Source organism: Callithrix jacchus, chromosome 22 (genome assembly GCF_049354715.1).
Source record: "Callithrix jacchus isolate 240 chromosome 22, calJac240_pri, whole genome shotgun sequence".
Lineage (NCBI taxonomy): Eukaryota > Metazoa > Chordata > Mammalia > Primates > Cebidae > Callithrix > Callithrix jacchus.
The window spans coordinates 30,962,251-31,250,608 of record NC_133523.1 but is presented as its reverse complement, the minus strand read 5'-3'; the positions used below and the strand labels follow the sequence as shown (position 1 = coordinate 31,250,608).

At 46.5% G+C, this 288,358-nt stretch overlaps 6 protein-coding genes across 23 annotated transcripts; 1 reads left to right on the top strand and 5 right to left on the bottom strand.

Moving 5' to 3' along the window:
• Window positions 1-630: 630 nt before the first annotated feature.
• On the top strand, window positions 631-9,930 carry LOC103789896 (uncharacterized). Its single transcript, XM_078359014.1, is given in 6 exon segments — window positions 631-782; window positions 1,431-1,506; window positions 6,586-6,706; window positions 6,961-7,056; window positions 8,000-8,947; window positions 8,950-9,930. Coding segments are annotated over 5 exon segments (1,626 nt in total). The 5' UTR covers window positions 631-782; window positions 1,431-1,497; the 3' UTR covers window positions 9,402-9,930.
• Window positions 9,931-19,527: 9,597 nt separating this feature from the next.
• On the bottom strand, window positions 19,528-40,998 carry WTIP (WT1 interacting protein). The gene is made up of 8 exons (XM_035284816.2): window positions 40,118-40,998; window positions 34,652-34,753; window positions 28,395-28,462; window positions 28,174-28,236; window positions 27,865-27,995; window positions 26,952-27,003; window positions 25,520-25,588; window positions 19,528-20,648 (listed from the first exon to the last, which is right to left on the bottom strand). Exons 1-8 carry the CDS (start codon window positions 40,776-40,778, stop codon window positions 20,508-20,510), a joined length of 1,287 nt encoding a protein of 428 aa, XP_035140707.1. The 5' UTR covers window positions 40,779-40,998; the 3' UTR covers window positions 19,528-20,507.
• A 13,180-nt stretch (window positions 40,999-54,178) lies between these two features.
• On the bottom strand, window positions 54,179-97,980 carry UBA2 (ubiquitin like modifier activating enzyme 2). The gene is made up of 17 exons (XM_002762001.7): window positions 97,792-97,980; window positions 95,048-95,131; window positions 93,200-93,270; window positions 91,743-91,807; window positions 89,859-89,959; window positions 86,858-86,979; window positions 81,243-81,310; window positions 80,091-80,212; window positions 74,075-74,174; window positions 72,147-72,313; window positions 69,367-69,460; window positions 69,166-69,278; window positions 64,890-65,045; window positions 63,624-63,720; window positions 59,674-59,779; window positions 56,458-56,594; window positions 54,179-55,022 (listed from the first exon to the last, which is right to left on the bottom strand). The coding sequence occupies exons 1-17, from the start codon at window positions 97,927-97,929 to the stop codon at window positions 54,844-54,846; spliced, it is 1,920 nt and encodes a 639-aa protein (XP_002762047.2). The 5' UTR covers window positions 97,930-97,980; the 3' UTR covers window positions 54,179-54,843.
• Window positions 97,981-100,575: 2,595 nt separating this feature from the next.
• Window positions 100,576-125,870, bottom strand: PDCD2L (programmed cell death 2 like). 2 transcript variants are annotated; one of them, XR_013530738.1, is made up of 8 exons: window positions 125,752-125,870; window positions 125,477-125,643; window positions 125,302-125,362; window positions 121,815-122,188; window positions 117,933-118,043; window positions 112,270-112,395; window positions 105,975-106,123; window positions 100,576-100,754 (listed from the first exon to the last, which is right to left on the bottom strand). XR_013530738.1 is itself a non-coding variant. In XM_002762000.6 (7 exons), the coding sequence occupies exons 1-7, from the start codon at window positions 125,857-125,859 to the stop codon at window positions 100,624-100,626; spliced, it is 1,101 nt and encodes a 366-aa protein (XP_002762046.1). In that variant the 5' UTR covers window positions 125,860-125,870; the 3' UTR covers window positions 100,576-100,623. The 2 variants fall into 2 exon arrangements, 1 of the variants encoding a protein (XP_002762046.1); XM_002762000.6 differs by lacking the exon at window positions 112,270-112,395.
• A 1,666-nt stretch (window positions 125,871-127,536) lies between these two features.
• On the bottom strand, window positions 127,537-181,142 carry GPI (glucose-6-phosphate isomerase). Of its 6 annotated transcripts, none has more exons than XM_078359010.1 (19): window positions 180,725-181,142; window positions 177,565-177,682; window positions 175,133-175,223; window positions 174,717-174,785; window positions 173,060-173,179; window positions 164,182-164,265; window positions 163,897-164,043; window positions 162,425-162,496; window positions 161,868-161,912; window positions 159,932-159,985; window positions 135,962-136,022; window positions 135,497-135,540; window positions 135,201-135,353; window positions 132,787-132,916; window positions 132,561-132,637; window positions 129,923-130,051; window positions 129,627-129,702; window positions 129,474-129,540; window positions 127,537-129,396 (listed from the first exon to the last, which is right to left on the bottom strand). In XM_078359010.1, exons 3-19 carry the CDS (start codon window positions 175,151-175,153, stop codon window positions 129,261-129,263), a joined length of 1,485 nt encoding a protein of 494 aa, XP_078215136.1. In that variant the 5' UTR covers window positions 175,154-175,223; window positions 177,565-177,682; window positions 180,725-181,142; the 3' UTR covers window positions 127,537-129,260. The 6 variants fall into 6 exon arrangements, with proteins under 6 accessions (XP_078215136.1, XP_078215139.1, XP_078215138.1 ...); XM_078359013.1 differs by having other exon boundaries at window positions 181,006-181,142; XM_078359012.1 differs by having other exon boundaries at window positions 180,801-180,924.
• A 4,106-nt stretch (window positions 181,143-185,248) lies between these two features.
• Window positions 185,249-270,119, bottom strand: GARRE1 (granule associated Rac and RHOG effector 1). Of its 12 annotated transcripts, none has more exons than XM_035284779.3 (15): window positions 270,068-270,119; window positions 260,404-260,561; window positions 235,031-236,322; window positions 220,106-220,315; window positions 215,114-215,254; window positions 214,802-214,897; window positions 214,537-214,698; window positions 211,360-211,518; window positions 207,885-207,982; window positions 202,046-202,171; window positions 200,226-201,265; window positions 193,427-193,592; window positions 192,017-192,154; window positions 189,276-189,354; window positions 185,249-188,153 (listed from the first exon to the last, which is right to left on the bottom strand). In XM_035284779.3, exons 3-15 carry the CDS (start codon window positions 235,523-235,525, stop codon window positions 187,845-187,847), a joined length of 3,219 nt encoding a protein of 1,072 aa, XP_035140670.1. In that variant the 5' UTR covers window positions 235,526-236,322; window positions 260,404-260,561; window positions 270,068-270,119; the 3' UTR covers window positions 185,249-187,844. The 12 variants fall into 12 exon arrangements, with proteins under 12 accessions (XP_035140670.1, XP_078215135.1, XP_035140671.1 ...); XM_078359009.1 differs by lacking the exon at window positions 260,404-260,561 and adding an exon at window positions 228,682-228,794; XM_035284780.3 differs by lacking the exon at window positions 260,404-260,561.
• Window positions 270,120-288,358: the final 18,239 nt, after the last annotated feature.

The window sequence follows — 288,358 nt, the reverse complement described above, 5'->3', positions numbered from 1 at the left end:
TTAAGATTCAGGGCGCGCTATGATCTGAATGTCTGTCCCCTGCCTCTGCCACTGAATCATATGTTGAAACCAAATCCCCAATGTGACAATATTAAGAGGTGAGACCTTTGAGGAGATATTAAGTCATGAGGCTGGAGTTCTTATAAATGGATTGGTGCCCTCATAAAAGAGGCCCAAGCTTGTTTGCTCAGGTGGACAGTGTAAGGGCAGGGTTTCGGGATGAGAGGAGCCCCTTTGCTAGCAACGTTTCACGGAACCAACAAGGACTGCCCACGTGCCGGAGGGAAACGTTTGTGTGAGCGCACAAATCACCCGGAAGACCTTGGCGCGGCTGCAGAGTTTTCTGGGAAGTGTAGTTTCTTGGTCCTTACAAGTAGCGGGTGTCCCTTGGTTCCGAGGTGTATCGGTCAACAGAGGACGACTGTGTGTGCTAAGGACACTTCGCCCGTGGTCCTAGCTGGCAGGCTCTGGGTCGACATCCCCAGGTAGTTTAGTTTCTTACGAAGCCAAGACCGGTTTGCCCGCGGCGCGCCAAGATCCCGCTGCCGCAGAGACTCTTGGGAAGTATGGTCTTCCGGTGTCGGCGGTTCGTGGCACCCGGGATTTTTGTCCGGCACGCGGAGGATTCTGGGAAATGTGGCTCGGTCGTGGACGCCATACAAGGTACGCCCCGCGGTAGCCTCAAGTTTGGCGGCGGCTTCCAGACTCAGGAACGATTCTGAGCAGTGTTGTTCCCGGAGGTCGACGGCCGTTGACTGCTCACCAGCGACGCTGCGATTCAGGTCCGCAGAGGTGCGGGTTCGGGGCGCCTGCGGGGACGGTGAGGCCCCGCTGAGGACTCCGGCAAGTGTGGGTCCCGGGGGCGGCGGCGGGGCTCGGGTCCTGGGTCGGCCCGCGGTGTGACCCCGGCTGGGGTCTTGGCTTTTCCTGGCCTTCGTGTCCTGCTGTGTAAACACGGGGTGATGACGGCCCCGACCTCTTGGCGCGGTTGTGAGAGCGAAGTGAGCGCGAGAGCAGACGCCAGCCACAGTTGTTTTGGGTTATGTAGCCATGAAGCCGGCGCTTTGCAGTTGTGTAACCTTGAACAAATGGGTTCGGTATCTTGGAATTTCGGTTTTGTCATCGTTTAAAGAAGAAATTTGGAATAATGTGAATGCCCATCGCGCATAGTGGTGAAGATTGAACGAACTGATAAAGTTATTGCTGTTGTTTTATGAGGCTTTTATGTACAGAATAATTGATTTTCCTCGCAAGTGGCACCTGGTAAATTGTTACACCTTGCGGAGAAACACCTGTTTGTTCCCAGGGAGAGATTAGCGCCCCGGAGAGTGATTACCAAGGTGCTTTTCCATTACGGGGTGTCACAGGTGCTGCAAGATAAAAGCGTGATTTTTCCTAACTGCTTTTTCCTGCCCTTCTGTGCCTTCAAGACACTGCCCATTTCTAAGATAAGAGCCTGGAAAGACGACTCTGCTGGCTGTTGGAAATTGCAGAGCAATGTCTCAAGTAAGTCGGTGTGTCCTTAAATCTCCCGGAAACACTTTATCAGGCCTCTGTGTGTTTGCTTTGCGTCCGCCTGTTCCCACCTAATCAAGTCCATTTAAGGGACTGGATTACGGTTTCTTTCATTGTCCTTCTCACCTAGCGTTCCCGTTTTCTACAGTTTTCTGCTAGAAGACTTTGTAGTCTTGCCAAAATTTTTAAACTGTAATTCACAATGCAGGTTTGGAATGTAAGGTTGTTTTATGGTTGTCAAAACTGTACCATGTGGTCTCAAGTGAAGAGATGTTTGCGGTCATCCTTGATTCTTCCCCTTGACTTATAACTCATATTCAGGTCCTCTAATTGGATCTAAATTATACACCATGTACAGCATCTGACCATCAGTTACCCCATCACCACCACCACCTCATCCAAGCCACCTGTATTATCACAGTAGCCTCCTAGCCAGATTCCCTGCACCTGCCCTTAACCCTCATCAGTCTGTTCTCAGTACAGCTGTCCCCGTGATCCTATTGTTATGTAAATTCCTGTCATTCCTCAACCTAAACGTTTTCAGTGACTAGCTCAAAGTCAGTTCTGCAGTGACCTCTTTGTACAATTAGGCTATTATCTCTCTGGTTCCACCTTCCTTCTCTGCCTCCTCATCCCTGTGAGCTCCAGCCACTGTCACCAGTTGCTGTGCCATCCACGTGGAATATTCTTCACCCACATATGCACAAGCTTGCATTCTTATCTCCTTCGTGTGTTCGCTCAGTGGTGAATTCTCAGAAAAGCTTCCCTGAATGCCGGTTTGCAATTGCAGTCACCTTCCCTGACCTAGCACCTCCACTCCTCCATCACTGCTTGGTTGTTTTCCACGGCTTGTGTCACTCACTAGCTGATGTACTGTGTGTTCAGTAGATGTACATGCTCATTGTCTCTTCCTGGTGGGAGGAATATTTTTTCTTTTTTGTTGACTGTTATAGCTTCAGTACCCAGAGTGGTACCTGGCACCAAATAGATGATTAGTAATTGTGGAGTGAATAAGATGAGTCATGAAGAACTGGTGGGGCAGAATCATGGCATGGAAGGTGAAGCTTGCACAGGAGGGGATGTGGGTGGCAGGTGTACCTGTTGGGTGAAGTCTGTTTTCTTGGAAAAATTAGGTAATTAGAATTGAAAAACTGGTGTGGTGGTACATGCCTCTTGTGCCAGCTACTCAGGAGGCTGATGAGGTGGGAAGATTTCTTGAGCCCTGTGGTACAAGGCTGCAGTGGGCTATGATTATGTCACTGTACTCCAGCCTGGTGACAGAGCAAAACCCTGTCACTTTAAAAATAATAATAATAGGCTGGACGCGGTGGCTCAGGCCTGTAATCCCAGCACTTTGGGAGGTCAAGGCGGGTAGATCACGAGGTCAAGAGATTGAGACCATCCTGGCCAACATGGTGAAACCCCATCTCTACTAAAAATACAAAAATTAGCTGGGCATGGTTGCGCACGCCTGTAGTCCCAGCTACTTGGGAGACTGAGGCAGGAGAATTACTTGAACCCAGGAGGCAGAGATTGCAGTGAGCCAAGATTGCACCACTGCACTCCAGCCTGGCGCCTTGTGACAGAGCAAGATTCTGTCTCAAAAAAATAATAATAATTAATAAAAATAAAGGCTAAGGGAAACTAATGCTAAAATCATTTATTGGTTCATCCTCTAAACACTTATGAAGTACCTGTTAGGAAAAGTTGTACGTGGATTTCGGTGTACACTGACACACAGGACTTCATGATCCAGTGCAGTATTGTCTAAGAGAACTTTCTGCAGTGGCGGAAGTGTTCTCCATGTGTACTGATCATACGGTAGCCATCAGCCCCATGTGACGATTGAGTACTTGAACTATGGCTTAAGCAATGGAGGACATGAATTTTAAATTTTCTTTAATTTTACATTTTAATTCATTTAAATGTATGTAGCCAAATCGGCTAGTGGCTACTGTATTGAGGATTGCAGCACTGGTAGGAAAGTAAGAAAGCATTAGACATTATAACAAATGTTAGGACGGATATCCTAGGTTCTTTTGGGGACAGAGATGGGTGAATACTGCAGGCTGCCCGGGTAACTGAGGGGGAAGAAAGAAGCGTCCCTGGCTCTAACTTGTCATGACTGGTTTGTCATAAAGCTTTGAGAAATGTTTTTTTTTATTTAGGATAAAGGCAATTAACACAGTATCAACTCCAGTTAACAAGTGAGTTTAGGGTAAATAATGTGTAGCAAATTGAACTGTCAAGTCTTACTTGAAGATAAGTTATTGTTTATTTGCTTTTTTTTTTTTTTTTGAGACGGAGTTTTGCTCTCGTTACCCAGGCTGGAGTGCAGTGGTGCGATCTCGGCTCACCGCAACCTCCGCCTCCTGCGTTCAGGCAATTCTCCTGTCTCAGCCTCCTGAGTAGCTGGGATTACAGGTACGTGCCACTGTGCCCAGCTAATTTTTTGTATTTTTAGTAGAGACAGGGTTTCACCATGTTGACCAGGATGGTCTTGATCCTCGTGATCCACCCGCCACAGCCTCCCAAAGTGCTGGGATTACAGGCTTGAGACACCGCGCCTGGCCTCAATTCTGTGTTTAAAACCAAAGACCACTGGTGAACATGCATGTAAAATAGCTAAATAAAGTAATACAGTATTGAATTTTAACTCTCAGAACTAAAACTACCACAGTAGAGCAGTCTGTTTCACAAATCAAAGGCAGTAATAATGCTGTATTAAGTGGATGTATTTTTTGCACATATTATACTTTGACTAGCCAATAAGGTATTGAATATTTAAGCTTCTAAAGTTTTACTATTTTCAATACTGTGAAATGAGTACTACTGAGAGGAATTCTAAGCACATCTGTGAGCATTTCCTTAGAATATTTTCTTTGAAATGTGTTGTTATTTTTTCCTCTTAGTTTCTGGTCCTATGTAAGGACTGTCTATGGCAGGGGTCCCCAAGCTTTTTGGCACCAGGGATCAGTTTCATGGAAGAGAGTTTTTCCATGGAAGTGGGAGGTGGTGGAGGTGGTGGTTTGGGACGAAACTGTTCCACCTCAGACCCTTAGACATAGGTTAGATTCTTTTTTTTCCTTTCTTTAAAATTTATTTTTTATTTATTTTATTTATTTTTTAAGACAGGGTTTCACCACCATGTTGGTCAGGCTGGTCTTGAACTCCTGACCTCAGGTGATCCACCTGCCTTGGCCTCCAAAGTGCTTGGATTACAGGCGTGAACCACCGCACCTGGCCCATAGGTTAGATTCTTATAAGGAGCGTGCAGCCTCGATCCCTTCACACAGTTCACGGTAGAAATTGCACTCCTATGAGAATCTAATGCCATGGCTGATCTGACAGGAGGCAGAGCTCTGGTGGTAATGCTAACTTGGCTGCCATGCACCTCCTGCTGTGTGACCTGGTCCGTGACAGGCCACAGACTGCTATCAGTTTGTGGGTTTAGGGACTGCTGATCCATGGCATGAAATCATCCTTCATTCTTTTCACCCAGGGGCATCACATTTTAATTATTAAATGTCTGTCAATACAGAGTTTAAGTATACACCATCGATATATTTTTCTTTTTTATGTATCAGTTATGCATATGTTTTAGTCCATTTGTCGTGCTGTAACAAAATACTGTGGACTGAGTAATTTATAAACAGTAGGAACTGACTTCTCAGCTGGGCCTAGTTGCCCACACCTGTCATCCCAGCACCTTAGGAGGCCAAGGCGATGAGGTGGCGGATCACTTGTGGTCAGGAGTTTGAGACAAGCCTGGCCAACATGTTAAAACGCCTGTCTCTACTAAAAATACAAAAATTAGCCGGGCATGATGGCAGGCACCTGTAATCCCAGCTACTCGGGAGGCTGAGACTGGAGAATCTGTTGAACCTAGAAGGCAAGGTTGCAGTGAGCCGAAATCACACCATTGCACTCCAGCCTGGGCAACAGAGGTTGGTGGTTCTCCTGCCTGGCACACCACCACCGAACTCTCTCCCCTGGAGGTCTTGATTTTTTTTACTGGATTCCTTAGATTCCTCAAGTTAGGTTTCAGCTTTCTCCTGAATTGCAATCATCGTTGCCATCTAGATTCCGATTTCTTGCATCTGTGATTTCCATCATCACTGTCTGATTAAGAACCATTCCTGGGGATGTAGTGCCATGTTTTAGAGAGCTTTCTGCATGCAGCCTAGAAAAGGAAATCCCATCAGACGAATAGCAGACTTCTCAGCAAACATTTTACAAACCAGAAAAGATTGGGGCCTGTTTTTAGCCTTCTTAAAGAAAAAAGAAAGAAAGAAATTGACTTCTCATGGTTTCGAAGCTTGGGATCTCCGAGATCAAGGGGCAGGCATCTGGCAAGGGCCCCGTTGCTGTGTCCTTTTATGGTGGATGGGCAGAGAGAAGAGACAGAGGCAAAAGGACGCCTGAACACATTTTTTAAATAGGAACCCACTCCCATGATGATGACATTAGTCCATTCAGGAAGGCAGAGCTCTGTAGGCCTAGTCATTTTCTAAAGGTCTCACTACTCAGTACTGTTACAACAGTGCTTAAGTTCAATGCATGCTTTTTTGAGGGTCACAGTCAAACCTTAGCCATGATGTCTATCAGTGTTTAATATAAAGATGTCTTTTTTTCTGAACCCATTTTTTGTGAGCCTTAGTGGATCATCCCAAGTATCTGATTTGAGGAACAATCACTTTAGCCTCATTTTTTAATTACTTGCCTATTACTTAATACGTAAAAGATATAATTAAATACTTGACTCTGTGCTGTCAAATAAATGCTGATTTTTTAAAATTTGTGTAATTCTATAACTTTTAAGAAGTTCACTGAAGCAAACCTCTATTTGTCTCACCCTTATTATTTAATAATTCTAAGCACATAGTGTCCCTTATTATATAATAATTCTGTCTGTATAACTATTATTACTTAACCGAGATCACAGTCCCAATCATTGTCACAACTCCTGAATCTTGTTCCATTTCTTCCACAACCAGCCTAATTTTACCCCTCTTCAGTGACAGAAGAGGCCTGCGCTATGGTTGAACCTAAATATATTTGCTATTTCAGGTGACATTTAGTGATGTGGCTATAGACTTCTCTCATGAAGAGTGGGAATGGCTAGATTCTGCTCAGAGGGACTTATACAAAGATGTGATGGTCCAGAATTATGAGAACCTGGCCTCTCTAGGTAAGGACATCACCCCTTCCACTCCAATAAGGAACACCTTTCGTTTGCCGCTCTGAATTGCTGGAGATCCTCCTAAGTAAATGGCTGAATTTCTGTACCATGTTTCCAAGGAAATGTATAGCTCTGTTGTGCCCGGCCTGAAGCTTATCTTTCCATGCCAGTGACACCCTTCATCCCTTCCTGTGGTCTCTTGTGATGGCCTCTCATAATAGACGACCGCAGCTTACGCAATTCTGTGTTCTTCCTGTAAGCAGGTCTTTCCATAACTAAGCCACATGTGATCACGCTATTGGAGGATGGAAAAGAGCCCTGGATGGTGGAGGAAAAAATGTCCAAAGGTGTGACTCCAGGTGAGTCATGGTGAACGAGACAAGGGAAGTTTCTGTTAAAGATGCTTATAGTGAGGGTGGAGGCATTTTAGGGATACTGTCTTCAAAGATCTCCGATATAAATGAAAACTGAGGGGTATTTAGCTTAGCTTTTCCAAACAGTTGTTCCTCTATCCCAAATTATTATCTGTACCACTCATGTCATCTAATCAAGGTTAGAGGTTTTTGCCACCATAATAATTCAAATTGTTACTCTATTCAGACAAAGTAAGGCAAATTATTCCTTCTTAAATCTACTTAAGGAAAAACATACTGATTGTTTTGGGCTAAGAAAAGCTGTCAGTTGGATAGAAAATCAGTTTTCTAAAGCTGAGCTTTGTAGATGAAATATGAACATAAAAATACGTTGCTAGGCATAATATTTTCTAACGTCCAATAGATGGTATGATTCACAGTTTCTTCATAACTTCAGAAAGCCCAAATCTTTGTCAGCTATAAAGAGCATTTAGATTATTTTGTTTTACTGTTTAATGTAGTAATATCAATTCTGTATTTTAAGCATGTTAATCTGGCAGCAAATTGAGATTAAGGGAAGGCTGGAGAAGAAGGCCATGAGACAAAATGCAATCTTTCACACACGAATATTGGCACAAAATGATGGCTCGGAATCCAGAATGTCTTACACATTTATTTCCGATAGTTTTCTTTTTTTCACATACTATTTTATCCATTATGTATATTTTACCTATTTCTCTTAGCACTTTCTCCTCTTGATTCTGTGAACTTTGTACTCTCTGCTCCATTTGAGCATTGTTGAGAAATCATTGAAATATTTTGAGTTTTCTGAACTATGCATTTTATGGAGGCTTCAAAGCCATTTCTCCTAATTCCACCATAGAAGTTTCTTTTCAAGAAGTTAAACAAACAAAAAAAAGCAGTGCTTTGCGTTCTTGATATATTTCAGATTGGGAATCAAGATTGGGAAACAAGGAATTATCATCAAAGAAAGATGTTTATGAGGAAGATTCACTTCAGACAATAATAGAAAAAGTTGTAAAGCAAAGTTACGAATTTTCAAATTTTAGTAAGAACTTGGAATATATAGAGAAGCAGGAAGGGAAGCATGGACGTCAGGTGGAGCATTATTTCAGACCAACTCTCACCTCTAGAGAAAGCTCCACTGGGGACAGTTGCACATACAACACATTGAGAAGCACCTTTCATTCAAAGTCTACTCTTTCCGAACCACAAAAAATTTCTGCTGAAGGGAATTCACACAAATATATATTAAAGAAGAATTTACCCAAAAAGTCAATTATAAAAAATGGAAAGAAATTTTTGAATTCTAATGAAAGTGGAGCAGCCTTTAACCAGAGCAGATCTCTTACCCTTCCCCAGACTTGTGATAGAGAGAAAATCTATATCTGTAGCGAATGTGGGAAAGCCTTTGGCAAACAGTCAGTCCTCAATCGACACTGGAGAATTCATACAGGAGAGAAGCCCTATGAATGTCGTGAATGTGGGAAGACTTATAGCCATGGCTCATCCCTTACACGACATCAGATAAGCCATAGTGGAGAGAAACCATATGAATGTATGAACTGTGGAAAGTCTTTTAGTCATGTATCTCATCTCATTGAACATCTAAGAATTCATACCCAAGAAAAACGCTATGAGTGTCGTATATGTGGAAAGGCTTTCATTCATAGGTCATCTCTCCTTCACCATCAGAAAAGCCATACTGGAGAGAAACCCTATGAATGTAGTGAATGTGGGAAAGCTTTCTGCTGTAGCTCACACCTTACTCAACATCAAAAAATTCACACTATGAAGAAAAAATATGAATGCAACAAATGTCTGAAAGTCTTTAGTAGGCCCTCGTTTCTTGTTCAGCACCAGAGTATTCATACTGACATTTTGAATGTCAGAAATGCAGGAAATCCTTTAACCAGCTTGAATCACTGAACATACATTTGAGAAATCACATTAGATTGAAACCTTATGAATGCAGTATATGTGGGAAAGCCTTCAGTCACAGGTCATCCCTGCTTCAACATCAGAGAATTCATACTGGAGAGAAACCTTACAAATGTATTAAGTGTGGGAAAACCTTTAGCTGCAGTTCAAACCTTACTGTCCATCAGAGAATTCATACTGGAGAAAAGCCATATAAATGTAGTGAGTGTGGGAAAGCTTTTAGCAAAGGCTCAAATCTTACCGCCCATCAAAGAATACATAATGGAGAGAAACCCAGTAGTGTGGTAAGTGTGGAAAAGCCTCTAGGCCACATGAATCACTATACGCGTGAGAAATCTTACAGAAGAGAGGCTATATGTAGCAGTATTTATGATAAACCTCATTCGTAGATTCTCATTTAACATCAGAAATATTTATACTGGAGAAATCTTACGAATGTAGTGAATATGGGAAGACAGTTATGCAGATCATTTTGTTTATCAGAGTTTATACTGTAGGGAAATCATATGAAGACCATAAATGTGGGAAAGCGTTTGTCAGTATTAATCCTTAATTGACATAAGCATACTCACACTAGGAGAAAACCATGTACATGTAGCAAATATGGGAAAGACTAGGCAACAGGAATCTCTACAGACTCCTACAGGAGAGAAGCTGTGTGAATGCAGAAAATTTAGAAATTGAGGGAAGTCTTCAGTTTCAAGAGCATCCCTTATTTTACAAAACACTCAAGCTGTAGAGAAATCTCATTTAAGAGATGTAGCAAAGCATTCACTAAGTGTTTATCTTGCTAGACATCAGAAGATTAATGATAGAACAATCTGAAGGATTTAGAAATTATATGTAAATCTTTGCAGTGACACCATTTGTAAACAGGATTCTGCAGTAGAACAAATAAAGATAGTATAATAATAATAATTATTATTATTATTTGAGACAGAGTTTCGCTCATTACCCAGGCTGGAGTGCAATGGCGTGATCTCAGCTCACCGCAACCTCTGCCTCCTGGGTTCAAGCAATTCTTCTGTCTCAGCCTCCCAAGTAGCTGAGATTACAGGCACGCGCCACCATGCCCAGCTAATTTTTTGTATTTTTAGTAGAGACGGGGTTTCACCTTGTTGACCAGGATGGTCTCGATCTCTTGACCTCGTGATCCGCCTGCCTCAGCCTCCCAAAGTTCTGGGATTATAGGCATGAGCCACCGTGCCCAGCCATTTTTTGTATTTTTATAGAGACAGGGTTTCACCACGTTGACCAGGATGGTCTCAATCTCTTGACCTCGTGATCCACCCGCCTCGGCCTCCCACAGTGCTGGGATTACAGGCGTGAGCCACCGGGCCCAGCGAAGGTAGTGTAATTAGTGTGCATTTCTTAGAGCAGCAGCTTGCAGCTTTGTTGAGTTTTACTTAGAGATTCTTTTTAGCTAGTGGCCATTTTAAGACATTTAGTCACCCAGAGGAGCCAGTAAGTGTTATAATGTTAAACATTAAAGCTGCAGGCTGGGCGTGGTGGCTCACACCTGTAATCCCAGCACTGTGGGAGGTGGAGGCAGGCGGATCATGAGGTCAAAAGATTGAGACCACCCTGGCCAACATGTTGAAACCCCGTCTCTACTAAAAAATACAAAAATTAGCTGGCGTGGTAGCCTGTGCCTGTAGTCCCAGCTACTTGGGAGGCCGAGGCAGGAGCATTGCTTGAACCTGGGAGGCAGAGGTTGCAGTGAACTGAGATCATGCCACTGCACTCCAGTCTGGTGACAGAGTAAGACTTTGTCTCAGGAAAAAAAAAAAAAATCAAAAAATTAGCCAGGCCTGGTGGCTCGCACCTGTAGTACAAACTTCTCAGGTGGCTGAGGCAGGAGGATTGCTTGAGCTGAGGAGGTTGAGGCTGCAGTGAACCGAGATCATGCCACTGCAGTCCAGCCGGGGCGGCAGAGAGAGACTCTGTCTCGAAAAAAAAGAATATACAAAGAACTCCTACAAATCAACCAGAGATGGAAAAAAGAAAGAACATACAGTAATAAACGGGAAGAAAGACTTCTCACACTTCACTCAGTGACCAGTAGACATATGAAGAGGCCTCAACCTCATTACACCAGAAAATGCAAATGGAAACCACAGTGAGATGCCCCTGACACCACCTACAGATGGTTCACACGACTCGGACAGTACCAGCTGGTGGCGATGTAGAGCAGCAGGAAATACTACAGTGTGGCTGGGGATGTGCACTGCACAACTGCTTTAAAGGTTTCCTGTTTCCTCGGACAGCCAAGAATATGAATGCCGTATCACCTAAAATTCCACACACAGGCACAAACCTGTTCAATAACAAATGTTCATTTAAGAGCTCCCTGCAGTGTTATGATAGTAGAATCGGTACACATGGTAGATTTCTTGAACCATAAAGACAGCAATGTGGATTTGTTGTAACCTAGCGAGCGCGAAATCACCACTGAGACAAAGACTAGGCCAAATTACAGGGTCTTTATTGCCGGCGGCCGCAGAGGACCCACATCTCTCTAACCCATGGCCCCGAAAGGAGGGTGTCAAGAACTTCTATGCCCAAAAACCACCTCCTGATTGGGGGTGGGGGCGAGGGGCTTTGGACATTCCGTAAACCACCTCCTGGGCAGGGGTGGGGGCGAGGGGCTTTGGACATTCCAATTGTTACTTAAGTGGTTCACAGAAGTCAAGGGAAGCGTTAGTTTACACATTGTCTGGGTAGGGTGGAAGTTATAGACCTTAGTTGCTTATTACAAGTCTTACAATGGCACAGGGGCCAAAATGGCGTTGGTTTGGGCTGCTTGCCTGTCACAATTAGGGTTACAGAGCGGTTTCAATGGAAAGCCGAAGTACGGTCGAGGTATGCAGTTTTTACCACATCACGTTCCCCCTCGTTTTATTTACAGGAATTAAATCATTGATTTCTCCAGCAGGTCAGTACTGTTTGTTTGTTCTAAGGGTCCATATGGAGACCTTAATATCATTAATTTTACAGAGTCCACCCTAGATGTAATGAACCTGAGCAGTTGGTTTAGGAGGCAGGGGCCAGAGGTCCCACCAGCCCCGTAAGGAGGAAAGTGAGCCAAGGGGACCGGGAAAACATTTTTTGATGCCAACTTTCTGAAGCTTCTCGAAGTTGTTTTCTGGTTTCAAGATTCTGTCTGACCAGGGAGAGGCTCTCTCGGATGAGGCCTGACCTATTAGCATAGAAGCAACATTGTTCATTAAGGGTGGCACGTAACCCCCCTTGTTTTAAGAATAACAAATCTAGTCTTCTTGGAGCAGAGTTAGGGTTGTAGGGAAGGTCGCTGAGGGGGAGAATTGTTTGTTTGGATGAGGGGGCTTTGTATCTTTATAGGGGCTTGTATGACCTGAGCAATGGGTCCTATGGGTTGAGGCGGGGTTATACGCTGGATGGTAAAATGTTTCCTGTGTCCCACCGACTTATATATACCCTGAGACCCCAGGTCCGTCCCATGTTCTATTTACTATCAGGGGTCTTTTACAGTTACCTGATGTGGGTTGCAAGACCCGGCAGAACACGGGGATGGAGGAGACCCTCACTGAAGGGAAATGAAAGTGTCTGTGTTTTGGTTGTATCCTGATATGGTGGAGAGAGTCTCACAACCCCAATAGGGGCAAAATAACTCATTTAAGTCTCCACAGTTCCGTCTTTTTTGTGGGGCAGATCCTGGGCACAGATATAATCCCATGGTCTGAAGTTGTTGCTCTGCCCCTGAACTGCCGCACCCAGCTGTACTTCCACTTGTTCTGAAATTTAGGTTGGAGCCCAGGAGGACACAGAGGTCTAGGGAGAAGGTAATGGGGTTCTTTGTAATGTACTCAAGGGTTAAGTTGACTAGGGTGGATCCTTGTCCCGTCCCGAAAACATCCTCCAGTAGAGCCCTCGGTGAGGACCCATTGATAGTAGGTGGGTTCTCTGGGGGTGGGGGAGGATTTACAGCACGGATTAGGGTGGGGAGGGTGGTGACTGTGAAGAGCGCACAAGTCTTAGCTTCAGTGAGTCGGGGGATGAATGGTTGGTGCTCCTTGTCCTTCCGGTGGGGCAGTCTTGATGTAGGTGTGATGAATCCAGGCCCTTAGTCCGTCCACCTTGAGTGCAGTGCGAGTGGTCAGGATAACTGTGTAGGGTCCCTTCCACTGGGTGTGTGTGTGTGTGTGTGTGTGTGTGTGTGTGTGTGTGTATGAGGCTAGACATATCGAATATTTTAACAAGGACAGAGTCTACAGGCTGGAAAGGGTGTGTCGGCTGGTGTGTGAGGTCCAATGGGGTGGGACGGGTGTCCTTAATGAGCTGGTGTACCTGGGATTGAACAGACTGGAGTGCCTGTAAGGACTTAAGGAGTGTATAGTTATGGACTTCGGCATGCATAGTATCCACGGGTCTGGGGAGTAAGGGAGGGGGCCTGCCAAACATGATTTCAAAAGGGGAGAGGCCTTTCTGATAGCAGGCGCATTGGACACGGAGGAGGACAAAGGAAGCAGGCTGACCCAGTTTTCACCGGTCTCTAGGATAAACTTTGTCAGGGTTTCTTTTATGGTCTGGTTCATTTGTTCGGCTTGTCCTGAACTCTGGGGACAATAGGCCTTGGGTAGGCCCTGAGAAATTTGTGAGTCAAGGCAGGCCCATTGTCCGACCCCAACGTTAGAAGGAGGCTGAACCGAGGAACAAGGTGCTGTAATAGTTTTCTGTGACCACCAAGGCAGTCTCGGACCTAGTGGGGAAGGCCTCAATCCATCCAGAGAATGTAGCTATAAACACCAGGAGATATTTATAGCCATTTACTGGGGGGTTTATTTCAGTGAAATCTACTTTCCAGTGCTCCCCAGGGCTGGTCTCTCCGAGTCTCACTCCTACCTGGCTAGACCTGTTCCCTCCCAGATTTACCGGGCACATACATCACACCGAGTAGTGATTTGATAAGTTCATGTAAGTGGGGAAAGTAGTACTTGGCTTTTAGCAGTTTAGTTTGGTCTGTCCTAAGTGAGTGGCCTGGTGTGTGTCCTTAACTAGGGCCCATCCTAGAGCCTCAGGGACCACAATGCTTTGGTCTGGCAGTATCCACCATCCTGTGGAGTGCTGTGTGGCACCCTGTTCCTTTGCAAAGTCCTTCTCACCTGAGGAGTACGTGGGAGTAGGGGGCAGAACTGGGGCGGGCAGGGTTACAAGGAGGGTCAGTGGTTTCACTGGCCCATGGCTGCCTGCCTGGCTGATAAGTCAGCAGCCCTGTTTCCCCTTGCCTCTGGTGACTCCCCCTTTCGGTGTCCCTTGCAGTGGACTAGTGCCACAGTCTTGGGCTTCCACAGCCTCCAGCAGGGCTGGAATTTCCTCTTTATTTTTAATAGCTTTTTCTTCTGAGGTAAGTAGTCCTCTTTCTTTATATATTGCTCCATGTACATGAGCTGTAGTGAAGGCATAACGGCTGTCGGTGTAAATAGTGACAGTCTTTCCCTCTGCCCAGTTTAAGGCTTTTATCAGGGCTGTAAGTTCAACCTTTTGGGCTGAAGTCCCATGAGGAAGGGCCTGGGCCCAGATGACCCGCTCTAGGGTGACTATGGCTGCCCCCACATACCTGACTCTGTTGACCGTAAAACTGCTGCCATCCGTATATAGTACCTCTTCTGGGTTCCGTGAGGGACATCGGTGAGGTCCAGTCGAGCGGTTTGGATGGCATCTATTATTTGTTGCCAGTCATTTATGGGTTCTTCTGGCTCACTCTTAGGCAGCAGTGTGGCTGGATTCAGGACTGTAGTCTTCAGGAACTTGATGCGGTGCTGGTCCAAGAGTAGAGCCTGATACTGTACTATGCGGTCATTAGACATCCACCTTCCTGAGCCCCGCGGAGTAGTGATTCTACTGCATGGGGTGCCACTTGGTTTAATTCCTGCCCCAGAGTCAGTTTGTCCGCCTCCTTTACCAGCAGGGCTGTTGCTGCCACGGACCGAAGGCAGGTGGGCCACCCAGGGCTACAGGATCAAGTCTTTTTGATAGGTAGGCGACTGGCCTGGACCATGGTCCTAATGTCTGGGTGAGCACCCCCTTCGCGATTCCTTGTTTTTCATGTACAAACAACCGGAAGGGTTTAGAAGTATCTGGCAAGGCCAGGGCTGGGGCCGAGGTCAGAGCGACTTGAAGTTTATCAGAAGCCTGTTGTTCTGCTGCTGTCCAAATTAGGGGTTGATTCCCTCCTGTGCAGGCATACAGAGGTGTGGCTATTTCAGCAAAACCTAAAATCCGTTGCCTACAGCACCCTACCGCCCCAAGGAACTCCCGAAGTTGGCGTTCTGTGGTAGGGGTGGGTATCTGTAGTACTGCTTGGACTCGGCTGGGCGCCAGCACCCGGTTGCCTTTTTCTTGATATAGCCCAGGTCTGTAACCTTTTGTTGACAGAGTTGGGCCTTTTCGGCTGAGATTCGATATCCTGGAGTTTGTGGGGTCAACAGCAGTGACTGGGTGGCTTCCTTGCAGGTCTCTTGGGTTCTTGAGGCCAGAAGTAAGTTATCTACATATTGGAGTAGAGTGCACTCAGGGAACTCAGCCTGGAAGGTGGCAAGATTCTGGCTAAGTGCCTCATCAAATAGGGTGGTAGAGTTTTTGAATCCCTGAGGCAGCCAGGTCCATGTGAGTTGCCCCATGACCCTAGTGTCCAGGTCCATCCACTCAAAGGTGAATATGGGTCTGCTGATTGGGGCCAGTGGGATGCAAAAGCATGCATCCTTGAGGTCCAGGATGTTATAGTAATGGTGGTTTCAGGTTCAGATGACTTAGGGTATATGGATTTGGGACCGTGGGGTGGACAGTTTCTACTCTTTTATTTACTTCTTTTAAATCCTGTACTGGCCAGTAATCCTTTGTGCCAGGTTTTAAAACAGGTAGCAGAGGGGTGTTCCAGGGTGACGTACAGGTGGTGAGGATTCCTCCTTCCAGGAGTCTCGTTATGTGTGGAGTGATTCCCCACCTGGCTTCCTGACTTATTGGGTATTGCTGTACCTGGACCAGAGCTGCTGTCACCAACGGTTGGACCACAACTGGGGTATGGTGTTTTGCCAGACCTGGGGGATTTGTCTCAGCCCACTCTCCAGGTACACTCTCCTGGAATTGGCGGAGGAAGTCTGACTTGTTTCCAGTGATAAAGCTTCCTGTGCCGGGCGCGGTGGCTCAAGCCTGTAATCCCAGCACTTCGGGAGACCGAGGTGGGTGGATCACGAGGTCAAGAGATCAAGACCATCCTGGTCAATATGGTGAAACCCCTTCACTACTAAAAATACAAAAAATTAGCTGGGCATGGTGGCGTGTGCCTGTAATCCCAGCTACTCAGGAGGCTGAAGCAGGACAATTGCCTGAACCCAGGAGGCGGAGGTTGTGGTGTGTGGTGAGCCGAGATCATGCCATTGCACTGCAGCCTGGGTAACAAGAGCGAAACTCCATCTCAAAAAAAAAAAAAAAGCTTCCTGTAAGAGATACTCATCTGACAGCACAAGTGATGAGGATTTGCTGAGGAGCTTTTCGATATGGAGGGCAAAGCGGGGATAGAGAGGCAAGCCTGATTTTCACAGAAGGGAGATAGTTGCATGAAGTTTGTGAAGTAGGTCCTGCCCTAATAGCAGGTGAGAGCATTCTGGAAGAACTAAGAAGGAATGGGTAATGGTGCTGTTTCCTAAGTCAATGACTCAATTTGTGGCCCATGAACTTGTCGTTGTCTTTCCTGTGGCCTCCTCAGTTTGTGGTCCATGAACTTGTCATGGTCTTTCCTGTGGCCCCCTGGATGACTGTTTTCCTACTGGATAGTGGTCCCAGAGGCTGAGTAAGGGCTGAGTGGGCCACCCCACTGTCCACTAAGAAACTGATAGGTTTGCCCCCAATCTTTAAAGTAATCCTGGGCTCCTGGACGCTTAGCAAATAAAAGCCCTGGCCTGTCAATCCTGACCTTCTAAATTGAGGATAGCCCTTGGTGGTTTTTCTTGAGCAGTTACTCGTTTTTTTCCTCTCAGGGCACTTGTTTTTCCAATGTCCATCTTCTTTACAGTATGCACATTGGTTTCTTCCTAACGGGGCTAGGAACCCTGGGGGCCATTTTGCAAGGCCCCCTGCCCTCATTGAATGACTTGTCTCCTGAAGGGCTGCTATTACTGCCTTAGTAACTTTTTTGTGTATCCCTGTTATCAAAAACCTTTTGGGCAGTTTTCAGCAATTGGGTCAAATTCATTCCCTGGAATCCATCTAGTTTTTGTAACTTTTTCCTGATATCTGGGGCTGACTAGGAGACAAAGGCCAAGTTAATGACCCGTTGATTTTTCCGGGGCCCAGGGTCTGTAGGAGTATAGGTACGATAAGCCTCTTGCAGGCATTCCAGGAAAGCAGCCAGCGACTCCTACGGACCGAGTCACTGTTCTTACCTTGGAGAGGTTGATGGGCCTCCTAGCTGCCCCCTTAACCCCTGCTAAAAGATACCAGTGAAAATTGTTCAGAGCCTGGTGACCCCCTGAGGTGTCGGGGTCTCACTGGGGTTGGGTAGAGGGAAAAGCCTCAATTCGGTCCCGGTTCTCTTCTACTGTTCCTCCCCCTGGACCTTTGATGGCTTTCAGGGCTTCCTGTCTAATTCAGCCTCTTTCCTCTGTGGTGAACAGACTCAGTAATAATTGTTGGCAGTCGTCCTAAATGGGGCAGTGAGTCTGGAGTACAGATTCCAAGAACCCTGTCAAAGCCTGGGGCTTCTCAGAGAATGGGGGATATTGAGCCTTCCAGTTAAATAAGTCACTTGAAGAGAAGGGGATGTGAACAAAGAATGGGCGATCCCGATTGTCTCCTCCCATTGGGGGCACCTCTTGGAGAGGAAGGACTGCCGGTGGGTGTGGAGCACCCCTGCAGGTGTGCAGGGGGGACAAGGGTTGGTTACTGGTACTGTCTGAAGGAGGACGCTGAGGCCCCGATTTGGGGGGCCTTGAGTAGGGTGGAGGTAATTCTTGATCTTCTGCCGGGGAAGGGAGTATGGCTGGTGCCAAAGGGGCTTTCTTGGGGCCTGCCAGCATAACCTGTAACCCAGCATGCTTTAAGCAGCGTTAAAGCCAAGAGAGGGGGGCTGTTGAACTAAGCCTAGCCACTGGTCAATATATGGAAACTGATTGGGTGCCCAGGGGAACCTGTCACCACATTCCATACAGCCTTGGGATATGTCCTGCTGTCTAGCCAAATGATGGCCACTCCAATTTACACAGGGTGTGGAAGAGTAGAAGGACCAGGTTGGCAACAAGGAGAAACCCAGCTCAAAGTTGGTTTGAGGGAGGAAGCAGAGAGGACAGTTCAGAGGACAACTTTGCAACTGACCAGTGAGAAGGTAAAGCAGCCCAGGCCAGGCACAGTGGCTCACGCCTGTAATCCCAGCACTTTGGGAGGCCGAGGTGGGCAGATCAGGAAGTCAGGAAATCGAGACCATCTGGCTAACACGGTGAAACCCTGTCTCTACTAAAAATACAAAAAATTAGCTGGGCGTGATGGCACACACCTGTAGTCCCAGCTACTAGGGAGGCTGAGACAGGAGAATCTCTTGAACCTGGGTGGCAGAGGTTGTGGTGAGCCGAGATTGCGCCATTGCATTCCAGCCTGGGCAATAAAAGTGAGTCTGTCTCAAAAAAAAAAAAAAAAAATTAGCTGGACATCATGGTCCACACCTATAGTCCCAGCTCCTCAGGAGGCTGAGGCAAGATAATCGCTTAAACCTGGGAGGTGAAAGTTGCAGTGAGCCCAGATCGCGCCAATGCACTCCAGTCTGCGCGACAGAACAAGACCCTGTCTCAAAAAAAAAGACTACTTCTCAGCCTTTTGGCTAAGATCAAGTGTAGGATCAAAAAAAAGCAAAGCAAAGCAACTCAGCTCACAGGGAAGAGAGAGCCAGCACCGGAGCCTCCATGGCTGGACTTTACTCTCTGGCCCCACTGGCATCACTTCCTCCAAGAAGTGCCCCTTCCCTGGTCCTGCTGATGGCCCCATTCCCCTTATCTCAGTGCTTTCCACGCTATGGAAGTCCTTGGTTAAGACGACTCCCTGACCTTCCCTGTACTTGCCAATTCAGCCCACCAGGGGGCGCCCGTGCCAGGTCTCAGCCCGCTGGACTCTGGGGCTGCCATTTCCCCTATGGGCACCTCCTAGTGTTTCCTTGGGCTTGGCCTGTACAGCCCAGCTGGTTCCCGGGGGCACCCAGCCTGGCCCTGCGGTAAGTCACAGACCTCACACCTGACGGTGGGGGAGGGAGAGGGGAACAGCAGCCAAAATTCGGGTCCAGGTTCTCCTAGGGTGACTTCAGTCCAGATGTCCCCTGAACCTGCGGGGATGCTGCCATCAGGACCAGGAACCCCCAAGTGCAGACCCCACGTTCCTGTCCTGGGGAGCATGGAAAGCCCTCCCCCCACACACTGCATTTGATGGGGCAACCACCCTTACCCCAACACACACGGAACCCCAGGCTACCCTAAAGTCTGAAAGGCGGACACATGGTGAGGTTTTAGAGGAATTTATACAAAAGTCCTGAAACCACAAGGTTCTTAACACCTGAAAACCAGCTCCATAACAGACAAATTGGACACGTGAATTTGCTGGAATTTGCTTAAGAAATAACAAACCTGGTCCAAGATCTTAGAAAATTATATTCTTTTAAAGAAAATGAAAATATCCTCAAGGGAAAAACTTAATTTAAGTCAAATCCTGTCCTTTTGTAGTGGAACCCATGCCCGGCGCTCAGACACGGGCTTTTCTGCAGTGCAGCCAGGGCACCCCTTCGCGTCGCTCCTGAGCGAGACCTGGGGCTGCAGCCCCCGCGGGCTTTTCCCCGGCTGAGCAGGAGGGTAGGGGAGTCCCAAGCCAGTAGCCCTGGAACAGGGAGCAGGGCAGCAACTGTGGCTGCAAACACCCATCAGAGTTCCCAGAGCCAATTCCCACAGTGAGCATATGGCCACAGTGTCCTTTGCAGGCCGCTTCCCCACAGGTGTCATTCCTCACCCCCTGCTGGGACCCCACCTAAACCAGGCACCTTCCCACCCACCAGCAGGCACTGAAAGGCCAGTGCCGCCTTCCAGACCACACCCTGCCCACACTTGTGTTGGGGGAGTCCCAGGCCCCTAAACAACGGACAGCAGCTCCTATCCAGGAATGCACCTGGGTCACCTTGTACCCGTGGCCAGGGCAGGGGCCCTCTCCATCCTGGTGATCCACGGCCCACCCTGAAGCTGCAGGATGCATGGGGACCCCCAAGTGGAAAGCTGGTGATGAGGTGAGTGGGAGGCAGGGCCTGCACAGAAGTGACTTGAGCAGGCACAGACGGTGAATAAATAGAAGCTTCCAAGCGGGGGTCCGGCCCCTGCAGACAGCAGCTCGGTGGGAAGGTGGGATTGGGGGAAGCCCACCCTGACACTGACTGGGGCCACCCACGAGGCCCTCCCTCCACACCCACCCCAGTCCAGGGATGGGTTTTCCCCTGCTCAGAGCTCAGTGACATGCACGGTCGGTGAGGGAAGAGGCCCAGGCTGGAGGCGCCGAAGGTGGCAGCGACGACACAGCAGGTGGCCTGCCAGGGGATAGCATCGGCGTCCTTCCTCCCCACTCAGCTGCAGCCCACAGTCCTAGGGAAGAACACAACCCCCAGCCCCAGAGTCAGCAGAAAGGGGCACATTAGGGCATTTTAGAGGTCATGGGAGGGGGCAGACCTGCAGGGCTCCTTATAAGATCATGAAGACTCTTCCAAGAGTGCAGGAATCCAGCATTTTGGGAGGCCAAGGCACTGCCTCGGTCAGGAGTTCAAGACCAGCCTGGCCAACATGGTGAAACCCTGTCCCTACTAAAAATACACAATTAGCTGGGTGTAGCGGCACATGCCTGTAATCCCAGCTACTTGGAGGCTGAGGCTGTAGACTCGCTTGAACCCAGGAGACAGAGGTTACAGTGAGCCGAAATCTTGCCATTGCATTCCAGCCTGGGTGACAACAGCAAAACTCCATCTCAAAAATAAGTAAGACTTCCTCTGCCAGAGAAGGGATGGGAAGCCCAGCATGGAGCACAGAGGACTGGCGCTGCCTCTCAGGCACCCAAGAGGAAGTCCCTGGATAGAAGCCAGGCTGCGGGAGAGGGCTGGGCAGTCAACATGGGTATCTTAAAAAAAAAAAACCTGATGCTTTGGGTGTTTTTTGTTTATTCGCTTGTCATTTGAGACAGGGTTTCTCACTGTTGCCCCCACCTCAGCCTCCTGAGTGGCTAGGACCACCAGCACACCCGCCAAGTCCTGTGAATTTCATTTTTTGTAGTGATGGGTTTCATTATGTTGCTCAGGTTGGTCTTGAACTCCTGACCTCAAGCGATCCTTCGCCTCAGCCTCCTAAAATGCTGGGATTACAGGACTGAGCCACCATGCATGGACTGTTTTTTGTTTGTTTTTGAGATGGAGTTTCGCTCCTGTTGCCCAGGCTGGAGTGCAATGGTGCAATCTCGCCTCACCGCAACCTCTGCCTCCTGAGTTCAGGCAATTCTCCTGCCTCAGCCTCCTGAGTAGCCGGGATTACAGGCACGCGCCACCACGCCCAGCTAATTTTTTGTATTTTTCGTAGAGACAGGGTTTCACCATGTTGACCAGGATGGTCTCGATCTCTTGACCTCGTGATCCACCCGCCTCAGCCTCCCAAAGTGCTGGGATTACAGGTGTGAGCCACCACGCCCAGCCTGTTTTTTGTTTATTAGACAAGGTCTCACCCTGTCACCCAGGCTGGAGTGCAATGGTGCAATCTCAGGTCACTGCAGCCTGAAACTCCTGGGCTCAAGCAATCCTCCCACCTTAGCCTCCCAAGTAGCTGGAAGTACAGACACATACCACCATACCCAGCTAAATTTTTTCCCCTTGTATTTTGTAGAGCTGGTATCTTGCAATGCAGATTATGCTGATCTTGAACCCCTGATTTCATAGCCATCCTCCCACCTCAGCATCCCAAAGTGCTGGGACTGCAGGCATGAGCCACCACACCTGGCCAAACATGATGATTTTTAAAAACAAAACAGGCCAGGCATGGTGGCTCACATCTTGAATCCCAACAGTTTGGGAGGCCGAGGCGGGCAGATCACAAGTTCAGCAGTTCAAGACCAGCCTGGCCAATATGGTGAAACCCCATCTCTACTAAAGATACAAAATAAAATTAGCCAGGAGCAGTGGTGTTCACCAGTAATCCCAGCTACTCCGGAGGCTAAGGCAGGAGAATCGCTTGAACCCAGGAGGCAGAGGCTGCTGAGCCAAGACTGCACCACTGTACTACAATCTGGGTGACAGGGTGAGACTGTTTCCAAAAAAAAAAAAAAAAACAGCAGACTGCCTCTTCCAGGGAATGCAGGTCACTAGAAAAGAGAAGCGGGCAAACAGAAGACCCTTCCATGATGAGGTGGGAAGAGAAGAGGCCTGGACAGAGGATATTTAAGGAGAAACAAAGATGAAGAAAACCAACCCGGCCGTCCCAAGGGTAAAGCAAAGCAGGTGTGGAGGACGGAGCAGTTCCTGTGCTGGAAGCTGCTGGGGTCCTGGAAGGATGTGTCCACCACTTCCTGCTACACAGGGGTCCCTGGAGCAGGCTGGCGGCATGAGTGCCACCCCGAGGTGATCTGAAAAGGCAATGGTGAGAGGACCTGGAGACACCAGGGGAAGCAGGGGGCTGGCTTCACGTCCTATTTCGGGCTGGGGACTAGAATGCTGGCAGCTTTCACCCATTACCGAGAGCCCCTGACACCAACACCTGCCATGCCCTGCATAGGGAAGGGAGCTGGGCGGCTGCGGTGCCACCAAACCCTTCCTGTCCCTGGTCTCCTGCCTGGCCCACCACAGGCCACTGCACACCAGGCCAGGGAGGAGTGTGGGATTCTGGAGGTATCAGTCCCCATCCAACCGCCTTGCCACGGACAAGCAGCACCATCGGTGCCTGCCCTGTTCTATGACTCTTAGCGTCAACCCCTCCCTCTGCTGCACTGGGTGCTGGGCAATCCCCAGGGGACCACACAGTCCACAGGACAGCCAAGCAGGTAGAGGGGCATGGAGGCCCCATTAGTGCTGGACAGGAGCCCTGGCCCTTCTGCAGAACATCCCTGCTCCTCATCCTCCCTCCTGGGTACCCTGACACCATCTGTGCTCTCATGGCGCCACTCGCCCCCACCCAGGAGACCCTGTCACCCAAGGGATTTCTGATTGCTACTGCAGATTCCCCACCGCCACGCCCTCTGCTCTTGCTGGGACACAGTCACCCAAAGCCTGGTTCTCCTCCTGCCCAGGCCTCCTCAGCCTCCCTTTGTGGCTACTTCATCTGCGTGTGTCCTGTAAGTGGCGGTGCTCCCTGAACCATCCTGACCCCCCCACTCCTTGTTCTCCAACTTGCCCTGGAAGATTCGCTTTCTCCCTGGCTTCAGCTGTCCCTGCATCCATCATGGGACCCTTGCTTCCCGCCAGGACAGGGGAACAGAAATTGGATTTCCTCCCACCGTCTATGAGAATAAGAGGCTGAACAGATGACTCCCAGACCCCAGACAATAGATTAGGGAGGCCCATCATCTCTCAGAGAAGGGAAACCCTGCAGGTGCACACCACAATGCCCCACTGACCGCCTGGACACTGCTCCGGCTGCCCAGGGGAGCCCTGTGGTCTCCCTGAGTTGAGAAGCTGGGGAGGCCAAGGCGACCGGAATTCCCAGGGCCAAGATTCAGACCTGGTGTGATGGCTCACAACAGTAATCCCAGCACTTTGGGAGGCCAAGGTGGGCAGATCACTTGAAGTCAGGAGTTTGAAACCAGCCTGGCCAACATGGTGAAACCCTAGCTCTACTAAAAATACAAAAATTAGCCAAGCATGGTGGCAGGCACCTGTAGTCCCAGCTACACAGGAGGCTGAGGCAGGAGAATTGCTTGAACCCAGGAGGCGGAGGTTGTAGTGAGCTGAGATGGTGCCACTGCACTCCAGCCTGGGCAACAGAGCAAGACTTGTCTCAATAAGATTCAGAGAAGGGAGCACCACATGCTAGTGATCCCAAATTCCCACAGGTGTCGGCTAGGTAGTTGAACCCCACCCACTTAAAGGTCTACTGGACATCTTCATTAGGGGTCTCCAGCTACCAAAAACGAGAGCGTCTCATCCCCTCTTCCCCCTGCCCTCACTCTCTGCTGGGGTTCTGATGAACATCCCCCAACCCTCAACCCCCAACATCCAGACACCGGCCAAATCCAGTCCTTTCAATGGCCTAACCATCATTCAACCTACTTCCCTGAACTTGGGCCCCCAATCCTGATTCCTCCAGCTGCTCAGGGAGCACCTGCCTTCACTCCCTCCCCCAGTTCACTCTCTGCAGGGCTGGAAAAGGAAAGGCAGAATGAGGTAGATGCCATAAAACAGGTGAGGCCGGCACAGCGACTCACGTTGTAGTCCCAGCACTCTGGGAGGCTGAAGCAGGTGGATCTCTTGAGCCCAGGAGTTCAAGACCAGCCTGGGCACCATGATGAAACCCCATCTCTACTAAAAATATCAAAATTAGCTGGATGTCGTGGCACAAGCCTGTGCTGTCAGCTATTCAGGAGGCTGAGGCTCCAGTGAGCTATGACTGTGCCACTGCACTGCAGTCTAGCAACAGAGCAAGATCCTGTCTAAGAAATAAAAACTGCTGGGCGTGCTGGCTCATGCCTGTAATCCCAGCACTTTGGGAGGCCAAGGCGGATGAATCAAGAGATCAGGAGTTCAAGAACAGTCTGGCCAAGATGGTGAAATCCCATCTCTACTAAAACATAAAAACTAGTCGTGGTGGGTGCCTATAATTCCAGTTACTCGGGATGCTGAGGTAGAGCATCACTTGAACCAGGGAGGCAGAGGCTGCGGTGAGCTAAGATCATGCCATTGAACTCCAGCTTGGGTGAAGAAACAAGACTCTGTCTCAAAAAAAAAAAAAAAAATTAGCTTTTATTTTTATTTTGAGACAGAGTCTTGCTTTTGTTGCCAGGCTGGAGCACAGTGGCGGATCTGGACTCACTGCAACCTCTGCCCTTTCCAGAGGAGCTGGGACAACAGGCACACGCCACCACGCCAGGCTAATTATTATTATTTTTTTGAGACAGACTTTAGCTTTTATTGCCCAGGCTGGGGTACAATGGCTCAATCTCTGCTCACTGCAACCTCTGCCTCCTGGGTTCAAGCAATTCTTCTGCCTCAGCCTCCCAAGTAGCTGGGACTACAAGCATGCACCACCATGCCCAGCTAATTTTTTGTTTAGTAGAGACAGGGTTTCACCATGTCGGTCTGGCTGGTCTCAAACTCCTGACCTCAGGTGATCCACCCGCCTCGGCCTCCCGAAGTGCTGGGATTACAGGCATGAACCCCTGCACCTGGCCAAACTAAAATTTTGAAAAGGAGAGCCCACAGAACACCTGGAAAGGAGAGCCATGTGAGAAGACTGCCCCAGCTGCCAGCCTCCCGGGAACCCAGACTCACCTCACAGTGGTAACATGCCACATGGTAGTCTCTGTCCATGGACACCACACGGATGGTTGTTTCACAGCCCTGGAGGAAGAGATGGAGTTCACACACAATGAGCATGCGAGGACGGGAGGGAAGCCATCCGTGAGCGCGCACTCCCACACACCACGCTCCCGTCCTGGCAGATGCGAATGCCCGCCCCAGAAGCACTGCCACACTGCTTCACTGGGGCGGGACAGGTACCAGCAGGTGCACAGACACAGACATATGTGGGCCTCAAGTGTCCTCTACAGCCACAGCCCACAGCACACACAAAGGACCACAAGGGTGTCACATGGGTGTCAATGGATGTGGATATTATTTTCACCTCATTGTTTCTGTTTTGTTTTGAGATGCAGTTTCTCTCTTGTTGCCCAGGCTGAAGTGCAATGGCCCGATCTTGGCACACTGCAACCTCTACCTCTCGGGTTCAAACAATTCTCCTGCCTCAGTCTCCCGAGTAGCTGGGATTACAAGCATGCGCCACCAGGCCAGGCTAATTTTGTATTTTTAGTAGAGATGGGCTTTCTCCATGTTGGTCAGGCTGGTCTTGAACTCCCGACCTCTGGTGATCTGCCCACCTTGGCCTCCCGAAGTGCTGAGGTTGCAGGTGTGAGCCATCGTGCCTGGCCTTTTTTTTTTTTCTTTTTTTTTTTTAAAGAGAAAGGGTCTCTCTCTGTTGCCCATGCTGGAGTCCAGTGGCGCAATCACAGCTCACTGAGGCCTCAAACTCCTGGGCTCAAATGATCCTCCTGCCTTAGCCTCCCAAGTAGCTGGGACTACATATATGCACCACCACACCTGGCTAATTTTAATTTTTTTTTGTAGAGATGGCCGAGGCTACTCTCAAAACCCTGGCTTTAAGCACTCCTCCCACCCTGGCCTCCCAAAGTGCTGGGATTACAGGCATGGGCCCCTGTGCCGGGCCTGTTTACACTTCCTTGAAGTCTTGAAAGGGCACTGCCAGTTCTGCTTCGGCAGGCACACCAGCCTGGGACAGAGCCAGCACTGTGGGAAGACCCCAGGCCAGGAGAGCTGCAGCACCCATGGTGGGGGCTCCCACACAGATCACGCCCATCCCTCATCTGCTCCCCCAGCCCACCCCACCTCAGCCTGCAGAGCTGAACAGACCCAGGAGAAGCCCTTCTGTCAACAGGGAATGGAGTGGAGGCTGGCAGTGGGGCAGCCAAACAGCAGGGGCCAACACTTCCCTTGACCTCGTGCCAGGGGACATCTGTACCCCATGTGCACACGCACAATACCCATCCCTCAGTCCTGAAGGAGCTGTGGGAGGAGCACCTGCTCATCCCGCCCACTGTGGCCCAGGACCCGGTCTAGACCCACACAGAACAGGGCAGTGGCCGCGCTGGGCCAGGTACCTGATCATCTAGGGGTGAGTGGCTCCTACCTGTGCAGGGAGGATAGGACGGGCACAGGAGGCGCATTTTGGTGCAAAAACCCTGGAGGAATAAAGGAAACCAGAAGTGATCAGCTGAGTGACCAGAGGCCAAGGGCACAAGGACAAGTGCACCCACAGGAGCCCCTATCGTGGCCCAAGCATCGGGCCCCGTCTCCCTGTGTGCACATCTCAGGGCAGATAGGGAACAACTTCTACCGTGCCTTCTTGTACTGGCCCCCTACGCTTTTTTTTCTTAACAGAAATGAGGTCTTTCTATGTTGCCCAGGCTGGTCTCAAACTCCTGGGTTCAAGTAATTCACCCGTCTCAACCTCCCAAAGTACTGGAATTATAGGCATGAGCCGCTGTGCCCAGCCCTGGCCTCTTATGTGACTGCCCATTTCACCTCCACCCAATCTCCTCCTCCAGGACGGCTGCGGGTGCTGCTCTGCCATCCACCCGCATGTTTCCTGTGAGTTCCCTTCTCCTTAATGTCCAGGTCTGGGACACAGCTTAGCACTGCGCGACCTGGCTCCAACCTGAGTACCAGGGACCTATGCCCAGGACTCCAATCCCATGGAAGGCCCTGCTCAGAACCAGAGTTCCCAGGAATAAACCCACAGCCACGGTAGGAGGAAACAGATCAGCCTGAAGAGGCCTGGCCTGGCAGGGGATGAAAAAGAGGAGGGGGGAGAGATGGTGGGTACGGCGCCAGGAGGAGAGGAGGCAAAAGACAGCTGGTGGCCAGACTGCCGGGAGAGGGGACGCAGGCCATCGCTGCCTGCCCCAGGCCCAGGTGCATAAGGGGAGGCAGAAGGGAAAAGGCTAAGAACCAAGGACAGTTAGGCTGGCAGGCAAAATGCTTCCAAGGGAGCCAGGAAGAACAGCTTGAGTGCCCCCTGCTCCATAGCGCCAGCAACTCACGTGTGATAGTCTCGCACGCAGTAGATGTTGTTCTCCACGTCTACGGTGAAGGGAACCCCGTCCAGGCACTCGTTGCACACAGAGCACCGGAAGCAGCCTGGGTGATAGGACTTGCCCAGGGCCTGCAGTATCTGCAGAAGGATGGTGCGCATTGAGGGGTCGGCGCAGGCTTGAGGCTCAGCGCCGCCCCCCAGGGGAGGCTCCAGGCTCTGAACCCCAGGCTGGTCCGGAGCAGGGAGGGGAGAGGGTGGGGCCCTCAGACTCCGCCCGTATCACAGGGGCTCCCGGGGGGTGGGGGCAGGGGCTCACCATGTCCATGATGAGATGTCCGCACACACTGCACTTGTCGGCCGTCTGCTGGAACCCAGAGTACTGGGAGGGGACACAGGATCCAGGATGTTGTGTGACAAAGGGGCACTTGCAGCCCAGCCAGCACCTGCGTCCTGGCCTCAGGTTTCCACGCAAGTCAGAATGAGGGTCCCTGCCCTAGCTCCCACCCCTGGCACCACTGGGGCACAGCTCAGACTCACCAGGAAGTCCTCCTGGCAGTACACTTTCTCACCCACGTTGTAGAATGCCTTCCCACGGAGTCTTCTCCCTGCAAGGATGAGGGTTGAGAGGGGTCCCTGCAACGCTTGAGACCAGGGATGGAGCCACGCTTCCAGCTCTCAGCGCCCTCCTCCAACAGATGAGACACTGGGTTATGGGTGGTTTTCTAAATTTCCCTTTAATATTATGTCGTCATTGTTATAATAACAAAATTTCAGAAAAAAATACACTGTCAATAGAATTACAAAAAATGGTCAAAGCAAATATAATAAGAAACATTTCGCTAATGTAAATAAATCATGCATTGATTAATAAACACAATCACTTGAACATCAGGTGAATTCAGAGAGGATTTCTGAGAATCAGTCTTTTTTTTTTTCTTTTTTGTGAGATGGAGTCTCTGTCACCCAGTTTGGAGTGCAGTGGCGCAATTTCCACTCACTGCAACCTCCACCTCCTGGCTTCAAGCAATTCTCCTGCCTCAGCCTCCCCAGTAGCTGGGATTACAGGCACCTGCCACCATGCCTGGCTAATTTTTTGCATTTTTAGTAGAGACGGGGTTTCACTATGCTGGCGAGGCTGGTGTTGCACTCCTGACCTCGTGATCTGCCCGCCTCAGCCTCCCAAAGTGCTTGGATTTATAGGTGTGAGCTACCACACCCGTCCTGTTTTTTGTTTTTGTTTTTTTAAAGCTAGGGTCTCACTCTGTTACCTAAGCTGGAGTGCAGTGGCACAATCATGACTCACTGCGGCTTCAACCTCCCAAGCTCAAGCAGTCCTCCTGTCAGCCTCCCAAGTAACTGGGACTACAGGCATACACCACCACTCTTGGCTAATTTTTTTATTTTTTGATAGAGATGGGGTTTCATCATGTTGCACAGGCTGGTCTCAAACTCAAATGATTTACCCACCTCAGCCTCCCAATGCGCTGGGATTACAGGCTCAGTTGCCGAGCCCAGCCAGAATTAATCTTCCTAACCCATGAACATTAGCAGTACAACGTTCACCAGGAGAAGGACCCCAATAAAAAAGAGGTGTCCTTCACCTTTAAAGCAGTGTCGAGAGGGAAATTTATAGCAATAAATGCCCACCAAAGAGAAGAAAGATCTAAAATCGACACCCTATTAGCAAAATTGAAAGAGCTAGAGGAGCAAGTTCAAAAAAACTCAAAAGCTAGCAGAAGACAAGAAATAACTTCACAGCAGAACTGAAGGAGATAGAGACACAAAAGACCCTTCAAAAAAATCGATAAATCCAGGAGCTGGTTTTATGAAGAGATCAACAAAATAGACCACTAGCCAGATTAATAAAAAAGAAAAGGGAGAAGAATAAAATAGATGCAATAAAAAACAATAAAGGGGACATCACCACTGACTCCACAGAAATACAAACTATAATCAGAGATTACTACAAACAACTCTATGCACATAAACCAGTAAACCTGGAAGAAATGGATAAATTCCTAGACACTTGTACTCTACCAAGACTAAACCAGGAGGAAGTTGCAACCCTGAATAGACCAATAACAAGGGCTGAAGTTGAGGCAGCAATCAATAGCCTACCAACCAAAAGTCCAGGTCCAGACAGGTTCACAGCCGAATTCTACCAGACATACAAAGAGGAACTGGTTCCATTCCTTCTGAAACGGTATCAAACAACACAAAAGGAGGAATCCTCCCTAACTCATTTTATGAGAACAACATCATCCTGATACCAAAACCAGCCAGAGACTCAACTAAAAAAGAAAACTTCAGGCCAATATCCATGATGAACATTGACGCAAAAATCTTGAATAAAACACTGGCAAACAGATTGCAACAGCACATCAAGAAGCTTATCCATCACGACCAAGTAGGCTTCATCCCAGGGATGCAAGGCTGGTTCAACATATGCAAATCCATAAATGTAACCCATGACATAAACCGAACCAAAGACAAAAACCACATGATTATCTCAATAGATGCAGAGAAGGCCTTCAATAAAATTCAACAGCCCTTCATGCTAAAAACTCTCAATAAACTAGGTGCTGACGAAACGTATCATAAAATGATAAAAGCTATATATGACAAACCTACAGCCAGTATCACACTGAACAGGCAAAAGCTGGAAGAATTCCCTTTGAAATCAGGCACTAGACAAGGATGCCCTCTCTCACCACTCCTATTCAATATAGTACTGGAAGTTCTAGCCAGAGCAATCAGGAAAGCAAAAGAAAGAAAGGGGCCTGGCGCGGTGGCTCACGCCTGTAATCCCAGCACTTTGGGAAGCAGAGGCGGGCGGATCACGAGGTCAAGAGATCGAGACCATCCTGGTCAACATGGTGAAACCCCGTCTCTACTAAAAATACAAAAATTAGCTGGGCATGGTGATGCACGCCTGTAGTCCCCGCTACTCAGGAGACTGATGCAGGAGAATTGCTTGAACCCAGGAGGTGGAGGTTGCAGTGAGCTGAGATCGCGCCATTGCACTCCAGCCTGGGTAACAAGAGTGAAACTCCATCTCAAAAGAAAAGAAAAAGAAAAAAAAATAAAGGGTTTTCAATTAGCAAAGGAGGAAGTCAAACTGTCTCTATTTGCAGATGACATGATTGTATATCTAGAAGACCCCATCGTCTCAGCCCAAAATCTTCTCAAACTGATAAGCAACTTCAGCAAAGTCTCAGGATACAAAATCAATGTGCAGAAATCACAAGCATTCCTATATACCAATAATAGACAAACAGCCAAATCAAGAGCAAACTCCCATTCACAATTACTACAGAGAATAAAATACCTAGGAATATAATTAACAAAGAATGTAAAGGACCTCTTTAAGGAGAACTAAAAACCACTGCTCAATGAAATAAGAGAGGACTCAAACAGATGGAGAAACATTCCATGCTCATGGTTATGAAGAATCAGTATCATGAAAATGTCCATACTGCCGAAAGTAATCTATAGATTCAATGCTATCCCCATCAAGCTACCAATGACCTTCTTCACAGAACTGGTAAAAACCATTTTAAACTTCATATGGAATCACAAAAGACCCCGCATAGCCAAGACAATCCTAAGCAAAAAGAACAAATCCAGAGGCATCACACTGCCAGACTTCAAACTATATTACAAGGCTACAGTAATCAAAATAGCATGGTACTGGTACCAAAACAGAGACATAGACCAATGGAACAGAACAGAGACCCCAGAAGAAACACCACACATCTACAACCATCTGATCTTTGACAAACCTAACAAAAACAAGCAATGGGGAGGGCCGGGTGCGGTGGCTCATGAGGTCAAGAGATCAAGACCATCCTAGTCAACATGGTGAAACCCCGTCTCTACTAAAAATACAAAAATTAGCTGGGCACGGTGGCACACACCTGTAGTCCCAGCTACTAGGGAGGCTGAGGTGGGAAGATAGCTTGAACCCAGAGATTGCAGTGAGTCAAGATTGTACCACAGCACTCCAGCCTGGGCAACACAGCAAACGCTGTCTCGATTAAAAAAAAAAAAAAGGCCGGGCGTGGTGGCTCACGCCTGTAATCCCAACACTTTGGGAGGCCAAGGTGGGTGGATCATGAGGTCAAGAGATCGAGACCATCCATCCTGGTCAACAAGGTGAAACCCCGTCTCTACTAAAAATACAAAAAATTAGCTAGGCATGGTGGCACGTGCCTGTAATCCCAGCTACTCAGAAAGCTGAGGCAGGAGAATTGCCTGAACCCAGGAGTCAGAGGTTGCAGTGAGCTAAGATCGCGCCATTGCACTCCAGCCTGGGTAACAAGAGCAAAACTCTGTCTCAAAAAAAAAAAACACTAAGAGACCTACTGAAAGATGTATATGACCTTACATTGCAAACCAAATTTATCTAAGTGAAATTCAAAAGACCTACATAAATAGATACATCATTGCTAGGAGACAATTTTCCACTAGGTCTCTCAAATTTCTGAACATTTTACAGAGAACAGATAACTCTCATTCTGGGTTATCTTTTCAAAGATATCTGTAAAGCAAACCCCTAAGAAGACAGAGGTGGCATCTCTCTCTGGATCAGAAGGCAGATGTGTTTGCCGTCCAGTATTAAAAGGTAATGTAGGCAAGGCACAGTGGCTCACGCCTTGAATCCCAGCACTTTGGAAGGCCAAGGCGGGAAGATTATTTGAGGTCAGGAGTTCAAGATCAGCCTGGCCAACATAGGGAATCTTCATCTCTACTGAATATACAAAAAATTATCAGGGCATGGTGGCGTATATCTGTAATCCCAGCTACTTGGGAGGCTGATGCAGGAGAATTGTTTGAACCCAGGAGGCAGAGGTTGCAGTGAACCGAGATGGCACCACTGCACTCCAGCCTGGTGACAGAATAAGACTCAAAAAAATGACCCAAATACAAATTGTTGGCAAACATGTATTGATAGAATAACCCAACTCTCTTACATTTCTAGTGGGAGTACAAAATGGTACAACTCTTTTGGAAAACAGTTTGGCGCAAGTTAAATACACATTTAATCCTATGACCCAGAAATACCACTCTGGAATTTACTCAAAAGAAATAAAAACCTGTATCTACAAAATGAACTCCACAAGGATATTCACAGCAGAATCTAATATCCACCAACAGATAAATGGACTTAAAATCTGTGGTATATTCATTCATTTAGTGAATTTCTATTCTGCAATAAAAAGGAGCGAACTGCAGATACATACAACAACATGAATTTTTAAAAATGAAGAGGGTCTGGGGTCCAAAGTGGCTCCCGCTGGAAGTCGTGGCACTTGCGAAGGCAAGGTCATGAGTTCAAGGCTAACCCGAGCAACCTCATAAGCTCAAACTGATCGGCAAAAAAAAAAAAAAAAAATGAAGAGGGTCAGCCGGGCGCGGTGGCTCAAGCCTGTAATCCTAGCACTTTGGGAGGCCGAGGCGGGTGGATCACAAAGTCAAGAGATCGAGACCATCCTGGTCAACATGGTGAAACCCTGTCTCTACTAAAACTACAAAAAATTAGCTGGGCATGGTGGCGCCTGCCTGTAATCCCAGCTACTCAGGAGGCTGAGGCAGGAGAATTGCCTGAACCCAGGAGGCGGAGATGTGGTGAGCTGAGATCACGCCTTTGCACTCCAGCCTGGGTAACAAGAGCGAAACTCCGTCTCAAAAAAAATGAAGAGGGTCAGGCACGATGGTTAATTCCTGTAATCCTAGTGCTCTGGAAGGCCGAGGCAAGAGCATCACTTGAGGCCAGGAGTTCAGGACCCTGTCTCTACAAAGATAAAAAAATTAGCCGGGCATGGTGTCACATGCCTATAGTCCCGCTACACATTGTGGGACTGAGGCGGGAGGATCGCTTGGACCCAGGAGGTTGAGGTTGCGGTGAGCCGTGATTGGGCCACTGCACTTCAGCCTGGATGTAGGGGTAAGACCCTGCCTCTTAAAAAAAGAAAGACATTGAATAAAAGATCAGCCATAAAATAGTACGCACTATAGGAATGCATTTATATCAAGTTCTAGAATGGACAAAACTCTTACACAGTAGTAGAAATCAGAATACCAGTTGGACAGATATGATAAGCAACACACAGGATCAACTGAAAAAGGGCAAGATCAAAGTGTTGAGGGTATTTAAGCAGGTGAGGTGGCTCACACCTGTACACCCAGCACTTTGAGGCCAAGGCTGACAGATCACTTAAGCTCAGAAATTTCAGACCGGCCTGGCCAACATGACAAAACCCCGTATCTACCTAAAAATACCCACAAAAAATTAGCTGGGTGTGGTGGCGCACGTGCCTGTAATCCCAGCTACTCAGGAGGCTGAGGCAGCGGCAGGAGAATCACTTGAACCTGGGAGGCAGAGGCTGTGGTGGGCTGAGATCACTCCACTGCACTCCAGCCTTGGCAATAGAGTAAGACTCTGCTGTCTCAACAACAACAAAAATAGACTGCAGGAAAAAGAAATATTTGTCGTATGTCCAGACAGGCAGAAGGTTCTTCACAGGCTTCCAACCCTGCTCCCAGGCAGCTGGATGACACTGGTGCCCTGCATGTTACAGAGGCTCCACGGCTGACAAGCAGGGGGCAGCCCTGCCCTACAGCCAGCAAAAGGCTCCTCAGTGGCCCCACGCCTCCTCCCCAGACAGAGTCCTCCACAGCCCAGCCTGGGCCAGAGCCAGGTGGTCCATCTGCCTGGACTCAGGTGCAAGGGGGTTTGAAGGGAATGGGGATGACGTGGCAGGTCCCCTTCACAGGGGCACGAGGTTACCTACCACAGGAGTCACAGGTGAAACAGTCAGTGTGATACAGGCTCCCCATTGCCTGGCACGCCTGCTGGGCTCCATAGATGCCAAGCCCACACTTGATGCAAATGCCTAGGAGAGGAGAGGCAGAAGAGAGCAGGGGTTAGCGCCATGGCCTATGCCACCCAACGGACACCATCTGACTCCCATCTTTTTTTTTTTTTTTTGAGATGGAGTTTCCCTCTTACACTCCCAGGCTGGAATGCAACGGCACAATCTTGGCTCACCACAACCTCCGCTTCCTGGGTTAAAATGATTCTCCTGCCTCAGTCTCCCGAGTAGCTGGGATTACAGACACGTGCCACCACACCCAGCTAATTTTTTATATTTTTAGTAAAGATGGGGATTCACCATGTTGGTCAGGCTGGTCACAAACTCCTGACCTCACGTGACCCACCCGCCTTGGCCTCCCAAAGTGCTAGGATTACAGGTGTGAGCCACTGCACCGAACCTTTTTCTTTGCTTTGTTTGTTTGTTTGTTTTGAGATGGAGTTTCACTCTTGTTACCTAGGCTGGAGTGCAATGGCGCGATCTCGGCTCACCGCAACCTCCACCTCCTGGATTCAGGCAATTCTTCTGCCTCAGCCTCCTGAGTAGCTGGGATTACAGGCAAGTACCGCTATGCCCGGCCAGGTATTCATAGAATCCTCATTCACAAGGTGATATCTGAACAAAGGCCTGAAGGAAATAAGGAAGGGAGCTGGGTGCAGTGGCTCATGCCTATAATCCCAGCACTTTGGGAGGCCGAAGCGGGAGGATCACTTGAGCCCAAGAGTTCCAGACCAGCCTGGGCAACATAGCAAGACCCCCATCTCTACAAAAATTTTGTTGTTTTTGTTTTTTTGTAGAGACGAGGTTTCACCATATTGACCAGGATGGTCTCGATCTCCATCCACCCGCCTCGGCCTCCCAAAGTGCTGGGATTACAGGTGTGAGCCACCATGCCCAGCCTACAAAAATTTTTTAAAACTATCCAGGTGTGGTGGCCTGCATCTGTGGTCCCAGTTACTCAGGAGTCTGAGGTAAGAGGATCGCTTGAGCCTGGGAGTTCAAGGCTGTGGTAAGCTGTGATCACACCACTGCACTCCAACCTGGGCAGCAAAGCTAGATCCTGTCTCTTAAAAAAAAAATTAGCCGGGCGCAGTGGCTCAAGCCCGTAATCCCAGCACTTTGGGAGGCCAAGGCAGGTGGATCACGAGGTCAAGAGATCAAGACCATCCTGGTCAACATGGTGAAACCCCATCTCTACTAAAAATACAAAAAATTAGCTGGGCACGGTGGCGCGTGCCTGTAATCCCAGCTACTCGGGAGGCTGAGGCAGGACAATTGCCTGAACCCAGGAGGCGGAGGTTGCGGTGAGCCGAGATCGCGCCATTGCACTCCAGCCTGGGTAACAAGAGTGAAACTCCATCTCAAAAAATATATATATATTAGCCAGGCGCAGTGGCTCATGCCTGTAATCCCAGCACTTTGGGAGGCTAAGGTAGATGGATCACCTGAGGTCAGGAGTTTGAGACCAGCCTGATCAATATGGGGAAACCCTGTCTTTAATAAATAAATAAATAGTAAAAATAAAATAAATTAAAAATAAAAATAAACAAAGGGAATGGGCAAATGAAGAGGAGAGCTGAAGGTGCAAGAGGTGGAGACTGGCAATGGGAGGAACCTCATCTTCTCAGACAACAGGCGAGTGCGGTTGACATGAACTTGGAGTATCTACAGGGAATGGGAGGGGCAGGAAGCTGGTGGAGATGGATTGTAACTGCAGACCTCAAGATTCCAAGCAAAGTCAGAAGCAAAGGTAGGGGTCTGAGGAGAGAGGAAGGTTGTTGAGAGAGTAACAGAGGTGCCGGGCGCATTGGCTCACATCTGTAATCCCAGCACTTTGGGAGGCCAAGATGGGCAGATCACCTGAGATCAGAAGTTTGCCTAGCCAAAATGGCAAAACCCCATCTCCCCTAAAAATACAAAAATTAGCCAGCCAAGGTGGCGAGGGCCTGTAATCCCAGCTACTCGGGAGGCTGAGGCAGGAGAATCACTTGAACACGGGCGACAGACGCTGAGGTGAGCCACGATCGTGCCATTGCAATCCAGCCTGGGCAACAAGAGTGAAACTCCATCTCAGGGAAGGAAAAAAAAAAAAAGACAGAATAACAGAGGAAACTGAGAAAGGCTTAGGGTATCACTGGAACCAGGAAGACCTGTGAGGGGAGGACGACAAACCTCCCAGGGTCCTGAGGGCGTCCTCAGAACCCTTCCCAGCCTGATACAGCAGCCGCAGAGGGGGTTGATGCACAGACCCAGAGTCGGAGTTCTGCTGGGCAGACAGCGATTACAGGAATGAGGGGAACTGCCGAGAAGCAGGCTGGGGTTACAACTAAGGACTGCTGGAGTGAAGCAAAAACAGGGCGCGGCCCTGAGAGTGGGTGGCTGAAGAGAGAAGGCAGGGAGGTCACCAAAGCTGAAGAGGTTCCGGAAGCCGAGGCTGTTGGCTGGCTAATGGCAGCAGAACTTGGGGAGGGGTGAGGGGAAAGTTCCGAAGACATCAGTGAATAGCACAGAGCGACCAAGAGGTCAGCTGGTACCAGGGCCAAGGACAGGAAGGCATGAGGGTTGGAAAAAAAAAAAAAATGCTCTGGACAGGCACAGTGGCTGCTGCCTGTAATCCCTACACTGGGAAGCCAAGGAGGGAGGATCTCTTGAATCCAGGGGTTCGCGACCAGCCAGGACAACAAAGCAAAACCTCATCTCTACAAAAAATAAAAAAATTTAGCCAAGCGTGGTGATGTGCACCTGTGGTCCCAGCTACTCAGGAGGCTGAGGCAGGAGGATTGCTTGAGCCTGGGAGTTCAAGGCTGCAGTGACCTCTGATGTCACCACCGCACTCCAGCCTGGGTGACAGAGTGAGACCCTGTCTATAAAAAACAAAAAACGCTTTGGGAGGCCGAGGCGGGTGGATCACCAGGTCAAGATATCGAGACCATCCTGGTCAACATGGTGAAACCCCGTCTCTACTCAAAATACGAAAAATTAGCTGGGCATGGTGGCAAGTGCCTGTAATCCCAGCTACTCGGGAGGCTGAGGCAGGAGAATTGCCTGAACCCAGGAGGCGGACGTTGCCGTGAGCCAAGATCGCGCCATTGCACTCCAGCCTGGGTAACAAGAGCGAAACTCCGTCTCAAAAAAAAAAAAAAAAGGCCGGGCGCGGTGGCTCACGCCTGTAATCCCAGCACTTTGGGAGGCCGAGGCAGGTGGATCACGAGGTCAAGAGATCGAGACCATCCTGGTCAACATGGTGAAACCCCATCTCTACTAAAAATACAAAAAATTAGCTGGACACAATGGCACGAGCCTGTAGTCCCAGCTACTCGGGAGGCTGAGGCAGGAGAAATTGCCTGAACCCAGGAGGCGGAGGTTGCAGTGAGCCGAGATCGCGCCATTGCACTCCAGCCTGGGTAACAAGAGCGAAACTCTGTCTCAAGTAAAAAACAAAAATACAAAAATTAGCTGGGCATGGTGGCGCATGCCTGTAGTCCCAGCTACTCAGGAGGCTGAGGCAGGAGAATTGCTTGAACCCAGGAGGCAGAGGTTGCGGTGAGCCAAGATCGTGCCATTACACTCCAGTCTGGGTAACAACAGCAAAACTCTGTCTCAAAAAAAAAAAAATTACTTTAAAACAAAAAAGCCACATTCTGAGGACAAGATTTATCAGAGATCACTAAAGCTCAAGCTACCTGCAGACTTCCTTTTGTAAAATGCTGTATTATTCTGGTTGAACTCTATGAAATTGCCACTTTTGTAACTCATCAAAGTCAAATATCATCAGAGCCATATAGTTCAAACAAATAGTTACCCATATTTTTTTAAATCAGGAAAGTGGGCCTGGCACAGTGGCTCACTCCTGCAATCCCAGCACTTTGGGAGGCTGAGGTGGGTGGATCTCCTGGTCAGGAGTTTGAGACCAGCCTTGCCAACATGGTGAAACCCCATCTCTACTAAAAATACAAAAATTAGCCAGGCGTGGAGGTGCGCACCTGTGATCCCAGCTACTGGGGACGCTGAGGCAGGAGAATCACTTGAACCCGGGAGGTGGAGGTTGCAGTGAGCCAAGATCGTGCCACTGCACTCCAGCCAGGCGACCCAAGGAGACTCCCGTCTCAAAAAAAAAAAAGGGCAGCCATGAGCTGCTGACACAATCAAATGCTCAAAGACACAAACCCCAGGACGGCCACGGTCTCAGGCATGGTGACCATCCATCCACCAAAGCCAGGTGCTTAACACAGAAGGCGGGTTAAGGCCTCACTCCTCTGCCCCGCTCACAATCTCACCCAAAGAGCTGTCCCAAGAACTAGAGATTGGGCGCCCAGGCCACACTGGGAAGTGGAGGCTGTCAGGCTGCTGGGCTCTGCAGATGCACCTGCAGCAGGATTCCTTCAGGAAACACCCTGTCTCCACAGCACAGCCCAGGCAAGGGCAGCCCCAATGTGACTGGCTTGGCTCCCCTCTCCCCCAAAGTGGGCTTTCTTCCCTCACAGTCTCCCTCTCCAGCTGATACCACCACCAAAGCCTGGGTCAGGCGGTGTCCGCTGGTACCTGGGCCACTCCATCTCCCGTTTGCTGTCCACACCCATACCGTGGTGGGCCAGATGGGGAAGCACCCCTTTTGCTGATCACGAAGTATGAAAGGATCGGATAGGATGAAAGCGCCAAGGATAAAGAATAAAAGATCAGGCCAGGCGCAGAGTGGCTCAAGTCTGTAATCCTAGCACCTTGGGAGGCCGAGGAGGGCGGATCGCTTGAGCCCAGGAGTTTGAGACCATCCTGAGCAACACAGTGAGCAACATAGGGACTCCGTTTCTAAAAAAAAAAAGGCGAGGCGTGGTGTGCACCTGTAGTCACAGCTACTAGGGGAGGCTGAGGCGGGAGGATCGCCCGAGCCTGAGAGGCGGAGGCAACAGTGAGCCAAAAGAGCGAGCGCCACTGCACTCGTCTGGGCGACAGGTCAAGACCCTGTCTCAAAAAAAAAAAAAAGAAACAGAACAAAAGGAAGCAAGACCCTGTCTCAAAAAAAAAAAAAAAAAAGAAAATTAAAACAGGAAGAAAGAAGAAATTATCAAAAGAAATGGCTCAGTGTACCCATGAAACTGACTTGCCTGTTAGGAACCTCGAATCAACTCACTCGCCCAGAACCCCTCCAGTGGCAGGGAACCCAGGAGCGGGGATGAAGCCGCTGCTGGGGATCCATGCACACTCACTCACCCTCTGCGCTCCCTAGGCCCCGGGAAACGCGTCTTCCTCGTCCCAGTCCCGTGCACCCACTGCACCCCGAGCCCGCCGTGCGCTCTCCTCTGCAGAGCCAGCCTACTCCTCGAGGCAGTCTCGGAATCCCGGACCCCGGCCGCGCGCGCAGAGAACTGCAGACCCGAGCCCGCTTACCGAAGTAGTCCCGCGCCGTGCGTGCCTCCAGCGCCCGCTCCAGCTCCCGGGTGAGCGCTTCCAGCCGCCTCTCGGCCGCGCTCGGGCAGCCCTCCCGGCCCGGGGGCAGCGGGAGCGCAGGCAGCGGGAAGGGGGCCGGCCCCGCAGGCTCCGGGGAGCGAGCGGGCGCCGGGCAAGCGCCGGGCGGGAGAAGGTCGGCGTAAGCGCCGGCGGAGCCCCGAGAGCCGAGGCTGGACACGCTGGAGCGGGCGCTGCCCACCGACGGCGGCCCGGGGCCAGGGCGCGGGTCCGAGCGGCCGGAGCGCGGGCTGCCGTGGCGCTGGTCGTAGCCCAGGCTGATGCCGCTGGAGCGGGCGCTGCCGCCGCCGCCGCCGCCGTCGGAGCCCGCCAGGCTGGCCCGCGGGCTGCCCGCAGGCTGCACGCTAAGCTCTGAGGGCGCCGCGCGCCGGGGACCCCGTTCCCCGCGGCTCAGTCCGTCCGCCCCAGCCTCGGGGCCTCCGCCGCCCTTCCCTCTACGGCCCAGCGCCGCCTCGTCTCCAGGCCCAGGCCGCGGCCCCCGCCGCCCCCGGGCCGGAGAGCCGCCCCCAGGCTCTAGCTCCCGCAGGGCCAGCCCAGCCAGGAGCAGGGCCGCCTCGTCCGCGGCCGCCCGGGAGCGCTGCATGGCCCTGCCCGCCGGCCCTGGTGCGTCACCTCCGTCTCCGCTTCCCGCCGCCGCTTCGGCCGGGCCGCCGCATCGTCCGCCCGAAGCCCGGAGCCCGCCCGGGGACCCCTGGGCGCGGGGCGGGGCGGGGCCGGCGCCGGGCCGGGGTCGCTCCGGCGGCCTCGCGCGGGCCGGGAAACTCGGCGCCCCGCTCGGTGGCGCGCGCGGCGGAGGAATGTGCGCTCCTAGGCGCCGGGCCGCGCCCCCTCCTCGCTGCGGCCGCGCGGGGGGCGGAGGGCGGAGGGACTCCTTTGCGGAGACAGGAATGCGAGGAAGGAGACGGCGCTGCGGCCTCTGGAATGTTGGGGGAGTGGCGGCGGCCGTGCTGAGCCTGGAACTCTGAGGGGCGTGGAGGCGGGGCTGGGGCACGGGGGCGGGCGGCGGAGGCACAGCGGGGAGAGCACGGGGTCTGTGAGGCACCCGGGCTGTCGGACTGCTGGGATGAGCCCGGATTCCCTCAGGCTGAGCTAGAGGCTGCTGGCGTCATCCGGGCAGGAGAGATCCGAGCAGTCGACAGTGTCCCTCATATCCCGCCCCATCTCCCTTCCCAGCGCCGCCTCGCTCTCCCGCGCTGCAGGGCCGATCCAGCTCAGCTTGGAGCCCAAGCGGTGCGCCCGCCCCACGCCCAGGAAGACTGTGCGCCTCGCGCACATGCGTCCCCACGACCCCCTGCCTGCTCCGGGGCCAAGTGGCCGCGCACGGGCCTCTGGAGCCCCCTCCTGACTGCCCAGAGCTAGGAGCGGGTTGCTGGGGACTAGTCCTCGCGCTGGGTCGCTTTGCGCAGGCCCCCAAGGCCAGGCCAGAAGCAGGCCTCTGGCTCAGAGCCGGTGGGCGGCGAGCCTCGGCTGTGGCCACCACAGACAGTCCCGGTGAAATGTGGGGACTTCTCCCTTTTCCATCACTTGCTCGCAGGGTGGTGGGTGAGGCTTCGAGGGGAGGTCGTGGAACCGGTGGGGCCATATAGGTGGGGAATCAAGAGGTGACTACGGCTTCGTGCCCAAGGACACAGCTAAAATCCCTTGTACGCGTCACAGGCTATAGAGAAGAAAACCAAACCATTGACTGTCAGGGCCTGATGGAAAAGTGTTGCGTGGTAGGAGTACTGTTTTCCAGGCACTCTGCTCAGAAATTTTAGGGAAGGCGCCCACAGTGGCTCAGGGCGCAGGGAGCCCGCAGGGGGGGACTGTCCCGGCCAGACCGCCAAGGGCAGTGTGTTCTCAACACCACTGAGCACCCGCTGGGGTTACCTCCCAGAGCCTGTGGAGTTCCAGCCCCTGCCCCACCCGGGTATTGGAAGTGGAAGCAAGTGTTTCGTGTGTGCAGTGGGTGGGAGAGTTGCTCCGTTTTGATTTTTTTGAGACAGGGTGACGCTCTGTCCCCCAGGCTGGAGTGCAGTGGTATGATCACAGCTCACAATGATCACACACAGCTCACAGCCTCCACCTCCCACCTCAGCCTCCTGAGCCCCTAGGAGTACAAGCACACACCATCACACAAAATGCTGACATTATCATCATGAGCCTCTGTGCGAGGGCTAGAAGCCAGCATTTTGGAGAGCAAATACCCAGGGAAGCCACGATATGAAAAATGGTCTACCTTTCTCATGAGAAAGGAAAAGCCAGTTCAGTCATATCACATTTCAGATTCCATTATCTACCATTTAAAAATTACAATATTGTGGCCGGGCACTGTGGCTAACACCTGCGATTCCAACACTTTGGGAGACCGAGGCGGGCGAATCACCTGAGATCAGGGGTTTGAGACCAGTCGGACCAACATGGAGAAACTCTGTCTCTATTCAAAAAAATACAAACTTACGTGTGCTTGGTGGCGCATGCCTGTAATCCCAGCTACTCAGGAGGTTGAGACAGGAGAATCACTTGAACCCGGGAGGCAGAGGTTGCCGTGAGCTGAGATCACGCCATTGTACTCCAGCCTGGGCAATAAGAACGAAACTCCATCTCAAAAAAAAAAAAAAAAAAAAGACAGTATTGGCAGGACTGTGGTAAAACATATGCTACTGGCATGAGTGCAAATTGAGATCCTTTTGAGAAAAACATTTTGGTGGTATCAACATCCACACAAACAAACACACTCTTAGAAGCAGTAATACTGCCTCTAAGAATCTACTCAAGGGAAGTAATCCAAAATCCAGTCAATAATCCAATCACAACAATGTCGTGTAATCTCAACATCGATTAGGTAATCTCCAGCGGTCCCCAACATTTTTGGCACCAGGTTTCGTGGAAGACAATTTTTCCATGGACAGGAATGGGGAGGGTGAGGATGGTTTCAGGATGATTCAACTGTGTTACATTAATTGTGCACTTTCTTTTTTTTTTTTTTTTTTTGAGACAGATGCTCTGTCACCAGGCGCCAGGCTGGAGTGCTGTGGTTCGATCTCAGCTCACTGCAACCTCCACCTCCCAGGTTCAAGCAATTCTCCTGCCTCAGCCTGAGCAACATAGTGAGATTCCATCTCTACAAAAAATTAAAAATCAGCTGCTCATGGTTGCATTTGCCTGTAGTCCCAGCTATTTTGAGAGGCTGAGGCGGGAGGATCCTTGAGCCCAGGAGGTCGAAGCTGCAGTGAGCAGTGATGGCACCACTGCACTTCAACCTAGACGACTGAACGAGGCTCATCTCTACAATAAAAAATAAAAAATTAACCTGGTGTGGTGACGGGCACTTGTAGTCTGTACTGTAGGGACCCCAGATATTGAAAGAATTCAGGAGGTTTCCCATAGAGTCTTGGGCCGCTTATCAATCAGCTGTGGCTGGATAACTTGGGTTATGAGGGAAGGGGGATGGCAGGCAAACTCCACATAGAGAAGTTTTGGGACCCACACTTCTTTCTCTCTCCTTAGCCTTCGACAGTTTTCACCGTTGACTTTCCAGCACCGGTCTCTCACCAGAAGCACACACACCTTTCCAGCCCAGCGCCTGGGGACCACTCCTCCCACACAGCACCAGGATCAAGGTGCAGGTTCTGTCCTATCCACTGGGAGGGTTTTTTCCATCCCCTCTATAGGGTCCAGTGAGCCCCTCCCTGTTGGTTCAGAGATAAGAAACTGTAGAAATAAAAGACACAGAGATAAAGAAAAGAGAGTTTGGGCCTGGGGGTTCCCTGCCAACCACAGCGTGGAGACCTGGACACTCTGACTTTTACTGAGTGCAAAGCAGGGGGCTGGGAAGGTAGGGTGAGGTAATGGTGGTAGGTGATAGGGTCAGGTAAATCACGTGTCTTGAAGACGGGGGGGGGGGGGGGGGGGGCCAAGACTTTCAAGTAGCAGTGGCGAGGAGAAAAACGAATTCATCAGCACTCTTCACATATTTGTCAGAAATATCAAGGACATTAATTCTTATCTTCTGAGAAGAGAAACCAGGTGCAGAAGGAGAGCGAGAGTGAACATGGAACGTGACCACTGAAGCACAGCATCGCATAGAGACAGTTAAGCCCCCAGATGTCTGCAGGCCTCCCTAACAGCCGTCAGGCCTTGCCATGAGAGCTTGGAGAAGTGGAGTTTCCTCCTGACTTCCCCAGGAATGAGATATCTCAGTCACTTTGGACATCTCCTTCTCTAGCTGGCTAAACAGCGGCGCTTTCACAGCACTGGCGCTGCTGCACAGCAGAGGCACCCTCCAGCAGCCCTTATGTGGGTGTGACAGAGGGCTTACAGCATCTTGCCTTAGGATCACTTTGTTCACAGTGTCACTTCAGTTCCATGCTTCATAACCCAATAGTAAAATTAAAGGTCATATTGAGTATATATCTTTATGATTATGAGTAACTATAAGATTATATATGATTATATAAAGGAATAACTATGTGCCTACATTTCTAATTCTTTTCTAAATTAATATTTATATGGGAACAGGCTGAGACTTCAGACCCTTGCCATGGCATATGCAGGAGTTTCCCCCACACCCTCTTCTCTGAGCACCCACCGTGTGTGCTGCCATGCTGAGAGGCAGCTTCCAGGAGCTCTGAGAGTCATAGAAACCAACCTCATACTCAAAAATATAATACTAGACTGGGCACAAAGGGGATTTTTCATCCCCTCTTCTCTGAGGCCCCACTCTTTCTACCAGATTGAGCCTAACTTCAGTCTCCCCCCATCCTATTATCCTCTTTAGGCCTCTCTGAGGATATAAGATGACTCAACCTTCTTGGCATTGACCCTTGAAGCCGTGGATAGATTGGTTCCCCAATCTAAGAATTAAGGCTAGGACATGATACTTGCAGCTTGCTTTGTTTTCTTTTTCTTTTTTTTGAGATGGAGTCTTGCTTTGTCACCCAGGCTTGAGTGCAGTGGCAGGATCTCTGCTCACTGCAACCTCCACCTCCCAAGTTCAAGTGATTCTTGTGCCTCAGCCTCCCAAGTAGCTGGGACTACAGGCGTGCACCACAGTGCCCAGCTAATTTTTGCGTTTTTAGAAAAGACAGGGTTTCACCATGTTGGCCAGGCTGGTCTCGAACTCCTGACCTCATGATCCACCCACTTCAGCTTCCCAAAGTGCTGGGATTACAGGCAAGAGCCACTGCGCCTGGACAATTTTTAATTTTTTTGTTGTGATATGGTTCCCACTATGTTGCCCGGACTGGTCTTAAATTCCTGGGCTCAAATGATCCTCCTGCCTCAGCCTCCCAAAGTGTTAGGATTGCAAGCATGAGCCACCATGCCCAACCTGGCAGTACACTTTTGAGTATGAGGCTGTTGTTTATGACTGCCAAACCTCCTGGAAGCTGCTGCTGGAACCAACTGGTACTTCTGCATCTCAGCGTGGCATAATACAGGGTATGGGTACTCAGATCCCCAACTCACCATCTACTGCGTCAAAATGAGATGAGGAGTTGGGTTTTCATGCACACTAGTCCTTAGTTCATTGTGCTTTCAAAGGTTTCTACCCAGGCTGGTGACAGTGGCAAGGTTTTCCACCAAGTGCAGCACTGCACAGGGCAGGGAAACAATTCGTGCTAACAGAATGGCTGAGTGACATCATGTGTGCAGTGCCTACGTTTCCTGAGATTGGCTGATCGGAGAATCAAAGTAAACTGTTGAAAGATTTCTAAAGTGCAAAGCCCGAGGAACTTACCAGACTCTGTACATTCTAGTAAAGCTTTTAGTCAAAGTCTTCCCGATCTGTGAGTCATCACTTGTTGCTAGACTTAAAATTTTTTTAAACTGGCATGAATCAGAGACATTTAGCAAAACTTCCTAAGATGTTGGCTGATGCCTGTAATCCCAGCACTTTGGGAGCCCGAGGTGGGCAGATCTCCTGGGGTTGGGATTTTGAGACCAGCCTGACCAACATGGAGAAACCCAATTACAAAATTGGATGGGTGCAGTGGCTCACGCCTGTAATCCCAGCACTTTGAAAGGCCAAGGCAGATGGATCACGAGGTCAAGAGATCAAGACCGTCCTGGTCAACATGGTAAAACCCTGTCTCTACCAAAAATTCAAAAATTAGCTGAGCATGGTGGCGCAAACCTGTAGTCTCAGCTTCTTGGGAGGCTGAGGTAGGAGAATCGCTTGAACGTGGGAGGCAGAGGTTGCGGTGAGCCGAAATCATGCCACTGCACTCCAGCCTGGGCAAGAAAGCAACACTCCATCTCAAAAAAAAAAATTAGCCAGGCGTGGTGGTGCATACCTGTAATCACAGCTACTTGGGAGGCTGAGGCAGGGAATTTGCTTGAACCCGGGAGGTAGGTGGAGGCTGCGGTTAGCAGAGATCGCGCCATTGCACTCCAGCCTGAGCAACAAGAGCAAAACAAGGAAAAAAACTTTCAGCTGGCCCCAGCGGCTCACTCCTGTAATCCTAGCACTTTGGGAGGCCAAGGCAGGCAGATCACTAGGTCAAGAGATTGAGACCATCCTGGCCAACATGGTGAAACGCTGTCTCTAGTGAAAATACAAAAATTAGCTGGGCGTAGTGGCACGCATCTGTAGTCCTGGCTACTCAGGAGGCTAAGGCAGAAGAATCACTTGAACCAAACCTGGGCAGCGAAGGTTGCAGTGAGCGAGATCACGCCACTGCACTCCAGCCTGGCAACAGAGCGAGACTCCATCTCAAAAAAAACCAACAAAAACAAAACTTCCTAAAATATTACTTTACCAGGAGATAATTGTCTTCAAAACATAGCCAAACTGCACAGCAGCATTGTAGCCCTGTAGTTCAACTGGTGATTTTTAGTTTCTTTAATGTGAGTTCTAAAATTTCTCAAATAAGCTTTTGGATGGAATGTGTTTTGAATTGGATGCAGGAAAAAGAAAATGTTTCTTCTGTGAGCAGAATGCAAATAATGTGTTCCCAGTGTGAAATAAAAATACTTCTCTAAATATATCCTCCCTCATAATGACCAAATGGACCTCAGGAATACTGCTTTAAAATGCAAAGAAACGGGAGGCCCTCCCTGCCTCAACCTGTCACAATGACTAGAAACATCTGCTGACGTTTTTTCTTCTCTGATCTCTTTGGGTTTTTCTTTACTTTTCACATTTTTATTTTATTTTGTTAATTAATTAATTTTTTGAGACAGTCTCACTCTGTCACCCAGGCTGGAATGCAGTGACACCATCTCAGCTCACTGCAACCTCTGCCTCCCGGGTTTAAGTGACTCGCATGCCTCAGGCTCCCAAGTAGCTGGGATTACAGGTGTGCACCACGTCCAGCTAACTTTTGTATTTTTTTTTAAGTAGAGTTGGGGTTTTGCCATCTTGGCCAGGCTGGTCTTGAACCCCTGGCCTCAAGTGATCTACCTGGCTCAGCCTCCAAAAGTGCTGAGATTACAGGCATGGGCTACCTCGCCTGGCCCACATTTTTGTTTTTTGTATATTACAAAAGGCTGGTAAGTGGCTTACATTTGCCCATGTTCCTTGGCCATAGGCCAAGTCCACAAGTCCATGTCAGACATGTATGGCACTGATGGGCAATTTTCGGGAACATCTATTATAACCCAGTGCTGTCTGGCAGCCTCTGAAGTAGGCCATTCATCTAGTGGGAACCACCTGGCTTAGTTGTCTGGAGGCTCAAATGAAAGAGAATCTTTCCTAAGTCACAGCCTAGCAACAAGGAGGATGGGTAAAGCTGAGTTCAACAGTGATGATCCTGGAATCCCACTACCACTTTCTCTTTCCACCTTATATGTTTAATAACCTTTATTGCCTTTCTGACTTTAATCATAGGACATACTCAATATAAAACTTGGAAAAGTCAAATAGGTACAAAAGGAAAACAGACTGCCTGTGTATGTATATATGTATTTGTGTGTGTATATATATATTCACTTTTATTATGAAAGTTTTTGGCTAGGCGCAGTGGCTCACGCCTGTAATCCCAGCACTCTGGGAGGCAGAAGTGGGCGGATCAACGGAGGGCAGGAATTCGAGACCCGCCTGGCAAACATGGTGAAACCCCATCTCTACTAAAAATACAAAAATTAGCCGGATGTGGTGGTGGGCATCTGTAATCCCAGCTACTCTGGAGGCTGAGGCAGGAGAATTGCTTGAACCTGGAAGACTGAGGTTGCAGTGAGCTGAGATTGCGCCATTGCACTCCAGCCTGGGTGACAAAAATGAGGCTCCATCTCAAAAAAAAGAGAAAGTTTTCAAAGCTGAATGATACAATGAACTGTATATAGAGATATATATATAGCTATCTATACACATACCTAGGTTCAATAAAAGTTAATTTTGCTGTTTTTTTTCCTCTCCATATAGTTTGAGCCAGGTGCAGGAGCTCACGACTGCAATCCCAGCACTTGGGATGCCAAGGAGGGAAGATTGCTTGAGCCCAGGAATTTGAGACCAGCCTGGGCAACACAGCAAAACCCCCTCTACAAAAAATTGAAAAAATTAGCCAGGTGTGGTGGCATAACACCTGCAGTCCCAGCTACTTGGGAGGCTAAGGCAGGAGGATCACTTGAGCCCAGGAGTTTGAGGCTACACTGAGCTATGATTGCACCACTCTACTCCAGCCTGGGCACCAGAGTGAGATCATCTCAAAAAAAAGTGTTGATATTGAAGCTTCGCCCGGAATCCACTACAAAGAACATAATTACAACCATATGATCATACTGAAGAAAGTAATTCTACATTACCTATATTCATTCCAGTTCCAAATTTCCAATTGTCACAAGAATTATTAGTCATTTTTTTTGTTGAACTAAGATGTAAAAAATCCAATTCATGGCCGGGCGCGGTGGCTCAAGCCTGTAATCCCAGCACTTTGGGAGACCGAGGCGGGTGGATCACGAGGTCAAGTGATTGAGACCATCCTGGTCAACATGGTGAAACCCCGTCTCTACTCAAAATACAAAAAATTAGCTGGGCATGGTGGCGCGTGCCTGTAATCCCAGCTACTCGGGAGGCTGAGGCAGGAGAATCGCCTGAACCCAGGAGGCGGAGGTTGCGGTGAGCCGAGATCGCGCCATTGCACTCCAGCCTGGGTAACAAGAGCGAAACTCTGTCTCAAAAAAAAAAAAAATCCAATTCATACATTGTATTGGGTTGTTTCTTAAATGTCTTTTAACCCAGAATACCTGTGCCTTCCTTTTTTGAAATGACAATGACTTACTGAAGAGCCCAGCCAGTTACAGAGTATCACATATATTCTGCTCACCTGATTGTTTCTGAAGGTTATCTTGTTCCTCTACCCTCTCTCCATTTCCTGTCAGCTGGAAGTCTAGATGCTTGGTTGGAATCCAGTCAACAATTTCTTGGTGAGATGCTGTTTTGTTCTTGATATTATCTTAGGAAGCACAGTAACATCAGGCTGTCCTGTAAGTGATACTAGGTTTGATCACTTGATTATGGTGGCAGCAGTCAGATCTGTCCATTGTGAAGATTGATGTTTCCCAAATTAGCCAGGCGTGGTGGCTCACAAATATAGCCTCAGCTACTCAGGCAGGGCAGAGGCGGGAAAATCTGAGTCTGAGAGGTTGAGGCTGCAGTGAGCTGTGATCACACTCACTACTGCACTCCAGCCTGAGGGACAGAGCGAGACCCTATCTCTAAAATAAATAAATATTAATGCTTTCCTTTTGCAAATGACCTACAGTCCCAGCTGCTTGGGAGGCTGAGGCAGGAGGATCACTTGAGCCCAGGAGTGCAGCAACATTTGAGCTTTATGCTAAAATTCTGTTCCTTGGCAGCCTTTTACTTGAAAGGTTTTGGCACCCACTGATCTTTGCCTGGCTGGTTATCTCATTAATGGGTAGGGCTCTGTGTTAAAATGTTGGAACCTCTCGGGAGGCTGAGGCAGGAGAATCGCTTGAACCGGGTAGACGGAAGTTGCAGTGAGCGGAGATTGTGCCACCGTACTCCAGCCTGAGGGCAACGGAGGGAGACTCTGTCTCAAAAAAAAAAAAAAAAAAAGGATTCTTTAGGTAAACTTGTCACCACACTGTTCCCAGTGAGGCTGGAAGATAGTTTGTCAATATCGTACTTCAGGCTGGAGGTGAAAAGAAGCTGTTGAGTAAACTCCCTTCATAAGCCCTACTCCCAGCTCCCAGCTGGTGAGACAATTTACAAGAATACAACACAAGATCTGAAGTGTCTCCACCCTCTAAGGACCTGGGGGAAGCTTGGATCTGCTTTGGTTCACTGTCTAGTTGGACAGGATCCCTGGAACTAGCAGTCAGACCTGCCTTTCTGACAAACCTGCTGGAAAAGGTAGTAATAGTTTATGCAAAGATGAAAACCACTGGTCTGCAAAATTAGAAACCCCTCCGCAGATCTAACTGGCACTTATCACCATGTACTATACATTCAAATGGGAAAGAACAAAAGGACATACACAAAACATCAGAAATGCATTGTTGATAACTGTTAACTAAAAGGCAGGGTATGGCTGGGCGCAGTGGCTCAAGCCTGTAATCCCACCACTTTGGGAGGACGAGGCGGGTGGATCACAAGGTCAGGAGACCATCCTGGTTAACATGGTGAAACCCCGTCTCTACTAAAAAAAAACAACAACAACAACAAAATTAGGGCATGGTGGCATGTGCCTGTAGTCCCAGCTATTCGGGAGGCTGAGGCAGGAGAATCACTTGAACCCAGGAGGCAGAGGTTGCAGCGAGCCGAGATGGCGCCACTGCACTCCAGCCTGGGCGACAGTGAGACTCTGTCTCTTAAAAAAAAAAAGAAAAAAGCAGGGCAAGGGTGGGTGCATGGCTCAGTGCCTGTAATCCCAGTATTTGGCAAGGCCAAGGTGGGAGGATCCCTTGAGGCCAGCAATTGGAGACAAGCCTGGGCAATATGAGACCCTGTCTCCACAAAAAATTTGTAAAAACTTAGCTGTGCATGGTGATGAGCTCCTGTAGTTCCAGGGACTTATGAGGCTGGGGTGGGAGAATTGCTTGAACCCAGGAGGTCAAGGCTGCAGTGACCTATGATGGCACCACTTCAAAAATAAGGCAGGATGATGTGTAAAGAATGAAGGGAATTTCAAAATGCAAATTTCTAGGGAGGTTTTCAGAATAAAAAGTATCAAAAATGATACATCCTAAGATACTTCATTTTATATTACATAGTTCTGTTAAGTTTCAAGTTATTTTCCGAAGAAAATTAAACACCTTCTGTAAACATAAAGGCAGATGAAGCTCACAGGCTCACGGCTGTGGATGGAGACCCAGCTTGCTGGCATAACTTTCAGGTGAAAGTCAATCCACTCTGGGGCTCCAGAAGGCTTTTTTTTATTTTTTATTTTTAATAAAGACGGGGTTTCACTATGTTGGCCAGGCTGGTCTCGAACTCCTGACCTCAGGTGATTCACCCACCTCGGCCTCCCAAAGTACTGGGATTACAAGCATGAGCCACTGCGCCTGGCCGGCTGCATCTTCAACATGATTTTCCTTTTTCTTTTTAGACGGAGTTTCGTTCTTTTTACCCAGGCTGGAGTGCAATGGTACAATCTCAGCTCACCGAAACCTCCACCTCCTGGGTTGAGGCAATTCTCCTGCCTCAGCCTCCTGAGTAGCTGGGATTACAGGCACACGCCACCATGCCCAGCTAATTTTTTGTATTTTTTAGTAGAGATGCGGTTTCACCATGTTGACCAGGATGGTCTCGATCTCTTGACCTCGTGATTCACCCGCCTCGGCCTCCCAAATTGCTGGGATTATAGGCATGAGCCACCGTGCCCAGCCGATTTTCCTTTTCTTTAGAGATAGGGTCTCATTCTGTCACCTAGGCTGAAGTATACTGGCAGTCTTGGCTCACTGCAAACCCCACCTCCCAGACTCAAGCAATCCTGCTGTGTCAGCCTCCCAAGCAGCTGGGATTACAGGGAAGTGCCACCACGCTCAGCTAATTTTTTGTAAAGATGGGGTTTTGCCATGTTGCCCAGGCTGGTCTCTTACTCCTAGTCTCAAGTGATCTTCCTGACTCAGCCTGTCAAAGTGCTGGGATTACAGGTGTGAGCCACCACACCCAGCCTTCAATATGGTTTTTCTGAAAGCTGATTTACAAATGATGTACAAGGAGTAATGGTTAATAAGCTGAATGGCAGAGTAAGAATTACACAAAGTAGAATAATACTTGAATTAGAAATTTGAAATTTAGTTGATATACAAAAGAAATATTGCCAGAAACACAAAGGGCACATGCATACAATAGGGGAAATAGCTTAATGGGTTTCCGTTCTCTGAAAACTCAAGGCACACCTCTGAGTGATGAAAGTACCCTAAGGGGCAAAGCCCTGTGAGGTCCAGGACCAGGAAGACAAGTGCTACTTCACCTAGTGCCAGTCTGGCACTATCTGTAGACTGGAGTTGGGCTGGGGATGGTACACTCAAATTAGACTTTCGTAAACTAGGGGACAACTCAGACAAACACTGCAGAAAGGAAGGACTCCCTCTCTAGTATCTCAAATACAAGGCTCCAAGTTACTGGGCTTGAGCAAAAGTCACATACTTTTTCAACAAAGGCCAACTGCTGACAATCCAAATTTTAAAAACACTGCCATTAGAAGCTTTGTTTTTTAGACAGGGTCTTGCTATGTCGCCCATGCTGGCCTCGAACTTCGGGGCTCAAGCCAACCTGCTGCCTCAGCCTCCTGAGCAGCTGGGACACAGATGTACACCACCGCCACACCCAGGAGGAAGTTTATTTTAGAAAGTACTTTTCCTACCTGTGAAGTCTCCAGGAAACAAACAAATACTCGCCTATGGGCCGGGCGCGGTGGCTCAAGCCTGTAATCCCAGCACTTTAGGAGGCCGAGGTGGGTGGATCATGAGGTCAAGAGATCGAGACCATCCTGGTCAACATGGTGAAACCCGTCTCTACTCAAAATACAAAAAATTAGCTGGGCATGGTGGCACGTGCCTGTAATCCCAGCTACTCGGGAGGCTGAGGCAGGAGAATTGCCTGAACCCAGGAGGCGGAGGTTGCGGTGAGCCGAGATTGCGCCATTGCACTCCAGCCTGGTAACAAGAGCAAAACTCCGTCTCAAAAAAAAAAAAAAAATACTCGTCTACGGCGAACAGTGGAGATCTTCTCAGCCTTTTTTTTTTTGGCCAGGCACAGTGGTTCATACATGTAATCCCAGCACTTTGGGAGGTGGAGACGGGTGGATCACGAGGTCAGGAGATTGACTATCTTGGCCAACATGGTGAAACCGCACCTCTACTAAAATACATTTTTTTTTTTTTTTTTGGGAAATGGGGAGGTTGACTCTTGCCGCCTAGGCTGAAGTGCAACAGTGTAATCTCAGCTCATTGAAACCTCCGCCTTCCAGGTTCAAGCAATTCTCCTGCCTCAGCCTTCAAGTCGCGGGATTATAGACACCCACCACCACACCTAGCTAATTTTTGTATTGTTATTATTATTTTTAAAGTAGAGACGGGGTTTCACCACGTTGGCCAGGCTGGTCTCAAACTCCTGATCTCAGGTGATCCACCCACCTTGGCCTCCCCAAATTCTGAGATTACAGGCATGAGCCACTATGCCCAGCCAAGTTACTTTTTTATTTTTTAAAGATGGGAGTCTCACTGTTGCCAGGCTGGAGTGCAGTGGCATGATCTCAGCTCACTGCAATCTCTGCCTCTCAGGTTCAAGAGATTCTCCTGCCTCAGCTTCCTGAATAGCTTTGACTACAGGTGCATGCCACCATGCCCATCTTTCTTTTTTTTTTTTTGGATTTTTAGCAGAGACCGGGTTTCACCATGTTGGCCAGGATGGTCTCCATCTCCTGACCTTGCGATCCGCCCACCTTGGCCTCCCAAAGTGTTGGGATTATAGGCATGAGTCACTGAGCCCAGCCAAGTTATTTTCTTAATGAAAAAAATTTAATGGCACAGTTTGTTTCTGCTGCCTCATATCTACTGAGGCAGCAGAAACAGAAACTGTGCAGGCATGTGTAACAAGAATGCAGATGCCATTTATTTGGTCCATAAGTATAGTCGTTATTTGAGTTTTACAAAACATCGAATATAAATAACCTGAAACTGTAATAATACACAAAAATTGGCTTCTTACACAGACATACCAGGCAGTACAAACTGAAAATTTGAGTAAATTAACATTGTTTTACATTAATATACATAGTGCCATTTAACATTTAAAAACAAGTTTCAATGCATAGCACTTGATATTTCTTTGTATCTGTTTCAGTCAGAGTATGAAAATGGTTAGATCTAGGCTAAAAATAATTCTTCTTCTAGCCAAAAATAAAGGCATAATATTTATAACCAGGTATCAACTTTACTAAACCACAATATTTTGAAACTAATGATACCTAAGGGTATTTACATTAAAAAGGCAACATGCACTGTGTTGTTTTATCTCATGACTGGTTATGCACACACTTTGTTCAAAGGGTTTTTAAAACTATATTCCTACTTTCAATACAGCATACTGCAATGTGTCTAACAGCTTTAGCAAAATGAATGCTTTCAAAGGGAGCAGAATCATTTTCAAGTCACTGGTGTCAATTTTTTCCCTTTGGAACAAAGGACACAACAAATAATCTGGTTCTGCCAGATAAACTAAGTAGTAAGAGGGTTCTGTTTAGAGGCATTTCTGTTCAATCTAATGCTATAACATCATCAAGCTCTTCCTTCTGTTCTATACGTGACCTCTTTGCACTGAGATTCTCTTTCTCATCTAATTTCCTCTTGCGGCTTCTCTCCTCCTCACTGACGTCAGTATTATTTGAAGAATCTTCATCCGAATCAACTATGAGAACATCATCTTGCTCTTGAGCTTATTTCAGAAAGAAAGAAAAAAAAAATGGTTAAAAGTGTGGGAGTTACCTTGCTCACCAATATTTTATATAATTGAACGCTGACTCTTGTAATACACACCAAACTAAAGAATGGCTGCCATTAAGGAATCTTCACTTTACACATTACATATCTGCATACTGTTGTAAATGTTTTATATAATAAGCACTTATTTCTTTTCTAATCAAAACAAAAAATTGTAAGAAGCATTATATAACTCAAAGGACTCATTACATATCCTCGATTCCACCTCTACCTTCTCCAACAGAAAAGCAGAGGGTGCATATTCTAATAATGGTAGTGGTGGTAACAATAACAACAACAATGCAGCACTTACAATGTGCCAGGAACTGTTCTGAGCACTGTGCATATCACAACTCATTTAATCATCACAACCCTATAAAGAAGATCACATGATTATCCACTTTCCAGGAAAGGAAACTCAGTGAATGACTTCCCAAGTGTACACAGGAGCAGAAACTGACACTAAAGGTGGTTTTATCTCCTGTCCAACAAAATCAAAGGCAGAATACCTATCTTACTCATGGCTGTAACCCTGGAAACCTACCCACATTAGAGCATAAATAAACATATATTTCAAATTACAATTTTGGAAAAGCTACCATATAGTCTCTTCCCCAAAGGAGGATGATGGACCTTTCTAGTTTCAGTGAAGGAAAAAAGGTCATGAACCAATGGCCCCAGGCACCTGAATGTCCATCTCCAAAATTCTCAAGAGAACATTAGAGCCAAGAGTAAACACATTCCAAAGAAGGCCACGTCAAAGACATGAAAACAAAGAGGTAAAAATTTGGTAACTTTACAAGCACACAAAATCCCAACCTGCTACTACATAGGCTGACTTTGCGTACTAGTACACTATCATTTCAAATTGTAAAAGTCAATTAACAAAAACAACGAAGTGTTCAGGTTTTCTGTAAGAACCTCTCCCAGTCTTAAATGACTTTTTTTTTTTTTTTTTTAAATCCTGAGACATGCTCTTGCTGTTGCCAAGGCTGGAGTGCAGCAGTGTGATCATGGCTCACTGCAGTGTTTTACTCTGGGGTTCAAGTGATCTACTTCAGCTTCCTGAGTAGCTGACCCTACAGGTATGTGCTACCATGCCTGGCTAATTTTTTAGGTAGAGATGGGGTCTCACTGTGTTGCCCAGGCTGCTCTCCAACTCCTGGCCTCAAGTAATACTCCCATCTTGGCCTCTCAAAATGCTGGGATTACAGGTGTGAGCTACCACACCTGGCCTTAAATGTCTTCATGGTTCATAAATTCAAAGCTCCATTCCAACAATCGGTATCAAACCAATACACACCTCTAGTAGTTTTATGGATTTATGGTCAATCTTCCTAATAACCTGCTTGGTGGATTTTTAACAACCTGCTGGTTGGGGCCATACTCACCTGTGGAGGTGGAAGGCTGAGCTCCATCATCACTGCCATTGGTTATGCTTTTGGCAGCATCTTCAGCTTGTTTGGGCCCCACTTTTTCTGGGGCGTCACCAACAACTTCAAATTCAACATCCTTTCCTAGGTCTTCACTGTAGGAAAATCACATAGGTCACAGCTACGATCGTGTACAAAACAAAGGAGCAACAGAGAAATCCTGTTGTTCCACAAAGCTCAAAGCATACACTATGTACACACCAAATATCTGGATTCTAATTTTTAAACAATTTTTATTAAAAAAAAAAATTAGAGATGGGGTCTCATAATGTTGCCTAGGCTGGTCTTGAAATCCTGGGCTCAAGTCATCCTCCTACCTTGGCCTTGAAAAGTGCTGGGATTATAGGTGTAAGCCACCCATACCCAGCCTGTAGTCTACTTTTCAAAGAGCTAAACTTACAATAAAAAAGACGGTACACAACAAATTTCTGTGATAATCGAAAACTCTAAATGCACTTTCAAATCAGGGCAAGGTTTTTGTTTTGTTTTGTTTTTAAAAAAAAAACAGTAAATAACTTATTGCTGAAGCAGAAAACTGAGCCCAAAACTCTGTAGCCTAAAACTCTTAGACATTATTTCTTCAGCTCCTATGCCAAAAATTTCTACATCCTCTACTTACAATGTGATCTTTTCTTTGAGACGGAGTCTTGCTCTGTCGCCCAGGCTAGAGTGCAGTGGTGAGATCTCCACTCAATGCAAACTCTGCAGTAAGGAACCCAGGTTCCAAGTGATTTTTCTGTGTCAGCCTCCTGAGTAGCTGGGACTACAGGTGCATGCCACCATGCCTGTCTAATTTTTTCTGTATTTTTAGCAGAAATGGGGTTTCACCGCATTGGCCAGGGTGGTCTCGAACTCCTGACCTTGTGATCCTCCTCCCAAAGTGCTGGGATTAAAGGCCTGAGCCACCGCACAGGGCCTACAATGTGATCTTAACTACAGTAATGGGTGTCTTACGAGCAGGACTACATAGTTTCTCAGTCTCCCCATCTTTGTAAGTTATACCCTGCTTCTGTACATGAACTCACATTAAGTCAAACAAAATACTTACATGTTTTAAGGGGTGGGATTCTGTACCCAGAGAGCTAAAAAATGTAATTAAATACCCTAACTATGCCTTCTCTTTTAGGTACCATGTGGTATTTCCACTTTACTGTACATGTCCTTCCACTGTCTTTTCCTTCACAGGTAAACACAAGCATGCCACTTACATCTAACTGGTGTCTAACTGAAGCAGCACCATTTTGACTCCATTAGATAACTGAAATTCACTACTTACTAATAACTCACATTCAGTCCTTCCTGTCATTTTATGCATTTTAAAATGTAGTTCTCTCCAAATAACCGCACAAATGCTATAGATGTTTGTATACTCATGGCAATATTGGCAAAATAACTGGACGCAGGTGGCAGCACCACTAACCCATTTATGTTAGATGCTACACAGAAAACCCCAAGTCAGGGCGCAGTTCCACCATGTCAACGAGCATGGACAAAATGCACCCTGGTCAACACATGAATATAGTAGAGTAGGGGACCATATCTATCTTAACTGTGCTGTAGACTCAGGAATCTGTAACAGGTTAATTCTTTTTTTTTTTTTTTTAAGACGGAGTTTTGCTCTTGTCACCCAAGCTGGAGTACAATGGCACAATCTCGACTCACTACAACCTCCATCTCCCGGGTTCAAACGATTCTCCTGCATCGGTTTCCCGAGTTTCTGGGAATACAGGTGTGCACTACCACCAGCCTGGTGGCCAGACTGACTCCTGACCTCAGGTGATCTGCATGCCTTGACCTCCCAAAGCGTTGGGATTACAGGCCTGAGTCACCACACCTGGCCAGTACAGACAATTCTCAGTATTTTTTAAATTTTTTGAGATGGAGTCTCATGCTGTCACCAAGACTAGAGTGTAATGTCACAATTTTGGCTAACCATGACCTCCACCTCCCAGGTTCAAGTGATTCTCCTGTCTCTGCCTTCCGAGTAACTGGCATTACAGGCACATGCCCGCATACCCGGCTACTTTTTTGTATTTTTAGTAGACACGGGGTTTCACCATGTTCCCCAGGCTGGTCTCGAACTCTTGAGTTCAGGTAAGCTACCTGCCTCAGCCTCTCAAAGTGCTAGGATTACAGAAATGAGCCACTGCCCCTGGCCGATTCTCAGTATTCTTTTGTTATTGCCACAAAATCACAAATGAAATTATTTGTTTTATGGAAGAAATATTTCTCTTTTCTAGAGAACCTTGAAAAATAATTTTATTCCAGTTCAATTATTATAATGAATTCACCTCTGTTTAAACTATTCAAATACCTGGTCTAAGTCTTTCTGATCAGCCACCACTGATGATAGTTACTCTTAAACATTTTTTGCTTATTTCTCACACACACACACTTTTTTTTTTGAGACAGAGTTTCGTTTGCTACCCAGGCTGGAGTGCAATGGCACGATCTCGGCTCACCACAACCTCTGCCTCCTGGGTTCAGGCAATTCTCCTGCCTCAGCCTCCTGAGTAGCTGGGATTACAGGCACGCGCCACCATGCCCAGCTAATTTTTGTATTTTTAGCAGAGACGGGGGTTTCACCATTTTGACCAGGATGGTCTCGATCTCTTGACCTCGTGATCCACCCGCCTCAGCCTCCCAAAGTGCTGGTCTTATAGGCGTGAACCACCACGCCCGGCCCACACGCATTTTTTAAGATAGAGTCTCACTCTGTCACCCAGGTTGGAGTGTAGTAGTGCGATCTCGGCTCTCTGCAACCTCCACCTCCGGGGTTAAAGGGATTCTCCTGCCTCAGTTCAGCCTTCCAAGAAGCTAGGACTACAGGTGCCTGCCACTATGCCCAATTAATTTTCATATTTTTAGCAGAGATGTAGTTTCACCATGTTGCCCAGTTTGGTCTTGAACTCCTGACCTCAGGTGATCTGCCTGCTTGCACCTCCTAAAGTACTGAAATGATAGTCGTGAGCCACCGTACCCGGCCAATTTCTGAATCTCCAAATTTTTTTGTAGGTCAAATGCCAGGGAACTCAGTGACCAACTCAACCAAATATACTATACAATTTCAAATGAACAGCAGGGTTTAAGGTTAAGAAAACACTTATCCTCCATTTTGTCTAAAGTTTATTTATTCAAACAATACCTTACAGTTAAAATATTAATAGCTCTTACCTATGAAGGATGTTGATCAATAAAGTATAGTCTTGGAGGAAGTCATCTGCTTGAAGCCGGCTGCCATTTCTAATTCCAAATTCTGACAACTTCTTGTGATTATTAGCTAGGAAATACGAAGATAATTTAGATACTTCAGTTACATCTTCATAGAGAAGTCAGATTCATTTTTAAAAAGCTAAACCTGTTATGAGCTGAACTGTGTTATATCCACCAATATCCAAAGGTTGAAACCCTAATCCCCAGTATCTCAGAATGTGACGGTATTTGGAGATAGGACTTTTTAAAGGAATGATTAAATTTAAATGGGGCAAGTAGAGTGGGCTCTAATCCCAGCTGACTGATGTCCTTAAAGGAAGAGGAAGGCCAGGCACGGTGGCTCACATCTATAATCTCAGCACTTTGGGAGGCCAAGGCAGGAGGATTGGTTGCTGAAGCCCAGGAGTTGCAGTGAGGCATGTGATTGCACCACTGTACTCCAGCCGGCTGGGTAACGAAGCAACAAAAATGTTAGACTTTGTCGCAAAATACACACACACACACGGCACCTAGTGTGGTGGCTCATGCCTATAATCCCAGCCCTTTGGGAGGCTGAGGCAGGCAGATCACCAGGTCAGGGGTTCAAGACCAGCCTGACCATGAAACACTGGCTCTACTAAAAATACAAAAATTAGCTGGGTGTGGTGCTATGTGCCTGTAATGGCAGCTACTCGGGAGGCTGAGGCGGGAGAATTACTTGAACCCAGGATGAGAAGGTTGTGGTGAGCTGAGAGCACGTCATTGCACTATAGCCTGAGCAACAGAGTGAGACTCCACCTCAAAAAAAAAAAAAACCAAAAACCAAAAATGAGCTGGGCATGGTGACTCGTGCCTATAATCCCAGCTACTTGGGAGGCTCAGGCAGGAGAATTGCTTGAACTGGGAAAGTGGAGGTTACAGTGAGCCAAGACTGCACCATTGCACTCCAGCCTGTGTGACAGAGAGATTCTGTCTACCAAAAAAAAAAAAAAAAACCAGACAGGGCCTCACTCTGTCACACAGGCTGGAGTACATATCCCGGGGTTGAGCAGTCTTCCCACCTCAGCCTCCAGAGCAGCTGGAACTACTGGTGCATGCCACCAATACCCAACTTTTTTTTTTCAAAGCGGGGGTCTTACTCTGTTGCCCAGGCTGGAGTGCAGTGTTACAATCTTGGCTCACTTCAACCTCTGGCTCCTGAGTTCAAGCAATTCTCCTGCCTCAGCCTCCAGAGTAACTGGGATTACAGGCACCCACCACCATGCCTGGCTAATTTTTGTATTTTTAGTAGAGACAGGGTTTCACCATGTTGGCCAGGCTGGTCTTGAGCTCCTGACCTCAGGTGATCCACCCAGCTCGGCCTACCAAACTGTTGGGATTACAGCCATAACGCCCGGCCTAATTTTTGTATTTTTACATGAGACAGAGTTTCGCCATGTTGGCCAGGCTGGTCTCAAACTCCTGGCCTCAAGTGATCCTCCCGCCTCGGCCTGTCAAAGTGCTAGGATTAGAGGTGTGAGCCACTGCACCCAGCCCAATTATCTATATAATCTCGATTTTCAATCTCATAACTTTTGTTTTTGGCTGTTTAACATTTCTTTCATTGCTTATAAGGAAAATGCTCAGAAAGCCTTTCTTTACACTGACATCCAGAAAATATTGGCGGTTTCTTACAGTTCTTTTCTAGATCTATTGCTTGCTTTACCTTTTTAATCTATCTGGAATGCTTGTGGAAAATATTTCTTCCCCAGATTTCCATCTCCAAGCCCTTTCACACATCACCACTGACTACAAACCTCTTGGAACCATCACGTTCAAAAGGAAAACCAGTTAATGTAGGTTCTCATCTTGGTGAACTAGCATCACCCGTGAAGTCTTGTATTGGCCTAACGATGCTGCTACTCCTCACCTGGGCTCCAAGTTCTGACTTTGCGAATCTCAAATCTGTCACTTGCCTCCACAGTAGTTAAAAATCCCTCAATTCCCTCCTCCCTAACTAGCTCCCTGCTACTCCTGTTTAAACACTGGTGGCAATATTGCCCCTTCCTCTGGAGGGCAGGGGTCAAGGGAGAGGAGGAAGACACACACCCTGCACGTATGACAAGAAAGACTCCAACTTAAGCACTGCCGCTAATCCCTCAGCACCCCAACTTCCAGTGAAACCCAGTTACGGGCCACTCTCAAAGCAGTTTTGGTTGTTTCACAAGTTCACACCTCTGTAGACAGATGTTCATTCTGTCTAAATGCTCGCTTTGCCTAGAGGATCCTTACTACTTCTTCAAAAACTGACCCAAGAGTCTGCCCTCTCCTATGACTCCCTCTCCCTTTCACAAAGCTAAATATAATTTCCTTAGATTCATACTGTGTACACATCTTTTTACAGTTTTCCTTGGACTATACTGAATCTACCTGTTGACAATCTTGACTCTCCTTCCAGGCTGCAAGGTACTTCTAGCCAAGGCCTGTTGTCTTACTCATCCTTGACTTATGAATATCCAAGTCTATGCCTGTCATACAGGACTCCACACATATTTTGCTAAGTGCTGTCTCACCCTCCACGGAACATTTACTCCATAGAGAAGGGTCACTCTGAAGCCACTGAATTTCCTGACCAGTTTCCATTTTAAGCTAGAGTTTGAAAGAGCTGGCTACAACTAAGGGACAGCATATGATCACAAACTTTTTTTTTTTTTTTTTGAGACGAAGTTTCGCTCTTGTTACCCAGGCTGGAGTGCAATGGCGCGATCTCGGCTCACCGCAACCTCCGCCTTCTGGGTTCAAGCAATTCTCCTGCCTCAGCCTCCTGAGTAGCTGGGATTACAGGCGCGCGCCACCATACCCAGCTAATTTTTTGATTTTAGTAGAGATGGGGTTTCACCATGTTAACCAGGATGGTCTCCATCTCTTGACCTCATGATCCACCTGCCTCGGCCTCCCAAAGTGCTGGGATTACAGGCTTGAGCCACTGCGCCTGGCCCACAACCTTTTTTTAAAAAGTCAGCTGGCTAGAATGAGGCTTGAATATTCAAGCAGACTCCTAAAATAGAGCACCACACAGCCAAAACATGGCCTCCAATTACAAATGACCTAATATCCCAAACAATTTCTCAACAAGCAACTACAACCAAGAACAACCCTGACGCTAAACCTGAATTTTAAGAAAGGTTAACATCTGAATCCCCATCAGGATCTCCCAAAGTATGAATAAATGACCAATGGACCAATAGGTATGAATTAAGCCAATATACAGGGAAAAAACAGGCCCTCAAACCTTTGAAAATAATAAAAGGCAAAAACTGGGACATGGAAAAATCAACTAGAACAGCAAACCAATAAATGAACTGCAAAAGTGACCGAGGAGCTATGGGACCAATAATATAGTCTGAAGGAGGAATAACCACAATGCAATTCTCACTATGAAAGCTTCAACAGAATCAGAGGTATTGTACCTTGTACAGCAAATGCATTAACAAAAGGGATGACGTGCTTGAACTTTTGAAAGGAAAGATCTAAGTCAAAACCGGGCACTGAATTTCAGAAATTTTTCTGCTATGTTAAGTAGGAAGAGGCTACAAAGGCTTCCCCTCTCTTGGAGAAAACCGCCAAATGCTTTAGAACCCTCCCCACTGTGATTTGACAGACAGAACAGTCTTCTCATGACAAAGTTAGCTCCCAGGATCCAAGACACCGGCAAGGAGGTTCCTTGAAAGTGGACAAAGAGCACTGTAGTCACTGTAAACGTCTGACACATAGCTCCAAAACGTGGAACCGTGATGACCCCCACAGCAACGTCACCTTGAAAGAGCACCTCCATGACCAAACACTACTGCTCTCTGTAATACTATCATATACAGTAAATGGATCCACTAATGTGGACTCTTCCTTTAATCAGTCTCCTCATGAGAGGAGTGAATAAATGGAATGTATGATACCTTCTGTCTCTCCCTCTTCGGAAGATATTAGTATTGTTCCTTTCCCATCTTCAATTTGGACATCTGGTGCTACCATAGCAAATTTTTCTTTCACTATCTACAAAAAAAAAAAAACAAAACAAAAGGATTCAAAATATTAATGTAGGTAAACATCGTTAAGAAATCCTAGACCTCTTTTCTATGAAGGCTCTTACATCCCCCTTTTACTTATTGGAAAGCGGCCAAGTCACCCTTCAAGATCCCTTAGAGCAAGCAGAAAAGCCATGGGGATTCATCCGAGTTCCATCCCCATATCTGACCACTGATGCAGATCAGATCCAACTTCATCCCAACAGGGGACTGGGAACTCCCTGGCTGGCTCTTGCTACTTTGTCTTTCTTTGTAGATTAGGCAGTGAGCTATACACACTTGACATATTTCATTTCAGTCTCTGTGCCAACCCTGTAATGGCAGGTGTTTGACAGACGAAATCATTTCTCATTAACCTGACTCTCAGATAAGCGTCTCCTTCCAAATAGAGGAATTATCTTTAAGCTCAACCATCAGGAGATACCGAAGATAACTATTTCCTAGAAAAGAAACTGGGACAACCACCCTCTGCTGTACCTGCCAGTTCCCTGACCAAAACATAAGTTCGAATCAATCCAACCTGTGTAATGAATTTTCGGATGGCCATTCCCTGTCAAGCAGCACTGTTACATGAGAAGGGCCGCTTCCTCCTCTCTCAAGAGGCATGTAAATATGTACCATTATGATGGTCACAATCATAGAACAATAGGAAGTGATCCCAAAGTGGAAAGTGACACTTCTGGGTCATTAAAAAAAGAAAGAAAATCTCCCCTAATAAACAAATCTAGCCAATTTAAGAGGAACTTAAGGACCAGACCCTGTCCTAAATCCTCATTTCTTCCCTTATTTCAGCTCCACAGGTAAATCCAGGTATGCAAATGCCCTATGACCTCAAGGACTAACTTACCACACCAGAACCAGGTCATATTAGATAACTGTGTATCATCACCAAGCCTCAACTCAGACTTCAAATAAGAAAACCCCCTAATTTGCTGGAGTTGGACCTACTCCATTCTGGGATGTGGGGCACTTACTCTGGAATCACAGACAGAAAAACCTGCAGGAATCCTTGAAATAACCCAGGAAATCACAGCAACACACCTCTGCAGTTGGACCTTTTCAGAATCATTAGCTAGTGTTGGCTTGTTATCACAGTAATACTGTAAAAAGAAAAACAGAACCAGCCCTTGCACTGACCTTGTCTTGTAAGGTGAGAACAGTCACTTTATGGACATTCAGCCGCACAGTCACCTCTGGCTTGCTGGCACATACGTAACAATTGGGGTTGGGAGGATCCAGTGCACAAGGCACAAGAAGCTTCTTTCTTGGATTTGGTTGTTTATTCAAAAAAATCTTTGGAGGAGAAAAACAAAAAGAAATCAGAAATGTGTGCTATAATTTTATACAGATTGTATAATAAAATTATACAATCTAAAATCTCATTTACCAGATATCCAATAAAAAATGACTTAAATATTCCCTTTCAGATGGCAAAAAGGATCAAGAAAATCATGACCTTTTTTAGGAGCCTTGTTTTCAACTTTTCTTTACTAATCAGCTAAAGCCTAGGCTTGCTGAAAAGACATCTCCTTATGTTATATACGACTCTGTGTTCTTCTGCAACCCAATTTAGCAAGAGTAAGGGCACAAGCATGCTCATCTGTGGTGCCATCACTGTATCAGCTGCTGGCGTCCCTCCCTGCAGCTAATCTTATCAACCAAGCAACCTCCTGACAAGACCAAAACATTCATTTCTCCAGTTAGCAATGCCTTTCACAGATGTCTAGAACTAATGTCACTGCCTTTCCAAATTTTCTGATTATACTAACATTTATATAATTAGGGAAAGAATATTATATTTCTGGCAGTATATGTACCTATTTACCATTTCTCTAGTACTGAACAAAAACATAATTAAGAACCAAGGCAAATATAAAAATTACATTGAAATTAAGAAAAGCCCCAAGCTTCTGCTACTACTAAAGTTTGGAAGACACTATAGCAAGATCCAACACTAACAACAATGTCAGAAGACAAAGTTGAGACACAAACTTTTATCTTATGACTACAATGTAGTGTTGATTCTGCCAAGAGGAATGAATTCTAAAGGAGTACTCTATGGACTCCCCCAAGCGTACAGAACTAAATCCCTCAAGAGACAGAAAAGCCCTCCTCTGTATGATAGGTTCTCCCTACAATGAATACTGTTATATAGAAGGGCTAGAAGCAAACTGCCCAGGCCAAGCAGGCTACAGAGGCAGAAAGATTTGTTTGATTTTGGGCTTTACCAGGAAATTAAGTGTGCTAAGGGAAATTAATAGTAATAAAAGCAATTGCTACCACTATAAATACCTGGGCTAACATTAACCCATGGTGGTATTCATTTACAAATGTAAACAAATCAAACCCAGATATATTACTACTAATAGTCCAAGAGTGGCATGGAGCTGAGCAGGCAAAGAAACCAGAAGGATGTTAATAATAATCACAGACATTTTAATAAGTTCAGTAATTAGTCATTGGTGAGCTCAAAGGGATACCACAGCCATACATTCAGGTTGCTATAAAAAAAAGAGAGATTGGCCAAGCACAGTGGCTCACACCTATAATCCCAGCACTTTGGGAAGCTGAGGCGACTGGTCAGGAGTTCAAGACCAGCCTGACCAACATGGTGACACCCCATCTCTACTAAAAATACAAAAATTAGCTCGGCGTGGTGGCACATGCCTGTAATCTCAGCTATTCAGGAGGTTGAGGCAGGAGAATCGCTTGAAGCCGGGAGATAGAGGTTGCAGTGGGCCCAGATCAGGCCATTGCACTCCAGTGTGGGCGACAGGGAAAGACTCCATCTCAAAAAACAACAACAACAACATACATACATATATATATATATATATATATATATACACATATACTAAAAAATAGGTATCGGCCAGACATGGTGGCTCACACCTATAATCTCAGCACTTTAAGAGGCTGAGGCAGGTGGATCATCTGGGGTCAGGAGTTCTAGACTAGCCTGGCCATTATGGTGAATCCCTGGTCTCTACTAAAAATACAAAAATGAGCCGGGCGTAGTGGCACATGCCTGTAATCCCAGCTACTCAGGAGGCTGATGCAGGAGAATTGCTTGAACCCAGGAGGTAGAGGTTGCAGTGAGCCCAGATCATGCCACTCCACTCCAACCTGAACAACAGAGCAAAACTCCATCTAAAAAAAAAAAAAAAAACATACACACACACATACGCAAATAAATTTTAAAACAGTTATCAGTCAGGCACGGTGGCTCATGCCTGTAATCCCAGCACTCTGGGAGGTTGAGGCAGGTGGATCACCTGAGGTCAGGAGTTAAGAACTAGCCTGGCCAACATGGTGAATCCCCATCTCTACTAAAAATACAAAAATGAGCAAGGCATGGTGGTGCATGTCTGTGGTCCCAGCTACTTGGGAGGCTGAGTGAGGCAGGAGAATCACTTGAATTTAGGAGGTGGAGGTTGCAATGAACCAAGACTGACTGCACCACTCCACTCACTACAGCCTGGGCAACAGAGCAAGACTCAAAAACAAAACAAAGCCCAAAAAAGTTCTTAGAAATTAAAAGTATGACATATAAAGTAAGAGTTTAAATAGAAAACTGAATCAAGATGGCAGACTGGACATTTTGATTCTGTTCCTTCCAACTGCAATTTCATAAAAATAAGGTATTTTAAGAGTGCATCCAGGCTGGGCACGGTGACTTATGCCTGTAATCCCAGCACTTGGGGAGGCCAAGGTGGGCAGATCACTTGAGGCCAGGAGTTTGAGAGCAACCTGAGCAACATAGTCAAACACCATCTCTACTAAAAATAAAAAAATTAGCCGGGTGTGGTAGCACATGCCTGTAACCACAGCTACTAGGGAGGCTGAGCCAGGAGAATCACTGGAACCCAGGAAGTGGAGGCTGCAGTGAGCCAAGATCACACCACTGTACTCCAACCTGGGGTGACAGAGCGAGACTCTGTCTCAAAATAAAAAAAAATTAAATAGAAAGAAAGAAAAAAAGCACATAGGGCCAGGTGCAGTGGCTCACACCTGCAATCCCAACACTTTGGGAGGCCAAGGCGGGAGGACTGCCTGAGCCCAGGAGTTCAACACCAACTGGACAACCATAGCAAGACTCCGTTTCATTAAAAAAAAAGAAAGAAAAAGAAAAAGAAAGGAGTGCACCAATGACACTGAAAAATAAGAATACCATTGCAAACTAGATATTTTTAGAAATACCTGAAAGTTAATGGGTCATTGCATTTCAACAATAAAAAGGAGAATCTAAACAACAGTAAAAGTATTGGCTAATACTTCTTAGGAAGCTTTCTTGAGTTGGTAAGAAAGCGAAGAAGCATCTACAGACACAGCAGTGAAGGAAGGAATCCAAAGAGAACATCCAAGTGGTGTTAGTCTTAAGAGATACACCTACACCACCCACCACTAAGGTAGGAACTGTTAAAATAGGAGATCCTTACACAGCAAGGACCTGAAAGGAGAAGAGAAAAATACTTTCTCATAGAAATAACAAGAAAAATTATCTTGACCTTAGTGCTTAGTGAAGGGGGAGGAGTATCTTCCCATATAATTCATTACAGTAACAGGGCTCGTGCAGGTTTATGGTCTGAATACATATGTATTGAAAATCCTAAGCTAAGAATTTAGAAGTGATCCTGTATTGGCAGTGTCCCAAGAAGCCAAATATAATAAACACAAATTCTCTTTGAAGAACTACATCTACAATGGGTCCCTAAAGAATTATCAGACACAATTCTAATACACATTAATTCCGTTTTTTTTTAAATCATAAGCCATACGAGCAAAGCACTATGATAGCAGAAATGACAGTAGACTCCCCCATAAAGATTTCAGACATTATAAAAAAAATATAAAATAACTTCTTTTTTTTTTTAAGACGGGGTTTCACCATGTTGGTCGGGCTGGTCTTGAACGCCTGACCTCAGGTGATCCGCCCACCTTGGCCTCCAAAGTGCTTAAATTACAGGAGTGAGCCACCACCCCCGGCCATAAAATAACTTTAAAACTGAAAAGAATGACTCAACATGAGAATGACTGAACAGAGTACTATAAAATGACCAAGCAAATTTTAAAAACCACATAGCACTCTCAGAATTGACAAACAATTGGAATATCTTCTTAGTATAAGGACCACACAATGAATTCTTCCAAGAATTCAAAAAAAAATTAGAAATGATAGAAGAAAAAGCAACTTAACTCTCCCTTTTTGCTGCAGTTTCCAGGAAGCTTGAACATAGTGCTTAGTGGAGGGGGAACACTCCACTTGAACGCTCACTCGGAAACTAGAACAATTACTTTTCCATTGCTCTAAACCAATTTTATAGTTTTCATTTAAAAAATTATCTGTTTAATGTGCTTTTTATGAATTACTTCTTAAAGGAGGTTGAATAAAAATGCAAACAGAAATACTCACTGTTCTGCACTGGTCTATTTTTCCTGATAAAATCTTCAATCCTTCCAATACTATCAACCCAGCAATCACTGCATTAGTAGTAGCAATAGCAGGAATAATGTTTCCTGCCATTGCTGGAAAAAAAAAAAGATGAATATGTTTCGCTGTTTAAAAAAATAACTTCAAGGTTTTAGTGACAGAACTTTAGTACAAACAACTTACATTTGATATCAAATCTACTCTTCATATTCATACTGAAAATATGCATCCTGAGGTTTGCAGCAGAGGTGACAAAATCCATTGCAGATGGGTCATCCTGCCAATAATTGAAACAATTTAACAAGTTTCTTCGGGAGTATCTTGAAGCATTACTTTCAGAACAATACTTCCATGTGTTTTGTAACACTGTAGACTTTCAACTAGAACAAGAGGCTGTTGAGGGAGAAACTAGTCAGCTAGGATCTCACAGTAGTATGGAGGCGGGCTAAGTAGCAGGCAGGGTCTCATCATCAGTTCCTCTGGTCCAGTAATGTAGTCTGACAAGAACACCAAGAACCACCAGCTTCTAGGAACTCACTCCAGCCTAAATAAAGGCGCTACAGACGGAGTGTATACACTGGAACCTCAATTCTACTGACAACAGCAACCCGTTCATGGGTCCTTTCATCAGTAATGAGAAGGCTGTTGAACAAATATAGAATCAAGGCAAAAAGAAAGACGGGCTATTTAAGAAAACTGTTTCAGGCTGGGCATGTGGCTCACACCTGTCATCTCAAGCGATTTAGTAGGTTGAGGCAAGTAGACTGCCCGAGCTCAGGAGTTTGTGACCGGCCTGGGCAACATGGCAAAACACCGCCTCCACCAAATACAAAAAATCAGCCAGGCATGGTGGTACAAACCTAGGGTCCCAGCTACTCTAGAGCCTGAGGTGGTGGGATCACCTGAACTCAGGAGGAGGAGCCTGCAACGAGCCAAGAACATGCCACTGTACTCCAGCCTAGGTGGCAGAGTGAGACCCTGTCTCAATTAAAAAAAAAAAAAAAAGGTGTTTCACTAACACTTCAGAAAAACCTGGATGACTCTTTATAGCTCAACTTTGCCAAACTCTTCATATGCACCACTTTCATACGTGCTGTTTCTTCAGATAATGTAACACTAACCAACTTTTTCCTGTTACAATTGGCACTTTTCCTGAGACTATATCCTGGTCTCTAGATTTCAGCAAGGCTTCTTGCTTTGAACTAAGATAGTATCCTGATCTAAAACCCACACGCACCACAGAATAGAACAAAAAGCACTGATAGCATTAGGTTATTATTATTGCTATTATTTTTGAGATGGAGTCTCACTCTATCACCCAGGCTGGAGTACAGTGGCACAATCTCGGCTCACTACAGCCTCTGCCTCCCGGGTTCCAGCGATTCTCCTGCCTCAGCCTCCTAAGTAGCTGGGAATATAGGTGCCCACCAACATACTCAGCTAACTTTATTTTTAGTAGAGACAGGGTTTCACCATATTGCCCAGGCTGGTCTCGAACTCCTGACCTTGCAATCTGCCTGCCTCAGCCTCCCAAAATGCTGGGATTACAGGCATGACCCACCACACCAGGTCACATGTAGGCTCTTTATGTACTTATTGGTTGGCTATGAAACTTCAGGCAAGTCAACTTCCCAGAGTCAAAATCCCTTAATCTATTAAATAGGGGAAATTATATCCCTATCTCTTAAGGTGTGGTGAGGACTAAGAAAGAATACTGAATACTCAACACAGCATCTTCCCTAGGCAGCTGTCTTATCAATCCATTACATGTGGACTTTACTCAAGAGGATAACAATTCCCATTCCAAGGGCCCTTTATTTAGCCTCTGTGCACTAATGAAAACTTCCCAAATCACTAGCATAACAATAACAATGAAAATATGAAAAGTTACCCTTTATATCACAAAACCCAAGAGACTAATGTTTATAAGAATCCCAAGAATCTAAATATATTAGCTTCATTTTAGTATATTTAGATGTCTGATTCAACGAAAGTTTCAAAATCTGGGCACACAAATTTTTCTTAGGTTTCTAAAACTGGCCTTTATCCCTTACTTTAAAACCGACGACTATCTTTACCACCATAGAAACATACAAATTTAATGAAATGAAACACTTTTAGCCATAGAAAATACTGATTACAATTAAGTAATATTAGTTTGGGCCGGGCGCGGTGGCTCAAGCCTGTAATCCCAGCACTTTGGGAGGCTGAGGCGGGTGGATCACAAGGTCAAGAGATCGAGACCATCCTGGTCAACATGGTGAAACCCCATCTCTACTAAAAATACAAAAAATTAGCTGGGCATGGTGGGGCGCGTGCCCGTAATCCCAGCTACTCAGGAGGCTGAGGCGGGAGAATTGCCTGAACCCGGGAGGCGAAGGTTGCAGTGAGCTGAGATCGCACCATTGCACTCCAGCCTGGGTAATGAGCGAAACTCCGTCTCAAAAAAAAAAGTAAGATTAGTTTGTAATACCAAATCTCAAAATATGCCATAATTGCAGAGTACTATTATTTTAACTTCTAAGAATAATTATATCTCATTTTTGTATTAGAGCTCTGTCTTTTGGACCTTTGAAATATTTATAACTATTTGAATTCAAAGACAATCTTACTACTTTCAAGGGCAAATCAGGCCAATGAGATGTTTTCTCCAAATGATTCTGACTTCTATGAACACATCTACATGACACAAGAAACATTTCACCTTAATATACTCACATTATTTTTCTGATCAACATATTGATCAACCCTGAACACATGACTAAAATCCCAAATGAAGTTTTATGATATTGTTTGAATCCATATACAGAAAATTCAGCTCCATACCACAATTAGAGCTGAAAATATCCAAGCCAAATTCAATGTATTTCCCCCAAATCTAGTAAATATTCAAAAAATGACATCCCAACAACTAAAACACACATTTGATATGTAAGTACTTGCCACACATTGTCAAAACGAACCTTATCCCATATGAGCTCAGCTCCATCCCCCTTTTCTGCTAAATGAACTCTCAAAGTCTCAATGCTCTTTGAAAACAGACGTGCATAGCTCTTTACATCTAGAACCTGCTGGTCTTTCAGGCCTAACTGGGGTTCATTCTGTTGATCTGATGTATTCGTTTCTTCTCCTAAAGAAAAAATATATTAGGAATTTCACTAATAAACATCATTCCTCTACTGTGCACTATTTAACAAGTTCAATACCCACCAATAAGAAATCAAATATGAAATAAATTCCATTAAAATAATTACCACAACAATACATATACCTGTACAAGAAAACTTAACGTTGAGATAGGAAAGGTACAAGACCACATCAGAACCTCACAGGATTACTGGGAGATTTGAAGATAAAATGTAGATAAGATGATAAATAAGCATTATGCCCACCACCTAGTGAGTACTCAGTAAGTGGATATTATTAGAGTCATAATTAAATTTGTTTGATTATTATCCCATATTATTGAGAACTGCTCCAAAATGATATCCCAAGTCTCCTGGGATCTTTTCAGTTTCAATGGGCGCTATATTGCTGTGCATAAATTAATCCTAACACAGTTCAGATAAAAGAGAGACAAGAAGTATTAAAGGGGAGAAAGCACCCACTACAACAGTTTTCTTTCCTACATTTAAATTTTTACAATGTGCTAGGCACAGTGGCACACAGTACCAGCTATTCGAGAAGCTGAGGCAGGAGGATCACTTAAGCCCTGGAGTCCAGGGATGCCATGTGCTATGACAGCCTGTGAACAGCCACTTCACTCTAATCTGGGCAATACAGCAAGACTGTGCCTCAAAAAACTTTTCATTTTTAAAAATTAAAAAAATTTAAATTAAAAATGTGTTTCCAGATTAAATCTTAAAGACATAATCACAAGGGCACAAAGATGTACCTAAATAGGCCGGGCACGGTGGCTCACCCCTGTAATCCCAGAACTTTGGGAGGCCGAGGTGGGTAGATCACTTCAGGTCAGGAGTTCGAGACCAGTCTGGTCAACATGGTGAAACCCCGTCTCTACTAAAAATAAAAAAATTAGCTGGATGTGGTGGTGGGTGCCTGTAATCCCAGCTAATCAGGAGGCTGAGGCAAGAGAATCGCTTAAACCTGGGAGGCGAAGGCTGCAGAGAGGTGAGATTGTACCACTGCCCTCCAGCCTGGGCAATAGTGTGAGACTAAGTCTCAAAAAAAAAAAAAAGATGTATATAAATATATCATGATCTCAAAACTTTATTTCAGGGAAAATATAAAAATACTATGTTTTAATCAGTAAGACACTAGTTAACTATACAGACTGACAAAAGCAATTCAGAATTTATCAACAGTATGATTCCATTTACATAGTGTATACACGACTGCCTGTGGACTGCACAGAGTGGACCGCCAAAACACTCCTGAAAATGTTATTAGTGGATATTTCTCTAGTGTGGGACTTCAGTGACTTTTGTTCTGCATACTTTTTTGCATTGCTTGAATGTATAAAGAATACCATTTTCCTTTTCCTTTTTTTTTTTTTTGAGATGGAGTCTCACTGTGTCCCCCAGGCTGGAGTGCAGTGGCACAATCTTGGCTCACTGCAGCCTCTACCTCCCAGGTTCAAGTGATTCTCTTGCCTCAGCCTCCAGAGTGGCTGGGACTACAGTGCATGCTACTACACCCGGCTAATTTTCGTATTTTTAGTAGACACGGGGTTTCACTATGTTGGCCAGGCTGGTCTTCAACTCTTGACCTTGTGATCCGCCCACTTCAGCCTCCCAAAGTGCTGGGATTACAGGCCTGGGTCACTGGGCCCGGCCAGACATCATTTTCAACTAACAACAGGGCTATACAAAGACTTCAGGCGAAGGCATTTCTAGATTAGGTATTTCCAAGACTAAAATGTATTCTTTACCTTGACTTTGTACTTCAGCCCAGTCCAATGGAACTGGAGGTTTCCTTTTCCGCCATAGTTTGTCCATTGTCAACAGATACCTGATGTCATCTTTAAAAAGCTTAAAAAAGAAAGAAAGATCCCATGAACCCTACAATTCCTAACTGATAAAAGAAAATTTCATTGCTGATCTATTACATTACACTGTGAAATCTGATTTAAAGACACATGTCATATACCAGCAGCATAAAAATTTCCAAAAGGAAAAACATTTGTAAAAGGAAGTTCTAAAAGAATCGCTACATTGCAAACAGTGAAGGCTGGGTGCGGTGGCTCATGCCTGTAATCCTAGCACTTTGGGAAGCCGAGGCAGGCGGATATGAGGTCAAGAGATTGAGGCCATCCTGGCCAACATGGTAAAACACTGTCTCTACTAAAAATACAAAAGTTAGCCAGGCGTGGTGCAACGGCCTGTGGTCCCAGCTACTCGGGAGGCTGAGGTTGCAGTCAGCTGAGAGTGTGCCACTGCACACCAGCCTGGCGACAGAGCAAGACTCTCTCAAAAAAGAAAGAAAGAAAGAAAACAGTGAAATGGAGAAGTACTCTGGGGAGCCCTGAACTACGCTGACTGCCCCTGCCTTCCTAAGTCACCTCTCCAAGAGCTCCCCTAAAACTCCAAAGATCAGTCTGAAGCATAATCATACAAATAAATGTACACCAGCTCCGCAGGAACTACAGACAATCACTGAGCCTAGGATTGCCATTCGTTACCTCTGAGCTCATGGGGACATACCAATCAAGTATACACATTTTAAAACTAAAGTGCTTAACAACAGAACTTCTGAACTGTGGTATCTTTAAAATGTGCCCCCCCCCTCCAAAAATAACCTACAGAAACTAAACAAAAGCAAAAATAAAACATAAAAACTCCAAACATACAATTATTACAAAAACGAAAACTTTACAACAAGCAGACTGAGAAACTATTACATGAAAAGATGTGCTAGAACTTTAGGTGATCTTATTATCTTTTTCCTTATCTGTATTTTCTATTGTTTTTTTTTTTTTGAGACGGAGTTTCGCTCGTTACCCAGGCTGGAGTGCAATGGCACGATGTCGGCTCACTGCAACCTCTGCCTCCTGGGTTCAAGCAATTCTCCCGCCTCAGCCTCCTGAGTAGCTGGGATTACAGGCACGCGCCACCATGCCCAGCTAATTTTTTGTATTTTTAATAGAGACGGGGTTTCACCATGTTGACCAGGATGGTCTCAATCTCTTGACCTCGTGATCCACCCGCCTCGGCCTCCCAAAGTGCTGGGATTACAGGCTTGAGCCACCGCGCCCGGCTTTCTATTGTTGATTAATTTATCTAACATATTTATTGCTGGTACCAGGTAAGAATCAAGATTTGGCTATATTTAAAAATCACAGCCATTTCTATCAAAATATACTCAATCCACCAATACTAATTGAGCATCCTTAATCTTTAGAGAATAAGCCAAATAACAAAATTAATCAGAATACAATTCAGTGTGAATATAACAAAGCCTTTAGTAATATAAGGATTTCTATTTTATCTGAGAAATAAGGAAAATGTCTCCTTGTGAAAGCAACATGTGAAATGGGTACAAAGGCAGGGAGATGAATCCACTATGACTTGGGTAACAAATGTGGCTGGAAACATTTTGTAGAGGATCTTGAAAACTTGAACCAATAGTTTTCTAAGCCTAAATGCCACGTCTTTTTCTTTGATTCAACTATTACTAAATATTAGGAGCCCCTCAGAGTTCTGTACTGAGCCATCTTTTCATTCTATCCTCTGTGGTGTATCATGTCCACTTCCAGTAGTTAACCACATCTATAAACCTAGGAATCCCAATCACATCCCTAGTTGAAACCACTCTACTTCCCTCCCAATCTCTATACACACATCTACTTCCCAACTCACTTATATCAGAGAATAGTGCCCCCGTTCTTTGACCTGCCCAGGCTGGAGTGCAGCGGTCTGACCATAGCTCACTGATGTCTCAACCTCTTGGGCTCAAGTGATATTCCTATCTCAGCCTCCTAAGTAGCTGGGGACCACAGGCTCATGCTGCAACACCTGGCTATTTTTTTTTTTGGTGGAGATGGGGTGTTGCTATGTTACCCAGGCTGGTCTTAAGCTCCTGGCCTGCAGTATCCTCCCACCTTGGCCTTCCAAAGTGCTGGGATTACAGGTGTAAGCCAAAGTGCCCAGCCAGGTACCATTTTTATTCCACTGATCTTCACCAAATACATAGAAAGTCCTGTTAAGTCTACTTCTCCTCCATGCTCCACTGGGAGTACAGACAGTTGTACTCCAGATTATTCTGGTATTGCACAACTCCAGGGGCACTGTCCCAGACTGGTTATAATATGAACATCAGGTCCTAGGGTGGTACGAGCATGTCCTCTATGCCCTTATAGTGATCCTGTAAGACTACCTTTCAATGGATTCCCACTGACTTGCTATAAGGTTCTTAATAAGGCCTAGAAAGTCTGTCTAATTTGACCTCAACTTATCTCTCCATTCATTTTTTTCCCCCTCTCCCCCTTAATAGGATTTATGTCAGTTTTCCAACAGAGTTTCCTTGTACATACTGTACCCTATTTTGACTCTTATTCTTTCGGGTCTTGGGCTGAAATGTTACCTCCTCTAGAAAGTCTCTTCTGAAGCCTCTCCCTAGCAACATCTGAAATGGGTACACAAGCCAGGAGATGAGTCCATTAGATGCTACTCACTGTTAAAGGGCTGTAAAGTATCTGAACTTAATGTCATTAAAACTCTGAAGCTGAAATTTATAGTTCAATGTTTGACTTCTCATCTAGATTGTGAGCTCCCTCTAAAAAGCAAGGGCTCTGTAAATCCCCTGTACTTAAAATAGTGTCTAGCACACAGCCGATGTTTAAAATTATCTGCTGAACAACAGATTGGAGATGCACTTCAGATTTTTCTGGCATTCAAATGTTGCTCACATTGGAATGGAAACAGGGGTACTAGTTTGGAAGATACTACTGTTGCCCACATCAAAGTTGACTGCATTTTAAGCATAATCAACATAAAAAGCATTGTGATGGTTAATACTCAGTGTCAACCTGACTGAAGAATACAAGTACCAATCCTGGGTGTGTCTGGGTAGGCACCATCTAATCAGATGCCATCGAGGCTAGAATATACAGCAGGCAGAAAAAAAAAAAATATGAAAAGACTAGACTGGCCTAGCCTCCCAACCTACATCTTTCCCCCATGCTGGAGGCTTCCTGCCCTGAAACATCGAACTTCAAATTCTTCAGTTTTGAGACTGGCTCTCCTTGCTCTTCAGCTTGCAGACGGGCATACTGTGGGACCCTGTGATCGTGTCAGTTAATACTTAATAAATGCCCCTTTATATATGTATCTATCCTACTAGTTCTGTCCCTCTAGAGAACTCTGACTAATAGAATCACTTTTTAGAAAACGGTTATAGTGAAGAAATAAATACAAGAGGCCTAAGAAAGTCAACAGAGGACAGGGAAGGGTGGCTCACGCCTATAATCCCAGCACTTTGGGAAGCAGAGGCAGGTAGACACCTGAGGTCAGGAGTTCGAGACCAGCCTGACCAAAATGGCGAAACTCTGTACCTACTAAAAATACAAAAATTAGCCAGGTGTGCTTGAGGGTGCCTGTAATCCCAGCTACTCAGGAGGCTGAGGTAGGAGAATAGCTTGAACCTGGAGGCAGAGGTTGCACTGAGCTGAGATCATTATCACTGAACTCCAGCCTGGGCAACAGAGCAAGACTCTGTCTCAAAAAAAAAAAAAAAAAAAAAAAAAGTCAGTCAACATGTGACATCTGTTACCACTGAGGAAATGAGGTGAAATGCAAGCTGGGGAGAACAGTATGCCACTTGCTTAAGATAGCAGAACCTGTGCATGTTGGAGAGCAGACAAAAGAAACCAAGGGAAAAAAATCATCCAAGACACAGGGCAGAGACAAAAACACTGTTGAAAGCAAAATCCCATGTGGAAGAGTTAGCCTTTACTGAAAGTGGTTTCTCTCTAGTAGGGAAAAAAAAAAAAAAGAAACAAAAAGATAAAAGAGTTTTCAGTGGGCTGGACGTGGTGGCTCACACCTATAATCCCAGCACTCTGGAAGGCCGAGGCAGGCGAATCACGAGGTCAAGAGATTGAGACCATCCTGGCCAACATGGTGAAACCCTGTCTCTACTAAAAATACAGAACTTAGCTGGGTATGGTGGCACGCCTGGGGTTTCAGCCTCTCTATTTATTAGTCCCAGCTACTTGGGAGGCTGAGGCAAAAGAATCACTTCAACCCAGGAGGCGGAGGATACAGTGAGCAGAGATCGTGCCACTGCACTGCAGCCTGGCGACAGAACAAGACTCTTTCTCAAAAAAAAAAGAATAAATAACTGGGCGTGGTTGTGTGCACCTGTAGTCCCAGCTACTTAGAAGGCTGAGGCAGGAGAATAGCTTCAACCCGGGAGGCAAAGGTTGCAGTGAGGCGAGATTGTGCCACTGCACTCCAGCCCTGTACAAATGAGACTCCATCTCAAAAACAAAACAAACAAACAAAAAAACAGTTTTCAGTGATGTGGAACATTCTCTCAACAGGTAAATTATGTCCAATGGCTTCAAACCCGTTAATACATCCTTAAGGTCATCTGCTTAGTGAGAGTTGCAAGACTACCGAGGCAGGTTGATAAGAGCTGAGAAAGTTTTAAGTATCTACCGGAATAAACATGTTGGGGGCTAGGCTCAGTGATTCATGCCTGTAATCCCAGCACTCATGGAGGCAGAGGCTGGATTGCTTGAACCAGGAGTTTGAGATCTGCCTGGGCAACATAGTGAGAGCCCATTCTCCGTAAAAAGAAAAAAAGAGACCAAACCAAACAAAACAAAACTAAAACACTCACACACGTACAACTTGCTAGGGAGTCAAGTCAGAACAAATAACTTTTTTTTTTGAGTCTCACTCTGTTGCCCAGGCTGGAGTGCAGTGACAGGATCTCAGCTCGCCTCCTAGGTACTCAGCCTCCGAGTAGCTGGGACTACAGGCGCATGCTGCCACGCCCAGCTAATTTTTTTGTATTTTAGTAAAGCCAGGGTTTCACCGTGTTGCCCAGGCTCATCTCTAACTGCTGAGCTCAGGCAATCCGTCTGCCTCAGCCTCCCAAAGTGCTGGGATTACAGGCGTGAGCCACTGTGCCCAGCCCAAAAAAACTTTTAAACACCAACCTGATGGTCTAGATGAACAACAATTATGGAGACCCAATCAAAACAATCTCATAGATTTCTCTAGAAATATTCAACAGGCAAATAATATATACTGATGAAAAGGGATTTCACCAAGAACAAGGGGCTTATGGAGTTCAAGGGCAATTTAGGACAAATGTCAGTCAAACCGCTAATAGAAGATAGGAGCAGGAAATAAAAGCAAAGATGAAGCCAGGCGAGGTCGCTGCCTGTTTGGGAGGCCAAGGTGGGCAGATCACCTGAGGTCAAAAATTCATGACCAGCCTGGCCAACATGGTGAGACACCACCTCTACTAAAAATACAAAATTAGCCGGGCATGGTGGTACACACCTGTAATCCCAGCTACTCAGGAGGATGTGGCAGGAGAACTGCTTGAACCCAGAAGGCAGAGGTTGCAGTGAGCTGAGATCATGCCACTGCACTCCAGCCTGGGTGACAAGAGCGAGACTCCATTTCAGAAAAAAAGTGATGAGAAGCAGAAAAACCAAGAAGTTCTGTAAAAAGTGAGGGAAAAAAAGACAACTAAGAAGGTATACAAGCAAGCCTCTAATTTTACCTCCTATTTAGATGTTATACTAACAGATTCTAACATTTTAAAAATTGCATATCTGGACCAAAATAATCATTTTATCAGGATGTCATGAGTCATATACACAGAAGCTTAATTCAATTTTATGAACTATTTTAAAACAAGCAGAACTAGAACAATACATCTATGCACAACAATACATCTACTCACAATTATAAAAAAGTAAATCTAACCTTGGTAAAAAGTTTAACTGGATCATATCCAGTTGATTTAGCCCATTCCTTAGTGGAAATACGTTTAATGTCACCATCTTCATTAGATGCTCTAGCTCTGGCTTCAGCTTCTGTTGGTTCCCCTACAAAACAATCATCATTTTATTTTCAATTGTAATAAATGTAGAACTGAATTCTTACTCAGCTTTGGAAATAAAAAGAGAGTCACTCACAGAAATCCCCAAATGCAATATACTCTGAGTTCAAGGAAAAAAGAAGTAACACGCTCATCAGCATCTTTTTATATCTGTTTCTTACCTTCTTGTTTTTGGAGACAGAGTCTTTGCTCTGTCAACCAGGCTGGAGGGTAATGTCAAGATCTTGGCTCACTGCAGCCTCTACCTCGTGGCTCAAGCCATCTTCCTGTCTCAGCCTCACAAGCAGGTGGGACTATAGGTGCACACCATTATGCCTGGCTCATTTTTGTATTTTTTGTAGAGACAAGGTTTTGCGATGTTGGCCCGGCTGGTCTCGAATTCCTGACCTCAAGCAATCTGTCTGCTTCAGCCTCTCAAAATGCTGGGATTGCTGGCGTGAACCATCTCGCCTGGCCTGCTGTACCTCAGTTTCTGAAAGCTACACATAAAACAGTTCAAAGCACAGACCAATTATGAGATCTAGGAACAATTTGCAGCTCTATTAGACTTGTAAAATTTCTCTCAACCTTGATTTCCTTTTTGGTAACCTAAAATCCCATTTTTTCGTAAAACATTGTTTTGGCCAGGCAGGGTGTCTTATGCCTGTTATCCCAGCACTTTGGAAGGCTGAGGTTGGTGGATCACCTGAGGCCTGGCATTTCAGACAAGCCTGGAGAACATGGTAAAATCCCGTCTCTACTAAAAATACAGAAATTAGCTGGGCACAGTGGCAGGCTCCTGTAAGCCCACTACCTTGAACCTAGGAGGTGGAGGTTGCAGTAAGACAAGATCATATCATTGTACTCCAGCCTGGGCAACACGAGCAAAACTCCATCTTAAAAAAAAAAATTAAATAACACATTAAACATACATTATCTAGCACATACAGCAATTTTTTCCCTTAAGCTACCAAAATTAAATCAACAAAATAAAGATAACAGTCGCTAATAAAACACATGCCAAATAATTTACTCACAGGCAGCTTCAGGGTCAGCTCTGTCAGGAGATACTTCTTGATCAGCATCTTCTTCCCCAAACAACTGGCTATAATTTAAGAATAGTAAAATACTTATGTACAAAAGAGCATTCTGAACCAACACCTAATTATTCCAAATGTTTAGCAGAGATAAAGAGTGAACGACTAGCTGGGCACAGTGGTTGATGCCTATAATCCCAGCACCTTGGGAGGCCACGGCAGGCAGATGATGAGGTCAGGAGTTCAGACCAGCCTGACCAACATGGTGAAACCCCGTCTCTACTAAAAATACCAAAATCAGCCAGGGGTGGTGGTGTGTGCCTGTAATCCCATCAACTCAGGAGGCTGAGGCAGGAGAATCACTTGAACCCAGGAGGCAGAGGTTGCAGTGAGCTGAGATGGTGCCACTGTACTCCAGCCTGGGTGACAGAGCAAGACTCCCTCTCCAGAAAAGAAAAAAAAAAATGAACTGATAAATGACTATAAATTTAAAAGTATTAACACAATGTGCTTAGCTTGCATCGTAATGTGAAGAGCAATTCAAGCAAGGTTAAATGTTAGCAGGCCTACAACCATTCCTATCAGCGAGGCTCTGCACATGTTAACGTTAAAATCTCTACTCAAGAATCAAGTGAGCAGTTTTCACTTACAACCTGGATAACATTCTAACACCAGAAGAATGTTTGTGAAGTACACCTGCAGCTACCTGTTCAACGAACATCACCATATTGGTATGTGCAGAGTCCTGATCTAGGGGACAGAAATTCGGCAACGAACAAAGTACCTTTTTTTCATGGTAGTATAGCTCTTTACTGCTGAATAGAGTCGTAACAAACAAATTTGAAGTTATTAAACTGAGATTCTCTTTTATTAATAAAGTTATCTTAAAAACTGTTTAATAACTTGTGGATTTAAGTTTCCAGTATTTCCTTAAGTATATGACTAACGAAAGTTATCTTAGAGAAATCCTTGGTACAACCCCCCACCCAAGTATAATTTCAAAGCTTTACTATTCACTCCCAAAAAGTGCATGTAACACTTGCTAAAATTAATGCTCTGCCAACTAGTGAATGCAAAATAGTAGACATCCCCTAACTTACAATAGCTCCACCTATGATTGTTCTATTTTACAACAGGTTAACTGAGGTATTAAAATACATTTTTGGCTGGGCATGGTGGCTCATGCTTGTAATCCCAGCACTTTGGGAGGCCAAGGTGGGTGGATCACCTGAGGTCAGAAGTTTGAGACCAGCCTGGCCAACCTGGTGAAACCCCATCTCTACTAAAAATACAAAAATTAGCCATAGCCAGGCATGGTGGTGGGCTCTTGTAATCTCAGCTATTCAGGAGACTGGGGCAGAAGAATCATTTGAACCTGGTAGGTACTAATTTTTGTACTTTTGGTAGAAATGGGGTTTCACCATGTTGTCGAGACTGGTCTCGAACTCAGGGCCTCAAGTGATCCAACCACCTGAACTTCTGTCATGAAACAATATTTGCTCAATTTTATCAAATGCTTTTTCTACATCTATGAAAATTATATAGTTTCTCTATTTTTTTTTTGAGGTGGAGTTTCGCTCTTGTTGCCCACGTTGGAGTGCAATGGCGCAATCTCAGCTCACCGCAATCTCTGATTCTTGGATTCAAGCTATTCTCCTGCCTCAGCCTCCCCAGCTGGGATTACAGGCATGTGCCACCATGCCCAGCTAATTTTGTATTTTTAGTAGAGACAGGGTTTCTCCATGTTGGTCAGGCTGGTCTTGAACTCCTGACCTCAGGTGATCTGCCCACCTTGGCCTCTCAAAGTGCTGGGATTACAGAGTGAGCCACTGTTCCCAGCCGTTTCTCTTTAATTTATTAACTAATGAACGATGTTTACAGATTTTCTAGTTTAAACCTTGCTTGCATTCCTGAATAAACACATTTGGCCACGGTACACTTTTTATTTTATATGATTCTAAATCCATACACTATTTTTTTTTTTTTTTGAGGTGGAGTCTTGCTCTGTCACCCAGGTTGGAGTGCAGTGGTACAACCTCTGCCTCCTGGGTTCAAGTGGATCTCTTGCCTCAGCCTCCTGAGTAGCTGGGATTACAGGTACTCGCCACCAAATCCAGCTAATTTTTGTATTTTTAGTAGAGATGGAGTTTTGCCATGTTGGCCAGGCTGGTCTCAAACTCCTGACCTCGGGTGATCCACCCACCTTAGCCTCCCAAAGTGCTGGGATTACAGGTGTAAGCCATCGCGCCTGGCCCCATATGCTAATATTTTATATAGAATCTTTGCATCTATTATTTATGTGTGAGATTGACTAGCAATTTTTTCTTATGCCATAATGGCCTCAACAGGTTTTGCCATCAAAAACATTTGCTAGCCTCATAACATGAGCTAAGTAGAATTCCCTTTTAAAAATTCCTTGGGGAAGCCAGAGCAATCAGGCAAGAAAAAGAAATAAAGGGGCCGAGGGCGGTGGCTCACGCCTATAATCCCAGCATTTTGGGAGGCAGAGGCGGGTGGATCAGGAGGTCAAGAGATCAAGACCATCCTGGTCAACATGGTGAAACCCCGTCTCTACTAAAAATACAAAAAATTAGCTGGGCATGGTGGTGCACGCCTGTAGTCCCAGCTACTCAGGAGACTGAGGCAGGAGAACTGCTTGAACCCAGGAGGCGGAGGTTGCAGTGAGCCGAGATGGTGCCATTGCACTCCAGTCTGGGTAACAACAGCGAAATTCCGTTTCCAAAAAAAAAAGAAAAAGAAATAAAGGGTATTCAAATAGGAAAGGAGGAAGCCAAATTGTCTCTATTTGCAGACGACATGATTGTATATCTAAAAGACCCCATCGTCTCAGTCCAAAATCTCCTGAAACTCATAAGCAACTTCAGCAAAGTCTCAGGATACAAAATCAATGTGCAAAAATCACAAGCATTCCTATACACCAATAACAGACTTAAAGAGAGCCAAATCAAGAACAAACTGCCATTCACAATTGCTACAAAGAGAATACAATACCTAGGAATACAACGAACAAGGAATGTAGGACCTCTTCAAGGAGAACTAGAAACCACTGCTCAACGAAATAAGAGAGGACTCAAACAGATGGAGAAACATTCCATGTTCATGGTTAAGAAGAATCAATATCATGAAAATGGCTATACTGCCCAAAGTAATATATAGATTCAATGCTATATCCCCATCAAGCTACCAATGGCCTTCTTCACAAGACTGGAAAAAACCTCCTTAAACTTCATATGGGCCAGGCACGGTGGCTCACGAGGTCAAGAGTTCGAGACCATCCTGGTCAACATGGTGAAACCCCATCTCTACTAAAAATACAAAAAATTAGCTGGGCATAATGGCGCATGCCTGTAATCCCAGCTACTTAGGAGGCTGAGGCAGGAGAATTGCCTGAACCCAGGAGGTAGCCGGTGCTGTGAGCAGAGATCGCGCCATTGCACTCCAGCCTGGGTAACAAGAGTGAAACTCCGTCTCAAAAAAAAAAAAACAAACTTCATACGGAACCAAAAGAGAGCCCGCAGAACCAAGACAATTCTAAGCAAAAAGAACAAAGCAGGAGGCATCACACTACCAGACTTCAAACTATACTACAAGGCTACAGTAATCAAAACAGCATGGTACTAGTACCAAAACAGAGATATAGACCAATGGAACAGAACAGAGGCCTTGGAGACAACACAACATATCTACAACCATTCAATCTTTGACAAACCTGACAAAAACAAGCAATGGGGAAAGGATTCCCTGTTTAATAAATGGTGTTGGGAAAACTGGCTAGCCATGTGCAGAAAGCAGAAACTGGACCCCTTCCTGACAACTTACACTAAAATTAACTCCACATGTTAAAGACTTAAACATAAGACCTAACACCATAAAAACCCTAGAAGAAAATCTAGGCAAAACCATTTAGGACATAGGCGTAGGCGAGGACTTCATGACCAAAACACCAAAAGCATTGGCAATAAAAGCCAAAATAGACAAATGGGACCTAATCAAACTCCACAGCTTCTGCACAGCAAAAGAAACAGTCATTAGAGTGAATCAGCAACCAACAGAAGAGAAGAAAATTTTTGCAGTTTACCCATCTGACAAAGGGCTGACATCCAGAATTTACAAAGAACTCAAACAGATTTACAAGAAAAAAACAAGCCCTTTCAAAAGTGGGCAAAGAATGTGAACAGATACTTTACAAAAGAAGACATACATGAGGCCAACAAACATGAAAAAATGCTCATCATCACTGGTCATTAGAGAAACGCAAATCAGAACTACAAAGATACCATCTCACGCCAGTTAGAATGGCGATCATTAAAAAATCTGGAGACAACAGATGCTGGAGAGGATGTGGAGAAATAGGAACACTTTTACACTGTTGGTGGGACTGTAAATTAGTTCAACCATTGTGGAAGACAGTGTGGTGATTCCTCAAGGACCTAGAAATAGAAATTCCATTTGACCCAGCAATCCCATTACTGGGTATCTACCCAAAGGATTATAAATCGTTCTACTATTAGGACACATGCACACGAATGTTCATTGCAGCACAGTTTACAATAGCAAAGACCTGGAACCAACCCAATGCCCATCGATGATAGACTGGACAGGAAAATGTGGCACATACACACCATGGGATATTATGCAGCCATCAAAAATGATGAGTTTGTGTCCTTTGTAGGGACATGGACGAATCTGGGAACCAACATTCTCAGCAAACTGACACAAGAACAGAAAATCAAACACCACATGTTCTCACTCACAGGTGGGTGTTGAACAATGAGAACACATGGACACAGGGAGGGGAGCACCACACTGGGGTCTGTTGGGGGGAAATAGGGGAGGGACAGCGGAGGGGTGGGGAGTTGGGAAGAGATAGCATGGGGAGAAATGCCATATATAGGTTGAAGGGGAGGAAGGCAGCGAATCACACTGCCACGTGTGTACCTATGCAACAATCTTGCATGTCCTTCACATGTACCTCAAAACCTGAAATGCAATTAAAAAAAAAAATTCCTTGGGGAGATTTTAGCAAGTTTAGTGAAATGAATCTAAAAATCATACAGGTTTGGGGCATTATTTAGAAAAATTTAAACTATTACGTTTCTCTAAGGTACAGTGCTAAATTCAGGCTTTCTATTTCCTTTTGAGTTAGCTAATTTTTTTTGGAGACAGAGTCTCATGCTGTCCCCCAGGTGGGAGTGCAGTAGTGCCATCTCCACTCACTTCAACCTCCACCTTCCGGATTCAAGTGGTTCTCATGGCTCAGTCTCCTGAGTAGCTAAGATTATAGGGGCACCACCATGTGCAGCTAATTTTTATATTTTTAGTAGAGACGGGGCAGGGGGTTGGCCAGGCTGGTCTCGAACTCCTGACCTCAGGTGATCCAACCACCTCAAGCCTCCCAAAGTGCTGAGATTACAGGTGTGAGCCACCGTGCCAAGCTGGCTGAATTTAACCTAAAAAACACTACAAGAAATCTGCTGGTGTCCCTTCACCCTATTTAAACATCCTAAGTTCAGTCTTTTCAAGAAAATTAAATAAAAACTCCATTTTCCATTGCTAGTACCGAAAAGCATGCCAAGAAATAAACACACTCTTACTTGAACAAGTACTTTGCCCAAACGATGCAATGTATAGGTTCTGAAGGTGTGTTGCGAATTGTACAGCCAGGAAAGGTTCTCTGGGTTGGCTTAGGATGACATTCATAACACTCAGTCACACCCTATGAAGTCAGAATATGAAAAAAATAGTTACTCCATTATGGTAGTTTCTGAACATTATAAGGTAATACAAACACTCATTCATCTTTATTCCAACTAGGTTTTATGTTGTCAAGAAATTTTAAAGTATTAGTGACTCCTAAATCCCTATTTTACGATAAACTAACACAACAGCTAACTGAATCTACCAGTCACAGCTAAGGCTGTGCCAGGACTCCAACGCCTGGCTCAATGAACAAGATTTACAAGCCAAATAAAAATTATTACACCTGAGTTTACCTTGATTGCACTAAACAGAAAAACGACTGGAAAGACAAATAGCAGCTTTCCAACAAATTACTTGTGAAAGTTGTAAATGTTATTTAAATATTATCCACAGCCATATCCCTGCATTTTTTTCTTTTTTGAGCAAAACTAAGTGGGTCTGGCGAATATTAACCATATCCTTGTAATCCCCAGTAAATTAAACTAAATGTTAATTTCAAGATAAAACAACGCACACAGAAAAATCCTATGTATCACTAAACCACATACTCTTCATTTTATTGATATACTTTTTTGGGAGGGAGACAGAGTCTCGCTCTGCTGTCAGGCTGGAGTGCAGTGGTGTGATCTTGGTTCACTGCAACCTCTGTCTCCCAGGTTCAAGCCATTCTCCATTCTCCTGCCTCAGCCTCTTGAATAGCTGGGATTACAGGTGTCTGCCATCACACCTGGCTAATTTTTTTTATTTTTAGTAGAGATGGGGTTTCACGACATTGGCCAGGTTGGTCTTGAACTCCTGACTTCATGGATCTGCCCACCTTGGCCTACCAAAGTATTGGGATTACAGGCATGAGCCACTGCACCCAGCCCATTTTATCAATATATATCTAAGTTTAAAGTTATAATTTAAGGAATTTATGCCTTCAAAAAAGTTTATAACACCTGAGACAACTTTTCAAAACTATCAAATGAATAATCTTTCATCATCTCAAATATTCCTAACTTGTCTTTTTTTTTTAAAGACAGGATCTCTCACCTGAGGTCAGAAGTTTGAGATCAGCCTGGCTAACATGGTGAAACCCCATTTCTAGTAAAAATACAAAATTCGCCAGGTGTAGCAGTACCTGTCTGTAATCCCAGCTACTCATGAGGCTGAGGCACAAGAATGGCCTGAACCTGGGAGATGGAGGTTGCAGTGACCCGAGATTGCGCCACTGCACTCCAGCCTGGACGAAAAGAGTAAAACTCCCTCTCAAAATATTTTTAAAAATAAATAATTAAGACAAGATCTCACTCTATCACCCAGGTTGGAGTGTAGTGGTGTGATCATAACTCAGAGCAGCCAAAACTGTCAAATACTGTTTTTTTTTCTTCCTAAGGCATCAGCAAAATACTATTTTAACATAAATTGCAGCAGACTTAAGTCTTCTCCGAAACACCATTTCTGATGCCCTCAATCATCCCATATGCTTTCTTGAGGGCAGGCACACAACATGCAGTCATGAGACGCATACTGCAATGCAGACAGAGAACTTCGGCCTTGATCTGTCAATAGATACTGAAGGCCTGCATTTATTTAACAATTTAATACATACTGACATACACAATGGTCTTTTGTAGAATGGTACTGAGTAAGGTTCCAAGAATAACATTTAGCAGTTAAAACAAATGAGGCCAAACTTCTAACATGGATAAGCTGCCAAAAAAATATTAAGAGACAACCAGCAAATGTTAAGCACAGTATAATTGTCTTTCTATAGTTTCAAAATGTGAACAACAGTTCCTCAAATCTATCTATGATATTTAATTTCTTGAACTGAAAGAAGATCTGTACAGCAAATGAAGCTGTGTTGAGGTTTTAAAAACTGAGGTATGAGGCCGGGCGTGGTGGCTCAAGCCTGTAATCCCAGCACTTTGGGAGGCCGAGGCAGGTGGATCACGAGGTCAAGAGATCGAGACCATCCTGGTCAAAATGGTGAAACCCTGTCTCTACTAATGATACAAAATATTAGCTGGGCATGGTGGCGCGTGCCTGTAATCCCAGCTACTCAGGACGCTGAGGCAGGAGAATTGCTTGAACCCAGGAGGCAGAGGTTGCGATGAGCCGAGATCGTGCCATTGCACTCCAGCCTGGGTAACAAGAGCAAAACTCGGTCTCAAAAAGCAAAAAAACAAACAAACAAAAAAACTGAGGTATGAACACACAGGTATTTTGCTCTATTATTCTCTACTTGTATTTAAATGTTCGAAATACTTCACAAATATACCCCTAAAAAGTTTTCAAAGTTCCCTTCCACTCTATAAACCCAGACTCTTTTAGACAATGGAATTTTTTTTTTTTGAGATAAGAGTTTCACTCTTGTTGCCCAGGCTAAAGTGTAATAGCGCAATCTCAGCTCATTGCAAGCTCTACCTCCTTGGCTCATTCTCCTGCCTCAACATCCCGAACAGCTGGGCTACAGGTGCACACCTCCATGCCTGGTGAATTTTTTATATTTTCAGTAGAGGCTAGGATTCACCATGATGGCCAGGCTGGTCTGGAACTCCTGACCTCAGGTGATCCACCTGCCTCAGCTTCCCAAAGTGTTGGGATTACAGGTGTGAGCCACCACACCCGGCCAACAAAAAGAAATTTTTGATGCCTGATAGATCATATTTATCAGTCTAAGGATTTTAATACACAAATTAAATGAAACAAAATGGCATAGCTGAAAGATTTCCTTACCCATAGTCTTTTAGGCACCCTTATAGAATTTTAAGTTTTATATAAGCATAAAAATCCTTACATTTTGGATATCCCATCTGCTCATTTTATATAAAAACAAAGTTTATTTCCTCTCCCTCCAAGTTTCCTAATAAGTATTTGGAAGTTAAAGAAAATTAAACTTTTCTTTACCTTTTTGATAGTAGTTACTTGTCCAAGATACCCAGCAGTTCCACTTTCAATAAGGGGAACATCAGCTGCCAGGCACATTCTATTAACATGGTTTCGAGCAGCTAGAAGTAAAAAAACAGCATGAGTTTTTGAAAAATCAAATTAGTCATCTTTAATTAGGATGACACAGACCCAAAACTATCATACTGACTTCATTTTTTGTACCATTTTCTTTCTTTCTTTTTTTGAGACAGAGTCTCGCACTGTTGCCCAGGCTGTAGTGCAGTGGCACAATCTCGGTTCAGTGTAATCTCCACCTCCTGGATTCAAGCAATTCTCCTGCCTCGGCCTCCCAAGTAGCTGGGACTACAGGCGTGCACCACACCCAGCTAATATATATTTTTTTGTATTTTTAGTAGAGACAGGGTTTCACCATGTTGGCCAGGATGGTCTTGATCTCCTGACCATGTGATCCACCCGCCTTGGCCTCCCAAAGTGCTGGGATTACAGGTGTGAGCCACTGTACCCAGTCATACAATTTTCTTATGAATAGGGCCAGAGTAATACAACTGTTAATCATAAACATTTAAGCAACACTCATTTAGCAAAATATCAAATAGAATTTATTTCACAAATTTACTCCAGAAAAAAGCACCCACAGAAACACATGATTTAAAAAAATCCACAGTGCCATCTTTCTATTTCTGCACCTTACGCAAAACATTGCTTCAAGGTGTTCCTTAACTCACCATTATTCTAATATAATTATCTGATAATACACAACAGAAGTGAAGGCAGAATGTAGAACACCAACTTGGAACTATTAAAGCAGTTTAAGGCTAGGAAAAAAGAGGAGTCAGGTTAAGAGAGTAAGTCCACGCTGGGAGCAGTGGCTCAACCCCATAATCTCAGCATTTTCAGAGTCTAAGATGGGAGGACTGCTTGAAGCCAGGAGTTCCAGACCAGCCTGGGTAACAAAGCAAGACTTCATCTCCACAAAAGTAAAAATAAAAAAATTTAGCTGGGTGTGGTAGCATATGACTGTAGTCTTAGCTACTGCAGAGCTCAGGCAAGAAAACTACCTGAGCCCATGTGAAGGCTGGAGTGAGTTATGATCACACCACTGCACTCTAGCCTGGGCAACAGTGACACCACCCCACCAGCCTTAAAAAATATATAAAAGTAATTTTGACTTTTCCTTCTGTTTTTTGTTTTGGTATTTCTTGCCCAGCTTGTTGCAAACTCACTTGACAGATATACTTTTACATGTTCAAGTAATTACAGGCAAAAATATCACTGAAGCATTTCCACCCCACCCTCCAGTCATACTTTTCCTTTTTTTTCAGACAGGACTGAACTCTGTTACCAACGCTGGAGTGCAATGGTGTGATCTAGGCTCACTGCAACTTCTGCCTCCTTGGGTTCAAGCCATTCCCCCACCTCAGCCTTTGAAGAAGCTGGGACTACAGGCATACGCCACCACACTGGCTAATTTTTGTGTTTTCTGGTAGAGATGAGGTTTCACCATGTTGGCCAGGCTGGTCTTGAACTCCTGACCTCAAGTGATCCTCCTGCCTCGGCCTCTCAAAGTGCTGGGATCAAAGGCATGAGCCACTGTGCCCAGCCACAGTCACACTTTTTGAGAGCTTTTCAATTCAATTTTGTTTATGCCTTTTGGAAGAAATGCAGAGAATATGATAGCTAAATTCCTGCCTGGAATAAGTCATTTCTATATAAAACTGCAATCAGTGGGGGAGCTTTAAACTTGATCTTTTAATTTCCTTTTTTTCATCTTTTAATTTCTAAATCACAAGTAAACAGTCTTAATAAATATTAAATTTGTAAACCAATTTGATATGGGGAACAGGAAATACTGAGAAATTGAAAGTATTAAAATAATCTCACCTCTGTTATCCAAAGCATTCATAACCAATATAAACTGTCGAAAAAATTCCACATTATAGTCAGGGCTACAAAACAAAATAAAAAAGGTCACCAAAACAACTGGCCTTCCACATGATCTTTGCAGTATAATAAACAGTTCTGAAAAAACATAAGTGTAAACAAAACTGATATTAGGATTATATGCCATATAAATAGTTAAGGTTTGACTGTTTCCAAACATAAGCAGATATTAAAGAAATTATTTCTCTCAAATTCCTATCATGTTTGGCCAGCTACCTAGGGCACAAGAGAAGGATCTCAAACTGGCAGAAAGATGGCATGACTTCCATTAGTCCCACTAGGCCTTCTTTGGGCAGCAAGTGCCTGGGAACACATCAAGAACACATTCCCAGGATCTGCCTGGCTTCTGGCTTCACTTCACATAAGGATCAGGCAAGGTTCAGGCCTCTAGGGTCTCTGCTTTTAGCAGCACTGGGAAAGCAACACTGGGTAAGGAGGTTACAGAGCTATAGGCAGGTTCAGACAGTAAACATCCAGTCATTAAAAAACAAGCTGGAGACACAAATGCCCTGAGAAAGTATAAGTACCTCAAGCAAGGATTATTTTAATACCATTTACTTGTGAGCTAAACTACCATAAATAATGGACAATTTCAGCCCACAGTTCCTTTGCTCCAATACCTCCAAAATTATATATTTACTCTATTTCTCTTTAGTGAGATAAACATATTTATGTACTGTCAATACTATTGCCCTACTACAATTCCAAGTGTTATACTACAGAAGTCAGAGTTCTAATAAACAGATTATTTTGGGAGGGAACTTTTTTTTTTTAGAGACAGAGTCTTGCTCTGTTGCCAGGCTGGAGTGCAGTGGTGCGATCTTGGCTCAATGCAACCTCTAACTCCTGGGTTCAAGGGATTCTCTTGCCTCAGCTTCCCAAGTAGCTAGGACGACAGGTGTGTAACACCAGGCCCAGCTAACTTTTGTATTTTTAGTAGAGACGGGGTTTCACCATGTTGGCCAGGATGGTCTTGATCTCTTGACCTCGTGATCCGCCCGCCTCAGCCTCCCAAAGTGCTGGGATTACAGGCGTGAGCCACCACACCCGGCCTGGAAAGAAACCTTTTAAACAGAAAAAGGCAAACACTTTAGAAAAGTCTGAATCATCATAAATAAGGATATTTCATAGTTTAAAGTATCTTCCTACTTAAGGCAAGAATATAAGGTCTTTATAAATTTCCAAGTAACTTACTTTCTCACTGCTTATTTAAATCATTCAAACCATGTATTTATGAACTGGTAAAAAGAATGCTATTTGTGAGCAGAAATTATAACTATTTAATAATTCCAGAAAAATCATTTTTAATAAGCTCACAAAGACTTCTGAGCTTATATATTTGTCTTATAAAACCCTTATACTTTACACAACTTTGCAACGTCATCATTAGAGCATACTTCATGATGCTGTCATGGTAGGCAATGATATTAGCTTTCGGGTAAAACTGCAGTACACTTTCCTTGGCAACCTGGAAAAATAAACAACACTGAATTACTACAAAACTTCTGTTCCTATCTGAAATCTGCTTCTAGAAGTCACAGTGCTGTTGTTTATCTACTTACATAGTACCTTATTCATATTAAACACCAAAGAAGTCCAAAAATGTGACAAAACTGCATTAGGACTAAGCTACACACATTTTATACCCTATACTTATAACAGGGCCGCCCCACCCAACCTGTGTACCACCAAACACACTTCTATATGAATGGCAAGCTTCAGCAAATATACAACATGAAGTAATCAAGTGTCATTCATTCACTCACTTAAAGTATTTACTGAGCATCTTGTATGTACCAGGAACTAGATAATGTACATGGTGAGCAAGAGAGACATTAATCAAATAGCCATCCAGGTAACTTTACAAACTGTGATGATAAATGACATGAAAATGATAGGGGAAAAAAAAAAGAAACGAAAGAAAATGACAGGAAAAGGCCAGGCGAGGTAGCTCATGCCTGTAATCCCAGCACTTGGGAGACCAAGGTGGGAGGATCCCTTGTGGTCAGGAGTTCTAGGCTGCAGTGAGCCATGACCACCATATCTGGGTGACACTCTAACTCAAACGAACAAACAAACAAACAAAAACCAGAAAATGATAGGAAAAGTAAAAGTTGTTATGAGAAAAATACCAACCTGACTTAGTCTAAAAGGTTTAGGAAAGTACTCCTGGATAAGGAAGCCAAATGATGAAAAGGAAAAACAAGTAGGGGTTTGCCAAACAGACTGAAAGACAGGCAAAGGGAAAAAATGTTTTAAGACTCTGAAACAGCCGGGTGCACTGGCTCACACCTGTAATCTCAGCATTCTGGGAGGTCAAGGCGGGTGGATCACCTGAGGTTGGGAGTTTGAGACCAGCCTGACCAACACAGAGAAACCCTGTCTCTACTTAAAAAAACACAAAAAATTAGCCGGGTTTGGTGGCACATGCCTTAATTCCAGCTACTCAGGAAGCTGAGGCAGGGGAATCACTTGAGCCCAGGAGGCAGAGGCGTTTTGAGGTGAGCAGAGATTCAGCCATTGCACTCCAGCCTGAGCAACAATATTGAAACTCTGTCTCAAAAAAGACTGAATCAGCCGGGCATGGTGGCTCACACCAGTAATTCCAGCAATTTGGGAGGCTGAGGCAGGTCAGGAGTTTGAGACCAGCCTGGCCAACATGCTGAAACCATGTCTCTACTAAAGATACAAAAAATTAGCTGGACATGGTGGCACACCTGTAATCCCAGCTACTCGGGAGGCTGAGGCAGGAGAATAACTTGAACCCAGGAGGCAGAGACTGTAGTGAGCCGAGATCACGCCACTGCAATCCAGCTTAGGGGACAGAGCAAGACTCCATGGGGTGGGGGAGAGGCTCTGAATCACCAAGGAACATTTAAAAGACTAAACAAAGGTCGGGGGAAACCGTCTTGTTTCAACGAGGACAGCAGCATAGGCTGTAGCTCCTCTAGCCCCCAAACACAGCAGTAGTCAACCTCTGGGGGCGTAGGAATATAAAGTGCATCCTAAGTAACCATTAGAAACTTCAATATGAAGAGGCCATGAAAGTCACACCATTCATGGATGATTTCCTTTTTAGACCAAAAAAGGAGGGTTTAATCTTTAGTCCTTTACTTGATATATTTTTATCCTTCACAATCCCTCAGCCTATTTTTTCCCTCCTACAGGACAGGTAGAATTAATCTGGTATCACAAACAGAAGCTCCATCAAAGAATTATAGAAATGGTATGAGAAATATAGTTACCTGTGCCTTTGATCTTCCAACATGTTTCTTTTGAAACAAAAACTGTCTGTTGAGGTTGCTGACATCAATAGTATCCAGATCAATCTACAAATGCATAAACCCCAGATAAATGACAAAAGTTCTGGTATGTTTAGGCTGTGCCACTACCCTCAGCACCTATAATCCAGAACCTTTGATATTTGCTACATTAGTGGAGAAAACATTTTTCGAATCCGCCATACCAAAATTATTAAACTGATAAAGAATAATGTAACGCATGTAAACATCTAGATTTATTTATTTATTTTTGAGAAGGAGTTTCGCTCTTGTTACCCAGACTGGAGTGCAATGGCACGATCTTGGCTCACCGCAACCTCTGCCTTCTGGGTTCAAGCAATTCTCCGGCCTCAGCCTCCTGAGTAGCTGGGACTATAGGTGCGCACCACCATGCCCAGCTAATTTTTGTATTTTTAGTAGAGACGGGGTTTCACCTCATTGACCAGGATGGTCTGGATCTCTTGACCTCGTGATCCACCCGCCTTGGCCTTCCAAAGTGCTGGGATTATAGGCGTGAGCCCCCGCACAGGGCCTAAAAATCTAGATTTAATGTCAGAGATAATCTTCTCAAAAATACTTTTTAAAAGATGCATTTTTTTGTTTAATCATCCTGGCAAATATTTCAGGAAATTCCTTGAATGCCATAAAAATACATGTAAATTTATTAAAAATATGTGTGCTGTTGACCAGGCTCAGTGGCTCACACCTGTAATCCCAGCACTTTGGGAGGCCAAGGTGGGCAGATCACCTGAGGTCGGGAGTTTGAGACCAGCCTGGCCAACACGGAGAAACCCTGTCTCTAGTAAAAAATACAAAATTAGCCGGGCGTGGTGGTGAATGCCTATAATCCCAGCTCCTCAGGAGGCTGAGACAGGAGAATCGCTTGAACCCAGGAGGTTGAGGTTGCAGTGAGCGGAGATTGCGCCATTGCACTCCAGCCTGGGCAACAAGAGCGAAACTCTGTTTTAAGAAACAAAACGAAGAAAAAAATATATATGGACTGTCGAGGTAAACACTAACTGAAAATAATATTTCTCTGGGCCGGGAGTGGTGGCTCACACCTAGAATACCAACACTTTGGGATACAAAGACAGAGAATGGATTGAGCTCAGGCATTCAAGTCCAGTCTAAGCAACATAGTGAGACCCTGGTGGCTACAAGAAATAGAACCATTAAAATTAGCGGGCATGGTGGCGCACACCTCTAGTCACAGCTACTTAGGAGGCTGAGGTGAGAGGATCACTGGAGTGTGGTAGGCAGGGGTTGCAGTGAGCTGAGATCGTGCCACTCTGCACACCTGCATTGGCGACAGTGAGACCCTGTCTCGAAAATCAAAAAAGTATTTCTCTATCAATCTGATTACTCTATGAAATGAAATACAAAATATTAAATTTAACTGTGCTCTGTTTTCTTCTTCTTTTTTTTTTTTTTTTTGAGGTAGGGTCTCACTCTGTTGCCCAGGCTGCAGTGCAGTTGTGCAAACACAGTTCACTGAAGCCTCGACCTCCCAGGCTCAAGCGATCCTCCAGACACAGCCACCTGGGTAGCTGGGACTACAGGTGCACACCACCATACCCAGCTAACTCTTTTTTTTTTTTGGTAGAGACCGCGTTTCCCTATGTTGCCCTACTTGTGTTCTTTTTCTTGAATGATACATGGCAAACAGTTACTGAATTTTTGCTGCCTCCCTTAATTCGTCTTCATCCATACACAATTTCCTTTACTATTAACCTGAGAACTGTGAAAGGAAACTTTTACACATGGTTAAAAAAAAGCGTCATGTTTTAAACGTGATCTCATTTTTGCTTAAATATATAATATATAAAGGAAAGAAACAATGATTCAGTAGGCCAGCTCTACTTTTTTGTTCATTCCATGTTTCCACTGGCCCTTAAAACACTTTCAACTCACACCTAAGGGCCAGGTAACATCTCCAATCTCTAAAAAGTTTGCATTAGTAGAAACAACTTGATTCAAAATGTCACTGGCTTCTTGTCAGTGTACACCAATGCAAAGGGCACAGTCCTAACGTCTTTAATGAAACAAGCGAGTACCATCTACTGCGAGAGCAATGACAGTCACGCAGCCTGCGGGGGAGCCTTGCCACTCGCTCCGTGACCTAGGGTAAGTTACTCAACCCCACTGCGTCTCCCTTTCCTCATCTGTTAAAAATAAAGCACGGTGGAAACAGCGTTTGCACTCCTCGGGTGGTGTGAAGATGGAGCGCGTTCTGTGTGTAAACCCGCTCGCGACCAGTGCTCGGGATGCGTTGGTCGCTATCACCACCATCCTCCGCCCCGGGTCGTTACTTCAGAGCTCGGAGGACGACCTCCAAATTAAAGTTACAATATCCGCGAGGGACTCGGTCCTCTTCCGCATCCCCTAGCAGCTGGGGATTTGTTTTCAAGCGAGGATACAAGGAGGCTTCACGCCCTAGAAGCGCACCACATTGGCGCTGCAGGGGAGGCGGGGGCACGCGGCCTCCTCGGCGTCCGGAGCCGGCCCAGCGAGCAGAGGCCCGCCCCGTCCCCAAAGAACAGTCCCTTCCCGCGAGGGGTCACAACCCGGGCCTCTCAGCTTGCCCCCGCCCCGCAACTTCGGTCCCAGGCTAGGGGCCCCAAGCCTCAGAGCCACGAGAGTTCTAGAACCCCCGAACACCGGCCCCCGCACCACAGCCCGCCATTCAACCGCTCGCGCCCGGGCCTTACCAGGTCGATGTGGGAGAAGCCGGTGAGCACGAGGTTCTTGAGGAGCTCGCAGCCAATGCCGCCCGCGCCCACCACCAGCACTCGGCCCCCGGCCACCGCCTCAGCCAGCTCCCGGGGCAGCCCCCGCGACAGTGCCATGGCGGGACAACCACGAGCGCGGCAGAGGCGGAGGCGGGAGAACCGAGCCTCGGCCGGAAGCGGCTGGGGGAAGGGCGACCCGGCTTCCGCTCCTGCGCACTGTGGCCTCCAGCAGTCACAGGCGGGGTCCGGCGGGCCAGACCCGGCGGTGCTGAATGCTCCAGGCCCGGGCCTGATCTTGCAAAAACCTGGAGACCTCCCACTGGGGCTGGCTGTGTTATTCCCACACGAGCACAGGCCCACCATCAGGCCTAAAAAGTCCAAGGGTCGCCTTCTAACCTGGGGTTTCAACTCCCAGCCAAGACTTCCATACAGGTTAGAAAACTGATACTCCTATACATAAAGAGCTCTTACAAATTAAGAGTCACCCCTAAAAAAATATAGGCAAAGGATGTGAACAGGAAACTCACAAATAATTGGACAACATGATCAATAAGCCTTCAAAATATAAACCATTGAAGAATCGTTTGAAACTTGGAGGTGGAGGTTAGAGTGAGCCAAGATCGCGCGACTGCATTCCAGCCTGGGCAACAGATCTACACTCTTATCCCCCCTCCCAAAAAAAAAAAAAAAAAAAAAACCGCCAGGCTGAGTGGCTCACGCCTGTAATCCCAACACTTTGGGGAGCCGAGGCGGGAGGATCATGAGGTCAGGAGTTCGAGACCTGCCTGACCACCGTGGTGAAATTACAAATACAAAAATTAATTGGGCGTGGTGGCATGCGTCTGTAATCCCAGCTACTCAGGAGGCTGAGCCAGGAGAATGGCTTGAACCCGGGAGGCGGAGGTTGCAGTGAGCCAAGATTGTGCCAGGGAACTACAGCCTGGGCAACAGAGCAAGACTCCGTCTCAAAAAAAATTATAAACCATTCACAATGGTATTAAGATTTTCACCAGCCGGGCGCAGCGGCTCACGCCTGTAATCCCAGACTTAGGTGGGCGAATGACGAAGTCAGGAGTTCGAGACCAGCCTTACCAGCATGGTGAAACACCATCTCTACTAAAAATACAAAAATTAGCTGGTCATGGTGGAGCGTGCCTGTACTCTCACCTACTCAGAAGGCTAAGGCAGGAGAATTGTTCGAACCAAGGAGGCAGAGGTTGCAGTGAGCCAAGATCGCACCACTGCACTCCAGCCTGGGCAACACAGCGAGACCGTCTCAAAAAAAAAACAACAGCCAGGCATAGTGGCACAAGCCTTTAGTCCCAGCTACTCAGGAGGGTGAGGCAGGAGAATTGCTTGAACCCAGGAGATGGAGTTTGCACCACTGCACTCCACCTACTAAACTGGTAGAAGGAAAAAAAAATAACACTTAACAAGGGATTGAGAAACAACCACTCCCACACTCCAGGTAAGGATTCCAAAGCAAAACTTCTCTAGAGGGCGTGGTGGCTTGCACTTGTAGTCCCACGCTACTTAGGAGGTTAAGGCAGGAGGATCACGTGAGCCTGGGAGGTCGAGGCTGCAGTTAGCTATGACCTCACTACTGCACTCCAGCCTGAGAGAGAGAGCAAGACCCTGTCTTGGCAAAAAAACAAAACTAAACCTAAAATTGTGCACAACTTTTGACTTATTCATTCCAGTTCTAAGAAACTGTCCTGTAGCAGTTATCACTTATTAAAAAAAAAAATTCGCTATAGGGATGGTTATCATGGGAATAAAAATTGGAAAACACAAGTGGTTAGAAATTGTATAAAGCTTTTGATGTATATTTTAAAAATGCTTTACAGCAAGTATAAATTATGTTGTGGGAAAAATATTAATGGGGAAATGCTCAAATATAATGTTAAATGCAAAAGAGAAAACCCCACCCCATGATCACCTGGACCTCATTATCCTCATCTACACAGCAGAACATGTCTGAACATTGCTGGGAATGTTTTTATACTGCTATTATGGGGCTGAAGAAGGAAAAGGGTTGATAATGTTAAAAGTAAATAAAGAAAGGGGAGACGGGCCAGGCATGGTGGCTCACACCTGTAATCCAAGTACTTTGGAGGCCAAGGCGGGCAGATCACTGAGGTTGGGAGTCCAAGACTAGCCTGACCAACATGATGAAACCCCCTCTTTAAAAAAAAAAAAAAAAAAGGAAGAAAGGGGAGACTGGAAGGCAGCTGATAAAGGGACAGCATCCAGAAAGGAATAAAGACTCCTTCTTGGGATGCTGCAGAAGCAGAAGGTGGGAGTGGGTGAGGGCAGTGACCTGAGCTGATGAACATGGGCAGGTCTAAACAACCAGGGTTACAGAGCCAGAACCTCCAGCAGCTAGAGCAGGTTCAGTGGCTTTATAAGGTGCCAGGAATAGCATAGGGAGCACTGGAGTGCAGGTGTCAGAGGGGTAAACAAGAAACTGACCACTGCTCTTGGCTCTTTTCCTGCTCTCCCACCCAGTTAGAATGCCGACTGGGATGGCTGTGCAGGTAACACCAGCCCTCTGGACTAGAGAGGCACTACCTTCCTAGCTGCCACTGATACAGCTGGCCCTGGACCCTGGAAGGGTAGACCAACCCACAGTTAGGAGGTCCTGGCCCAGCCCCAGCCCCAGCCCCAGGCCCAGCCCCAGCACCGGCACCCAAAGACAAAAAGGCAACTCAGGAAAACAAAGGTTAATAACTTGTGAGTTAAATAAGGTACATACACCACATATTTGGACATGAAAATTTGTTTTAATTTACATTAATGAAAGGAAATGCTCTACTTAAACAATAATTCATCTGGGTCTTCTTGTATAATACAGAATTCTTCAATGGGGGTCTGATGATTTTGGGGCCAGCAACTCTTCTCACATGTATAAACTAGAATTGTTCCAAATTCCACAGAAAGACCTGAAAAATACAACATATTCAGGCTTCCAGCAAAAAGAGTTATGAGACTGATGTTACTAAAAGGAGCGATTTTACCTTAGAAACTGAAAAAATAATTAGGTAAAGCAAAAACAGTGCTTACTGCTTTCAGCTGTAACAAAATCATAGTCTATCCTGTAATAAGTGAACATTGATAACAAAAAACAGAGTTAATTTAAAGTGGCAGAAAAATATACTTTAAAAATAAACAAAAATTTCAACATGTCTTCATTACAACTGTCTAGACTATCTGATGTTGAAAATCTATATTAAAATATATCACACAGCTTCTGACTAGGTGTGGTGGCTTATGCCTATGATCCGAGCACTTTGGGAGGCCAATGGGGGAGGACAACTCGAACGCAGCCTAGGTAACATAGTGAGATCCCTGGCTCTACAAAAAAAAAAGTACTTAAAAACAAAAAAGAGCCGGGTGCGGTGGCTCACACCTATAATCCCAGCACTTTGGGAGGCCAAGGTGGGTGGATCAAAAGGTCAAGAGATCGAGACCATCCTGGTCAACATGGCAAAACCCCGTCTCTACTAAAAATACAAAAAATTAGCTGGGCATGGTGGCTCGTGCCTGTAATCCCAGCTACTCAGGAGGCTGAGGCAGGAGAATTGCCTGAACCCAGGAGGCGGAGGTTGCGGTGAGCCGAGATCGCGCCATTGCACTCCAGCCTGGGTAACAAGAGCAAAACGCCATCTCAAAAAAAAAAAAAAAAAAGAATACATATATATAAATATATATATATACGTATATATACATATGTATATACACACATATATATATATACGTATATATACATATGTATATACACATATATATATATATATACATATATATATAGCCTGGGCAATATAGTGAGACTTTACTAAGCAAAAACAAAAATTCACCAGGCGTAGTGGTGCACACTTGTAGTCCAGCTACTCAGGAGGCTAATGCAGGAGGACTGCTTGAGCCCAGGAGATCGAGGCTGCAATGAGCTATGATTGCACCACTGTACTCTGGCCAGGGTGACATAGTGAGACCCTATCTTAAAAAAAAAAAAGAGAAATATATATATCATGGAACACACTACTGCCAAGAAAGGATAAGGATTCAGGCAAAAAAATATAAACCCTAAGAGTTTATAGAAAATGATCAATGAATAAAGCCATATAAAATGATACGAAGAAAACAAGCAATAACTCCTGATATTAGAACAGAAATGCAAGAATCAAGAGGATGACATAGACAATGACTTGCAGCAGCAAAGGAGAAATACATTGTTTAAAAATGTGTGCATTGGCTGGGCACAACACAGAGGCTCATACCAGTAATCCCAGCACTTTGGGAGGCCGAGGCTGGCGGATCACCTGAGGTCAGTAGTTCAAGACCAGCCTGGACAATATGGTGAAACCCTGTCTCTACTAAAAATACAAAAAATTAGCTGGACATGGTGGTAGGCATCTGTACTCCCAGCTGCTTGGGAGGCTCAGACAGGACAAGCACTTCAACCTGGGAGGCAGAAATTGCAATGAGAAGAGATCATGCCACTGCACTCCAGCCTGAGCAATAGAGCAAGACTCTGTCTCAACTAAAAAACAAACACAAGGCTGGGTGCGGTGGCTCAAGCCTGTAATCCCAGCACTTTGGGAGGCCGAGGCGGGTGGATCACGAGGTCAAGAGATCGAGACCATCCTGGTCAACATGGTGAAACCCTGTCTCTACTAAAAATACAAAAAAATTAGCTAGGCATGGTGGCGCGTGCCTGTAATCCCAGCTACTCAGGAGGCTGAGGCAGGAGAATCGCCTGAACCCAGGAGGCGGAGGTTGCGGTGAGCCGAGATTGCACTACTGTACTCCAGCCTGGGTAACAAGAGCGAAACTCCGTCTCAAAAAAAAAAAACAAAACACAAAATGGAGGAAGGTATATGACCTTCCTCTAGGAGCATTTGACTGGTAAGGGAAAAGTGAGTAGTGAACATGCGTACAACTCCAGTAACTGCACTGTACATGTGGCCTCTCCCAAGAGCTGGCAGGCCACTAAGCATGTGGACAGCCCACCCCAAGGGAAGAAACAAGAGAAGTAACACAAGACTAAGAAGTATAAAACTCCAAGTCAAAGGTCACATGGTCACTTGAAGCTCTCAAGCTGCCTACTTGACCATCTTCCAAGTGTACTTTACTTTCTTTCACTCCTGCTTTAAAACTTTCCAATATGTTTTCACTCCTGCTCTAAAATTTGCTTTGGTCTCTCCTCTGCCTTATGTGCCTCAGTCAAATTCTTTCTTCTTAGTGGCCAAGAACTGAGGTTGCTGCTGCTAACAGTATTGTGGCAGAAATGTTAGTTACAGAGAAGGGGAAAAATCAGGCCACCCTCAGACCCCTACAAAGCTACATTCCATCCAAAACACATTTCTATGTGAGTGAAAAATCTGAGTCTAGAATGCCCATAAGCCTTTCCAGAAAAATATACTTCCCAGTGAGACAGAACTACTGGGAGATTACAGGAGGCACCAGGGAAAAGGGCTGGCAGGGCTTTCACTGTCAGAAGAAAACACAGGGTCTACAAGGTCTGAAAAGAGAAAGTAGGATTTCAAAAATGTATACATGGGTTGCCCCTAAAATATGAACACACATTATCATGCACAATCTGAAGCAAGATGCCTCTGAGCCCTCCTTAAGGCTATTACTTGATAAAATCCAGATAGTGCAAAATAATTCAGGAATAAAAAAAGCTCATTGTAAGAATGGTGATGAACACTGAATCCATTTGTACACAGAACTAAGGCTATCCAAACAGCTGTGATAATTATGATTGCAGCATACAGACTTGTAAATCTTGATAATGTAAAAATGAGGCTGGGCATAGTGGCTCATGCCTGTAATCCCAGCACTTTGGGAGGCCGAGGCAAGTCGATCACCTGAGGTCAGGAGTTTGAGACCAGCCTGACCAACACGGTGAAACCCTGTCTCTACTAAAAATATAAAAATTAACCGTGCGCAGTGGTAGGTGCCTGTAATCCCACCTACCTGAGAGGCTGAGGTGGGAGAAATGCTTGAACCTGGAAGGCAGAGGTTGCAGTAAGCCTAATCACACCACTGCACTCCAGCCTGGAAGATGAAGCATGAGTCTGCCTCAAAAAAAAAAAAGAAAAAAAAAAATGATATTGGCCAGGCATGGTGGCTCATGCCTGTAATCTCAGTCAGCACTTTGAGAGGCCAAGGTGGGCAGATCACTTGAGGTCAGGAGTTTGAGACCAGCCTGGCCAACATGTCGAAATGCTGTCTCTACTAAACATACAAAATTAGCAGGGCGTGGTGCAGGCGCCTGTAAACCCAGCTACTCAGAGGCTAAGGTAGGATCACTTGAACTAGGGAGATGGAGGTTGCAGTGAGCTGAGACAGTGCCAATGCACTCTAGCCTGAGTGACAGGGTGAGGCTCCATCTCAAAAAAAAAAAAAAAAAGATACTGAGGCTGAATGCGGGGGCTCATGGCTGTAATCCCAGCATTTTGGGAGGCCAAGGCAGGTGGATTACCGGAGGTCAGGAGTTTGAGACCAGCCTGGTCAACACACTGAAACCCATCTCTACTAAAAATACAAAAAATTAGCTGGATGTGGTGGTGGGTACCTGTAATGCCAGCTAGTCAGGAGGCTGAGGCAGGAGAATCCTTTAACCTGGGAGGGAGGGGTTGCAGCAAGCCAAGATCATGCCATTGCACTCCAACCTGGGCAAAACTCCGTCTCAAGAAAAAAAATACTGAAATATTTCAAGGTAGAAGTAGGGTATAAATTTCCTTATCTACTATGGTAAGGAGCCAGATGCATACTATCTAAAACTGAAACATAAAAGAATGTAATTTTCTGTTAATAAGAGAAGCAACTTTAAAGAACCCTATTACCAGTCCAGCAACTGCTTCACTTACACTTAACATTCCTCTGTTAATTTGTACAAAAATTTATTCTAAGACTTTTAATTACCATTTTAGTGAATTTCCTATTTTAGGAGAATTATTTTCTTCTAGCCATCCATATAGTCATCTAATTTGCTATCTGTCTTTATGTCAAAAATGATGATTGGAATAATGGTTATTAACATTGATAATAGTTGTAATTTCTGGCCAGGCACGGTTCATGCTCGTAATCACTTTGGGAGGCCAAGACGGGAGGATCGCTTGAGTCCAGGAGTTTGAGACCAGCCTGGGCAACATGGCAAAACCCTGTCTCTACAAAAATACAAAAATTCGCTGGCCAACATGGTGAAACCTCATCACTACTAAAAATATAACAACTAGCTGGGTGTGTTGGCAGGCTACTTGGGAGACTGAGGCAGGAGAATTGCTAGAACCTGGGAGGCAGACATTGTAGTGAGCTGAGAACGTGCCACTGAACTCCAGCCTGGGTGAGAGAGAGAGACTTCATCTCAAAAAAAGCAAACAAACAAACAAAAAAAACCGAAATTTACAGTCCAACCAGTTTTGTTTTGTTTTGTTTTTTGAGACAGAGTCTTACTCTGTTGCCAGACAGTACAGTGGCTCGATCTTGTCTCACTGCAATCTCTGCATCCCAGGTTCAAGTGATACCTCCGCCTCAACCTCCTGAGTAGTTGGGACAATGGGCACGTGTCAGCATGCCAGGCTAATTTTTTGTATTTTAGTAGAGATGGGGTTTCACCATGTTGGCCAGTTTGGTCTCCATCTTCTGACCTCGTGACCTGCCCACCTTAGCCTCCCAAAGTGCTGAGATTACAGGTGTGAGCCACCACACCTGGCCTAAATTTCTTTCTTTCTTTTTGAGACAGAGTTTCACTGTTGTTGCCCAGACTGGAGTACAATGGCACGATCTCAGCTCACCGCAACCTCTGCCTTCTGGGTTGAAGCAATTCTCCGGCCTCAGCCTCCTGAGTAGCTGGGACTACAGGCACATACCACCATGCTCAGCTAATTTTTGTATTTTTAGTAGAGACGGGGTTTCACCTCGTTGACCAGGATGATCTCGATCTCTTGACCTCGTGATCCACCCGCCTCGGCTTCCCAAAGTGCTGGGATTATAGGCGTAAGCCACCGTGCCCGTCCTTAAATTTCTTAAAATAATTTTTTCACTCCCAAATTTTCTATAATTTGCTGACATTTTATAAGTAAACAAAAAGTTTTCCATTTATTTAAAAATAATGCCAGAAATCCACAAACTCAAATTAATAAAGGGCTTTTCACCTAAATTAGCACTCTTGAGCATGCTGACCAGCGCTGGCATAAGCTGAAGCTCAAATATCCTTTGGCCTCCACACTGGCTGCAGGTGGGGAGCTCGGTGACTTCTGATGTAGGGCAGGTCAAAAACAGTGGCTCTCCACTCCATGAATACCTGGGACAAGGAAACAAAGAACCTCGAATCAGAGCCACACAAGTTACAATCCAGCATCTAAGGCTATGCTTTGCAACCTTTCTTTGTTTCTTGCAGAAATCCTGCAGAGGCCCAAAAACCTAGTACCATGGCAGTAAAGCATAGCAAGATACCTGAAAAATCTTGTCAGTGTTCGATTCAGTCTCAAAGGCACTAAAGCCAATGTTCAACTGAATCTAGCTAAACCTGCAACAAAGTCCACACCCAGCTCCACTGCAGATTAATGGAATCAGCCCTCCACATTACTGGCCTTACAGAGGAAGGGGCATGCCTTAGAATAGAAGTCCCCACCCCCTGGCCATGGATCCCCAGGCCATGGACCAGTACTGGTCCGTACCATTATGAACAGGGCCACACAGCAGGAGGTGAGCAACGGGCGAGCGAGCATTACCACCTTATCTCTGCCTCCTGTCACATCAGCAGCATTAGATTCTCATAGAAGTGCAAACCCTAATGTGAACTGCACATGCAAGGGATCTCATTATGAGAATCTAGTGTCTGATGATCTGAGGTGAACAGTTTCATCCCCAAACCATCCCACATGTCCCCCACCCTGGTCTGTGAAAATAGTGCCTTCCACGAAACCAATCCCTAGTGCCAAAAAGGTTGGGGACTGCTGCCTTAGAGGGAAAAAACATTCACTTTAGTTTTTAGGATTTTTTTTTTTTTTTAGATAGGACCTTTTTCTGTTGCCCAGGCTGGAGTGCAGTGGCACAATCACAGCTCATAGCAGCCTTGACCCCCTGAGCTCAAGCAATCCTCCTACCTCAGCCTCCTGAGTAGCTGGCACCACAGATGTGCATCACCATACCCAGGTAGGTTTTTAAAAAAAATTTTGTAGAGACAGGGTCTTGCTGTATTGCCCAGGCTGGTCTCTTGGCCACAAGTGATCCTCCCACCTCAGCCTCCTAAGCTGCTGTGATTACAGGTGTGAGGCACCACATCCAGCTCACTTCAGTATTACTTACTGTTCTTCAATATACAATTTCTGGTAAAAAATTTTAAAAGTTACAAACATACAAAGAAGTAGGAAAATTTAACCTATAAAGAAAGTTAAGCCGGGCACAATGGCTCATTCCTGTAATCCCAGCACTTTAGGAGGCCAAGGTGGGCAGATCACAAGGTCAGTTCAAGATCAGCCTGGACAACATGGTGAAACCCCGTCTCTAATAAACAGACAAAATTAGCCAGGCATGGTGGTAGGAGTCTATAATCCCAGCTACTTGGGAGGCTGGGGAAGGAGAATATTGCTTGAACCAGGGAGGCAGACGTTACAGTGAGCAGAGATTACGCCATTGTACTCCAGCCTGGGCAAGAAGAGCAAGATTCTGTCTCAAAAAAAATAAAATAATAATAAGGCTGGGAGTGATGGCTCATGCCTGTAATCCCAGCCCTTTGGGAGGGTGAGGCGGGTGGATCACAAAGTCAGGAGCTCAAGAACAGCCTGGCCAAGAAACCCCAACTCTACTAAAAATAGAAAAATTAGTTGGCCATGGTGGCAGGCACCTGTAATGTCAGCTACTCAGGAGGCTGAGGCCGGAGAATCGCTTGAACCCAGGCAGTAAAGATTGCAGTGAACCAAGATCATGCCACTGTACTCCAGCCTGGGTGACAGAGAGACTCTGTCTCAAAAAAAAAAAAAAAAAAAGTTAATTCGGGGACCAATCCAAGATGGCCGATCGCTAACATCTCGGGACTGCAGCTCTCAGTGAAGGCGTGGAGAACTAGACGACGCCACACTTTCAGACAAATTCTGGTCGCTCATGGAGCAGAAGATCCCCAGTGGAGGAATCACACGGGTCACCAGCGTGACTTTCGTGGCTGGTGCAGCAGTTCCGCCCGCGCCTCGGCGCAGCAGCTCTCAGAGCAGAGTAAACAGGTTCAGAGGACCCACAAGGGCCCCCAGCATGAAACCAGAGCCCGGCGCAGTGGCTGTGACGGCACCTTGTCGCAGCAGCGCTCAGCACAGAGTAAACGGGACTGGCTCCCCTTCTGACTGAGGTTTGGAGCCCCGGGAAGGCAGAGTCACCCACTACAGACACAAGAGGGAAGCCAGACAAGAGAATCCTGGGCAGAAAAGCATCATCAGTTTTAACACCGCTGCTCTGGCCCTGGGAACTAACAACCTGGACGCCCACTCAAGAGAATAATCTGAAAGTTGGTAAATTCAAAGACCACAGGAGGATAAACTTACAATGACGGGAAGAAACCAGCGTAAAAAAGCTGAGAATACTCAAAGTCAGAACGCCTCTCCCTCTAAAGATGATCACAGTTCCACATCCACAATGGAACAAGGCTTGATGGAGAAAGAGCGCATCCCAATGCTAGAATATCGCTTCAGGGAATGGATAATAACACACTTCGGTGAGTTAAAAGAACATGTTGTAGCCCAACGTAAAGAAACTAGGAATTTTGAAAAAAAGTTTGATGAAATCCTATTGAGAATAAACAACTTAGAGAGGAGTATGAGTGAAATAATGGAACTGAAGAATACAATACAGGAACTCCAAGAAGTTTGCACAGGTTTAAACACTCGAATTGTTCAAGCAGAAGGGATATCAGAAGTCAAAGTCCAACTTAATGAAATAAAACGCAAAGAAAAGATTAGAGAAAAAAGGATAAAAAGGAATGAGCAAAGTCTCCAAGAAATGTGGGACTATGTGAAAAGACCAAATCTACGTTTGATAGGTGTACCTGAATGCGACGGAGAGAATGAATCCAAGATGGAAAATACCCTTCAGGAAATTATTCAGGAAAATTTTCCTAAATTAGCAAAGCAGGTCAATATTCAACCCCAGGTAATACAGAAAACACCACAAAGATATTCCTCAAGAAGAGCAACCCCAAGGCACATAATCATTAGATTCACTAGGGCTGAAACTAAGGAGAAAATACTAAGGGCAGCCAGAGAGAAAGGTCAGGTTACCCACAAAGGCAAGCCAATCAGACTTACAGCAGATCTCTCAGCAGAAACTCTACAAGCCAGAAGAGAGTGGGGGCCAATATTCAACATCCTCAAAGAACAGAATCTTCAGCCCAGAATTTCATATCCAGCCAAACTAAGCTTCACAACTGAAGGAAAAATAAAATCTTTTATGAACAAGCAAGAACTCAGAGATTTTATTACCACCAGGCCTGCTTTACAAGAGCTTCTGAAAGAAGCATTACACACAGAAAGAAACAACCAGTATCAGCCCTTCTAAAAATATACCAAAAAGTAAAGAGCACCAACATAAAGAAGAATTTACACCAACGAATGGATCAAACAGCCAGTTAACATCAAAGGGCAGTAACCCTAAATTTAAATTGACTAAATCCCCCAATCAAAAGACACAGCCAAAACCCAAGGGCATGTTACATCCAGACCTGTTTCACAGGCAAGGATACACAAAGACTCAAAACAAAGGGATGGAGAAAGTTTACCAACCAAATGGAGAGCATAAATAAATAAATAAATAAATAGCAGGAGTTGCAATTCTCGTATTGGATAAAATAGATTTTAAAGCAACAAAGATATAGTGGTAAGAGGATCAATGCAACAACAAGAACTAACGATCCTAACACCCAGATACATAGAGACTTAGACACAATGAGACAGAAAATTAATAAGGATATCAAGGACTCAAACTCAGATCCGGAACAAGTAAACTTAATAAATATTTATAGAGCTCTCCACTTCAAATACACAAAATAAACATTCTAGTCAATACCACAACACACGTACTCATAGGTTTAAATGAAACACTGATTGGCCATTATTAATACCCATTTTTTTTTAAGAATAAAGCAATATTTCCATTCACTCTCCCTCTTTCTTCCTCTCCTTTACTCATTTTTTTCTTCTTTCCTTCACTCAAAAAAAAGAAATCAACTTGTAAACCTCTAGATCCAGGCCAGCAATGTCTCTCTCATTGCTTGAATTCCTTCCTTCCCTTCCTTCCTTCCCTCCCTCCCCCGCTTCCTCCCTTCCTTCATCCCTCCCTTCCTCAAAAAAAAAAAAAAAAAAAAAAGTTAATTCAAGGAGACCCACGGACAAGATGATAAATTTATCAGACAAAAACATTAAAATAACAATAATAAATATGTAAAAGAACCTAGTAGAAAAGGTAAACAGGTATAAACAGATGAAAAATTTAGCACAGAAATGAAAACAAACAAAAAGGATCAAAACAGAAATGCTAGAAATCAAAAATGCTATATCAAAATAAAGAACTTCATTCAAAAATTAACAGCAGATGGCTGGGCAGAGGGGCTCTTGCCTGTAATCTCAGCACTTCGGGAGGCCAAGGCTGGAGAACTGCTTGAGCCCAGGAGTCTGAGACCAGCCTGGGCAACATGCTGGGATCTCACCTCTATCTTATAATAAAATAAAGGAAAAAGTAAAAGTTAACAGCAGGATAGACAACACAATTTTTTTTAATCTGTGAATTTCAAAAAAGGTAAATACAAATTATCTAAAATTAAACAAAAAGGGGGAAAGAACATTTAAGAACTATGGTATAATTTCAAACAGTCTAACATACAAATAAGTGGACACCTAGAGCAAGGAAAGAGAACAAATATTTCAAATAATAATAGCCAAAATGTTTGCAAAATTAATGAAAAGACATCCCACAAATCCTAAAAGATCAGAAAATCTCAAGCAGGATACATGAACACACACGAAAGCATGTAATAGTCAAACTCTTGAAAGCCAGGAAGAAAAAAAGAGACACTTTACAAACAAAAGAGCAAGAATTACAACTAATTTCTTTCTTTCTTTTTTTATTTTGAGATGGAGTTTCGTTCTTGTCGCCCAGGCTAGAGTGCAATGGTATGATCTCAGTTCACTGCAACCTCCGATTTCTGGGTCCAAGCAATTCTCCAGCCTCAGCCTCCCCAGTAGCTGTGACTACAGGCATGTACCACCACACCCGGCTAATTTTTTGTATTTTTAGTAAAGATGGGTTTCACATGTTGGTCAAGTTGGTCTTGAACTCCTGACCTAAGGTGATCCACCTGCTTCGGCCTCCCAAAGTTCTCAGATTACAGGCACGAGCCTGAATTATAAGTAATTTCTCTCTCTCTCTCTTTATTTTTTTTTGAAATGGAATCTCGCTCTTTCACCCAGGCTGGAGTACAGTGGCGCAATCTCAGCTTACTTCAACCTCCACCTCCTGGGTTCAAGTGATTCTCCTGCCTCTGCCTCCCAAGTAGCTGGGATTACAGGCGTGTGCTACCACACTTGGCTCATTTTTGCATTTTTAGTAGAGATGGAGTTTCACCACGTTGGTAAAGCTGGTCTCAAACTCCTGACCTCATGATCCCAAAGTGCTAGAATTACGCATGAGCCACCGTGCCCAGCTACAAGTAATTTCTAATAGAAATAAGAAAGGCGAGGCTGGTCCGAAGGTAGTGAGTTATCTCAATTGATCGTTCACAATCAGTTACAGATCAAACTCCTTGTTCTACTCTTTCTCCCCTTCTCACTACTGTACTTGAATACTCTTAAAAAAAAAAGATTAAAAAAAAAGAAATAAGGCAAGAGTAAATGGAATAAAGTCTTTTCAGAGCTAAAAGGAAAGAAATGAAATGTTTCATATACAAAGAAAACTTTCATTCAAAAGAAATATGAAATATTTAGACAGACAAAAACCTGAGAAACTCTAGCAAACCTGCATTACAGAAAGTATACAAATAAGTTCTTCAAGACTGAAGAGAAAGGACAGAAACAACTGCATGAAGAAATGCAGAACATCAAAAGGGTAAATAGGTGGAGAATTATTTTAAAAGATAGATTTATTTATTTATTTGTTTGTTTGATGGAGTCTCGCTCTGTTGCCAGGCTGGAGTGCAGTGGTGCAATCTCGGCTCACTGCAACCTCTGCCTCCTGGGTTCAAGCAATTCTCCTGCCTTAGCCTCCCAAGTAGCTAGGATTACAGGCATGTGCCACCATGCCTGGCTAATTTTTGTATTTTTAGTAGAGACAGGATTTCTCCATGTTTGTCAGGCTGGTTTCCAACTCCCGACATCAGGTGATCCGCCTGCCTTGGCCTCCCAAAGTGCTGGGATTATAGGTGTGAGACACCGCGCCTTAGCAAAAAAAATTTTTTTTATAAGGTCTCACTCTGTTGCCCAGTTGCCCAGGCTGGAGTGCAGTGGTGCAATCAGACTTCACTGCAGACTCAACTTCCCAGGCTCAAATGATCCTCCTGTCTCAGCCTCCTGAGTATCTGGGACCACAGGTGTGTGCCTGCAAAAAAAAAAAAAAAAAAGTTGGCGGCGCGGTGGCTCATGCCTGTAATCCCAACACTTTCGGAGGCCGAGGTAGGTGAATCATCTGAGGTAAAAGGTTTGAGATCACCCTGGCCAACACGGTGAAATCCCATCTCTACTAAAACTACAAAAATTAGCCGGACATGGTTGCAGGTGCCTGTAATTCAAGCTGCAAGGGAGGCTAAGGCTGCCAAATCACCTACACCTGTAAGACACAGGTTGCGTGAGTCGAGATTGCTCCCCTGCATTCCAGCTTGAGTGACAGGGCCAGAGTCTGTCTCAAAATAGTAATAATAATAATAATAATAATACAAAAGTTAGCTAGACATAGTCGTGCATGCCTGTGGTCCCAGCTACTCTGGAGGGTGTGGCAGAAGGATCACTTGAGCTCAGGAGTGTGAGGCTGCAATGAGCCATGACTGTACCACTGCACTCCAGCCTGGGCAACAGAACAAGACCCAATCTCTTTAAAAAAAAAAAAGCAACATAAAGAGTTAAAAATAAAAGACAAGAAAAGAAACAAAATAGTAAACTAAAATTACTGAAGTCACTGACAAGCAGGTTAAATAAAAGGAATAGAGACACATAAAACCCCATCAAATGGAAAGTCAGGTGTGGTGACAGATGCCTATAACCCTGAGTCCAGGAGTTCAAGACCAGCCTAGGTAACACAGTAAGATCTCTTAAAAAGAAATAAGAGGAAAAAAACAATAACAGAATGATAAAATTAACCCAACATGGCGGGGTGTGCTTGCTCACGCCTGTAATCCCAGCATTTTCGGAGGCAGAGGTAGGCCGATCACCTGAGGTCAGAAGTTGGAGACCAGCCTGGCCAACACGGTGAAATGTGTCTCCACCAAAAATACAAAAAAATTAGCTAGGCGTGGTGGCGTGCACCTGTAAACCCAGATACTCAGGATGCTGAGGCAGGAGAATCACTGAACCTGGAAGGCAGAGGTTGCAGTGAACCCAGATCATGCCACTGCACTCCAGCCTGGGTGACAGAGCGAGACTCTGTCTTAAAAAAAAAAAAATTGACCCAAAAATATCAATGATTACATTAAAGTGACTGCATATTCTATGTTTAAAAAAAAAAAACCATAACTGTTAAGTTGAACTTGATCAAAATTTAAAACCATCTGTCAGATACTGTTTCTGACAGAATCTGTTTCTGACAGATGGTTTTAAATTATGATCAAGTTCAACTTAACAGTTACGGTTTAGGTTGAACTTGAGCAAAAAAAAATTAAATTAAAAAAATATTAAAAACTTCTCTTCAAAAGATAGCGTTACCAAAATGGAAAGGCAAGCTACAGAGAGGGAAAATATTTGAAATACATATATCTGAAAAAGGACTTGTACTCTTGACCATATGAAGAATTCCTATATTCAGTCACACAAAGATAAACAACATGGCAAGAGATTTGAATAACACTTTATCCAAGATTATACAGAGATGGAAAACAACCACTTGAAAAGATGCTCAACATCATTTGCCATTTGAGGAAATGCAAAGTAAAGCCACAATAAAATACCACTACACACCTTCTGAAATGGCTAAAATTAAAAACTGAACATCCCAAGCATTAACAAAGATATGCAGGAAGTATAATTCTTTTTTTCTTTTTGAGATGGAGTCTCACTCCATTGCTCAGGCTGGAGTGCAGTGGCACAATCTCGGCTAACTGCAACCTTTGCCTCCTGGGTTCAAGCGATTCTTCTGCCTCAGCCTCACTAGTAGCTGGGACTACAGGTGCGCACAACCACCCCTAGCCAATATTTGTATTTTTAGTAGCAACAGGGTTTCGCCATCTTGGCCAGGCTGGTCTTGAACTCCTGACCTTGTGATCTGCCCACACAGATGGAGTACAATGGCGCGACCTCGGCTCACTGCAACCTCTGCCTCCTGGATTCAGGCAATTCTCCCATCTCAGCCTCCTGAGTAGCTGGGATTACAGGCATGCACCACTGTGCCCAGCTAATTTTTTGTATTTTTAGTAGAGACGGGGTTTCACCATGTTGACCAGGATGGTCTTGATCTCTTGACCTCGAGAGATCACCCACCTTGATCACCACCACACTGAGGCGGGTGGACCTTGATCCACCCGCCTTGGCCTCCCAAAGTGCTGGGATTACAGGTTTGAGCCACCGCGCCCAGCCATTTTTCAAATTTATTTTTATTTTTATTAGAGACAGGGTCTTGCTATGTTGCCCAGGCTGGAGTGCAGTGGCTATTCACAGGCGCAATACCATTACTGATCAGCACAGGAGTTTTGACCTGCTCCATTTCCGACTTGGGTTGGTTCACCCCCACGTAGGCAACTTGGGTCACCAAGAAGTAGAATTAGTAGAGACGGGGTTTCCCATGTTGGCTAGAATAGTTTTGATCTCCTGACCTCGTGATCAACTCACCTCAGCCTCCCAAAGTGCTGGGATTACAGGTGTGAGCCACCACGCCCGACAGACTTGGTTCTTGAGGTTTTTGTATGTTCTCTTCATTTCCTTAACTATTCTTGCCACAGTATGATTACCTAGGTGGCATACTGCTTTTCATCTAGCTCACGCCTGAAGGGGCCATCTCAGTTTAGACCACCTATTTGCTCTGAAATATCTCCAGAGGTTCTCATTGATTTCCTGTCCATCTCATATCTGAGATCTGTTTTTCCCCTCTCTAAGAGTATTATCCATTTCCTCTTCATTTCTATAGATAGTAAAAAAGGGGATTGGGGTGAGGAGATAGTTCTTCTGGGACTGGATGCAATCTTTTTTTTTTTTTTTTTCCTAGAGAGGGAGTCTTGCTCTGTTGCCAAGCTAGAGTGCAGTGGCGTGATCTCGGCTCACTGCAACCTCCACCTCCTGGGTTCAACTGACTCTCCTACCTCAGCTTCCCAAGTAGCTGGAACTACAGGTGTGTGCTACCACACCCAGCTAATTTTTGTATGTCAGTAGAGACAGGGTTTCACCATGTTGGCCAGGATGGTCTCAATCTCTTGACCTCATGAACGGCCCACCTTGGCCTCCCAAAGTGCTGGGATTACAGGCATGAGCCATCATGGCCAGCCAGATGCAATCTTTATTAGAATTCCTTGGCTTTGCTTTTCCCTCTGAGACACTGTAAATTGCTGTATGTTGAGAAAGATTCTACTCTAATGAAGTCGAAACTGCCCTTAACTTTCCAATCATTGCTCTGACTCATCATGGAACAAATGAATGCTGCTTCTGAGAGGCAATCTCTGATTCCTACACCACCTCCCCACCACACCCAGTTCTTCAGCCATAGCTGGATCCACCATCCTCCACATTAGAAGGTGCAAACTCTCCTCCTGTGTGCTTCCTTCCAGACACAGTTTTTTTTCTGAGACAGAGTCTCATTCTGTTGCCAGGCTGGAGGGCAGTGGCGCAATCTCAGCTCACTGCAACATCTGCCTTGCGGGTTCAAGTGATTCTCCTGCCTCAGCCTCCCAAGTAGCTGGGACTACAGGCGTGTGCCACCATGCCCAGTAATTTTTGTATTTTTAGTATAGATGGGGTTTCACCATGTTGCCCAGAATGATCTTGATCTCTTGATCCTATGATTCACCTGCCTCAACCTCCCAAAGTACCAGAATTACAGGTGTGAGCCACCGAGCCCAGCCCAGGCACAATATTAACTGAAAATTCTTAGGCCAGGAGCAGAGGCTTATGCCTGTAATCCTAACACTTTGGGAGGCCAAGGGGGTTGGATCATTGGAGGTCAGTAGTTCAAGACCATCCTGGCCAACATGCTGATACCTTGTCTCTGCTAAAAATACAAAACTTAGCCAGGCATGGTGGCACATGTCTGTAGTACCAGCTACTTGAGAGACTGAGGCAGAACTGCTTGAACCCAGAAGATGGAGGTTGCAGTGAGCCAAGATTGTGCATTCCAGCCTGGGCAACAGAGACAGACTCCGTTTCCAAAAAAACAAAATTTTTTGTGGACACATTACTATATTTTACGGCAACAGAGTGAGACTCTGGCTCAAAAAATAAAAATAACTATAACTATATGGGTTTGGGTCATGGCTTATGCTGGTAATCTCAGCACTTTGGAAGGCTGTGGCAGGAGGATTACTTGAGGCCAGGAGCTTGAGACCAGACTGGGCAACATGGTCAGACACCATCTCTACAAAACACATTTTTTAAAAAATTAGCCACACATAGTGGCACACACCTGTAGTTCTAACTACTTGGGAGGATCACTTGAGCCCAGGAGGTAAGGTTACAGTAAGCAATGATCACGCCACTGTACTCCAGCCTGGGCAACAGAATAAGATCCTATCTCTAAAAAAGATTTTTAAAAAATAGTAATAATAGGCTGGGTGTGGTGGCTCACGCCTAAAATCCCAGCACTTTGGGAGGCCGAGGCGGGTAGATCACGAGGTCAAGAGATCGAGACCATCCTGGTCAACAAGGTGAAACCCCGTCTCTACTAAAAATACAAAAGTTAGCTGGGCATGGTGGCGTGCGCCTGTAGTCCCCGCTACTCGGGAGGCTGAGGCAGAACTGCTTGAACCCAGAAGGCAGAGGTTGCGGTGAGACAAGATCGTGCCATTGCACTCCAGTCTAGGTCACAACAGCGAAACTCCATCTCAAAAAAAAATAAAAAAAAAAGTAATAACAGGCCAGGCACAGTGGGTCATGCCTGTAATCCTAGAACAAACTCTGGGAGGCCAAGGCAGAGGAATGGCTTGAGTCCAGAAGTTTGGAACCAGCCTGGCCAACATAGTGAAATACCATTTCTGAAAAAAAAAAAAAAAAAAAAAAAAAAAAAAACACACACACACACACACAAGAGCCCAGGAGGTCGAGGGTGCACTGAGCTATGACTGATCACACCACTGCACTCCAGCTTGGGCAACAGAGCAAGACTATGTCAGAAAAAAAAAAAAATTAAGGCCAGATGTGGTGACTCACGCCTGTAATCTCAGCACTTTGGGAGGCTGAGGTGAGCGGATCACTTGAGGCCAGCACTTCAAGATCAGTCTGGCCAATATGGTGAAACTCCATCTCTACTAAAATACAAAAAAAAATTAGCCGGGCATGGTAGTGAGCACATGTAATCCCAACTACTCGGGAGGCCGAGGCAGGAGCCTCAGTGAGGCTTGCAGTGAGCCAAGATCACACCACTAAACTCCAGCCTGGGCGACAGAGCACAACTCCCTCTCAAAGAAAATAAATAAATAAACAATAATAATAAAGGCTATGACAACATAGACTTCGTCTATGCCATTTCTTGCTATATCTGCAGCACCTACACAGAGCAGCACCTGGCATGCAGAATGGACTCCGTGAGTATTTGTCAGACAAATGAGTGCGCTTTACCTTATTGAATCCTCCTATACATACTATAAAGCTGGTATTAGGTTCTCTCTTGGCTTAGAGAATACTGTAGGTTTTGGTTTTCTCATATTTTTCTGTGTTTTCCAAACTAACATGTATTACCTTTATAATCAAGGAACACAATAAAAGGAACTGTGCCTTTTTTTTTTTTACCTCAAAATCTGCTCCTGACAAGCAGCAATTCGCTTCATGAATTTGTAAAACGTCTGATCTCCACTTTTAATTATAGTCTTCTCATATTTTTCATCACCATCATTAGAAAAGCTAAAAACAGAAGCAGAAAACATTTTTGAATGTCTATATCCAGAAAATTACAGCATTTGCAAGACAAAACAAGATAATTTTCTTTTAAAAAACTCTATCAGTCACGCCTGTACTTTAGGAGTCACACTAGCACTTTAGGAGGCCGAGGCAGGTGGATCGCCTGAGGTCAGGAGTTTGAGACCACCAGCCTGGCCAACATCCTGAAATCCCATTTCTACTAAACATAAAAAAAATTAGCAGGGCATGGTAGCGGGAATTTGTAATCCCAGCTACTTGGGAGGCCGAAGTAGGAGAATCACTCGAACCCAAGAGGCAGAGATTGCCGTGAGCCAAGATCGTGCCACTGCACTCCAGCCTGGGCAACAAGAGTGAAATTCTGTCTCAAAAACAAAAAAGATTATGAGGCCGGTGCAGTGGCTTAATGCCTGTAATCCCAGCACTTTGGGAGGCCAAGGCAGGCGTATCACTTGAGTGCAGGAGTTCAAAACCATCTGGGCAACATGGCAGAACCTTGTCTCTACAGAAAAATACAAAAATTAGCTGGGTGTGGTAGCATGCACCTGTGGTCCCAGCTACTACAGAGGTGAGGCCGTGGTGTGCCATGAGTGCTGTGCTACAGAGATGAGGCCGTGGTGAGCCATGAGTGCTGCGCTACAGAGGTGACGCCGTGGTGAGCCATGAGTGCTGCGCTACAGAGGTGAGGCCGTGGTGAGCCATGAGAGCTGCGCTACAGAGGTGAGGCCGTGGTGAGCCATGAGTGCTGCGCTACAGAGGTGAGGCCGTGGTGAGCCATGAGTGCTGCGCTACAGAGGTGAGGCCGTGGTGAGCCATGAGTGCTGCGCTACAGAGGTGAGGCCGTGGTGAGCCATGAGTGCTGCGCTACAGAGGTGAGGCCGTGGTGAGCCATGAGTGCTACGCTACAGAGGTGAGGCCGTGGTGAGCCATGAGTACTACACTACAGCCTGGGTAACAGTGTGAAGCCCTGTCTCAGAAAGAAAAAAAAAAACTGTCAAAGTAAAAAATTGTAAAACTACAAAGTAAAAAAAAATTTTTTTTTTGAGTGTCACCTCTCAAAGGTGCAAGGCAGTGGGGGGGATCTCGGCACACTGCAACCTCGGCCTCCCTGGTTCAAGCAATTCTCCTGCCTCCCGAGTAGCTAGGATTACATGTGTGTACCAACACATCCAACTAATTTTTTTACTTTTAGTAAAGACGGGGTTTTGCCATGTTGCCAGGCTGGTCTCCAACTCCTGAACTCAAGTGATCCAACTCGGCCTCCCAAAATGGTGGGATTATATGCATGAGCCACTGCAGCCAGCCAAAAACCGTCAAGTAAATATTTTTAACATTTAAATTGTGTACTTGTAGTTCTGTAGTCCCCTGTCCCACTCTTAATCCCAAGCCATTTTCAACTTTTGGATAATTATTTATAATTTAAAAAGTCGCAGGGCATAGTGGCTCACACCTGTAATCTCAACACTTTGGAAGTCCATGGCAGGAAGATCGCTTGAGACTAGGAGTTTAAGTCCAGCCTGAGCAACATAGCAAGACCCCAGCTCATAAAAAAAAAATATTTTTGATGGCTGGACACGGTGGCTCACGCCTGTAATCACAGCACTTTGGGAGGCTGAGGCAGGTGGACCACGAGGCCAAAAGACTGAGACTATCCTGGCCAATATGGTGAAAACCCCATCTCTACTAAAAATACAAAAGTTAGCTGGGTATGGTGGTACATGCCTGCAGTCCCAGCTACTTGGGAGGCTGAGGTGAGAGGCAGTGGAGCGTGGAAGGCAGAGGTTGCAGTGAGCTGAGATCATGCCACTGCAATCCAGCCTGGCAAAAGAACGAGACTCTTGTCTCAAAAAATAAATAAAATAAATAAATTTTGGCTGGGTGCAGGGGCTCCTGCCTGTGATCCCAGAACATTGGGAGGCCAAGGACAGTGGGTCACTTGAGGTCAGGAGCAGCCTGGCCAATATGGTGAAACCCCATCTCTACTAAAAATAGAAAAATTAGCTGGGTGTGGTGGCGGGTACCTGTAATCCCAGCTACTTGGGAGGCTGAGGCAGGAGGATCACTTGAACCTGGCAGGTGGAGGTTGCAGTGAGCAGTATCATGCCATGGCACTTCAGCCTGGGCTACAAAGTGAGACTCTGTCTCAAAAAAAAAAAAAAAAAAAAAAAAATTTATTAGTTGAGTTCGGTGGCACACACCTGTAGTCCCAGCTACTGGGGAAGCTGAGGCCAGGAGTTTGAGGCTTCAGTAAGCCATGAGCAGGCTGGGCATGGTGGCTCACATCTGCCATCCCAGTACTTTGCAAGACTGAGGTAGACAGATCATTTGGGGCCAGGAGTTCAAGAACAGCCTGGCCAATATGACAAAAGCCCATCCCTACTAAAAAGAAAATACAAAAATTAGCTGGGTACCATGGAGCACGCCTGTGGTCCCAACTACTTGGTAGGCTGAGTCATGAGAACTGCTTAAGCCTGCAAGGCAGAAGTTGCAGTGGGCTGAGTGCCACTGCACTCCAGCCTGGGCAACAGAGCGAGACTGTCTCAAAACAAAAAAAGCCATGGCCATACCACACCATATCACTCCAGCCTAGGCAACAAAGCAAGATCCCATCTTTAAAAAAACAAACAAACAAACAAACAAAAACTCTAGTCTGAAGGAAGCCACCAAAAATAAGTAAATACATAAAAATTTTAAAAATTAAAAAATAGGAGGGCCAGGTGCAGTGGCTCACACCTGTAATACTAGCAGTTTAGGAGGCCAAAGCAGGTGGATCACCCTGAGGTCAGGAGTTTGAGACCAGCCTAACATAGTGAAACCCCATCTGTACTAAAAATACAAAAATTAGCCAGGTATGGTGGCGCATGCCTGTAATCCCAGCTACTTGGAAGGCTGAGGCAGGAGAATCACTTAAAGCCAGGAGTCAGAGGTTGCAGTGAGCTGAGATCATGCCATTGCACTCCAGCCTGGGCAACAAGAGTGCAACTCACACACACAAAAATCTGTAATTGGTCAGGCATGGAGGTATGCACCTGTACTCCAAGCTACTTGGGAAGCTGAGGCAGACTGCTTGAGCCCAGGAGTTCGAGGCTGCTGTGAGCTGTTATCACACCACTACACTCTAGCCTGGGTGACAAAGTGAGACTCTGTCTCTCTCAATCAATCAATCAATAAGCGAAAATAATCATTCTTACTTCTTTAGAGAGCTTTGGTTTATAAAGCCTTTCAAGATCTACTATCTTGCTTGACTCTCAAAATCATGTGATGAGACAGAGAACAGAGATATCACCATCACTCTCACTTTACAGGAGGTAACTGAAGATCTGAAAGCATCTCTGAAGTCCTGGGCCAGTTCTAGAGCCACAGCCAAGAGTCAATAAATAAATGGCATTTTTCTTTTCCTTCTTCCATGTTTTTGCTCCAGTCTTAGATCAAATGGCAGTTTTCTAACTTACCTGTCTCTGCTATAAGGACATTTTAGAAATAAAAAGTTAAAGAGTCAGTGAATGCAACTTCTATAAATACTTGTTATCTCTAACTTCTGTTTCTCCATCTTTGTTCACTTTTTAATGATAATTATAAATAGAGCAGTGTTTTCAAGATAATTCAAGTTGGCTGATAAGGGAGTGAAACGAAAAGGTCCTACATACAAGTTCTGCCTGAATGTTTCCCCAGGTCCCGGGGGGGAAACTGAAGGGTAACTACTATGGCTGCTTCCCAATCAGGTCACCTATCAATCTCAGCAGCACACATCCTCACCTTTGAGAAAGCAACTGATCCATGGCAATTCCTTCTCTCTGCTGATAGTCCCTCAGAAGGCTGTGGGCATGATCCAGGTTGACAAAGTCCCTGTAATCATCCTCGTCTGCAACACAGATATAGTAGGGCAGGAATGGTGGCATCCCAGGAGGCAAGGCCATCTGCTCCCCGGGAGGCCCAGGAGGGGCAGCACCCAGGAGAGCATCCTGCAGATGGAGGTGTTGCAGCCGAGCAGTCCAGTCTATGTCTTTGGCACTGCTGGCATTGTTCTCAAAATCCAAGGTAAGCTGCGGCGAAGGCAGCTCCTCAGTGTCACTTCCCCAGTCATCTGCACCTTCACACCAGTCCTCAGCTGCAAGGCTGTTTTCCTGTTTCTGGAAAAATATCCAGTGAATGAAGTCCAAGCACACTTGGGAGGTTTATTCTATTCCTTCAGCTCCAGTCACCCTTCCCTGTGCCTTCCAGATGGAGCCTTCACACCAGCCCGTTCCCCTCTGGCACACTCCAGTCCAACTTTCTAGACCCTATGTACTCAAAAGCATGTTGGAGGCAACTTAAAATACTTGTCTTTCCTTTTCAGGGTCAGTGTGACAGATATAGTATGTGGTTTCTTCAACCATCTGTTCCAATATCTTTCTGTTCTGCTTCATGTATTACAGGAACTGAAAAGAAAGAACTACATTTCCCAGAATCCTTAGCAGCCAGGGTTTCAGATCTGATTAGGGGTCTACTAATCAGGGCCACTAGAGAGAGACACGAACTTGAGACAGAGTGAAGTAGAAAGGGCATGAAGCAAAAGGCAGCCAGTCTGCAGACACAGACAGAACAAGGATTTTGAGCCAACAGTTCTGTGGCAAGGACAGCTTCTAGTTCACCAGATCACACCTAGGCTTCCTGACTGCAGGAGAGGTGGCATAGCAGCTCCTTCATGGCCAGTTCTGAGGTGTGATTCTAGAGGACATTCCTGGAGCCTCTTCTTTCAGCCTATCCACTTGGTAAAAAACCTCACTCCTGTGTTAAGTCTGCCTCAGCTTAAAAGCCAGGCATGGTGGTACATGTCAAGGCGGGCGGATCACCTAAGGTCAGGAGTTCGAGACCAGCCTGGCCAACATGGCAAAACCCTGTCTCTATTGAAAAAAAGCCAAAAACGGCCGGGCGCGGTGGCTCACGCCTATAATCCCAGCACTTTGGGAGGTCGAGGCGAGTGGATCACGAGGTCAAGAGATCGAGACCATCCTGGTCAACATGGTGAAATCTCGTCTCTACTAAAAATACCAAAAAAAAGAAAAAAATAGCTGGGCATGGTGGCACACGCCTGTAGTCCCAGCTACTTGGGAGGCTGAGGCAGGAGAACTGCTTGAACCCAGGAGGTGGAGGTTGCGGTGAGCCGAGATCACGCCATTGCACTCCAGCCTGGGTAACAAGAGCGAAATTCTGTCTCAAAAACAAAACAAAACATAAAATTAGCCAGGCGTGGTGGCAGGTGCCTGTAATCCCAGCTACTAGAGAGACTGAGGCAGGAGAATAGCTTGAAGCCGGGAGGCGGAGAGTGCAGTGGCGCGATTTAGACTCACTGCAACTTCATGCCTGCAATCCCAGCACTTTGTGAGGCTGAGGTGGATGGATCACATGAGGTCAAGAGTTCGAAATCAGCCTGGCCAACACGGTGAAACCACATCTCTTCTAAAAATACAAAAAAAAAAAATAAAATAACAGGGCATGGTGGCAATAAGGAGATGATGGTCAAAGAATACAAAACATCAGTTATATAGGAGGAATGTGGGTTTTAAAAAATTCTATTGGCCAGGCTTGGTGGTTCACGCCTATAATCCCAGCACTTTGGGAGGCCGAGGCGGGTGGATCACGAGGTCAAGAGATTGAGATCATCCTGGTCAACAAGGGGAAACTGCGTCTCTACTAAAAATACAAAAATTAGCTGGGCGTGGTGGCACGCGCCTGTAGTCCCAGCTACTCAGGAGGCTGAGGCAGGAGAATTGCTTGAACCCAGAAGGCGGAGGTTGCGGTGAGCCAAGATCGTGCCATTGCACTCCAGTCTGGGTAACAACAGCGAAACTCCATCTCAAAAAAAAAAAAATTTCTATTGCACAGCATGGATATAGTTAATAACAGAGTATTGTATATCTCAAAATTGCAAGAGGAAATTTCAAATGTTCTCACAAGATGTTAAGTATTTGAGGCAACAAATGAATTAACTGGCTTGATTTAATTATTCCACATGATATTCATGAATCATAAGCATCATTTTATACCTCTAATGTATAAATTTATACATTATTATAAACTGTTGATTTATAGTTAAAAAATGTTGAAGAAATCCAGGAGGAAGTCTCCATCCCACTTTTTTTTTGGAGACAGGGTCTGGCTCTGTCACCCAGGCCGGAGTGCAGTGGCACAACCGTAGCTCGCTGCAGCCTCAACCTCCTGGACTCAAACAATCCCCTCACCTCAACCCTGAGTTGCTGGCACTACAGTTGCACAGCCACCATGCCAGGCTAATTTTTTACTTTTTATAGAGATGATGTCTTTCTGTGTTGCCCAGACTGGTCTCCAACTTCTCTTTTGTCTTTGTTTTTGAGATAAAGTCTGACTCTGTTGCCCAAGCTGGAGTGCAGTGGCATGATCTTGGCTCACTGCAATCTCCACCTCCCAGGTTCAAGTGATTCTCCTCCCTCAGCCTCCCTAGTAGCTGGGACCTGCCACCATGCCTGGCTAAATTTTTGTTTTTATTTTTAATAGAGACAGAGTTTCACCATATTGGCCAGGCTGGTTTTGAACAACTGACCTCAGGTTATCTGCCCGCCTCAGGCTCCCAAAGTGCTGCGATTACAGGCATGAACCAAGGTACCCGGCCTGGTCTCCAACTTCTGAGCTCAAGCAATCCTCCCACCTCAGTCTCTCAAAAAAATGTTGGGAATCACAGGCGTGAGTCACCATGCCAGGCCCAGGAGTTAGAAAATAAAAATAAAGTAAAATAGAAGGAAAAAACAAAATAAAACAAAAGCCCTCGGCTGGGCACAGTGGCTCATTCCTGTAATCCCAGCACTTTGGGAGGCCTAGGCCGGCGGATCACAAGGTCAGGAGTTCAAGACCAGCCTGACCAACATGGTGAAACCCTGACTCTACTAAAAATCCAAAAATAAGCCGGGCATGGTGGCACATGCCTGTAATTCCAGATACTCAGGAAGCTGAAGCAGGAGAACTGCTTCAATCTGGGAGGCGGAGGTTGCAGTGGGCCGAGATCGTGCCACTGCACTCCAGCCTGGGCAACACAGTGAGACTCCGTCTAAAAAAAAAAAAAAGCCCTTACCAAAATCTTAAGAAAATTAAGTGTTACGATTCTGCAGACCAGCAAAAACATTCCAATGTACTTCAAAGAACACGGCTTCAAAGTTTGTCCCAAACAATATTCTGAAAAATATCTTCAAATGACAGGAAAACAATAACATGCCAATCACAACTGCTTTACCTGAGCGTCTTGAGCCTCTCTCTCTGGCACCTGCAGGCACTGGGAACGGAACACCTTCCAGCTTCGGGGTGAAGACAAACGGCCGTGAGGGCTGCACCCCGACTCCGGCCCGCCGGCCCGCCCCAGCCCGCTGGAAAGTACGCCCCGGGAGCAGCTCCATGCCTTTCCCACCTACCTGCGCGCACCGCCGGTGCTGCAGCTGGGGCAGGCGCACGCAAACACGTGCAGCAGCCGGTGAAACGGGGAGCCTTCCAGCGGGCAGTACACCTGCACGACCAGGGCGAGCCGCTGCCCACAGCGCTGACACACGGGCCTGGGCGCAGCCACGGTGGGCAGAGCATCCTGAGGGCAGAGGAGGCGCTCAGACCCCAACTCCCCGCGGGACCTCGCCCACTCTCTCTGCACCCTTCACCAGCACCCACCGACCCCTGCCCCGGCGCCCACTCTCACCGGAATGCCGCCCAGCTTGCTAGCAGTCCAGGCTCCCGGCCCTGTGGGGCTGCCGTGCACCGGCGCATCTCGAAGGCCCAGCAGCACCGGCTTCGGAACGGCCGCCATAGCCACCGGGCGACCAGGAGGAAACACGAACCACGGAAGCCGAGCGGGCGCATCTCTCTGCGCACGCGTAACAGTTACGCTGAGGTAGCCCCGCCCCCTTATTGGGATCCGATGCGGAGGCGTAGCCTTAAGGCGAATGCACTCAGGTCCCAGAACCACAGAGGTGCCTGCTGGCGTCAGAGGCTCGCTCGGAATCCGGGAGTCCCAGGCATTATGTGCCCCATAGTGCGCTGCGATAGAACACCATCTACTAGGTAGTAGTTTTGCCAAAAAGCTTTTTTCTTTTTTCTTGAGACTATGTCTTGCTATATTGCCCAAACTGGTCTTGAACTCCTGGGCTCAAGCGATCCTTCCGCCTTAGCCTCCCAAAGTGTTGGGATTACAGGTGTGAGCCACCAGGGGGCCCAGGCTCCAAAAAGCCTTTCCAGAAAATAAAAATTTTAGATGGGATAATGGTGTTATCAATCATTAAGAACAACAATAAAGTTAATTTTGAGAGAAACACACCAAAATGCTTATAGATGAAATATCTGAGATTTGCTACCACATAATTGAGGTGGGATATAGATACAGTAAGATTGGCCATGAGTTGATAGTTGTTGAAATTTGGTGCCAGGCACATGGAGATTTATTCTATTTGGGTTTTGTATGTTTGAAAATTTTCAGTTGTTATTTTTGTTTTTGAGACACAGTCTCAGTGGGTCACCCAGGCTGGAGTGCAGTGTCACGATCTTGGCTCACTGCAACCTCTGCCTTCTGGGTTCAAGCGATTCTCTGGCCTCAGCTCCCTCATAGCAGGGATTACAGGCACCTGCCACCATGCCCTACTAATTATTTTATATTTTTAGTAAAGAAGGGGTTTCACCATGTTGGCCAGGCTGGTTTTGAACTCCTGAACTCAAGTGATCCACCCACTTCCACCTCCCAAAGTATTAGTATTACAGGCATGAGCCACTGCACCAGGCCACACAATAGTTCTTTAAATCCTGCAGCACAACATGGGTGAATTTCAAAAGTATCATGGGAGGAAGCCAGACACAAAAGGTGCTGTTCTGGTAAAAGGAGAATCTTAAGGGGAAAAAATCAGATCAATGGTAGTCAGGAGCTGGGATGAGGGAGTAGGAATGCACCACAACAGAGCATCAGGAACTTTTTAGGGTGAGGAAAATGCTGTACATCTCATCTGTAATAGTTATAAGACTGTATATACTAGTGAAAACTCAGAACTGTGTACCAAAGGTGAATCTTATTATATGTAAATTATACACCAATAAACCTGACTTTTAAAAATATGCCGGCTGCAAAAACATTATTTCAGGATTCATAACATGGTATGCAAAGGAAATTATGTTTTTCAAGGATCTACACCTCAAAAGAGGAAGCATCAGCCTTTGTGTTGTTCGGCTCTAGCCCAGGAGATGAAACCTGCTTACTCCTGTTCTATCACGCTTCAACTTGACAGCTTTAAAAGGCTCTGTGATGCTGGGCACAGTGGCTTGCGCCTGTAATCCCACCACTTTGGGAGGCCAAGGCAGGAGGATCACTTGAGCCCAGGAGTTCAGGACAAGCCTGGGCAACACAGTGGTGTTACCAGTGGAGGGTCCTGCCTACAAGTTGTCCAGGTTCTTGGAATGCTGAACAAAGAGTTGGACAAAACACACAAAGCAACGCAAGAAAGAAGGAACAAAAGCAGAGTTTTATTGAAGCGAAAGTACACTCCAGAAAGCAGGAGGAGGCTTAAGCAAGTGCAGTTGGAAAAATCTGGAGTTTAAGTACCCTTTAGTGGTTTCCTATTTGGTTACATCCTATGTAAATAAAGACTTGGCCTGCGACCAATCAGAGGCTGAAGTGAACACTCCCTTGTCTCTAAACCCTATTCTCCTGCCTTAGTGAGACCCTATCACTGCAAAAATTTAGTTTTTTCTTTTACAGCACTATATTGATCTACCAAAATTTAGAAATGAGCTGGGTGTACTGGCATGCGTCTGTAGTCCCAGCTACTTGGAAGGCTGAGGTAGGAAAATCACCTTAGCCTGGGAAGGCTTCAGTCTGCTATAATTGCAACACTGTAGTCTAGCCTCGGCAACAAAGACCCTGTCTCTAAGAAAAAAATTTTTGAATAGGCTGGGTGTGGGGGCTCATGCCTGCAATCCCAGCACTGTGGGAGGCCGAGGTGGAAGGATCTCCCGAGCCCTGGAATTCAAGACCAGTCTAGTCTGGGCAACATAGCAAGACCCATCTCTACAAAAATTTAAAAACTAGCAGGGCATGGTGGCACAACCTGTAGTCTCAATTTTGGGAGGCTGGGGCAAGAGAACTGTTTGAGTCTGAGTGCTTATGGCTGCAGTGAGCTGTGATCATGCCACTGCACTCCAGCCTGGGCAACAGAGCAAGACCCTATCTCAAAAAAAAAAAAAAAAAAAAAAAATCAGGCTGGGTGCAGTGGCTCATACCCATAATCCTAGCGCTTTGGGAGGCCAAGGCGGGCAGATCACCTGAGGTCAGAAGTTCAAGACCAGCCTGGCCAACAGGGTGAAACCCCTTCTCTACTAAAAATGAAAAAATTAGCTGGGTGTTGTGGCACATGCCTCTAATCTCAGCTACTTGGGAGGCTGAGGCAGGAGAACCAGGGAGATGGAGGTTGCAGTGAGCTGAGATCGTACCACTGCACTCTAGCCTGGGTGACAGCAAGACTCTGTCTCGAGAAAAACAATCCTGGTTTCAATTTCTGCCTTTTAAAGTGAAAGAATTACCCGAGCATCTTGCCAGGAGATGGCAGTTGCCCTTGGTCTTGTCCAGGAATTCACCCCAAACAAAATCTCAATGCAGTTTTTAGAACCATCCATTAAACAGAGTATCCAATTTCTCCAGTCACAGAGGTTAGGAGTAGAGAACAGTTATGGGATTTGGTGACACAGGCCAAGCTGCCCTCCTGATTGTGCCCTCACCACACTACTGTCTTCTCAAGGCACCGTGCCCCACTCTAGATCTGCTCACCACTTAAGTGTTCAGTGTCCACGGAGGCACAGCCTGTGTTGTGCTGAGCTCACCTGCCTTCTGCTACATAAAGCACCATCTCAGGAAAAAAATCAGAGGCTGAGCCCTACAGCCTCCTCTGCAGCATCTTTATTTTTCTACACGGGATGTGAACAACGTGAACATGGGTCAGAAAAGTCAGCTGCATAAAAACACTTCAGCCAATTGTAACACAGAGGGACGGCAGACATGGAGGGGCTTGAGGGTAGCAATTCGAGACCAGCCTTCCCTGAAAAAGGCTCGTGGTCCAAGCCCACAACCAGAGGGTGCTCTGGGTGGGAGGGGGCCAGGACCATGCAGTTCCAGCTTTGGGGAGAAGGGATGAAAAGGAGCAGTCACAGAGGAGGCTGTGGCTGAGCACGAGTTTATTGGACTCTGGCCTCGCGCTGCTGCTTAATGAAGTTGATAAGCCCGTTGGTGGAAGCATCGTGAGAGGTCACTTGAGCACTGCCATCAAGCTCAGGCTCAATTTTCTTAGCCAGCTGCTTTCCCAGTTCCACTCTGCCAAGAAGGGAAGAGTAGTATGAGGAAGGCTCTACCAAAGGCATTCCCAGCCTTCCCCTAAGTGAGCAACTCACCCCCACTGGTCAAAGCTGTTGATGTCCCAGATGATGCCCTGAACGAAGATCTTGTGCTCATACATGGCTGCAGAGGTGACAGACAGGGAACGTCAGGGCTCCGCAAGCTCATTCCAACCTACCCCAAGCCAGGACCTTCCCCAACTCACTCACCGACCAAGGCTCCAAGCATGAATGGTGTGAGTTTGGTGAACACAATAGAGTTGGTTGGGCGATTTCCTTCAAAGACCTGCAGAAAACACCAAGGAATGTCTCTAAGCAAGTTCTGATCCCCAAACCCCTAGAAGGGAAGCATGCCCTGCCCCAGAGGCTGAGACATGCAGGTCTTGAGGACAGGCCCTCCCACTCTGTAGGACAAGCCAGGCATGCCCCCAAGCCCTTGCCTGGTGCCACAGCTTCAACCCTCCAACTCCAGCATGTGCCCTGAAGCTGACTGCAGCAATGCTGACCTTATGTGGCAACAGCTTCTCAAGGTCCTCTGGACTCTTGCCTGCAGCCTGGAGCTCCTTTCGGGCCTCGTCTGTTGATTTACCCCTCATCAGGGCCTCTGTCTGGGCCAGGAAGTTGGCCAGGAGGATCTGATGAGAGAGATATCAGTTATGCTTGAGAGCACTGTCTGAGCTTCAGGCAGAGAGACAAGACTGCCTGGCACTTTTCAGCAGGGGTCAGTCCCAGCCTGGGTCACTCACTGGATAGCTCAGCTGGAAAGAGAGGGACACATCCAATGACACCTCAAGGCAGGGAACAGTGATAACCACTCTTTAAGGGCTACGCACTACTTGCCAGGAGTCCTGCTAACAATTTTACCAACACTTATCTCTTAAGATCCTAAGAAGGTAGCTGTAGTATTATGCGCCTGTAATCCCAGCTACTTGGGAGGCTTAGGCACGAGAATCACTTGAACCCAGAAGGCAAAGGCTGCAGTGAGCTGAGGTCACACTAACTGCACTCCAGCCTGGGTGACAAAGTGAGACCGTGTCTCATTAAAAAAAAAAAAAGGGGGGGGCCGGGCGCAGTGGCTCAAGCCTGTAACCCCAGCACTTTGGGAGGCCGAGGCAGGTGGATCACGAGGTCAAGAGATCAAGACCATCTTGGTCAACAAGGTGAAACCCCGTCTCAACTAAAAATACAAAAAATTAGCTGGGCATGGTGGCGCGTGCCTGTAGCCCCAGCTACTCGGGAGGCTGAGGCAGGAGAATTGCCTGAACCCAGGAGGCGGAGGTTGCAATGAGCCGAGATTGCGCCATTGCACTCCAGCCTGAGTAACAAGAGTGAAACTCTGTCTCAAAAAAAAAAAAAAAAAGAAAAGAAAAGAATAATAGTAGAATCCTAAGGAGGAAAGTCATCATCGCCCTGTTCTAGTTGAGCCTCGGGTTCTGCAAGTCCACAGTGCTGGATCCACAGTGCTGGGAAGAATCAGAATCCAGGCCACTGACTCCAAAGGTAGTGCTACCATAACCCTGTGCTGCTCTGCACACCCAAGACAAGGCACAATAAATTCTCCGAAGGCGCGCGAGACCAGCTTGGGCAACATAGTAAAACTCCATCTCTACAAAAAATAAAAAAAAATCAGCTGGATGTGGTGGCATGTACCTTTTCCCAGTTACTCAGGAGGCTGAGGTAGGAGGACTGCTTGAGCCCAGGTGGGTGACACTGCAGGGAGCCTGATTGTGCCACTGCACTCCAGCCTGGGCAACAGAGCAAGACTGTCTCTTAAAAAAAAAAAAAAAAAATTAGCTAGGCATGATGCACATCTGTGGTCTCAGCTACTCAGGAGAGACTGATATAAGAGGATTGGTTGAAGTATGAGTTGGCCACTGCACTCCAGCCTCAGCAACAGAGTGACATTCTATCTCTAAAATCAAATTAAATTAAATTAAAATTAAGGGAAGATTTTCCTGGATTATCTAGTAGGCCCAATCTAATCACACCGGCCCTTAAAAGTAAAAGAAGGCCAGGTACGGTGGCTTGCACCTGTAATCTGAGGACTTTGGGAGGCCAAGGTGGGAGAATCACTCGAGCCCAGGAGTTGGAGACCAGCCTAGACAATATAATGAAGCCTGTCTCTATAGAAAGTTTAAAAATTAACCAGGCATGGTGGTGTGTGCCTGTAAGTCTCAGCTACTCGAGGGGCTAAGGCAGGAAGATTGCTTGAGCCCTGGAGGTCGAGGTTAGTTAACTGTGATCGTGCCATTCAAGTCCAGCCTGGATAACACTGCCTGACGCTGTCACTTAGGGAATAAAAGAAAAATGTAGAAGAGGAAGGTAGACAAATCAGCCAGAGAGATGGGAAGTGGCAAGACAGAATCAAAGCTTCAGAAGGATTTAACCTGCCATTGCTGGTTCTGCAGTGAAGAGGTCCACAAGCTAGGGAATGCAGGTGACCTTGAGAATCTGAGAACAATCCTCTCAGGCCACAGCAAGGAAGCTGGACCTTAGTTCCACAACCATACAGAAATAAATTTTGCCAACCACCTGACAAGCATGGAAAAGGCTTTTCCCCTAGGGTCTCCAGAAAGAAACACAGTCCTGCTGACACCTTGACTGCAGCCTGCAAGATTCTAAGCAGAGACACACCAGAGCCTGCTAGACATTTGAGCTTCAGAAACTCAAATGGCATAGGCCAGGCGTGGTGGCTCATGCCTACGAGCCCAACACTTCGGCAAGCCAAGGCAGGTGCATTACTTGAGGTCATGAGTTCAAGACCAGACTGGCCAACAGTGAAACCACATCTCTACCAAAAATACAAAATAAGCTGGGTGTGGTAGTGTGTGCCTGTAGTCCCAGCCACTTGGGAGACTGAGACATGAGAATCACTTGAGGCTGGGAGATGAAGGCTGCAGTGAGCCAAAATCGTGCCACTGCCCTCCAGCATGGGTGACAGAACATGACTCTGTCCCCACTCCCCGCCCCCCAAAAAAGAAGATACTCTGAGATAAGAGTGTTGTTCTAAGCCTCTATGTTTGTTGTCATTTGTCACGGCAGGAACAGAAAACTAACGTGACTGCCAACCAACGCATCAGGTTTTCAGAGGTCTGGGTGCAATGTGAGCCAGATCCTCAAATGAGGCCAGATGGGGGCTCTTACCTTGTGATGCAAACCCTTCCGTATGGGGTGCTGGGTCTGGACCGGGATGAGGAAGTCACAGGGTATCATCTTGGTGCCTGTGAAGGGTACTGTGGTCACCCACATGACCCCAGCCCATGGGAGCTAGCCATACAGCCTAGAGGAGGGCACTGACCTAAGTGAGATGTCTCTTCTGGAAGATCCCTTCCCTCCCCAGCGCCACCCTGCCCAGGCCACAGGGGCCTACCTTGGTGGATGAGCTGGTAAAAAGCATGCTGGCCATTGGTCCCTGGCTCCCCCCACACAATGGGGCCTGTTTGGTGGTCTACACGGGTGCCAGATTTGGTGATGTATTTCCCATTGGACTCCATGTCACCCTGGAAAAGGAACAGAAACCCAGCCCTTGGCAAAATGAAAGAACATTTAAAAAGAAAGAAAGAAAAAAGGAAAGAAAGAAAGAAAGAAAAAGAAAGAAAGAAAGAAAGAAAGAAGGAAAGAAAGAAAGAAAGAAAGGAAAGAAGGAAAGAAAGAAAGAAAGAAAGACCCCAGTCCTCTACCTGCAAGTCTTGATCCTTTGCACACTGTACCCATGTCTGGCTCCTTCCTGCACCAAGCCCAATTCCTGCCCAGATGCTCCAGGCAGACCCACCCTGCCCTGGCCCCGTGAGGCACGATCCCTTTCCTCCCCACACCTGTGAGGACACAGCCTCCCAAGCTTTCCGGCTTAGGCCACTGCAGGAAGGACCCATGCCCAGGAAAAGGTGGGTCTGGAGGTCAGGTGAGGACCTCTCTTAAGACAAAATTGGTCACAAAATCAACTCATTTCTTAAGGGAGAGCAGGTTGGGGTCCAGAGTGCACAACTTTTTTTTTTTCCTCAAGAGACAGAATCTCACTCTGTCACCCAGGCTGGAGCACAGTGGTAGAATCCCAACTCACTAAAGCCTCGATCTCTTGGACTCAAGCAAATCTCTTGCCTCAGCCTCCCAAGCAGCTGGGACTACAGGCACCATACCATCATGCCCAGCTGTTTTTAGTTTTTGGATTTTTTTTTTTTTTGAGAGTTTTGCTCTTGTTGCCCAGGCTGGAGTGCAACAGTACGATCTCAGCTCACTGCAACCTCTGCCTCCCGGGTTCAAGCGATTCTCCTGCTTCAGCCTCCCAAGTAGCTAGGATTACAAGCATGCGCCACCATGCCCAGCTAATTTTTTGTATTTTTAGTAGAGACAGGGTTTCAACATGTTGTTCAGGCTGGTCTGAAACTCCCAACCTCAGGTGATCCACCCACCTCAGCCTCCCAAAATGCTGGAATTACAGGCATGAGCCACCGCACCCTGCCGGATTTGTTTTAGAGACAGGGTCTCACTACGTTGTCCAGGCTGGTCTCCAACTCTTGGCCTCAAGCAATCCCCCACAGCCTCTGCCTCCCAAGATGCTGGGACTGCAGGCATCCGCGACCATGCTCGGCTGACAGTACAGCCTTTGAAGGCTGTCACCTCAACTAGACACTAGGCTTTGGGTACCCACCTGGACCCTGCTCATGGCAACCCTCACAAAGGCAGCTGGGATTTGGGGAACCTTGGCCTCTCCTTCAATCACAAGATTTGCTTCCAAGTGTTGGTGAAGCCTTCTGTACTTTCCCCAAACAGTTCAAGAGCTGCTGGAAAGGGACTGGTTTTATACGAAACAGAAGCAAGGACAGGGTAGGGCACAGTGGCTCAAGCCTGTAATCCCAGCACTTTGGAAAGTCAAGGCAGGTGGATTTGTTGAGGCCAGGAGTTTGAATCCAGCCTGGGCAACATGATGAAACCCCATCGCCACTAAAAAATACAAAAATTAGTCAGGCATGGTGGTGCATGCCTGTAATCCCAGCTATTGGGAGGCTGAGGCACAGGACTCGCTTGAACTCAGGAAGCAGAGGTTGCAGTGAGCCAAGATCACACCACTGCACTCCAGCCTGGGTGACAGAGTAAGACTCTGTCTCCAAAAAAAAAAAAAAAAAAAGTAGGGACAGGTATGGAAAAGCTTTCCAGAACATAATATGATGAGGAGAGGGCCTGTTCAGCCTCTGGAGGCTCTAGAGATCCCAAGGGAGAAGAGGCCCATGTAGTCCAAAGAGGCTACAGGCTACCACAGACTAGATACAGATAAGATTTTCTGGAGGGATAAAGGCAGTATGGGCTATAAGGGGTTCCAGCTTGCAGCTCCATCCTATGGCCAAATTCTACCTCCTCACACAGGGACAGACCCAGATCCTCATATCTGTACCAACCAGATCCTACCTCCTCAAAATCAGATATTAACAGACCCAGGTCCTCATTCCAGGGCTCGATCCTACGTCCTCAGACACTATCATGAGCATGTACAAGAAAGAAGTGACCTCAGCTGAAAAGCATCCCCTGAGCCACGCCAGGACCTCCCTAGCCAAGGCACCATGATCACCGGTCATGCCCCTCCCATAGTGGTCAAATGCAAATGATGCTCAAATGGAACCAACTTCAATTACTAAGATTCATGCTGAGACAAGGGGCACAGACAGACCTTGGCCAGGCCCAAGGGCAATGGAGCAAAGAGCACCTGGAGGAGCTGAAACCCAGGTTCCAGGACCTCCCAGACCCCCCACAGACGCTGCTGACTCCAAGGCCTGGCTTGGCAGCTGGTACCTGCTGGAAATATGCAGCAAAGCGGTGGAGGTACTGGTCATAGGGCAGCATGGCGTGAGTCTCACACCCAAAGCAGTTGATGTACCAGATGCCCAGGAGGGCCAGCAGGATGGGGGCGTTCTTCTCCAGCGGCGTTGTGCGGAAGTGCTGGTCCTGAAACAGGAGCAGCATGAGTGGGAGCTGAGCAGCTGCACAGGGAGGGGAGGGACAGGAGAGTGGGGGAAAAAATGGAGGGACCAGGACCAACACACGCGCCTCTGGCCAGCACCTTGCAGAGAACCATCCTCAGCACTCACCATCCAGTGAGCCCCCGAGAGCAGCTGCTCGAAGTTGTCAAAACCTGTGACACAAAAACAGTCAAAAAAAGTGGTAACACCCTGCACCCTGTGGGCAGCAGACGCAGCTCCTTCTGCAACCGAGGAAGGCTGCATGGAAAGCCAGAAGACAGTACATGGGAGGATATAGGCCCAGAGACAGCTCCTCTGGTGAGAGGTGGACCTGAGTGCAGGGATCTGACTCTGCCTAGGATGGGAGAGGAAAAGGATTGCAGTTGTGAGGGGTAGACACAGGGACCAAACTGTACACCCAAAAAACCCAGACCTTCTTTCTGGACATGAAATAAATATCCCAGCCAGCTGCAGAGAAGACAGCAGCCTGTGAAGACAGCATGGTGTTTGATGGGACACAAGTCCCCTACCCCTAACCTTAGACTGCAACACTGTCTCCCACAGAGGCTGCAAGACACAGAAACACACACTCACCCACGTGCAGGGCAATGGACAGTCCGATGGCCGACCACAGCGAGTAGCGTCCTCCTACCCACTAGGAGAGACAGAACAAGGTGCTGAGGGAGGGCCGGCACACCCCGCCCCCCACCTCCTGCCAGAAACCCTGTCCCTGGCACAGCTCTTGCACAAGTGCATCTCAGAGGGTCCTGGCCCAACCGACCTCCAGTAAGCAAGGCAGCAGGCAGGTGCTGGCGATGCATGGGAGGACCAACAGGGCAGACTACATGTGGAACTGACCACAGCCACAAGACAAACTGATGGCCTTACTTACCATGGTCTTCCCGAGAGGTCAGGCCCTGTCTCTGCAGAAACCAGCAGACCCAGAGCATCATACCTGTGCCAGGGCCCACCTCCTCAGACACGGACAGACCCAGGGCCTCATACCTGTGCCAGGTCCCACCTCCTCAGACATGGACAGACCCAGATCTCCATATTCATGCCAGATCCTACCTCTTCAGACATGGACAGACCCAGGGCCTCATAACTGTGCCAGGGCCCACCTCCTCAGACATGGACAGATCCAGAGCTGAATATTCATGCCACATCCTACCTCCTCAGACATGGACAGACCCAGGGCCTCATACCTGTGCCAGGGCCCACCTCCTCCGACATGGACAGATCCAGAGCTCAATATTCATGCCACATCCTACCTCCTCAGACATGGACAGACCCAGGGTCTCATACCTGTGCCCAGCCTTACCTCCTCATACACTGGCAGACCCAAGGCCTCATACCTGTGTACTTTAACCCTTTAGACATGGACAGACCAGATGCTCATACCTGTGCCAGATCCTACCTCCTGAAACACTGACAGACCCAGATTCTCATACCTGTGCAAGATCCTACCTCCTCAGATACTGAAAGACCCAGATCATCATACCTGTACGAGATCCTACCTCCTCAGACATGGACAGACCCAGATCCTCATACCAGGGCCAGACACTGCTTCTTCAGACACTAGAAGACACAGACCTTCCTACCAGGGCCAGACCCTACCTCTTCAGACACTGATAGATCCAGGTCCTCATTCCAGGGCCAGACCCTACCTCTTCAGATACTGATAGACCCAGATCCTCATACCAGGGCCAGATACTACTTCTTCAGACACTAGAAGACACAGACCTTCCTACCAGGGCCATATCCTACATCCTCAGACATGGACAGACCCAGATTTTCATACCAGGGCCTGATACTACCTCCTCAGACATGGACAGACCCAGATCCTCATATCAGGGCCATATCTTACCTCCTCAGACATGGACAGACCCAAATCCTCATGCCTGTAACAGATTCCTACCTCCTCAGACATGGACAGACCCAAATCCTCATGCCTGTAACAGATTCCTACCTCCTCAGACATGGACAGATCCAGATTTTCATACCATGGCCAGATCCTACCTCCTCAGATACTGCCAGATCCAGATCCTCATACAAGGGCCAGATCCTAACTCCTCAGACATGGACAGACCCAGATCCTCATGCCTGTAACAGATTCCTACCTCCTCAGACATGGACAGATCCAGATCCTCATACCTGTAACAGATTCCTACCTCCTCAGACATGGACAGACCCAGATCCTCATGCCTGTAACAGATTCCTACCTCCTCAGACATGGACAGACCCAAATCCTCATGCCTGTAACAGATTCCTACCTCCTCAGACATGGACAGATCCAGATCCTCATACCTGTACCAGATTCTTAACTCCTCAAATATTGAAAGACCCAGATCCACTAAACAGGACCAGATCCTACCTTATCAGATACGGAAAGACTCAGATCCTTATATCTGTGCCAGATCCTACCTCCTCAGATATGAATAGACCCAGATCCTCATACCAGGGCCAGGTTCTACCTCCTCACACATTAACAGTCCCAGATCCTCACACCCGGGCCAGATCTTACCTCCTCACACAGTGACAGACCCAGGTCCTCATGCCTCAAACAAATTCCTACCTCCTTAGTCATGGAGAGACCCAGATCCCGTATCTGTACCAGATTCCTATCTCCTCAGATACTGAAAGACCCAGATCCTCATACAGGGCCAGATCGTACCTTCTCAGACACTGAAAACCCAGATCCTTTTATCTGCACCAGACCCTACCTCCTCAGACATGGACAGACCCAGATCCTCACACCTGTACCAGATCTTACCACCTCAGACATGGACAGACCCAGATCTTCATACCTGCACCAGATCCTACCTCCTAAGACATGAACAGATCGAGATCCTCATATCTGTACCAGATTCCTACATCCTCAGACATAGACAGAATCAAATTCTCACAGCTGTCCCAGATTCTACCTCGTCAGACATTGACAGACTCAGATCCTGATACCAGGGCCAGATCCTACCTCCTCAGTTACTGACAGACCCAGATCCTCATAAGCCTCATACCAGGGCCAGATCCTACCTCCTCAGACATGGAGAGACCCAGATCCTCACACCTGTACCAGATTAATACCTCCTCAGACACTGACAAACCCAGATCCTTAAGCCAAGGCCAGATCTTACCTTCACAGACATTGAAAGACCCAGATCTTTATATCTGTGCCAGATCCTCCCTCCCCAGACATGGTCAGAGCCAGATCCTCATACTCATGCCAGATCCTACCTCCTCAGACATGGCGAGACCCAGATCCTCGTACCAGGGCCAGGTCCTACCTCCTCAGACATGGACAGACCCAGATCGTCATACCTGAACCAAATTTTACCTCCTCAGACACAGACAGGCCCAGATCCTAACACCTCCGCGAAATCCTACCTCCTCAGACACGGACAGGCCCAGATCCTAACACCTCCGCCAAATCCTACCTCCTCAGACACGGACAGGCCCAGATCCTAATACCTCCGCCAAATCCTACCTCCTCAGACACGGACAGGCCCAGATCCTAACACCTCCGCGAAATCCTACCTCCTCAGACACGGACAGGCCCAGATCCTAATACCTCCGCCAAATCCTACCTCCTCAGACACGGACAGGCCCAGATCCTAACACCTCCGCCAAATCCTACCTCCTCAGACATTGAAGACCCAGATCCTAATACCTCCGCCAAATCTTACCTCCTCAGACACTGACAGATGCAGATCCTCATATGTATACTAGATTCCTACCTCTTCATTGACAGACCCAGATCCTCATGCCTCTAACAGATTCCTACCTTCTTTGGACATGGAGAGACCCAGATCCCGATATCTGTACCAGATTAATTCGTCAGATATTGAAAGACCCAGATCCTCATACCAGGGTCAGATCCTACCTTCCCAGACACTGAAAGACCCAGATCCTTACATCTGCAACAGATCCTACCTCCTCAGACGTAGATGGACCCAGATCCTCACACCTATACCACATCCTGCCTCTTCAGACAAGGAGAGACCCAGATCCTCACATCTGTGCCAGATCCTATCTCCCCAGACACTGACAAACTCAGATCCTGATACCAGGGCCAGATCCTAGCTCCTCAGATACTGATAGATCCAGATCCTTATACCCACACCCAGATCCTACCTCCTCAGATGCTGACACACTCAGATCCTGATACCAGGGCCAGATCTTACCTTCTCAGACACAGACAGGACCAGATCCTAATACCTCCACCCAGATCCTACCTACTCAGATGCTGACAGACCCAAACCCATACAAACCTCATACCAGGGCCAGATCCTACCTTCTCAGACATTGCCAGACCCACATCCTCACAGGCATACCAGATCCTGTCTCCTTGGACTGGAGAGACCTGTATCCTCACACCTGTACCAGATCCTCCTCTTCAGACATGGACAGACTCAGATCCTGATACCAAGGCCAGATCCTTCCTCCTCAAAAACTGACAGATCCAGATCCTTATACCCACACCCAGATCCTACCTCCTCAGATACTGACAGACCCAAATTCTCATAAGACTCATACCAGGGCCAGGTCCTACCTTCTCAGACATGGAGAGACCCAGATCCTCATACCAGACATACAGATACCAGGGCCAGATCCTACCTGCTCAGACATGGAGAGACCCAGATCCTCATACCACAGCCAGATCCTACCTCCTCAGACACTGACAGACCCCAGATCCTCACAGGCGTACCAGATCCTACCTCCTCGGACATGGAGAGACACAGATCCTCACACCCGTACCAGATTTCTACTTCCTCGGACAGGAGAGACCCAGACTTTCATACCTGTACTAGATTTGTACCTCCTCAGATACTGACAGACCAGATCCTCAAACCAAGGCCAGATCCTATGTCCGCAGAAATTGAAAAACCCAGATCCCTGTATCTGTGCCAGATCCTACCTCCTCAGACATGGACAGAGCCAGATCCTACCTCCTCAGACATGGAGAGACCCAGACCCACATACCGGTGCCAGGTCCTGCCTCCTCAGACATTGACAGATCCAGATCCTCATGCCGGTAACAGATTCCTTACTCCTCAGAAATGAAGAGACTCAGATCCTCATATCTGTACCTGATTCCTATACCTCCTCAGATACTGAAAGACCCAGATCCTCAAACCAGGGCCAGATCTTACCTTCCCAGACATTGAAACACCTAGATTCTTATATCTGTGCCAGATTCTACCTCCTCAGACACTGACAGATCCAGAGCCTTATACCCGCACCCAGATCCTACCTCCTCAAATTCCGACAGACCCAGATCCTCATAAACCTCATAGCAGGGCCAGATCCTACCTTCTCCGACGTTTACAGACCCAGTTCCTCATACCAGGGACAGATCCCACATCCTCACACATTGACAGACCCAGATCCTCATGCATCTAATAGATTCCTACCTCTTCAGACATGGAGAGACCCAGATCCTCATACCTCTACCAGATTACCTCCTCAGATATTGAAAGACCCTGATCCTCATACCAGGGAAAGATCCTACCTCCTCAGACATGGTCAGAGCCAGATCCTCATACTCATGCCAAATCCTACCTCCTCAGACATGGAGAAACCCATATACTCAAACCTGTACCAGATCATCCCTCCTCGGACATGGAGAGACCAGATCCTCACACCTGTACGAGATCCTACCTCCTCGGACATGGAGACACCAGATCCTCACAAGCCTCATACCTGTACCAGATCCTACCTTTTCAGACATGGAGAGACCCAGATCCTCATACCAGGGCCAGATCCTAAGTTCTCAGACATGAGGAGACCCAGATCTTCACACTTATACCAGATCCTACCTCCTGGGACATGGATGGATCCAGATCCTCACACCTGTGCCAGATCCTACCTCCTCAGACATGGATAGAAACAGATCCTCACACCTGTACCAGATCCTACCTCCTCAGACATTGATGGACCCAGATCCTCATACCTGTACCAGATCCTACCTTTTCAGACATGGAGAGACCCAGCTCCTAATACCAGGGCCAGATCCTAAGTTCTCAGACATGGGGAGACCCAGATCTTCACACCTATACCAGATCCTACACCTCCTCAGACATGGATGGATCCAGATTCTCACACCTGTACTAGATCCTACCTCCTTGGACATGGAGAGACCCAGATCATCATACCTATACCAGATCCTACCTCTTCAGACATGGATAAAAACAGATCCTCACACCTGTACCAGTTCTCACCTCCTCGGACATGGATGGACCCAGATCCTCACACCTGTACCAGATCCTACCTCCTCGGACATGGAGAGACCCAGATCCTCACACCTATACCAGATCCTACCTTTTCAGACATGGAGAGACCCAGATCCTAATACCAGGGCCAGATCCTAAGTTCTCAGACATGGGGAGAACCAGATCTTCACACCTATACCAGATCCTACCTCCTTAGACATGGATGGATCCAGATTCTCACACACGTACCAGATCCTACCTCCTCGAAGATGGAGAGACCCAGCTCCTCATACCTATACCAGATTCTGCCTCCTCAGACATGGATGGAACCAGATCCCCACACTTGTACCAGATCCTCCCTCCTCAGACACTGACAGACTCAGATCCTGATACCAGGGCCAGATCCTACCTCCTCAGACGCTGACAGATCCAGATCCTCACACTTGTACCAGATCCTACCTCCTCAGACATTGATTGACCCAGATGCTCACACCTGTACCAGATCCTACCTCCTCACACATGGAGAGCCCAGATTCTCACAAGCCTCATTCCTACCTTCTCAGACATGGAAAGACCCAGATCCTCAAAAGCCTCATACCAGGGCCAGATCCTACCTTCTCAGACATGGAGAGACCCAGATCCTCATACCAGGGCCAGATCCCATCTCCTCAGACACTAACAGACCCAGATCCTAACACTTGTAACAGATCCTGCCTCCTTAGACATTGAGAGACCCAGATCCTCACACCTGTACCAGATCCTACCTCCTCAGACATGGAGAGCCCAGATTCTCACAAGCCTCATCCCAGGGCCAGACCCTACCTTCTCAGAGATGGAGAGACCCAGATCCTCATACTAGGGCCAGATCCCACCTCCTCAGACACTGTCAGACTCAGATCCTCACACGTGTACCAGATCCTACATCTTCAGACCCTGACAAACCCAGATCCTCACACTTGTACCAGGTCTTACCTCCTCAGACATGGACACAGATCCTCACACGTGTACCAGATCCTACCTCTGCAGACATTGACAGACCCAGATCCTCACACGTGCACCAGATCCTACCTGTGCAGACATGGAGAGACACATATCCTCACACCTATACCAGATCCTACCTCCTCAGACATGGATGGACCCAGATCCTCACACCTGTACCAGATCCTACCTCCTCAGACATGGAGAGACCCAGATCCTCACAAGCCTCATACCAGGGCCAGGTCCTACCTTCTCAGACATGGACAGACCCAGATCCTCATACCTGTACCAGATCCTACCTCCTCAGACATGGAGAGACCAAGATCCTCATACCTGTACCAGATCCTACCTTTTCAGACATGGGGAGACCCAGATCTTCACACTTATACCAGATCCTACCTCCTCAGACATGGATGGATCCAGATCCTCACACCTGTACCAGATCCTACCTCCTCGGACATGGATGGACCCAGATCCTCACACCTGTACCAGATCCTACCTCCTCAGACATTGAGAGACCCAGATCCTCACACTTATACCAGATTCCACCTCCTCAGACATTCAGAGACCCAGATCCCCACACTTGTACCAGATCCTACCTCCTCAGACACTGACAGACCCAGATCCTCACACCTGTACCAGATCCTACCTTCTCAGACATGGAGAGACCCATATCCTCACAACTATACCAGATCGTACCTCCTCGGACATTGACAGACCCAGATCCTCGCACCTGTACCAGATCCGACTTCCTGAGATATGGAGAGCCCAGATTCTCACAAACCTCATTCCTACCTTCTCAGGCATGGAGAGACCCAGATAATCAAAAGCCTCCTACCAGGGCCAGATCCTACCTTCTCAGACATGGAGAGACCCAGATCCTCATACCAGGGCCAGATCCTACCTCCTCAGACACTAACAGACCCAGATCCTCACACGTGTACCAGATCCTACCTCCGCAGATATTGACAGACCCAGATCCTCACACCTGTACCAGATCCTACCTCTGCAGACATGGAGAGACACCTATCCTCACAACTACCAGATCCTACATCCTCAGACATTGAGAGACCCAGATCCTCACACGTGTACCAGATCCTACCTCCTCAGACACTGACACTCAGATCCTCAAACTTGTACCAGATCCTACCTCTTCAGACCCCGACAAACCCAGATCCTCATACTTGTACCAGGTCGTACCTCCTCAGACATGGATGGACACAGATCCTCACACGTGCACCAGATCCTACCTCCGCAGATATTGACAGACTCAGATCCTCACACCTGTAGCAGATCCTACCTCTGCAGACATGGAGAGACCCAGATCCTCACAAGCCTCATACCAGAGCCCGGTCCTACCTTCTCAGACATGGAGAGATCCAGATCCTACCTCCTCAGACATGGAGAGACCCAGATCCTCACAAGCCTCATACCAGGGCCAGGTCCTACCTTCTCAGACATGGAGAGACCCAGATCCTCATACCAGGGCCAGATCCTACCTGCTCAGACATGAGGAGACCCAGATCCTCACACCTGGACCAGATCCTACCTCATCAGACATGGAGAGACCCGGATCCTCACACCTATACCAGATCTGACCTCCTCAGACATGGATGGACCCAGATCCTAACACTTGTACCAGATCCTACCTCATCGGACATGGAGAGACCCAGATCCTCACACCTGTACCAGATCCTACCTCCTCAGACATTGAGAGACCCAGATCCTCACACCTGTACCAGATCCTACCTCCTCAGACATGGACAGACTCAGATCCTGATACCAGGGCCAGATCCTACCTCCTCAGATACTGACAGATCCAGATCCATATACCCGTACCCAGATCCTACCTCTACAGATGCTGACAGACCCAAATTCTAATAAGCCTCATACCAGGGCCAGGTCCTACCTTCTTGAGACATGGACAGACCCAGAACCTCATACCCAGATCCCAACTCCTCAAACACAGACCTAGATATTCGTACCTGTACCAGATTCCTACCTCCTCAGACACTGACAGACCCAAATCCCCACACCTGTACCAGATCCTCCCTCCTCAGACACTGACAGACTCAGATCCTGATACCAGGGCCAGATCCTACCTCCTGAGACACTGACAGACCCAGATCCTCACACTTGTACCGGATCCTACCTTCTCAGACATAGATGGACCCAGATCCTCACACCTATACCAGATCCTACCTCCTCAGACATGGATGGACCCAGATCCTCACACCTGTACCAGATCCTACCTCCTCAGACATGGAGAGACCCAGATCCTCACAAGCCTCATACCAGGGCCAGGTCCTACCTTCTCAGACATGGACAGACCCAGATCCTCATACCTGTACCAGATCCTACCTCCTCAGACATGGAGAGACCAAGATCCTCATACCTGTACCAGATCCTACCTTTTCAGACATGGGGAGACCCAGATCTTCACACTTATACCAGATCCTACCTCCTCAGACATGGATGGATCCAGATCCTCACACCTGTACCAGATCCTACCTCCTCGGACATGGATGGACCCAGATCCTCACACCTGTACCAGATCCTACCTCCTCAGACATTGAGAGACCCAGATCCTCACACTTATACCAGATTCCACCTCCTCAGACATTCAGAGACCCAGATCCCCACACTTGTACCAGATCCTACCTCCTCAGACACTGACAGACCCAGATCCTCACACCTGTACCAGATCCTACCTTCTCAGACATGGAGAGACCCATATCCTCACAACTATACCAGATCGTACCTCCTCGGACATTGACAGACCCAGATCCTCGCACCTGTACCAGATCCGACTTCCTGAGATATGGAGAGCCCAGATTCTCACAAACCTCATTCCTACCTTCTCAGGCATGGAGAGACCCAGATAATCAAAAGCCTCCTACCAGGGCCAGATCCTACCTTCTCAGACATGGAGAGACCCAGATCCTCATACCAGGGCCAGATCCTACCTCCTCAGACACTAACAGACCCAGATCCTCACACGTGTACCAGATCCTACCTCCGCAGATATTGACAGACCCAGATCCTCACACCTGTACCAGATCCTACCTCTGCAGACATGGAGAGACACCTATCCTCACAACTACCAGATCCTACATCCTCAGACATTGAGAGACCCAGATCCTCACACGTGTACCAGATCCTACCTCCTCAGACACTGACACTCAGATCCTCAAACTTGTACCAGATCCTACCTCTTCAGACCCCGACAAACCCAGATCCTCATACTTGTACCAGGTCGTACCTCCTCAGACATGGATGGACACAGATCCTCACACGTGCACCAGATCCTACCTCCGCAGATATTGACAGACTCAGATCCTCACACCTGTAGCAGATCCTACCTCTGCAGACATGGAGAGACCCAGATCCTCACAAGCCTCATACCAGAGCCCGGTCCTACCTTCTCAGACATGGAGAGATCCAGATCCTACCTCCTCAGACGTGGAGAGACCCAGATCCTCCCACCTGTACCAGATCCTACCTCCTCAGACATGGAGAGACCCAGGTCCTCACAAGCCTCATACCAGAGCCCGGTCCTACCTTCTCAGACATGGAGAGATCCAGATCCTACCTCCTCAGACATGGAGAGACCCAGATCCTCACAAGCCTCATACCAGGGCCAGGTCCTACCTTCTCAGACATGGAGAGACCCAGATCCTCATACCAGGGCCAGATCCTACCTGCTCAGACATGAGGAGACCCAGATCCTCACACCTGGACCAGATCCTACCTCATCAGACATGGAGAGACCCGGATCCTCACACCTGTACCAGATCCTACCTCCTCAGACGTAAGAGACCCAGATCCCCACACTTGTACCAGATCCTACCTCCTCAGACATGGAGAGACCCAGATCCTCACACCTGTACCAGATCCTACCTCCTCAGACATTGAGAGACCCAGATCCTCACACCTGTACCAGATCCTACCTCCTCAGACATTGAGAGACCCAGATCCTCACACCTGTACCAGATCCTACCTCCTCAGACATGGACAGACTCAGATCCTGATACCAGGGCCAGATCCTACCTCCTCAGATACTGACAGATCCAGATCCATATACCCGCACCCAGATCCTACCTCTTCAGATGCTGACAGACCCAAATTCTAATAAGCCTCATACCAGGGCCAGGTCCTACCTTCTTGAGACATGGACAGACCCAGAACCTCATACCCAGATCCCAACTCCTCAAACACAGACCTAGATATTCGTACCTGTACCAGATTCCTACCTCCTCAGACACTGACAGACCCAAATCCCCACACCTGTACCAGATCCTCCCTCCTCAGACACTGACAGACTCAGATCCTGATACCAGGGCCAGATCCTACCTCCTGAGACACTGACAGACCCAGATCCTCACACTTGTACCGGATCCTACCTTCTCAGACATAGATGGACCCAGATCCTCACACCTATACCAGATCCTACCTCCTCAGACATGGATGGACCCAGATCCTCACACCTGTACCAGATCCTACCTCCTCAGACATGGAGAGACCCAGATCCTCACAATTATACCAGATCCTACCTCCTCAGACATGGAGAGCCCAGATCCTCACAAGCTTCATACCAGGGCCAGATCCTACCTTCTCAGACAGAGAGAGACCCAGATCCTCACACCTGTACCACATCCTGCCTCCTCAGACATGGATGGAACCATATCCTCACACCTGTACCAGAGCCTGCCTCCTCAGACATGGAGAGACCCAGATCTTCATACCTATACCAGATCCTACCTCCTCAGACACTGAGAGACCCAGATCCTCACATCTGTACCAGATCCTACCTCCTCAGACACGGACAGACTCAGATCCTGATACCAGGGCCAGATCCTACCTCCTCAGATACTGACAGATCCAGATCCTTATAACCGCACCCAGATCCTACCTCCTCCGATACTGACAGACCCAAATTCTCATAAGACTCATACCAGGGCCAGGTCCTACCTCCTCAGACACTGACAGACCCGGATCCTCACACCTGTCCCAGATCCTACCTCCTCAGACATTGAGAGCCCAGATCCTCACAAGCCTCATACCAGGGCCAGATCCTACCTGCTCAGACATGAGGAGACCCAGATCCTCACACCTATACCAGATCCTACCACTTCAGACATGGATGGAACCAGATCCTCACACCTGTACCAGATCCTACCTCCTTGGACATGGAGAGATATCCTTACACTTGTACCAGATCTTACCTCCTCAGACACTAAGAGATCCAGATCTCAACACCTGTACCAGATTCTACCTCATCAGACATGGAGAGACCCATATCCTCAAACCTGTAACAGATCCTACCTCCTCAGACATTGACAGACCCGGATTCTCAGACCTGTACCAGATCCTACCTCCTCAGACATGGAGAGCCCAGATCCTCACAAGCCTCATACCAGGGACAGATCCTACCTCCTCAGACATTGACAGACCCAGATCCTCAGACCTGTACCAGATCCTACCTCCTCAGACATGGAGAGCCCAGATCCTCACAAGCCTCATACCAGGGCCAGATCCTACCTTCCCAGACATGGAGAGACCAAGATCCTCACACCTACACCAGACCCTACCTCCTCAGACATGGAGAGACCCAGATCCTCACAAGCCTCATACCAGGGCCAAATCCTACCTTCTCAGACATGGAGAGACCCAGATCCTCACACCAGGGCCAGATCCTACCTGCTCAGACATAGGGAGACCCAGATCCTCCATCCTCAGATATGGATGGAACCAGATTCTCACACCTGTACCAGATCCTAACTCCTCGGACATTGAGAGACCCAGATCCCCACACTTGTACCAGATCCTACCTCCTCAGACACTGACAGACCCCGATCCTCACACCTGTACCGGATCCTACCTCCTCAGACGTGGAGAGCCCAGATCCTCACAAGCCTCATACCAGGGCCAGATCCTACCTTCTCAGACACTGACGGACCCAGATCCTCACACCTATACCAGATCCTACCTCCTCAGATGTGGAGAGACCTAGATCCTCACAAGCCTCATACCAGGGCCAGATCCTACCTTCTCAGACACTGACAGACCCAGATCCTCACACCTGTACCAGATCCTACCTCCTCAGACGTGGAGAGCCCAGATCCTCACAAGCCTCATACCAGGGCCAGATCCTACCTTCTCAGACACTGACAGACCCAGATCCTCACACCTGTACCAAATCCTACCTTCTCAGACATGGAGAGCCCAGATCCTCATACCAGGGCCAGATCCTACCTGCTCAGACATGGGGAGACCCAGATTCTCACACCTATACCAGATCCTACCTCCTCAGATATGCATGGACCCAGATCCTCACACCTGTACCAGATCCTGCCTCCTTGGACATGGAGAGACCCAGATCCTCATACCTATACCAGATCCTACCTCCTCAGACATGGATGGACCCAGATCCTCACACCTGTACCAGACCCTGCCTCCTCGGACATGGAGAGACCCAGATCCTCATACCTATACCAGATCCTACCTCCAGAGACGTATAGTGACCCAGATCCTCACACCTGTACCAGATCCCACCTCCTCGGACATTGACAGACTCAGATCCTGATACCAGGGCCAAATCCTACCTCCTCAGATATTGACAGATCCAGATCCTTATACCTGCACCCAGATCCTACCTCCTCAGATGCTGACAGACTCACACGCCTCATACCAGGGCCATATCCTACCTTCTCAGATACTAACAGTCCCAGATCCTCACAGCCGTACCAGATCCTACCTCCTCAGACACTGAGAGATCCAGATCCTCACACCTGTACCAGATCCTACCTCCTCAGACATGGACAGACTCAGATCCTGATACCAGGGCCAGATCCTACCTCCTCAGATACTGACAGATCCAGATCCATATACCCGCACCCAGATCCTACCTCTTCAAGATGCTAACAGACCCCAATTCTCATAAGCCTCATACCAGGTCCAGGTCCTACCTTCTCAGACATGGACAGACCCTGATCCTCACACCAGAGCCAGATCCTACCTCCTCAGATACAGAGCTAGATCCCCATACCTGTACCAGATTCCTACCTCCTCAGACACTGACAGACCCCGATCCTCACACCCGTACCAGATCCTACCTTCTCAGTCACTGGAAGACGCAGGTCATTCCTGTACCAGGTGGTAACTCCTCTGACTTTGACAAACACAGATCCTCACACCTGTATCAGATTACTACCTTCTCAGACATGGAGAGACCCTGATCCTCACACCTGTACCAGATCCTACCTCCTCAGACACTGACAGACTCAGATCCTGATACCAGAGCCAGATCCTACCTCCTTATACCTGCACCCAGATCCTACCTCCTCAGATAATGACAGACCCAAATCTTCATAAGCTTCACACCAGAGCCAGATCCTACCTTCTCAGACACTGACAGACCCAGATCCTCACACGTGTACCAGATCCTACCTCCTCATACATGGAGAGACCCAGATCCTCATACCTGTACCAGATCCTACCTCCTCAGACATTGACAGACCCAGATCCTCATAACAAGGCCAGATTCTACCTTCTCAGACACTGTAAGATCCAGATCCTTTTACCTGCACCAGATCCTACCTCCACAGACATGGACAGACTCAGATGTTCATACTCATGCTGGATGCTACCTCCTCAGACATTCACAGACGCAGATCGTCATACCAAGGCCAGATCCTACCTTCTCAGACATTGTAAGATCCGGATCCTTATAACTGCACCAGATCCTACCTCTGCAGACATGAACAGACTCAGATCTTCATACTCATGCCGCATTCTACCTCCTCAGACATTAACAGACCCAGATCGTCTTACTTGTTCAATTCCTACTTCCTCAGATATTGACAGACCCAGATAGATCCTCGTATCAGAGCCAGGTCCTACCTCTCACACACTGACAGACACAGATCCTCATATCTGTACCAGGTTCCTACCTCTTCAGATAGTGACAGACTCAGACCCTCATACCAGGGCGGACAGATCCTACGTCCTAGGACATTGAAAGACACAGACCATCATACCAAGGCCAGATCACACCTCCTCAGATATTGACCGACCCAGATCCTTATACCTGCATCAGATCCTACCTCCTTCATCCTTATATTTATACCAGATCCTACCTTCTCAGACATGGAGATTCCCAGATCCTTAATACTTTTTTTTTTTTTTTTTTTTGAGATGGAGTTTTTGCTCTTGTTACCCAGGCTGGAGTGCAATGGCGCGATCTCTGCTCACCGCAACCTCCGCCTCCTGGGTTCAGGCAATTCTCCTGCCTCAGCCTCCTGAGTAGCTGGGATTAAAGGCACGAGCCACCATGCCCAGCTAATTTTTTGTATTTTTAGTAGAGACGGGGTTTCACCGTGTTGACCAGGATGGTCTCGATCTCTTGACCTCGTGATCCACCTGCCTTGGCCTCCCAAAGTGCTGGGACTACAGGCTTGAGCCACCGCGCCCGGCCAGATCCTTAATACTGTACCAGATCTTACCTCCTCAGACCTTAACAGACCCAGATCCTTATACCTGCACCAGGTCCTACCTGCTCAGATACTGACAGACCCAGATCCTCATACCTGTGCCAGTTCCCACCTCCTGATAAATTGACAGACCCAGATCCTTTCACCAGGGCCAGATCCTACATCCTCAGACATGGACAGATCCAGATCCTCACACCTGTACCAGATCCTACCTCCTCAGAAATTGACAGTCCCAGATCTTCTTAGCAGAGCCAGATCCTACCTCCTCATAAATTGACAGACCCAGATCCTCATACCTCCACCAGATCCTATCACCTCAAACATGGACAGACCCAGATCCTCACACCTGTACCAGATCCTACCTCCTCAGCCACTGATAGACCCAGATTCTCATACTTAATACCAGATCCTGTCTCCTCAGACACTAGAAGATCCAGATTCTCATGCCTTTGTCAAATGCCACCTCCTTAGACACCTGAAGACCCAGATCCTCACGTCTGTACCAAATCCTACCTCCTCAGATACTGACAGACCCAGATCCTCATTCATGTACCAAATTCCCACCTCCTCAGACATGGACAGACCCAGATCCTCACACCTGTACCAGATTCTCAGATACTGACAGACCCAGATCCTCATTCCTGTATCAGACGGTAACTCCTCAGACATAGAGAGACCCAGATCCTCATACCAGGACCCAATCCCACCTCCTCAGATACTGACAGACCCAGATCCTCATACCTATACCCAGCCTTACCCCTCCAGACACTAGAAGACTCAGGACTTCATACCTGTGCCAGATGCTATCTCCTCAGGCACTGAAAGCTCCAGGGCCTCACACCTGAGACCAACCTCACCTCCTTAAACACTGGAAGACCCAGATCCTCTTATCTGTGCCAGGTGCTACCTTCTCAGACATGGAAAGACCTAGATTCTCATACCTGTGCCAGGTGCTACCTCCTTAGACACCAGAAAACCTAGATCCTCATACCTGTACCAGGTGCTACCTCCTTAGACACCGGAAGACCTAGATCTTCATACCTGTACCTGCTGTTACCTCCTCAGACACTGGCAGACCCAGGGCCTCATACTTGTACCAGATCCTACCTCCCCACACACTGGAAGACCCAGATGTCATACAGTGCTTAACCCACCTCCTCGTATACCTCTTCCAGCACCATATACCTGTACCAGGCCCTACTTCCTTAGACACTGGCAGACCAAGAGCCCTGTAGCAGTGTCAGGACCCACCTTCTGAGTCTCATACCTGTGCTCAGGTATGCTTCCTTGGACAATGACAGACCCAGCAGCTCTCGGCTGCTCTTGGCAGGGCCTCCTCAGATATTAAAAACCCACAGCTACATTTCTGTTCCCCAGCCCACATGCTTCACCAGTGGCCCAGAGCCTTATGCTTGGGCCAGGTCCTACATCCTCAGATACTGACAGACCCAGATCCTCATACCTGTACCAGACATTCTTTGTTGGACAATGAAGACTCATCACTTTGTACCTGTGCCCATTCCCAACTTCTCAGATGGTACGAACAGATCCAGAACCTCAGACCTGTGCCTCACCCCACCTCCTGGACAGTGACAGGCCCAATGGATCATCTCAGTCCCAAGACACGGCTAGGCCTACCATTCACACTGCACCTTCTCAAGTCACACCCACAGGCTCTACTTGGTGCCATCAGAATCCTCAGAACTTCATGGACGTCTTCCTAACAGCTGTTTTTATAGAGCACCTCCCACATTTCTAGTACAGGCAACAGATGCAGAGTTTGGGGAGATACGTACATGAAAATAATCACGCCAGTAAATGTGGAACTGAGAAACAAGTGCTCAGGAGAAATAGAACGTGGTGCTTATAAAAGGAACCTGAGGGGTGCTTGAGCCTTGATCTCAAGGAGCAGGCATGACCCAGGGAAGCACTGAAGGAGAAGCATTCCAGCAGCCAGAACAGCACATGCAAAGGTCCTGTGGCCAGAGTAGCCTTTCTCAAGGGTGAGAGAATTAAGCCCCACAGAAAATTATCTGAGCGACTTGATTTCTCAGTTCTCCCAAGGATGGTCCAAGATTAGTAACCTTCTAGACATGAAGAAGAGGTGCCCACTTATTACATCCAGTAGACGCCTTGGGAAGGGAGAGCTTAATTTTCTCCTGGAAGCCCACTGAGGCAGGGGGAAGCATAGCACCATCCAGAGGATAAAGGAAGGGGTGAGGGCTGCAGGGTGGAAGCTGAGAGGCACTGAGAACAGTCTGTGGCTAAGGCGAGGGCAGAAGCAAACAAGCCACTTTGGAGCCCTGAATATGGACTGAGGAGTGCAGAGGACTAATTCTGGGAGCTCTCCAGTGTGGCTGAGAGGTTTCTGGCTTGGGCAATGAGATGACAGGTGGATCCACTCACTTGGAAAGACTGAGTTCCCGGGAAGCTTACCTGACAGATGGAGTCCCACAGAATATCACATGCTTGACACAAGCTCTTACATCTGACCAAACAGATTCAGTTCTTTTTTTTTAAAGAGACAGAGTCTTGCTCTGTCACCCAGGTAGAGTGCAGTGGCATGATCACAGCTCACTGCAGCCTCAAGCTCTTGGGCTCACGTGATCCTCCCTCCCCAGGAGCTACGACTACAGGGACACACCATCATGCTTTGCTATTTTTAAAATTTTTTTGTAGAGATGGGGTCTTGCTCTGTTGCCCAGACAGGTTTTGAACACCTGGTCTCAAGTGGTCCTCCCATCTCAGCCTCTTGAAGCTCTGGGATTACAGGCATGAGCCACCACATCCAGCCCAGACTCAACTCTAGAAACTAAACCTCAGCACACAGCCAGCCCGCTGGCTGACAGAGTTGAGGCTGCTCACCTTGGCTGAGAAAAGGTCCTCAGATCCCAGTTTTGCAAGAGCCCAGAAATGCCAAGCAGTGTCCGACTTGAGCCTCTGAACCCTCAACCTGCAGACCTCACCTTTAAGTGCAGTGGCGTCTGAGACCACACATTACAGACGCAGCTCCTCAGTCAGTTCAACGTCTGTGCCTCACCTGCCCCAATCCCCCAGATCTCACCTTATCTAACCATCTACTTTTTCCTCACTTTTTTTTTTCTTTAGAGACAGGGTCTCTCACTCTATTGCCCAGGCTTGAGTGTGGTGGCATGATTCAGCTCACTGCAATCTCTACCTCCCAGGTTCAAGCGATTCTCCTGCTTCAGCCTCCTGAGTAGCTGGGATTACAGGCATGTACCACCACACCCAGCTTATTTTTGTATTTTTAGGAGATGGGGTTTCACCAGGCTGGTCTCAAACTTCTGACCTCAGGTGATCCAGCCACTTCAGCCTCCAAAAGTGCTGGGATTACAGGTGTGAGCCACCCCGTCTGGCAACTTTCCTCACTTTTAACTCAGATCCTATGTCATCCGCAACACAATGCCACTTTGGATGCAGGCCAATACCACGGACTGACTACACAGATCTTCAGGCCTGTGTAATACTCTGAACGCTATCATACCTGACAAGGGTGCTGACAACAGATACCTGCCCCACCTGATCCTTAAGGCTCTCCAGACATCACCAGGCACACCCAGGTACAAACACCTACAATGACTACAGCTTTCCCTTGATATAAGAGCCCATGTTACTCACCTAATTGTGTCTGACCCTACCACCAAAGGTCCCACCTATGTCTGACCCACCTTCTCCAGGCCTGGCCAGCCACACCAATTATGTATTCCTGGGCTAGACCCTTACCCACTTCACCTAACAAGCCCAGCAGTACTTTTATGCTTGAACCCACATGTCAAGAACTTACCTAAAACCATGTTCGTACAACCTCTGTGTGAGCCCGGATCCACAGACTCACTGACAATACTAGGTAAACATACCAGCACTGAGCATGGATGCAATGGCTTCACTTGGGAGACCTAGTTCTGCCTATTTGTGTCCAACTCCAGTGCCTCAGGCTACAGAGTTATATATCTATCAAAGATGGGTTCCAGATCTCAGCTGATGGAAGAGATAATCTGACCCCTCACACCTTGACTGACATACTCAGGTTCCCTTGCCTGAGCCCAACTCAGATTCCTTACAGGTGCCCAGGATCAGCTCTATCTAGGCGAGCCTGGCCTTGGCAGTCCACATCCCATGTCTGGCTTGGCTTTGCATGTCTCACAGACAGATCCAATGCTGCCAATCTCTGCTTAATGTCAGCACCAATGAGCTCACTGAGGAGCGTCAGACCTCATAAAATGGAACATCTCTGCATACCTGTGCTCTACAGACCCCAGCTGAGATCTGCAGTTCCACCAACTTGTGACTAACCCATTGCCCCCAGGCCTAAGATTGGGTCAGCACAACTGAGCCAGAATAATGCACCAATGATTTCATGTGCAAGACCCAAGGTATACGTCCCTCAAGCTCCAAAGTCCTTGCTTGAGAGAGATATATCTGCCTACTCACGTCTAATTTAGGGGCCACAGACCTCCTAGGAAACCCAGTGTTCTGCCTGCCTGTAGAGACTCCCATGCTATGGGCTTGACCTGCGAGGTCACTCTACCCACTTAGCCTCAACTCTGGTTCTTCAGGCTTCACCTCAAAGACCCAGCGGTACATTTTTGTGCCTAAATCCAACTCCTGAAAGAGCCAACTCTATCTACCTGCATTCAACTCTTAACTCCTCAGCTTTCCTTCAAAAGACTACTCCTGGAAGACCAGTTCTGCCTACCTGCCTGACTGTGGCTCCTCAGACAATACATGGTAGAACAGCTTTGCCTACCTGTGCTTGACACTGGCTCCTCAGACCACACCTGGAAGCACATCTCTGCCTACCTGTGCTTGACCCTGGGTACTCAGACTACACCTAGTGACCCAGACCACCTACCTGTGCTTGATCCTGGCTCTTCAGACCATACCTGGCAGCCAGCTCTACCTACCTGAGCCTGACCTTGGCTCCTCAGACCACACCTGGTAGGCCAACTTTGCCTACCTGTGCACACCCTGGCTCCTCAAACCACACCTGAAAGGCTATCTTGACCTACCTGAGCTTACCCCAGCTCCTCAAACCACATCCAGTAGGCCAGCTCTACCTAACTGTACTTGACCTTGGCGCCTTACACCACATCTGAAAGACTATCTCTAACTACTGTGTTTGACCCTGGCTCTTCAGAGTATACCTGGCATGCCAGCTCTACCTACCTGAGCCTGATGTTGGCTCTTCAGATCACACCTGGCGGGCCAGGTCTGCCCACCTGTGCTTAATGTTAGCTCCTGGGCTTGTACCTGGTGGACGAGCATCCCTACCTGCATGTGATGAGGGTTCCGGAGCACCTCAGCTGCTCATACCTCATCCAACACACTTGGTTCTTCTTACCTGGGCTTGACTATGACTTTTTAGGTCTCATGAACACATCCAGCTTTGTGAAGCTGCCCTGATCCTGGCTCCAAAGACCTTACCTGCCAAACCCTGCTCTAAACACCTATGTTTAACTCCCATTCTTCAAACCTGATATACCCAAAGATAAACCTGGCCCAGCCTCCACAGACCTCACCCAAGAAACTTAATTCTACATACCCGTGCCTGGCCACAGCTCCTCAACCTCACCCAGGAGATGAACTTCTACCTACTCATCTATTTTTTTTTGAGACGAAGTTTCATTCTTATTGCCCAAACTGGAGTGCAGTGCTGCAATCTAAGCTCACTGCAACCTCCGCCTCCTGGCCTCAAGCGATTCTCCTGCCTCCACCTCCTAAGTAGCTGGGATTACAGGTACACGCCACCAGGCTAATTTATTTTTTTAATAGAGACAGGGTTTCACCATGTTGGCCAGGCTGGTCTCAAACTTCTGACCTCAGATGATCTGCCCATCTCGGCCTTCCAAAGTGCTTGGATTACAGGCATGAGCTACCCCACCCGGCACTGCCCCCCACCTTTTATTTTTTTTGAGCTAGAGTCTTGCTCTGTCACCCAAGCTGGAATGCAGGGGCATGATCTTGGCTCATTCTGCCTCCCTGGTTCAAGCAAATCTAGTGCCCTAGCCTCCCAAGTAGCTAGGACTGTAGGCGTGTACCACCATGTCTGGCTAATTTTTGTATTTTTAGTAGAGACGGGGTTTTGCCATGCTGGCCAGGCTGGTCTCGGACTCCTGACCTCAAGTGATCTGACTTCCTCGGCATCCCAAAGTGCTGGAATTACAGGCACGAATCACCGCACCTGGCCTATACACCGTCTTGACACCACCTGGGAAATCCAGACCTGCTCACTGTGCCAGATCCCATTTCCTCAGATCTTCCTGAGAGACCTGGCTCTATCCACCTGCCTTTAATTCACATCCTCAAAGGTCGTCTACCACATCTAGGTCTTTCTAGATGAGCCTACCCTCGGCTCCTTGGGCCTCAACTGACAGATCCACTCTCTATACCTGTGCCTGACCTCAACTGCAGGATGGTTTAATTAGCTTTACCATGGCTGTTCCGGTCCACCTACCTCTGCGTGCCCGTGGTTTCATAGACGAAACCCAACAAATTCTACCCACCATGCTTGATGCAGCTTCTCAGACTTGGGGTACAAACCAGGGCCCAACCTCAGCAGCTCAGACCTTACCTGTGAGAGCCCAGTGTTGGCAAACACTATCTGACTAGCTCAGCCTCAGACGTCTGCCCTGCAGACCTGGTTCTCTGGACCTTTACACACCCTGACCACTCAGACCACACCTTCCAGCACATCTCCTCAAGGCCACCTGTGTTCCTCGCCTGCCCTAGCTCCCCTGTCCTCCCCTCGTAACACCAGGTATATTCCTACCTCTCCCTCATCTGGGCTTTGCAGACCCGGATGCCACAGACTTGGACTTCAGTCACGGATACTCTGATGCCCTGAGCTCTGCCCATCACACCCAGTCAGCACACTGAGAACCAGGTGCTGACCTGTGTGTGCCAAATCCTGAGTTCTAACTACCCCTGAGCAATCAGCGACCCACTACCTGATCCTCACTTTTCAGAATGGCCAGAGACCCCAGTGTGCATACCTGTCCCATGCCATAGGTCTACACTGCCTCCCAGAGCCCGGATAACATATGTACATGGCTTTGACTCCTCAGACCTCACCTAACAGAACCAACTCTAAATACCTTGCATCTCCTCCAGAATTCACAGACTCACGGGTCCCTATCCCTGTCCTGACTCCTGCTCAGAACTCACCCGGACCGGCTCTGGCTCCTCTTCAGGCCTCACCAGCCAAGACCGGCCCTGCAGTGTGCGCTGGCTCTGGCTGAGACCTGAGAGACCCCATGGTTTCCCACCATACCCCTGCCTGATTCCAACACCCAGGGCTGTCCCAAGACTGGCCCTGACAGACCGAGAGTCACCACTTCTAGATACCCCTACCAGACAGGACTCTTTCAATCTCACCCGAAAACTGGCACTGCATCCTTAGGCCTGAGCGGATGCCTTTAGCTCACCCAAGACCCCACCTCTAGGAACTTCACCTGCTCCTATTCCTGGCTTCTTCAGACATCACCTTCTTGATTCAGCAGGATACACTCTAGAGACTCAGGCAGGTCTCTCCTCCTGCCCTTGCAGTCTATCTAGCCTGGCCCAGGAAGCCTCTACTTGGGTCTCACCAGCCACCCTGTCCCCATGTTCCTGTGCCTAACTATCATTCCTAGGCCTTACCTGGGAGGCCAGACCCAGCCTCTCCTTAAGCCACACCCTAACTCATCTCTGCATGCTGGGTGGTGACAGGCAAGGACACCCCCGTTCTGCTTGGCTCCTTGGCTGGCAGCTGCACCCACACATCCCTGCCCACCACCTGCTCAGGCTCCAGATCCCAAGGAGGAGGTGGAAGATGCCTGCCCTCCATTATCAGGCATGCAACATTTATTAGAAGCTGCACAGTCTCTCTTGACTGGGGTTCCACATCTGAGCCACAGGATGCAGAAAATGACTTGAGTGACTCTTGTCAATTCTTCCAAGGATGGTATATAACTAGTCCCATTCTAGAAAGAAGTTAACTCATTATACACAGTGGATGGCTTAAGGCATTAGGGCTTCATTCTCTCCCAGACCCCCAGTAGTAAAAGGCCTGTAGAACCTTCAAAGGAATGAGGTTATGTCTGTGGATGCCATCACCAAGCAAAGGGCCCCTGGTCCAAATGCCTGGAAATAGCCCCGGGGGGAAAAAATTACCAAATGGGCAATACCCTGTCTGCTGCACCTGCCACAGCGTTAGAGTACTGCACCTAAGCCCAGCCATGCCCACGGCATTCACAGCACCCGCACCACACCCTGCAGTGCACCGCTGCACCCCAGGCTTCAAAGTCAGAGCCCTCCTCACACCACTGCTGAGCTCAGGCAAGTGAACAAGGAAAGCTACAGCTGACTGCTTGGCTCTAGCAGAGGGGTCTGCAGCTCTGTCATTTGAGGCAGGGTTTGCTCTGCAAGCTGCCCTACCCTGGTACCTCCTTTCCACCACCCCCAGCTCCTCCTGCAGCTCCTGTTGCTCCTTTCCAGGGCTACCCAGTCACACCTCATACTTCACCCTGCCCCTTGGCCTTTACAGATGGTGGCTGCCATTCAGACAAAGGTCATCACTGAGAATAACTCACAACCTCAGTTCTGTGGGATGGGGTAAGGGGGACTCAGGTTACCCCACAGAGGGTGTTGCAGGCAGGCACCCAAGGGAGTGTCACCTGGCCCTGCAAACTTAGTCTGCCCTCAGGTGGAAGTAGAGCCCTCATCCTGCCTCAGTTGCTCTTGCCCTCCAAGCCTCTCTCTTCCTTTCTCCAAGCTGGGTAAGCAGCAGGTACTCGATAAACACCGACCTGACCTCATGGGCCACTCAACAGCCATGACTTGGAAAAGACACTTAATTCACCCAGTGCAGAAGTGCCTGTACTTACATCCCAGAACTCGAACATGTTTTGAGGGTCAATTCCAAACTCCTTCACTTTGGCCTAAATAAAAAACAAAAGGACAGAAATGAAAGGAAGCATTTGCTAGCGGGATGGGAACAGGAGCTCTGGGAGGCAGGGAGCTGTGCTCTGTGAGCTGAACTTCACTTTCCCTAGAGCCAGGGATGGGGCAGGGCTGGAGCAGCCTCTGAGTCGAGGGCGGGGCCCAGAATATACCCACCCCAAGCTGGACACCAGGTCAGTCCATGACCAGCACACCTGTGACATTGCACCTGCAAAGCTCCCTGCTGAGAGTGGCTATAACCCTGCATAAGGACCTGGCCCACACAAATATCCTGCAATAGCTCTCACCCAGGCCTGTATGGGACACCAGAGCATGAACCCTCAGGACATGTGAGAACTGAACCTAGGACTGGGATCCGAGCATGAGCAGGGGCCACCTACCAGGTCAGGCAATCACACACAGGCTGGAGAGCCACCCAGCCCTTCCCACATCTGGGAGGGTGACTGCACCAGGAAGCTTTGAGGACCCATCAAGTATTCTGGTCCCCAGAGGAGACAAGGCCAGCAATCCCTTATCTACTCCCCACAGGAGAAGAAGCCCTACTGACCAGTCAGTGGGAGGCAGGCAACAGCGCTATGGTTAGCCAGCCTTACGGTATCCTGCTGCAGATGGGAAAGCACTGGAGGCAGAGGTGGGAGTGACCGTGGAGGGAGTGGCAGGGAGTAGACGTGGATGTGGTCCCCAGCTCCAAAACAACACAGTGCCCACTGGCTGACTGCTGCTGTCATTCCTGAAGCATCCCTCACTTTGCCCTGCCCTGCTGAGCCTACAAAACCTCATGGCCAGGCAGAACTGGGAGGCAGGTGACCCAGGTTCTAATCCTGGCATCACCTATTAATACAATCACTAAGTGGGCTGGGTACAGTGGCTCACACCTGTAATCCCAACACTTTGGGAGGTCAAGGTGGGCAGATCACTTGAGGTCAGGAATTTAAGACCATCCTGGCCACCATGACAAAACCCTATCTCTACCAAAAGTACAAAAATTAGCTGGACATAGTGGTGGGTGCCTGCAATCCCAGCTATTCAGGAGACTGAGGCATGAAAATTGCTTGAACCCAGGAAGCAGAGGTTGCAGTGAGCCAAGATCACACCACTGCACTCCAGCCTGAGTGACAAATCGAGACCTTGTCCCAAAAAACAGGGCACAGTGGGTCACACCTGTAATCCCAGGACTTTGGGAGGCCAAGTCGGGCAGATCACTTGAGGTCAGGAGTTTGAGACCAGCCTAGTCAATGTGGTGAAACCCTGTCCCTACTAAAAATACAAAAATTAGCCAGGCATGGTGGTGCACACCAGGCTGAAGCAGGAGGATCACTTGAACCCGGGAGGCAGAGGTTGCAGTGACCCAAGATCACACCATTGCACTCCAGCCTGAGTGACAGAGCAAGACTCTGTCTCAAAACACACACGTACAACACAAACACATACACATACACACACACAAAATCACTAAGTAGGGGGCAAAATGTCAACTCCCTTCATTGAGGCTTTACGTCCTTATGTGAAAAATGGAATGCATCCTCTATCCCTACCCAGCCTGTCCCATTTGGGGAGATGCTGGGCACAGAAGCCTAGGAAGGTCATGTGTATGGAGGGTTCTGAGTATCAGTCAGGCTTGAGATGGAAGAAGGGGTTATCGTGATCCAGCTGACTGCAAGCCTCTCTCTTCAAGGCTGCAGAGGTTGAATGGGTGAATGTGGAAAAGGCAAGGATGGCTTGCAAACCACAGGCAACCAACTCTTCCACACCATCAGCCAAAGATCCCCAAGACCCATGAATTGAGTCTCTGAGAGGCCATGACCTGGACCTGTTGGGCCCTCCCAAGAAGGCAGTACAGGGTATCATGGGGGCACTTACTGTGTTGGTAGACAGGGCAACAAAGTGCTTCGCCACTGCAGAAGGCTACAAGAGACAGAGCCAAGTTACCAAACCCAACCCAGGGGGACAAAGGGTAGTCACTCCCCATCCCTAGAGGAACCAAGGCCCTGTGTGGGACTGAGATTCCCGGTCCTTGGTTCTGAGACTGTTGGAGGAGGCCCACATCAAGGTCAAGAAAGCAGACGGGTCACAGGCCACCTGCTCATCCCATTTTACAAACATATGGGGGCCAGGGACGTTCTTCCCCTATAAAATAGGTGTGGCCAAGAGTTCCTGCAGCGCCAAGGAACCTTAGAGAAAGAAAGGGCCATGAGAGGGCTCTTAGCCAGCCTGAGCAGATTCTGTCACATTTGCAAGGCTGGGTCTAGCAAAGCCAAGATGAACAATCATCTCAACTAGCAAAGGCAGGCACTGGCAAGGCCACCTTCCACTTCCAACTTCAGGAGAAACAGGGCCAGGCTTGGTCCCGCAGGGGGCCCACCCTGTTCTTCCCAGCCCACAGATCAACCACAAAGGAGGCTTTAGAGACCACTCACATCCTTGGCCACCTGGAGAAACCACTCCTTCGCTGTCTCTGCATTCGTGATGGTCTCTTGGGTGGTAAAGGTCTGCAACCAAAGAGAACAGCAGTGGGCGCCTGAGCTCAGGGGTGGGCGCAGCCTTGAGCCAGGGCTCAGCAGCAGAGGCTGAGGCGATGCCCAGTTGTCACATGGAGCAGTAACTGCAGGTCAGCGACAGTGAGACCACATAATCTTCTGAGATTCCAGCTCTTTACAATCAGACGAGGGGGACTCATAAACACACACCCCCCACCCTAAGGCTGCAGGTAAAACGCCACAGCTTCTCCCTAAAGGGGATGCAGTCAGCATGAGGCTCTCTTCAGCCCGGGCTGGAAGGGATCTCAGAATTCAGATGGAATTATTCATATTTTTTATGCATTCATGTGAGTAAAGAGAGCATAAATGACACAAACAAAACCCCTCTAGTATCAGGGCATGGCTCTGGGATCAGAAAGGAGCAAGCATGGCCGGGCATGGTAGCTCAAGCCTGTAATCCCAGTACTCTGCGAGGCCAAAGCAGGCAGATCACCTGTGGTCAGGAGTTCAAGACCAGAATGGCCAACGTGGTAAAACCCCATCAAAACTAAAACAAAAACAAAAATTAGCTAGGCCTGGTGGCAGGTACCTGTAGTCCCAGCTACTTGGGAGGCTAAGGCAGGAGAATCACTTGAAACCTGGGAGATGGAGATTGGAGTGATCCAACATGGTGTCACTACACTACACTCCAGCCTGGACAACAGAGCCAGACTCTGTTCCAAAAAATAAAAATAAGGAAGACTTTGGGAGGCCGAGGTGGGTGGATCATGAGGTCAGCAGATCGAGACCATCCTAGTCAACATGGTGAAACCCAGTCTCTACTAAAAATACAAAAAATTAGCTGGGCATGGTGGCTCGTGCCTGTAACCCAGCTACTCAGGAGGCTGAGGCAGGAGAATTGGCTGAACCCAGGAGGCGGAGGTTGCGGTGAGCCGAGATCACGCCATTGCACTCCAGCCTGGGTAACAAGAGCGAAACTCCGTCGAAAGAAGGAAAGAAAGGGAGGGAGGGAGGGAGGGAGGGAAGGAAGGAAGGAAGGAAGGAAGGAAGGAAGGAAGGAAGGAAGGAAGGAAGGAAGGAAGGAAGGAAGGAAAGAAAGAAAGAAGCAGGCATAAAGGACAGGTTTATGAGACAGTGGTGAGCAGTCCCAGGCTGAGGGGAGATCCTGCAAGGCGAGGGGTGTGGTCAGGACACAAAGGTTCAAACTGATGTGTTCAGGCTTTCATCAGTCAACCTTGTTTGCTGCCAGGCACGGAAACAATCTAGGGCAGCCATACTGACCCAATCCATAAACCATGGTTCACTCGGAACCAGCCAAGAGGGACCAACGGCCAGTGGGCTGGTAAGACAGCCATCCCTCTCTGTCCCAACACACACAGGGCCAGGGGCTGGGCAGTTTTTAGCACTCATACCTTGGAGGCGATGATGAATAGGGAGGACTCGGGGTTCAGCTGGGCCAGGGTTTTGGCAATGTGAGTTCCATCAATGTTGGAGACATACCAGACGCGGGGACCTCCTGAAGAGTATGGCTTAAGGGCTTCAGTCACCATGAGGGGCCCCTGGTGGGGAGACATAGCATCAGAGAATAAGAATTCAGAGCCTATGAAAAGTGGGGACAGCCAGGTCCCATCCCTGGAGAAAGTAAGAACCAAGAGTGCCCAGACTCCCACCCTACCATAAGGCAGTTTTCTCCTTACCAGGTCAGAGCCACCAATGCCAATGTTGATGACGTCCGTGATGGTCTTCCCCGTGTATCCCTTCCAGTCACCACTCCGGACACGCTGGCACGAGGGGGCAGGGGGGAGGAAGATGCCATCAGCCCAAACCCCCAAGCGTAAGCCACTGCTCAAAAATATCATTACTGCCGTGTCCTGGTGCCTCAGACCCAGCTTTCAGGCCATCGCAGGTGCCTCTATTTTTTTGTTTATAATTTATAATATTTATTATTATCTAATAATATATTATCTAGATAATATATTATTAGATAATAATATAGAATCCAGCGTCTCCATTTCCTGGATTCTAACAATTCTTGTATCTCAGTCTTCTGAGTAGCTGGGACTACAGACCTGAGCCACCACCATGCCTGGTTAATTTTTTTGTATTTTTAGTGGAGATGAGGTTTCCCCATGTTGGCCAGGCTGGTCTCGAATTACTGGCCTCAAGTGATCTGGCCGCCTCAACCTCCCAAAGTGCTGGGATTACAGGCATGAGCCCTAGTGCCTCACTATTTATTTATTTTTAAAACTGTGCCTTAGGGGCCAGGAAGAGTGGCTCAAGGCTGAGACAGGAGGATTGCTTGAGGCCAGGAAGTTGAAGTTGCAGCAAGCTAAGATCACAACACTGCACTCTAGCCTAGGTGACAGAGCAAGACCCTAACTCCAAAACCAAACAAAACCCCCTGCATTAGCCCTTTTTTTTTTTTTTGAAATAGAGTCTCACTCTGTCTCTCAGGCTGGAATGTAATGGCACAATCTCGGCTCACTGCAACCTCCATCTCCTAGGTTCAAGAGATTCTCCTGCCTCAGCTTCCCAAGTAGCTGGGATTATAGGTGCTCACCACTATGCCCAGCTAATTGTTTGTATTTTTAGTAGAGACGGGGTTTCACCATGTTGGCCAGGCTGGTCACAAACTCCTGACCTCAGGTGATCCACCACCTAGGCCTCCCAAAGTGCTTGGATTGGCTGGGCATGGTGGCTCCTGCCTGTAATCCAAGCACTTTGGAGGCCAAGGCAAGTGAATCACCTGAGGTTGGGAGTTCAAGACCACCCTGACCAATATGGTGAAACCCCATCTTTAAAAAAAAAAGTGCTTGGATTACAGACGTGAGCTGCCATGCCCAGCCTATTTTATTTTCCCATAGAGACGGGGTCTTGCTATGTTGCCCAGCCTGGTCTCTAACTCCCAGTCTCAAGTAATCCTCCCATCTTGACCTTCCCCAGTGTTGAGATTACAGGCGTGAGCTACCATGCAAGGCCTAGGAGTTTCTGGAGACCACGGTGGTCCTTGCCACACTTACCACCAACTAGACTGTTTCCTGGTTACAACAGTGAGGAAACATCCCTACCTCACAGTGACACTGTCAGAATTTGCAAAACGAGGGATAACTCGGCAGAAACTACTATGCCAGAGAGACTAAGAGATGTGAAATGCTGAAACTGTGACTGGGCTCTGCCAGGGAAAGGAGTATCAGACCCACATCCAGTCTCCAATCAGATACCAGTGATCTTTGCTTCCTGGAGCTCATGCCCCTTGCATAGCTCCCACCTGTGCTGGGAGGGCTGGCCTGTGCACCCATCAGGATACTGTGAAAGGGGTGAAATGTGAATTCAGAAGTGAGTTCAGAGAGCTTGCAGTTTCTGCTTTGCTCTCTTGGATGACTCGCTTTTGGAGAAGCCCTCTATTGTGCTGTAAAGACCCTAAGAGTTCTATAGGCTGGGCGCGGTTGCTCAAGCCTGTAATCCCAGCACTTTGGGAGGCCGAGGCGGGTGGATCACGAGGTCAAGAGATTGAGACCATCCTGGTTAACATGGTGAAACCCTGTCTCTACTGAACATACAAAAAATTAGCTGGGCATGGTGGTGCGTGCCTGTAATCCCAGCTACTCAGGAGGCTGAGGCAGGAGAATTGCCTGAACCCAGGAGGCGGAGGTTGCGGTGAGCTGAGATCACACCATTGCACTCCAGCCTGGGTAACAAGAGCGAAACTCCATCTCAAAAAAAAAAAAAAAAAGTTCTATAAAGCCCACACCACAGGGAACTGAGGCCTTCTTCCAACAGTCACAGCCAACTCCCTTTCTGTGTATGGGACACCTTAGAGGGGAGTCCTCCAAACCCATCAAACCTTCTGTTAACTGGGGCACTGGCCAACATCTTGACCACAGCCTCATGAGAGATCCCCAAACCAAGACCAACCACCAGGTAAGCTACTCCCAAACTTCTGACCCACAGACACTGTGGGAAGTAACAAAAGTTTACTGCTAGGCTGGGCACGGTGGCTCACGCCTGTAATCCCAGAACTTTGCAGGGGGCGAGGAGGCTAATCACAAGGTCAGGAGTTCAGTATCAGCCTGACATGGTGAAACTCTGTCTCTACCAAAAAAAACACAAAAATTAGGCTGGGTGCGGTGGCTCACGCCTATAATCCCAGCACTTTGGGAGGCCGAGGCGGGTGGATCACAAGGTCAAGAGATCGAGACCATCCTGGTAAACATGGTGAAACCCTGTCTCTACTAAAAAAAATACAAAAATTAGCTGGGCATGGTGGTACACACCTGTAGTCCCAGCTATGCTGAGGCAGGAGAATTGCTTGAACCCAGGAGGCAGAGGTTGTGGTGAGCCGAGATCATGCCATTGCACTCCAGCCTGGGTAACAAGAGCGAAACTCCATCTCAAAAAAAAAAAAAAAAACACAAAAATTAGCAGGGTGTGGTGGTGTTCACCTGTAATCCCAGCTACTTGGGAGGCTGAGGCAGAATTGCTTGAAACCAGGAGGCAGAGGTTGCAGTGAGCCAAGATCACACCACTGCACTCCAGCCTGGGCAACAGAGCGAGACTCGATCTCAAAAAAAAAAAAAAATTTACAGCTGTTTGAAGCCAAGTTCTGGTGTCATTTGTTATACAATGATAGGTAACTAATACAGAGTTTAGTACCAGAACTACAGTGTGGGCATAATGAAAACCTAAATATGCAGGCCGGGTACAGCGGCTTACGCCTGTAATCCCAGCAGGATCACTGGAACCCAGGAGTTTGAAACTAGCCTAGGCAACATAGCAAGACCTTTTCTCTACAAAAAATAAATTAGCCAGGCATGGTGAGGTGACATTTGCTTGTAGTCCTAGCAACTCAGAAGGTTGAGGTGGGGGATTTCTTGAGCCTAGGAGTTCAAGGCTGCAGTGAATGGGTGATTTTACCAGTGCACTCCAGCCTGGGCGACAGAGCAAGATCCTGTCTCAAATAAAAAACAAAAGAAAAAGAAAAGAAGTTATCCCATACATACCAGTCATCCTATGCCCACCTCACCATTGTATGTTGGGTGTGTGAGGGGTAAATAACTTGTCTTTTTAAATTTGCATGTCTTCAGATTGAAAGGAACTGTACTTGAGTTGTTCTGAAGGAAATGTAGGTACCACTACACCCGTATTCAACAAGATGATGTTCTAGACTTCTGATACTGTAACAGGATATGGACTTAGGAGGAAGTGAGTGGGGTATTTGATGCAGAAGAAACGCAATCACTAGGAGCCAGAAGCAGGACGACAGCCACCCACCTTCTAAGATGGTTATCAGTGGTCCTTGCCTCCTGGCGTTAACACACTGGTGCAGTCCCTTCCCATGATGACCAGAGCTGAGCTATACAACCAACAGGGTATTACAGAAATGAAAGAGTGTAGCCAGGCACGGTGGCTCAGCCTGTAGTCTCAGCATTTTGGGAGGCTGAGGCAGGCAGGTCACTTGAGAACAGGAGTTCAAGACCAGCCTGGTCAACCTGGTGAAACCCCTTCTCTACTAAAAAAATACAAAAAATAGGCGGGCATGGTGGCAGGCACCTGTAGTCCCAGCTACTCGGTGGGTTGCGACAAGAGAATCGCTTGAGCCTAGGATATAGAGGTTGCAATGAGCCGAGATCACACCACGGTACTCAGCCTGGGCAACAAGAGCAAAACTCCATCACCAAAAAAAAAAAAAAGGAAGAAAAGAAAAGAAAGCATGTGAATCCTGACATTAGGTCACAAAACACCTCCAGGCATCTCCCTTGTGTTCTACTGGCTCACTCACTCACTGGGAGAAATAAGCTGCCTTGTCATGAGGACACTCGAACTGTCTTTGCCTACCAAAGCTACAACTGCCAGTGAGTCATCTCCAAAGCAGACCCTCCAGCCCCCATTAAGCCTTCAACTGACCACATCCTTAGCCAATGTCTTGACTACAACCTTAGCTCTGACCCACTACCACCAAGCGCAGCCACTGCAAATTCCCAACCTAAAGAGATGGTGATTATTGTTCCTAGTTGCTAAATTCTGGAATAATTTCCCACACGTCAATAGAAAATTAGTATACACAAACAAGATCCAGCAACTTTACTTTCTTTTTATTATTTACTTATTTTTGAGATGGAGTCTTGCTCTATCACCCAAGCTGGAGTGCAGCTTACTGCAATCTCTGCCTTCCAGGTTCAAGCAATTCTCCTGCCTCAGCCTCCCAAGTAACTGGGACTACTGGTGTGCACCACCATGCCCCGCTATAAATTATTATTATTATTTTTTGAGATGGAGCCTCTCTCTGTCACCCAGGCTGCAGTCCAGTGGTGCCATCTTGGCTCAATGTAAACTCCACCTCCTGGGTTCAAGTGATTCTCCTCCCTCAGTCTCCCAAGTAGCTGGAATTAATTCAAGGCCAGGCTGGTCTTGAACTCCTGTTCTCCAAGTAGCCGCCACCAAGCCCAGCTAATTTTTTTTGTAGTTTTAGTAGAGACAAGATTTCACCATGTTGGCCAGGCTGGTCTCGAACTCCTGACCTCAAGTGATCTGCCTGCCTTGGCCTCCCAAAGTGCTGGGATTACATGTGTGTAATCCGATATTTACATTTTTTTTTAAAGGCAGGGTCTTATTATGTTTCCCAGGTTGATCTTATACTCTGGCCTCAGGCAATCCTCTTGCCTCAACCTCCCAAAGTGCTGGGATTACAGATGTGAGCAACTGTGCCTGGCCCTACTTTTTCTTTAAATAAACTGCTATGGGAAAATTTCCATCGATACAGGAAAAAAATAAGTAAGTTGCTCAACCCTCCCTCACAGGTATGTGACAAAAGAGGTTAGAAAAAGCAAGTCCCAGCCGGGCGCGGTGGCTCAAACCTGTAATACCAGCACTTTGGGAGGCCGAGGCAGGTCGATCACAAGGTCAAGAGATCGAGACCATCCTGGTCAACATGGTGAAACCCCATCTCTACTAAAAATAAAAAAAATTAGCTGGGCGTGGTGGCGCGTGCCTGTAATCCCAGCTACTCAGGAGGCTGAGGCAGGAGAATTGCCTGAACCCAAGAGGCGGAGGTTGCGGTGAGCCAAGATCGCGCCATTGTACTCCAGCCTGGGTAACGAGCGAAACTCCATCTCAAACAAAAAAACAAAAAAGCAAGTCCCAGCTGGGCATGGTGGCTCATGCCTGTAAAGCCCAGTACTCGGGGAGGCCAAGGCAGGTGCATCACCGGAGGTCAGGAGTTAGAGACCAGACTGGCCAACATGGCAAAACGCCATCACTACTAAAAACACAAAAATTAGCTGAGCATGGTGATGTGTGCCTGTAATCCCAGCTATCTGGGAGGCTGAGGTAGGAGAATCGCTTGAACCTGGGAGGCTGAGGTAGGAGAATTGCTTGAACCCGGGAGGCAGAGGTTGCAGTGAGCTGAGAACTCGTTATTGCACTCCAGCCAGGGCAACAGAGCAAAAAAAAAAAAAAGCAAGTCTCCTTCCCCGACTGTCAAAAGTTTGTTATAATGAAGCATCCCGGCCAGGCGCAGTGGCTCACGCCTATAATCCCAGCACTTTGGGAGGCTGAAGTGGGTGGATCACGAGGTCAAGAGATCGAGACCATCCTGGTCAACAAGGTGAAACCCCGTCTCTAGTAAAAACACAAAAATTAGCGGGGCATGGTGGTGCGCGCCTGTAGTCCCAGCTACTCGGGAGACTGAGGCAGGAGAATTGCTTGAACCCGGGAGGTTGAGGTTGCGGTGAGCCGAGATCGTGCCATTGCACTCCAGTCTGGGTAACAACAGCAAAACTCTGTCTCAAAAAAAAAAGAAGCATCCCAGAGGGAAAATGTCTATTTTTAATACAATCACATCCAGCCTTCATTTGACGAAATCAGGCTTTACCATACCCACCAATTCTGCAACTTCCTTTTTCAAATTCCCAATCCATCCTGAACAGCCTGGCAAGCCAATCCAACTATAGCTCCCTAATTCCTAATGGTGCCCAGGATGACAGTATATGAATATACGCTGATTCTACTAAGTAAGTCCCCTGACAGATGGGTACAGACTGGTTTCAGGTTTTGCTACTACAATCCAGGTCACAGTGAACATCTTCACCTAATCTTGGAAAACTTTGGAGAGCACGGCCACGTGGAATGTTCCTCACCAGGGAATTGCTGCCGTTCAGCAACTTTCTTTGAACTATAAATACCCCATCCGCCTGAGTCAGGTACTCCAGTGGCCAGCTTTAAGGGAGAGCTTGCCTGGAAACAGCACCCCAGACGATGCAGTGCCACCCTCACCATGTGGCATGGCTGAGTACACCCAGAGTGATTACACAGCACTAGGCTTTTGATGTACATCAGCTCTGCCACTCACAGCAGATGGCTGGAAAGGCCCTGCCATACACCCAAAGTCCATCACACGGACTGACCACCCTAAGCAGCATTCTGGAAATCCAGACTCCCATCAGGACCCCACAACTTCCTTGCCCTAGGAAGACCCACCCATATGGCTGCCAAGACTTTAGGACTGATGCTAAGACCTCTCCTCGCTTCTGGCATCTTCTAGGTTCCTTTTTTATTTTTTATTTATTTATTTATTTTGAGACGGAATTACGCTCGCTACCCAGGCTGGAGCGCAATGGCACGATCTCGGCTCACCGCAACCTCCGCCTCCTGGGTTCAGGCAATTCTCCTGCCTCAGTCTCCTGAGTAGCTGGGATTACAGGCACGTGCCACCATGCCCAGCTAATTTTTTGTATATTTAGTAGAGACGGGGTTTCACCATGTTGATTAGGATGGTCTCGATATCTTGACCTCATGATCCACCCGCCTCGGCCTCCCAAAGTGCTGGGATTACAGGCTTGAGCCACCACGCCCGGCCCCTTTTTTATTTTTTAAGACAGTGTCTCACTCTATCACCCGGCATGAAGGACAGTGGCACATTCTAGGCTCGTTGCAGCCTCAACCTCCTGTGCTCAAGTAATTCTACTTCAGCCTTCCAGGTAGCTGAGATTACAGACTTACACTGCCATGCCTGGCTAATTTATTTATTTTTTGCAGAGACGGGTTTTTTGTTTTTTGTTTTTTTTTGAGACAGGGTGTCACTCTATCGCCCAGGCTAGAGTGCAGTAGCACGATCTTGACTCACTGCAACCTCCGCCTCCTCGGTTTAAGCAATTCTCCTGCCTCAGCCTCCCCAGTAGCTGATATTACAGGTGCTTGCCACTATGCCTGGCTAATTTTTTAATATTTTTAGTAGAGACAGAATTTCACCATGTTCATCAGGCTGGTCCCGAACTCCTGACCTCAAATGATCCGCCTGCCTTGGCCTCCCAGAGTGCTGGGATTGCGGGCATAAGCCACCGGGCCCAGCACCTTTTCAGGTCAGAAAGTAGCTCTTCACCAAGGTAACCAGACTTTGACCAGACACATGTGGTGGCCACTTAGGACAAGCAGCAAATGATCACAGCTGACAAGAGCTAAGATGATCACCCTCAGAGCATGCACAGTCCACACAGACATAGCGGCATCACCCTTGCTCTCTAGGCTTGAGGACGTCTGCCAACTCACCCCTGCAGAATCACCCCTAGGATAGACACTAAGGCAAAGTGCTTGACATGGGGAAACTTAGCTGATCTCTGACGCAACCCCTACCACCCTACACAAGGAAAAGGAGGCATGTTACACGCACTGTCACTGACACAGGGACACTGCTTACATAGTTCCAGGTGGAAATAAGCTGCAGAGGAGCAGGGAAAAAACCACCTGTGTGCATGTGCAACTGTGTGCATGCTTCAAAGAGGAAATGACAGATGTGTACATGCACAGGAACTTTCTGGAAGATTTCACAGAAAATCTGTTGCCCACGCTGGAGTGCAGTCGTGTCACCATGGCTCACTGCAGTCTCAACTTTCCAGGCTCAAGCTATCCTGCCAAATACAGCCGAACAGCTAGGACTAGAGGTTTGAGCTGCTGTACCTGGCTATAGGAAACTTTACAAAGGCTGCTTCTGGAGGATTAGCTGGGAACAGGGATGAGAATTTTTTTTTTTTTTTTTTTTTTACAGAGTCTTGGCTCACTGCAACCTCTGCCTCCTGGGTTCAAGTGATTCTTCTGTCTCAGCCTCCTGAGTAGCTGTGATTACAGGCACGCATCACCACACCTGATTAATTTTTATATTTTTAGTAGAAATGGAGTTTCACCATGATGGCCAGGCTGGTCTTGAACTCCTGACCTCAAGTGATCCACCCACCTCGGCCTTCCAAAGTTCTGGGATTACATGTGTGAGCCAGTATGCCCAGCCAGGGTTGAGGAAATTTTACAATGTTTTATTTGTTTCTAGACTGGGCGATAAGGATGTATGACAAAAGAGGTTAGAAAAAGCTCCTTCTGGCCGGGCACACTGGCTCACAGCTGTAATTCTAGCACTGTGGGAGGCCTCAGCAGAGACCCATCAGTGATCACACAGGCAACCCCTCCCTTAAGCTGCAGTAAGAGCCTGAGTCCTGCTTCCAAGAGGGGAAGAGTTGCCCCTCAGGGCTCCCAGATTCCCAAATACTCACGCATATGGCCAAGGGCAAGTCCGGCCCAGCAGCCACTTACCTGGCAGAAAGACTTCATCTTGTCCAGAACCTTGTTGACCTCTGGCATCACATCCTTGCCATCTACCAGGATGGGTGTGTTTGACCGGTTCCTCAGGGCCACGTGCAGCACCGCTCGACCCTGGGGATGGGGGTCAGGGTGTGAAGACTGTCCCCTAGGGCAGCCATGCTCCCAGCTAGATGATAGCTCGGCCCTCCATCCACTAGACAGGCAGGCCCTGAAGTCTCTGTTAGCACCCTGATCTTGTTCCAAGAACCCTTTGTATGCTTACAGAGGTAGGAGCTCCCCAAGGACTTACGTGCTACAGACAGGAGGAGGTGGGGCAGGGGACCCGAATATGCCTAGGACAGGCCCCAAGGGCCTGCCATAGGTGCTCAGGGCATGAAGAGCGAGAGAAAAGAGGAATAGTGAGCAAAGGCAGATAATGGTGACAACACATGTCAGAAACAAGCAATAAATGCTTTCAGAGGCCAGGTGCCAAGGCTCATACCTATAATCCCAGAACTGTGGGAAGCCAAGGTAAGTGGATCACCTTGAAGTCAGGAGTTCAAGACCAGCCTGGCCAACATGGTGAAACCCTGTCTCTACTAAAAATACAAAAATTAGCCAGGTGGCATGGTACACACCTGTAGTTCCAGACACTCAGGAGGCTAAGGCAGAAGAATGGCTTGAACCTGGCAGACAGAGGTTGCAGTGAGCCGAGATCGCACCACTGTACTCCAGCCTGGGCAACAGAGCGAAACTTCATCTCAAAATAAAAAAATAAATGAGCAAATGCTTTCAGAGGATAAGCGCTCATGAAGCCTCAAGTAACTTCATCCTCCCAGAGTGTGCCCATGGTGTTTGCTGGCACCATTTGGGCAGTGTCCTCAGCTCCTTGGATTTGCAACAAGGCATGCAACTCAAGCTTCCCTCACCAAGCAGCCGGGTAACTACCAACTGCCAGGAACTGAACCAGACTTGAAGTCTGTGACTGGTGCCAGGTGGCTGGCATGGCCACGTGAGTGAAACAGCCTGAAGAAGAGTTCTTGAGGGAAGGTCTAAAGACCCCAGGTGGGCAGGCAAAGGATCATCTCAGGATTTCAACCCAGTGAGAGGCTTGCTAAGGTGGAGGGCTTCATGCCACCCCACCCTCACCCTGCTGACCCCACTTCTGCCCCACTTTTCACAGGCGAATGCACCCCTCCAGAAAGCCTTCCTTGACTGGATCCTCTCTCTGCAATGCAAGACAGGTTGAATGTGAATCTCCACTCTGCCTCTTACAGCTATGACATCTTAGATAAGTGATGTGGTCTCTGAACCTCAGATTCCTCACATGTAAGAAGAGAAGAAGAGAATAATGACACAACGAGGACAGAATCCACTTCTCTAAGAAAGTGTGAGCAAGCCTTGAGAAACTCTCCCTCTGGGTCCGAGATGTGCTCCTCCCAGGCAGACCTTGGAACCATTCCAAGAGGCTCACCAAACCTAGACAGCCAATCTTATGAAAGACAAACCCCAAAGCCCTGCTACAGTAGGAGGAAAAAGCCCTTCAGGCCCCTCATTAAGCAAAAGCATTGCCTAAGAGAAGGGGTGAAGACATAGGGTAATGCGGCTAACAGTCTGATAAACCCCAAAGCGAAGGAAGAGGCCCAGAGCGTATGTGGAGCCCGCTCACCTCAGTGTAGTTGATCTTCTCACCATTGAACATCCGCTCCCGGGCAGTCTCCACACCCCTGGACTTGGCCTAAGAAAAGAAAATGCTAAGGCCTGGTCCCACCCACACTGGCCACCCCAAGTGTCAACCTCTGAGCACAAGGCTTGGTGCAGTCCCCAATGAGACAGACAGATGGCTGCTGCCTAGTTCCCTCTCCCACTGTCTGGGAAGGGTCTGCCCAGACATCAGCCATTGGGGTCCCTGGGATGCTGCTTAAAACTTAAGCCAGGGACAGGTGCCTCACCAGCACAGAGGCGATCACCGAGGTCCAGTGAGAGGAAATACACAAGTCACTCAAGGTCCCAGGGGCTCCCAGGAGCCCAGCTCGCCCACCACTCTGTGGGTTACCAGTTATGCCTCCCCAAGCAGAACATTACCAGGTCCACCAGCATCCGCATCACCTCCTCCGTCACCAGGTTCTTGGAGTAATCCACCAGGATATGCCCATGGTTGGTGTTGAGGGTCAAGCTGCAGAAAGATGCAGATGCTACTGACCACACCCTGGTCTCCCTAGAGGGCAGCTGCGTCTTGAGCAGGAGCTGCTCCCAGAAGAAACATCTTCCCCGAGACACGACCCACAAGGTCCACGGCCACCCAACACAACAGTGGTGTCTGTCACCTGCCAGCCCACAGAGCTTATCTACAATAGCAGGACAAAGAAAGAAGCCATCCTCACACACCCTAGATGCAGGCAGACGCTGGGTGAGGAGACTGGCCTGAAGGGAGCGATCACCCCTTCCCAGGGCTTCTACTCCCTGCCTCAAGTTACTCAGGTACCCACCCAAATGACAGGGTTAGCCATCGGGACGTCTAGTCCGGAGCCACAGTCGCTCCGGCCCCTTTCCACCAGCATCAGAGATCAGAGCTCGCTCGGCCCCACCCCACCAATGATTTCCTCCAACGCTCCTTCCCACTTCCCGGTCGTGTACAGGTCTTTTCTGCCGGAATCACGCCCAACGTCTCCAACCTTCCACCCGGCTCCCTCAAACCCCCCCACCCACGCCCCGGCTGGCTGCCTTGCAGAAGGTCCTAAACCCATGTGGCCAGGAGCAGATGGAAGGGGACAGCCCTTTCCCGCTTGCTGCGTCAGCCAGGGCCTCTCCTCAAAAATGCGAAAGGAGCCCCTACTCTAATGGCTGGGGCTGCAAGGGGTGCGGGAGGGGAGGGAGATGTCCCCATGGAGGGTCCCGTTCTTCCTCGTGACGAAGCAGCCCCGGCGTCGAGACCCCCGGCAAGGCCGCAAGCCCCCAGGAACGCGCTCCAAGGAGACGCCAAGGACGAAGTGCGGCCTCGGCCTGAGTCCCCATCCATGGCCTGGAGGTGGGGGGCGGGGGTCCCCGGGCACCGCTGCCCCCGCCTACAGGACCCAGCCCCGCGTGCCGGGCTCTGGACGTGGCAGCCCCCGCCTCCGGCCGGCCCGCCGGCACCTGAAATGGTTGAAGCGCTCCTTGTCGGTATCGAAGAGGCGGCGCAGATTGAGCTCGGAGCCGTGCTCCCGGTACCATTGCTGCAGTTTCTGGAACTGGGGGTCCCGAGTGAGAGCAGCCATAGTGGGACTAGAAGGTACACTAGCGGAGACTCACGCCGAAGAGGAAAGAGCGCGGGCGACGAGCAGCTAGCGGGGCGCGGGGGCTCACGGCAGCCTTTATGGCGCAGGCGCGTGGCCCGGCCCCGCCCCCGAGCCCCGGCCCCGCCCCTCCCCGTCGCCCGGACACCTAGGCCGGGTGCCCCCTGGGCGACCTTGCTCGCGGCCGTTGATCTGGGGCCTCAGCTCGTCTCTCCCTACCCCTTGAGCAGCCGCTTTGCTGGCCTCTCCCCCATAGTGGCTGTGGGGAGGGGTGAGCAGAGCCCGGGGATCGTCGCAGCCTAGGAGTTGGAGGCTGCAGAGAGCTATCTATCATCGCGCCACTGTACTACCTGTGCACTGGTCGACTTCATTCATTCATTCACTCATTCATTCATTCATTCGACAAAACTCTATAGATCGAACAGCGTCCACGTTACAGGAAGTATTCCAGGCGCTGTGGATACATAAGTGCCAAATAAGCAAGTACAACAGATGATATGTCAGTTGCCGGTAAAGGGAATTGAGGAAAAGCAAGATGAAAAGGGTGCTGAGAATTGGGGTTGCAATTAAGAAAAAGATACTCAAAAGATAGGTGTGCCTGTAATCTCAGCTACTTGGGAGGCTGAGACAGGAGAATCACTTGATCCCGGGAGGTGAAGATTGCAGTGACTGCAGCCTGGACAACAAAGAGAGACTCTGTCTCAAAAAAAAAAAAAAAAAAGATAAGGTCAGAGAGCAAAAGGAAGGCAACATGATCACATGTGAGTCGGTTGGGCACGGTGGCTCACGCCTGTAATCCCAGCACTTTGGGAGGCCAAGGTGGGTGGATCACGAGGTCAAGAGATCGAGACCATCCTGGTCAACATGGTGAAACCCCGTCTCTACTAAAAATACAAAAAATCAGCTGGGCACGGTGGCGCGTGTCTGTAATCCCAGCTACTCAGGAGGCTGAGGTAGGAGAATTGGCTGAACCCAGGAAGCGGAGGTTGTGGTGAGCCGAGATCGTGCCATTGCACTCCAGCCTGGGTAACAAGAGTGAAACTCAGTCTCAAAAAAAAAAAAAAAAAGACCTTGTGAGTCATTATAAGAATTTAGGGACTAGGTGCTCTTCCCTATAATCCCAGCACTTTGTGAGGCTGAGATAGCTTGATGCCAGGAATTCAAGACCAGCCTGGGCAACATAGCAAAACGCTGCTTCTAAAATACTATAAATAAATTACCAGGGTGTGTGGTGGTACACACCTGCAGAGTTCCAGCTACTCAGAAGGCCAAGGCAGAAAGATCACTTGAGCCCAGGAGTTTGAGGCTGTGGTGATGACCACCACTGTACTCCAGCTTGGGTGACACAGCAAGAATTTGTCTAAAAAAGAAAGAAAGAAAGAAGATAGGGAGAGGCTGACAACAAAAGAAATAAGTGGTCACAGGACTTTCCAGGGAACAGCCCTGTCCACACGACCCTTCTCTAAGAACTGTCAAGTCTAAGATTTCACTGCGTGTCCACAACTACCACAACCCTGGTAGTGCCGAACAATATCTGTTCTATTGGAGTTCTGAGAAACACTCCAATCAGGGTCTTCCAAGCCAGTTATTCATCTGCACAGAAGAGAATTCCCACCCCAAATCCGGTGTTTCAGAACAGAACCTCAACCGGTAGGAAGGTGAGTCTCAGCAGCCACTGCCCCATTATCACTTACCCTGTGATTCCCCAGATGACTCTAGCCCAATAGCTGACTGCCTTTTTTCATAGGTTATGTTTGTGACCATATGGATGACTGTTGTTGTCTAAAACCATCCTCTCCTACCCTTGTGTTTCTTCCTGTGCCTGAATCCATCAGAGAGGCATAAATAACTTAGACCAGCTAAACAGGGTCCTTTCCCAGGGCCCTGCAGCCAGTAGCAGAGTCTCTGCTTTGTATGGTGTTAAGCTGCCTGCCAGAAAGGACAGACCTGAGCTTTAGTCCCTGGTCTTGAGGAAAATAACGAAGAGAATGATCCCTAGAGAGATGCCAGAGTGAACCTGACAGTGCCCAGGTTCCGGGGTCCAGGCCACCTCTGCCTGCAGCTAGAATGTAAACAACAATTCCCTTTAGTGTCTGTTTGGAGTTGTCATTCACAACTCCAAGTCTTTCCAAAGATGTTATGGGTGTTCACCTGTCCACTAAAACAGTCTTGTCCAGTGTCCTCTCCCAGCCACCCAGAACCCATAAAAGCAGCTTTGGGTACTGGAGAAGAGGCAGGAGGTGAGGCCTCTGATGACTGCCATTTCCAAGGTTTCCACTGCCTTTTAACCTTCCATAATGTACACCTCTCACAATTTGGCCTCTGTGATTCCCAGAAGCTTCAGCTATTCCAGATTTTTCCCATACTTTAAGTTTCACATTTACTTTGAAACTCTAAAGTTACATGGATTTTCTTTTCTTTTTTTTCTTTCTTTTTTTTAGATAGTTTCGCTCTTGTTGCCCAGGCTAGAGTGCAATAGTGGGATCTAGGCTCACTGCAACCTCCACCTCCCAGGTTCAAACAATTCTCCTGCCTCAACCTCCTGAGTAGCTGGGATTACAGGTGTCCACCACCTCACCCAGCTAATTTTTTTTTTTTTTTTTAACAGAGTCTCACTCTGTTGCCAGGCTGGACTGCAATGGCGCCATCTCAGCTCACTGCAACCTCCAACTGCCTGATTCAAGCAATTCTCCTGCCTCAGCCTCCGGAATAGCTGAGATTACAGGCTGGTGCCACTATGCCCAGCTAATTTTTGTATTTTTAGTAGAGACGGGATTTCACCATTAGCCAGGATGGTCTTATCTTCTGACCTCATGATCCACCCACCTTGGCCTCCCAAAGTGCTGGGATTACGGGCATGAACCACCACACCCAGCCTAGTTTTTGTATTTTTAGTAGAGACAGGCTTCACTGTGTTGGCCAGGCTGGTCTTGAACTCCTGACCTCAGGTGATCCACCCACCTTGCCCTCCCAAAGTGCTAGGATTTCAGGGGTGGGCCACTGCCTGGCCTGGATTTTCTACATTAGCAGGAAACTTAGGTTCCTTTCTGGTGGGCTGTAAGTCACAGTGGTTATGGGGAGAAAACACAGAAAGTATGAAGAAAGGTCATTACTAATCCAAAACCATTCATTATCATACTATAATACAACTAACATGGCCACTACTCCAGCCAGGTTTACTATGTGCAGAGCTCCATGCTAAATCCTCTCCATGTATCCCTCATGGCAGTCCTACAAGGGATACCCATTTAACAGAGAAATGTGAAACAGGGCCGGGAACAGTGGCTCATGCTTGTAATCCCAACACTTTGGGAGATGGATCACTTGAGACCAGGAGTTTGAGACCGGCCTGGCCACCATGGCGAAACCCTGTCTCTAGTAAAATTACAAAGATTAGCTGGGCATGGTGACAGACACCTGTAATCCCAGCTACTCGAGAAGCTGAGGCAGGAGAATTGCTTGAACCCGGGAGGCAGAGGCTGCAGTGAGTCAAGATTGCACCACTGCACTCTAGCCTGGGTGACAGAGGGAGACCCTGTCTCAAAAAAACAAAAAAGAAAGAAATGTGAAACAAGCCCACTCTGCTCTTAACTAGAGAATCAACCCAGGCTGCCTGATTTCTTCCTGAGCCCTGGGCTTAACCGCAGCCCTCTTCAGTCCCAGGTGGAGGGAAAAGTAGAGGAGCAGGCAATGCTTTTCTCTGCTCCTCATCATCCCAGTTCTGTCTTATTAGTTGAAACAGAGTCTTGCTCTGTCACCCAGGCTGGAGTGCCAGGGCATGACCACAGCCCACTGCAGCCTTGAACTCTACGCTCAAGCGATTTTCCCACCTCAGCCTCCTGAGTAGCTAGAACTACAGGCATAGCCACCCCACCCAGCTAATTTCTTATTGTTATTTGTAGAGACTGGTTTGCACTATGTTGCCCAGTCTAGTCTCAAATTCCTGGCCTCAAGAGATCTTCCTGCCTTGGCCTACCAAAGTGCTGGGATTACAGGTGTGTGTCACTGTGCCTAGCCATAAGGTCATTTTATGTTCTCTTGTCTACCACCATCACTACAATCACTACCATATGCTGAGCTAAGTCCTGCAAACCGTAGAGCTTAGGGGGCAGTGAAGCTGGGAGGGGTCATTCCCCCAGACCAGAAACTGACCCAAAAGAATCCAAAGAAACCTAGCCCGGAAATTCCAAGAGAGCATGCTGCAGAGGTACCTTCAAATGCCCCCAGCAAGATGATCTGGCCTTGAGAAAAGAGCAAACCAGAGGGTACATCTGATAGCAGAGGCAAGTTAAGAAGTACTGGGACAGTCCTAACTCTGGATAGCAAAGATTCAGTTCCAAGCATAAGGCAGCCCTAGAAAGGCAGTTGACTGCCACTGAGTATTAATGAAGGTAGCACTTACTGCAGACTGTGGAGAGCACATTCCAAACAACAGCCCCGTTCTAAAGCTGGGAAAACTGAGATATGTCAGGGCTTACTTCAGGGCCGCTGGACAGGGGTCAGGCAGGTCCTGGAGGACAGGTGGTCATGGGGATGAAGGGAGAGGGACTGGAGTAGGGGATTGGTCCGGTGGTCAGTTCTGGGGCCTGAGCTGAAGGAGTCAGGAACGGGGCGTGGCGTTTACACGCCGATGGATTTTCGAGAGCTGTTGCGGGGTGGGGGTGGGGGTGGGGGCGAGCCCACCGAGGATGCTGAGTCATGGTGACAGGCAAAGGCGAGGGAGCTGCGCCTCGGGGGTTCCGTGAAGCTGCTGAAGTTGGCTCATCCTCTCCGGGGAGGCCACGGAGCAGGTGTAGGCGGGGTTGAGCGCAGGCGCGGACGAGGGAGGAGTGCGGAAGCGTGTGCGTGTGGGCCTGCACGTCCGGGTGGGCGGGGCGCGCGCTTGTACGCAGGTCCCTGCGTATGGTCGGGCGCTGGGGATGCGGAGAGGGAAAGGGCTCGCAGACACCCGGGTCCGCACGTCTGGGATGGACATGGTGCGTGAATGTGCGCACGCGCTGTGAGGGGCGGCCGTGCGCATGCGCACACCGAGGGTGGTGCGTAGAGGTGCCGCCTCCTCGTCTCGCCCCTAGAAAGCCTAGGGTTTGTTCTCGGTGTTCGCCGTAGTTTGCGCGAACGAGTCTTGTCGTTACGGGGCTTCGTTACCAGAGCCCCGTGAATCCTATGCTAGGTACTTAAAAACATATTTCCCAATGTACATAGGCGTTTCCACGAGAATAGAAAGCTTTACATTTATTCTAGGCCTGCATGGGCCTCTCCGCAGCTCCATCGTAGTGCTAATCCCTTTTCAGTCCTGGGATAGGCCCTGATGATGTATTTAATAGTATTCTATAGCCCAACGCGAGAGCCTTTTCATCTGGTTGTCTATGTTTTTCGTTTTTAGAGACAGTCTCGCTGTATTACCCAGGCTGGAGTGCAGTGGCACGATCTCGGCTCACTGCAGCCTCGAACTCCTGGGCTCAACTGATCCTACCATCTCAGCCTCCCAAAGTGCTGGGATTACAGGCGTGAGCCACCGCACCCGGCCTCTAGTTCTGTTTTTTGCTCAGTATTAGAATTCGTTAAATTCTGGCCCCAGCAACACATCTTTTCATCTGTCTCAAGTTGCATTGTGATGGTCACAGGAGCTGTCCTGCACCTTGAACATGAGGCCATGAACAAGACTCGCTCCTTGCTCTGGTGGGGCCTTCATTCTAGTGAGGCACAAATGCAAACACACAATTGCAGGAGGGTGCTAAGTGCTAGTATGAGAAACGAAGCCAGGATGGAAGATGGGCTCTGACCGCAGAAGACTGATGGAGATGCCTTAGGAGCCTTAGGAGCAACAAGTAGGCAAGTTGGAAGGCACATGGCAAGGCTACTTGGAAGTAGGTTAGGGTGCATGGGAAACCCTGAGGCTGTGGGGGGAGAGGCAGGAGCTAGGCGAAGTCCAGGTAGATAGCAGTGGAGATGTAAGAACATGGTGGAATTTGAGTGTACTTAGGAATACACATATAGGACTTGCGGATTAGTCGAACTGGGTTGCTGGTGGATGGTGGTTCTCTTATCAAGGATGGGAAAGATGGGTTGTTGCCCCTAAAATTTTTTTTTTTGAGAGAGTCTCACTTTGTCACCTAGCTGGAGTGCGGTGGCACAATCTCTGCTCACTGCAACCTCCACCTCCTGGGTTCAAGCAGATTCTCCTGCCTCAGCCTCCCAAGTAGCTGGGACTACAGGTGCGTGTCACCACGCCCAGCTAATTTTTGTATTTTTAGTAGAGACGGTGTTTCACCATCTTGGCCAGGATGCTCTCGGTCTCTTGACCTAGCGATCCACTTGCCTTGGCCTCCCAAAGTGCTGGAATTAGAGACTAAGCCACCTTGCCCAGCCAAAATACTGAGTTTTAAAGGCAGGGACTGCATCTTTGCCATCCTGGCTCCTAGCAAGGGTCTAGCCCTTATGTAACATTAGTGAATGCTGAATGTGACATGCTTAAAACAATCCTTCTCCCTCACCTAGGCCCACATCTTAAGTCAGTATTCTAGTTCAAGCCATATCCAGTCCCCACACCGACACACAGAGGCCTGGGCCCAGCCAGCCCACCCCTGTGCTGTAAGGCCAGCTGCATGTGTTACTTCCAGAGCCTACCCTTGGAGATGCCTTAGACTACCGGGCATCTGTGGCTGGAAGGCAGCTGGTCACTCTGCCCACATACAGGGCTTTTGGGCAGTCAAGAAGCTGATTATTGGGAAGGCTTATTTCCTGTCTCCACATCAGGAGGCAGGTTGTGGCCACTCCCCTCACAGCCCCATGGTTGGCATACAGCATCTCAGCTTCCAAGCTGGAAGCCCCCCATCCAAGGAGCTCCCAGAAGGGAAAGCGAAGTCATAAGCCTCCCAGGTACCTCTGCTGCCTGAGCATTTCTCAGATAGGCCGAAGCCTCTAAGGCCCCCACAGGAGCTCAAGTGTAACATCCACTCAGCGTCCCTCCCCACTCATCAGCACATAGCCAGGGCTACAGAACTCCTACCCTCCAGCCTCCATCAGTGCTGTGAATCAGAACTAGTGAAGAGAACTGGGTGCTTGTGTTAAATGGAAACACATTTGAATAAAATGTGGGCCTTTAAGACATGGGGGGGGGTCTCACTATGTTGCCCAGGCTAGTCTTGAACCCTGGCCTAAAGCAATCCTTCCAGGTCAGCCTCCCAAACTGCTGGGATTACAAGCATGGGTCTGCACACTCAGCCCTTGCTAGCTTTTTAATATGAACTTCCAGTGTATTCTTCAGCACACTCAGGCAACGTGGTTGTTACTGAGCAACTTTATCCTTAGGTGCATTTGGAAGGCTCTGGGACTCGGTGCCCATGCTCAACTTCAGGGCACCATGGCAGAAAGAAGAGTGGTGCATACACCAGAAGCTTATACCTTAGTGCCCACATTACTCTACTTCCTTCAGTTCATCAAAAAAGGTTCCAATGAGATGCTGTCTTTCTGCAAATGAAAATGAGTTGAGGCTGGGCACGGTGGCTCATGCCTATATTCCCAGCACTTTGGGAGGCTGAGGTGGGTGGATCACCTGAGGTCAGGAGTTCAAGACCAGCCTGACCAACATGGAGAAATCCCATCTCTACTAAAAATACAAAATTAGCTAGGCGTGGTGGCACATGCCTGTAATCCCAGCTACTCAGGAGGCTGAGGCAGGAGAATCACTTGAACCCAGGAGGCAGAGGTTGCTGTGAGCCGAGGTCGTGCCATTGCACTCCAGCCTGGGCCACAAGAGCAAAACTGTCTCCAAAAGAGAAAAAGGAAATGTGACCCACCCTCCATTTGTGGTTCTCATGATATCATCTTCCTTCTGCTTAACCGGATAGCATGACCAGTGAGACAGGCCCTTCTTTTTTTTGAGACATTGTCTCGCTCTGTTGCCCAGGCAGTGCAGTGGTGTGGTCTCAGCTCACTGCAACCTCTACCTCCCAGGTTCAAGTGATTCTCCTGCCTCAACCTCCTGAGTAGCTGGGAATACAGGCGCCTGCAACCATACTCGGTTAATTTTTTGTAGTTTTAGTAGAGACGGTGGTGTTTCACCACGTTGGCCAGGTTGCTCTCAAACTCCTTTGTGGTCTACCTGCCTCAGCTTCCCAAAGTGTTGGGATTACAGGTGTGAGTCACCACCATTTTTTTTTTTTTTTGGAGACAGAGCCTCTATTTGTCACCACACTGGAGTGCAGTGGCATGATCTCAGCTCACTGCAACCTCCAACTTCCTGGTTCAAGCGATTCTCCTGCCTCAGCCTCATGAGTAGCTGGAATTACAAGAATGTGCCATCACGCCCAGCTAATTTTTGTATTTTTAGTAGAGATGGGGTTTCACCATATTGGCCAAGATCATCTCGATCTCCTGAACTCAAGTGATCCACCCGCCTTGGCCTCCCAAAGTGCTGGGATTACAGGTGTGAGCCACTGCGCCTGGCCAAGACAGTTCCTTTTTATCCCTGTGAGGCACAGTATCTCTGCCACAGATCAGGTTCCTGGTGTGGGAAGAGGGTAAAACAAACCCTCATTCCTGGGTCTGCTCATTGGACAGCTGGCTGGGCATGTCACAGCATCTGGTCGGATATGGGTGTTGGCAGACTCCAACCCAGAGAGCCTGCACCCTTCCAGACGACATCTCCTTCACTACTGCACTGGCTACCCCTGTACATAGGCCTGCATAGGGACCTATACCAGCTCAGGCCTTAGGGAAGCCAATAGTGGAAGTGTGGCTGCTTGTTCTGCCTCCTGCCCATCCACTTCAGCTCACCATAATATTCCAAGTAGTCTTCCCCTTGCTGGAGCAAGAGGACAGGCTGACCTAAAAACCAACTCAGTGTGCAGCTTTTCAAAGCAATGAATCAGGCAGGCTTTTGACATAATGTCCTCTGCAGTTCATTTTAAACAAGGATACCAAGTATTATTAAATGTGTATTTTTAATAAAGCTAATAGTTGTTTTACTTATAGGAGCTTTAAAAGTAAGATACAAAATGTAGAGTTCCAGTTTGGAAGCATTGTAACTATACACACAATGTCCTGCTGATGCCCGAGCAAGGCAGCCACACCTGACCATGCAAAGGACACACATTCACACACGCGCACACATGCGCTTTGGCGAGACCCCTCTGCCGAGCGCAGCACCTGGAATTACCAGTGTTCAGAGCAAAGCGGTGCCAGGAACACAGCACCTACATGGAGACTATACAAACAGCTTCACACAGTCTCACAGCCCATGGAGATGCAATTAGAAAATGTCTTCCTTAATAGAGAAAAACAAACTGGAAATGTCGCCTAGCGATGTCACCTGTGCTGGGGCATCAAGGACTGACCTCCGTCCAAGGTGAGGCCTATGGGGAGGCACTATTAAAACAAGAATACTTCAGTATAATAGAACTCGAAATACAGGGTACTGTGGACACATTACTGAAGGAAACAGAAAACTACCTTACAAGTAGAACAGCCACAGACAACTTTAACAGAGATTAGTGTGCACACTGTGACAGCTAACAAAGACAAGAGCCCCGCAGGGTGGGTGCAAAGCACGTGCCTGAAAATGTCTATATACAAAACAGTTCTTTGTAAACATGGTGAGGTGAATGCTCAGAACCACGGTGAAAGATCATAAATACAGGCAGCAACGCATCCCCACACAGCACAAAAGACAACACCCAAGGCCTGGGAACAGCCTGACAACACAGTACTAAAAACTCAGGTGGCTGGGCTCAGACACCCTAGGGGTCCTCTAGAATTAGTGTGTATGTGTGTGTGTACATACATATATTTTTTTTTATTCTTTTTGGTTTTTTTTTGAGACGGAAACTCGCTCTGTCGCCCAGGCTGGAGTGCAGTGGCATGATCTCGGCTCACTGCAACCTCTGTCTCCTGGGTTCAAGCAATTCTTCTGCCTCAGCCTCCCGAGTAGCTGGGACTACAGGCACGCGCCACCACGCCTGGCTAATTTTTGTATTTTTAGTAGAGATGGGGTTTCACTATATTGGCCAAGCTGGTCTCGAACTCCTGACCTCGTGATCCGCCCTCCTCGGCCTCCCAAAGTACTGGGATTACAGACGTGAGCCACCACGCCCGGCCTCTTTTTGGTATTTTTATATATAAATTTACTTATATCTGTAGAAAAATGAGAACATAAATGTGTTATTACAATTTTTTCTGGAAAAGCTTATATGGAGTTAGAAAGAATAAACCATTTATTAGTAGTTAACATATATTAAAATGGTTTAATGATTTAAGAAAATATAAAAAAAATATTAATACTGTCAAACTTTCATACCAGAAAATATTATGGATTTTTCTCAGACTTTTTCAAAGATGAAATATGAAAAATTTAAATAAGTTTTATATAAAGAACTTTCTGTAACCTCAATTAATATACAGTGGGATATGTCTATTCTATATAGATATATTTATTATTATTTCTCAATTTAAGCACCATTCAATTCTTCTGGATCCATTCTGGCTGGAAAATATCCCTAAATCCACAGGATGTTATCTATTTAATGGCACATGTTAACTGAAAATGAGGTGGATTTTTTTTTTTTAAGAACAGAACTTAAATTAATTTCTATCTACATCTTAATTGGTTCGTCTTCTGAGCCAGCTCACAATGTTAATGTAATTTCGAGTGCAGGTGTCTCTGAGTGTCCCTCGACCACTCCCCAAGGACTGTGGCAGTGCCCTGGCCATGTGTGGAGGGATCAAAGGGCAGTGGGTGCAGCCTGGCTCTGCACGTGGACAGCAGCCGGCTGGTTCACCACCACGCACCTTCAGCAATGCACCTCCAACATGTTGCACCATCCTGCTTTCATAAAGCTGGGAAAGGCCGCACTCCTTAGGTGCTGCTGGGTGGCGAGGAGCTGTCCACCCACAGAAACCCCAGGTGACTGCTTCCAATCACAAATATTCTGTATTCCGCCCATTTTGTGTAAGCTTAAATAAAGATAGTGTTAAACAAACCTCCAGCCAGTGTATCTGTTATCTTAAAATATTCAATACATTTTAGGCAGGAGATGTTTTAACTAGAAACCTACATGAAAAAAACAGCTATAAAATACAGTGACTGGTGGGGTCATCACTCAAGGTGTGAAGGAGGGAGAAGAAGAGGGTTTCCGAAAAATGGTCAGTTATGCCCTCAGCTTTCAGGCTTGATGTTTTTCCAATACACAGCAGGACTAAAAACCCAAGAGCTGTGTTTCTTCAAGTGTGGCCATGGCGCTTGCATCAGAGTCGCCTGTGGGGCTTACCAGGCATGCAGGTTCCCCAGCACACCCCCAAGGGCCAGACGCCTGTGTCTCCAGCTGGCTCTCCAGGGCTCTGATGCCACCAATGTTTGAGAAGCCAGGTTTAAAGGCTTGGAGCTGCCAACTACCCTTGTCCCCAAGGAACCCTCCCTGGGATGGGGTGTGCTGGTCCTCTGAGGGGCTGGTGTCACCTAGGCGGCCCTGGGGTGTGGACACTTGTCCCCACAGCTCTGGGCAGGCAGGCAGGCTGGTCTGGGGTCAGTACTGGGGCAAGTAGGCTGGCCTGCGTTCAACCTTCCCAGGGAAGGCCTTGAAGCCCTTGGGTGCTGCCTTGTGTGCTGGTGGGGGTGGGGGCTGTGGTGGGGTCTGCACGTAGGAGAAGGCGGCGGCACTGCAGTCGCTAGTCGCGGCCCACACGGGGGACTGCAGCATCTGCATGGTGTCGTTCCACTGGCTGCCAGGGCTGGTGACTGCATAGAGTGGTGCGCTGGGGCTGGGCAGCGTGCTGGGAAGCGGGGAAGGGTGCTGCCAGGGTGCTTTGGGTGGCCATGTTTTGGTTTTGTTATCCTGAGAGACAGAAGAGAGTTCTTAGTGGCATTTCTGGCAATGTGTCATCTTTTCCCACCTCCCCAGATCCCTGGCCCTTATTTCCTCCTAGGAAGCAGGGTCAGAACCCCACTCACTCCCACAGCCCTGTCCAACAGAGCTCCTTGTATTAATAGCCATCTTCTGTGCTTCTATAGTGCAGTATGGTAGCCACTCGCCACATGTGTCTAGTGCAGACTGAGGAATTTTTTTTTTTTTTTTTTTTTTGAGACAGAGTTTCACTGTTGTTACCCAGACTGGAGTGCAATGGCATGATCTCAGCTCACCACAACCTCCGCCTTCTAGGTTCAAGCAATTCTCCTGCCTCAGCCTCCCAAGTAGCTGGGACTACAGGCGCGCACCACCATGCCCAGCTAATTTTTGTATTTTTAGTAGAGACGGGGTTTCACCTCGTTGACCAGGATGGTCTGGATCTCTTGACCTGGTGATCCACCCGCCTCAGCCTCCCAAAGTGCTGGGATTATAGGCATGAGCCACCGAGCCCAGACAGAATTCTTTTAAAAATATATTTTAGAGGCAGTCTCGCTCTGTCAACCAGGCTGGAGTGCAGTCGTGCAATCATAGCTCACTGTAACCTCAAATTCCTGGGTTCAAGCCATCTTCCTGCCTCAGCCTCTTGACCAGCAAGGACTATAGGCATGTGCCACCATGCTTTAGCTAATCCTTTTTTTTTTTTTCTTTTTTTATTTTATTTTAATAATGTGATTCCAACACAACCTTAGCTAATCTTTTAACTTTTTCGTAGAAACTGTGTTTCACTACATTGCCCGGGCTGGTCATAAACTCTTGGCCTCAAGTCATCCTTCTGCATTGGCCTCCCAAAGCACTAGGATTACATGCATGAGCCACCACGCCTGGCCTGAATTTTTATTTGTATTTAAATTTACATAGCCATATGTGGTGAACGGCTGTCACACTGGATAGCACAGTCGTAAAGTTTCTTGTGGCTTTGAGTCAGCCGAGGTGGCTAATCATTTGCACAGTTATTTAACACAAAGAAGACCCCTCATTATTTTGAGGTGCTCTGAAACTGCAGCTATAGAAGCTAGCCCAAGTCTATACCCACAGAGCCAGCCTGAATACCTGGTTCACATCCTCCACTGTGGTGAGGAGAGGCGGTGAGGGCAGCATGCTGGTGTCCTGCTCTCCACTGCTGTGTTTCCTGAAAGAACAAAGAGCTCAGGGCAGTGATTGCCTGGCTTCCTGCCCAGCCCACCTGCAGGGGTCACAAGAGTGCTAGGCTCCAGCATCTCTAGGCTCTGGTTCTAGGAGGGGAGGAGGCCTGCCTGGGTCCATGGTGTAACGGGGACTAAGGGGAGCCGGCACTGAACAATGCGCTCCTGCATGGCCAGTGCAGTCAGAGCTGAGTTGGATATGGCAGTGGCAGGCAAAGACAGGCTCTGGCTTTTCCCAGCTGCTGAGTCCACCTTCTTCGTTTTTTTTTTAATTTTAATTTAATTTAACTTTATTTTTTTGAGACGAAGTTTTGCTTTTGGTACCCAGGCTGGAGTGCAATGGCGCGATCTCGGCTCACCGCAACCTCCACCTCCTGGGTTCAAGCAATTCTCCTGCCTCAGCCTCCCAAGTAGCTGGGACTACAGGCATGCAACACGACGCCCAGCTAGTTTTTGTATTTTTAGTAGAGATGGGGTTTTACCATGTTGACCAGTATGGTCTTGATCCCTTGACCTCGTGATCCACCCGCCTTGGCCTCCCAAAGTGCTGGGATTATAGGCGTGAGCCACCGCCTCCCACCGTTTTTTATTTTTTGAGACTGAGTCTCACTCTGTTTCCTAGGCTGGAGTGCAGTGGCTTGATCTCAGCTCACTGCAACCTCCATCTCCTGGGTTCAAGTGTTTCTTGTGTCTCAGCCTCCTGAGTAGCTACAATTACAGGCATATACCACCACACCCAACTAATTTTTTATTTTTAGTAGAGATGGGGTTTCACCATGTTGGCCAGACTGGTCTCCAACTCGACCTCAGGTGATCTGCCTGCATCAGCCTCCCAAAGTGCTGAGATTACAGGCGTGAGCCACCTTGCCTGGCCTGCTTTTGGTTAATTTATTTAATAGATACTGTTTCCAAGCACTAGGGATATATGACTTAAAGCTCATTCGTTTTACTAATCACATGAAAAAGTTTGTTACAAGGTTGAATGAAAAAGGCAGGATGTGACCACATCAGAGCCAGCACTCCAGCATGCAGACAACAGTCTCTGCAGATGGTGCCGGACATGACTTAGAAGTCGAATCAGTCATATGTCTTAAAGGGAAGTCTCAAACTCCACCCCAAGCTCAACTTGCTCCTCCTGCAGGCTTCCCACCTCAGTTCACGGCACCCTTCACAGGAAGCTAAGGCAGAAAACTTGTGTGTCATCCTTGACTCTTCCCACCTCACCCATACCCAACTGCTAATTCCCCACCAGCTGCTGCTGCACTTTGTTCAGCTCTGATTATCAGAAGCCTCACTAAGTTCTGAAAATAGAACATCCACCTGTTCTCTGCATTTACAACCCTCAAACCCTGCTTTATTTACCTTCAAAGCACCTAACCTAACCTGACATGATTTTTTGTTTTTTGAGACACCGTCTCACTCTGTTGCCCAGGCTAGAGTGGCACAAACACAGCTCATTGCAGTCTCAGCTTTCCAGGCTCAAGTGATTTTCCCACCTCAGCCTCCAGAGTAGCTGGGACTGCAAGTGTGGACAGAAAACAGCTGAATGTGTTCTAGCAATTGGTCACTGCCACCACCCCCACTACTATTCTGTGCAAGTACCCTTCTGTCTTCACCTGCCTGCTCCCCATTGCCTATCTGATGCAGCCTGTCCTGTCCTGCAAGGACCATGTAACCTGGCCTCCTGTTCTGCTCCACAGCATGGCTTCAAGTGCCTGGGAGGCCTGCGTACCCTCCACTCCCACCCATGGCCCTCAGTCTGCCATCCCGACCAGACCTCGCTTTCTCATATCCACAGCAGTTTCTCTACTTATTTCTAACCAAACTCTCCTCTTAGTTCAGAGCCCATTTTAATTTTTGTGACTACTTTTGAAAACCTTCTTAGGTCTGAATATCCTACATTACTACTTTTTTCCAACTTTGAAATGCCACCCAGAAGTCATTTTGTCCATCTGTTTTTTTGTTTTTTTTGAGACAGAATCTCACTCTGTCACCAGGTGCCAGGCTAGAGTGCAGTGGTGCAATCTCAGCTCACTGCAACATCCACCTCCTAGGTTCAAGCAATTATCCTGCCTCAGCCTCCTGAGTAGCTGGGACTACATATAGGAACGCGCAACCACGCCTAGCTAGTTTTTGTATTTTTTAGTAGAGACAGGGTTTCACCATGTTGGCCAAGATGGTCTTGATCTCTTGACCTAATGATCTGCCCGTGTTGGCCTCCCAAAGTACTGGAATTACAGGTGTGAGCCACTGCGCCCGGCCTGTCCATCTTTTAATAAAGAGACTGATGGTCAGATAGGGACAGCCCCTTGTCTGGGGTTGCAGAGCCTGTGAGTGAGTCCAGATTAGAACTTGTAATCAAGGGCCTGCTCTTCCCACAGAAAGAGCCACCCCTGTCTCCCAAATCCTCCCTTGCCTGTCACAGTGGTGGCCCCAGAGGCCGTGCAAAATGAGGCTGGCTCTTCCTTGTGGAAACCACCTCCTGCAGGTGCTCTTTAGAGGCTTCAGCCAGGCATTGCGGGAAGAGCCCCTCCCCTCTCACACAGGGAGACTGGGGGCAACTGGGATCCTGGCTTTCCCAGGGAGTGAGCTGTGGGTTGCAATCACATGCCCCTTTCTCCCCACCTTGGTTTAGAAATCCCTTCATACCTTCTCTGCTTGACAGCAGCAACGAGATCAGGCCCTGAAAACATGGAGAACAAGCTGTCCCCATTGGCTGAGGACGTCTCATCACTTGAGCTGGCGGAGTCTCCCTGAGCACCTGACCAGCCACCGTGCAGGCCATCCCTGAAAACCGGAGAGAAAAGCTGGGCCAGGGTCTCCTGCAGCCCCACCACCCTCCACCCCACCCTCAAAGGACAGTCCTTACCCTGTACTCATCCCATAACCAAATAGTGGTCTCTTGTCTCTCCCTTCTTAAAATGTGAGGTTTTCCTCCTTTGCCTTATTTCAAAAGTAATACATATTCATCACATTCCTTTATTCCTCTAAGAAGCCTGTGATTTGTATATGAAATTTGTTTTAGAAAAAACAAGGGAGGGAGAGCATCAGGAAGAATAGCTAAAGGATGCTGGGCTTAATACCTAGGTGATAGGATGATCTGTGCAGAAAACCACCATGGCACATGGTTACCTTTGCAACAAATTTGTACATCCTGCACATATACCCCTGAACTTAAAATAAAAGTTGAAGGAAAATAACATTTTAAAAGTAAAAAAAAAAAAAAGCTGGGCGCAGTGGCTCATGCCTGTAATCCCAGCACTTTGGGAGGCTGAGGTGGGTGGATCACAAGTCAGGAGTTCAAGATCAGACTGGCCAACATGATGAAACACCGTCTCTACTAAAAAATACAAAAATTATCTGGGCATGGTGGCTCGTGCCTGTAATCCCAGCTACTTGGGAGGCTGAGGTAGAGAATTGCTTGCACCAGGACCTAGGAGGCGGAGGTTGCAGTGAGCTGAGATGGCATCACTGCACTCCAGCCTGGGCTACAGAGCAAGACTCCATCTCAAAAAAAAAAAAAAAATCATTAACAAGTAAAAAACAAAAAGTTGAGATGGTCTTTAGTCATCCAGATTTACTAACCAGGTAGCAGTATGGATGTGAAAAATCCCCAGCTGTCTTTATGATAAAAATTCACAATCCTCTCAATATACTAGAATCTGAACCATACACTTTTGCTTTTCATAGGATATGACAGCATTCCATAAATCATGTGGGCTTCGCAGCCATACTCATTTTAGTATAAAGCATTTAACTCACAAGCACCATCATGTAAGAGCCTTGTCTAGGGCTGAAGAGTCTGTTTTGAAAATCATGAATGTATACCAATGGCAAATTCACAGGGATACATCACACCAGGTGACATCTAACAGCCATATGACCCTGACCCCTAAAGATTTAATCCCTTGTCACTTTCTCACTTGGGGGCATGGAATTGAACTGCTTGAAGAAAATTCACACAGGCCAAGGAGCCCCTCTTCTCACAGGCCACCCCCCCACCACCACCAGAGACATCTGGGTCTCAAATTTGGCTTCCCTGGAGTAGCCAGCACTCACCCTTCTGTGAAGAACTCGGGGAAAGGCCACGTCCGATGGGTGTCATCCATAGGCGGCCAGTTGCCCCGGGGGTTGCCTGGCCGGCGACCATGCTGGGCCTGCCGCTTCTGCTGCATTGCCTGGCTCACTCCTGCCACGTAGCGTGCAAACTCTGGGTCTGACCCCACTGCATTGGGACAAAGGAACAAACAGGGTTTGGGGACAAACCGGCCTCTTGGTCCTTGCTTACACTCTGCTGACATGCTGGTCCCATATACAATAAAAGGTAGTGAGGAGCTGCCAGGCTTGTGCCGCACAGTGTGGGCTGCAGGCTGTACCCAGCACCCTGCTGTGGGGAGATGGGACTTGCAGCACCTAGGGCTGAGGCTGGGGTACAGTGTGTGCTGGGGCTGTCAGGAAGGGCTATGCCTAGGACAGAGGCAAGCTAAGTGTGAAAGAAACAAAAAAAAGAGAAAAATGGTTTCATTTACTCATGACTAAGACAAATACTAATTACTTTAAAAATTTTTGGCCAGACACAGTGACTCATGCCTGTAATCCCAGCACTTTTGGAGGCCGAGGTGGGCAGATCACAAGGTCAGGAGTTCAAAATCAGCCTAGCCAACATGGTAAAATCCCATCTCTACTAAAAATACAAAAATTAGCTGGGTCTTGTGGCGGCCACCTGTAATCCCAGCTCCTCGGGAGGCTGATGCAGGAAAATCGCTTGAACCTGGGAGGGGAGGTTGCAGTGAGCCATTGCACTCCAGGCTGGGTGATAGACCAAGACTCCAACTCGGGGGAAAAAAAAAAAAAAGTTTCCAGCATCAGCTAGGTGCAGTGGCTCACTCCTATAATCCTAACACTTTGGGAGCTTGAGTTAGGGAGGTCGCTTGAGCCTAGAAGTTCAAGACTAGCCTGGCCAACATGGCGAAACCCCATCTCTACAAAAATTAGCAGGGTGTGGGCCGGCCATGGTGGCTCATGCCTATAATCCCAGCACTTTGGGAGGCTGAGGCAGGTGGATCACAAGGTCAGGAGTTCAAGACCAGCCTGGCCAACATGGTGAAACCCTGTCTCCACTAAAAATACAAAAATTAGCTGGTTGTGATGGCAGGCACCTGTAATCCCAGCTACTTGGGAGGCTGAGGCAGGAGAACTGCTTGAACCCAGGCAGCAGAGGTTGCAGTGAGCTGAGACTGCACCACTGCCCTTCAGCCTGGGCGACAGAATGAGACTCTGTCTCAAAAAAAAAAAAAAATTAGCTGGGTGTGGTGGTATGCACCTATAGTCACAGCTATTTGGAAGGCTAAGGTGGGGGATCACTTGAGCCCAGGAGGTAGAGGCTGCAATGAGCTGAGATTGTGCCATTGCAATCCAGTCTGAGAGACAGAGCCAGACCCTATCTTAAAAAAAAAAAAAAAAAAAAAAGTCTGGTGTCTTGGTGCTCTCTACCTTGAGTCATTAGCCAACAACTTAGAAAATCAGATGATTAAGGCTGGGTGCGGTGGCTCACGCCTGTAATCCCAGCACTTTGGGAGGCCGAGGCAAGTGGATCACAAGGTCAAGAGATCGAGACCATCCTGGTCAACATGGTGAAACCCCGTCTCTACTAAAAATACAAAAAATTAGCTGGGCACGGTGGCGCATGCCTGTAATCCCAGCTACTCAGGAGGCTGAGCAGGAGAATTGCCTGAACCCAGGAGGCGGAGGTTGCGGTGAGCCGAGATCACGCCATTGCACTCCAGCCTGGGTGACAAGAGTGAAACTCCATCTCAAATAAAAAAAAAAAAAAAAAGAAAATCAGATGATGACTTTGGCCAACTGATAACCTGAAAGTTAACAAAGCATCAAAGCACTGGGGTTAGCCAGACAGAGGATATATGCTGTTCCCACTTGTGTCAAAGTTTGATCTAGTAATTTTCTGGCTATTGGACAGGAGACTTGCTCATTCCATGTGAACATCCTAAGTGTAGCAAAGAATAAAATGAAACTTCAGAATGCTTTAAGAGGTGGCTGGAAACATACTGGCAGTGCTGAACGGGATATGCAGGCAGTACAAATGGGAGAAAAGCACAGGTGGCGTTTAGATAAAGTGTCAAACAAAAACATACGGCAGGAAAGCATCTATGAATCAAATCAAATATGATGCAACAATGCATTTTTTAGCTTAAAATTAGGGAGGCTACAAGGGAACAATCCCATTATCAGCTTGTTCTTAGAGCACTGTAACAAGATGATCTCAGTCAAGCTGTCCTGTCTCCTGACCTCCAACCCGTAATGAATTTGTCTATCCAGACAGGGGCAGTAGATGGCGTCCTCTCTAATTCTGTCCAGAGGAGTACCCCTCCTTAATCTGCATCAAGGGCTATGCAGACCTTATGCCCTCAGGGCAGGGACTGTAGAAAGGTATACCATGGACCTCAGGGGCAGAAAGGAACACACAGAAGGAAAACAGTAGGATTTGTAGTCTAAAAAAACCTAAGAGGTGTACAGCACTCAGAGATCAAATATGGTAACATTCTTATTTATTTAAAAAATTTGTTTTGAGGTCAGACATGGTGCCTCATGCCTATAATCCCAGCACTTTGGGAGGCTGAAGCAGGCGGATCACGAGGTCAAGAGATCGACACTATCTTGGCCAACATGGTGAAACCCCGTCTCTACTAAAAATACAAAAATTAGTTGGGCATGGTGGCGGGCGCCTGTAGTCCCAGCTACTCCGGAATCTGAGGCAGAATTGCTTCAACCTGGGGGGCAGAGGCTGCAGTGAGCTGAGATCACGCCACTGCACTCCAGCCTGGCACCTGGCGACAGAGTGAGACTCTGTATCAAAAAAAAAAAAAAAAAAATTTGTTTAGAGATAGGGTCTCACTCTGTTGTCCAGGCTGGAGTGCAGTGGCACAATCTCAGCTCATTGCAACCTCTGCCTCCCAGGTTCAAGTAATTCCTGTGCCTAAGCCTTCCAAGTGGGTGGGACTACAGGTGTGTGCCACTATGCCTGGTTAATTTTAATTTTTTTTTTTTGAAATGGAGTCTCTCTTAGCTGCCCAGGCTGGAGTGTAATGGCACGTTCTTGGCTTACTGCAACCTCTGCCTCAGGTTCAAGAGATTCTCCTGCCTCAGCCTCCTGAGTAGCTGGGATTACAGGCATGTGCCACCACATCTGGCTAATCTTTTTGTATTTTTAGTAGAGACAAGGTTTCACCATGTTGGCCAGGCTGGTCTCGAACTCCTTGACTTCAGGTGATCCGCCCACCTTGGCCTCCTGAAGTGCTGGGATTACAGGTGTGAGCCAACGTGCCTGGGCCACCTGGCTAATTCTTTTTATTTTTGGTAGAGACAGGGTTTCGCCATGTTGCTAGGCTGGTCTTGAACTCTTGGCCTCAAGCAATCTGCCAGCCTCAGCCTCTCAAAGTGCTGAGACTACAGGTGTGAGCCACTGTGCCTGGCCTCAAATATGACAAAATTCTGAAAAATACTGTTTATACTCTGGATTTAGTTTTACAAGACATTCAAAAAATGTACAGACCATTTATGACCAACTGAGAAAACACACTGTGCCCACACTAGTGGATGGCAGCCAGTGTCCTTGCTGTTTCTTAGCAGGGTGGAGGTGTTTACCCTTCTTGTGGCTGAGAGCTGCAGGCACAAGGGTTTCCTACATCCATCCACCCAAGGGGAGCAAGCACCAGACAGCAGGAGCAGTGGCATAAAGAATTTTCAGAAGACACAAACAATGGCTAGGCATGGTGCCTCACACCTGTAATTCCAGCACTTTAGGAGGCTGAGGTGGGTGCGATCACTTGAGATCAGGCAGTCAAGACCAGTCTGCCCAACATGGTGAACCCCATCTCTACGAAGGAAATAAAAATTAGCCGGGTGTGTTGGTATGCACCTGTAGTCCCAGCTACTCGGGAGGCTGTGGCAGGAGAATCACCTGAGCCCGGGAGGCAGAGGTTGCAGTGAGTGGGGACCGCACCACTGCACTCCAAGCCTGGGCAACAGAGTGAGACTCCGTCTCAAAAAAAAAAAAAAAGGAGTGTTAACTCCAGCATTAACTTCCTTCTCATAATGATTGGGGTTGAGGTGTTTCAGCAAGGAATCTTCTCTTCTGGTAGTGATTTACTTGTACAAATATTTGCTATACTTATCGGTAACATTTCATAGTATTCCCTGTGAATGAGGTATATTTTCTATTTCTGTATGCCTTTTGCTAAATTAATTAGAGAAAAAAGTTTGTATGTTACCAAATTCTCTTGCTAATTTTAGAATTTTTTTTGGGGGGGAAGGGGATTTCAATTCTGTTATGACCAAAAAGATGTTCTGCTTAATCTATCATTTTCCAAAGCTATTTGCTTTTTGTCTTACTGCATTTGCTGTCAAGTCTAAGACAAAGTTACATGCTACAGGTGATAACAGTTGCCCTTTTCTGAGTCCTGATATTAAGTAAAATGATTTTTGTTTCATTATATAAGGCAACTACTTTAGCTTTTGGTAGATAGTCATTATTTATTTACTTTTTTTTTTTGAGATGGAGTCTTGCTCTTTTGCCAGGCTGGAGTGCAGTGGCATACTCTCAGCTCACTGCAATCTCCATCTGCCAGATTAAAGTGATTCCCCTAACTCAGCCTCCTGAGTAGATGGGACTACAGGCATGCACCACCACGCCCAGCCAATTTTTTCTTTTTTTTTTATATTTTAGTAGACATGGGATTTCACCACGGCAGGGATGTTCTTGATCTCCTGACCTCATGATCCACCTGCCTCAGCCTCCCAAAGTGCTGGGATTACAGGCACAAGCCACTGTGCCTGGCCTATTTATTTATTTATTTATTTATTTATTTGAGATGGAGTTTCGCTGTTGTTACCCAGACTGGAGTGCAATGGCACGATCTCGGTTCACTGCAACCTCTTCCTTCTGGGTTCAAGCAATTCTCCTGCCTCAGCCTCCCGAGTAGCTGGGACTACAGGCGCGCACCACCATGCCCAGCTAAGTTTTGTATTTTTAGTAGAGACGGGGTTTCACCTCGTTGACCAGAATGGTCTGGATCTCTTGACCTCGTGATCCACCGCCTTGGCCTCCCAAAGTGTTGGGATGATAGGCGTGAGCCACCATGCCCGGCCTATTTACTTATTTTTTAAAGACAGTCTCACTTTGTTGCCCAGGCTGGAATGCTGCAGCTTCAACCTCCTGGGCTCAAGCAATCTTCCCACCTCAGCCTCCCGAGGAGCTGGGACTACAGGCATGTGCCACCACACCTGGCTAATTTTTTATTTTTTGTAGAGATGGGGGTCTCACTATGTTGGCCAGGCTTGTCTTGAACTCCTGGCTTCATGTAATCCACCTACCTCAGCCGTCCAAAGTGCTAGAATTACCAGCGTAGGAGACCGTGCCTGCGCAGGTTTTCCACTTCTTGGTATAATTTTCTAACGCCTATTTTACTATGAAAGAATCCATTTTCTGCTGAATTTTCAAAGGTATTGCTATTAAGTCTCAGATGGTAATGTTTTAAGGTGCTTTTTTTTTTTTTTTTGAGACAGGATCTCTCTCTCTGTCGTCCAGGCTGGGGTACAGTGGCATGATCATAGCTCACTTCAGCCTCAAAATCCAGGGCTCAAGAGATCCTACTGCCTCAGCTTCCCAAGCACCACCACAACCAGCTAACTTTTTGTTTAAATTTTAGTAGAGATGAGGGTTCTGTGATGCTGACCAGGCTGGTCTCAAACTCCTGGCCTCAAGTGATCCTCCTGCCTCAGCCTCTCAAAATGCTGGGATTACAGGTATGAGCCACTAAAGCGTTTTTAATGTGTCTTTTCTTTTTTTGAGACGGAGTCTTGCTCTGTTGCCCAGGCTGGAGTGCAGTGCGTGATCTCGGCTCACTGCAACCTCTGCCTCTCGGGTTCAAGAGATTCTCCTTCCTCAGCCTTCCGAGTAGCTGGGACTACAGGTGCACACCACCACGCCCAGCTAATTTTTGTATTTTTAGTAGAGACAGGGTTTCACCATGTTAGCCAGGATGGTTGCAATCTCCTGAGCTCGTGATCTGCCAGCCTCAGCCTCCTAAAGTGCAGGGATTATAGGCGTGACCCACTGCACCCAGCCATGTGTCCTTTATATTTCCTAATTTGTTTCTCTCTGTTCTCTCTTAATCAGGCTTAGAATAAATTGGCTTAAACATTTTATTGGTCTTCGAAAGATCCTTCTTTTAGAGTTATTTGCAATTTCTACTATATTTTTCTTTTAATTTACTTATTTTTGGCTTTTCCCCCTTAATTCCTCCTCCTAGTTTGTTGTTTGTAAATTCCTTCTCTAATTTCTTAAGGTGACTATGGTAGTATTTTCATTGTTTAGGCCAGGAGAAGCTGTATTCTATAAAGGCAAAAGGGTGTCTACCACCTTTCATAGGTCCTAGAATTTACCCCCAAAAAAAAAGCATTGCAAAGAACAGGTTATACAGTCAAGAAAAAAGCACCCCAAAAAGGGCTGTTCATGTTGGCTTCCAGGAGTGGGCTGGCATAGATTGGAGCCCACTTGAACTATGGGACTTTGAGCTATTCAAGTAACCTCTCTTAGCCTCAATTCTGTTCTCTATAAAATAAGAAAAATAGACCACTCACATTCTCAGCTCCTTTCTCACTATTGTTTCCCACTCTTGCTAGATCTGTCCCATACTTGCCTCCACAGTTAGAAAGGGTTGTAAAGAGGGATTGAGTGACTTCACCTTCACAAGTAAAGCTGCAGCAGACAGGCCCTGGGAAGACCTCAGAAGCTGTGTTTGCTGTTGACACTGGGCAAGGGGTGGGAGGTTTCACATACCTGCAGGATCGAAAGGGAGAATCTCTCCCAGCATTCCAAAGACTCCATCACTTTGGTCACGGTTTGGCCAGGTGTTATTTCTAGGTCCCTGCGGCTTCTGTCCCAAAACCTCTGACATCACATTATCCATATAGCTGCTCACCAGACCCAAGCTGTACAAGTCAGAACTGAGATCAGATATGCCAGGCCATTGACCAAGAGGAGACAGACTTGCTCCAACGGTCTGCACTGGCTGCTGGGATGAACCAGGCACCCATTTCCCAGGTGCTCGAGGCTGGGGCGGGGGCTGGGGCTGCTGCGGTCCAATGGGCTGGAGTAGGTGTTGGTAGTATTGGACTTGAGGTTGTTGCTGCTTTGGGGACTGCTGCTGAGGTGCCAGTCCTGGCTGCGGTGTCAGAGGTGTATGTGCCCCAGCCTGGGGTGGCCGTGGTGGAGGGGGCACAGGCAGTGACGGCTGCTGTGGCTGCATGGCTCCTGCCTTCTGCTCAGTCACTATGGCTGTGGCAGCAGAATTACGCCTTGTCACCAACGGAGAGCCCTGATGTGACTGGCCCATGTTAAAGCCTGAGAGAAAATCTATCACCTCTTGCATTTCCTGATCAGTTGGTAAGTTCATACCCTTCTCGTCCTTGCCATCATCTCCATGCAGGAATTTCTCACGCCTCTCCATGAGAAAGCCATTGGCCACTGTATTACTGGAATTCTGAGCTGACTGTGAAGGGTCTGTAGTCCTGGGGAAATTACCAATGTTTAAAATGCTTTGTAACCTTGTATCAATATTGCCAGGCATTTTGGCCTTCTCTTCTGAACATCCAGCTATGAAGATGTTTTTGGAAGGGGTATTTTGGATGGAATAATTTGTGCTGTTGCTGGAGCTGGTACATGAAGCTTTCTTGGTGAACCGGGATGTCAGTTTGGAGAATGTCTTCTGCAGGCCACCTGAAGATTTGTTTCCGTTTCCAGAAGGCAGGTCAGCCTGGTTCCCAAAATCACAGATCTCCCTTTGCAGCTGGATCTGTATACAGGGTAAAGCTTGTTCCCTATTTAAATAGAAATTAAAAAAAAAAAAAAAGATAAATATATAAAATAATGAAATGGACCTCTTTGTATTTAAGAATGGCATCGAGAAAAAAAAAGAATGGCATTGAGAGCGAGAAAAATCTCTCTGGTTGGTATCAGGTTCACTTATGTTACAGATAAATGAACACCCAGGGGTTTGGAGAGTATGAAGTCTAGTGTCTAACACAGGACTGTGGAAGCTCTGCTGGGATTCTGGCCTAAGGAGTGTGATTGAGTGAAACCCTCTAAGCACAGGAGGGGAAAGCATGGCTAGCTGTGGGGATGCAACTCAGAGGCTAGCTTTGTGCCTGGAGGACAGGGGCTGATAGCAACCTGAGAGAACTGATTGAAAAAGAAAAAAAATTCTAAAAGACATAAGGAAATTTTCTAAACATTTCTCTGTTCTTAATTCAGAAGGAGAATCTGAGTTCAGTTAAAAGTCCTCTTCATGGACTTCCTCTCAAATGACAAAATAAAGGAAGGCAAAAATGTTAGCAAATTGGGGAATCTGGGTACAGGGCATGGAGCAGTTCTCTGTATTATTCTTGCCACTTTTCTGCAGGTTTTTAATTACTCTGAAAACAAAAGTTACTAAAAAGGTAACTTTTGTTTTCAGAATAATTAAAAACCTATTGCCTTATTTACAACACCACATACTATCAGTGACACAAGCCCACATGAAATTGTGCATGGTCATATTGTCCCTATATGCATCTAAATGCAAACCACAGACAATTCAAGTGTCCAGCACATAAACCAACCTTCCAGCCCTCCAGCGGTTTAGGTCCAGTACAGCTGTGTAGAGCACGTCCACCAGACCCAAGGTCTTCTCAGGATCAAGGCTTCTCTGCAGCAGGGACATGGTAGCAGGGTCTTCTTTCAGACACCTAGGCACAAATTAGACTGCATTACCATTGGTTGAACTTCTCTGCAAAGGTCTTTCAAGCAGGTCTCATAGAAAAGGTTACAACTTTTACATACTTCTGGTACCCAATAAAAATCCAGTAACTGTAAGAACATGAAGAGAACACTGGAACTCACTGCTCCACAAAAGGAGGAGGAAGCAAAAGGGTCTGAGATCTTGTGATATTAGAAATATATATTTGGTTTCTGCCTCCAATTCCTGATACAGAGCTCCTAAAACTCTTGAGATTTCCTGGGTGACAGTGTCTTTTGTTCTAACAAAATGACTTGCTTATATGACAAAGCCTGCATAAAAATCCTTAGACCACAGGGTTCTGAGAGCTTCCACGCTGGTAAACACACTGAGGTGCTGGGTGTGGGGCACACCCGGCAAGGGCATGGAGGCTTAGGACCTCATCCCATACACCTCATGCTATAGACCTCTTCACCTGGCTGTTAATCTTTATCTGCTATAATATCCTTTATAATAAACCATAAATGTAACTAAATGTTTTACTGAGTTCTGTGAGCCATTTCAGCAAAATATCAAACCTGAGAAGGTAACGGGGAACCTCTAACTTATAGCCGACTGGTTAGAAGCTTGGTGACAACCTGGGACTTGTGGTTGGCATCTGAAGTGGGGAGCCCTTAACCTGTGGGGTCTGTGCTAGCTCAGACATTCTGATTCCTGCTGACTTTTCCAATAAGTAAACAACACATTTGGCTACCCCAAAACTTACACATCCTCTCTAGTTCCCTCACATCTTGCATGCAGTCCATCACTGAATCCTGACAGCTCTCCTAAAACACATCCAGAATCTAAGCACTTCTCACCACCTTGCTTATGAATTCCCTGCTTCAGGAAACCACCACTCCTGGATCTTAGGACCAAGCTCTCACCTGGTCTTTTTCTCTACTCCTATACCTCCAAAGCCTATCCTTCACACAGCAGCCAAGAGTGAGCTTCCTGTAGTGCCAATCAGAACGTATCACTCCCCTGCTTAAAACCCTTCAATGGCATCTCATTGTGACTGAAATAACATCTAAACCCTCACCACAGCCCTGAAAGCCCTCTGTGCCCAGGCCCTCAACCTTGTCCCAGCCGTGAGGCCTTCTCTTGCTCCCTGAATGAGTTTGTCCACACCTCAGGACCTTTGTTCTTGCTGTTGCCTTTGCCTGAACTTCTCTTGCCTAAGATCTTGGTATGACCAACTGCTTCACATCATTTGGGTCTCCACTGTCCATTCAAGGCACCTCCACCAAGACAACTCCTGACACTTTTTTTTTAGACAGTGTCCCATTCTATCCTCAAGGCTGGAGTGCAGTGGTGTGATCATAGCTCACTGCATCCTCGACCTCCTGGGCTCAAGCGATCCTCCCATGTCATCCTCCCAAGTAGCTGGGACTACAGGCTTGTACCACCACATCTGGCTAATTTTTAATTTTTTTTTGTAGAGATAGGGTCTCACTATGTTGCCCAGGCTGGTCCTGAACTCCTGAGCTCAGCAGATCCACCTTCTTCAGATTCCCAAATTACTAGGATTACATGTATGAGCCACTTCATCTGGCCAAGAGCCCTTTTCTGAGAGGGAAAACTGAGCATCAGAGGTCTATTAGGAAGATGATGTTTGCCAGATCCTGGGCACTCTGGGAGCTAAATGGTGAACTCAACACTTGCAAAGTCACCCAAGGAGGTAGCAGTACTCCCTAACATGACGTTGACTTGAGAAGAAATGTATCAGAAAATGAAATGAGAGTTGGCCAGGCTCAGAAGCACAGGAAAGGGTGAGCAACAACGCAAGCTCTGCCAGTACCCAGCCAGACCTTGGACTCCTCAGAGAGAATCTTAGCAGCTGAGCCTGGCCAAGGTTCAGTGCACCCAATTCTCTCTGCTTGGAATCACTGATTATCAGAACACATTTGCTTTTGTTGTGACTTGGCTTGTCATGTTTGCCCACTAGGAGAGCATTTGTTGGCCATGCAGAAAAAAGTACTATAGCTCCTGGTGATAATAATTTATCTTTCTGAAAAATCAACAATCAACAAACTGGCATTTTTATTTTATTCATCAGTCTTGAGCTGATCAATAAAATGCCCTTAAAAAGCTAAATCAGGGGTGCAGTGGCTCATGCCTGTACTCTCAGCACTTTGGGAGTCTGAGGCAGGCAGATCACAAGGTCAAGAGATCGAGACCATCCTGGCCAACACGGCAAAACCCCATCTTTACTAAAAATACAAAAATTGGTTGGGTATGGTGGTGCATGCCTATAGTCCCAGCTACTTGGGGAGCTGAGGCAGAAGAATCGTTTGAACCCAGGAGGCGGAGGTTGTAGTGAACTGAGATCGTGCTACTGCACTCTAGCCTGGTGACAGATGGAGACTTCATCTCAAAACAAAAACAGAAACAAAAAAACAAGCTAAACCCATTGCTGACAAATCACCAAGACTTGCTTAAAACCCTCTACCTATTCTTAGATTAAAAACCCAATTCCCTCAAAGGTCCTGCAAATCTTGATGTCTACAACTTCCTGTCTTCATCACCACCTGGCACATCTTCTTCTATGCTGGATCGCACCTGAGGCTGCTGCACTTGCATTCCTTCTTCCTGGAGTGTGTTCCCCATCTGCTCTCCACATGGCAGGCTCATCTCAAATCCAATGTCACATCCTTAGAGCTCCTTCCAGACTGACTCCCCGTCTAAAAGTCTTCCCCCAGTCTCTATCCCACTTATTCTCTATCATATAATGGCACTCTCCTCTCATTTCCATCATGCACCTGCCTGTGTTTGAACTTATCTCTTATATGTAATAGCTGTCTCCCCCTTCTCTATTCTCAAGTTGGTTTATGAGGGTCAGGGACCCTCTGTATCTTGCTCATAATTAAATTCCCAGAGCCCAGAACAGTGTCTGATACACAGTAAGCATTCAGCAAATATTTGGTGAAACAAAGCATGGATAGATAGATTAAATACAAAAAATATGATTGTTTAAAAACAAGGTATACTTTGGAAAAAACCTTATCTGGAAGCATATAATAAATTATTGACTTGCTTTGCTGACAATATCCTTTTTCTCCAGGTGGAGTAAAGCAATCATTTCTGTTTGTGTTCTTCCCAACAAGCACATACAGTATTTTGTAATTGGAAATAAACAAAAAAACTAAAATTTTGCAAAATTACCAAAGCAGCCAGCAGAGGGAGCCTCTGCAAGGAGTCACAGTCTATAAGGTCCTTTTGGTGGGGATGCCATGAGTTACAAAGGAAATCAACCCCACAGAGTTTTCAAAACAAACCGAAGTGTTAGCCATTTTCACATGGGCTGTTTACATTCACCTAACTATCCAAAAGTTCAAACTGTTTCCTTCAAAATGAGAATTCTGATTAAGTTTTAACATTTTCCAATTGCAGCTTGAACTGGAAAAAAAATTTTTTTTTTGAGACAGAGTTTCACTCTTGTTACCCAGGCTGGAGTGCAATGGCACGATCTCGGCTCACCGCAACCTCTGCCTCCTGGGTTCAGGCAATTCTCCTGCCTCAGCCTCCTGAGTAGCTGGGATTACAGGCACGTGCCACCGTGTCCAGCTAATTTTTTTGTATTTTTAGTAGAGACGGGGTTTCACCATGTTGACCAGGATGGTCTCGATCTCTTGACCTTGTGATCCACCCGCCTCGGCCTCCCAAAGTGCTGGGATTATAGGCTTGAGCCACAGTGCCAGGCCGAATTGGAAAAATTTAAGAACTCAGGGCAGGGAGTGGTGGTTCACGCCTGTAATTGCAGCACTCTGGGAGGCCAAGGTGGACTTATGATGTACTAAACTGCCCTCTAGAAATGTACTTATTCTCTACTCAACAACCTCTTTGCCTGTTTTCACAGTCTGGCTCAAACTAGTATTGTCGCTATGTTTAGTATTGTTACTATATTTAGTATTGTTATTCTAAAACAGTTTAACAACATTCTGGGCAAAATGACGTCATACGGGTGTTTTTTTTTTTTTTTTTTGAGATGGAGTCTCACACTGTACCCCAGGCTGGAGTGCAGTGGCACAATCTCAGCTCACTGCAACCTCCGTCTCCTGTGCTCAAGCAATTCTCCTGCCTCAGCCTCACAAGTCGCTCAGATTACAGGTGCATGCCACCACAAACGGCTAATTTTTGTGTTTAGTAGAGACAGGGTTTCGCCATGTTGGCCAGGCTGGTCTTGAACTCCTCACCTCAGGTGATCTGGCCTGCCCCAGCCTTCCAAAGTGCTGAATTATAGGAATGAGCCACCGTACCCAGCCCCACATGGTTTCTTTACTTTGTCTCTGAATATTAGGTGAAATTATATATTTTCATTTCTTTTTTTTTGGAGATTGAGTTTTGCTCTATCTCCCAGGATGGCATGCAGTGGTGCAATCTTGACTCACTGAAACCTCCACCTCCCAGGTTCAAGCGATCTTGTGCCTCAGCCTCCTGATTAGCTGCAATTATAGGTACCTGCCACTATGCCCTGCAATTTTTTTTGTATTTTTAGAGGAGATGAGGTTTCACCACATTGCCCAGGCTGGTCTCAAACTCCTGACCTCAGGCCTCCTAAATGCAAGACTCAAAAGCCTGCCTCGGCCTCCCAAAGTGCTAGGATTACAGGTGTGAGTCACCACACCAGGCTGTTACATTTTCTTTCTTTCTTTATTTTTTTTTGAAACAGAGTCTTGCTCTGTCACCCAGGCTGGAGTGCAGTGGTGCAATCTTGGCTCACTGCAACCTCCACCTTCTGGGTTTAAGCAATTCTCTGCCTCAGTCTCCTGAGTAGCTGGAATTATAAGGGCATGTCACCATGCCCGGCTAATTTTTTGTATTTTTTAGTAGAGACGAGGTTTCACCATCTTGGCCAGGCTGGTCTTGAACTCCTGACCTTATGATCCACCCGCTGTGGCCTCCCAACGTGCTGGAATTACAGGCATGAGCCACTGTGCCCTGCTGGAGTGCAATGGCACACTCTCGGCTCACAGCACTTTGGGAGGTCAAGGCAAGCAGATCACCTGAGGTCAGAAGTTCGAGACCAGCCTGGCCAACATGTTTCATGTGAAACCCCATCTCTACTAAAAATGCAAAGAAATTAGCTAGGCCTGGTGGCGTGTACCTGTAATCCCAGTTACTGGGGAGGCTGAGGTAGGGGGAGTGCCTGAGCCAGGGAGGTGGAGGTTGCAGTGAGCTGAGATCATGCCACTACACTTCAGCCTGGGCAACAGAGCAAGACTCCTTCTCAAACAAATGAGCAAACAAGTAAACAAAAAAGACACTTGGTGTGTCATAACATGAGTTCAAGATCATCAGGGTTGTAGCTGGAACAGAGGAGAAAAAATTCTGTGTTCTCTACTTAGCTTTAGAGAATACTGGGTAACTTAGAGAAAATGATATACTATGTTTAAAAGCTGTAGACTCAGTAACAAAGATAATACTGCTGATTATGATCCAAGATTATATAACATTTAGTTATATTATGGTCAATGAGACCATTTTTCAGACTTCTTGGCTTCCTCATCATAGACTAATAATCATGATACATGCCACTAACATATCACTGCTGCCCATAAACCTGCACATGTAGCAAGACTCATCGTGTCAGCTAGCACAGGGACTGTTAAAAACAAAGCCATCATTTGAAAGATGTGCAAACGTCAATCAGTGCTTAGGATCCGTTTAAAGAGGCACATTACCATGTGGATGGGACTTGAACCACGATTCTACAGCCTTCTAAACTGATCTGGGGGGCATAGGCTTCTTTATTTTCAATTTGTGCCGTGTCAACCACCACCTAAGATGGAAAAAAACAAATAACAACAACCAGCTTTCAGAGAGGAAAACAAATCAGAATAAAATCCAATACATAAAATGACTCTCCAAGAACTATTCCCCTAGCAGTACAGTTATGCCAAGGCCAGTCAGGGACCCATGAAGACAATAGCTAGTAATAAAGATGACTGAATTTAAGAATACCTCAATAAACAGAAAACACATTCTGGGCATGCAATCTTATTGAACTGGCAAGTACCCCCTAGCACTTTTTCCACACTATAAATACGTTAATTAGGAATTATTTTGTTTCCTTTATCTTAATATTTTTACTTCATGCACTTAAAAGAAGTAGAAGTGTCAATGAAAGTCAAACCAGGCTGGGTGCAGTGCTCACACTTGTAATTCCCAGGACTTTGGGAGGCTTAGGTGAGAGGATCACTTGAGGTTAGGAGACCATCCAGGCCAACATGGTGAAACACCATCTCTACTAAAAATACAAAAATTAGCCGGGCATGCTAGTGGTCGCCTGCAGTCCAAGCTACTAGGGAGGCTGAGGCAGAACTACTTGAACCCTGGAGGCAGAGGTTGCAGTAAGATGATATTGTGCCACATCACTCCAGCCTGGGCAACACAGACTCCATCCCCCCTCTGAAAAAAAAAAAAAAGTCAAACTAATGCTTCAGATAAGCCCATTTGTCATGACATGCCCAGAAATGGATGAAACTTTTTTTAAAGATTATTTTATCCTCAACCATCAATAAAAACTGAACTACTTCAGGACAGAGGAAAAACTAACCCTTTTTTAATGATTTCCTCTTATTTCCAGGAAGAGTCTTTAATATTAGACAGATGATAGAGTATCCTATGTAACCTAGAGTTTGAAAGTAATGAATATATTTTCAATTAACTAAAATAACTTTAAAAAAAAAACATAAAATATTTTAAAACAAAATCTGTAATATTTCAGAAAGGGTAAAACTGTACAGAGCTATGTATCACAGTCCAAATTCAGCTTCTAATGGAGCCAGCTTTCATTGGTATAAACAGAGTTCCCATAGCTGATGTGCAGTGACCTTTGCAAAACAAAACACTTCCTGTCAAAGGAATAGCCATTGTTGGACCCCACAGGTGTTTCCTCTGTCCTCCCATCCCTAGAACCATAACCTAAAGTCAGACAAATGAGCCTTGCAATCAAGACGTAAGGAACTAGGAAGAAGTGTCTGCTCTCCGAATAACAAGGAACTTTTTTTTAAACCTACAGTGTTTTCTCTAAATACCCTTTGTGCCTTTTTGCCTTATTTTGCACACTCCTTTCAGAGGAACTCATTGGCATGGTCCTTGTAATTTCAGCTAACTGGTCTTTGGGAATATGGTTCGATGTCCTAAAGGCAACGGGCTCTTCATGCTTCAGCAAGGCATGGTTTACTACTTCTTTTGGAGGTCCCTATACTAAGGAAAAGATCCCAAAGGAAACGTAACTCATTACTATGAACAGGCCCTCATCTGAGCCTCTACATGGCAGCCCCATTGTGAGCTGGGTTGCCTGAGCCCTGACGCTCTTGAAAAAAAAGGACAGCATACCCTCAATAGCTCTTTTGTGAATGAAGTAGAAATCGGACTAAAAAACAAGTTCCTTAATTTTCTTAATCTCTAATTAGCTTCTTCCAACCTCTGACTGAAATGCAGTATCTTTTTTTTTTTTGAGACTGAGTCTCACTCTGTCACCCAGGCTGTAGTGCAGTGGCATGATGTTGGTTCACTGAAACCTCTGAGTCCTGGGTTCAGGCGATTCTCATGCCTCAGCCTCCTCAGTAGCTGAGATTACAGGTGCCCACCAACATACCTGGCTAATTTTTATATTTTTAGTAGAGACCGGGTATTGCCATGTTGGCCAGGCTGGTCTCAAACTCCTGACCTCAGGTGATCAGCCTGCCTTGGCCTCCCAAAGTGCTGGGATTACAAGTGTGAGCCACTGCACCTGGCCACCACATCTTTTTGAAAAGTAATTGTTCACTATAAAGGGAGATCAAGTACATAGATTCTATGGGTCAGTAGTGCAAATAAAAAGCTAAATGGTGATTTCAGATGTTGATCTCCTGACCCATCCAGCTCTGGCCAAAGTTTTTCTTCTGTGAAAGGTCAAAAGACCAAATCATTATTTTTTAATTGATGTTACTTTGCTAAGAAGGAGATAAACAAAACTGTTATACAGTGACTGGATGGGGGCACTATTTATACAAGCATGGTCAAGAGAGGCCTCTTGGAGGAGGTGATTTTGGAGCTGACACCAGAAGATAGGGAATGAGCTACATGATAATCAGAGAGAGTATTTTCAGGTAAAAGGGGCATCAAGAGCCTAGGCCAGGAAGAAGCATGGCATGTTTGAGCAACAGACATCCAGTGCAGCTCCAGAACAGGGGCTAGGTCAAATTGTTACTAATGTAATGGTCTTTTCTTTTCTTTTTTTTTTGAGACAGAGTCTCACTCTGTCATCCAGGCTGGAGCGCAGTGGTGTGATCTCAGCTCAGTGCAACCTCTGCCTCCCAGGTTCAAGCGATTCTCCTGCCTCAGCCTCCCAAACAACTGGGACTACAGGCACATGCTACCATACCCGGCTAATTTTTGTATTTTTAGTAGAGATGGGGTTTCACTATGTTGGCCAGGCTGGTCTTTAACTCCTGACCTCATGATCTGCCTGCTTTGGCCTCCCAAACTGCTGGGATTACAGGTGTGAGCCACCAAACCAGCTTTTTTTTTTTTTAAGGGCTAGGTTGAGTGGATCACCTGAAGTCAAAAGTTTGAGACCAGCCTGGCCAACATACTGAAACCCCATCTCTACTAAAAATATAAAAATTAGCCAGGTAGGGTGGCAGGCACCTGTAATCTCAGCTATTTGGGAGGCTGTGGCAGAACTGCTTGAACCTGGGAGGCAGAGGTTGCGGTGAGTTGAGATTGCGCCATTGCACTGCAGCCTAGATCAACAGAGCAAGATTCCGTCTCCAAAAAAAAAAAAAAAAAAAAAAAAAAGGCCAGGTCTTACTATGTTGTCCAATCTGATCTCAAACTCCTAGGCTCAAGCAATTCTCCTGCCAAAGTGCTGGGACTACAGGCATGAGCCATGGGGCCCAGCCTGTAATGGTTTTCTTAAAATAAGCAAAGCGCATAGCATCATTTTGTAACTAGGTTCCTTGCAAATATATATTATCAATTGATTTGTTTTTTAAAGAGACTTTGAAATGCGGTTCTTCCTTTACCTTGTCTACCTGCCTGGTCTAAATTCCATAGCACCAAGTAACTTTTAAAATTATTCAATATTTTCATGTGTCTGTACCACATCCTCACACGCCTGCAACGTCTCTGTATTCTACCTATTATCCACCACATACACTCACTCACCAGTCCAGCCTGGCCAAACAGCAGCTGCACCGCGGTCTTGCAGGCACCCCGCCATGTGGACGGGCAAACCTGGTTCAGCACTTCAGTCACAGGAAAATCATCCCTGGATGTGATTCCATTATAGCAGCCTGCCTCCTTCATCAGCTGTAACATTGTATGCTATAGATTGATAAGAAGAGAATTCATACCTCAAGACAAAGCCATGCAAGTTTCTAAAATCTGTAACATGCATTTATACAATCATCCTCAAGACAGTAGCATTTTATTACAGGGTCTCACCTTCGCCCAAGCTGAAGTCCAGTAGCATGAACATGGCTCATGGCAGCCTTGACCCCTAGAGCTTAAATGATTCCCCTGCTTCAACCTTCCCAGTAGCTGGGAACACACAGCATACCACCACGCCCAGATAATTTTTTTTTTTTTTTTGAGACGGAGTTTCGCTCTTGTTACCCAGGCTAGAGTGCAATGGCGTGACCTCGGCTCACCGCAACCTCCGCCTCCTGGGTTCAGGCAATTCTCCTGCCTCAGCCTCCTGAGTAGCTGGGATTACAGACACACGCCACCATGCCCAGCTAATTTTTTTTTTTTGCATTTTTAATAGAGACGGGGTTTCACCATGTTGACCAGTATGGTCTCGATCTCTTGACCTTGTGATCCACCCGCCTCAGCCTCCCAAAGTGCTGGGATTACAGGCTTGAGCCACCGTGCTCGGCCACGCCCAGATAATTTTTAAATTTTTTATAGACATGGAGTCTTGCTGTGTTGCCCAGATTAGTCTTGAACTGCTGGGATAAGAGCAGTTTTGTTTGTTTTTTTTTGAGACAAAGCCTTGCTCTGTCCCCTAGGCTACATGGAGTGCACTGGCACAATCTCAGCTCACCACAACCTCCACCTCCTGGGTTCAAGCCATTCTCCTGCCTCAGCCTCCTTAGTAGCTGGGATTATAGGCACCCACCACCACACCCAGCTATTTTTGCATTTTTAGTATTTATGGGGTTTTGCCACGTTGGCCAGACTGGTCTTGAACTCCTGACCTCAGGTGATCTGCCCAGCTAGGCCTCCCAAAGTGCTGGGATTATAGGCATGAGCCACCGCGCCTGTCCCAAGAATAACACTTTAAATACACCCTAATTATGTCATTTGAATTTCTTTAGTAATTATCATCACTCTCAAGAGATATTCTCAATCCCATAGAGTGAATGACTAGATATGGATACACATGCATTAATAATACACAAGTAATTTCTATACTAGCACAAAATACAGAATTATTTAGCAATCTACTGATGGTAACTGGTTGAGGAATTTTGAAATTCTGAATCCTTCCAAAGAGGGAAAGAAAATCATCTGAAATAAGTAAATACCAATCAAAATCTAAATTTTATTTTGGGTGAAGAAGTAGTCAGGAATTCAGGCTCTGGAAACTGACCTACATAAGTTCAAATTCAGCTCTTCTACTTTCTTGTTGTGTGATCTTGGGTATCAGTTCTTGTGTGTGGCAGGTGGGGCAAAGGGTAGCACCCCCACCCACCTCCTGGGTGAGCATTAAGTGATAAAATAATGTGGAGCACCTGGCACAATGCCTGGAACACATGATGCTCCACAAATCATTGCAGCATTATGACAACATCTCTCTTCTTTTTTTCTTTTGAAACGGAGTCTCACTCTGTCACCCAGGCTGGAGTGCAATGGCGAGATCTCGGCTCTCTGCAACCTCTGCCTCCCAGGTTCAAGCAATTCTCCTGTGTCAGCCTCCTAAGTAGCTGGGATTATAGGCATGTGTCATCACACCTGGCTAATTTTTGTATTTTTAGTAGAGATGGGGTATCATCATGTTGGTCAGGCTGCTAACTCCTGACCTTGTGATCTATCTGCTTTGGGCTCCCAAAATGCTGGGATTATCACTGCACCTGGCAATATCCTCTTATTTAATTCATGCAAGTCCACTGAGAAGTGTTAATCATAAACAGTATCATATAGTATCTTTTCAAACCCATTATGTTAAACATCTGAATAAAATTATGAATAAAACTCTCTTGGCCCAGGACAGTGGCTCACCCCTGTAATTCCAATACTTTGGGAGGCCAAGTAGGGCAATCACCTGAGGTCAGGAGTTCGAGATCAGCCTGGCCAATCTGGTGGAACTCCACCTCTACTAAAAATACAAAAACTAGCCAGGTGTGGTGGCACGTGCCTGTAGTCCCAGCTACTCGGGAGGCAGAGGCAGGAGGACTGCTTGAACCCAGGAGGCGAAGGTTGCAGTGAGCTGAGATCACACCACGGCACTCTAGACTGGGCAAGAGAGTAAAACTCCATCTCAAAAAAAAATTTTTAATTTAAATTTAAATTAAAAAAAAAAACTTGCTTGGCAAATGTCTGATTAAAGTCTCTGTAGGTCTTTTTAAAAATATTTTTAAAGGAGAAAGGGTGTTGCTCCATCCTCCAGGCTGGAGTGCAGTAGTGTGATCCTAGCTCATTGCAGTCTTGAACTCCTAGTTTCAAGTGCTCCTCCCATCTCAGCCTCCCAAGCAGCTAGGACTACACGTACATGCCATCATGTCTAGTTATTTTTTTTTTTTTTTAAAGATAGGGTCTCACCAAGTTGCCCAGGCTCGTCTCAACCATCCGGCTCCATTTTGTTTTTGTTTTTTTTGAGACAGGGTCTCACTCTTTCGCCCAGGCTGGAGTGCAGTGGCATGTGTGATCTCAGCTCACTGCAACCTCTGCCTCCCAGGTTCAAGAAAATCTCCTGCTTTGGCCTGCCAAGTAGCTGGCACAAGCCACCACACTTGGCTAATTTCTGTATTTTTAGTAGAAACAGAGTTTCACCATGTTGACCAGGCTAGTCTCAAATTCCTGACCTCAGGTGATCCAGCTACTTCAGCCTCCCAAAGTGCTGGGATTACAGGTGTGAGTCACTGCACCTGAACCCCATCTTTTTTTTTTTTTTTTTTTAAGAGACAGGGTTTCTCCATGTTGGTCAGGATGGTCTCAAACTCCCAACCTCAGGTGATTTGCCTGCCTCAGCCTCCCAAAGTGCTGGGATTACAGTTGTGAGCCATTGCACCCAGCCCCCATTTTGTTTTTTAATCCATATCCTTTGCAAGCCTTTACATTTCTCTTAAAACCTCTATTTTCAAGTTCACACTCAGTTGCTGGAACCCCATGGAAAGGTACCGTCTTAAGCTTCAGATTGTCCGCTGTGGACTCATTAAAGGAGACGCCCTTCAGGAAGTGCGATCCTATCTGCACAGGGACGGTGGGAAGCTCACACTGCATGGGCTGTGGGGGTGTCTGCCTCCGCCCTGTCTGCTGGGCTTCCGCCTCGCTGCAGCAGCCCTGGAAAAGGCATGGATGGAAGAGGAAAGGTGACCCATTGCTTCATACTAGAGTGCAGGAGCAGCACCCTAGGTTTCCAGAGCTTTAGGAAAGAAAAGTGTACCTGCAAACTTGCTTCAATTGCCTTTGGATTGAGGTGGAAGCCGGCTTTCATTGCATATTCACAGTGGCCTAAGCTTTCCAGAGCTATTTTATATGCCTGGAAATAAGTTATTTTTAACAATCATGATTACATAGCAGATTATAAGATGACAAAGTTCAATGGAAATCAAAATCTTAAATTTCTATAGCTATTAAAAGACTCGAGGCCAATTACTACTCTATTACCCTTTCTAGTTGGTTCAACATCACAACTTTAACTCCCTCCCTTGTTTCTATCCCTTGGAAATCAGTATATCAGTTCTAAAAAACTTACTTGCAAAGCACTGTCGATTTTTACGTTCAGTTCTTTTAGCTGGTGCTCAGGAATTGCTGCACTTTGAGAACAAAAGAGTTGTTGAACTTCAATTCCTGCCAGGCAACCATCACAGCCTCTTTCTCTTAGCCTAGATGTCGCCTGCAACATAATAGTAACTGGTAGGTAAAGGAGGGTGGTACAGTTCTAGCAACATTAGGCCAACAATAACAATGACAAGAAAAACACCTTCAACTAAAACACAGCAATAAACCATCTAAGCAAATAAACTAGAGGTTCTAGATTGTTTTGCAAAGTGAGAAGCCCAAATTTTGAAAGCCTAAATTAACCATCCTGAAGAGAAAGGAAATGTCCCTTTATTTTAGGAACCCTGGAAAAAAGACTTACCTACCTGTTATTTTTAATATAAATATAAAACATTCAGACATTTTTAACTTTCCTGCTTTAAAAACACAGGTAACCTAGAATATTGGCACTTGGAGTTTTCATAAAGAAAAAAAAAAAAGGAAGAACATACACGATTGGCTGTTCCTATAGAGTGAAGGAAAAAGCCACATGAACACAGAATAGGAAAAATATACATTGGCATGTAAACAAAAAAACAGAGCTTTTGAAATCTGCATAGAAAATTAAATATTTATTTTTCAGTCATTACATGTGTTTATGAAGAGTAGACAAGCAAGATAGAAAAACAAGGAGAAACTAATCTCTGTCATTTTATGATTAAATGCAGAAGATATATACATGGATTAGGACAAGAAGAGAATACAGAAAAATATGTATTTGATTTATTACATGGGATTCCAGGTGAACTGTTTTTAGATTTCTATCTCTGTTGCAATTTTGTGAACCAAGTAACACTTTTTAGCAGTTAACTTTTGTTCTGCTGGGCCAATGCAGTTGTAACATTTACAAAACTTGCAGACTACAGGAAAATGACTAGCATCTATAATGCCATAAAGTTCCAAAGCTTTGGCTTCACAATCTGTGTGTAAACACCACTCTCTGAAGGCGAACAGTCTCACAGTTTAAAATTGTTTAACTCTTTCTCAGAATCTTTCAGTCAAATATTTAGTTCACAAGGTGGTGTGTTAGGTACAAGCTGGAGCACAAAGCAGCTCCTTACCCTCCTGGAGCTGACAGTCTCATGGCCAAAAAGGTAAACAAGGAAAACACAGAATTACAAATGGAGAAAAAACACTGAGGGAAACAAAGGACTATCACAGGGAGTGCCCTAGACACCCAGAAAGCAGCATTTAGGGAGAAAATTAGAGAAGGTTGTCAATAGAATTGCATGTGTGTGGGGTGGAGTGGGGAAGTCAGGACCTACAAATGGGTCTGTCAAACAGGCCAAGGATCCAAAGCAGCAAAGAAAGACACATCCAAGGAACTAGAGCCCAGTGAGCGAGGACAGAGTGGAGTTTCCAGAATAAAAAACAGCCTTGGTAAGGCTGGCCATCAAGACAGGAGCCACAGTAGGCAGGTCTAGGCAGGCCATGCTGAGGGGTTCACATGCTACCCTAAGGAAATGAGAAGCAACATCATCCAATTTTAAAATGAAGGAGAGCAAGACAGGGAGGGGAGAGGTAATGATTCCCTGAACAAGGGTAGTGATAAAGGACCTGGAAGAAGGGGGCAGATCTGTGATAAGATTTTGGAGGTGGGACCTGCTGGGTTTTCTTAAGGATTGGACTGGATATAGACATAATGGAAACGCTGAAGGATAAATCTCAGGTTTCTCAAGTGAACAACCCACTGTGGGATGGCACCATTTAATAGCATAGAGAGGGTCTGGGGAGGAACAGGTGAGTGAAGAGAGGCTATGCCTGAGCCACCTGTGAGACCCCTGGTAGCAGCTGAACTCAGGGGCCTGAAGCCAACAGGAAGTGGGCTGCTCACTGGTCACACACATTTGAGCCCCCTCCCAGGACACAGGTGGCTTTTCGAGTCCCAAGACTGGATGGAGAACCCCTAGGGAGAAAGGCAGCTAGAAGGGAGCCTGGAGAAACTCATACTCAAGTTGTGTTGAGAAAGGAGAAGCCAGTAAAGTCGAAGAAAGGATGGGTCAAGAGGAAAGAAAGCCTGGTTCTTGGATGGCGCAAGATGAGACTATTTCCAGGGAGGAATATTTTACACACTGCTGTGAGCTGCCGAAAGGAGTTGAAAGGGTTCTCTGGATTTGAAAACATGGAAGGAATGACCTTGACAAGAGAAGACATGTTCTTGTATAGGAGTGGAAGCCAGATTTCAGCAAGCTGAATGATGTCATATATATAAAGTTTCAGACTGTATAAAACAATACCTTATGTATGGATACATGCATATATAGAAAAAATACTAAAATATGCACAAGAGTCACAGGATTCAAATTAAAAAGAGGTTATCTCTAGAGACAAAGGAATGAATAAGAAAGTGGAGAGGTACAAAAGGGATTCAAGTGCATTTGCTGACTGGGTGCAGGGCTCACGCCTGTAATCCCAGCACTTTGGGAGGCTGAGGTGAGAAGATCGCTTGAGCCTAGGAGCTCAAGACCAGCAATGGGAACATAGCAAGACCCTGTCTCTACAAAAATAAATAAAAAGTAAAATACAATAATTAGCCAAGCATGGTGGTGCATGCCTATAGTGTGAGCTACTCAGGAGGATTGCTTGAGCAGGCGAGGTCAAGGATGCAGTAAGCTGTAATCACCACTGCACTCCAGCCTAGGCAACAGAGCAAGACCCAGTCTCAAAAAAAAAAAAGTGCATTGGTGATATTTTTATGTTAAAAATATGTAAAAGGCATGAGCAAATATGGCAGGCAGCTAAAAGTAAGATACACTCACGGGTGTGAAACGTTCTACATGCCTGAAATGCTTCAACAGTAATTACTTTTTAGGCTATTGTGGGTACACTGCCTATGGGGTGTGCCAAGAGCAGTAAGAAGCCACAAGGTGCAATAAAAATAAAATAATAGTAATTTTTTAGAATGAATGAAAGGTGAAAAAAAGGTAGACAACTACTCCAAAAAGTTGGCTGACAAAAGCAGAGAAATAGGGCAGGGCAGAGTGGACTTTTCTGTGGGAACCATCTTTGTGTACTGGCAGGAACAGGCTGAGGATGAGGGTCAGAAAACATAGGGTCCCACAAGAGAAGCTGGGGCCTCAAGGACGGGGGCAAGGCGAGAACACGGCAAGCCTATACAGGAGGCGAGGGCACCTCCCCTGCTACTAGATATAGCATTATCATTTACTCTGTAAAATGGAGCAGTAAGTCCTAGTTAAAGTCTCAACTTCTAAGGTTTATTTTTTATTTCTCATACTGGAAACAAAGAACTATTAAAATGCCTATAAGAAATGTCACTGATGGCCAGGCGTGGTGGCTCACACCTGTAATCCCAGCACTTGGGAGGCCAAGGCGGGTGATCATCTGAGGTTGGGAGTTCAGGATCAGCCTGGCCAACAAAGTGAAAGCTTGTCGCTACTAAAAATACAAAAAAAAATAGCCGGGTGTAGTGGAGTACGCCTGTAATCCCAGCTACTTGGGAGGCTGAGGCAGAAGAATTGCTTGAATCTGAGAGCGGAGGTTGCAATGAGCTGAGATTGCACCACTGTTCTCCAGCCTGGGCAACAAGAGCGAAATCATCTCCAAAAAAAAAAGAAAAGAAAAGAAGTGTTGCTGAAAAAACAGACTTTTTTTCAGAGCTGATTTTGATTGGCTTATACTTAAGCTCAACTTCTTCTGGCTGTGTAAAAGGAATAGAGAATGCCACACCAGACTGACTAGGAAAGTAACCCCATGCTAGGCTGGAATCCCCCACTGAAGCGGCTCCCTGCAGCCCACCATTCAGTCACGAGGTTGTCACCATGAGAGAAGAATCGCACAGTTTTCCCCCACATCATCCCTGATGACCATACCATACTATCCCACACCACTGCGTTCTCTACCCACTAGGGAGCCAACCTCTTGGTCTGGCTCTTGCATGATGGCTAGATTTTATAAACATATCTGCTGTGCTTAGAAATAGCCAGTCTTCCAAGAGATAAAAGACTTCATGCAGTCACATAAAGCATACTGAAGAACTGCTCAAATCACATGTAAAGCAGCTGACAAATGAGGATCTTGGCAGAGTTAGACCAATTAAGAATCTTGTCTGGGCTCAGTGGCTCATGCCTGTAATCCCAGTACTTTGGGAGGCAGAGATGGGTGGATCACTTGAGCCCAGTAGCTCAAAACCAGCCTGGGCAAGATGGTGAGACTCCAACTCTAACAAAAAATAATAATTAGCTAGAAATGGTGGCATTGGCCTATAGTCCCAGCTACTTGGAAGGCTGAGGTGAGAGGATCTCTTAAGCCCAGGAGGTCTAGGCTGTAGTGAGCCCTGATCACACCACTGCACTTCAGCTCTGTCTCAAAAAAAAAAAAAAAAAAAGAAAACCCCAAGAATCAAAAGTTACAAAGATCCAAGCACTTCTACAGGGAATGATTTGGCTAGCAGAAAACAGAAAAAATTCCATGTCCACTGAGCGCTCACCCTGCTGTAGTTGTATCTTTGGAGCCTGCCATCCCATCTGTCTGCCAAACACTCCTGCTTCCCTGCCTCGCTGCCTGGCTGGCCACTTACCCTCTCCAGACAGCTCCACCCCATCTTTCCTGACTTGGGTGCCAGACTCTTCACTGGTCCCTCATCTTAGAAGCTTTCCTGCAGCACTACAGGGCCCTCCCTTCCTCTGGCTCCCGTATACCTCCATCCTGGCCCCTTAACCCTGTTTTTGTAAGCCTATTCTCCCAGGATGCTGTAAGTCAAGGCTGTCATCCTAGTGCCTGGCACATGCCTGGCACAAAGTGGGCATTCACAAAGACATTCACTGTTAAATGAATGAACAAGCTAATGATAACAGTGTCAAATGTACATTTCTAAATGAAATGGCTCTTTTGAGAATCAACAGGCAAAGGCCCTCTGGAACCTCTCCTATTTGAACACAAGCACCAAACTCCCCAAAGCCAGGGTTACCTCAGCCGCCCCCCGCCAGGACCGCACAGCTTCCTCCAGTTCAGGTGTGTGGCCCATGCCAGATAAGCCGCCTCCACTGCTGCTGTTCTTTTTTTCTGGAACAGTGACCTCAGCAAAGCAAGAGTGAGCCACTGGCTGGACCTTCTGTAATGCATGAGTCAAAAACTGGAAATGGACTTGCACCACAGTCAGGAAACATCGCCCCAACACCTGTGAAAACAAGACAGCCAGGAATGTTTAGGTTGTGGGTTACTGTTGGATTCATGCAGTACATTTTCAATGACCAACTTGAATAGAAGCAATAAAGGGAAATCCAAAATCATACAAAGCTAAAGGCCACCATGCTTCAGAAGGATCTGCTTTTGTTTTTGTGTCTGGACCTCGGTGACTGATGCCCAGAAGTCAAAACATTTCCATCAAATAACAAGGCTCAAGGTTGAAATGAATCTTTCAATTTCCCACCAAGTCACCCTCAATCCTGTTCTCCACTCCCTACATCTGGACTCACACCACTTGTGGTGTCTTTGAGCTCCTGCTGAACCACAGCCATCCACAATTACAATTATGTCCACAGAGTATTCAGAAGGTTAAGGAAAAACCATGCAACTAAAACTCTGAAAGAAGGTCAATTTGACCACAAGACATTCCATCAAAAATGGAATCCAAATATACAGGTTATTTTAGGAAGAGTGCTAACATAGTTATTAACATAGTCGTATGTCATCTTTCTAGTCTTATGAAACAAAGCTGACAGACCAGTCTTCCGGGAGTCAAGAAAATATAATGGACAGCTCCATTCATCAGTATAGTAGAAACCTATTCGCCTGATATATATCAGTGACTGTCCTAACAGTCAAAGTAGGAAATTAACTTAAAAAATATTATATATATGAATATGTAATTATAAGAAGATATATTTGGTCTTCAAAGCAAGGAAAAAAGAAAAAAAAAGAAGATACATACTAAATATACTATGTGCCACAAACATTTTCAGATTGATTATGCATTTCTCTGGCAGCCTTCTGGTATCAGCTAAGGCTCTTCTGACAGTTCCTTTGCTGCTCCTCCCTGTTAATTTCTTGCATAAACCACAGTTACAATGCATTCTCATTATTTTTATTTCTCTTTATTTTTTTTTTGAGATGGAGCCTCGCTCTGTCACACAGACCGGAGTGTAGTGGCGTGATCTCGGCTCACTGCAACCTCTGTCTCCCGGGTTCAAGCAAATCTCCATCCTCAGTGCACGATCACACCTGGCTAGTCTTTATATTTTTAGTACAGACAGGGTTTCACCATGTTGGTTAGGCTAGTCTCCAATTCCTGACCTCAGGCGATCCACCCGCCTAGGCCTCCCCAAAGAGCTGGGATTACAGGCATGAGCCACCATGCCCGGCCTTATCTCCTCTTGCTTTAACACAGAGCAAAAACTGGCCACTTACAAAGCAACCTGACCACAAACCTTCCAGATTATTGACATTTTTTCCTAATCTCTCACAGTTGTTTTGCCCACACCAGATTTGATAATAATACCAACAAAAACCTTTTGCAGCTCTTTTATCCTGTTCCATAATATTCAAATCTTTCTGTGGAAGATATTTTATATTTCCTTGGTTTACACAGATTACTTACTCACAAAAAACTTACTTTATTGAATTTGCAACTGAGCAGGAGTGGACCTGAGAAAGCCTACTCATGGCCAGCCCTCAGTTCACTGCCTCACAGAAGTGGTGAAGGTTGGGGAACTATGGCCATTCCTTTTTACAAGGGATCAAATCCAGCACAGTGCCCATGTACTGTCCCGTCCCTTGGAGAAGTACACAGTAAGACTCAACCTTGGACTTCTCCCCTCAGGTGCACACGTGGATTCTCTGCCTCATGGCTGCATGTGGACCTCTTGCCTCACCTCCCCACACACATGTGTAGATGCCTTGGGTGTGGTGTGCACATGGACCTCTCACCTCACCTAGCCTCAGCATCTACCCTTTGCCATACGCCCTCTCAGTTCCCACAGGTCAGAGCTCTGTTTCATGGAGAAGCAGAGGCAAGCTAGTTTCCAGCATGACCCTTATTCTCTCTGAATCCTTCCTTACCCCATGGAAATCATTAGGACCAAAATAAAGCAAAAAAAAAAAACCACAAACAAATCTTACACCAAACATCCACCTTCCATAGTGAACAACCAGCATCACAGGCTAAAGCCCCCCAAACTCCTAGGCTTCCACTCACATCTCCTCAGAACACTTCCCCCTGTGCTCTGCACTAGACTGGGTAGGGTAAGGGACGCAGAAGCAGCTCACCTAGGAAGCCAGTTAGACAGGTGCCAGGAGTAGAATAAGCAGCAGTTATTCAGTCCTGTAGAGCACAACAGACAGCTTTAATGGAACACACAGCCTGTACCTAACCAACGCTAGAGCGTCACATGGACTAGCACATTTAATCCCAGGAACCACCCTACGAGGTCAACCTCGGTTCACAGACAACATCAAGGCATAGAAAGGCTATAAAATTTTGTCAAGGGGACACAAACTAGATGTGGCAGACCAGTCACCTGACTCAACTGTCCATGCCCTTCACCTGTGTGCCCCACTGCCTTCAGCAGACTCTAAGCTGGGATTGGCTGGCACATCACAGAAACTCCACCTTAACTGGTATAGGCTGAGGGTGTCCTTAATATTCCCACCCACTGCAGACACAGGGAGGAGTGAGTCGGTTCCTCGGGTACACAAACTCTTCCTCCCCGACTTTCCTCAGCACCTTGGCAGCTATGGGAAGCAGGAGGAGGAGGAGAGAGGAAAGATGCTATGCTCCATTAGCTCTGGGTTCACATTCTCACAGCTCTGAAGGACACAACTGAGTCATTCATTCTCTCAACAAATATTTAAGACGGAGATGCCTAATATGTACTGAGCACAAAGAGCTGGGGACGCTACCAGAAAGTGAATGAACAAGTCCCTGCTCTCACCAGGGCGACATTCTAATGGGGACACAACAAGACAATAAACAGATACTCAAGGCAGGGTGCTGCTGGGGAAGGAACATGGATGGGTGGGAAGGAAAAGGCTCTCCGAGGAAATGACCTCGGCAAAGAGAGAACTACCCTGTCCCCTCCTAAGGGGCAAAGTTCTGAGGAATGACTGAAGGCCTGAAGCAGGGCCCCCAAATCCAGAACAAGATGCTTTCTGACAAGGCCATCAACCTTGGACATCTTCCAGACATAAATTTGGGAGAGTGTGAACCCAGAGCTGTGAAAAGCTATTTTATCCTTCACATGGAGAAAGTTTCCTGGACTATGTGGTTCAGTCAAACTGCAGAACAGGCGTGGGAAGCCGGGAAGTGGATGAGTAGAGTGGCTAAAGGTAGACATGCCAGTGAAGCTCTACCAACAGCTACCATTTATTGAGTGTTTAAATACCAAGCACCGGGCCGGATGTGGTGGCTCATGCCTATAATCCCCCCACTTTGGGAGGCCGAGGTGGGAGGATCACCAGGTCAAGAAATAGAGACCATCCTGGCCAACACTGTGAAACCTCACCTCTACTAAAAATACAAAAATTAGCCGAGCATGGTGGCACATGCCTGTAGTCCCAGCTACCCGAGTGGCTGAGGCAGAAGGATCGCTTGAACCCAGGAGGCAGAGGGTGCAGTGAGCCGAGACTGCGCCACTGCACTCCAGCCTCGTGACAGAGGGAGACTCTGCCTCAAAAAAAAAAAAAAAAGGCAAAAAGCACCTTATGTGAAGCATCCCTGTGGGATGTGAGCAATTCACCCACCCATTTTACAGATGACAACACTGAAGCTTACACAGATAAAGAAAACTGCTCAATGTCAAGCAGGTAATAAGTGGGGATCTGACACCAGGTCAGTTTAACTCCAAAAGCTGTGTTGCTAACCACCAGACTACTCTGTCTTCCTATGACAAGATCCAGAATGTAGCTACAATAGTGGATTAATATTAATCAGAGAAGGAACTATTGATTACAGACAGCTACTGGGGTCAACTGAGAGCCTGCTTTCTAGTGACCCTTGATGGTAGAGGGGAAGGGTGCATCTTTACCTTCCTATTCCCTTGTACACACATATCACATCTGCTGCTAAGGACGTTGTGTTCATGTATAGAACTAGAATACCATTTCTTTTCGATGATATTTATATTTTATTTAGATTGTAAAACAGATTTTAATTAAAGGCCTTCCTATTTGGAGCACCAAAAGACCACCCTTTCAATACAACTGTAGTTGTTGAAGATCAGCCTGTCAACTCTGCTTTCTGGAATATTTCAAAATTTAGCTGTAGTTATTCCTCTTCTAGGCTCAGGCCTGATTCAGCCTGTAATACCTGCCTGTAGTTGGAATTATGAAGTGTCCAAGTCCACTCCATTTCCCAAAATACATGATTTTCACATCAGTACAAATAATTTCTAAGTTCACTGTTCTGCTCAACTTCAGGAACTCAAGTTCCTCTTTTTCATATCCCTATAGGGCGAGGAACAAGTAAAACTCTCATACATTCATTCATTTCTGATCAGTTTAAAAGTCCAGAGTGAAATGAAGTTGGTCTAAGATGGCTGCTTGTATTAGAAATTCCAAAGCATTCACTCATTTATTTTTTTATTTTATTTATTTATTTTTTTGGGACAGAGTTTCGCTGTTGTTACCCAGACTGGAGTGCAATGGCACGATCTCAGCTCACCGCAACCTCCGCCTCCTGGGTTCAAGCAATTCTCCTGCGCCTCCCAAATAGCTGGGACTAAAGGCGCGCACCATCATGCCCAGCTAATTTTTGTATTTTTAGTAGAGACAGGGTTTCACCATGTTGACCAGGTTGGTCTCGATATCTTGACCTCGTGATCCACCTGCCTTGGCCTCACAAAGTGCTGGGATTATAGGCCTGAGCCACCGCGCCTGGCCCTCTCAATCATTTCTTTCTCTTCGATACTCATTCATACCTTAGATGTTACATTAGGTTCCTAGCGTTCTCAACCTTGTTCTTAATGAGGTCTCTTTTGTTCTTTTTTTTTCCTGTCACCCAGGCTGGAGTGCAATGGTGCCATCTCAGCTCACAGCAACCTCCGCCTGCCAGATTCAAGCAATTCTCCTGCCTCACCTGGGACTACAAGTGCCTGCCACCATGCCCGGCTAATTTTTGTACTTTTAGTAGTGACCGGGTTTCACCATATTGGCCAGGTTGGTCTTGAACTCCTTACCTTGTGATCCGCCCACCTCAGACTCTCAAAGTGCTGGGATTACAGGCATGAGCCACAGTGTCCAGCCTCTTTTGTTCTTATGATAATTCGAGTCATTACATAATGAGCTACAGACCGGAATGTGACACAGAGATCTAAATGTGACTCCAGAGACAGAGAATGCAGTAGACCATGCCTGGACTACAGAAAGTTACTTATGGCCGGGCGCGGTGGCTCACGCCTGTAATCCCAGCACTTTGGGAGGCCGAGGCGGGTGGATCACGAGGTCAACAGATCGAGACCATCCTGGTTAACATGGTGAAACCCCGTTTCTACTAAAAAATACAAAAATTAGCTGGGCATGGTGGCGCGTGCCTGTAATCCCAGCTACTCGGAAGGCTGAGGCAGGAGAATTGCCTGAACCCAGGAGGCGGAGGTTGCGGTGAGCCGAGAATGCGCCATTGCACTCCAGCCTGGGTAACAAGAGCGAAACTCTGTCTCAAAAAAAAAAAAAAAAAAAAAAGAAAGTTACTTATGAAAATTATGCTACAGCAGAAAAATTTAAGAAATAGGCTTACTGAAACTAATATGTAAAAACTAATGAAAGAACAAAGTCTCCTTGCAGTCAGCAATAACCTAGAGCACAGAAAAGCTGCCATGCTATGTTTAGGAGAACAAACGAGGGAGAGAAAGAAAGCTCATGCCCAAGGGTGGCGGAACCAACACCAAATGCTAATAATTCAGACAAGGGTAAATTCTGCCCCTGATCACCCTGCTTCACTGCTGGTGAAAATAACAACACAGGCAGTTTGAGCTCCTATTCCATGGGCAAAGCACTGTGGTGCACAAAACCTTTTGTATCAGTAATACATACCCATCATCATTTAAATCAGGGGGGGAAAGATAAGCTATACAAATAAACAAATAGTTCTAAATATTCCTAAATAGGTCTCTCTCTTTCTCCCAGGCTGGAGTGCAGTGGCTCACTGCAACCTCTGTCTCCCAGGATAAAGCGATTCTCCTGCCTCCGCCTCCCAACTAGCTAGACTACAGGCTTGCGCCACCACACCCGGCTAATTTTTGTACTTTTTGTAGAGAAGGGGTTTCACTATGTTGACCAGGCTGGTCTTTACCTCAAATGATCCGCCCATACAACCACTGATTGTATGATTCCTAAACAGTCCATATTTGTACCTATAGACTTTCTTTTTTGCAAAAAGTAGATTGTATGTTGTTTTATAGTTTGCTTTCCAAAATAAAATATAATAAATATTTGTTACCATAAAAATACCAGATAGTTGAGAGGCTGAGACAGGAGGATTACTTGAGCCTGGGAGTTCAGGCTGCAGTAAACTGTGATTGTGCCAACTGCACTCCACCCTGGGTAACAAAGTGAAACCCTGTCTTGGGGGGAAAAAAGGAAGAAAAGAAAGAAGAAAGGAAGAAAGAAAAAAAGAGATTGGATATTGGGAGGCAGCTACCAGTATCTCCTCACTCTCCCCAGGGCCTACTGAGGTCTCTGCCCTGCCCCCCTCTCAGATGCGCTCCCAGTTAGGTAGGTATGAGGACTGGCCCTGGCACAGTGAGCTAGCTCGTGGGGGAGAAAGGAGCAGCTGAAAGTTCTGCCAAATCAACAGACTTGAGGCTATTTTCCAACTGCATCACAGCACTCATCACACCTAGCATCATTGTCTATTTATTTATTTATTTGTCTGGCCTACCAGTCCTGGAGCACTTTTATTGTCCTCGTCATCTTTGCAATGCTTGCAGCTAGCTCGTGTGTATTTATCGAGGAGGGTGGGTGGCTCAGCTGGGAGAAAAGGAAGGCAGGTCAGATGACTGGGCCTACTCAAGAGGGGCCCTAGTGGGAGCAAGGGCAAATCAGGGGTGCCTCCACATCTGGCTGTTTCTGATTTCCTGGCTCTGGACATTTCACCATTAGCAGAGGGGCAGACAGCCTGTTCTCACAGCGGGTGGGCTCTGCCACCAAGCCCCTTGGCACTAGACTGCACCAGCCCCAGGTAGCAGGGAAGCAGCAGACACATAGGATGCATAACCCCTGCATGGGCTGGCCTCAGAAGGACTTCAGGCAAATAAATGTTGTTTTAGGGGTGCTCAGGTTCTTCGTTTGTAAAGAGGAGGGAAGCTGCTAGAAAAGGCCATTATCCAATCCTGTGAGGTCTCCCAAACTGACAAGAAATTAATTGAGGAAAGCCAATTCTATCTGAAATTATACTCCATGAACTCTATTTGTTTCCTTTTAATCTGCCCACCGAACCTAATTTTTCCAGCACATTCATTCAAGCCTTTTCAGCAACTCAAAATTTTAAATGACTTTCCAAAAAGATAGCAACATTGCCGTTCAATCACTAGTCCCCAAAATTAGCAACATTTCATTCCTTCCTTGACTCCCATCTGCTGCTGGCCTCCCACCTTCAGAGAAGGTCTTTTCTCTGTTCCCATTTTCTCCTTTGATTCACTTTTATTCTCATTTTTCTGAAAAGCACCTGCTTTTCTCTTCATCCCAACACCTTGGGTAACTAACTACTCAATAATGCTTCCCTTTCTGTTAGAAAACCACTTCCCATGTGCAAACCCCTCCATAAAATGTAGTTATTTATTGGGTACTCTAATACATTACTCCTTTCATACATTCCTGAATTTCTCTCTCACTTTTTGCAAACTTGGAAAAGGTCCAAACATACACAAAAGCAGATCACAACAAGCCCCCATGTACCCATCAAAAAGCTTCAATCCTACAGCCGGGCACGGTGGCTCATACCCATAGTCCCAGTGTTTTGAGAGGCTGAGGTGGGAGGACTGTTTGAGCCCAGGAGTTTGAGACCAGCCTGGGCAACAAAGCAAAATCCTGTTTACAAAAAATTTAAGTTTCAATTCAATTAATATTTTGCCATGCATTTTCCATTTATTCTTCCTCATCTTTTTTTTCTTAAAGCAAATCCCAATCAACCAAGACTCAGTATGTGTTCAAGCTTCCCAAATTATCTTTTAAAAATTATCTTTTTACATTTGGCTTGAATCTCAACCCCCAAAAGGTAATTTTATATGGTTGTTATATGGCTTAAATCTCTTTTAATCTAGAACACTACATTCTCTCTATGTATTTTTTAATGCTACTGACTTGTTGAACAAATCAGGTCAACTTATTACAGAATATGCCACATTCTGAATTTGTCTGGTTGCTTTCTCATGGTGTTGCATAACTTATGTCAGTATACCCCACATTTCCTGTAGACTGGATTCATTTTAAAAGCTTGATTAGATTATTTCAGGGTTTTGTTCTGTTTTGTTTGAGAAGGAGAAGTAGAATAGTATTACTAATGTTAGAAATGTTGTGTAGTTCTTACTGCAGCACATCAGGAGACATGATTACCTGTCTCTATTTCCATGACACTAAGGCTGATCAATGGGATTTGGGTGGGGAAGGCCTGATCCTCAAATGGTTTCATCCTCCACTGTTGGCTGCTGATTGAGTCACAACATGATCTGCAAAGCGGAGATTTTTCCTTTATTCATTAGGGCTATTTGGTTACCATGAGAAACAGTCTCTACCGGAAAAGCAGGAAATTTGCTTACTTCCTTTTCTCCTTTTAATTAGCAATTGTCAGAATAATGACTTGGTTATACATGCTTGTCTTGACAAATCAAAGTCAAAGGGTCCAGTCCCTCCACAGCGACAGATGCCTGTTGGCCCTGGTGGCTTCCACTCATATAGAATAAGCTAGACAGACGGTAAATCTTGTTTGTTGACCACAATGCAAGTTTACAGAATCATCCAAATTGCAGCTGCTTAATTAGGTACCGCTTCCTCTACAGGCTAAAGCCTGAAAACAATTTAGGTAATAGCAGATTCACCTCAGCAAAAAGTAAGTTGAAAAGACTGACCTGAAATTAACAACAGTTTCAAAATTGGATTAATACATGCTTTTTATGAGGTGAACTTCAGTTTCTGATTAGCAGCAGCAATATGAACTTTCATCTGGCACATACCATTAGGAAATATTTACTCCATAATCTGTTACAGAAGCTCTACCAGTCAAAACAAGTAACACTGACTTTTACCTTTAGGGCAAAAAAGAAAAAAAAAAGGAACAGAATGCACCTTTAATTCCATTAAGGTTAATGCAAATCATATTTTTGAAACCAGCTTCTAATATTTTCCATTATTGTTACTCTACAGTATTTTTGGCATATATCTATCCAAAATAAATGTTAATATACCTGAATTAAGGTCCTTAATTAAGAGCCAGTCAGCACTCACAAATAAATTATTTTAAACATATTCACAAGTAATTACATAGTATACAAAAGAAATCTGTCAGTGTGTCAAACTGAATGCCAAGATGCAACTGTGTAAAGATTTGAGAGCCAGGCACAGTGACATGCACTTATAGTCTCAACTACACAGGAAGCTGAGGCTAGAAGACTGCTGGAGCCCAGGAATTCGAGGCTAGCCTGGGCTATATAGCAAGTCCTAATCTCGTGTGTGTGTGTGTGTGTGTGTGTGTGTGTGTGTGTGTGTACTGCCTGCTCATTCACAAGATGGTAAATACTTAAAAAGTCAGTAAAAATGCTGGAATTTATAAAATATAGTCTTCTTAGAGACATTTACAGCCCTGTGGCTGCCCTGGGTTCCTGGACTGCCTACACAGAGGACCAAGCCCTCCTCCCAACACTGAGGACTCAACATAAAACCAGAGCCCTGGAGCTGCCCAGTATGAAGAAGGCAAGGGAAGAAGTGGCATCGCTGCTCACTACACAAGAATGGTAGGGCTCACCCTGCTCCCTTTCCCTGCCCTTCAGAGGTGTATTTCACCCTGCCTCCTACCTGGCTACTCAGAACAAACACCAGAGTGGCCCCTCTTTACCCTTCTGACCTCACTCCTACTTCTCTCCCTTCCATTCATTCTGTTGCAGCCACAGCAGGTTGGTTCCTTGCTGCTCGTTCAACACTCTGGGCTGGCTCCTGCCTCTGGGACCCTGTGCTAGGCGTTCCCTCTGTCTGGAATCCTCTTTTCTTGGCCAACAGGCTTGCTCCCTCATCCCTTTCAGGTCTTTACTAGTATGACACCTTCTCAGTGGTGGCTTTTCTACCTTCTGTAAGATTGAAACCCTCTTCTAGATACATGAAGGGAGAGATTTCTGTCTCATTCACTGTGGTAATTGATATGCTGGAGTAGCACCAGGCAGAAACAAGGCATGCAATAAATATCTGTGGATGAATTCATGAATCACAAGTCACTTTGATTCTTTTATTTACATATACTTCCACTGAACAAGTGATTTTATTTAAGTGATAGATGTCACCTTCCAAACCCAGGTCTTCTGACTCTGCCCTGTAGCCTACTCACTTCCTAGGACAATGTCCCAGTACTGCAGGCACTAGTCAGCTAGTGAAGCCCCATAGTCACAACTCATTCCTCTAACAGCAAGACTGTGAGGGTGAACCACTCGGGTTAAGTGGCAAAGTCACTGATGAGTGTAGACTGGACAGGACTCACATATGCCCTGCCAGTTCTAAGGCAGGGTGGCAGAGCACACAGTCAGCAACCACTATTCCTGGACACAAGCATCAGTATCCATCAATCAGTCAATAAGCCCAACTCAAACCTGGCTATAAATAAGAATCACCTGGGGACACTGCACACATGCACTGGCCACATGGCAAGGGGAAAAGATCGTCCTTGGTCCTAGCTCTTAAATGGTCAAGTATTTGAATACTCTTGAATCCAATGCTTTCCTCACTCACTGTCCTGGCCTGAGCTCCTGAGTAGAGGCCTTGCCTAGCAATGTTAAGCCACAGACCTCTTTCCCCAGGGATGAATGTCAAAGCGCCTCTCAGGGCCTTGCTTATAAAAATCCTTAAAAAAAACCAAAAGGAAAAAATCCAAATGCCTGGCCATTTCATCTGAGTTGAACATTCAGAGAGACCCTTATTGGCCTATGGCTAAATCCCCTGGCAGTACATAAATTCCAGAAACAACAAATACTGCTCTGGGGAAAAAGTGAAACACTAAGTCTGCAGGCCTATGCTTGACAATCACATTTAGAAATTCACTTGTAAGTCAGCTGTTTGAAACTTAGAATAGATGTGTAAACTGGAAAACCCACCAACAGTAGTTTTCAGACACGTCTTGGAAAGCCTGTTGAGCCCATTATGTACAAAAAAACACGGTAGTATTCCAACTATCTAATCGGCATTTCAATGTGGAAAGCCAAGTCAAAATTCCAAACTACAACAATAGTATTTCCTGTTCTCAGTTTCAGTAGTCCTTGCTGGTCCCAGGAAGCAGAAGAAACAAAGCAGGTACTGCTGTGCCCCAGTAGCTTACCAAGCCCCTACTGCTTATGGGTGGTTATCTTCTCTAATTGTCTTGCTTACCCTGGGCAGTAGGCACACTTGCCCTCCAGGGTTGGAAAGCAAAGGGCCCTGCAGGCCAAGCTCCATTTCTTCTAATAACTGCAAGCATGGCCTGAAGAAGAACTTGGGAACGCTCAGGTTAAAATAAAAGGCTTTGGCCTTATATTTCACACTACTCTTCTCTGAAGTCCTGAATAAAGCTAAGAGCACTATGTCATTATGGGGTGATAGCTGTTAATAGTCGGAGACTAAGATTGTTCAACACTTTCCAGGAGAGGGCAAAGTGTTCCTAACTGCTCTCTTGCCATATCTCTTTCAAGCAGTGACCAGGTACACTGGTGGCTGAACAATGTGGTTTTTTATGTAAAACAACCAAAAGTCAAAGTTGCACATATCCATGCATGTAGAGACAGTAGTATGGAATAGCATACAACAACCAGTTACCAGTGGTCACTTCTGGGGAAAGGAATGAGATGGGAAATGAAAGAAGTTTCACTGTTTACATTTCTTTTGAGAAGTACAGGCATGCTTTTTATGTGTCAAATTTTAAAAATAAACTATGACAAACCATTTTATAAATACTTTAAAATGATAGGTTCCCTGGGTATAAAATGTGATCACAGAAACAATTAGATATTATAAAGATGGCTGGGCATGGTGGCTCACACCTGTAATTTCAGCATTTTGAGAGGCTGAGGCAGGCGGATCGCTTGAGGTAAGGAGTTTGAGACAAGCCTGGTCAATATGATGAAACCCCATCTATACTAAAAATACAAAAAAAAAATTAGCTGGGCGTGGTGGCATGTGCCTATAGTCCCAGCTACTAGGGAGGCTAAGGCAGGAGAATTGCTTGAACCCGGGAGGCAAAGGTTGCAGTGGGCCGATGTTGTGCCACTGCATTCCAGCCTGGGCAACAGAGAAGAAAGAGAAGGAAGGGAGGAAGGGAGGAAGGGAGGGAGGGAGGGAGGGGAAAGAAAGAAAAGAAAAGAAAAGAGAGAGAGAGAAAGAAAAAAGAAAGAGGAGGGGAGGGGAGGGGAGGGGAGGGGAGAGGAGGGAAGGGATGAAGGAAGGAATTACAAAGATTGTTGGGCACAGTGGCCCACGCCTGTGATCCTAGCGCTTTGGAATGCTGAGGCGGGTGGATGACTTGAGGCCATGAGTTCAAGACCAACCTGGCCCACATGGTGAAACCCTGTCTTTACTAAAAATACAAAAATCCACTGGGTATGTTGGCACACACCTGTAACCCAGCTATTTGGGAGGCTGAGACATAAGAATTGCTTGAACCCAAGAGGCAGAGGTTGCAGTGAGTTGACATCACCCCACTATACTCCAGTTTGGACAACACAGCAAGACTCTGTCTAAGAAACAAACAAAAAAATTACAAAGATAGATCCAAAGTAGAATGCCTCTGACATAAAGAAGTGATTAGACATTTATACCACCAGGTGCAGCAAACTAGAACCCACGGACCAAACCCCCTCCGTGGAATAGATGGGCCCACAAAGTAAAGCTGACTTTTACATTTTTAAAGAGTTGTAAAAAAATAAAAATAAATACGGGCGCCGTGGCTCACACCTGTAATCCCAGCACTTTGGAAAGCTGAAGCAGGTGGATCACGTGAGGTCAGGAGTTCAAGACCAGCCTGACCAACATGGTGAAACCCCATCTCTACTAAAAATAAAAACATTAACCAGGCATGCCGTGGGTGCCTGTAGTCTCAGCTTCTTGGGAGGCTGAGTCAGGGGAACTGCTTAAAGTAAGGAGGCAGAGGTTACAGTGAGCCAAGATCGCGCCACTGCACTCCAACCTGGGCTACAAGAATGAAGCTTCATCTCAATAAAAACCAAAAACAAAAATAAAGAACATGTGAGAGAGACCACATGTAGTCCATGAAGCCTAAAATTTCTGTCTGCCCTTTATAGAAAAAGTTTGATAAACCCTGTTTTATACTAATGATGCTGTGTCTTCGAATTCTTTTTTGGTTAACCCAAAGCAGTGCTAGTCAGCCACCTCAATCATCAGATATGACTTAAAAGACTTTTGATTTTTAACCCCAAGATGGGGTAAGGAACATTCTCCTTCCTAGGACCTCATATCCAGGAACTTCACGTGGACATAGGAGGATTAACTCCCTGAGCAGCTAAAAGTAATTTTTTTTTCCAAGACATAGTTTCAATCTTATTGCCTAGGCTGGAGTGCAATGGCATGATCTCGGCTCACTGCAACCTTCGCCTCCTGGGTTCAAGCAATTCTCCTGCCTCAGCCTCCCAAGCAGCTGGGATTACAGGTGCCCACCACCACATCCAGCTAGTTTTTTGTATTTTTACTAGAGATGGCGTTTCATCATGTTGGCCAGGCTGGTCTGGAGCTCCTGACTTCAGGTGATATACCTGTCTCAGCCTCCCAAAGTGCTGGCATTATAGGCATGAGCCACCTTGCCTGGCCAGTAATTTTTAAAATCTATCAAATAAATACAATAAATCAAAGTTTAACAAATCATTTCCTAAATGAAGACAACAAAAAAGGTCATCATTATTTTGAATGAAACTTGTATTCTAATATTACATTGTAATCTAGAGCCCTGAAAGAATATTTCATTTTAACTATCAAAGACCCCAAGAAATGTACTAAGACTGAAATACATCTGAATATTAGCAACTGAATTTAGAATTGGAAAAATAATTTATTCTATAAATATGTGTAGGACTCTCTACAAACCAATGATTCAATATAATAAAAATCCACAAATAAAGCCCATAATCATATTTAGAATTCCCAGTACTCACTAATAACTTTTACCAGTATGGTATTTGAAAATTAGATTCTGACTTGAAAATTTGAAAGACAAAAACATAAAATATAAGCTGATTTGTTTAAAAGGTTTTCTTCTTCTTTTTTTTTTTTTTTTGAGACATGACCTCACTATGTCATCCAGGCTGGAGTACAATGGTACAATCATGGCTCATAGCTCAATGGAGCCTCAAACTTCTGGGCTCAAGCGATCCTCCCACCTCAGCTCTGGGCTTCTGGAGTAGCCAGGACTACAGGTGTGCACCACCCCCAGCTAATTATTTTTTAAATTTTGTAGAGACAAGGTCTCACTAAGCTGCCCAAGCTGGTCTCAAACTGCTGAGCTCAAGTGATCCTCCTCCCTTGACCTCCCAAAGTGCTAGGGTTACAGCCACCACACTCATCCTTAACCTACTTAATTTGAAATGAAAGCAATTCAGAACCTGGCATGCACACATTTTTTACAAAGGCTACTATTACAGTGATTCAGAAAAAAACTTAAGACAATATCCTCACTTACCTTTGTAATACATTTTCCTACAAAAGTATGACATAAAAGATACTCTACCTCAATGTCCTGGAGACTGAATTCCTTTTGATCTGTAAAATTTGCGGCCCCAGCACTAAGTTCCATCAGCATCTTGGCGATCTCGGGCTTTATGGCCGAGGTGAGCCGACTGGCTGCTTCCATGACATGCTCCTGCACATCTTTGAGCTGTGTGGCTGCCTTTGAGTAGTGAGAGTTTCTGAACACAGTGCTGAAGAGATCTGTGAGGAAAGTACTGGCACGGCAGAAGACGTTCAGGGCATCCAAATACTTGGAGATGCCCTGCTGGATGTCAGCGATGGGAGTGGAGTGGGGCATGGCATGGTGGCAACTGCCTGCAGTGGTCAGACTGCCCAGGGGGGCAGTGGTGGCCGTGGATGCCAGGGGAGCACTCAGTGCTCGGCCCAGCTCAGGCATCGGGTACTGCTGGTGCTGCTGCACCTTCTGCTTGGACCCGCCAAGCAGGAAGCGCCGCTTGTAGTCCATTTTACTGTCCTGGGCACTGCAGCAATACATGCGGGAGGGGGAAATGTCCCAGCAACCGTGAGCGGGTCAGGGTTCCGATTCTTTTTTCTCAAAACTGTAGCTAGGTATAAAAATAGTGAAGTTCTGCAAATTGAAGTTTTAAAAAAGGCATTTCCATGAGGCAGGTGACCATGTGATCCAACACAGAGGTGAGAAGGACAACACGTTTATATAATTAATATTTTCAGTATAGGCAGGATCTCTGACAAAAAATAAAAGATGTCCAAAATGCTGGATAAGAACTTTTTAGCATTCTACTCTATTAATAAAAGAATATGCTTGCTGAGAAAAATGTTTACTTCTTTGCAAGAATATTTTGATACTTCTATTTACAATGGCAGAAAAATAACTTAACTTTTAAAAATGTAATATAATGTAATACAGCATGTCTTCAATATACTCAAAAAAGTTAGAACCCAAAAACCCAGAAGCTGATCAACAGCAATTTAAAAAGCAGTAGTACAGAATTAATTCACACAAAGTCCTTAAGAAGGAAGATCAAACTTCTGCAGAATTTTGACAGAGCCTGCCCGTCAAATCCATTTCCCTGTAAAGCTGCTTGTATGCAATGCTAAAAATCTCCAAATTTCCTGTTTTCTGAAAACAAGTTGTTGTTTTTTTAAATGGCATGTGTTATTTTAAGTCTCCTCCTCCGTTCCTTTTGTTTGCTGAGGTAGCTGTTTCCGTGTAACATTAAGAGGTGCTTCCAGACTGGGCTGGCCCTCAGTTGCTGTGCGTTTGTAAAGCAAAAATGCACAGATGTATTTGTAAGGCTTCTAAGTCATTTCCTGTCAGGGGGGAGAAATAAGATAAAGTGAGGAAAGCTATAGGACAATGAGTAATTCTAGACAATAACGCCCATGAAGCTATTATCCACATAGGTGGGATACAAATGAATAAGAAATCATATTATAACCTTAGAGGAGCAGGAATAATAGTACAAAAGTTTACTGAAAGTCACATTTACTACACATTTAAGTTATTTTATTTATCTTTTTGAGATGGAGTCTTGCTCTGTCATCCAGGCTGAAGTGCAGTGGCATGGTCTCGGCTCACCATAACCTCCACCTCCCAGGTTCCAGCAATTCTCCTGCCTCAGCCTCCTGAGTAGCTGGCATTACAAGCACCCACCATGCCCAACCAATTTTGTATTTTTAGTAAAGATGGGGTTTTGCCATGCTGGCTAGGCTGGTCTTGAACTCCTGACCTCAGGTGATCCACCTCCCAAAGTGCTGGTATTGCAGGTGTGAGCCACTGTGCCTGGCCAACTTTTTTTTTTTTTTTGAGAGACAGAGTCTCCCTCTGTTACCCAGGCTGGAATGCAGTGGGCATGACCTTGGCTCACTGCAGCCTCTAATGCCTGGGTCCAAACAATCCTTCTGCTTCAGTCTCCGGAGTAGCTGGGACTACAGACATACCACTATGTTTAATTTTTATATTTTTTGGTAGAGACGAGGTTTTGCCATGTTGCCCAGGCTGGTCTCAAATTCCTGAGATCTTCCCACCTCAGCCCAAAATGCTGAGATTACAGGAAGGAGCCACCATGCTTGACCCGATCTTCAACTTCAACCTATGTAATGGTGGTATATAGTTTGGTCTACTTATTGATAACCAGGTTTTCTTTTTCCATTTTCCTTTTTTGAATATATAATTAAACGTAACTCATACTTAGTCACTGACAGCCAACTATGATAATTCCTTTGTATTTCTATGATTGTGTCAGCAACACAGAAATTAGGCAGGTTACAAAGGCAAGAGATGAGAAGAACACTGTGGATACAAACATTTATATAAAGTCAATAAAACAACCACTATTTATGGCTCTATGTTCAACATAACTTCAGCTCTTTAAAAAAATCTCATAAACTTTTGAGGAAACAAATATCAAATGGCTACTTGTAAAAAAATTATTCCCAAATGTTCCTTTGTTATTTCATGAGAAATAAGGCAATCATATCTATCCCAACCCAAGTGCTCCACAATGTAAAGATTCAGATGTACAACAGAACCACTCTACAGGAATGCTGAAGGGGGAAGGCTGTTCCCATGGAGACTCTGTGGCCTCTGAAGGAAAACCTTCACCTGAGTTGGCCATAGCAAGTATCATGTGCAGCCCTGAGAAGCACTCTATCTTTGTTCAGTGATGCACCAGCTTCCTAGTTCCTCTACTGCGGCTGCCTCTGGCTCTAGGAGAGCCTGACCCATTCCTTTGACAGATCTAGGAGGCCAAGTGAGACCTATATGCTTACCTAATTAAAAAAACCACAATCATTAAACCCTTTTTCATTTTACATACTTCCAAACTTTCTCTAAATGAAACTTACAATGCTTAAAATTATATTATTTCACCAAATTAATCCACAGATTCAACACAATCTCCATCAATCAATTTTCTTTTTTTTTTAATTTATTTATTTGAGACAGTTGTGCTCTGTTGCCCAGGCTGGAGTACAGTAGCACAATTTCAGCTCACTGCAACCTCCACCTCTGGGATCCAAGTGACTCTCCCGCCTCAGCCTCCCAAGTAGCTGGGATTACAGACATGCACTACAACACCCAGTTCTGTTATTTTAGTAGAGATGGGGTTTCACCACATTCAGCCTCCCAGAGTGCTGGGATTACAGGCGTGAGCCACTGAGCTGGCCTCAAAATTTAAACTACTTTTTATACAGAAATAGACAAGCTGACCCCAAAATCCATTTGGAAGCCAGGAGTGGTAGTACATGCCTGAAGTCCTAGCTACTTACGTGGCCAAGGTGAGAGCATCACCTGAGCCCAGGAGTTTAAGAGCAGCCTGGGCAACATTGCAAGACCCTGTCTCTAAAAATAAAAGAAGATAAAACTAAGTCCTAAAATTCATAAAAAAATGTGACAGATCTGCTCTTGGCATACACTGCAGGGGAAAGAAAAAAAAAAGAAAAATGTGAGGGATCCAGGATGACCAAAACAAACACTGAAAGAAAAAATGTTGTAAAAGGTATTTCTGGATTTCAAAATCTACTATAAAGCTATAGTAAACAAAGCAGTGAAATATTGGCAGAAGGAAAGATGTATAAATCAGTGGAATAGAATTAGAAGTCCAGAAATAAACCCATATATCTATGGTCAACTGCTTTTAGACCAGGATGCCAAAACATCCAATGTCCAATGGGGAAAGAACAGTCTCTTCAATAAATGTTGATGGGACAACTATATATCCACATGCAAAAGAATGAATCTGGACCCCTTACCTCACATCATATACAAAAATTAGACTGGTAGAGTGGTTCATGTTTGTAATCCCAGCACTTTGAAGGGCTGAGACAGAAGGATCACTTGTAGCCAGGAATTTGAGACTTGTCTGAACAGCAGAGCAAGACCTCGTCTCTACAGAAAATTTTTAAAAATTAGCTGGCCACAGTGGTGTGCACCTATAGTCTCCACTACTTGGGAGGTTGAGGAAAGAGGATCTCTTGAAACCAGGAGTTCGAAGCAGCAGTGAACCACGATTATGCCACTGCACTATAGCCTGGGTGATAAAGCAAGAGAGACCCTGTCTCAAATAAAACAAAACAAAACACCAGCAGACACAAGATTCATGAAAATAAAAGCCTAAAAAGAAAGGAGAGGGAAATTATATCATCAAAAATGCAGAATAAGGACTTCCCCCTACCAAAATTCTCTACTCCATAAAGCAACGAGAAATTGGCAAAATAATCAGAATCAACTTTTTCAGAACTCGAAATAGGCTTTCAGCAAACTGGGGATAATTTATTGAAGACAAATAGCTGAATCCTGGTAACAACAGTGAGTTTTGTAGCATTTTTAACTTGACTGAGTCCCATTCTCAGCTCTCCAGCTCCGTAACAGCCTTGAAAACTAGCAGCTGCATCCACACTGAAGACTAGAAGACTGGCAGTTACCAGAGGAAGCAGAACTGGGCTACAGCTTCTTCAAAGTACCATTCCCAGGAATGATACCTTTTTATTTGACCTGTCTGGTGGTTCCCTTAAAGACCCCATTTGCAAAGATCTCTCTATTTTACCTGACTTAGAGCTCATCTGGAGAGGGAGAAGGATCTGATTTTCAGAGTTGTCATGTTATATCATTTTTTCCAGTTGGCCAGCCACAGTGGCTCCTTTTGGGAGGCTGAGGTAGGCAAATCACCTGAGGTCATGAGTTCAAGACCAGCCTAGCCAACATGGTGAAACCCTGTGTCTATTAAGAATACAAAGAAAAATTAACCAGGAGTGATGGCGCACACCATAGTCCCAGCTACTTGAGCCGCTTAGGCAGGAGAATTGCTTAGATCATGCCACTACACTCCAGCCTGGGTGACAGAGCAAGACTCTGTCTAAAGTAGCAGTAATAATAATAATAATAATAAAATTAAAATATCCAGTTTTCAACAAGAAATTGGAAGACACACAAAGAAACAAGAAAATACAGCTCATATGAAAGGAAAAAAACAGAAACTCTTCCTAAGGGAAGCCCAGACAATGGACTTACCAGACACAGACTTTAAGTTAGCTACTTTACATTCAAAGAACTAAAAGAAACCACATCTAAAAAAATGTAAGGAAAATGTAAGGGAGCAACAGAGGGTGGAACTTCTGTAACAGATTCACTCTCACAATAAACGACTCCTGTGATGATGCCATTTAATCTACTCAGGAGAACAAGAGCCTTCATGATGTAATCGTCTTTTTTTTTTTTTTGAGACAGAGTCTCGCTTCATTGCCAGGTGTCGGGCTGGAGTGCAGTGGCGCAATCTCAGCTCACTGCAACCTCCACTTCCCAGGTTCAAGCAATTCTCCTGCCTCAGCCTCCCGAGTAGCTGGGACTACAGGTGCACGCCACCATGCCCAGCTAACTTTTGTATTTTTTTTTTTAAAGACGGGGTTTCAGGACGGGCACGGTGACTCATGCCTATAATCCCAGCACTTTGGGAGGCCGAGGCGGGTGGATCACCAGGTCAAGAGATCGAGACCATCCTGGTCAACACCTGTCTCTACTAAAAATACAAAAATTAGCTGGGCATGGTGGCACATGCCTGTAGTCCCAGCTACTTGGGAGGCTGAGGCAAGAGAATTGCTTGAACCTAGGAGGCGGCGGTTGCCATGAGCCGAGATTGCGCCATCGCACTCCAGCCTGGGTAACAAGAGCGAAACTCCGTCTCAAAATAAATAAATAAATAAAAAGACGGATTTCACCATGTTGGCCAGGTTGGTCTCAATCCCCTGACCTTGTGATCCACCCACCTCGGCCTCCCAAAGTGCTGGGATTACAGGCGTGAGCCACCGTGCCTGGCCTATTTTTGTATTTTTAGTAGAGACAGGGTTTCACCATGTTGGCCCAGAGTTACTTCTTGTTCACAAAAATTCAATGTGGGTCTGGCAGCCCTTCTTCAGCTTAAAGGGACACCACTAGAACTCATGTCTCCCATGGTTGCCCAGCACAGAAAAAGAAAGTCAAAACTTATACCCACTCTTTACTACTTCCCACTGAAAGTGACACACATCACCTCCCTTCAAAGCCCTCTGGCCAGAAGTGGTTGCATGGTACCAATTCCACTACAAGAGAGGTTGAGAAATGTAGGGGAACATACAGAATAGTGGGCAAGCACTACAGTCTGCCACAGTTATCCACACAGCCCAGCTGTGTGTTGTATGGTTCTGCCCAGATGAAACCTCCCAGGCTCCGGTGATCCTCTTACTGCAGCCTCCCCAGTGGCTGGGACTACAGGCACATGCCACTATGCCCAGCTAATTACTATTATTATTTTGATAAAATTCTTCCTAATGCTGTCTAAATGTTTTTCACATGCTTCCCCAACCCCATATTTATCTGCCTGACAGGATAAAATATGTTCAATCCATTTAAGGACATTTTTTTTCCACATTTTCTTAAAAAGAATTTTCACTGGGAAAACATTCACCATTTATGAATCCACTATTCATGCTGCATGGAAATAAATACGCATTGTGAAAGACCTCAGAAGTTAGTGTAGCCAAGACTTGTGAGATTTGTCATGTATTTCTAAGTTTTAATGTTACTTAAAATTATCAAATACACAGCAGAAAAGAACATTTTAAGTAACGTCTTTTCAACATCATAATAATTTGCAAAGGTTCTCAATTAATTAAAACTGAATTCAGCCGTAATTATATCATTTCAAATATTGATTTCTGCAATTAAAGTAATCAGTGATTTCTATTTCAGGCAATAAAGAACATGCCTGAAACTAGATGAAGTCCAGATGTGGTGCTTCATGCCTGTAACACCAACATCTTGAGAGGCCAAGATGGGTAGATCACTTGAGGCCAGGAGTTCGAGACCAGCCTGGGCAATATGGTGAAACCCTGTCTCTACTAAAAATACAAAAATTAACCCAGCATGGTAGCACAAGCCAGTAATTCCAGCTGCTTGGGAGGCTGAGGCACAAGAATCACTTGAACCCAGGAGGTGGAGGCTGCAGTGTGCTGAGATTGCGCCACTGCACTCCTGTCTGGGTGACTGAGTGAGACTCAGTCTTAAAAAAAAAAAAAAAAAAGAAACTAGATAAAGACTCATTATAAGAGGATTTTCTTCTTATACCTATAATTAACAAGATATGAAAAGTGGTCAGTTATCCTGAGAAAATCTCTTGAAGCACTTCCCTTTAGAAAGACAGAGTACTGGCGGGACACAGTGGCTCATGCCTGTATTCCCAGCACTTTGGGAGGCTGAGGCGGGTGCATCATAAGGTCAAGAGATAGAGACCATTCTGGACAACATGAAACCCCGTCTCTACTAAAAATACAAACATTAGCTAGGCACAGTAGCTCATGCCTGTAATCCCAGCACTCTGGGAGGCCAAGGCGGGCAAATCATAAGGTTGGGAGTTCAAGACAAGCCTGAACAACATGGTAAAACCCCATCCTACTAAAAATACAAAAAAAAAATTAGCTGGGCATGGTGGCACACACCAGTAATGCCAACTACCTCAGGAGGCTGAGGCAGGAGAATCATTTAAACCCTTGAGGCGGAGGTTGCAGTGAGCCACGATTGTGCCCCTGCACTTCAGCTTAGGCAATAGAGTGAGACTCAGTCTCAATAAATAAATAAATAAATGAAATAAAAATAAAACCACAAAAAATAGCTGGGCATGGTGGTGTGCACCTGTAGTTGACTGGGGAGGCTGAGGCAGAAGAATCACTTGAACCCAGGAGGTGGAGGTTGCAGTAATCCAAGGTTGCACCACTGCACTCCAGCCTGGCAACAGAGCAAGACTCTGTCTCAGTAAAACAAACAAACAAACAAACAAAGTAATGAGTGAAGAAGAGAATTGCCCTGGGTGCCTGACTAACCGAGTGAGATCCTGGCTCTGCCAGGATCAGCTTGACCTTTAGCAAGTTCCTTAGCCTCTCTCTGCCTTAGTTTCATCGTCTGTAAAATCAGGATAATAGTAACCACTGTGATTGAGTAAAATGGGTTTATACACATAAAGCACTTAGAATGATGTCTGTCGGCTGGGTGCGGTGGCTCATGCCTGTAATCCCAGCACTTTGGGAAACTGAGGCAGGCGGATCATAAGGTCAGGAGATGGAGACCATCCAGGCCAACATGGTGAAACCCCATCTCTACTAAAAATACAAAAAAATTAGCTGGACGTGGTGGCACATGCCTGTAGTCCCAGCTACTTGGAAGGCTGAGGCAGGAGAATTGCTTGAACCCAGGAGGCAGAGATTGGCAGTGAGCCAAGATCACGCCACTGCACTACAGCCTGGGCAGCAGTGCAAGACTCCATTTCAAAAAAAAAAAGGAATGATGTCTGTCACGTATTATGTTTGATGATGATGTTATTATCATTCCTGCAAAGCAAGAAAAAATAAGCAGTCCTTGTTATTTTTGCTTGTTTGGAAAAAAGTTACTGACAAGAAAGGTCTTGAAAAGTTACCCAATCCCTGAATCAAATACAAGTCTACCAATCCCAGGACAGGAAGCATCACACACTTCAGTGATAACTAACTTGTGCTTACATGAACTAAGCAGCTACAAAGAGAAATGTAATCCCTGAATTAATTAAGTTTTCCCATCTGACTAAAAACTGACATGATTTGTGAATACAGAGAATAATTTTAGATCCATTTTAGTCCTTAAGCCAATAGAGAAAACAGGGTGGCAACCAGTCCTGCTGTCAGAAATGGGATGACATAATGGAGCTTCATTTCAAAACAACAGGCTAAATAAACAGGCACGTGCACTTACCTCCCCATCCTCCCCAAATCCCAATGACATAACAATAAAGACATTCACAAGGGAATTGCAGCAAAACAGTAATAAAAAGGTCTGAGGGCCACAGTCTATTTAAATGCAGGCCATTTTCTAGAAGATGGAGAGAAAGCAGAGGAAACTATATTACAAGACAGACCAGAGCAAAGCCGGCCACTTTCTAGAACATGCAGGGCCAAAGGATGACAGAGAGGCAGAATCCTTTTTCCTGGAGGGGCTGGATAAATGCCCAGCTTTGAGTCAGCAGGTATAGAAATACGGAGTGGGAAAGTGGCTAATCAACCTGATTTGATCTGTATTTCCCATTCCTGATCACTGAATCAGCCAACTCTCACTAAGGCAAGAGGACTATTGGGAAAACAGATGGAACTCCTGCAAATTACCTGCACATAAACAACGCAGTTCTTCATTGATCACCAGACAATGAAGGAAAACCAAAAGGACAAAAAAGGACAACTAAGATGAAAAGCTGATCAGACCTCAAAAGAAGCATATACTTTAGGTCCTAGAAAAACACCTGAAAAGAAATTCTGACTGGTATCCTCAGAGTTGAAAGATAGTGCATCCTTAAAACAAAAGCAAACAGATCATAAAGGAAGTCAAAATCAACAATGAATTCTTGGAAATAAGAAATATGATTGCCAAGATAAAAACAATGGAAGAACTAAAATGGGAATGAAGTAAGGTATAGGGGACACAAAAACACACAGACACACATGCTTGTAGCTTTTAAAATAAGCCATGGGAGAATAAACCAAAAACCAACAAAAATGTTTACCCACAAAGTACAGAGAAGAACAAAGACAAGGAGGAGAGCCAGACTTCTTTCAATCTGTCTTGCTTATGGTTTTTTTTTTTTGGAGACGGAGTTTCGCTCTTGTTACCCAGGCTGGAGTGCAATGGCATGATCTCGGCTCACCGCAACCTCCGCCTCCTGGGTTCAGACAATTCTCCTGCCTCAGCCTCCTGAGTAGCTGGGATTACAGGCACGCGCCACCATGCCCAGCTAATTTTTTTGTATTTTGAGTAGAGACGGGGTTTCACCATGTTGACCAGGATGGTCTCGATCTCTTGACCTGGTGATCCACCCGCCTCGGCCTCCCAGAGTGCTGGGATTACAGGCTTGAGCCACAGCATCCGGCCCTGCTTATGGTTTTATCTTTAGAACACGTAAATATTTTGGCCAGGTGTTGTGGCTCACACCTGTAATCCCAGGACTTTGGAAGGCTGAGGTGGGCAGATCACCTGAGGTCAGGAGTTCAAGACCAGTCTGACCAACATGGAGAAACCCCGTTTTAAAAAAATAAAATTAAAAAAAGAAAAAAAGAACCACGTACATATTTTATATAAGCAAAAAGCAAATATAAAAAAGAAAATATCCCTAAAAATTAAACGAAAAACAAATGAATCTGTATTATTTACCAAATTAGTGGCACAGTCACACAGAGAAGAATTATTTCAAGTTTAAAACTGTGTTTTGGCCAGGTATAGTGGTTCATGCCCGTAATCCCAGGACTTTGGGAGGCCGAGGTGGGAGGATTCCTTGAGAGTTCAAGATCAGCCTGGGCAACACAGTGAGACCCCATCTCTATAAAAAACAAACAAAATTATCCAGACATAGTGGTGCATGCCTGAAGTTCCAACTACTAATGAGGCTGAAGTGGGAGGACCACTTGAGCCCAGGTGGTGGAGGCTGCAGTGAGCCAACACGACACCACTATACTCCAGCGTGGGTGACAGAGTGAGATGGTCTCGATCAATCAGTCAATCAATAAAATTGTGTTTTGACTGGACCTCTCTGGTGCTACTGTCAACAAATGGGAAAAGACAAATATAAAATCAAAGATATAAAAATCCCTTAAACCTTTATTTGAATTGGAAGTAAATCAGTCTGAAATCATGGTTCATCTTTTTCTTTCCAAAAAGTATGTATTTCCTAGTTCTACTAAAAACAAAACCTATAAGGAATTTACATCCTAGTTGAAATTAATGCCCCTAATACCACTGCCCACCAAAAGAATCAGAACTACTTAAAGAAATGGCTGATTCTGGATCTGGTATCAGAAATTTTTCTGATAAGCCCTGGACTTCTTGTCAAGCCAGAAAGCAGGGAACTCACACAAGACTACTCATGTCAAAAGCACCTAGAATCAACCCAAAAAATAAGTTCCATTAACAATCAATAATGGGACAACTTAAGCTTCAAAAAGAATAACCATTTGGGGTAAAAATCATTAAACATATACTGAGTTCAGACTTGGCAATAATTTCTTGGATGTGACATCAAAAGCACAGGCAACCAAAAACAGATAAACTAGACTTCAAAATTAAAACTTTTATGCATCAAAGGACATTACAGAGAAAAAAGGCAATCCAAAGAAGAAAATATTTGTAAATCACTTATGGGAAAAGGAATTAATATCCAGAATATATAAAAAAGAACACCTACAACTCAACCACAAAAATCCAATTTTTAAATGGGCAGGCCGGGCGCGGTGGCTCAAGCCTGTAATCCCAGCACTTTGGGAGGCCAAGGTGGGTGGATCATGAGGTCAGCAGATCGAGACCATCCTGGTCAACATGGTGAAACGCTGTCTCTACTTAAAATACAAAAAATTAGCTGGGCATGGTGGCGTCTGCCTGTAATCCCAGCTACTCAGGAGGCTGAGGCAGGAGAATTGCCTGAACCCAGGAGGCGGAGGTTGCGGTGAGCCGAGGTCATGCCATTGCACTCCAGCCTGGGTAACAAGAGCGAAACTCCGTCTCAAAAAAAAAAAAAATGGGCAAAGGACTTTAATAGACTTTTGTCCTAATAAATATACAAACAGCCAATAAACACATGAAAAGATGCTCAACATCACTAACCACTAGTGATAGAGTTTAAATCTGCGTCCCCACCCAAACCTCATGTTGAAAAGTAATTCCCAAAGTTGGAGATAGGTCCCGGGAGGACGTGACTGGATCATGTAATAGATTTTCCTCTTTGTACTGTGTCTCAGCAGTGAGTGGGTTCTCATGAGACTTGGTTGTTTAAAAGTGGGTAGCATTTCCCTCCTCTCTCTTGGTCCTGCTTCTGCCATTTAAGATGCCTGCTCCACTTTGCCTTAGCTCCTTGAGACCTCCCCAGAAGCAGATGCTGTCATGCTTCCTGTACCTGAGAAACCATGAGCCAATTAAACCACTTTTCTTTATAAATTACCCAGTCTCAGGTATTTCTTTACAGTAACATAAGAATGGACAGTACAACTAGAGAATAATATAACTAGGGAAATGCAAATCAAAACCACAGTGAGATACCACTTCATATCCCATTAGGATGGTTACTGTCAAAATAAACAAAACACAGGAAGTAAGTGCTGGCCACTGCCAGGTTGGGCAACATGGAGAAATCTCGTCTCTACTCTACTAAAAATAAAAAAAATTAGCCAGGTGTGGTCCCAGCTACTTGGAAGGCTGAGGTGGGAGGATCATCTGAGCCCGGGAGGTGGAGGTTGCAGTGAGCCAAGATTGCCCTGGGCCACTGCACTTCAGCCTGGGCCACAGAGCGAGACACTGTTTCAAAAATGAAACAAAAAGTGCTGGCAAGGACACGAAGAAACTGGAAGCCCTGTATGTTGCTAGTGGGAATATAAAATAGTACAGCCACTGTGGAAAACAGTATGGTGCTTCCTTAAAAATTAAACATAGAATTTGTGATTCTATGTGATTCAGCAATTCCACTTCTGCATATATACCCAGAAGAAAGCAAGGACTTGAACAGATATTTCTTCACCCATGCTCACAGATGCATTATTCAAAATAGTCAAAAGGTGGAAACAATCCAAATGTCCATGGACAGATGAACAGATAAACAAATGTGGTATATCCATACAATGGACTATTATTTAGCACTAAAAAGGAAGAAAAGCGGCCAGGCACGGTAGCTCATGCCTGTAATCCCAGCACTCTGGGAGGCCGAGGCGGGTGGATCATGAGGTCAAGAGATCGAGACCATCCTGGTCCACGTGTTGAAACCCCATCTCTACTAAAAATACAAAAACTTAGCTGGGCATGGTGGCACATGCCTGTAATCCCAGCTACTCAGGAGGCTGAGGCAGGAGAACTGCCTGAACCCAGGAGGTAGAGGTTGCGGTGAGCAGAGATCGCGCCATTGCACTCCAGCCTGGGCAACAAGAGTGAAACTCCGTCTCAAAAAAAAAAAAGGAAGAAAAGCTGAGAACAGTGGCTCATGCCTGTAATCATAGCACTTTGGGAGGCTTTGGTAAGAAGACTGCTTGAGGCCAGTTTGAGACTAGCCTGGGCAACAGAGCGAAATCCTGTCTTTAGAAAAAAATTAAAAATTGGCTGGGTGTAATGGCCCACACTTGTAGTTCCAGCTACTCGGGAGGCTACGGCATGAGGATCACTTGAACCCAAGCATTTGAGGCTGCAGTGAGCGTGACTGCACCACCGCACTCCACCCTGGGTAACAAAGTGAGACTCTGTCAATAAAAAAATTTTTAAGGAAAGGAATTCTAATAAAATGCTCCAACATGGATGAACCTTAAAGACACTCTGCTCAGTGAAAGAAGCCAGACACTAAAGAAAAATATTGTGTAATTCCACATATATAAGGTGCCTAAAATAGTTAAATTTTTAGAGACAAAAAGTAGAAGAGAGGTTGTTCCCAGGAGCTGATAGAAGGGGAAAATGGGGAGTTACTGTTTAATGGACAAGACTTTTTTTTTTTTTTTTGAGACAGTCTGCTCTGTCACCCAGGTTGGAGTGCTAGTGGCGCAATCTTGGCTCACTGTAACCTCTGCCTCCTGGGTTCAATCAATTCTCATGCCTCAGCCTCCTAAGTAGCTGGGATTACAGGCTCATGCCACCATGTCTGGCTAATTTTTACATTTTTAGTAGAGACAAGGTTTCACCATGTTGGCTAGGCTGATCTCAAATTTCTGACTTCAGGTAATCCGCCTGCCTCAGCCTCCCAAAGGGCTGGGGTTACAGGCATAACCCACGGTACCTGGCCAAGACTTTCAGTTTGGGATGTTGAAAAAGCTCTGGAGAATGGATGGTGGTGTCGGTTGTACAACATTGTTAATGTACTTAATGCCACTGAAATGTATACTTAAAAATGGTTAAAACTGTAAATTTTGCGTTATGTATATTCTACCACAATAAAAAACATGAATCCATAATGACACTAAGAGAAATTCCGTTGGTCATCTATCTGTGGAGGTGTTAAGGCACCAAGCTATTATTCTAAAAATTGTTGCGGGGGGGGGTTGAAATCAAGCATTTATCCTGCTTTTCTTGTTTATATAGTTTTTTTTTAATACTCCATTTAGGAAAGTGCTAAGTGCTTAATCAAAGAAAATTAGCTAATAAATACAGAAGAAATGCTATGAAAACTATTATTTTACAACTCTAATGAAATAGTGGAGCTAGCCAATTATTATTAATCACTGTTAAAATGATTCGGTGAAACTGGATGATGAAGTTTATGATGAAGTAATCAGGCATGATAACATCTGAACCCACTAATTACATTTACTGTCATTACAATGGGAAACTAGATACATAATTAGATGCCTATCGCTGTGACAAAGCAGGAAGTACGCAGTACCACCCAAAAAGTATTTTTGCCTAAAATACTGAATCAAAATCTAATCTAGTCTCTCTATGTAGCAAATAACTTATAGGAAACATGAGAGACAGAGAAACCCCAAATTTCACATGTTTTTTCTTAGGTCTTTTCAACTGCATTGTTCATAAGTAACCACTGATCTTCTTAGGCTAGGTGAGTTACGATTCTGATAGACCCTGGAGAGCAATTTTTACCAGCTTGGTCCTCCAGTTTCATTTTATTCCTTTCTGCTGCCAACCTTGTAATCTCTTTTCTGCATGTAGTTTATGAAGAACTTATATCCAATGGTCCCTGGCACTTAGAATAAAATCAAACACCTTACTGAGACCTGCACAGTCCTACCTGCCTCTCCAGCCCCATGTTGTGCCTCCTGACCTTCACTCAACATTCTGCAGTAACACCATTCATCTTCCAGTTCTTCTAATGCCCCAAGCTCTTTACATATGCAGCTGCTTCTATCCAGAAAGCTCTTGCCTCCCTCCTACTCATGATGCTCCCCCTATCTTCTTTAGCTCTCAAAACAAGTGCTATACCCTCAGAGAAGCCTTCCACAGCCAACCTGTCTAAACTAGGGTCACCTCACCCCTACAATGCTGTCTTGCCTTCATGACAACTTGCAATCATCTTACCAATTTGCACATGTACACCTTACCACTTGGCATATAAGCTCCTAAAAACAGCAGTGGCTTGTTCATAGCTGGATCCTCCCAAGTGTGCTGGCCGACTCCCTGGAAATCTGACACGAATGAACCATTGTTCCAGTGGTACTGTGGTGCAAACCCGAGAAATTGGCTCCTGTGGCAAGCTACCTCTCCACCTGAAAGGTGACTGGCCTGTGGAAACCTGGCAGTGCTGCAGTATCTATGACCTTAAGACAAATGATACGAGGGAAACGGCAGAGATCATGGCTCCACTTCTAAAGTCACAGCCAAGTAACAGGATTATCCAGAATTCTCCTCTCACGCTCAGGCCTGATATGGATAGAGCACACTGGCTATTTCTCTGGGGAGCCTGTCCTTTATCTTTTACAAATCTGTTTATGGCATCTTCCACCGTACACATACACATATGTATGTACGTACACACACACACACACACACACACACACTTTTCCCCTCATTTCTACAAAAACGTATGTTTGTACTTTTAAAGCTTCAGGTTTTGAAACTCAATTTACCTTGCCAAAACTGATGATCAAATATGGATGGGCCAGGCAGGGTGGCTCACCCCTGTAATCTCAGCACTTTGGGAGGCTGAGATAGGCAGATTACCTCAGATCAGGAGTGTGAGACCAGCCCAGTTGACATGGTGAAACCCTGTGTCTACCAAAAATACAAAAATTAGCCAGGCGTGGTGGTGCACAGCTGTAATCTCAGCTACTCAGGAGTCTGAGGCAGGAGAACTGCCTGAACCCAGGAGACACAGGTAGGTTGCAGTGAGCCTGAGCTGAGATTGCATCACTGCACTTCAGCCTGGGTGACAAGAGTGAGACTCCATCTCTAAAGAAAAAAGAAAAAAAAAAAGGCCAGGCGCGGTGGCTCAAGCCTGTAGTCCCAGAACTTTGGGAGGCCGAGGCGGGTAGATCACAAGGTCAAGAGATCGAGACCGTCCTGGTCAACATGGTGAAACTCCGTCTCTACTAATAATACAAAAAATTAGCTGGGCATGGTGGTGCATGCCTATAATCCCAGCTACTCAGGAGGCTGAGGCGGGAGAATTGCCCGAACCCAGGAGGTGGAGGTTGCGGTGAGCCGAGGTCGTGCCATTGCACTCCAGCCTGGGTAACAAGAGCGAAAAACTCCGTCTCAAAAACAACAACAACAAAAAAAACAAACGAAAAACAAATATAGATGAACCCTCCAAAGAAGATGTGCCAATACACATATGAAAAGACAGTCAACATCCTTAACTATCAGGTAGATGCAAATCAAAACCACAATGAGACACCTCTTCACAACCACTAGGATGGCTATAACCAAATAGACAATAACAAGTGTTAGCAAAAATGCAGAGACTCTGGAATCCTCATATACTGCTCAGGGGAATACAAAATGGTACAGACATGTTGGAAAACACAGTGGCAGTTCCTCAAATGGTTAAACATAAAATTACCACGTGACGGAGAAATTCTACTCATAGGTATATATCCAAGAGAAATGAAGAACATATGCCTACCCACCAACCTGCATATGAATGTTTGGAGCAATATTATCACAAGAGCCCAAAACTGCAAACAATTCAAATGTCTATCAATTAACAAATGGATAAACAAAATGTAGTATAACTATACAATGGAATATTATTCAGCCAGGAAAAGGAATAAAGTACCAATACATGGATGAACCTTGAAAATATTACGCTAAGTGAAAGAAGCCAGGCCAGGTGCAGTGGCTCACGCCTGTAATCCCTGCACTTTGGGAGGCTGAGGCGGGTGGATCACAAGGTCAAGAAATCGAGATCATCCTGACCAAAATGGTGAAACCCTGTCTCTACTAAAAACACAAAAATTAGCTGGGTGCGGTGGCACATGCCTATAATCCCAGCTACTCGAGAGGCTGACGCGGAAGAATCGCTTGAACCAGGAGACGGAGGTTGCAGTGAGCTGAGATTGTGCCACTGCATTCCAGCCCTGCAACAGAGTGAGACTCTGTCTCAAAAAAAAAAAAAGAAAGCCAGACCCAAAAGGCCATATTATATGGTTCCCTTATTATGAACTGTCCCGATTAGGCAAATCCATTGAAACAAAAAGTCAATCAATGCTTGCCTAAGGCTGGGGGTGGGGGTGTGGAATGGGGGAAATAAGGAATGACTGCTAATGGGTATGTGGTTTATTTGCAGAGTGATGAAAATGTTCTAAAATTAGTGATGGTTGCATAACTGAATATACTAAAAACAATTGATTCATATACTTTAAATGGGTAAACTATATAGTATGTATGTGAATTATATTTCAATAAAGCTGCTACAAAAAATATGAAGATGAATCATTCCTAAACAATTCCCTCTTCCGAGAAAAAAAAAAAAACACACAGAAAATGTTCTGTCCTCTCCAATCCACAAAAATGTAAATCCAAATATCTACCCTTGATAATGTGGAGACACTACAGGAAATTCTTTAGGCAGATTAGTGAAGTTATTGTCTATGAAGTTCAAAGCCCAACCATTTCCATGTTTTTAGTCAGTTCAGACTGACTCAAACCATATTTAGAAATGCATTCTAGAAAAATGCTTTGAAGAATTTTATCCTCAACATTCATAAATTTAAAGTATCTATCCAGGCAAGAGAAAAATGCCTGGAAAATTCAGTGCTTTGCTCGGACCCTCCTTAGAACTCTACTTGTTTGGCTCCCTTTCTCTGTCACCACATTACAAAGTGAAGCAACTCTGTAGGCTGCTAGCATGAAAAGATGCTAGCGCTGGCTCCCTTACTGCTCTGGCCATTCTTAGTTGCCCCTTTGAGCCACTCCTCCTCTGACAGACCTTAAGGGCTGTGCCCTCGATTTCTAAGAGCAACATATTCCTTCTGGGAGGATCCCCAAATCCATCTCTCTAGCCCAGATCTTTCTCCTGTGTTCCAGAACCCAAATACCTAACTGCCTAGTAAACAGGTCCCAAAATCAAAGTCCAAAACCAAATGTCCCAAGTCTTTCAATGTGCCCTTTCAGTCTTGGCAAATGGCATTACCATCTGCCTACTTGAACAAGGTAGAAACCTGGGAGTTATCTTCTACTGCTCACTCTCTTTCACATCCAATTAATCATGGAGTCTTATCCTTCCTGCCTTCTTCTTTTTTTTTGAGATGAAGTTTTGCTGTTGTTGCCCAGGCTGGAGTGCAATGGGCTCATCTCAACTCAGTGCAACCTCCGCCTCCCAGGTTCAAATGATTCTCTCATCCCAGTCTCCCAAGTAGCTGAGATTACAGGCATGTGTCACCACGCCCAGCTAATTTTGTATTTTTAGTAGAGATGGGGGTTTCTCCACATTGGTCAAGCTGGTCTCGAACTCCTAACCTCAGGTATGCGCCCCCGCCTTGGCCTCCCAAAATGCTGGGATTACAGGCATGAGCCACTGCATCTGGCCCCTTTCTGCCTTCTTAGTATCTCTCAAGTCCTTTCCCTTCTATCTTCACTGCCATACCAAAGCTACTGTTTTTACCTCCTGCCTAAATTACAGAGGTGCCTCCTGAGTGACTTTCTAAATGCCTGGGCTACTCCCCTCTAGAGTCAATTTGATTATGCCACTCTGCGCTTAAAATCCACTATGGCTCTCCACTACCCTTCCCAATTTTCCTACATCGCCCCAACACCACCCACTTCCTATGTGTGCCATCTTCCCTCTCGCCACCTGGCCATACATTTCATTCCTGTCTGGAAAGCTCTCTTGACTCACTCTCATTCCTCTTGGAGGTCTAACTTAGCATCAATTCTTCTGAGAAGCCACTTTGACAGACTGAGCGAGGAGTCCCTCTGCTGCCGTAACACCCTGTTTTTAGCCCCATTTTAACAATCACTCTGCTGTACTGTAACATACTAGATCACAATTGCCAGTTTGCTGTGTTTCCCTGCCACCTCCAATCCCCAGGACCACTGAGCTCATTCAAGACATCCATGGGTGCTAAGCACATTGTAAACATTTAACAGACACTTGTTAAACTATTGTTGCATCCTCAGTATTTATTTAATGTTATTTCTTTTTTTTTTGAGACAGAATTTCGCTCTTGTTACCCAGGCTGGAGAGCAATAGCACGAGATCGGCTCACTGCAACCTCCACCTCCTGGGTTCAAGCAATTCTCCTGCCTCAGCCTCCCAAGTAGCTGGGACTACAGGCACGTACCACCATGCCCAGCTAATTTTTGTAGTTTTAGTAGAGACGGGGTTTCACCTTGTTGACCAGGATGGTCACGATCTCTTGACCTCGTGATCCACCTGCCTCGGCCTCCCGAAGTGCTGGGATTATAGGCATGAGCTACCACGCCCGGCCAGGCTAATTTTTATTTTTAAATTTTTTGTAGAGATGGAATCTCCCAAAGTGATGGTACTACAGACATGAGACACCATGCCCCGTCCCTAGCAATTTCAATGAAAGTGCACAGAAATGGCTGGGCATGGACCACGTGGAAGGCCGAGGCAGGTGGATCATGAAGTCAGAAGATCAAGAGCAGCCAGGCCAACATGGTGAAGCCCCATCTCTACCAAAAACACAAAAAATTAGCCAAACGTGGTAGCACAAACCTGTAGTCCCAGCTATTCGAGAGGCTGAGGCAGGAGAATTGCTTAAACCTGGGAGGTGGAGGTTGCAGTGAGCCGAGATCACACCTCTACACTCCAGCCTGGGCAACAGAGTGAGACTCCATCTCAAAAAAAAAAAAGTGTGCAGAAGGTATACTTAAACACTAGCTGATAAAGCACAGCATACTCTAACTAACAAAGAATTATGAGAATGTCAGACAGAACTAGAAACTAACAAACAGCTTTAATCCCAGGGAACCAAACATTCTACTTTATTCTATTTTATAAATTAGTCATTAGTCATTCAATTCTTTAACACAGTGGTTCTCAACAAGTGGGAAAAAGTATAATTTTGTGTCCCTCCCTGCCTCGCCAACATCTGGCAATGTCTAGAGATGTTTTGATTGTCACACTGGACAAGTGCTAGTGGGTAGCATCCAGTGAGTAGAGGCCAGAAGTGCTGCTGAACATCCTACAATGCACAGGACAGCTCCTACAAAGAATTATCCACCCCAAAATGTCAATAGTGCAGCTCTTAAGAATCCCCGATAAACTAATGTTTTGAGCACCTTCCATATTCAAGTTAACTAATATATGACAAGTTACTTCTTTCTGGGGTGATGATACAAACTTTCTCCATAAATTAAGCTATAAGAGGTCCATAAGCTAGAAAGAGCCATCATCAAAAAAGAGACTGATAAGTCGCTTAGAAAACAAACGCATGAGTTCAGAGAAAGGAGAGTGCCACAGAGGCTGAGGCCCTCCTCAAAGATCTCGGACAGCAGACTGGGCTCCCCAGCCTACTTCAAGCTGTCAGTCAAGGCCCCCTAGAGAGTATCCAGAATCCACCTTCCCATTCTTAACCTGCAACAGAGCCTGTCCCTTCTACTTAACCTTTCCTCAAGCAGCAGAAGCCACAGGGCCATGACATCCCACCCACATTTTTACTGCTGAAAAAAGCCCTCACCTCTTTCACAGAAGTGCTGACCAACTAAACGGCAACCCCTATCTCTACCCACAAGGCTGAGGACATGATGTCACCTCAACCCAATCACAAAATCATGTTCCTATGATTCCCAGAGGAAGACGGTAGTGAAAAGACTAAAGTGGAAAGTGCCTTAAATGGCTCAGGCCCTAAGGCCTTGTCCTCTGCCACCTAAAATCAGTGCTTAGCAGCAGCCAGCCAGGAGCCGCCTCATTTCCTGTGCAACTGCAGTAAAAATAGGAAGTGGGGGAGGAAGTTCACAAAGCAGAAACAAAGTAATCACTGCCTAGCTTCCTGAACACAAATCACTGAGCAGGGAGGGTATCATTAAAACATCAGGACAGAAAGGCAGGCATGGAGAGCAAGGCCAGAGGAAAGGAAGTGACATTTTGGGGTGGGGTCCACCAAGCCCAGACTATTTCTGTGCCTGAGACACTGCACCAAAAGGAAAATGGGACAAAATTGGACACTAGCCTATTCTACAGAAATGGCTTCCAAGGTATTAATATTAAAGCACGTTCACTTGAAGACATACAAAAACTGATCTTTCTAGCAGAGTAAAAAATATCAATGAAAAAGTTTTAAGGAGGCCAAGATTAAACTATTTTTCTAGTCAAGAGGTAGTTACTAAAACAAAACAGGGCCAGGTGTGGTGACTCATACCTGTAATCCTAACACTTCATAAGGCCAAGGCAGGAGGATAGCTTGGGCCCAGGAGTTCAAGGTTGCAATGAGCTATGATCATGCCACTGCACTCCAGCCTGGGTTACACAGCAAGAGTCTCTCTCTCTCTCAAAATACAGAGAGAGAGAGAAAAATAATTTTTTTAAACAAAACAAAGAGCTACTACATAATTGATCAGTTGACAAAATCCAAAGCCCATGTTATCCTATATTGAGCTATGAAAACTCAAGCCAATAGGGGAAAAAAAAAAAATTGAATGAACATTCTAATCAGTACCAGAATCTATCATAAGTAAAATAAAGAGCCTTCTACACCCATCCCCTGCCAACACAGGTCAGCCCTTTGAGGCTCCAGGCACCCGGGATGCAGTGGGAAAGGAGCCAGATGCAGCAGTGCTTGCTACCAGTCTCACGTGGGAACAACCTGCTTCCACATGGTGATCCATGACCGCCTCTGGTGCTGACATTTGCTCTGTAACAATCTACTACCACAAACCATGGCGTTCCACTACGAAGCCAAAGCAAGTTATCATTAGCGGTTCTGAAGAGCTTTTATATTTGGTAATCTACAAACAACTGATCATTTCATTTAAGCAGAACAACTTTTCTAATCATAGGGTGAACAGAGCCAAAATTTACTTTGAAAATAACATGTTTTAAAAAAAATAGGTTAAATGTGCTACACAGTCATACAGATAAAGAACAGGCTTAATTTTGTTTCAATTGAGGGGTGGTTTGTTGTTTTTGTTTTTATTTTTGGTGGGAGAGGAACAGGAAGATCAACATGTAACATTATTTTTAAACACTTACTACATTTATAAGTAAAAAAGTAAATGAAGCAGGTGGTACTCACCACATATTCAATTTCTTCTTTCTTTTTTCATTTTTTTAAAGAGACAGGATCTCACTGTGTTGCCCAGGTCAGTTTCAAACTCCTGGATTCAAGCAATCATCCCACTCTGACCTCCCAAAGTGCTGGGATTACAGGTGTCAGCCACCATGCCTGTCCTCAATTTCTTTCTTTCTTTCTTTCTTTTTTTTTTTTGAGACAGAGTCTCACTCTGTCACCCAGGCTGAAGTGCAGTGGCCCGATTTTGACTCACCACAACCTCTGCCTCCCAGGTTCAAGCAATTTTCCTCCCTCAGCCTCCTGAGTAGCTGGGACTACAGGCACGTGCCACCACGCCCAAATAATTTTTATATCTTTAGTATAGCTGGGGCTTCGTACAGCTGAGGACACGGCCACACTGGTCTCAAAACTCCTGAACTCGCAATTTGCCCGCCTCAGCCTCCCAAAGTGCTGGGATTACAGGAGTGAGCCACTGTGCCTGGTCGTGTCCTCAATTTCATACAAAGTAAAATAGTGAACATTTAATGAAAAAAAAAAAAATCTAGTAGTACTTGGTCCTGTTGAGGACGGACCTAGATGTCTGATTTTCTGGTAATAAATTGACTGAAGTGTACTCTGAAACTGGTGTTTTAGTCTTCTTATGAAGTCAAAAGCTCTCTCTCAAAACCTGCTGACATCAAACAAAAAAACAAAACAAAACTAGTATTAGAACTCTTGAAGGAATTCTATTAGAGGAACACTGTGAGCCAAAAAAAAAAAAAAAACTTTGTTAAACAGAAATCTTCAAAGGAAGAAGAAACAAAAAAAGGAGCAGGGCAGGGGGGAAAAAAAAAAAAAAAAGGAGCAAATCCCTGCCAAGGAAAGTTTTGTCTACAAACACATACAAACCACCACCCATCACCAAAGGATGTACAAAGCTGGCTCCTAAACTTCCGACAGTTTGTTCACGTAAAACGAAGGTTTCATCTATGAACTAAAATAGTCTTGGACCATTAAAAATTTCTGCATCAAATGTGCCCAAGTACTAAGAAAACATTTCGGACAACAAATTGTGCTGGTGGTAGAAATTCAAGTGTAAATCAGAGAGTGAAAATAATTTATTTCTAAGTAAACAGTTTTTTTCAAAAAAAAAAATCACAAAGCAATGATATCATTTCTTTAAAACTAATTTGTAAAAAAAAAAAATTCAACAATCTACACCAGTTAGAAACCTGAAGTTTATTTTTGTTAGTGTGGGTATGATGTGAAAAAGCCCACTTATCCAAACAAAAGTTTTCAAAACTTGTTAAAAAAAAAAGTTGAACTGAAAACTTACTGTGTCCATTAGAAAGTTATTTACGAAGACTTAAAATTCTATTTTTTACTTTTGTTTTTACTTATTTTTTAAAGACAGGGTCTTGGCTGGGCACAGAGGCTCATACCTGTAATCCCAGCACTTTGGGAGACCAAAGTAGGAGGACTGCTTCAGTTCAGGAGCTCAAGATCAGCCTGAGCAACATAGTGAGACTTAGTCTCTACTAAAAATAAACAACAAAAAAAATTAGCCCAGTGTGCTGGCATATATCTATAGTCCCAGATACTTGGGAGGCTGAGGTAGCAGGATGGCTTGAGCCAGGGAGATTGAGGTTGCCGTGAGACCCTACATGGTCTCGCTCAGTTGCTGAGGCTAGAGTACTGCAATTGTGTGATCACCGCTCACCACAGCCTCAATCTCCCGGGCTCAGGCAATCTTCCCACCTCAGCCTCCAAGTAGCTGAAACTATAAGTACACACCACCATACCTGGCTAATTTTTAAATTTTTTTTGCAGAGACAGGGTCTTGCTGTGTTGTTCAGGCTGGTCCTGAACTCCTAGTCTCAAGCAATCCTCCTGCCTAGCCCCTTCAAAGTGCTGGGATTACAGGCATAAACTACCATATCTTGCCCAAGAAAACTTAAAATTCTATACTGCCATTCTTAACTACTTTGCACTGTGGAACCTATCCAAAATTAACCTCAAATGGGGGGAAAAAAGCAAGTATTTATCCAGAAGCTTATACATAACAGGTAAATCAAACTATAATTTAGAAATTATTTTTCTCACTATGGAGAGGAATTATATAAATTTTAGATAAACTTAAGATTCGAGACCATCTTACGAATTTAAGGAATCTGTAAAAAATTTTATCAATACATATAATATCTCTTCCAAGCTGAGAACACTGACTCCAATTTTGCATATCCAGCAAACTTTCCCAACCCTCAAAAAGACCAGAAAGTCAGAGTCACAGCCAGGAAGCTCATTCTTCCCTACAAACATTTCAGCAGGTCAAACGTTAAGAAATGAGAAAATTCTAGGTGATTCCTAACCATCCACTCCCTAAGCAGGAAAAACAGCCCCAGAGAGCAGGCCCACAGTGGTTCACCTCCAAGCTGGCTTCCAGCTTTGCCACTTATTTGTGCCATGAGCCTTCACAATTCAAACGTTCACCAAGGTTCTACTAAGAGCATAGCACTGCTCCAGGCATCTAGGATGCAGCGGTGAAAGGACAGACAATACCTGCTCTCAAGGCGCTTACGTAATGGGGGAAAAAAGAGAAAAAGCTCAGGCCCTCACCTTTCAGGTAGATGCTTCAACACAAAGAAACTTCACAGAAACCATGCATTTCCAAAATGCAGTAGTTATTGGTATCGGTATGGGAATCAGACTGATCTACATGTCAATTCCTGCTCTTAGTAAATATCAGCTGAATAGATGGCACTTACTAACTTTAAGCAAGTGGCCCAACTCTTCTGCCTCAGTACTGCTGACGATTAAATCCATAAAGCACAGCCACTGCCATACCCTCAGTCTCCGTAATAAAAGCTACAGCTCTGAAAGAGTCCATGGACTGGTAAGAAGGTAGCATTTCATTTCCATTGCAAATCTTCATTCTGGTCTTCTACTAGTCAAAAACAAACCCCCTCGAACCCCCAAAATCGTAGAGTTAAAACAACTTTCAGAAATAAAACTTACCTTCCTGCAGCTCTGGCCCCAATTCCCAAGTCCAACCAACAAGCTAAAAGAAGTAAAGCCCTGTGTGCTGGAGGGAAAAGAAGTCATGGCTCCTCCTATTTCCCTGCCCATCACTCCTTCCTCTTTCAGCCCCAAGCCAGAGGCAAAAACAGAAGGGACACAGCTGAGAAGAGGCATCACCTCAAATTACAAAGTACATAACACAGCGACTCAAGCACAAGGATGTAGCGCATTTTCTCCCACCTTGACACCCAGGAGCAGGGCAGGTCCTTATGGCTAATGAGAGGAACCACTTCCACCTCTTCCAGCCTAGGTCACCAAAGCCTGTGACACCCAAGTCTGGGAGCCAAGCCAGCTTTCCCCAGCCTCTGTTCCCATGCACATACATCCACCTCTGGGACCTGGGGGGGAATGAGGGAAGATGCAGTTATGGTTTCCTGACCATAATTAGCATGTCACTAGTACTTAATCCCAAAATAATTTTTAGTAAGAAAATTAGATTTTTTTCATGTAATATCTTGCTCTAATTCCATTTTATTTTCTTTTTTTTTGAGACAAAGTTTCACTCTTGTTCCCCAGGCTGAAGTGCAATGGCGTGATCTCGGCTCACTGCAACCTCGACTTCCTGGGTTCAAGTGATTCTCCTGCCTCAGCCTCCTGAGTAGCTGGAACTACAGGCGTGCGCCACCACACTTGGCTAATTTTTTTGTATTTTTAGTAGAAACGGGCTTTCACCATATTGTCCCGGGTGGTCTTGAACTCCGGACCTCAGCCCCCGCCTCAGCCCCCAAAAGTGCTGAGATTAAAGGTGTGAGCCACCGTGCCTCGCTAATTTCATTTTCAAAAATCTTTCCATTATGATTCTTTGCAAAGGTCAATTTGAAAAACACTTACCTGACAGTGGCCCAGACACAAGGAACACAGTCGAAAAGAAGAGAAAAGAAAAGCAATACCATATATAGGTATGAATCCTAGAAACAGACTAATGGTTAACATAGAGGCCTGTGTCACATACACTCACTGGTAGCACTGTCTACGAGCACCAACCTGGCGATAACTCACGTGCCCTGCATTACGAGGATTGTTAAATACATCATCACATAGGAGCACCCCACAGCCATTCCAAATATCAAAGCAGAGCCACCACACTTCACTGAGTCAAAGATGCCATCGTTTAGAAATTGTATCACTGTCTCATATACGCCAAGAAAAACTCTGCCATATAACAGTGACATGTTATCACATGACATATCCCAATTTCAGGCCTCCTCAAAGCTCTTGTTTCTGTTTCCTCCGCCTGCCTCATGCTGGCTGGGACACACACCCTTGGAAAAAGTTCCTTTGTGTCTGTCTAGAAATTACCATATTTAATATCCACCCTTTTGATGAAACCATCTTGGGCTACCTCAGTTCCCAAGGAGCCTTTTCTGACTCCTGCAGCCTCTGCCGTCTCTGTCATTAGCTGTGTGCTCTCCCTTTCCAAATGAACTGGGAGCATCAGAGAAAAAGGCTGGACATATCTTCATACTTACTGTCATGCACAGCACAGGGACAGAGCAACAGAGACGACGACGACAAACACATACCTTCTGAGAACTGTTCAAAGGACTTTACAAATATTTATTCAGTAATGCCTCACAGCCCCAGGAGGCAGGTAACACTACCGCCCCATTTTCAGAGGCGGTAAACTGAGGTCAAGGCAGAGGCAGGCCTTGAACCCAAGCCATCTTGCACAGTCCTCACTCTTAACCTCTATGCTACATTCACTCTACATAACTGTCATGTACATCATAGACATTTATCATTAAAATGAAAACATAGGCTGGGCACAGTGACTCACGCCTATAATCCCAGCACTTTGGGAGGCCAAGGTGGGTGGATCACTTGAGGTTAGGAGTTAGAGACCAACCTGACCAACATGGTGAAACCCTGCCTCTGTGAAAAATGCAAAAATTAGCCAGGCATGGTGGCAGGTGCCTGTAATCCTAGCTACTCAAGTGGCTGAGGCAGGAGAATCACTTGAACTCAGGAGGCTAAGGTTGCAGTGAGCCAAGATTGTGTCACTGCACTCTGCCCTGGGCAACAGAGCAAGACTCTGTCTCAAAAAAAAAAAAAAAAAAAAAAAAAATTCACACTATACAAAATGATATGCGAGAAAAAGCTAAATCAGCCTAGCAGCCTGGTTTTCTGGGGTCCTATCCCCAAAACAACCACTGTTTCTTTTCTATCATTCCAGCAATTATTTCTACACTTACAAATTATTTCATGTTTATCTACCTATCTATCTATAGAGAAGGAGACATTATTTATTTATTTATTTTTAGATGGAGTCTCACTCTTGTCACTCAGGCTGGAGTGCAGTAACGGGATCTCAGCTCACTGCAACCTCTGCCCCACCCCAGGTTCGAGCAATTCTCCTGTTGCAGCCTCCCAAGTAGCTGGAACTACTGGCACACATCACCACGCCCAGTTAATTTTTGTATTTTTAGTAGAGATGTTGTTTTACCATGTCATCAGGCTGGTCTTGAACTCCCAAACTCAGATGATCTGCCCACCTTGGCCTCCCAAACTGCTGCGATTACAGGCATGAGCATGCCTGTAATCCCAGCTACTTGGGAGGCTGAGGCCATCATACCTGGCCTATATATATTTTTCTAAACAAATGAGCACATATTACTTCAAAAATGGAGAAACTTTTTAAAATTAGAAAAACACAAATGGGCAAATATATACACTGTTTTGCACCTTGCTTTTTTCACTGATTATTTCTCTGAGCTTGATCCACATCTATACCTGTGCTCTTTTCTTTAAATTCTTAGATGTAAATATTTTTACATTTTAACTTCATGATTTTTCATGAAGTCAGAGGATCTTAGTGTGCTTGGACTTCATCAGGAAACAGGATCACAAACAGCTTTTAAACACATATACTGGGAATTATCTTGGCAGCCATGTGTAGGCTGAATCAAGAAGCAGAGGCCAGGCAAGGTGGCTCACACCTGTAATCCCAGCACTTTGGGAGTCCAAGGCAAGTGGATCACCTGAGGTCAGGAGTTCAAAACCAGCCTGGCCAATATGGTGAAACCCCATTTCTATTAAAAATACAAAAGTTAGGCCGGGCGCGGTGGCTCACGCCTGTAATCCCAGCACTTTGGGAGGCCGAGGTGGGCAGATAACGAGGTCAAGAGATCAAGACCATCCTGGCCGTCTCTACTAAAATATAAAAAATTAGCTGGGTGTGGTGGCGCGCGTCTGTAGTCCCAGCTACTTGGGAGGCTAAGGCAGGAGAATTGCTTGAACCCGGGAGGTGGAGGCTGCAGTGAGTGGAGATCGTGCCACTGCACTCCAGCCTGCCACCTGGCAACAGAACGAGACTCTGTCTCAAAAAAAAAACAAAAATTAGCCAGGCGTGGTTGTGCATGCCTGTAATCCCAGCTACTTGGGAGGCTGAGGCAGGAGAATTGCTTAAACCCAGGAGGCGGAGGTTGCAGTGAGCGGAGATTGTACCATTGCACTGCAGCCTGGGTGACAGAGAGAGACTCCACCTCAAAAAAAAAAAAAAAAAAAAAGAGAGAGAGAAGCAGAGAGACCTGCCAGGGACATGTGACATGCTGCCACATGTACCTAAGTGGACAACTAAACAAGGCAATGTAGACAATGTCCTCAGCATCAAACCTGGTTAGAGCACTGAGTCAAAGGACTCAGCAGAGGACCTGAAGTGCTGTTAGAGCCCAGTTAGACACTGTTATTAGTTATTTCAAGGATTGGTCCCACTTTCCAATGTCATTTCTCTCTATTCCTTATTCATTCCTGTCTTTACCCTAAATCTCCTACCGCTCAAATACCTCATGCTTGCTCTCATCTCCATACCTTTGGACATGTCCTGCCCATGCCCACGAGTCCACCCTTCTTGCTATAGAGCTGGACTTACCTTTTCCCACAGTACTCAGCTCAAGAACAGCTTTCTCCAGAAAGTCTTCCCTGAGAACTGCAGGCTAAATTCCCTGGATGAGCAGTTTAGGAAGAGCTTATCTGTCATCACTTCCCACTGTTCATCAGCTTTGTGTCAGTGTACCCAGAAGCAAGCAGTTTCATAGGGACTGATTATTTAGCCTATCTAAGCTCAAAGATGACTGATGTATGAACCAGAAGGCCAGTTAGTAGTTTATGAATACCAAAAAGAGCTAATACTCTCATTGAATACTTATCACAGGTGCCGGGTAGCATGCTCAGAGCCCTCACTGCAACACTAAGGGGAAGTGCTACTATTATCCCCATTCTACAAATCAGAAAATTGAAAGATTAGCCAGCATCCCAAGACCAGGATCTGATCCAAGCAACTTAGAGGCAGAGCTCTCAACCACTCACATTCTCTCTTACCAAGAAATCTCCACATGAAGCTATCTTCTACTCAGAGGATACTGGAAGAACAGATGCTAAACAAGGGAGACCCTCACAGCCAGAGGCATCAACAGGGATATGCCCATCTGTTCGGGAGTGCAAAGGCCTTGTGGAAGGAACGCTGCATACAGCTACTTTGGTCAGGCCCCCAGACAGTGCTAAAGACACACCACCTAATTCCTCTCTTGGACCTGCCACCCCAGTTTCCAGACATCATCCCAGTCCTCTCCCAGAAACACAAGTATTTCTTCTGAGGATACAAAATTAAGTTTAAGCTTTCTGGCTACACATTCCAAGCATGCCTTCTTGGGGTTATAGCTGGGTCAGTTTGGTTGAATTTAAAGTTTTCCCTGAGATTCTTCAAAGTACATTTACAAAATGTCTTTTGACTTAATATCTTTTCTGTGGATAGCTAATGTGTTGTAACATTTATTCTATTTCATTCTCAGATGATCATTCATTCCTTCAACAAATACTTCATCATTTCCAGGACACTGTGTTCTGGGCCCTGGAGATCAAAGCAGTGACCAAGACACTCAAGATCTCTGAAACCTGGGAGAGGCTACTTGGTGTCTCCCCTTCTAGGGATTTGTAATACTTTATGACAATTGCTTATTTGGCATTCAGCCCAGGCTGTGCTATTCGACTCTGTATTCTGATCTTCCAGTAAAGTAACTGGTCCATACTGTAGGTACTCCGTAAATGTGAGCTAACTCAATTAATGACTCAATTCACTCTCCTTTTCACATCCAGAGTAGGACCACATTAAATCTGAAATCCCTTAAGAAAATGGTACAGGCCGGGCGCGGTGGCTCAAGCCTGTAATCCCAGCACCTTGGGAGGCCGAGGCGGGTGGATCACGAGGTCAAGAGATCGAGACTATCCTGGTCAACGTGGTGAAACCCCGTCTCTACTTAAAATACAAAAAAATTAGCTGGGCACGGTGGCGCATGCCTGTAATCCCAGCTACTCAGGAGGCTGAGGCAGGAGAATTGCCTGAACCCAGGAGGCGGAGGTTGCGGTGAGCCGAGATCGTGCCATTGCACTCCAGCCTGGGTAAAAAGAGCGAAACTCCGTCTTAAAAAAAAAAAAAAAGAAAATGGTACAAAGTCGAAATCAAGATGTGATAATAGAAAGCAAATGGTAAATACAATCCAAATCAAGAAGGAAGATGTGATCCATCAGCTGGTAAGAACCTTAGAGTCAGGAAGAACAGGACACCTTGATAAGTGATATTTATTTATTTAAGTACTTATTTTGAGAAAGGATCTAGCTCTGTTGCCTAAGCTAGAGTGAACTGGCACAATCACAATTCACTGAATCCTTGACCTCCCAGGCTCAAGCAATCCTCCTGCCTCAGCCTCCCAAGTGGCTACAGGCACGTGCCATCACGCCCAGATAATTTTCGGGCCTCACTATGTTGCCTAGGCTGATCTCAAACTCCTGGGTGTAAGCAATCCTCCCAGTTTGGCCTTTCAAAGTTCTGGGATCACAAGCATAAGCCTCTGCACCGGGCCTAAAATTCATTTTCGGAAGAGACGAAGGTCTCACTGTGTTGCCCAGGCTGGTCTCCAACTCCTGATATCAAGTAATCCTCCCACCTTGTCCTCGCAAAGAAGTCATATTTTCTTCACCTAGAGGAAGTATGGCCTCAGGAAAAGAGAGGGCAGGTGAAAAAGAACTGACTTGTGGAAAAGTCTAGGTCAGGGGTCACTAAGTGGTGGCAGAGATGAGGAAGTAAGGTGGTTCTCTACCCAGAACTCATATCACGGATGAGTGAGAAGGAACATGTTTTGAGGGAGAGGGTAAGAGGTACAAAGCCAGGCTTCAGAAAATGCCCCAAAGTAGATGTAGGAAGAGAAGCAGTAAAGACAAATGAGAAAGTATAGTCACAGATTTCTGGAAATGACCACACTAGTTCCAAGTCAAGAAGGCCAATCAAGGCCAGGCGTGATGTCTCACACCTGTAATCATGAGGTGGATGGATCATTTGAGGTCAGAAGTTTGAGATCAGTCTGGCCAACATGGTGAGACCCCAGTCTCTACTAAAAATACAAATACTAGTCAGACTTGGTGGCACAGACCTGTAATCTCAGCTACTCGGGAAGCTCCGGCAGGAGAATTGCTTGAACCCTGAAGCCAGAGGTTGCAGTGAGCCAAGATACTGCCACTGCACTCCAACCTGGGCAACAGAGCAAGACTCTGTATTTAAAAAAAAAAAAAAAAAAAAAGGAAGAAGGCCAATCCATGGGAGATTCACAAGAGCAAGAAAGAATAGCTCACTATGCCAAATACCTGCAATCGAAGTCAAGGAAAATAATTAAGCAATGGCTGCTGCATGCATCAATTAGGGGATCCCCAAGAGGGCAGTTTCAGTAGAGATAAAGACATTTGAAGCACAAGCACAACCTCTGTTGTTATTCTTCCTTATCCAAACAACATTCAGGCTCTCTGTGAACTTACACTTAAGAGAAAACAGCAACTAGCTTTTCAATAACTCCAAAACAAATCAATTTCTAATCTAAACCAAAATGTTTTTGCCTACCTAGGAAGATCATAATTTTTCACTAAGGTCAAAGTCACAGGAGGAAAAAAGAGTGATTAGCTGGGCACGATGGTTCACACCTGTGATCCCAGCTCCTTGGGAGGCTGAGGCAGGAGAATTGCTTGAACTCGGGAGGCAGAGGCTGCAGTGAGCCGATATCGGCCACTGCACTCCAGCCTGGGGGACAGAGGGAGACTCTGACTCAAAAAGAGAGAGAGAGAGAGAGAGAAAGGAGAGAGAGAGAGAGAGAGAGGAGACACCCAACCCATGTGATACCCCAGCCTGCTAGCTTCAGAAACAATTATTTTCCTATAGACTTGGAAGACCCACTTGACACATGGATCCTGGTGTATTAGGCTACAGGTTTTCAACAGAATAAACATTTACTAAAATTTTCGCAGAATCACATGCAATGTGCTTAAAAAAAAAAAAAGGATGCTTAAAACAAGGTCTTCCAAAAATCCAGAGATAATTTTAGATTGAAAAATCTAGGCTTGCCAAGGGAATCTGAGAACTTTTCTATCTTGGTCTCCAATGCTAACCTACGTATTTGTGTGCAAAAATAGAGGAAGATTAGAATCTCAAATGCCAGACTGAAAAGTTGCCACAACAAACCTGAATTCTTCATATGGAGTTTGTTATCTTGTCAGCAAGAAAGCAAATGAAATGGTAATTAACTAAACTTTTTGCTTTAAAGATAAAAAGAAAAAAATCTCAAACATGAAATATTCCCTGGACTTGTAACGGAAAATGATTTTTTAAAACAAAATATTGTGAAGATATTGTGAAAATACTGTGATTTTTAAAGAAACTTGAAAACATCTAAGCATACATGAAATCTAAATATGAATTTTGTAAGTAGCCCTTACAAACATATTTTTAGAACTTCTCGTCTAAAATATGATAAAATGATAAAGTTTACATATTATTCAACAAATCTGGAACTACTGACTAGCCATTTAGAAAATACTTTATATTTTAAACCAAAAATGAATTTTAGGTAGACTAAAGGCAAAAAAAAAAATAAAACCATGAAATAATAAGCAAACATGGATTTTTGTTGTTGTATTTTGAGATAGAGTCTCACTCTGTTGCCCAGGCTGCAATGCAGTATCAGGACCTTGGCTCACTGCAACCTTCGGCTCCAGCGCTCAGCCTCCCAAGTAGCTGGCACTACACGAGTGAGTCACCATGCCTAGCTAATTTTTTCGTATTTTTTTAGTTGAATCCGGGTTTCACCAAGTTAGGCAGGCTGGTCTCGAACGCCCGGCCTCAAGTGATCCGCCCGCCACGGCTTCTCAAAGTGCTGGGATTTCAGGCGCGAGCCATCGCGCGCCGGCCAGAACTTTTTTTTATAACATTCAGACAAAGAAAAATTTTCCAAATATGTCAAAGAAAAGAAATACCATGTACTTAAAAAATGAACATAACGTTACGGCCGGAAGAGGTGGCTCACGCCTGTAATCCCAACACTTTGGGAGGCCTACGTGGGCGCATCACCTGTGGTCAGGAGTTCAAGACCATCCTGGTCAGCAGGGCAAAACCCTGTCTCTACTAAAAATACACAAATTAGCCGGGTGTGGTGGCAAGCGTCTGTAATCCCAGCTACTTGGGAAACTAAAGCAGGAGAATCGCTCGAACTCAGGAGGCAGAGGTTGCAGCGAATCTACATCGTGCCACTGCCCTCCAGCCTGGGTGACAAAGTGAGACAATCTCCAAAAAACAAGTTACTTTTGACCCCCTTTGTAAATTTATTCTAAGACAAAATCAGACCAGGTGTAGTATCTCACACTTGTAACCCAACACTTTGGGAGTCCAAGGTGAGAGGGTCGCTTGAGGCCAGAAGTTTGAGACCAGCCTGGGCAACAGTCTCCTATTGAAAAAAAGACAATAATCAGACAAATCCTTCTGGCAGAACTGTTCATCTTGTGGCAAATTGGAAACGATCTAAGTGCTCATCAGTGGTTACATCTCGCACTGTAAAGTCCATAAAAATAACAGTATCTATTTGTATTTATTGATAATCACCAAAATCTTGGCAGTGGTTGTCACTGAATGGTAGACGGGCAGATGATTGTCATTTTCTCCCTTAGACTTTTAGTGTCGTCTTGAGTGTTTTGCCAGGAGAGAATGAACTGCTTTTATAATGGGGATGCGGGGCCAGAAAAAGCTATTTTCAAACTGCAGGCCCCTCAAGCCGAGTCTTTCTCTGGCAAATTTGTGAGAAGTCTAAACAAAATTCTTATCATGCCAACCAGGCATGCTTCTTTCCTCGCACCGCGCGGCGCAGGAAGACACACCCCTGACCCTGCGCTCGACCCTCGGGCGCGGGTCCTTCACGCTCAGCCCCGGCCCTCCCGGTCCCCGCGGACCCTCCCTCCGGCTCAATGCGCCAGCTGGCTCCGCAGGGCCGGAAAAGCGCGTTCCTCGGCAGCCCGGAGCCGCCGGGAAGGTGCGCGCAGCCGGCCCGACAGCCCCGGGGTGGCGTGAGGGCCGCCTCCACGGCCAGCCCCAGCGGACCCCGGCCGCCCGCAGGCCGCCGTCCCTCCGAGGGCTTCCGGGAGCGGGTCCCGGCGCCAGCGCGACCTCCGGAGCCCCGGCTACCCGAGGGAGCGCCCCCTTTCTCCGCCTGACGGGCGCCGACCCGCCCCTGCGGTGCAGCCGCCGCCGGGACCCCGCCGCGCCCCCCGGTCCCGGGTTCGCTCCAGGAGGCCCCTCTGGGCTTCCGTCGGCCCGGCCAGCGCCCGCTAAGCCGGGCGTCCTCCACAGCGGGCGGGCAAGGGGCGGGAGTCCACGGCCCCGCGCCCTGCGGCCCCGAGCGGAGCGGCGCCCTGCGAGCCAGTCTCGCCGTCAGCCCTGGCTGCGGACCGCGACCCTGCGACCCCGCTGCCCACCGCCCACCACCCACCGCCCGACCCCGCCCGCCAGCGCCCGCCTGCGCCCGCCGCGCCCGCTCCTCACCTGCGTCGCGCCCGGGCCCCCAGCGCACCGCCCTGGACCGGCTGTGTACACCGGAAGTGACGTCTCCTGCCCGGTCCCGACCCCGCCCCGGGCGGACGCGGGGCGGCTGCTGATCCCGCGCCTACGGCAGACCCTCCTCTCGCACAAGCGGGGAGAGGGCGCCCGGTAGCCTTCTCTTTTAGGGGCCCCGACTTCCCGAGAGGGATGGCTGGGGCGGAGGTTGAGGACTGGCGGCCAGAGCCAGAGGTCTTCCCAGATTCTCCACCATAGCTTGGCCCCCGGGCGGTAGGGGTCGGCGGCGTCCTCCTGGATTTATTACTGAAATTGATTACTGGCGTATCGAGCGTTTCCTAGATGCCAGGCCCCGGCGGGCACTGCATGAACGGGTAGTGCTGTCTCCGACATAAGTTTATTCCTTAGTGGTAAACACACAATACCATTGTCACAAATCCGGGTGATAATATATTACCAATGGTGACAAGTGGTAGGAGGGGAAAGAGTAAGAGGGAGGGAGTACCCTGACCTAGTTAGTGGAGGAGGGTGATCCGGGAATTCCCCCAGGAGCTAAGGTCCTAAAGGGGAGAAGGGAGAAAAACACATTACACAGAAGAAACAGCAAGTGTTTTCCAGTTTTGAAATGGGGTTTTTTTTTTTTTTTTTTTTTTTGAGACGGAGTCTTGCTCTGTCGCCCAGGTGGTGGTTAAGTGCAGTGGCGTGATCTTGGCTCACTACAACCTCCATCTCCTGGGTTCCAGTGATTCTCCTGCCTCAGCCTCCCGAGTAGCTGCGATTACAAGCTGGTGCTACCGTGCCCCCCTAATTTTTGTATTATTATTAGAGATGGGGTTTCGCCATGTTGGCCAGGCTGGTCTGAAACTCCTGACCTCAAATGATCCGCCCGCCTCGGCCTCCCAGAGTGCTGGTATTACAGACGTGAGCCACGGAGCCCGGCCCAGTTTTGGGTTCTAATACTAAATCAGGGTGGTGAGAAGTTAGGTCTTACTTGACAGTGTTGCAAAACGAATGAGTTTTAAGAGGTGATTTGTCCATACTTGAAAGTGTAAAGGGGTTACTCCAGCTGCAGTGTGGAGAAGGAAGGACTAGGGAGAGGAGGCAAGAGTGGATATAAATGTGTTCACCCATGTTCATATTAGAAGGTGGAAGCCACCCAATGTCCATCCACAGATGAATGGGTACACAAAATGTGGTATAAACATACAATAGAATATTATTCAGCGTTAAAAAGGAAAGAGGCCAGGCAAAGTGGCTCATGCCTGTAATCCTAGCACTTTGGGAGGCCAAGGCAAGTGGGCACCTGAGGTCAAGAGTTTGAGACCAGCCTGACCAACATGGAGAAACTTTGTCTCTACTAAAAATACAAAATTAGCCAGGTGTGGTGGCACATGCATGTAGTCCCAGCTACCTGGGAGTCTGAGGCAAGAGAATCACTTGAACCCAGGAGGCAGAGGTTGCGGTGAGCCAAGATCGTGCCTTTGCACTCAAGCCTAGGCAACAAGAGTGAAACTCCCTCTCGAACGAAAGAAAGAGAGAGAGAGAGAGACAGAGAAGTCACTCTCAGTGGGATGTGGTGGCTTACACTTGTAATTCCAGCATTTCGGGAGGCTGAGTTGGGAGGGTCACTTGAGGCTAGGAGTTGAAGACCAACCTGAGCAACAAAGTGGGACTCCATTTTTACAAAAAATTTGAAAAATTAGCTGGGCATAGTGGTGCCCACTTGTAGTCCCAGTTACTGGGGAGGCTGAGGTAGGAGGATCACTTGAGCCCACAAGTTCAAGACTGCAGTGAGATATGATTGTGCCACTGCACTCCTGCTGGGCAACAGAGTAAAACCTTGTCTCAAAGAAAAAAGTTACTCTCAGCAAACAACCCCAGGATGGTCTCAATCTCTTGACCTCGTGATCTACCCGCCTCGGCCTCCCAAAGTGCTGGGATTATAGGCGTGAGCCAGAATTGATTTTCTTAAGCAGCCAAAGTTATTACTGTTGGCTGGTGCATTCTTTATGGAAATAAAAGCCAGGACTTCGAGGCTGGGCTTTTCCATGTTAGTTTCAGTGGAAATGTCTGAAAGAAGAGCCTTCAAAAAAGAGGTTTTCACAGCCAAGTGTTCTTGGTGGTGGAGGGAGCAATGGGGTTGTTTGCAGAGAGTAACTTTTTTTTTTTTTTTTGGAAACAGAGTCTCACTCTGTCATCAGGCTGAAGTGCAGTAGCGCGATCTTGGCTCACTGCACCCTCCGTCTCCCGAGTTCAAGCAATTCTCTGCCTCAGCCTCCTTAGTAGCAGGGACTACAGGCGCTTGCCAACACACCCGGCTAATTTTTTGTATTTTTAGTAGAGATGGGTTTTCACCGTGCTGGCTAGGATGGTTTTGATCTCCTGACCTCGTGATCTGCCCGCCTCGGCCTCCCAAAGTGCTGGGATTACAGGTGTGATCCTTTTTTTTTTTTTTTTTTTTTTAAAAGACAGGGTTTCACTCTTGTCCAGCAGGAGTGCAGTGGCACAATCATAGCTCACTGCAGTCTTGAACTGCTGGGCTCAAGCAATCCTCCCACCTCAGCCTCCCCAGTAACTGGGACTACAAGTGGGTGCCACAATGCCCAGCTAATTTTTCAAGTTTTTATAGAGATGGAGTCCCACTTTTTTTGCCCAGGTTGGTCTTCAGCTCCTAGCCTCAAGTGATCCTCCCACCTCAGCCTCTCAAAGTGCTGAGATTACAGGTATGAGCTAATTCTATTTTTTAATAGAGACAGGGTTTCACCATGTTGGCCAGGCAGGCCTTGAACTCCTGACCTCAAGTGATCTGCCTGCCTTGGCCTCTCCAAGTGCTGAGATTATAAGCATAAGCTATCGCACCCAGCCTAGGTTGAACACTTTTTGGAGGGGTTCTGAAAAATAAAACTTATGAGCATCCCCTCAGATTCTTAAACCCATCAGAGGCCAAGGCTAAGGGGTGTGAGAAATCTTGGGTCCATCTGGTTAAAGAAACTAGAACTCTGTCCCCTTTTCCCATGTGAGCGGACTTTCCTTTTAGTTATCAAAATGGAATAACCCCAACTCCTTGTCACTAAAACAAGAGGGGATTTATTAGCCCTAACAAAAAGGGCACTGTGGCTGTCAGAATGGTTGTCCTTGGCAGCGATCTGGATGCCTGGAAGGAGCTCACAGCCAGCCAGCCCACCCCGCAGTTTATCGGCTCCCTCCAGGCACAGTGGGAAGGAGGACTTAATGGGTTGTGTCTTCATTTCTGCCACACAGTGCCAAAGTCCTCCAAGCCAGCTCTGAAGTTGCTACTTGGCTTCAATTGGAGATGTTTTTTATTTTATTTTATTGATTGATTGAGTCTGTCACCCAGGCTAGAGTACAGTGGCGCAAACTTGGCTCACTGCAACCTCCACCTGCTGGGTTCAAGCAATTCTCCTGCCTCAGCCTCTCAGGTAGCTGGGACTACAGGCGCACACCACCATGCCTGGCTAATTTTTTGTATTTTTAGTAGAGACGGGGTTTCACCAATGCTGACCAGGCTGGTCTCGAACTTCTGACCTCGTGATTTGCCTGCCTCAGCTTCCCAAAGTGCTGGAATTACAAGCTTGAGCCACTGCGCCCAGCTTTTATTTTTATTGTTTGAGATGGAGTCTTGCTTCTTCACCCAGGCTGGAGTGCAGTGGCGTGATCTCATCTCATTGCAACCTCTGCCTTTCAGGGTCAAGGGATTCTCCTGCCTCAGCCTTGCGAGTAGCTGGGATTATAGGTGCCTGCCACCATGCCCAGCTAATTTTTATACTTACTATAGAGTTTTACCATGTTGGCCAGACTGTTCTCGAACTCCTGACTGCAAATGATCTGCCCGCCTTGGCCTCCCAAAGTGCCGATTACAAATCCCAAAGTGGGATTATAGACGTGAGCCACTGCACCCGGCCTCCTCTTTATATTTGAAAGGCTAAAAAGACTGTTTGCACACCCTGTTTGTGCATGGGATAACAGGGTTGGAATCAAATGTGAGAAGATGTGGGCCTGCTCTAGAAGGCACCCTGGGGCTCGTGCCAGGAATTGTCAGCTTCCCACCAACAGTCCCCGTGGGCTCATCATTGCCAGGTCATCTGTAGCTTGCTGTCCTTTTCTGGTAGTTTGGTGTAACAGACATTACTAATATTTGAAGGTAATATTATTTGAATGTCCTCACTTAGTAACAAATATTATTAGAATGTTTGAATTCCAAATGTCCTTGCTTCCTCAAGTTAGGTGAGAACAAGTCAAAGTTCAAGTTGAGATAATGCAACCATAAACGCATCTGACACCTCCTTTCCATCCGTAAGAACAACCACCTTCAGACTGTGCTAGAGAGACACCAGGAGACTAACCCATCTGAGGTCAATGGAGTTCCGAAGACTCCAGGATTTCCAGGTTTATTTTATTTTATTTTATTTTTTGAAGCAGAGTTTCGCTCTTGTTACCCAGGCTGGAGTGCAATGGTGCAATCTGTGCTCACCGCAACCTCCGCCTCCTGGGTTCAGGCAATTCTCCTGCCTCAGCCTCCTGAGTAGCTGGGACTACAAGCGCGCACCACCATGCCCAGCTAATTTTTGTATATTCAGTAGAGACGGGGTTTCACCATGTTGACCAGGATGGTCTCGATCTCTTGACCTCGTGATCCACCCATCTCGGCCTCCCAAAGTGCTGGGATTACAGGCGTGAGCCACCGCACCCGGCTGATTTCCAGGTTTAAACCAAGTGGCAGCTAAAAGAGGAGGAAAGCAGGCTGACCCAGATACGAGGTGTTTTGTTTGTTTGTTTTCTGAGACGGAGTCTTGCTCTGTCACACAGGCTGTAATGCAGTGGTGCGATCTCGGGTCACTACAACCCTCGCCTCCTGGGTTCAAGTGATTCTTCTGTCTCAGCCTCCCAAGTAGCTGGGATTACAGGCGTGACCACCATGCTTGGCTAATTATTGTATTTTTTGTAGAGACAGGATTTCGCTATGTTGGCCTGGATGGTCTCAAACTCCTGACCTCAAGTGATCCCCCTGCCTCAGCCTCCCAGAGTGTTGGGATTACAGGTGTGAGCCACTGCATCCAGCCTTTGGGGTGTTGTAAGCACAAGTCGTGACCTGGGTTGATGAAGGCTGCAGAGCAAGCCATTGGCAGTCTAGAAACCAGACTCAGACAGGCATCTGATCCAGGGACACCTCCAGGCCGAACTTATAGTGGATGTGGGTAGCCCAGCATTGCTTGCTTACTCTGTCAAGGAAGGCCTCTAGATGAAGGAGCAGTAGCAGTGTGGAACACAGGCATCCCTGCTGCAGACTGCTGGCTAGCCACAGACCCAGAGGTGTGCAGCTGTCCTGCTAGCTCACAGCCCTGTGACTTATTTTTAGATCTATGACTCAGAGGCCTAGACCAGTACTGAGGCCATGGGGAGAGGAGTCTCTGCCTGGGGGCTGGCTTCTCTGGATGGCGTGGGTCTGTTTGACACCATGATCTCATTCTCATCAGACCATGGTTTTGGCAATACAACTTCCAGAAGGACACCATCTCGTTTTTTTCCTCTCTTTTGTTTTGAGACAGAGTCTCGCTCTGTCACCCAGGCTGGAGTGCAGTGGCATGATCTTGGCTCACTGCAATCGCTGCCTACCAGGTTCAAGTGATTCTCCTGCCTCAGCCTCCCAAGTAGCTGAGACTACAGACATGCACCACCATGCCTGACTAATTTTTGTATTTTTAGTAGATATGGGTTTTCACCATGTTGGCCAGGCTGTCTCAAACTCCTAACCTCAAGTGATCCACCCACCTTGGCTTCCCAAAGTGCTGGGATTACAGGTGTGAGCCACTGTGCTTGGCCACCATTTCTTAAGGCTTCCAGATTAGATGCCTTCTGTAAGACAAGTGACAGAGTTTGACAATCAGATTTGTGTTCCCCAAAGTGCATTCTGGCCACTGCACAGAATATGGCACAGAGGAATGCAGTATGAAGACAGGAAAACCAGTGAGGAGGTTACCATCGTCCATGCAAGAGATGAAGGGGCTTTGAACTAAGGTAGTGGCAGAGATTTGCTCACTCAAGATGGAAACCAAGCAGGAATACTTACCTTCTTTGCTTTTTTTATTTTTTGAGACGGAGTTTCGCTCTTGTTACCCAGGCTGGAGTGCAATGGCGCGATCTCGGCTCACCGCAACCTCTGCCTCCTGGGTTCAGGCAATTCTCCTGCCTCAGCCTCCTGAGTAGCTGGGATTCAGGCACGCGCCACCACGCCCAGCTAATCTTTGTATTTTTAGTAGAGACGGGGTTTCACCATGTTGACCAGGATGGTCTCGATCTCTTGACCTCGTGATCCACCCACCTCGGCCTCCCAAAGTGCTGGGATTACAGGCTTGAGCCACCGCGCCCAGCCCCTTCTTTGCTTTTAAGACTACACTGGCTGGGCGTGGTGGCTCATGTCTGTAATAATCCCAGCACTTTGGGAGGCTTGAGGCAGGTAGATCACCTGAGGTCAGGAGTTCGAGACTAGCCTGACCAAAATGGTGAAGCCCTGTCTCTATTAAAAATACAAAATTAGCCAGGAGTGATGACACACGCCTGTAATCCCAGCTACTCGGGAGGCTGAGACAGGGGAATCTCTTGAACCCAGGAGGTGAAGGTTGCACTGAGGTGAGATCGTGCCACTGCACTCCAGCCTGGGCAACGGGAGCAAAACTTCGTCTCAAAAAAAAAAAAAAAAAAAAACTGCCTAAAAGGCTGTTCTGCCTATGGAGTAGCCATTCTTTTATTCTTTTACTTTTTTAATAAAGTTGCTTTCATGTAAAAAGACTGCATTAAAATGTCAACAAATGAATAAATTGACAAGTATAAATAGAATTGGGCAGAAAAAAACCCTGTGAAGTATTTTTCTTTCTAAAATAATTTATATATATATATTTGAGACAGAGTCTCGATCTTTCACCAGATGCTAGCTGGAGTGCAGTGGCGTGGTCTCAGCAACCTCTGCCTCCTAGCTTCAAGCAATTCTCCTGCCTCAGCCTCCTCATAGCTGGAACTACAGGCATGCACCACCACACCCAGCTATTTTTTGTATTTTAGTAGAGACGGGGTTTCACTATGTTGGCCAGGATGGTCTCCATCTCTTGATCTCATGATCCACCCACTCGAGCCTCCCAAAGTGCTGAGATTACAGGCATGAGCCACCATGCCCGGCCTATTTATATATATATATTTTGAGACAGAATCTGGCTCTGTTGCCCAGGCTGGAGTGGCACAATCATGTCTCACTGCAGCCTTAACCTCCTGGGCTCAAGGGATCCTCCTACCTTAGCCTCCTGAGTAGCTGGGGCCAGAGGCACACACCACTATGCCCAGCTAATTTTTAAATTTTTTAAATTTTATTTTTTTGAGACAGGGTCTCACTGTGTTGCCCAGGCTATAGTGCATGGCGTGATCACAGGTCACTGCAGCCTCAACCACAAGCAGTCCTCCTTCCTCAGCCTCCTGAGTAGCTGGAACCACAGGGACATGCCAGCAAGCCTGGCTAATTTTGAGTTTTCTTTGTAGAGATGGGGTCTCCCTGTGTTGCCCAGGTTGGTCTCAATCTCTTGGCTTCAAGTGATCCACCTGCTTCAACTTCCCAAGGTGCTAGGATTACAGGCATTAGCCACCTGCACCCGGCCAAGACTCTTCCTTTTGTTTGTTTTTTGAAACAGTATGCTGCTTAATTATAACCCATGCTGACTGCAGTAGTGAGAAACAAGTTTGTTCTACTTGTGCATACCTTCAATTAGGTTTCCTGTTTTCAAGTCCCCTTCTCACTTGCCTATCGTGTTGTACCTGCCGGCTCACAGGCAGAAGCCTTCTAGAGGCCCAGGCAGGTGGCTCCTCCCACACATTAGTGCCTCTTGTGAGTGGTCCAGGAGGCAGCACCCTATGCTATGCCTGGGGTTGCCATGCTTCCAGCTGCTCTTGTCAGTCTAGAAAGTTGCTGAAAAATACCTCACAGGGCCAGGCACAGTGGCTCATGCCTGTAATCCCAGCACTTTGGGAGGCCGAGGCGGGTGGATTACTGAGGTCAGGTGTTCAAGACCAGCCTGGCCAACATGGTGAAACCCCATCTCTACTGAAAATACAAAAATTAGCCAGGTGTGGTGGTAGGTGCCTGTAATCTCATCTACTTGGGAGGCTGAGGCAGGAGAATTGCTTGAACCCAGGAGGCAGAGGTTGCAGTGAGCTGAGATTGTGCCACTGTACTCCAGCCTGGATGATAGAGTGAGACTCAGCCTCAAAAATAAATAAATAAATAAATATCAGTGATTAAAAGGAAAAAAAAAAGGAATATTCTTCTCTGTAGATATCTGTGGGAGCTGAAGAGATTGGCATCCTACAACAAAGCCCTCTGGAATTCAGAAATCTCAAGAATAAAGATCACTACCTTAAAGCAAACACTGCTAGTTAACAAATCCTGGTGACACAGAGAGCTCCTTCTAATGACAGCCAAGAATCCTCTGATGTTTTAATAAAGCCTACTACGGGAAAGAAACCAAGATAAACTATAGCAAAGGAAAAAAAAATAGGAGAAAAAAACTAGAGGTACAGGGATTAAATTTTTTTTCTTTTTTTGAGATGGAGTCTTGCTCTGTAGCCCAGGCTGGAGTGCAGTGGTGCAATCTTGGCTCACTGCAACCTCTGCCTCCCAGGTTTAAATGATTCTCCTGCCTCAGCCTCCTGAATAGCTGGGATAACAGTCATGCATCACCCAGCCAGGCTAATTTTTGTAATTTCGTAGGGTTTCACCATGTTGGCCAAGCTGGTCTCAAACTCCTGGCCTCAAGTGATCTGCCTGCCTCAGCCTCCCAAAGTGCTGGAAATACAGGCATGAGCCACTGCATCTGGCCAAATGGGCAGCTTTTATATCTAAGTAAAAGAAACTTCTAGTGAAAGCACAGGGAGAAAATGGTATGATAAAATTATACGGGCACGATGGCTCAAGCCTGTTACCCCAGCACTTTGGGAAGCCGAGGTGGGCGGATCACAAGGTCAGGAATTCAAGACCAGCCTGAGCAACATGGTGAAACCCCATTTCTACTAAAAATACAAAAATTAGCTGGGTGTGCAGTAAGCAGAGATCATGCCACTGCACTCCAGCCTGGGTGCAGAGTGAGACTCCATCTCAAAAGAAACAAGAAAATATGAGAAAGAAGATGTGACAGAGACCTTACTATCTAGAAAGCACCCTGAGGAGGAATTCCAGTAAACAAAGGAATGGAAAACGTGGTTTCAGTGAAGTCGAAATCCCAGGATCATGACTGCTGACTCCTGGAAGCAATATATTTGAGTTTTATTTTTATTTATATTTTTCAAAAATTGTTTTTCTTTTTTTAGAGATGAAAATCTCACTGTGTTGCCCAGACTGGTCTCAGACTCCTCAGTTCAAGCTATCTGCCTGCCTCAGCATCCCAAAGTGCTGGGATTATTGGCATGATCCACTGTACTCGGCCTGTTTGGATTTTAGGAGAATGGCGGGAGGTTATGGAACGGTCTCTATGAAAAAAAAAATTGTGTAGACTAAGTCATAGTATGGTTGAGGAGTTGGAAAAACTTGATAATATAATAAAGGCAACAAATATCAGTAAGAAAGAACATTCAGAAACTCCAGAAAAAAAACAAAAGCTGTACAGAAAATAACAGTCCAAAGAAGAAATGGTCTGAAACTAGAAAGTTGGTGCATACCAGGAGAATGGAATAGATTCCAAGTAACAGAGAACATCCAAGAGCCAATCAGAACGTCTAGGGGAAAAAATTGTAAACAAACAAAAAGAAAACCAAGATAATACCTACAGCTGGGCGCAGTGGCTCACGCCCATAATTTCAGCACTTTGGGAGGCGGAAGCAGGCAGATCGCTTGAGCCCAGGAGTTCAAGACTAGCCTGGGCAACATGGCAAAACCATGTCTCTACAAAAAATTTAAAACTTTGCCAGGCGTGGTGGCACACCTGTAGTCCCAGCTACTCTGGAGGCTGGGGTGGGAGGATTGCTTGAGTCCAGGAGGTTGAAGTGAGTTGTGTTCGCACCACTGCATTTCAGCCTGAGTGAGAGTGAGACCCTGTCTCAAAACAAAAGGCTCACTGGAGATTGTTGGTGATCTTACCAAGAACTGTTCTAATGGAATAGGTCAAGTGGCTTGAGAAGTGAAGTCTCCTTTCATTTCAGGAGTCCTGACAGTTAAACAGGAGTGGGAGGTGTAGGATCCCAGGATAATCTTTTTCTTTCTGTCTTTTTTTTTTTTGAGATGGAGTCTTGCTCTGTTGCCCAGGGTGGGGTGTAGTGGTGCAATCTTGGCTCACTGCAACCTCCACCTCCCGGGTTCAAGTGATTCTCCTGCTTCAGCCTCCCAAGGAGCTGGGACTACAGCTGCACACCATTATGCCCAGCTGAATTATTTGTATTTTAGAGACAGGGTTTCACTGTGCTGTCCCAGCTACTCTCGAATTCCCGAGCTCAGGCAGTCCACCTGCCTCGGCCTCTCAAAGTGCTAGGATTACAGGCGTGAGCCACCGTGCCCACCTCTCTTTTTTTCTTTTTTGGTTAGAGATGGGGTCTCACTATGTTGCCCAGGCTGATCTCGAACTCCCAGGCTCAAGCGATTTACCTGCCTCTGCAGTCATAGCTCACTGCAGCCTCAATCTCTGGGGTTCAAGTGATCCTCCCACCTCAACCTCCTAAGAAGCCGAGACAACAGGTATGTGCCACCATGCCCGGTTAATTTTTTAATTTTTTGTAGAGATGAGGCCTTGCTATGTTGCCCAAGCAATCCTGGCCTCAAGCAATCCAATCCTACCACCTCAGCCTCCTGAAGTGTTGGGATTACAGCCATAAGCCACTGCACCCAGCCCCTTCCTCATTTTAATAGGGCCTAGGATGCAGATGAGGCTGATTTAGAGTGTGGTTAAGTGTCTGAAACTGTTTCCATCCAACAGCCACCAGCTCTTCTTTGAAATAGATGGCAAGACCACTTGCTGACTGCAGAGAGTGATTATAGAAATATACCAGTTTTGATGGCAAGGTTGAGGGCCCAGTGATTACAGAAATATACCCGGCTTTGGATGGCAAAGTTGAGGGCCAAGGTTGGAGGGTAGGGATCAGAATTACAGTGGCACTAAGTTGCTCAACTGTGATTCTCGTCCTCAGGCCTCAACCCCCTGGGTGAAGACACTGACAATGTGGATGAAGGGATGCTTTCAGGGTTGAAGTTTCTCTAGGCAGGAGCATAAGAAGCTCAAAAGAGAGGCAAGGGAGTTTAGGGTGTTTGTAAGATAAATGACGAGTGAGTCATGGAATTTAGGCTGGTTGGAGATGGTGGAGGGGAAAGCAAGAGGGAACTAATCAATCAGGAGAAATTATAAAGAAAGGGCAGGGATTGTTGGCTCGCGCCTGTAATCCCAGCACTTTGGGAGGCCGAGGCAGGCGGATCACCTGAGGTGAGTTTGAGATCAGCCTGGCTAACACAGAGAAACCCCATCTCCTCTAAAAATACACAAAAATTAGCTGGACGTGGTGGCACATGGCTGTACTTCCAGCTACTTGGGATGCTGAGGCAGAAATGCTTGAACCCGGGAAGTGGAGGTTGCGGTGAGCTGAGATTGAGCCATTGCACTCCAGCCTGGGCAACAAGAGTAAAACTCAAGCTCAAAAAAAAAAAAAGAAGGGAATGGGTTAGGTCACTGCTTTTTGCTTTTTTTTTGAGAGTCTTGCACTGTCACCTGGGCTGGAGTGCACGATCTCTGCTCACTGCAACCTCCACATCTTGGATTCACACTATTCTCCTGCCTCAGCCTCCTGAGCAGCTGGAATTACAGGCACACACCACCACACCTGGCTAAATTTTGTATTTTTAGTAGAGACGGGGTTTCACTATGTTAGCCAGATTGATCTAAAACCCCAAGTCACTGCTTTTAAAATTTTTTTTTAGTTATTTCTTTTTCTTTTTTTTTCCCTCTGAGACAGAGTCTCACCCTGTCACCAGGCACCAAGCTGGAGTGCAGTGGCATGATCTCGGCTCACTGCAACCTCCGCCTCCCGGGTTCAAGCAATTCTCCTGCCTTAGCCTCCCAAGTAGCTGGGACTACAGGGGCATGCCACCACGCCCAGCGAATTTTTGTATTTTTTAGTAGAGACGGGGTTTCACCATGTTGGCCAGTCTGGTCTTGAACTCCTGACCTTGTGATTCACCCACCTCGGCCTCCCAAAGTGCTGGGATTACAGGTGTGAGTCACTGCACCCGGCCTTTTTTAGTTATTTATTGAGCAAGACAGCTGGAAGGTGAACAGGTTGGGTATCTAAATCTGTGATTTGGAGATGTTACAATTGAGTTGATGGACAAGGTCCAGGTGTGTCCACAGCTTTGGGTAGGAGGGGATGACAGGACAAGGATGGGAGCCAGGGTGTGGGCTAGTGTGCAGAGGAGTTAAAAAGCAGGTTTGACCACTGTCATTTGCAAGGCCTGCTTGTAAGTTTGGCTCTTGCCTGACATCTGCATTTCAGGAGGGTTCCCACCATTCCCAGAACTGATAAGAGTGGCGCACTATATCTAGACTGTCTGTACCAGACTGTTGTAAACAATGTGGTTTACTTGTGCTTTACTTCTGAGAGTCTGGAATTTTGGCATGGCCACTCAGAGGGTGTCTGCATAATCAGTCTCCAGTAAAAACCTGAGCAACTGAGTCTGGGGCTTCCCTTGTAGACAACATTATATGCATGTTGCAACTCCTTGCTGGGGGAGTTAAGCCCATCCCTTGAAGCTCTGCTTTCTAAGTCCCCTTTGTAAGTTTAAGCCTGGTTTCCTCCAGAGTTTGCCAAGGCATCTTTTCTCTGTGAATTCTGCTTTGTATCCTGTCACTGTAACATATCATAGCCATGCGTGTGATTACCATTGGGACTCCCAGTACAGATGGGTAGATCACACAGCAGCTGAGGTCACTTTGAATAGAAGGGGAGAGGAAGATGAAGATGGGTATCAGACTTCTCAAGATGATGAGCAGCGATCAGGTCATTAAATTATCATCACCAGGAGAGTAAGAGGACCACACAAACCTCACTGGGGTAGGGGTTTTATCAGCAGGGAAGCAAGGAGACGGTGTCCACATCCTGAACACAGGTTTGCAGGGCAAGAAATATTCCACTGCCACCAGTGAGAAAGGGCAATGTGGGAGTAGTGTCCTTATAGGAGCGGGTAGGTGCACAGAGGATGAACTCCGGACCTGTTCTAATATATGCCCTTATCTACATCTATGTCTACAGTGCATCAGGGTTTTATGGTACTTTATTGTTGGTGACATGCAGGACACTACCATGTGATTCACCATGCCGCAAGTCCTCCAGAGGATTAAGTCAGCATTCCTCTTACCCATTCTAGTTCTGGCTTCTCTCCCAGAAGAAAAACAGTACCAGTATTATTTTAATAGCAGGAAGCTAGAAACCACCCAAATATGGCATTAACAGTAGAAAGCAGCAACTGTGGTCTATTAACACAATGGAATATTAGACTGCAATGAAAATGAACAGTCCACAGCCAAATGCAACAATAAAGATGAATCCCACAAACACAACGTGGAGTAAAGAGGCCAAACACAAGAGTATATGCTGTGTAATTCCATTTATATATAGAAATAACACCAAATCCTTCTATGCTGTCAAAAGTCAGGATTGTAGTTAGCCTAGAAGGGATGGGGGCTACTGGAAGGGAGCTTGTTGGGTTGCTGGGGTACTGTTAATAATCTGATTTCTAATCTGGGTGCTGGTTACATAGGTAATTATGATGTGTACTTTTCTTCTTTTTTTCTTCTGGAGACAGGGTCTTGCTCAGGCTGGAGTGCAGTGGTGTGATAATGGCTTACAGCAATCTCAACCTCTTGGGGTCAAGCACCTCTTGCTTCAGTCTCCCAAAGTAGCTGGGACCACAGGCATGCACCACTATGCCCAGCTAATTTTTAAAAAATTACTTGTAGAGATTGGGTGCGTGGCTTACACCTATAATCCTAGCACTTTGGGAGGCCGAGGAGGGTGGATCACCTGAGGCCAGGAGTTCGAGAACAGCCTTGCCAACATCTACTAAAAATACAAAAATTAGCCAGGCGTGGTGGCACATGTCTGAAGTCCCAGCTACTCAGGAGGTTGAGGCAGGAGAATTGCTTGAACCCAGGAGGCAGAGGTGGCAGTGAGCCGAGACCGCATCTTGCACTCTAGCCTGGGTGATAGAGTGAGACTCTGTCTCAAAACAAATAATAAAAAATAATAAGTTACTTGTAGAGACAAGGTCTTCCTATGTTGCCCAGGCAATGCCAGTCACTGGTCTTTAGTGAGCACCTGTTTGAAGCAGCTCATTTCCTATAACCACATGACACTTTCACAATAAAAGTTTCAAAAGACAGAGCCAATGACCCTTGACAGCAGATCAAGACCTTCAGATTTTCCCATTTAGAAACCTGAATTTTTGCTAGGCATGGTGGCGTGTGCCTGTAGTCCTAGCTACTCAGGAGGCCGAGGTAGGAGGATCGCTTGGGCCCAGGAGTTCTGGGCTGTAGTGCGCTATGCTGATCGGGTGTCCGCACTAAGTTCAACATCAATATGGTGACCTCCTGGGAGCAGGGGGACTACCACATTGCCTAAGGAGGGGTGAACCTGCTTAGGTCGGAAAAGGAGCAAGTCAAAAGTCCCATGCTGATTAGTAGTGGGATCGCGCCTGTGAATAGCCACTGCACTCCAGCCTGGGCAACATAGCGAGATCCTGTCTCTAAAAAAAGAAAGAAGGAAAAGAAACCTGGATTTTTTTTTTTTTTTTTTTTTTTTGAGACTCTGTCACCCAGGCTGTAGTGCAGTGGTGTGGTCATGGCTTACTGTAACCTCAATTTCCTGGGCTCAAGCAATCTTCCTGCCTTGGCCTTCTAAAGTGCTGGGATTACAGGTGTGAGCCACTGTGTCCGCCTACTTTTCTTTTCTTTTTTTTCTTTTGAGATGGAGTTTCGCTCTTGTTACCCAGGCTGGAGTGCAATGGCGCAATCTCGGCTCACTGCAACCTCCGCCTCCTGGGTTCAGGCAATTCTCCTGCCTCAGCCTTGAGTAGCTGGGATTACAGGCACGTGCCACCATGCCCAGCTAATTTTTTATATTTTTAGTAGAGATGGGGTTTCACCACGTTGACCAGGATGGTCTCGATCTCTTGACCTCGTGATTCACCCGCCTGGGCCTCCCAAAGTGCTGGGATTACAGGCTTGAGCCGCTGCACCCAGCCTTTTTCATATAGAAAAGAAACCTACTTTTCTATATGCCTATTATACTTCAAAAATAAAACAGTGCTGCTTAATATACTGAATGAAAAAAGCTTTTTTTTTGTTGTTTTTTTTTTGAGATGGAGTCTTGCCCAAGCTGGAGTGCAGTGGTGCGATCTTGGCTCACTGCAACCTCTACCGCCTGGGTTCAAGCAATTCTTGTGCCACAGCTGCCTGAACAGCTGGGATTACAGGCCTGTGCCACCACGTCCGGTTAATTTTTTTTTTTGAGACGGAGTTTTACTCTCATTGCCCAGGCTGGAGTGCAATGATGTGATCTTGGCTCACTGGAAAATTTGCCTCCTGGGTTAAAGCATTTCCCCTGACTCAGCCTCCCTAGTAGCTGGGATTACAGGCATGCACCACCACACCTGGTTAAGTTTTTTGTATTTTTCTAGTAGAGATGGGGTTTCTTCATGTTGGTCAGGCAGATCTTAAACTCCTGACTTCAGGCGATTTGCCTGCCTAAGCCTCCCAAAGTGCTGAGCCACTTACAGGAGTGAGCCACCGTACCTGGCATTTTTTTTTTTTTTTTTTTTTTGAGTCTTACTGCCCAGGCTAGAGTTTTGGTCTTACGCCCAGGCTAGAGTGTGATGGTATGGTCTCAGCTCACTGCAACCTCCGCCTCCCAGGTTCAAGTGATTCTCCTGCCTCAGGCTCCCAAGTAGCTGGGATTACAGGAACCCACCACCGTGCCTGGCTAATAATTTTTGTATTTTTAGTAGAGAAGGGGTTTCACCATGTTGGCCAGGCTGGTCTGGAACTCCTGACCTCAAGTGATCTGCCCACCTTGGTTTCCCAAAGTGTTGGGATTACAGGCATGAGCCACTGTGCCCAGCCAAATCCATTTTTAAGATAATGTGCCTGTACAGAACAATGCCAGGCAGAATATACACCCAAATCGTGTTAACATGATTAACATGCTCTGGGTGGTGGGATTATTTTTCTTCTCTTTCCTTTAAAAAAAAAAAAAAGTCTACACTGCCTGCATTCTTTTTTTTTAAAATACCACCCAATCAGACAAGAAGCCTGCATTCTTTTTACATGTATTACTTTTATGATGACAATATATACCTAATTCTATTTTATAAATCGCAGCCTGCAATGTTCCACATATCCACTTTAAGTCAAAGAAACGCTATTAAGTACTGGGAATAGATCGGGAGGGGGGAGAACTGTCACCCAGCTAACCCCCAATGAAAACACTGACAGAATGCTTTCAGCACTGCAAGCAACATCCTGAATTGCAATGCTGGGATTTGCATTCGCATTAACAACCTTGCGTGAGGTAAGCATCGAGGATCATCTGGATTAAGTGCGTACGAGGATTACAAAGGTGTGCTCCAGGCACCTAGTAAACATGTTTCTGTCCTCTGTCCTGGAATGACTGTACACCATTTACTGGAATTCAGAACAATCTCACCTGGGCCTAGGCCTCTCACACCCCCTTTAAGGTTGGCGACCTTCCCTAACCCTTCAAGCCTGGAGGGAGAGGCTGGACCTTCTGGGCCCTGCGTTCCTTGCTGTCTGCTCTCAGTTGTTTCTGTGCGACCCAACTGTGAGTGACTATGAGTCATTCTTTCTAAGAAAGCCTTATTATTGAACTGAAATATGCTTTGGCCTCACAGAGCTGCTTTGTTTCCTTATAAACCACAACATGGGCATCAGTGTATTTTAAAGCATTTCCTCAAAAATCAACATTCATGATGAACTGGAATTATACTCAGGTCTATGTTGATATGTTTGTGTTATGATTATGACTTATGATGTCTATCTGTTGATATGTTGATGAGCTAAACCTGAAAATATTTTTATCAGTTAGCTAAGTTCATTAACTAGTGAATCGAGCTGGAAGTTAAAGGACACCATACCACTGGCTCACAGCTCTGTACCATCACTGAGTAAAGAAACCATATCAGATTCAGAGTCCTATCTCATGCTCTTGGAACCAGATTGATAGAATGTCTCAAACCCCAAGCCTCCTTTTCTGGACACTGGCTCCGATAAATAGGATTAAGAACCTTTGCACTGCTCCTTAGAGGGCTGGGATGGGTCCCACGGGAGCAGTGTCCGGGCCCTGGACCACTAGCTTCCCAATGCACACATGTGCGCAGTTGGCTGCTGGCTGGCTGGCTTCTAAACCTCTGCTGCTCAAAGCTCTCTCACTTCCCTTCCTTGACCAATTTCTGTTTGGAGGATACCACTTCCAAGTTTTCTGTCTCTCCATCTTGGGAGAAGCCAAGGCAGCCTGCTAAGCAAATCTCCTTTTAGTGTCTTCAGATTGACAGATTAATGGTACTACAATACTTCCCTAGGTTTGATTCCAATTTTGCTAATACTTTTTGTATTTTAAAAAGTCAGAACAGGCCATTTGTGGTGGCTGACACCTGTAATCTCAGCACTTCAGGAGGCCGAAGTGAGTGGATCACCTGAGGTGAGGAGTTTGAGACCAGCCTGGCCAACAGGGTGAAATCTGTCTCTACTAAACGTACAAAAATTAGCTGGGTGGCACATGGCTGTAATCCCAGCTATTTGGGAGGCTGAGGAGGGGAGAATCACTTGAACCTGGGAGGCAGAGGTTGCAGTGAGCCAAGATCGCAACACTGTACTCCAGCCTGGTTGACAGAGCGAGACTGTCTCAAAAAAACCCCCAAAACCAGTTGGAACAGGTGACGTGATGTCTGTGCTCCCACAGGAAGAGATCATTCACCTTGATTAACTTATACTATAACACTCCCCACCTTCACTATGTAAAACAGCTTAATCTCTGAACTAACAGGGCAAGGGGATCCTGCAACACACTGAATCCAGACATAATTGGATCACCTAAGTAACACTTCTCAAGAAGTGGCTTCTCAGCCTATGCTGTGAACAGAGGGGCCCTGCAGAAGGAGCGGCTTCTCTGACTGGCAAAGAACCCACAGAGGCAGGGACAACTGCCATGTAAAATTAAGACACAGAAGGAACACAA

Coding starts and splice junctions, on each gene's coding strand:
- WTIP (XM_035284816.2), bottom strand. CDS start 40,778: ATGCAGCGCTCCCGGGCGGCCGCGGACGAGGCGGCCCTGCTCCTGGCT. Junction 27,996..28,173: donor GACATCTCATCATGGACATG/GTGAGCCCCTGC, acceptor ATCCTTCTGCAG/ATACTGCAGGCCCTGGGCAA. Junction 20,649..25,519: donor TGGCATGTTACCACTGTGAG/GTGAGTCTGGGT, acceptor GTTCTTCCCTAG/GACTGTGGGCTGCAGCTGAG.
- UBA2 (XM_002762001.7), bottom strand. CDS start 97,929: ATGGCACTGTCGCGGGGGCTGCCCCGGGAGCTGGCTGAGGCGGTGGCC. Junction 81,311..86,857: donor TGGGCAAAGTACTTGTTCAA/GTAAGAGTGTGT, acceptor CTTAAATTATAG/CCAGTTGTTTGGGGAAGAAG. Junction 80,213..81,242: donor AGCTGACCCTGAAGCTGCCT/GTGAGTAAATTA, acceptor ATTGTTTTGTAG/GGGAACCAACAGAAGCTGAA.
- PDCD2L (XM_002762000.6), bottom strand. CDS start 125,859: ATGGCGGCCGTTCCGAAGCCGGTGCTGCTGGGCCTTCGAGATGCGCCG. Junction 125,644..125,751: donor GCAAGCTGGGCGGCATTCCG/GTGAGAGTGGGC, acceptor CTCTGCCCTCAG/GATGCTCTGCCCACCGTGGC. Junction 122,189..125,301: donor GAGAGGCTCAAGACGCTCAG/GTAAAGCAGTTG, acceptor ATATTTTTCCAG/AAACAGGAAAACAGCCTTGC.
- GPI (XM_035284785.3), bottom strand. CDS start 176,260: ATGGTACCGGGAGCACGGCTCCGAGCTCAATCTGCGCCGCCTCTTCGA. Junction 136,023..159,931: donor ACATGTTCGAGTTCTGGGAT/GTAAGTACAGGC, acceptor TGTCTCTCCTAG/TGGGTAGGAGGACGCTACTC. Junction 135,541..135,961: donor GTCCATTGCCCTGCACGTGG/GTGAGTGTGTGT, acceptor TTTGTGTCACAG/GTTTTGACAACTTCGAGCAG.
- GARRE1 (XM_035284779.3), bottom strand. CDS start 235,525: ATGTATTGCTGCAGTGCCCAGGACAGTAAAATGGACTACAAGCGGCGC. Junction 214,699..214,801: donor CAATTGAAGCAAGTTTGCAG/GTACACTTTTCT, acceptor TGCCTTTTCCAG/GGCTGCTGCAGCGAGGCGGA. Junction 202,172..207,884: donor GTTCAAGTCCCATCCACATG/GTAATGTGCCTC, acceptor ATTTGTGCCTAG/GTGTCTGAAAGAAGACCCTG.